The following is a 288,358-nucleotide window of genomic DNA, read 5'->3' on the forward strand; positions in this document are numbered from 1 at the left end:
TTCGCTCTTGTCCTTAAAATCCTTCGGATTATAGGGAATCTGTATTTTGTTCCTACAAGATTACAAAGTTCTATCTAACTGTACTCCTGGGAGGGGTGGAGACCGTGCCATTCTGAGCTTCACAGCTTTGGGGTGCCTGCTGGTACCTAGTCCCCCTTCTCTGGGGACCCCCCCATTGCACAGTGTGAGCCCCACCCAGCCCCCGTTTGTAATGTGTGACACCCCTGGCCGTAGCTGCTTACAATAGATACTCGGGGTTCTCAGAGTCTCTTTCCTGGGAACTTGGACCTGGAGCCCAGAGCCAGCCTGTAACTCACCACCTCAAGGTCAGTGGGGCAAGCAGGCTCTGCCAGCAGCCAGAGGGACCAAGGAAGGGCTGCACAGAGAAGGGGTGGAGCAGGTGGGCAGAGGCAGGCACGGGAGTGAGGTGGAGAAAGAGGCCTGAGGACACCCCCGCCTCTGAATCTGGGCTCGTCTAGAAGTTCTGCTGCCCTGCCCTGGGCCTGCATCCTCTCAGCCAATGTCCACTGTGGCTTAAGTCGTATCACATTGGCTTCCGTTAATTGCAACCTGAGAGTCCCAGCTTCTCCACTGACTCTGCTCTTTGCTCACCCCCACCTGCCCCAGCACAGGCTTGGGGCCCGTGCCTGCTCGGCCCTGCCTGCTGTGGACCTTGGGCAGGACTCAAGGCCTCGCTTCTTCCATCTGCTCGTTGAATATGGACTTGGGCGGAAGCGAGCCTCCTTCTGAATTTTCCCCGTTATATGGAGAGAAATGAATATTCCTGACATTACCTACTCAGTGTCACCCCTGCTTAAGACCCTGCAGCAGTCCCACCCCACCCCCGCTGCTCTTGGATTGACTCCAGGCTCCCTTCCTGCATTCTAGACACTGTCTGAGCCTCTCCTGGCCCCTCTCAGACCTCCACTCTCACCTCTTGACTCTGAGGGATATGGACCTGCTGGCAGTTCCCCAAGACCGCATGTTCTCTTTTGGCTTCTCTCTGTGCAGAACAGAATTTCCCCAAGCCTACAGCCAACTACCAAGCATTCTTCAGGCTCCCCCTTCGGTGTCACTTCCCCTGGGCCATCTTCCCTAGCACGGCCCTGGCTGTGCCCCTGTGCCTCGCACCCTGTGCAGTCTCCCATTGGCGCGGCCTGTGCCACACCACAAGATCCCGAGTGCAGGGGCCAAATGCAGGCCCCTCTTGTTTCCCCAGGTTCCACGTTGTAAGGGCTCAGTGGATGGTTAAATAAATGTTGTGACCTGAGGAAAGGGGGCTCCAGAAACTCAGGGGCCATCACCGTTGTCCGTGGTGACCTCCAGAAAGTCAAGTTTCCAGAGGGAAGAAAAGGAGAGGAAGGGGTGAAGGCAGCCCTAAAATGGGTCAGGTAGAGTGCCTGCTGGGCGATCAGATAGAGAGCTCTCCTGGAAGAGAAGGTGCAGATTGAAGAGAGAGTGACATTGGCAGGACGGAGGCAGTGTGAGGTGTAGCGGGTAAAAGCACAGAATCTGGAGGGAAGGTGAGGAGGAGAAAGAGGAGCATGAGCCCTGGACATTGGACTCCCCTTCCTAGACCTCAGGCTGTGCTTGTTCCCTAGAGGCTCGGGCCGCCGTTGCCCATGGACTTGCTGGTGGCTCAGCCGCACGATCGACACGTGTGTCTAACCCGAAGGAAGTCCCCTGTAACCTGACCTAAAGGAAGCTGCTTGGAAAGTTACCGCAGATACAGTTCTCCAGGGATTCCCTTGCCCTACTCAGCTCGCGAAAGCCCCTCTCCAAAGCCAGCCCTGCTCGGAGGCCCTGGACAGGGAGTGGTCACGGTGCCCAGTGCCGGGCGGCGCGTCAGAAGGCCCTTGGCTTCCCCCTCACCGGCTCCAGGCTGGCTCCTTTGCGAGGCCAGCCAGAGGGCTGGGTGGCTCACCTCCCTTGGGCACAGGTCCCATCACAGCATTGCTCCAGCCATGGACGTCATTCCCCAGTTACCGCAAAATAGGGTTACAGTTTCTCCCATGGTGTGGAAATCCCAGGAGCCCTCTCAACCACCTGGGCCTAATGCAGAAGTTGGGCTTCTGGTCCATTAAATTCCCAGTCCAGGAAGCCTCCGGTATGAGGCTTCCTTGTAATCTGTGATCTATTTTCAGGGCTGCCCAAGAAAGACTTCATTAGTTTAGACATTAGGACTTTAATAGATGATTCTACTAAAGTTGGGTACACAAAGAAGAAGCTGAGAGAGTTTAGAGAAAGCCTACATTCACCTGCCTTCCCCAGCAACTTAAGAGCTAGTTTTACCCCTAAGAGCTTATAATCTAGATGGGAAAAGAAAATGAAGGTGCATTACATAAAATTGTGGAGAACAATTAAATATTAACCGGTGTGGTGCTCGCTGATTGCAACAGGACTATGATGTGGCTCAGAGAGCCAGTTCTGCGTCAGAGAATTCATGGAGAAGGGAGACTAGAGCTGGGCCTGCAGCGGGGGGATTCGGGTCAGTGGAGAAGAGAAGGCAGGTGTTCCGGGGAAGGGGACCTGCATGAGCAATTGCCTGTAGAGTATGCGGGACAGGAGGCCTGGATTAAGCAGAGGTTGTACATTAAATGCAGGAAGATAAGATTAGCGAGAGGGTGAGAGAGGGGATGCGTGTTGCAGGAGGTGGAGGCGGGGGCAGTTATGAAGTGTTTGCACGCCTGCTCGAGGAGCTGGGGCTGATGGGAATGATGGGAGGAGGGCAGGGTGAGGGAGGGGAAGCATTGGAGGGCTGAGGGGTGGGGAGGGAGCTGAGGAAATTTCCAGCAATTGCTGGCCACCAGCAGGCATGGGCGGCTGACTTGAGGGCTGAGGGAGCGCTCTTCCCTCCGGGCCCCGCACCCTGCCTGGGCGGCAGGGGCTCTACAGGCCCCTCTGATAAGGGTTGCCAGCAGATAGGTCACCCGCTGCCCCAGGTACCCAAGGTGGCCAGCCTTTCACAGGCCCTGGGGAGCCACTGCAGGATCCGGCACTTCAACAGGCATTTTGAGGGTAGCTGCTAGGCGCAGAGCACCACAGGGAAACAGAGAGAAGTGAGGCGGGCTTCCTGCCCTCCAGGGAGCCCAGTGTGCGGGAAGAGAACAGATGTGGCCGACAGCGCTGACGGAAGGCCAGGTGCAGGCTGAGTTCCCAGGCTGCGGGGGAAGCAGGGAGTTCAGTCCTGACTGGAGAAGGAGCCTCTGCGGAGGGCGTGGGGTTTGTACACCTCAGAGAGTGAATTAGAGGCATTCTCTGCCCGGCAGGAAAGATGGATAGACAGGGAGGGAGAGCTTCCAGTGAGAGAGCAAAGAGAGCTCAGGCAGAGGCTGCAGACCTTGCGACCTGCCCGCAGGAGGGTCCGGCGACCTTGTAAGGGAGGCTGGGGACAGAGGTGGAAGTGTGGCTGGAGGCAGATGCTGTGCCAGGTCGGGAGAAAGAAGGTCTGCGGGTCCAGGGATCCGCGCGGCATTCACGGGACGCCTGGTTTGAGCTGTAGATGTCAGGGCACAGGGAGGAATAGACAGGCCCAGCACCAGCAGTCCCCAGGCCAGTGGAGGAGGCTAGAAACAGGGACTTCTGCTCGGTGTGGAGAATGCTCGAATTCTGTGGGTGCACAGAGGACGGCGTGGTGAATTCTGCCCCAGACCTGGGGTGCTGTCGGGCTGGGAAGATACGTGGGCTGGGCTCGGGGCCCTGGGGAGAGGTGAGGGTTTCCTGGGTTGAGGGAGAGGGGGTTTCGGGCAGAGGAGTCAGCACAACGAAGGGGTTGAAGCTAGAAAAGAGCAAGGCACAGAGACCAGCAGGGTAGTGTAGCCAGAGCTGCAGGCTGTGTGTGTGTGAGAGAGACAGACAGACAGAGAGACAACAGGCAGAAAGAAAGAGGAGGGAGGGAAATGGAGAGCGAGAGAGCTGGGAGGTGAAGCTGAAGCGGAAGATTGGGGGCCAGCCTGGGAGGCCCTCAGCTGCCCTTCCAGGGGAGCTGGGCATCACTCTTACGCGATGAGGAGCTGAAGCGTCTCTGAGCGGGAGCAATGTGCTAGGAAGTGAATTCTGACCTCTGCATGGAGGAGGATGGAGGGGGCAGAGCCAGGAGGCAGGGACACGTTGGGGGCCGGGGCACTCCCACCTAAGAGGAGAAACACAGAAGATAAGAAGGTCTGTGGGAGCGGGATGTGAGTTCTGTCTCGGACATTTTGAGTCTGAGTCGCGTGGGGCGATGTCCAAGAAGAAGTGGAAAATGCTGGAAATCAGGGCAGAGGTCAAGCCCCTGAGGAGCGCTGCCTCAAAGCCTGAACGGGACGAAGAGAACATCTAGGAGGTGGCCACAGCGGTCACGTGCCAGATGGCCCCGGTGGCAGACGCGGGGCAGGAAGGGAGGGCCCCTCGGGAGAGACGCGGGTGGAAGGAGGGTCACCTGTGCGGATAGAGAGCACGTCATTAAACCTGTAATGATGTCAGTGATTTTGGAAAAGGAGACACACGGGGGGCGGGTGAGTTTGGATATGAGCCTGTTTAGTCTTGGGGGGGGTGGGACATTGTTGTCAGGGTGCTCGAGCCACTTACCCTATGCAGAGGTGCCCGATGTGCATGGAAGGAGTGAGAGGGAGGACAGGGACCACAAAGTGGCGGGCGGGGAAGGCAGTGATGGCCGAGCCTCTAAGAGCATCCAGTCCCCTGGCCCCAGCTGTCACCCTGACCCTGTGTGTGAGTGAGTGAGCCTGGTGCCACGCTCAGCGGGTCCTGCTGGGAGTGGAGGGCTCTGGTTCTCATCACCGAGCCCCATCCCCGCCCAGAAGCCCCTTTCCCATGCGCCTCCCCCACTGTTTCCTGGTGTGGGCCGGGACCCGGCAGGACTGTCCAGGTGTGCGTCCTGCCACCAGTAGACCAGGAGCTCTCTGAGCATGGGGACCCATGTCTCCCTTCTTCCTCTTCCCTACAGAGTCCAGGACGGGGCCCACGCATGCCGGGGGCGGACACCCCACGTGGCACTCAGTCTCCCAGGCAGACGGGGATGCCTCAGATCGCGTTTCTTCTCGGCAGGAATTTGGGCCAGATCCCACAGGCACGCAGACTTGTGAGTGCCCCAGACTCCTGGTTGGACAAGGTCACTCAATCCAGGCAGCAGCGTAGCTTTCTCCTGACTAATTTACCTCATCTGTTCCAAATGGATGAGACGCCCAGGATTTGGGGTGAAGGGGCAGAAGAGGGTTCTTTTTATCCAGACCTGCTCAGTCCACCTGTCCCAGAGTCTCCACGTTATTAAATGTTTTCTGGTTCCTATGGCAACCGAAGCACACAGCCAGGATTTTGTTATTGTTCCAGGGAAAAAAGGGAAGGGCCACAGCGTGAGGACTGACGTCCGTGCACCATCCATCACCCAGGCGGCTGAGTCACCACCACGGTCTGGTGCGTCCATGGAGTCACCTCCCTGTGGTCTGAGGCTCCCACTGGCCTTCCCTCTTTGGCAAGAGGCTGGTCCCAGTCTGTGTCTGTCGGCGAGCGTGGGTAACTGGGCACCCTGGTGTGCTGAGTCCTGCCGTGTGCACTTCTGGTGGCTAGCGGGGTAGAGAGGACATTTCCTGAAGGAGGCACAGTCCTGCCTCCAGGGAGTGAGAGCTCGTGAGGCTGGGGATGCATTCCCTGTCCTTTCAGAGCACACGTGTATTCACAGACAGTTTCTAGGGCCACCTAGCAACTGACTTACCATACGACCTCAGCCAAGTCACCTGGCCGCTCTGAGCCTCAATCTCCTTATGTAAAAGATGGGGAAACGGGTACTTTCTCACCAGGCTGAGAGGGGAGAGAAATGAGACTGTGCCCATAGGAGCTCCGCACCAGCCTAGTTTCCACAAAGCACTCGATAAGCATGCACTTCCGTGGCCGCTGACCGGCTAGCTGCTGGCCGCACACCTCAGGACCGCCCGGAAGGTGAGGCAGAGGGAGCGCTTCTAGTCCTTGAAAACACATGCCAGCCCACCGTCGGGCAGCCATGGGCGGCCCCGATGGACGCAGCCACCTCCCTCCACCACCGCCAAGGATTGGAATAAGACGCTTCACTTGCCCAGACACAGAAGGGAACGGAACAAGAAAGTCAGTGGGTCAGCCGGAGGGGTTGGGTCGGCAAAGGTGTGGGAACAAATCTGGAGAGATGGTGCTTAGGCCACCCAGACCCGCTGCGGTCTTTGAGGAAGGCCCTCGCCCTAAGGCTGTGTTGGCCAGGCACCTTCTGATGAGGGCCTGGCTTTCTGGATAGAATTTCCCACCAGAGAAAGGCTGTCAATGGGAGAACATGCCTCTCAGGCCCGCTGGATGGCTGCTTCCCACCGGGGCTGGCTGAGTCAGATTGGAGGTATTTATGCTCGTGTTGGGTGCAGGTCAGCCCTGAGCCCAGCCGTCTCGGAGCGTCTAACCAACACAGGTTTCTAGCTTACAAAGTGGAAACTGGGCTCCGGGAATGGGATGACCACAGAAAGGAAGTACCCCCAAAAGGAGTCCAGCCTTCCCCTAAGGGAGCCCCATAAGACACCCACTGTACAGACTCATCTGACAGCTCCCCCTCCTTGGCATGTTCCACGCTGACCTCTGCCAGCTGCCATAGCCAGGCCAGCTGACAGCTGCCTCCCCCGGGCTGGCCCTACGCAATGCTTTTCAGACTGAGAATTGAGACCCATAAGTGAGTCATGGAATTAATTGAGTGGGTGGGATGAGCATTCTTCATAATTAGCCAGAACAGGGTCACGTATATCAGAGTGCCTCGTGGGGGGTAAGCGTGAGCGTTATTTCATGAGCCTCGTGTGTGTGTGTGTGTGTGTGTGTGTGTGTGTGTGTGTGTGTGTGTGAACACGTACTATATGGATACCGCAATAGAAAGATAGCACATTCTGATTGGGCCGTTTGGGGGCATTTAATAAAGGAACTATTTACAAAGACGTGGGCAGGGTGTAGGGAAGTCACAAGAGAATTGTGAGGCTTAGTTACCACCCTCAGGCTTAAGGCTTGAAGGTGGAAGGTGTTTCCAGAACTTGGAAACAGAGAGAGCGATGAGGCGAAGGCTCAGACAGGACCTGTGATCATCAGCCCGATGGGGAGTGAATGCTTACCCTCACTCCTCTCCCTCCCTCCCGGCTCCTGCTGGGCTGCCCACTAATTGAGCCCAGGCAAGGCTGAGGGCCAGCAGCCACGGACCCAGTCCCTGTGTGGAAAAGGCCAGTACATAACGTGTGCGTGGGATGCAATGTAAAATGGTACCGCACCTCTTACTGTGAGTCTCAGTTAATGAAGTTTTAAGCACCCTGGAACCATGTGCCTGACGCCGAAATTACTGCCAGCAAGAGGCAAAAAGTTTCTGAATGGCCCCAGATCAGGGCTTTGGATGGCAGCTAAGACCAGTGAGGACAGGGCTGTCCTGTTCTCAGCAGGTGGGAGTGCACCCATCCTCCAGATGTGCCAGGATGGAGATGCCCGACAGTGGGGCTGAGCAGAGCCAGCGTCACAGGCTGGGGCTGAGGTCACAGAGGAAGAAGGGCAGGAGAGGGGAACGGGTGGGAGAGAGGAACAAAGGGGCCTGTGGTCAGGACACCCACGCCAGGCAGTTGCTTCAGCTCCCCAAGGACAAAGGGCAGGGTTCTATTTCTAGCTCCCGTGGGAGCAGGAGACAACAACCTTCTTGCTTTTCACACACTTGAGGTCGGCTCACTAATCCTCGTGTGGTTGTTCTGGACTCACACAAAATCGTCTCTGAGCCTCGTTTCCACAGCCCACACCACTGCCGAGTCCATCGCGGCAGGGTCACATGCAGGCGACTTCACGCCTTCCTCGCCAAGTGTGACCGGGCTCCGAGGCCGAGTCTCCTGAACCCCAGAACATTCCCCCACGAGCCCACGCGACACCCACCTTCAAGTGCCCAGTTCCCAGAAGAGAGACTCTTCCGGAAAGGAAATGTTTCCTCTAAGGACTAAAAAAAAATGACAACAGTGTTCACGACAGCTCGGAACTCTCATTTTACCCTTGCTGTTTCCTTGGACAATAGAAAGCAACTCTGCCTTCACAGACCTGGTTTCCTCCTGGCTTACTCATCAACACATAAGGCTGAGGTGTGTACGTTCATAAAGTGTTCATAAAGTGTACGTTCATAAAGTGTACGTTCATAAAGGTGTGAGAGTTCATAAAGTGCAGAGCATTTTGCCCTTTGAACGTTCCTCCTCCTTCAGAATTTCTTCATTTCTTTCTGCCATGTTCCTGGTACTGGCAGGGATGGGCCAGAGTCTCGAGAACACGGTGAAGGTGTTTCCTGCCCAAGCCAGCAGGACCTTGGGCCAGACCCTGGTGTTAGATCCTGAAGACACCCCAAGGAAATGGCTCACCAATGTCATCATTTTTTTTTTTTTTTTTTTTTTTTTTGCGGTATGCGCGCCTCTCACTGTTGTGGCCTCTCCCGTTGCGAGCACAGGCTCCGGACACGCAGGCTCAGTGGCCATGGCTCACGGGCCCAGCCGCTCCGCGGCATGTGGGATCTTCCCGGACTAGGACATGAACCCGCGTCCCCTGCATCAGCAGGCGGACTCTCAACCACTGCGCCACCAGGGAAGCCCAATGTCATCATTTTTAAGTCAACCAAACAAAGTGGTTGCTTGACTACTTCATCAGTCTTAACCGAGTCATTATTAAACTATAAGTTACAGGAAAAGGAGAGAGAAAGTCCAAGGGGATCAGGGTCTTGCCAGTGTGATGCTTACAATTTGGACCGTGACTTGTGGAAACGGGCGTGCGAGTGGCGATGCCTGGTTAGCATCCCTTCACTGCTTCTCTTTATTCTTCACAGCTCTGCCATGATCCACGAGGCGCTAACGCCCTCTCTACCTCTTGCACTTTCAGCCACACATGGTCAGTGGTTGACTCGACTCTCTCCTTCCGTAACTTGAGAGCACTCTCAGAGGGCAGGAGCTCTGTCTTATTCACCTCATGCTATCCCCATGGTCTGCACCAGTGCCTGGGCTGTCAAAACTCTCCATGATGTATGTCTGGGGTGAAAACCTAAGTTTTTCAATGTGGAAAAAAAAAGATAAAGAGCTAGCCGTGGCTTTCCAAACTTTTATTTTTTGGCAGTGAAAACTTTGATTCCAAAAGAATCTAACCTAAGCTCCAAAATAAATAAAAGCAAAGCAGGACACCCAAGTAAATTTGCCAGGTTTAGCAAATAGAAATGCCAGATAATATAGTTAAGATTGAATTTCAGAAAAATAAATAATTTCAAAAGGATAAGTATATCCCAAATATTGCATGGGACATACTTACACCAAAGAAAAATTTTTTCATTTGTTGTTTGTCTGATGTTCAAATTTAACTGAGTATCCTCATTGTAACTGGTGGCCCTCTACCCAGACCCCTGCACGCATGGGACCCCCAGGGTGCCCTGGGGTTGTACAGTCTGGTTTGTGAACCACTATTTGAAGAAACATTGTGACTCTCCCACACTGCTGTCCTTCTCCCGTCTCTGGAGCTGCTCTCCCTCTGCGTGCAGCCCAGGTGTCTCTGTGGCCCTGGGCTGTGAGGAAAGGCTGCTGCTAAAATCGGGCTCAGTTTCCTGAAGCATCAGAGTGTTAAGTGTCAGAATGGCTGGAGAGGCAGCCAACATTCATGACAAATAGCTATGCCAGTTCACACAACCACTTCAAGCCCAACATAGATTTCTTCACTCTTTGTTTTCACCAAAGTCCTGACGTTCCCTGAGAGACTGCTGGCTCTTCCGAGAAGGCGTGATGGAGCTGGGGCTGTCCTGCTTCCTCCTCCTTGCTCCCCGGCCCTGTCCTTCTGGGGTGAACAGAGGGGCCACCACATCCAAACCAGTCACCCTGGTTCTGCTGGGCGGATACTGGTGGCCTCTGTGGCACCAAAGCACAGGTGAGTGGGGAGATGTCTCACCTCCCTCTCTTCCGTGCCCCCCTCCTAAGAAAAGCAGTGAAGGGGCTCCTGGGAGCATCACGTGAACTCCTGAATGGCTTCCAGAACGAGCTCGCTCTGGAGAGGGAGAAGGGGAATCTCAGCGCATGATGTCTGCTGATTTTTGCCTGACCACCTTGCACCCCCTTCCCAGATGGTTTGTCCACCAGTGTGTGGTCTTGGTGGGGGGCAGACAGTCCTCTAGGCCCAGGTGTGACTCAGGCTCGGCCCATGGGATGCTCTGCCTTGGGGCTTTGACCCTCGGGGGAGAAGAGGGCAGTCAGAGATGACTCTAAAGGACGTCACCGGATGTCCCTCTGCAGCTCTCGGGTCCCGTGCTTCCCAAACCTGCAGTGCTTTCTGAAACTAGAGACACGGGCACCACTTTTCCTTCCAGGTAAATATCATATAGGATCATTGTCCCACCATGGTATGTGCAGAAGGGATAAGTATCACTTCTGGGTGGAAATGGTGTTAAAATTCAGTCCATAATTCACCACGATTTTCCCCCCTCTGTCACAGAAACCAGCAACTCTCCAGATGGTAGCCACTCCATCAGCCTGGGTCCTGGAATGAGGACAACTCAGACAGTCCCAAACCAACTCAAGATGACCTTTTGGAGTAAACAAGAAAGAAACCGTTTGTTGTGTCAAGGCACTGAGAGGTTGGGGTTGTTTGTTATTATGGCATAACCTCTCCGATCCTGACAGACACCCAGGCACCGTCCGGGACCTCCTGAGTCTCAGTCAGCATGGGAGCTCTAGCTGAGCCACTTTCTCAAGTCCCACAGTCGTGATTTTGGGGATCAGCGAGGTTTGTGAACCCGCGCTTCACTCCACACTGATCCTGGGGCACAGCTGAACTGTAGTGGGTTGAATGGTGGCCCCCCCCAAAACATATCCACATCCTAATCCCTGGAACCTGTGAATGGTACATTATTTCAAAAACGGGGCTTCGTAGACGTGATAAAGAATCTTGAAAGAGGAGATCATCCTGGATTATCCAATAAGTACAATGACAAGTGTCCTTCTAGGGGGAGGCAGAGGGAGATTTAAGACAGACACAGAGGAGAAGGCCCTATGAGACAGGCAGAGATTGGAGGGACGTAGCCACAGCCAAGGAATACCGACCACCACCAGCAGCTGGACAGGCAAGGAATGAATTCTCCCCTAGAACCCCAGAGAGGGTGTAGCCCTGATGTCACCTTGATTTCCAGAACTGTGAGAGAATACATTTTTGTTGTTTCAAGCCACCGAGTCTGTGGTACTTTGCTTCAGCTGCCAGTGGACGGACAGCGTCCACTAATCCTCAGGGACCTCCCAGTCTCACAAGGGAAATTGGGGCTGCACCAGAGAGAGCTGGGCAGCAGGGGCAAGGCAGCCAGAGCTGGGCTGACTGCTTGGGAAATGAACTCTGGTGGAGGAGAAGTTTGAGCAGAGGTCTGGGGGGATGTGCACTGGAGCTTAGTAGAGAAGGAGCGGGAGGGTGTTTCAGAAAGGGACAGGTAGGTGTGGACACCAGGATGGGGGCCAGGCAGGTATTCCAGCCACAGAAGAGCAGCAGAATCTGTGCTGGGGATGAATGAATGGAACAGGAGGGCTGGCAAACTTGGTCTTGAAACCCAAGCTGGCCTTCCTTCATATCAATCTTTATAAAGCCAGAATGATAATTTGAAAAATTGTGCTTTCAAAATAAGCCAAAATAGTTAAATTCAAAATTGTATCTATGCCCTGACCACTACACACATATATATATGTGTATATAGATATACACACATATATATACATATATATGTGCATATATACATACAGACAGACCAAAACATAAGAAAATCATGGGATAGACTTAGGAATTTTTTCCTTCATTTTTTAACTTGTTACTGAAGTTGCAACACTTTAATAAACAAAAGAAACCCAAAATGAGAAGTTCTGGGTTAATATGAAATTAATAATGAACTACTGAGCGTTCTCGAGGAAGGGTGGGGTGGGTGATCAAAATAATGGTTAAGGAAGGTAGTCGGGTCAGTCCTGTGCATAAAGGAGAGGAGACGGAGCGGCAGAGGCCAGGAGACCTACAAAGGGGCCGTGCAACATTCCAGGAGTGAGGTGTAGCGAGGCCCAACTAGGGATGTGTGTGAGGACGGAGCAGTGTCGGAGCAGCGCTCACAGCCTCCGGTAGCTGCCAGGCCAGACGCTCGCTACACTCGACTGCCCTCTAGTGGCCAAATCCGGGAAGCCAGCCACGCCTTTCAAAGCTACCTCCTAGGGATAGAGCATTGCGGGAACCTGAAGAAGGAGCTCCGGGCTTTCTGGTGTCAGAGAAGGCTTCCCAGAGGACACGATGCTTCCTTCCACTGAGCATGGTAATTCTTTATAATGGGGCCAGTCCAGCTGTCAGAGACCTGACAGGCAAGGCATAAGGAATGGCATGGGTAATAGCCTAAAGGCTTGAGCCTATATTGCATCATCAGGGAACGCAAGGTATTTGGTAGGACTGGAGAGCAGGGCTTGTACAGGGTGGTGAAAGGTGAGGCTGAAGAGGGGAGCTGAGGCTCTGCCTCCAGTGGGGGTTGAAATGCATCGTAGACAGTGAGAAGGCTTCCAAGGGTTTAAGCAGGGACGTGATACAGGGACAAAAAAAGGTAACATTATTAAATTTGCACTTCAGAAAATCAATCTAGCAAAAGTGTGGAATATGGGCTGGTGGGAGGGGGACCAGTTAGTCCAGGACCGAATGCACACTGAGGGTTGAGAACCCTGCATCTGAAGGTCTTTGCTGTTCACCCCCTGTGCTCGCTCCTGAGGGCTTGCAGGACTGGAGAAGTGGTAAAGTGGCAGAGAACTGAAAGGCAGTTAACTTGTGAAGATAAGCACAGGAAACAGGTGACCCGACAGAACTGTGCTCTAGAGAATGATGGGTCTTAATTTATTGAGTGCTCTTGAACCTGAGGACCAACCTGCTGACTTTGGGTGGGAGTGTTTTGAATTCTACCTTTGATCTCTCTTGGTGCAGGGCTCTTCGTTGCCATATGGCGTCTCTGGGGGTTTCACACTAGCCACCCCTTATACCCCACATAATAGGAGCTGCTCTCTGCTTTATACTGCCCGTCGCTGGCTGGAGTTGGAGCCTAATTTGTGTGGCCAGGTGAGCTGCCTTCCTGTTTAGCACCAACAGCTGGCATATTGATTAGGTCACAACCCTAACAACTAAATACTGTTATGTTCCCATTTTACAGATGAGGAAATCAAGGCCCAGAGAGGCAGAGGGACTCACCCACAGTCACACAGCTGAGGTGACAGAACCAGAACTGGGAGGCTGGCTCCTGAGTCTATGCTCTTAACCACTTGCCATTTGACCCTCTTTGTGCTGGTTGCACAACGATGCCCAGAACCACATTGAGGAGTGTTTTGCCTTTAACCATCTTCTATCCTGTTCACCATCCTTGTTCAACCTGTTTCCCACTCCCTGAAGGGTATTTAATGGCTAAATGAATCCCAATCAAATATTAACTAGAAGAGAGGCACCTGAGCCTTCTCCCCCGGAACCTTCCCTTTCTGCTCAGAGTCCCAGTGTTTGTCACAGCATCTGTGTTTGCAGAAGGTTCATGGGTGCAGACATCCCTGCAGGACGGATGGGAGGGCACAGCCTCTGGTCTGGGGAAATTTATGTCTAAAGGGAGCCGAGACGGATGAACTATTCCGTTTGCTCCTTTTGCACTCTATCAAGCACAGTCAGCTAGTGTTTTTTAAACTGTGAGTCGCCACACATCAGTGAATCATGACAACCTTTTAGTGCGTCTCAAATCACATTTTATTTGCAAGAAACTAATTAAAATTTAAAATGTAGTGTGCATTTTATGTAGCATGGTTAAGAATTGTTTTAGGGGGCTTCCCTGGTGGCACAGTGGTTGAGAGTCCGCCTGCCGATGCAGGGGACACGGGTTCGTGCCCCGGTCCAGAAAGATCCCACATGCCGCGGAGCGGCTAGGACGTGAGCCATGGCCGCTGAGCCTGCGCGTCCGGAGCCTGTGCTCCGCAACGGGAGAGGCCACAGCGGTGAGAGGCCCGTGTACCGCAAAAAAAAAAAAAAAGAATTGTTTTAGGAAATTTTGTTTTAGCTGTGTGCACCTGCATGTGTGTGTGTGCACATGCACACTTGGCTACGATATAAAATATATTTCTTACTGTGAGTCCAGTCAAAAAAGTTAGAGAGTCACATAGCTAAATGTTTTTCTCCTCTGCTTTCACAATACTTGTTTACAGGAGCTTTACAACCCATGTTTTTTTTTTTTTTGCTCGAGTTAATCTGAAAGTGAGTTTCTATCAGCCAGTCTACACTGGCCATGATGGAACAGAGGAGGGGTGAGGGGTGCTAAGACAGCACACGGAGGGAAGCTGTTGGCCACAGAGCCGGGGTTCCACTCCTCGGCCACCAAATGCACCACCCAGATGATGACCCAGCGCGTCACCTGCTTAACTGAAGTCACCTGTGCTTCATTAAAACCTTGAGGCCTGTGAGCAAGTTAAATTGTTTGAATTAACACAGCTTGTTGGAGCCAAACTTAAGCTATATTTTCATAGGGCATATTTGTCGTTAAAATCCTACTGTAATATTTATATTCAAAAAATCCAGTTAATGAATTTGTCATTTATTCTTCCCTGCTTCGAATCAACCAGTCCTGGCATATTTATAGGACTTCCTCCTCGCATCCCAGGCACAGACCCTCGGCTGTGTGGTGTGCACGGGAGGCTGGTCTGGCCAGCCCCGGGCATCACAGGCCTGCTTTGGCAGCCTCGCGGAGGCCCCTCCTCCCGCCCCGCCCCTGCCCGGCTCCACTCTGAGGCCCTGAAGCTGGCTCTTTATTCAGGGAAGACAGCCTTCCACTGTAGGGCAGCCCAGACCCTGGGGTCCCTGGGATCCCCCCGTGCTGAAGCCAGAGAAATGCCCCCACATCTGTAACACATTCATCTTTCCTCAGCAAGCCTGACACTGCTGACCCACCTTCTGGGCACGGTGGATCATTATAGAAGTTAGAACATGAAATCAGACAGCCTGGATTCTCATCTCAGATCTTCTGCTGATAAGATAATGCCTTTGGGCACGTTGTGTAACCAAACCAAGGTTCAGCCGCCTCACCTGTGAGATGGAGGCTGCTAGTAGCACCTATTTCATCATGGTGCCGTAGGGGGAAATGACGTAACACAGGTAAGGCGTTTGAGCTCCATACTTAGCAAACGGTAAGTGCTCACTAAGTGTTACGGGCCATTACGGTAATGATTATGATTGTTACAACAGTCTTCCAGGCAGCCTCAGGGTGGCTGTAGTCTGAGAGCCACACAGGGCCCCTCCAGGTTAACTCCCAGCGTCCATCTCTCCATCACCCACTGACTTTCCCGCCTTAAGCCCTGTCGCTTCCCACAGGGCCCCTCATCCCTGCCGCTTTCTCGCCTCTTCATGGCCCACTACCCACCTCTCAGCTTCACTTCCTCCGTTCTAAAGCCGGCTTTGAAGCACACGTCTCCTCAGTCCTTGCCGTGGCCTGAACAAGATAACGTGGGGTGTGGTGTGAGAGGCCCTGGGTTCGAGTCCTTGCTTTGCTTTTTCCTGTCAGGAAGCACGGCTGTTTGCTTCAAGTAAATCAAGACAGGCTGCAGAGGGATCCTGAGCCTGAGACTGTACTAAAAGGGAGGGTCCTGCCGGTCAGGCAAAGCCCAGGGCCGAAGGTGTGTGACGAGGGCTCCCGGCTGTGGGGCGTCCAGCAGGCAGAAGGAACACTGACTCAGGGAGGGAGTGGACTGGAGGCAGGCAGGCAGACCCTGCCATCTCCTGGACGGGGCTCAAGGAGCCTGGAGGGGTCAGGGGACCCACAGTGGGAACCGGGCCTTGGGTTGGGGAACTGAGGTCAACGCCCAGACACGTGAACTGGGCAGGTCTTGTTTTTGTGGAAGAAGTTTGGATGCACACCGGGTGGCTGAAGGGTCACTGTCTCCAGAATCCACATGGTGCCCAAGGACATAATGCAAGGATTGATTGGCTGTGGTGGTCCGCACCGGGCCCTGCTCCAGATCCACCTGGATTCACTCCCCGCAAAGGGAGCTACGTGGAGAGAGGCCTCGCTGGTCCCTGAGGCTTCCTGTCTCCAGACTAGATGGGTATGGGCTAGCCAGAACAGGGTCAGAGCTGGCTCAGCTCTAGCGGAGCCGGGAAGGCAAAGGCCTGGGAAATAGAGTCACGAGGAAATACTGTGCTGCTCAGAGACACATGTCCTCTGAGCCGCCTCTAACTCATTTCTGTGAGACAGAAATAGTGATGAGATCCCCAATACCTAAGCTCCTGGGTGTATTATGGAGATGAATGTAAGAAGTAGTTTGGAAATAGCTGAACTAATGCTCTTACATTGTCATTACTGTCCCTTGTGTAAGTACACAAGCATTTTACTAAATTTCACTACAGTGTAAATTGATACAACACATCGGGGAATTCACGAGGGTTCCTGAAATCAGACAAGGCTTCTGAGCAGGAATGGCGCTGAGAATGGGCCCAGCCGTGGTGAGAGTAAGTATCTGTGTGGGAGATGAGGGAAGGGAGTTACCTCGGCTCAAAACCGGTGACACAACTGGGCTTGAATTTTCCTGAACCAGGTGCCTGCCTGCCTCGGTGCTCAGGGGCGGTGCTGCCGTGACTGGGGACCCCAGCCTGAGGCCTGCCTCCTCTAAGCCAATCCTGGGCGTGTCTGGGGAAGGCCTTTGGTCAACGTGGGCAGACCAAGTTCAGTCGTGGAGCAGCAGAGCTGATTCAAGGCTACCCCTGGGGTTAAAGGAGCCGAGGCAGGGGAATGGGCATCACACCGGCACGTCTCTTACATTTGAAGAGATTCTGCGGGCTTGTAGTTTTCATAGCCCCTCATACCTTTCATCCTCTCAACAACTCAGCCCAATTATTATCCCATTTTTAACTGCATAGGCGAATAGGACTCCGAGCGATTTGCCTAAGGGCAAACGGCCAAGTTGGGACTCGAACACAGACGCTGGAGCCCAGATCCAACCCATGTCTCCAGAACATTTGGAGCTCAGTGTCCCAGGATGGGGGCAGGAGCCAGGATCAGACCCAGGCTGTGGCCAGTAGCTCAGAGGACCAGAACCTGGCAGTTCCAAGCACAAAGTCATGTGCCGAATGTCTTGATGGGTTGAAACCGTGTCTGGTGGCAGCATACGAGAGATATGTCCTTTCTTTTTTATAGTTTTCTGTATTGATCAGAATTTTTGCATAAACAAGCTTTATGTTTATAATCAGACAAAAACATAACCTTATTTTTCTGGGGCTTGGGTGGTAGAAATCTGCATAGAGCCGAGTTAGGGCCCTTCATCGACCAGCAGCTGCTCTTGTGGGCAGGTCTCTGGCCCTCATCGTACCTGAGTCCCCTGATGCTCTTTTCCTGATGATGGTTTCAACACTTCTAATTTCCAGTTCTCTCAACTCAGTCCCCTTTCTGGCAACCACAGCTGCCCTCCCCCATCCTTTGAGGGTTTTCCAGCAAACCTTTGCACTCAGTTCCTTGGCAGAAGATCAGGGGATCACATGGCTGAGTGACTGGTGTTTTCTGAATCATGGAATGGAAAGAAACACTACACACAAAGCCAGCACACAGACCCTCTGTTGCAAGCCTGGTAATAGTGCGGCGTGGAAGTGATTCATCTGAGACCGCCTGGCGTGTGCACACGCATTGGAGCGAGGTCAGTGCAGTGTTCGCCTTCTCCAGTGACTACTGGGGCTTCTCAGGCAGAGGGAAGCCCCAGGCCCCTCCTAGGTACACCGTGGAGCCTAGCAGCCCTGTGCCCCAGGCTCTGGGGCTGGCAGAGAGGTGTCTGGGGAAGTCATAGACAGGCTGGGGCAGGAGGTGAAAAGGGTGGAAGATTTGGGGGATGGGGGTGGGGATCAGGGGAGGAACTAGGCAGACAGGTGTAGGTAGAATGTGGTCAGCCTCTCCTGAAAACCAGGAAACAGTCTCTGACTTCTCCACTTCACATCCCAGAAACACACCCCAGGGCCCACCACGTACGGGAGACACACACTCACCAACGTCAGAACGCACCTAGTAAATAATTCATGCACTCAAGGAGTCCCTATGAAGTCCAGGCATGGTCTCAGTCCTTGACTTCAGCCTCCCAATAGCCCTATGAGAACGCCAGTGAACCCATATGGCAGATGAGAACATTCTGCACAGAAACATGAAGTAACTTGCCCAAGGTCACACAACCAGCTAAAGAGAATTCTAACCCAAGTCACCCCATTCCAGAGTCTGCGCCGAGCCCCTCCTGTAGGCCAGGCACTGCTCTACACATACATTATCTGTCAATGTCCTCGTAGCAACAATGCGAAAAGGTATCATTATCCCCACTTTAAAGATGTGACCGCTAACGCTCAGAGAAGTTAAGTATGTTTCCTGAAGCCACACAGCTGGTATGTGGTGAAGTGGGGACTCACCCAGGTCTGTCTGACTCCAAAATCCATGATCTTTACAGGACATCTATGTTCTCATCATTTTCTGGGACCATGCCCCTCTTTTCTGTGTCTCCCACTCCCCTACCTGTGGTTTGGATTGGTTAGAGCTTGACGCAACAGCAGTAGCCTCTTGGTTATTCCACACAAGGTCCTCTTGTTGGAGAGAGAGGGGAGAGGTTGCGGCCCAGGGCTAATGGACCGACTTGGAGAGTTTTGGGCAGGTGGGGAAGGATGAGGGAGGTGAGGCAATGCCAGCTAGCCAGCAGATCCAGTGGTTCTCACCAGGCTCCGTATCAAAATCCCCTTTTAGGAAACACAGAGGCTAGGCATGGTGGAGGTCTGGGTGTGGGGGGAGGAGGGTGACTCCAAGGGGCAGCTAGGGCTGAGAAGCCCTCATCACACCCAGGGCCATTCTCTTCCCCATGGAGCACTTCCCCTTGGAATCAGCCCGAAACTAGAAGGTAAATTTGGGATCCCAAACTCGTAGTCCATAAGCCTCATAGATAGATTAGATGTAGGTTTTGTTTGGCTGGATTTATTTCTCTTGTTGTCACTTAAAGTTGATGTCTTTAAGCAAGATGTGCATTCTCCAATTTGCCACAGACCCCACCACTCCCTATTGCCTCACACCATCCCACTCAGTCAAGTTACCATGTTACTGTGGCCCATGATAACACTGGAGTCTGAAACCCTTGAGACATAATTTGGTATCAGCGTTGCACCTGGGAGAAAAAGAAAATAGATGTGCCTCCTAGACCCAAATGAAGACACTGAGGTGCTGGGAAGGCACAGTCAGGTCCCCCCTGAGGAGCTGCTCCTGGAACAGTCAGTTGTAGCTGGAGCAGAGCTCAAAATTTATTACAGTCTCTGTTTCTCTGGGACCTGGACCCGTGTATTAGTATCCTGTGGCTGCAGTAACAAATGACTACAGACTTAATGGTTTAAGACAACATAAGTTTATTATCTTACAGCCTGGAGGCCAGATCTCCAAAATCAGTGTCACTGGGCTCAACTCAAGGTGTCGGCAGAGCTGCATTCCTTCTGGTAGTGCTAGGGGGGAAACCCGTTTCCTCATCTCTTCCAGCTTCTAGAGGCGGATGTCATCATCGTCCCCAGAGTTAGGGTGGGGAAACTGAAGCTCAGAGGGTTCAGCATTGTTGCAGGCAGTTCAGGGACAGAAGGTACCTGCAAAACAGAGGCTGAAGGGCTTGATGAAAAGACTATGTACAGAAGTGTGGGCAGAGTCAGGGGACCAGCATGGGCTGGTGGGCGCCCAGAGCCTGCAAAGCAGGAGGCTTTTGCTGCCCTAGGCCTCTAGGATCTGGTGTGTGCTGTAGCTATAGGAGAGGGTTGCCCATGAGGAGTGGGGGCCTTTGGGAGAGATGTCAGCCACTGTCAAGCCCCAGCCCAGCAGGGAGGGCGTCTGCACCTCGCTCTCCTCTCATCCAGCTGAAGCCAGAGACGGAGGGAGCCCACCAGTGCAGCTTTAGGCCAGCCTCAGGGACATAGAGCTGGAGGGCCCAGTGGGGAAGAGTACAGCATCTTCCTTGGGGTCATACAGGCAGTGAAGAGCTGGCTCTACACTGGTTCTTATTAACCCAGAGGAGATTTCTGGCAGGGAGAGAGACACCTGGTGATAGTTTGGCCTTTTGCCTTTAAAATCATTTCATGCTGCTGAGTCCCCACTCCATCTATCCCACCAATCTGCCCCCCCCACACACAAAAAAAACACCTTTGGGTTCAGGTTGCCCACCCAACTCCACTAATTGATTTGGGCTCAGTTAATCCAAACTGGACAAAAGGACTCCATTTCAACCAGAACCAGGCATATCTAGAAAGCAAACTCGGCAGCAAACAAAAATTTATAAAACCAAACATGCAACCCACGTTGAAGAGAACTGGCTTGAGATGACCCGTTGCTTTGGGTCACCTCAGTCACTGATGCCCACATGTGTGGAAAACCAAGCCCTGAGTTCCTTATTGTACATGCTTGGAGTCTGTCACATGGAAATGCATGTCAATGGACACACCCACAGGTGGAAGGACATGTAAAGGCATATCCTTGGCTTTCCTAAGTTAGAAATTATTTTATTGGGCCTGGCTTCAAAAGGGGCCAGAGGTCATTGGTGGGGAAGGAGGAGAATCTTCCTTTTCTTCATTTATTTATTGCTTGCATGATTTTTTCCTGCAGGCACCAGTGACCTCTCTAGTACAAAAATGTTTCCAAGAAGGCTGATGATCAAGGCAGCCTGGGGACACGTGCAACCTGGAACTCACTGCTCTCCAGACCCTCTGGTTCTTTGTAAGGTTGACAGGCCTTCCCTAAGTGGACAGGTAAGGATGTGGGGTGGCACGAGGAGAGGAACAGGCTACAAAGGGATCTGCACGTCCACAGCTCCCCTTCTGGAGCTGCAAACCTGTTATTTTGCATTCTTCTGACGGTACTGCCCTGTGCAGCTCCTGATCTGACACAGGCTTCTTTCCCACCCCACCACTAATGTGAGGCTCCCCACTTCCGGCCTCCCACTCAGCTGACAGTCCCCCCCCAGGCCAGGCAGCCCACATCCTGCCCTGCTTACCCTGGGATGAAGGCTGGGTCTTGTACCCTCCCTGGATTGGGGCAGCCAGGTTAGCTCACCAGGTTGAAGGGTGGAGATAGAGAGATTCATATCCTGGGACTCACTCTGAAAAGCCCAATGTTATGCCCAACAGAAAAGCTCTGCTGTCCCCAAAGCCCCTGGAGCCATCTCAGGGTGGCCAGGGACACTGACAAAAGCCCTAAACCCCACACAGTACCAGGGATGGTGGGTCTGGCTGTGACCTCCCAAATAAACCCCTGCCCACGACTGAGCTGGTGACTCTCCAGTTCCTGTCAAGCTCGGCTCAGAAGCACCGACCCAGCTGCTAGCCTAACACCCCAGGACAGCCCTGGCCCTCATTCTCACCTAGGGACAGCGACTAGAGCCACAGCAGTACCTTGTATGTGAACAGCACTAGACAGTGTTCAAATCACCATGAGCTCCACATAAAACCCCGCAAGGAAGGACGGGCAGAGGTGCCACCTGCATTTGCACAGGTAAGGAATTTGAGCCAGTTACCTGGGTCCCATGCTGATGAGTGGGAGCCAGAACCAGAGCCTGTGCCTTTGGTTTGGAAGAAAGCAGTACTTCCTGGTGTATGTATGCTTCTGGGACCCCCAATATCCCTGTGTCTGAGAGCCAGGGAAGCCCAGCCTCCGGACTTGGTGCTCCCGACGCTGTGCACACAGCCCTGAGCTAGCCCTGGCCACTGCCCTCTCCAGCTGACGACACGCAGCGGGCTCGAGGCTGCAGTCCTGCTGTGATGTGGCCACTGTGGGCCCCTGCCTCCAGCCCACGGCCCTGGTTGAGGACCTAGAAGGTCATGTGAACAGAGGAGAGCTGTGGGCTTAGGATAGGCCGAAGGTTTGCCGAGTTTTGAGGCCACAGAAGCATGTCCTTCAAATGCACGCCCATTCAAACCAGAGGAGCAACACCGACGAAGGCCCGGCTGGGCCCTGCCTCCCCGACCTGGCCAAGGCATCCCCCTTTTCCCCAGGCCCTGGAGCCACCTGCAAGGAACACCTAGGTCACTTCATCGAACAGCTTTAAACGCCATCCCAGAGCCCTCCTGGCTGGGCGCTCCCTGCCTTGGGGAGCCCTTACCTGTTCTGGTTCAACACACGCTCTCTGCCCGCCAGAGTCCCAGAAACCCCCGTGGGGTTGTGTCCCTGAGCGTGCCAGGCTTCAGGGGGAGGAGGACAGCGAGGAAGGGGCAGGGGACAGCTTTCTGATTCTTCTCCCCTAGAAATCCTGCCTGAGGCTCTAGTATCCAGAGGGAGGCGGAGGAGAAATGGTTCCTGCGCGTGGGGGCCTCCCCGGCTGCTGGGGAGCGTGTAGGGGGTGCACACACACATACACACACAGGTGCAGAAGCAGGTCCAAAAGAGAAACCCCATAAAAGCAAGCCCAGGCTCCCCCAGCCACGCAGAGCAACACATCCCAGTGAAGGGCCGCTGGAGTGAAGGTGGGCCAGAGCCCGGGTGAGGCAATGGGACGTCCTCCCAGGAAAGGCCTGGGGGGAGAAAGGAAGACCCCTGAGGCCAATCAGGTCACACACCTCAGCCAGCAGGAGAATGCCAGGCAGCCTGCGCTTGGCACGCAGGTGGGGCAGGGATGCTTCTCCCAGGTGTGCCCTGAGCTGGTAGTTTGGGTTGGGGTGAGTGAGGGTTACGGGGGCAGGGCGGGCAGCCTGCCAGCGGGGACCCACAGCAAAGGCATCAATGGGAGAGGAGACAAGTAAAAGACCTTGTGAAGCAGAGGGGAAGAAGCCTTCTACCCACAAGGTTAAAAAAACAAAACAAACAAACAAAACAAATGGGAGAGGAACCGGCAACACCCCCCCCCCCCCGCCCCCGGCCCCGGGCCCCTGTACCCAGCCCCTGCATGTAGCCAATGTTAAACAAATGATGTTTGAATGACAGAAGGAAAGGAGGAAGGAGGGGAGGGAGGGAATGGATCTGTTTAGCTGCATCATTCTCCTTACTGAGGGAGGAAAAGAAGAAATAAGACAGTCATCAATGAGGACTATTTTTTTATTGAACAGTTTTACTGAATAAATGGTTTCGAGCTTGTAAACATTAAAGCCTCTGAAAAGAAACAGTGACACGAATTCTGGAGACGTGAGTTCAAGGAGCTTCCGGACCGGTGCTGAGTAAGAACCCCACCCCCGTGACCCCCTCACCCTCCGCGGAGCTGCAACAACCCAGGCGACCAGGGCTTCCCAGAAGGGCCACCTCCCTGCCCCACACACAGCTGGGAGCCCAGCCAGCCTGAGAGGTGGGCGGGATCCTGAGCTTCCTGCCAAGGGCCAGCGGGGCCCAGGGGTCTGTCGCACGGGCCTGACTCTCAGGCAAAGCTCATCTCCGAATCCCCCTCCCCAGCTCGGCTCCAGTGGGAGGGCCTTCCAATCCTCACAGCGCTTTCCTCCCCTAATTGTCCCCCTGGAGACACCTGAGGCCACGCCCCAGCACTGCCTGTCCCGGACCCACGTCCTCCTTCTCGGAGCCTGGACTCAGAGCTCCCCGGAGCGAGAAGGTTCCTGAACAGGCTGGTCAGGCCTCCACCCTTTTCTGACAGATGGTGTGAGGGGGCAGGGCAAACCGGTGATCCTGGGCACAAGAAGGCTGTGTGTGCCTTGTGGAAAGAATCTGTGAGTGAGATAACCTTCGTCCTCACACAGAACAAGGCTCCGCGTTTAGGGGCATCTTCTGGGCCCTACCCTGTGGGCGGCGCCTGTGCTTCTGCTGCTCACCTGCACCCCTGCTTCAGCGGGGCTTGAGGGGCGGGCGAACCAGACTGTCTGAGGCAGGGGTGAGCGTTCAGCCATGTGTCGGCTCGAGGTGGGAGATGGGCGTCCCAAGTGACCCAGAGCTGAGAGCTCAGCTTCAGGCCTAACACAGGCCCAGCTGTGTACGCCTCTTTGAAAACTGTGCCGCTTCTGCAGAGCCGCCGGGCCCACCACCTTGGAGGATGTCCACGACAGAGTAGGCAGTGGTGGAGGGAGGTCTGTGGCTGCAGAACATCCGTTCCCTGGCCTGTCCTCACAGCCCTCCATCCACTCGCCCCTTCGGTTCCCACCCCCAGATGCCTGTCCCCCGTCCCCACTGAAAACACCGTCCCCGGCTGTCACCCCACCTCACAAAAGACAGACGTCTCCACCGCCGGCCCAGCACACCGTCCTGGCCCTTCACCTGAGATGACTCTCGAGGACCCCCTCCATGTCAGGGCCCAGGAGGAGCAGCGGGCACCCCTGTTCTCACAGCCTGAAACCCTGAGCCCTGCAGGGAGGCTTGCTGGGGTGCCTGGGGGGCTGGGGTGAGGGCTTGGGCCTGGCTCCACAAAGCCACCGCTTTGTCTAACTAGGTGTGAAGGGGGCCTCTGTGACCCAGGCTGAGGACCAACCCACCAAACGTGATTTCTGCAGGGAAACCAGTTCTGAATCCTGAGCCACCCGCTTGCAGAGGTGCGCGTGTCCAGGATTTGTGGTGATTTGGGTGCTGAGCGGAGGGCAGAAGGCATGGCCCAGACCCACGGTGGCTGCCTACCATGGGCACACGCCCAAGCTGCTCTCCCGGCCCCCAGGCCTGCACCCTCGCCCTCAGTCTGTCCTCTGCAGCTCCCATCATCCCTTCCAACTTCTGCAGCCCGTTACCAAAAGACCCAGCACATCGCTGGGCCAATGGAGCTTTGAAAACACAGTCGATCCTCACTGTTCATGGATTTAATATTTGCAAATTCACCTAGTCACTAAAATGTTTTACCCCAAAATCAATACTCAGGGGTCTTTCATGGTCCTTCATGGACACATGCAAAGTGGTGACAATTTGAACTGCCTGACAGCATGTTCCCAGCTGAGATCACAAGGTGATACTCTGCCTTCTCATTTCAGCTCCCCTGCTGGAAACAAGTCTAGTTAGTGTCACATTTTTAAACTTTTGTGCTTTTGGTGATTTCACAAGGATGTTCCTAAGCACAAGAAGGCTGTGATGTGCTTTATGGAGAAAAGATGAGTGTTAGACAATCTTGGCTCAGGTGAGAGTTATTGTGCTGCTGGCCATGAGTTTGACATTACTGAATCAACAACATATATTAGAGTGTCTTTAAACAGAAATACACATAAAACAAGGTTGTGTATTAATCAGCGGATGAAGCTTGTGTCCAGAGGCTCACAGGAGCCTAACCCTGTATTTCCTCTAGGGGCAAAGGTTTAGTGTTTGTTAGGTCAGTGTTCCCCCAACTTTACAGAGCGTAACTGCCCCGAACAATGAGAATCCACCATCCAGGTGCTATGCCTGGGCCCACCCGGATTTAGCTTATCAGGATCTCCTGGGGTTGGGGCCCAGCATCTGTGTTTTTCAAAGCTCCACAGGTGATTCTGATGCAGGGCCTGGGTGGGAGCCGCTCCAGTGATTCCTTGAAGCGCCCATGTTAGACCTGCTGGGCCTGGATGGTGGCAGCCCTGAAACAACCTTCCGGCCCCACTGGGAGGTGATGTGTAGTGTGATTTGGTGAAGAGGACACAGGACTGCCACGGTCATTGGGACCTGAAGACTCTGTGTGACTTCAGGCAGGTCGTCTAACGCTCAGGGCCTCAGCTTCCCCACCGCTATCATGAAGGTAATAACACCTGTGCGTGGTGGGGTTTTGCTCTGACATTCAAGCATGTTTTGTGGGCTGGGACACCAGGAGTCCACTGGTGTCTTTTGAGAGAGAACTTGTTCCCAGAGGAAAGGAGATGGCCTCGGCCGAGAGTGATGAGCACGTGTCTGGGGAGGGACAGCTTGGGGGACCACCCCTCAGGTTCCACCTCCTGAGCTTTTCTGGCAGCAAGATTCAGACTCAGTCAAGTAACTTCAGGAAAAGAGGTTTTATGGGAAAGAAAGATGTTCCTGGGAAAGGAAACGGAAACCCCCAGGATCCCAGCAGCCAGTCTCTGTCCCTCCCCTAAAGGCACCGAGTCTCCTGTCCCCTCTCCTCCCCCTGCCCAGTTTCTGCCTCAGTGCTGGTCACTCTGGGTTGTGTATCTCAGGAGTGCTTCTCTCAGCTAGCTCAGTTTCTGCGACCCTCCACTGGCATCTTCCAAGGCAGGAACGAATGGGTCCACCTTTCTGGGGCACGGTTGCTGGCTGGCCAGCCCTGTGGGTCAGCTGCAGGGGTGGGTGACCGCGTGGGACTGGCCACCACCCTGTGCCTCTGTCCTGCGGCAGATCCTCCCGAGCCCTCTGCGGCCCGAACACATGCACAGAGTGACGAGGGAAGCTTCTGGAGCAGCCCAGGGCCTGGCCTCCCGAAAAGCTCTGTGGGCAGAACAGGCCAGAGGTGGGATGCCGCCTGTGGAGTGGGTGCTGAGACACTGGAGCTGAGGTGGCACGTGTCCCCTTTCCCCTCAGCGTCCCTTCTCCTGACATGCAGAGGCCCACACAGGGAGGAGCTGAGAACAGACCACTGACCTCTCCAGGACAAGCCGGCACCTCTTTCTCAGGGGGCAGCAGTTACAAACCACCTGCGGGGGTAGAAAATCTGCTTTTGATCTTTCCTCAGCCCCCTGTGGCCCAAAAGGCCCCCAGAGGCCAGGACATGGCTTGAGCCACCTGACACTGGTGTCGGAAAACCTAAACATGTATCATGGAGGTGGCACTGCAGGAAGCATCACCACCCCGAGGGCGAGGCCAGGGAGGGGAGCTTGGAGGACTGTCAAAACTTAGAAACGGGGGCGGGGACCCAGGAGTCTGGGCTGGCGGCCCCCGTCAGCCGGTGTGGCTTCTCTGGGGTGGAAGGGGCGCAACGATGTTGGTTCTGCAAGTGCTGGAGAACTGCAAACTGGAGTTAGCTGCTGCTGTGGGGAGGAACCCCGCTGCTGGTCAGAGGAAGCCCGGGCTGTGGCGCCGCTCGCGGGGCGGGAGCTGAGCAGGACAGAGCCTGTCTCCCTCCAGCGCGCCACGCCTCTGCTCGCGCCTCCTACTGGCAGAGTTGAACCGCGAGCAGCTGCCAAAGCCAGAAGCTGTCTCACGGGTCCCCATGCCTCGGACGCGGACTGGAGAAAGACCAGCGCTCCCAGAGCGCGAGCTGGGCCTGTTCTGCACGTGTGTGCACGTGCACACACACACACACACAGATATACACACCGATAATACACAGACACACGGAGACACACACACAGATATAAACACAGACACACACAGGTACACACAGATATAGACACCAATAATACACACACACACAGATATACACACCGATACATACATACAGACACACACAGAGATATACACACAGACACACACACAGATACACACACACAGATATACACACCGATAATACACAGACACACACAGAGATATACACACAGATACACACACAGACATACATACATATACACACACACAGATATACACACCGATACATACAGACACACATACAGATACACAGATACACACAGATATACACACAGACACACACAGATATACACACACACAGATATACATACCGATAATACACAAACACACAGATACACACACACAGATATACACACCAATAATACACACACAGATATATACACTGATAATACACAGACACACACACGGACACACACACAGAGATACACACCGATAATACACAGACACACACACAGATATACACACAGGTACACACACACACACACAGATATACACACTGATAATACAGACACACACAGAGATATACACACAGATACACGCAGAGACACACACACACACATACACACACAGAGATATACACACCAATACATACACATAGACACACACAGATATACACACAGATACACACACAGATACACAGATATACACACAGATACACACACAGACACACAGATACACACACACAGATATACACATCGATAATACACAGACACACACACAGATATACACACCGATATGTACACACAGACACATATAGACACAGATATACATACAGATAGACACACACACAGACACACACACAGATACACAGAGATAGACACACAGACACACACACAGATAGACACACAGATACATACAGATAGACACAAACAGACACACACACAGATAGACACGCACAGATACACACATAGAGATAGACACACACAGACACACGCAGATATACATACACAGATATACATCACACACAGATATACACACACAGATACATACATACAGACATACACACAGATACAGACAGGTACACACAGACAGATACACACCACACACACAGGTATACACAGACACACAGATACACAAATACACACACACACATAGATACACAGACAAAGATATACACGCACACCGAAACCACAAGCTCCCTCCCTGCAGGCTGGATTGTGGGTCCTGCCCCTTGAGTGTCAGAGCTAAGTCAGCAAACCTCATGGCCTTGACTTGGGGGAACTTCTCTGATTCTGAACCACCAGCCCCTGGGCCCATTACCGCCACACCCCCAAACAGCCCCATGGTTTGAGATCCTGTATCAAAAGGAAGCTCAAAATTCTCCATCTCTGGAGGATCATCTTGGCCTGGTGGGTAGGCGACATCGGCGGTGCCCACCCCTGTTCTGGAGGAGAGTCCCAGGAGCTGAGATAAAGCCAACTGTGCACTGAATTGCTCATCGTGCAGGAAACACGATGAAACTCCTTTACCAATAGAAGGTATGGGCTAAAAGCGTTCTTCTGGGCTCCTTTTAAATGTCACTTTCTCGGAGAGATCGTCCCAGCCCGCTGTGACTAGGTCGCTCTGCCACCCCACTGTTCTCCATCCCTCCATTCAGAGCACCTGTCATGGTGGGCAATTCTGTTCCTTTGCAGCTGGTTTACTGCCGGTCTCCTCTAGACAGCAGACCCACAGGGCAGGGCCAGGCCGGCCTCCTTCACCACTACAGACTCAGAATCTGGCACAGTGCCTGCCTCGTAGTAGAGCTCTGTAAGGGTTTGTCAGATGAATCAACTTAACAGTATAAAATGGTTCTAGATGAGTTGTGATAAATTGATGGATGATGGAGCTACGAATTAGCGGTGTGTGTGGCATAACCAACTCTGAAAAGAATGCTGTGGAGGGCAATTACTCTCCTCTCCCACAAACCATTTCCAGATTGAGAGGACGGCGGGCAGGAGAATTGTTCTGCCCTCTGCGGCGTTTCTGCTGGGATTTCTGTGGCGTTTTCGGCGTTTTCGTCTTCGGCGAACATCTTCGGCGTTTCTGTGGTCCTGTACACGCATGGGGATTAGGGCCTAACCCAGGCTTCTTCCTCGGCACAACTTTCACTCCTGACCCTCCGAAGGCACTGGGCTCATTGAGTGTTAGAGCTGGTGGGACCCCATAGATCTCAAAGATGCCTCCATGTCACAGTCACTGGGGTACACTTAAAAACCCCAATTTGTGGACCCTGCTAAGGAGCTTAAGTCCTGACTGTGCCGCATACTGTGTGAGCTTGGGAAAGTTACTTAATCTCTCTGTGCCTTGATGTCTTCACCTGTAAAATGGAAATAATCCCAACCTCAGAGATTTATTGTAAGGATGAACGTCAACAATGTACCTAAAGCTCTTGGTGCAATGCCTGACTCAGTAAATACTGAATAAATGTGGCTATTATTGTAATGATTATCTCACCACTAGTTAGCGGCTGACGTGGGGCGAGCATCCAAGCCTCTTGATCCCGGATCTAGTGTTCTTTCCAACACGTCACTCTGAATGTGCACACGGCCTTCCCTCTGAGGCCAGGCTCACACTCGGCAAAGAGGACATATGGCCGCTGCCCTGGGACCCTTTAGTCAAACTGAATGGAAGAGAGAACTGTACATGAGAATGAAAGGCAGCTCTAACCCCTGGGGAACAGGCAGCTGGAGAACATGGGAGTTCAGCAGGCGGGTTCTGGGTCCTTTGGGAAGCCCTTTGGCTGCTCCTGTGAGCATTTCATTATGGAAATATTGGGAACCAAAAATAGATGTTCTTAAGGGGACCTTAATCCTCTGGGCTTTACAAAACAGCTGCTGGAGAGTTCCATGAACCAACCACCGAGGGGCACTACCGTTCCATGCAAGTGGTTGCTGGTGAGCCGGAACTGGTCAGAAGTTTCCCTGAAAATCCCAACACCTTTCTGCAACCTCATTCCCGAGCCCGTCCCGCTCAGGATCCTGTGGCTCGGGTCCCCACAGATCACCAGTTCCTGGTCCTAGAGATACCTCTTCGCAGCTCAGCCCACTGCTCTCCTCCTCGGGGACCCTTAAGGGCCAGGACAGTTCTTGCATCTATTTTCCCGGCTTCTTCCCTCCACCCCACCCCCAGGACTAGCACAGCACTGGATACATAGCAGGCATGTGCTGGTTGGTAGATGGCCATGTGAAGTCCGATGTAATTGAGACGTTGTGGAAGGGAGGCTGCCTGCGCTTTGGGGGAACGGTGAGAGTGTGGAGTAATATGGATCAGAAAGAGGGTTAAGGCTGATGGTCAAGGGGAGGGTCACGGCTAAATGGGAAAGCAGGGTGAGGGGACTCCACCGGGGAGGCAACAGATGTATTTCAGAGATCTGGGTAATGAGAAACCACTCCACGTCCAGGTCGAATCCTGACCTCAGGGTCCTGGGCGGCAGCACCAGGACATTATGGGGGTGATGAGCCCGAGCAGCCCAGCACTGCTCAGCTGACCTCCAGGTGGGCATTGCTGGCCCCAAGGCCATTGTAGTCTCTCCTGTCTTTGGGGTGGTTTGCAGCTGCCACCATCAGGTGTGGGGCTCCCACAGGTGGGCTTGGATCCCACTGCCTCCTTCTGGGTGAGGCCCCAGGGCTCAGCACCTTGAACCTGTATCACACGTCCTTAGTCCAAAAGTCTCCCTCAAGAGACCCTCAAGGATTTTAGAGTCTCTGCCACGAGCCTAGCATATCGCATCCTAATTCCACCTGCCCAGAGGTTAGCCTCGCCTAGAAGACTTGATTTTCAGGTGCAGTATAATGAGGCAGAGTGGAAAGAACATAGGAAGGGAATAAGTCTTGTGTTGGAATCTCAGCTCTAGACCTGTTAGGTGTCAGAGGTGTGTTTTCCCTGAGACCAGTTTGTCATCTGTAAAATGTTACTACCTCCTTGCAGAGGATCTGATGAAGGAGTAAATACCTAGGGCACAGGGCTCATGCCTGCAATCGTCCCTGACACAGAAGTGAACTTAGACAAGAGGTCCACAGAGCCCACAGCAACGCTGACTAATGGCATGAGTGTGTAGACGGACAGGAAGCCAGGTCCAACTGGGAGGGGTGTGCAACAGGGTGGGCTTGCCTGGGTGGCAGTGACTGCAGCCCTGAAGGTGCAGTAAACTCAGTACCCCAGCAGGAAGGGAAGTGAGAGGAGAGCAGGAGTCTCGCTCAGGAATGGGGAGAAGCCAGCAGCAGCATGATTGACAGGTCACCCACCAGCCACCCACTACAGGCCCTGGGCGTCCACTTCCCAGACACCTCAGGGCCACACCCCAGACTCTGCCTCTAACCCTCCCCTCTCAGCTGCCGCTTCTCCCCTCTCTTGGTTCTACTGGAGCCCGGCTTCCCTCAGGTGGTCTGCGGCTCACGCGGCTTCACCCTTTGCCAGTGCTTTTTTATTTTATTTTATTTTATTTTATTTATTTAAATATTTTAATTTGATTTTTGGCTGCGTTGAGTTTTCATTGTTGCACGCGGACTTTCTCTAGTTGCGGTGAGGGGGGCTACTCTTCGTTGTGGTGCGCGGGCTTCCCATTGCCGTGGCTTCTCTTTGTTGCGGAGCACGGGCTCTGGGCGCGTGGGCTTCAGTAGTTGTGGCACGCAGGCTCAGTTGTTGTGGCGCACGGGCTTAGTTGCTCCATGGCATGTGGGATCTTCCTGGACCAGGGCTCGAACCCATGTCTCCTACGTTGGCAGGCGGATTCTTAACCACTGCTCCACCAGGGAAGTCCCTACTGATGCTTTTTTAGATCTCTTCCAGCACCCTCTGCAGCTCATGCCTCTAACTCCCATACCCCATGGGCCTCTAGAACCTCAGCCTGCGGGAGCCCCAAGTCCTCTAGTCACCCTGGAGGGGAGCTGGGGTGGTGCCGAGAGCGGGGTCACTGCAGGGCCTGGGCTGAGCCGGGCGGAAGCTTGGAACACGGAACAAGGCCGTGGGCCTGGCTGCAGGGTGGGCACTGAAGACCTGGGCAGAGACCCTGCGGGTGAGGCCTGGGACAAGCTCAGCACAATGGGCACCTGTGACATTAGGCCTCTGGCAGCAGGACAGAGTCTCCAGCTAGCAGCCTCCGAAGTGAGGCACTGGGCAGGGCGGGGCAGCCAGTGGAGGACCCCAGTGACCCCACAGGGTGGGGACGGGCCAGCAGCGCAGGGACTGACAGGGGTGGATAGTCTGGGCAGATGGGCAGCTCCTTTGGCCATTTTTTCCCTTTGGGCTTCAGAGCAGGTGGTCCCCAGAAAGCCCTGAGAGAAGAGGCAGCTCAGATGGGCCCTGCCCGGCCCAGACAGGACAGCAACAGTTGGGGCAGGGCTTCTTTCCTCCAGCCTGAAGGCTTCCCAGGACTGTCTGTGCTGGTTACCATCTACTGAGATGGTTGCCAGGGGAACCACTTACTATTTGTATATGTTCCCACATGACAAGGCTGTGCAAAGGCTCAGGCGTATTTGGTCCAGGAGAGATCCCAGAAGCAGCGATGCCCAGCGGGCTCTGGAGACCTTGGCCGGAGGGCAGGAGCGGTCGTGAGGCCCCAGGATTCAGACCTACATCCCTGAGTGTAGGGTGAGGCGGAGGGCTGCCAAGAAGAGGGTTGCCCTGGGTGTGGGAGCACCAATCCATTCACTCATTTATTCATTTCATCGAACACAGAAGGTGCTGGGCGGTGTGCTAGGTGGTGGAGAGAGCTGAGAACAGGGCAGGTGCCTCCCAGCCTGGTGCAGAACATTAAAACACAATTGCCTCCACAGGAGTATGCTGGGTACCTTCTTGGCAGAGAGAGATCCAGGAAAACTTCCTTGATGAGGTGATATGTAAGCCACGATAAGATTTTGCAGGTGATGTGGGCAAGGGGGAAGAGCATTCCAGGCAGAGGGAACAGGATGGGAGAGGGGCCAGCGGAGATTGTGAGGGAGACACCTCCTAGAACTGAAGTCACTTAACTTCTGGAGTGTGGGGTAGGGTGAAAGCTGGGCAGGGACCCAAACCACCAGGTACGGGCAGGGGTGGGCCAGGCTGCACCACAGTGGGTACCCCCAGGCACACCTGATCGTAGGCCTCTGGCAGCAGGACTGCAGTCCGGGCAATGCCCTGGGGGTAGAGGGGCCCGATTCCCCATTGCGCTTCGGACTCTGGGAGAATTTCCAGGGCTTCTGGGGAACCAGAGAGTCTGAGCTATTAGAGGTTTCATCAGGGCAGCTGGGTTACTGCTCATACTTCTGGGCTGAGCAGCTAGACGAGAGAGAGAGAGAGAGAGAGACAGAACTGTAGCTGGTCACCCTGACTTCAACCCCAGCCTTTTGCCAAGGCCCCAGACAAACAACTAAATGTTTCTTCTCATCTGGGTCCGTGACCCTGCTGGGAAGTCCAAGAAGCCACCAGTCCTTGAGGTGAGGGTGGAATGGAGTGCAAGGGGGCGGGAAACAAGAAGGTGACACTGGCCGGTATCAGGAGTCTGCTCTCACATACATGCATACTGCATGTGTATTACATGCACATTACATACACAACCGAGCCTAACCCTAGCGCCAGCCTTGTGAAATGGGTATTTTGAACCCCCCCCCTTTAAAGGTTAGGAAACTGAGGCTCAGAGAAGCTAAATAACTTCTTCAGGATCATACAGGTAGAAAGTCATGAAACCAGGATTCAAACCAGGTCCGTCTGATGCTAAACCCTGTCTCTCTCTACAAGACAAATGTGATTTACTGCTATGTGTCAGGCACTGAGCTAAGTACTGCAAACCAAAAGACGAGATAGCATCTCTTCTCTGAGAATCTAATGAGATCATGTGGGAGGAATGACCGCAGATCGTGTTTTCCCAGAATGGTCCATTGCCCCTTGACTCTGGGCGGAACTCCGTGGCTGCCTCGGCGAGTAGAAGTGATGCTGCCTGGTGCCGAGGCCGGGTCATAAAAGGAGGCACAGCCCGGACCTCGCGCTGTGAGAAGTGACACGTGGAGAGAGCTGGAGCTCGGGCTGGCAGCCAGTCACCACGGGACCTGTGGGTCCCACTGCTCCCTCTCAGAGCTCCTGACACACACAGTCTCTGAGCACGAAGAATAGCTGTTTCACGCCACTAGATTCTGGGGGTGATTTGTAAGCCGTGGTCACTGGAACGAGAGCCTTGTGAACCGTAAAGTGCTATACAAGTGTCAGATGTTATTAGTAAAACTGAGTTTGGCATAAGGGGATTGTGTTCGTGTCTTAGGAAGTAAACTTTGTCTTGACCAGGGTTCTCCCCCAAAGCAGAGACTGAGCAGGGGATCACATTTTGGAAGTGAGCCACGGGATCGGCCAGGTCAAGGGTGTGTATGGAGCTGATTCCTGCTGTGCCCAGCTGGGGCTCAGCATCTCCTGGGACCCCTGTAGAACGGGCCTCAGGGTGTGGGACTGGTGTACTGGCTCCAGCCCTGTTGGTGGAGGGTTGGTCCGGGGGGTTAAGGCCTTGCGCTTGCCATTGGGAATGCCTCAGAATGGCTCAGAGCAGCTCACGTGGCAGAGGAGTTGAGGGAAGAGAGCTGAGTCTGTCACTGAGGGATGACACCACACGTGCTGGGCTGACCGTGAAATGGAGCATAAAAAATGAGTGACACATCGTGGTATCAAGGCAATGATTACATCTGATGTCCCGGACGGAGGCCTGCAGGGCCAGCCTCTGCCTGGATAATTTCCCCACCGGTCGTGGGGCAGCCTGCCCGGCCTGCCTCTCCAGAGAAGCCTGGGCACCTCCAGGCCTGCTTGAGCAAGGCCTTCGTGGCTTGGAAGCCTCCAGGAGCTGACGGAGCCCCAGCAGGCCATGCTTGTTGGAGTCTGGGGCTTTGAGAAGCGGCCTTTTGAAGGAAGCCAGTGTAGAGGGTAAGGCTGCTTTATTCAGACCCTTAGTTTTTCTCCTGGAAGCTAAGGCAGTGGTGAGCAGACCCCCCTGGAGCAGATGCCTGAAGGTCATGAGGTGTCTGAGTCTGGAGGGCATCCGTCCAGGCTGGGACCCGGGCAGGATGCCCTCTGCACGACCGTGTCTCTAGGAGCTGGCTTGCTGGTCAGGTCCCTCTGCCTGCTCTCCTGTTGACCAGTCAGCTCCATCGCTCTCCCCTCTGGGACGCTCAGTACTTAGTGGTGTGATCTTCCAAATGGAGAACGAGGCTCCCTGTTCCCAGGCCTTGTCTCCTGCCTTTAAACCTTTAAGCCTCTTCATCCCTGTTATGGGCAGGGAGCCGGCTCTGTTCCACCTGTCGGGGAGGGCTGGGCAGCTGCCCGCCAGGAGCACAGAGAGGGAGGGGTGAGTACCCTGGCTGCGGGAAACACGAGGCAGAAGGAGCTGGCTGTGCAGCACCTGGGAGACGGTGGAGGAGATGCGCCTTGCAAGAGGAACTTAGATTTGGGGAAGGACTTAATGAATTACACCAATATCAACAACACTCCAATGTGCTGGGCACCTACCTTAGGCCAGAAATTGAGTGTCCCTTCTGAGAGGTTGAACTTGAACCTGTGTGGTTAAGAACCCAGCCCCCAGGGCTTCCCTGGTGGCGCAGTGGTTGAGAGTCCGCCTGCCGAAGTAGGGGACACGGGTTCGTGTCCCCGTCTGGGAAGATCCCACATGCCGCAGAGCGGCTGGGCCCGTGAGCCATGGCCTCTGAGCCTGCGTGTTCGGAGCCTGTGCTCCGCAATGGGAGAGGCCACAACAGTGAGAGGCCTGCGTACCGCAAAAAAAAAAAAAAAAAAGAACCCAGCCCCCATCCACTCTCCCATCGCCTTCCCCTCACCTTCGCTTCTCCTGCGTAAAGGTCATAGCTCCTTTCTTCCTTCTTCCTTCCAAGGTGGTGCGTGACCTCCCCACTACGCCTGGGGTCCCCCGCTGGGAGGAGGCCTTTCCTCAGCAGCTGGTGAGGCTGGTGCAGCTCTGTCCCTCAGGTCTGCTGAAGGGTTTCCTGGGATGCAGGACTTTCAGTGTAAAACCCAGCAAGTCGGGAAAGGTTGGCCACCCTAGGTGAGTGTCTGTGCTTTCGTGTTTGGGGGAGACAATCTCATCAATAGGCAATTACAGCAAAGCGGGTGAGTGCTAAGCTATAGGGGACCTCAGAGGAAGGCTTCCTGGCAGAGGTACATCCAGGCTGAGTCTTGCAAGGATATAAACCTTTAAACCAAAGAAGACATGACAAATGTGGGAGAAGGGGTAAATGGGGCAGCACGCTTTGGGCTCCAGGGATCTCTGTGTTTTTCCTTAGGTCCCATAGACACCAATGATGCAAATCCCCCCACCAGCCTGCATCCCCCTCCCCTGAGCTGTACCTACCCTGAGTGGAGCCTGTTTGGGGTGCCCAGATTTGTGTGTGCTCTGTCCTGGCAAAGGCTGACTTGGAATCTCCAAATGAGAGACATTCTTATTCAGAGAAGACCCTTGCTGGGGTGTAGGAGGTGGTCTTTGAAGGGCAGGGCAGGGAACTGGGCAGAATTGACCCAGGAGTGGGGATCCTAAGACCCTGAGGGAAAAATGTGCAGTGATGGGGGCAAGGGGAGGAGAGGGGAGCGGGGGAAACAGTGGTCCTGGCAAGTTCCCAGGGACCTGAGTTTGGAGACCTTGCCCACCTTGCAGAGACGGGGCTCCAAGGGATGGAATCCTAGCCCATCCGTCGCTTGGTGATGTGGGAAGTGGGTGGTACATAAGTAAAAGTCATCTCTTGGGGGTTCCCAAGGACTTATAACCATTTGTATTCATTCATACATCATCTGTCTGGGGGCAAAATGTCCCAGTACAGACTACCTCGGCCACATGAACAACTTCCTGAATTCTAGGCCAAAGAGTCCTTCTGATAAATTCTAGATCCATTCCTCTTGGATGGCCAGCAAGCTCCCTGCTTCTGGAGTGGGACCCAGGAGTTCACCATTAGTCTGGACACACCGAAGAGTAAAGCAAAGGTCAAACGTGGTCCTCCAAAAGGATCTGGATGAGTCCTCCCTGCGGTGACTGGTAAGGCGTAAGTGGTGTTTCTCAAAGTACATCTGGGCCCAAGTGTATCACGATCTCCTGGGGAGCTCATTACAAATGCAGTTCCCAGGCCATGTTCTAGAAATACTAAATCATAAGCCCTAGGGGTAGGACATAGGAATCAGCATTTTGAACAGTCACCCTAGGAAATTCTTCTGCTTAAAATTCTTCTATGTAAAAGGTCTCTCTTGGGGGTAGTTGCTGTTTGTTTAAATAAAAGACAAAGTTGTATGTCAAATTTATCTCTACCGTAAAATTTCCAGGATTTCTCAACCTTGGCACAATTGACATTTTGGACCAGGTAATTCTCTGCTGTGGGGACTGTCCTGCTCATTGCAGGATGTTTAACAACATCCCCGGGGGACTTCCCTGGTGGTCCAGTGGCTAAGACTCCATGCTCCCAATGCAGGAGGCCCGGGTTCGATCCCTGGTTGGGGAACTAGATCCCACATGCCGCAACTAAAAGAAAGATCCTGCATGCCACAACTAAGATCTGGTGCAGCCAAAAGAAATAAATATATTTTTTAAAAAGTCTTTAAAATAAAACAAAAACAACATCACCGGACACTAGATACCAGTAGCATCCTACAGTTTTAACCACCAAAATTTTAAAAATAATAGCTCCAGACATTGCCAAATGTCCCTTAGAGGGAAGAATCCTACCCTCAAAAGGGATTTCCTTATGAAATCTGACCTGAGTCCAGCGTGTTGCATGTGCCTCACCATCTTTGGAATGACCTCCAGGGCAGGCTTTGCCCATACCGGACCCCGCCCTCCTCACCACCTTCCAGCTGCAGAAGGGGCTGAAGCCAGGTCATACCGTCACTCTCCTGGTCGTGGTGTAACGCCAGGCCCTTTAAGAGCTTTCTTTCCCATTCTCCGCCCCTCCACCTAATGCACCCCATTTCTGCCACATCTCTTGGATGCTCCTGCTGCCCGGCCCCCTCACAGGCAGGGGAGACAGAAAGCAGGCCAGCAGAGACAAGGGGTGCTGACGAGGCCCCAAGGAGAGGGCACGTGTGGAAGAATTGTCCTTTTGTGAAAACAGGAAGTTTATTTTGGCGCTTATTCTGAAGTACACATGGTCATGGCAGAAAACTTGGCAAGTACAGAGCAATATAAAGAAGCAATAAAGGTCACTCGTAATTCCTCTGCCCCCATAGCATCCGTGTTGACACCTAGGAGGTGTCCCCCCTCAGCGACTATTACCTCCCTGGCTGGTGTGCGGGCAGGATACCCAGGTGGGTAGAACAGTGGACCAAGGGCAATAAAGGGCATTCAGTGTTCCAGGTTAAACGTCTGCTTTATTCAGATCCGGTGACCAGAGGCCCCAGCAGCCTGTTTTGCAGGAGAGTTTGCATCTGAGTGTCTCCCTGCCTCACCCCCCCGAGAACGGTCTCCTGCAGATCAGAACTCGTCCTTTATGTCGAAATGGGGCTGGTCTTCAGGCTTGAAGTCCAGGTTGGGGCTGCCGTCCTCGTTGAGGATTCTTCGGGCTGTGTAGCCAACGATGGGATATTTGGCTTTGTACACTTTGGTGAAGACATCATCCAGGGATTCCAGCTCCTCGGATGTGAGGCCCGTCTTGGGGAGAAAAGCCCAAGAAATACAGGGGTAGGAATGAGTGACTCGTGCTTGCCACCGGCTTCTCGCCAGCCCCTACCCCGACTTTACTCGCCCCACGTCCCCTAATGCGAGGGAAAAAGTGTTTCAGAAAACAAATCGTGGACAATTTTTTCGAGACAGCCCTGTGTGTGCGTGTGTGTTGCGGAGGTTACGTGTGGGGGGTGCAATGGCTGCACCGTGTTTGTGGTCTGACTGATGTAGGAATTAGACTCCAGAGAACCCCCAGCCTGGTCGGCGTCGGGGGGCGCTCTGCGGTCTGCAACCACCTCCTCCTGCGCGATTAAGCCCCCTGCCCTCTACACTCCTCCCCTTACAGATTTACTCACCCTTCCCCCTCTCTGTAGTTTCTTGATTTGTTTCTGTAACGTTGCAGCTTAAGAGTGTGACTCACCTGAGCACAACAGGGGGTGAATGCCAGCCTTTCTGTTGGGATTACTTAGACCCCCGAAATGGTTTTTGTTAATGCTATTTTCTCCTTCACAGAAATATGAGCACGGCGGAGACTCTGCTCTCCCACCCTGTTCCTCCCCTGAGCTACCGGTAGTGGCCTGGAAAGCGGGTCTCAGAGACTAACAGCAAAGCTATCAGAGGCTGGGGGGTGGCAGGTGCAGACTGTCAGGGGGATGGGGCAGCCAGGGCAGCCTGGAGCCAAACTCTGAAGATCAACTGAGTTTGATCTCAAGTTCACAAGAGTTCACACTTGACTCTGCAGGCAGTGGGGAGCCCCGGAACGTTTTGGAGCAGGAGGGGCACAGGCAGATATCTACTTTAAGAAAACAACTGGCTACCTCTGGAACAGTATACAGACTAGTTAGGAAGCTTTGCTACTGCCCAGAGGTGGGGCGTGGGGAAGAAAAAAGGCCATGGCCAAGGAGGTGGGACACTTTGACAGAGGCTCATTATCTGGCTCACAGTGTCGTGGGTGAGGTCTGCAGGATCCAGGGACATCTTGGCCACCCCTCTGGTGGAGTCCTTCCCGGTCAAGGCGTTGTAGGGGGCTCCTCGTCCGTAAAACTCTGTAGTGGGGAGGAAGGAAGAAGACGTGAGTGCATGTGCACAGAGCAGCCAGGAGCCTGTACACGGCACGGGGCGGGGCTTCTGAGACCCCACCCCACCCCACCCAATCCTGCAAAGGCTCAGCTGAGGAGAGGGACATCAGTGAGGATGGGAAGTCCAATAAGCCGCCCCCAGCCTTCCCACTGGATTGCGCTAATTCAGAATATGGAATAAGTCACACATGCTGGGCTGAGAGGTGATTTTTTTCTTTTTAATACAGAATGAAAATAATCCCTTAAAAATATTTAAAATGTAAACAAGAGGGACTTCCTACTTGTGGTGCAGTAGGTAAGACTCCACGCTCCCAATGCAGGGGGCCCAGGTTCCATCCCTGGTCAGAGAACTAGATCCCACATGCATGTTGCAACTAAGAGTTCACATGCCGCAGGCGAGCCACAACTAAGGAGCCCGCCTGCCGCAACGAAGACCCAGTGCAACCAAATAAATAAATATTTTAAAAAAATGTAAACAAGAAAAGTGTCCTGTCTTCCTAAATGTTCATGGAAGCCAACTCTACTTCCATACATCTTTTGTTTGGTATCAGATAAACAATGAACCATTACAAGACTACTTCCACGATATCAGTTGTAGTTTCCATTACGGAAAACATGAGATGGCACTAAAACGTTCTATAATGTTCTAGGATCACGACTCTTTGCTAAGTAATACTTTTCCTCTCACTGCTTTATCTAGGGTAAATCATCCAGTTTGACTTTGATTCAATAGGCAACAGGCAGCCACGGAAGGCTTTTGAGCAGAGCATGACATCATTAGAAAAATACTGTTGAAGTACCTCACTGACAAAGATTGTGAACTCATTCTGGGGCGGGGGGAAGGACCTGCCCAGCATTCCCTCCCTTCCCTCACACCTCCAGCACCCACTCAGGCTGCCACACTCCCCAGAGGTAAGGATTCATAAAGCCAAGCCACTTACCCTTTCCAGAAGTGACATCGAACACCACCCCTTTGACTGCCATGTAGATGGGCTGATCTTCCTAGGAAGCAGGAGAGAAGCTGTGAGGAGACAAAGAGCCCAGCTCCGCCAGTTCAAGTGAGTAAAATCTCTTCCCATCACAGCCGGTGCAGAGGGTGGCGGGTGAAGTTACAAGCCGGTCCTCAGGGAGCTCGCCCCACCTGCGCAATGTCATGCCCACTCACAAAAACCTGGAAAAGTCACGAAGCATCATGACAAGCCTATGGCAATACCTTTCCCAGGAACTGAAGCAGCTCCGTACAGATAAAAACTCAAAAGAATATTAAATGGATTACTTAAATCAGTCCATGGGACTTCCCCGGCGGTCCAGTGATTAAGACTCCACGCTCCCAGTGCAGGGGGCATGGGTTCGATCCCTGTCTGGGGAACTAAGATCCCGCATGCCGCATGGCATGGCCAGGAAGAAAAAAAAATTAATCCAAATTTCATCTTCATCAATGTACATACATGGAGGTAATCAGTGTAAATGATTTATTTTATATCAATATTTTGCTTCCTACAGGTAATATTAGTTCATACAAACATTTTCATGTATTGAAATAACTAAAACAGCTGTCACTTCAACAGTTCTATTTTAGTTTAGTGATGCTGTGTACCTGTTTGTGTAGCTATTCTATTTTGGATCATTTCCAATTCCTGAGAACTATAAACGGCTGCATTACGAATATCTTTCTACAAGGTACTTTCTAATTTGTTCTCTCCTTGAGGCCTATTGCGATATATTGAATATAAGTAGATGAACAACAAAATCACTTTTTATGTTTTACCAGTTTGTCCTTCAAAAAGCCATTTAGGGCGCTAGAAATATACGAGCAATACTGTTTCCTTGCAGTTCCTTGGCTTTTACACTTTATTTTTTCCTATATTCCTGGGTATACAAAAGGAGAGATAGAAAAAAATGTAATTCCCAAGCGACAGATAAGCACTCTGGAGGAATTATAAGTTAAAATCAGAAGGGGTCTTGAAGATAATCTGTCTAACAGCTTCGTTTTACAAATGCACCTTCGTCATCCAGGCCTGGGGAGATTATGAGACCTACCCAGAGTCACAGAGCAAATCAGAGGGAAAGCAGTTTCTGGAATCTGGAGCCCAGGAATCCAAGGCTCAGTCCCTGCCCCACCAGGGGGCACACAGCACAAGGACAGTGCACTTGCCTGGGACCAGGAGAGGGTGGGTGTCCTGGGAAATTCATTCAAAAGACCCAGGGCCATGAAGAAAGACACAGGGAGTGAGTGGGTCGGAGGTACCCAAATGTTAGGGAACCAGGGGAGTCACCCGCATCAGTGAGGCAGGGCCTTTATCTTTCCTCTGGGTTTTGGGCTTGCTTGGCCATCTGGCCTTCCTCCCTACCTGTGGCCAAGCAGGGCCAGGAGAGAGTGCCACGTGAGCTACCATGACAAAGGGATACCAGAGCAGTGCGGCAGAGGAAGGAGGGCCTCTTCCACACCTGGGAGAGCCCTGGAGCCTGGGTGCAGGCAGGAAGGCGGGAACTCCTGGGCCTCCAGCACCCCAGACCCTGCAACAGAGGCTGGGGGACAGAGCAGAAGTTCCTCACCGGTGACTCTTCTTGAAAAAGAGAGAAACTACTACAGATGTTGTCTTCTGCAGAAATACCTGGGCCCTCCAGTGGTCTAAGGCCACGTTTTTCTAACTGCAATCGGCATTGGTAACATTAGTGGGTCATGCAATCAATTTAGTGATTTATCAACAGGCTTAAAAAAAATGAAATAGGAAAAACAAAGTTCAAAATAGAGCAGAAACTAGAAAACATTAGAGTGCTTCACACATAGTAAGAATGAGCATAGTTTCACGGCACTTTTGTTTCAGGTGTGTGTGTGTGTACACCAGGGTAGGATGCAAAATACATTTAACACAGCCGAAACGTCTGCAAGCCGTCATTTTATTGTATAATTAGAGAGGGTGGTTTCACCTCTTTACTCACCTGCCTCTATCCAACAGCCTTCACTGTCTGTATATTCTTTATTGTCTGTCCAGAATGATTCTTTCAGAAGAAGTACAAGTCCTACTCTTCACTACTTTTTTTTTTTTTTTTTTTTTTTTGCCGTACGTGGGCCTCTCACTGTTGTGGCCTCTCCTGTTGCAGAGCACAGGCTCCGGACGTGCAGGCTCAGCGGCCATGGCTCACGGGCCCAGCCGCTCCACGGCATGTGGGATCTTCCCGGACCGGGGCACGACCCCGTGTCCCCTGCATCGGCAGGCGGACTCTCAACCACTGCGCCACCAGGGAAGCCCTACTCTTCACTATTAAGTTTTAGAAAAGCAGAAAACAAATGTCACCCCATCCCCCCTTAGTACAGATTCCAGGGAGAGCTGGTGAGTGAGCACAGACAAATTCCATTTACAAAGAATAACCCTAAAGCCTAGAGGGGCCTTGGGTAAGCTCAGGGTCCAGGGTTGCCCTAAATAAACTCAGAAGGTAAACAACATTTCTGGTCATGCTTGCCCTCTGATACCTTCTTCTTAGCTGAACCAATATACCCCCGAAAAGGTCACTGCCTGGAGTGATGGAAAGGGAGGCTCTTGGGGGTTCATTTCGTTTGTACAAACTGGAGAAAGCACAGCCTGGTCCACCTCTTTTACTCACTAGCTGTGTAACCTTGGGCAAGTTACTCAACCGCCCTATGGCTCCTTCCTCACCTGAAAAATGAGATGACAATAATAGCTCCTTCCTCACGGGTCATCATTAAATGCTTTAAAGTGGTTAGGACAGTGCTTGGCAGAGTTGGCTCTATATTAAGTGTTTGTTAAATACAGACATCTGGTTCCAGGCCCAGAAGTCATGCTGGGGGTATGGGGGCAGGCGGCCCTCCCCTCCCTGCATTTGGTATCCTACGGTGCAAGTAAGGCAGAAAACATATTTTCTGAGGATAGCAAAAGTCAGTTTTGCCCTTGGAGGGTGGAGGATGACATTTGCTCGGGACCAAAGAGAACCCTCGAAGTCACCCCAGCCGCCCTACCCCAAAGCTAACTGCTTCATGACATCTGCTTTCCTTAATAAACCAATCCTCCCCCGCCTTTTTCCTCCATCGCTAAGGCAGGGGAAAATAACATTCACGTGCCAGTGACTCGTCTCCGTTGGGGAAAATTCTGCAGATTCCAGCGTCTGACATACAGGTTAGAATGCCAGCAGCAAAGAAGGGATATATACACCTCTCCCCGCCAGTCCTGCCACACATTTATTTCCCGAGGGAGAACGATGACCAAACTCACGAATGGCTTGTGATTTATGCTGTTTTTCTATTCTAAAAGCTCGATGTGAGGGTAAGTCATACAAGAATATTATTTTGCTCATGTTGCCTGGGCTGGGCCCTCAGCCACTCATGCTGGTTACTAGAGGCTTATAATTCAGGACAATTAATATATTTCAGGTGTGATCAAAGGGAGGGCAGAGAAATTCATATTTACTGAGATTCCACTGTGCTAGGTTCTCTCCATATGTTATACATGTTTACTTATACTAACGGATGTCACTTAGGTCAATTTTTACAATGACCTTCTGGAAAAGGTATTACTATACCTGTTTTGTAGATGGAGAAACAGGCTTAGAGTTTAAATAACTTGCCAACAGTTTCTCTGCTGGTAAATAAACAGCCAGAATTCAGACTCACACCTGTTTGATTCTAAAGCCCTTCCCGCGACATTCGTCCTTGTCGAAAACTTGAACGCCAGTCTTTGACCTATATAATTTGTAAACAGTGAAGCCCTGCTAAAAGAACAGCTGATGTGACACGGCGAAAGCTGCCAATGAAAACATGTGATCAATCTCTCTAGTTATAAGGGCAGCTGAAGAAATCAGGGTCCACAGGAAGGCCCTCTGGACACATGTGACCTTTCTCAACCTACGTTCATTTTTGTTCAACATGCTTACTCTGTGATCTGTGTGTTATCTACAGGAAAGGTCCCTGAAATGACCGCCTCTTTGCAAGCCTTACTAGGATTACTGGGAGAATGGGCTTTGAAGAGGCACCGGGGAGGCCGGATTTCAGCAGGTATTCCAAGAGGACTAGTTCATGCCGGAAGCACACGTGTAGCTATCTTCACACTCCCACGTGGGAATGATTCAGGGAGCCACACTGTGGATCACTCTGACAACCTAAACTGCCCGAAAGGGATAAAGGAGCACAGGGCCTCGTGCAGTAGATCCAGAACACAGTAGGTTCGGTGAAAGACACCAGCAGCCGGGACCCCTGTCTTTCGTGATTTCCAATCTGAAGCGTCCACTGAAGATACCAGGCAGCTTCCTGTCGGGGTGCGCGAGCTCTCACCACAAACCAGGCAGCAGAATGTGGAACAGGTGGGTCTGCCTTGGCTCTCGTCCAAAAGGATTATAACAGAAATGAGAATTCATAGCTAGTTGTTTCAGAACGACTTGTTATACAAGGTCCACAATCCCATAGCAGAAACCCTTGGGGGTCAGATGTGTTTTAGAATTCAGAGTTTGTCAGATTTTAGAAAGGTGTTATGGGGCACATGCCAGAACACCTACCGGGGTCTGAGGCAGCACCCCATCGTCATCTCTATCAATATTTCCACAGTAAAGCATAAACATGGATATTCACACTAAGTAGGATAAATAAAGACTATAAATAGACTCACGTAGCTCCAACAAGGTTCCATCACCAAAGGAGTTCAGATCAGGCAGGGTTTTGCTGTCAAATGACGTAAAAAAGAAAAAACCTTCTGGGACTTCCCTGGCGGTCCAGTGATTAAGAATCTGCGCTCCCAATGCAGGGGGCATGGGTTCGATCCCTTGTTGGGGAACTAAGAACCGGCCTGATGCACAGCGGCGCGGCCAAAAACAAAAAACCTTCTGCTTTTCAGAGCTTATCTGATTTCTGAATTGCATAAGAGGATTATAGGCCTGTTATAGTGCCTCTTGTTTGTATCTTTAATAGTAAGCTAATAAAAATAATAGCAGCTAAGATTGATTAAGGCTTACTATGCTAAGACTACACTAGGCCTACTACGCTATGCACTTTGCATATCGCCATCTCATTTAATCCTCACAAAACCCCTATGTAGAGTAGGAACTCTTATCCTGTAGCCATTATCACAGTCAGTTTTATGTGTCAATTTGGATAGGCAACAGTATCCAGTTATTCAGTACTTACCTAGGTATTGCTGTGGAGGTATTTTGTGGATGTGATTAATATCTACAATCAGTTGACTTTGTGTAAAGGAGATTATCCTGGATAATCTAGGTGAGCCATCAGTTGAAAGGCCTTAAGAACAGAATTCAGGTTTCCCCGAGGAAGAAGAAATTCCACCTGTGGGCTGCAGCATTGCTCCTGCCAAGGGTTTCCGGCCTGCCCTTCCTGACAGCCTGCCCTATGCATTTCAGACTTACCTAGCCAGCCTGCATGATCACATGAACCAATTCTTGCAATTAAAAACATACCCATATATATATTTTTTTCACTGGTTCTGTTTCTGGTGGAACCCTGACTGATAACAAGTACCACAGATGAAAATAGAAAATTGAGACTCCAACAGGTTTAGCTATTTGCCCAAAGGGACTCAAACCCAGATATGATTCAAAGGCATAACGCTCTAACTATACTATTTGTATAATGTATTATACAAACGGTAACACTTCTGAGAGTGAAAGGTGGTGCTATTAATAATTATCCCAGGGCTTCCCTGGTGGCGCAGTGGTTGAGAGTCCGCCTGCTGATGCAGGGAACACAGGTTCGTGCCCTGGTCCGGGAAGATCCCACATGCCGCGGAGCGGCTGGGCCCGTGAGCCATGGCCGCTGAGCCTGCGCGTCCAGAGCCTGTGCTCCGCAATGGGAGAGGCCACAACAGTGAGAGGCATATGTACCGCAAAAAATAATAATAATGATAATTATCCCAGGACAATAGGCATAAACCAGAACCATCTAGGGCAAACCTCAGCACAGGGCAGCTCTAACCAGCTGCGCTCAACTGCCTCTCTCCTCTCTCACTCTCTCTGCCTGCAGACATCCTCTGGGCGCCACACCCCAAACAATTCTTTCCTTAACCCGCTTCCATCTCAAGCCTCCCTCTCTCCTTCTGGCAGTTGAGTATCAATCAATAATATCAGCATAGGGCTTCCCTGGTGGCGCAGCGGTTGGGAGTCCGCCTGCCGATGTAGGGGACTCGGGTTCGTGCCCCGGTCCGGGAGGATCCCACATGCCGCGGAGCGGCTGGGACCCTGAGCCATGGCCGCTGAGGCTGCGCATTAGTCCGGAGCCTGTGCTCCGCAGCGGGAGAGGCCACAACAGTGAGAGGCCCGCGTACCGCAAAAGAAAAAAAAAAAAAAAATAATAATAATATCAGCATAAAAAAGCCAAGGGTCTTTTCTCAGTCCTCATCCTGAACCCTGGGCATGGCTGCTGCATGCAGTCTCCACTAGGAATTCTCTCTTCCCTTGGACTCTGTGCTGGGGGTCCCCAAGATTACCCCCCCATTTGGAGATTCACGAGTACTCATGGAACTTAGCATATAATTGTACTCAGAGCTATGTTTTATTACAGTGATGTAGTAAGGGTCATAGGGGAAAGGACACAGGTAGAGTCTAGAGGAATCTATGTACCTGTGGACTTCCTTACACTGTCTGCCTCCCATGAGGGGCCCCACAGAGCACATTCTTTCCCTGGCAACAAAATGCAGCAACACGTGTGCAATGTTTTTGCCCAGGGAAGCCCATGAGAGACTCAGAGCCCAACGTTTTTACTGGGGACCGGCCATGCAGGCCCTCTCTGCCTAGCAGTGTTCAACATGAATGCACAGTTTCTACGAAGAGCCCAGACCGAGCCACCTTTATCTGTTAGGGAAATGCAGAACACCCTGGAAATCCAGACATCAGCCAAGGCCTTTCTAAGGACTGCGGGCCTGTTATGTTAACTCTTTTCTGCACAGGTTCCCTAACCCAGTACCATCTGGTTCGCTGCTGCTCCAGAAGATGGTGTCCCTTAACATCCAGTCACATACCTGTCTCCCTCCTTCTGTGTTCTCAATGACTCAGGCTTCTAACCAACCTCTCTTTACAGTGATGCCCAAACTAGCACCACTGCCTGAGGGCCAGGTTTCTAAATCCCCCTGGAGAAACTAGTCCAGCTAAGGCTACTTAACTTGGGGGTTAGGGAGCCCACACCAGAGTGTTTTAACAAGAGAATATTAGGTTCCTTCCTTGTTCTACCACTAACTGGTGGCATGCCTCAGTTTCCTCACCTGTAAAAGCAGGAGGTTGATTCCTATCAACTCTGAAATGCTGTAATTCCCTGATTTCCCCACCAAACTGTTCCCCCCACCTCCTGATCCAATATCAGCTCCATGGCCCTTCCCATGTGCAGCATCCTGTTCCCACCCTCCAGGGCCATCGCACTGGGCCCCAACAACCCGAATGGTCAGATGGCTGTGAGGAATATCCTAGACACGTCCAGACTGCTGACCGATGTGGACTGAAGTGGGTGCGTCTGGGGTTGGGGGTCATCTTTGTCTCTAACCTCCGATCTCCCCCCCTGCCCTCTCCCCCAGCTCTGGCTCAGCCTCAAGAGCACGGCTATTAAGAGCCAGTGTGAGGAGTCAGCTGCAGAGGGGCACGGTAAATGAGGAAGGCAAAGTGCAGGGAAAGTTTGGATCAACCATGGACCTGCCCCCATTCCCGCCTAACCCGGGGAGCAGGCCTTGCTTCCCTCTCTCCCTCTCCCCCCACTCCCCCCAGGAGCGGGCAGAAGTGTGTGCCCGCAGCTGATGCTTACATTTAAAACAAAAAAGTTCTGAGGTTCGTGTACAGACCGCCGGCCAAAAGTCTAGGAAACAGCTCTCGGGAAGAGAGGACGAAGCGCGGGGTGGGGTGCTCTGGCTGGGGAAGGCGGAAGCAGGGAGCCCCGAGTGCTGGGGACTGCCCCCCTGTCCCCAGGCGGCGATCCAGGCCTGGAGAGAGGAGCCCGGCAGGCTTCGCGCCCAGCTCGGAGCCGGGGCTCCGGGAGGGGGCGCCCGCCGAGGCCCGCGCCTCTCCCCGAGGCCTCCCCTCGGCGCCGCGGCTTCCTGGGATCCCCTCCTCCCTCTCCGCGGCTTCCTGGGATCCCCTCCTCCGGGACTCGGCCCGGTCCCTGGGCCGGCGCTTCCCCGCTCACCTCCTCCCCGCCGTAGCGGGCCAGCTCCTCCTCCGTGAAGAGCCGCACCGGAGGACCCCGCTCGGCAGGGCGCGGCGCCTGCCCGGCCCCGGCTGGGAGGAGCCCCGCGGCCAGCGCCAGGACCAGGGCCAGCGCGGCCAGCCACCGCAGCCGCCGCCCGGGCGCGGGGCCTGTCATGGTGAGCCCACCGAATCGGGCCTGCGGCGGCCTGGGCGGCGGGGCCCGCGCGCGCGCGCGCCCCTTGGCCCCGGAACCCCTCCCCGCGCGCGCCCGCCCGGCACCCGGAGGCCCCGGAGCCGGGAGCCGGGAGCCAGGAGCCGGACTCCGCGCCTTCCACGCGCTGAGGGCTGTGCTCGGCCGCTGGGACGCCGAAGCCGGAAACTTGGAGCTAGGATTCTGGGGGCTCCCGACTCCAGACTGCGCACTGAAAGTTGCGCCAAACAGTGGCGTCTGTTACAGCAGTTCCTTGATTAGGTACAGAGTTGACACAGCCAACATTCCAGCACCCAGGAAGAGAGATTTACAACCTAGGACCCCAACTTCATTAATTCACTTTTACTTTTGGCTGATTTTTTTTTCTTCCCAGTTGTGTTTAAATTTCGAGTCCCCAAAGGATTTTTGCAGAGGGTAGGGCACAAGACATGCACTGAAATAATTATAGCTAACATTTGTGCAAGGATTTCTTCACAGATTTATTCAGCAAGTACTTTTTGAGGGCCTCCATGTACCAGGTCACTGGAGGCACATCGCTGAACAAGACAGATCCACGCCCCATGGAGCTTACATTCTATGGGCGAAATAGACAAACACGATACATAAGTAGTATGTTAGATGGTGATGAATGCTAGGAAGAAAAATAAAGTGGGCAAAGGGATAGGGAGCATTGGGAGTTGCAATTTTAAATAGGCTGACCAGGGAAGGCCCCAATGAGAAGGCAGTATTTGTATGAACATCTACAGGAGGTGAGGGAGGTAACCTGGGGGAGGACAATCCCTGCAAAGGGAAAACTGCTTAAATGCTGAGGAAGGATAGTGCCCGGCTTGTTGGAGGAACAGCGAGGAGGGAAGAGGGGTAGGAGGGGAGGTCAAGGACTGAAGCAGGGAGCTATTGTTATAATCCAGGTGAGAGATGAAGACGGTTTGGCCCCAGGTGGTAGCCAGGGACGTGGTGAGAAGTGGGTGGATCACGGATTTGTTCTGAAGGTGTAGCTGGCAGGATTTGCTGACAGACAAGACATGGGGTCTGAGAGACAGAGAGGAACCAAGGATGACCCTGAGGGTTTTGGCCTGGGCAGCTGGAAGGATGGGGTTGCCACTTACTGAGATAAGGAGAGAGGTAGGAGCAGGTCTTGGGGAAGATCAAGATCAGGCTTGTTCAGTTTGAGAACACTTAGATAGCCAAGTGGAAGGATCAGGTAGACAGTTGGCTATATGAGTCTGGAATTGGAGGAAGAGTTCCAGGCTAGAGATATAAATTTTGGAATGCTTGGCATATAGGTTTCATTTAAAGCCACAGAATGGATGAGATTGTCAAGGAGCAGCACGTGGATCGGAAGGAGGGAGGACCAAGGACTGAGTTCTTGGGGTTTGCCAAGATTTTGTGGTTGGGAGAACCGGCCACCAAAGATAGGCTTGCTGTGTGCCAAGCACTTTTACGTGTATTATCTCATTTAATCCTCACTGTAGCTCTAGGAAGTAAGAAATATTATCACCCATTTTACAGATGATGAAGCTGAAGTACACAGACCTTAGGTGCCTTGCTCAAGGTCACACAGTAGGTGGCAGAGCCAAGACTCGAGCACACGCCCTGTGTCCCAGAGCCCCTGACCGCCAGGCTACACCTCCTCTCAGTGACTGCACCTTCTCATCCATGTACTTCAACAGAATGGGCTTCTAGTGCAGAGCAGCCTAAACAGGGTCTGTCCACAAATCGTCTGAATCTTAATTTCCACATCAGTAATGTACCAGCCTGCCTCCTGGATAGGGCTGTGTCAAAAGTAAAAATGGTATGGATGTGAAAAGCTGTGTAAGCTGTGCCGTAACCACATTACACCACGTCACAGCGTTTCCAGATTAGAAGAGGCTCTTCTAAACCCTTAGAATATCACCCTCTTCCTGAGGCATCCTGTTCCTTGGCATACAGGGTGCTGCTTCTCTGCTTGAGCCCTTTCTCTCCCTGCAGCTGGATTTGTTAGGAACTGCTCTGAGCCAAAAGAAACTCCCTATAATTTCTACTGATCAGATCTAGCTTCCTCGTCCCTGAGACACTGAGTGTGAGTCTATAATTTAATAGCGTGCTCATATGCCCTTGGATTTCTCCAGGCATCCCCCTGATAGCCCTTCCCTACTTGAACCCAGCTTCATTTTTCCAAATGAATCAGTAAGTTATCTGCAAGGAAAACAGAAACTAATCTAAGTAAAACAGAATGGCTGTAATGCAGGGAGTTGGTTACACAGGTGATGCAAGAGGCTGAGAAGCAACCCCGAGGGAGCCCAGAGATTAGCAAAGCAGGAAGATTGGCAACATCCTGGTGTTTTTAGAGTTTAGGAGCCTGGGTCACCTAACCGAAGCTACAACCACCAAAAAACCTTTGCATCAGGGGCTAGAGCTATGGAAGGGAAGCTGCCAGGGGCAGAGAGCAAGGGAAGGAAAAACCTTGGCTTCCCCCTTGCGCAGATCCCCTCCAGTCTCCGAGCAGTGCTTCGACTGAACCCAGTGGAAACCCAGCCTTCAGGGCCAGCCCCGGTAACCGAGAGCTGAGCAGGAGAGGTGAGAATGGGATCTGAGAGCAAACAAGCCCAGGATCAGCACAACCCAGTCTCCAGGATCTGGCCTCTGCCTGCCCCTCTGACTCTGTCTCCTAAGTGCCCCTCCATCGGTCCCCTCCAGCCACATTGCCTTCTGCTTGGGTCCCAGCCTGGGCCTCTGTACTGTACCGGTGCCCTCTTCCTGGGGTGCAGGTCATCATGGGCCTGGGGTGCAGGTCGTCATGACCCTCTTGTCACTCAGGTCTCAACTCACAAGTAACTACCATCTTGAGGCCTCTCTTGACTCCCCACAATCAGCACCTCCCTCCACAGCTGCCCTATCACGTGCTATCACGTGGTCCCTTTTCCTTTCTTTAGAGCTCTTGTCACTATGTGAAATTATTTTGTTCGTTTATTTACTAAACTACTCGTTGAGTACCAGTAACTGCCAGGCGCTGTTGGAGGCACTGGGATATAGCAATGAACAAGACACATAAGCACCCTGCCTTCACGGACCTTATATTCTAGTGCAGGGAGACTGAAAATGAAAGTCAGAAGGTGGTACACGCTAGGGAGAAATATAAAGCAGTGTAGGGGCACGAGCTGGCAATGGTGTTTGCAGGGTGCTTCAGAGGAGGCATTGCTGATAAGGTGATGTTGCGAGAAAGACCTGTGGATGGTGAGGAAGTGAGTGGCCTACAGCTTCATCACTGCAATCTCTGCTTCTGTCATCACAGGGCATTTACCCTGTGTGTCTACCTTCCTATCGTTTTCCATCTTCCTGTAAATTCACAGGTTATAACAGGCGAAGGGATCACCTTGCTTAGTGTGACCTCAACTAATGACATCTGCCACAATTCTATTTCCAAGGAAGGTCACATTCTGAGGTACCAGGGGTTGGGACTTCAACGTATCTTTTTGGGGAACGCAATTCAACCCATAACGGGAATCCTCAGGATGTAGATGGTAATTCAAGCCATGAAACTAGAGGAGACCACTTTATTAGTCCCTAGGGAGTGAGTAGAAAGATCAGAGACCTAGCTTGAGGAAGGCGACCCTGTAGAGTTGAGGGGATGAGGAGAAACCAGCAAAGGAGACTGGAGAAGGAGGAGCAAGTGACGTGGGAAGCAAAGTGGGAGCGTGTGGTGTCCTGAAGCCAGGGGAGGAAAGTGTACAAGGAAGAGGGAGGATGACCTGAGTCCAGTACTGCTGATAGATCGAGAGGAGGATAGGGAAATGGCCATCTGATTTGACAACGCAGAGGTCATTTGTAACCTTAATAAGCACCGTTTCAGTGGAGTGGAGAACATAAAAGCCTGATTGGTGTGTGCTCATGTGGAAATGGGAGGAAAGGACTTGGGGACAGCAAGTACAGAAAATTCTATTAACGTGTTCAAGGTCTGTTTCTCGACTCTAGCATGGAAGAGTCACAAGAGCAAGGACCTTGGAGTACCCTATTCATGTCTATATCCCAGTGCCTGGCACACTGTATTTGTTAAACCATGTCAGGTATTGTATTTGTCAGTATCTCCTTCAAATGTGGGAGCCCATAATTTTCCAGTTTGCTCATACCAACAAAGAGTAGAGAGAAATGATAGGGCTGGACTAGATTTCTCTGGTTCCTTCTAGTTCTAAATTTCTATGATTGTGTGACTTGTTCTATCAACCTCCCTTGTAGTAAAGCAGTAAGTAATTCAATGAGTTGTTTGTTGTTGTTTATTTGTTTTGGTAAGCAACTGTTAACTGAAATGGATGCAATAAGTGTTCCATTCATAAATTTAACAAACATTTGCTGAATGCCTACAATGTGTTAGGTGCTATATATATTGTCCCATTTAATAGATGTGAGAGCAGAGGGTCTGGGCTGGGGTAGGGTGGTCAGAAGAGGTGGTGGAGGCCTCCCAGTACTAACACTCTGAAGGTCCAGGCTGCTCTGATGTGGTTGGTGCTACTATGGTTGCCACTGAGGAGGGAAGAGGCCCTGAGTGCAGGGGTTTGCAGAGTTGCAGCTGCCCAGAACACAGAGCAGCATTCACCAAGGCATAGGCAACCTCTATCTGCTTCACTACTAAGCAGCCCAAGGCAGCCACACAGAACAGCTGTTCAGGCAGCAGGAAGAGGGGATGATGTGGGTCCACCCTGCCACAGGGCAAACACCCAATTTTCCACCACATTCAGGGCACGAGGCTTTTGCTACTGTGAACAGCACCTTTGGGTTTTGCTGCAGGACCTGTTTTGGCTCAAATAAGGACCTGTGAAGCAGGGCAGGGTTTAGCAGTTGCATTCTAAGGTGAACAGAGGATGGCTCAGAGTATTACAAGACCTGTGGGAGAAGGGCAGAGCCAGGACAAGAATCTAGAAGTCCTGACTCCAAGTGTCTGGCCCAGGAATAATGGAAAGAACTTGGATTTTGTCGTCTGTTCCTGGATTAAATAATCTTCACTTGTTTATGGCCTTCTCCCCATCCCTTCTGAAACAAGGTACCTCAGTTTCCTCACCTGTAAAACAGAGAGAAAAATGTACTCTTTACAGGGTTCCTCGCAGGATGAAAGGCATAATGGGCACGAACGTGCTTGTAACTATGGTTATAACCTACAAGGCCAAGCTTCCTCTTTCAATTATAGATTAGGATCTCCTATCTGTCTGACTTGGCCCCCTTGTTCCACTTTCCACTCATTTTCGCCGTCCTTCCCCCTCCAACAAAGAGAGGAAGTAAAAGAAGAGGAAAGCACGTGCGTCTAACGTGCGGGTTAAGCCTGGCTCTGGGTAACTCAAAGGCTTCGCTACTCCGGGAATGCTGAGTGGGGCCCTCACGCCCAGAACTACATTTCCCAGCAACCCTTTCGCGGCTCCAGCGGCGGCGGGGGCGAGGCGCATGCGCCGAGTGCGCCCCGCCTTGTCTCGAAGCAGCTCCTGCGGACCGGTTTCGCCTCGGAGAGCCGGCAGGTCTCGGCGCTGCAGCCGCGGTGCTCGCCTAGCTGCTTCCCGGGGATCGCAGCGGGCTCAGGTTTGCCTTAGGTCCGGTCAGTGCCATGATCCGCCAGGAGCTCTCCACATCCTACCAAGAGGTACAAGGCAGGGGCGGGGGCGAAAGCAAATTTTCTTGTGAGGCAGAGCGGGTCCCGGGGGTCCGGGCGGCTGGGCTGTGGGGGGCGTCCGGGCGGGCAGAGCCCGCCTCCGAGTAGCGGTGAGTGCTTTGGAGGAGGGGTCCCCGCGTGCTGAGCTGCGGCGGAGCAGGAAGGAAGCGGGACGCCGAGCCTCCTCCGGATGCTGCCTTCGCTTGGCAGAAGGATGGAGCCGGGGCCCCGGAGTCTCGACCCTTAACCATCAGGTGAATGATTAAAGCCTCGTCCGGCCCAGGCAGCAGCGCGGTCCGCCGGGCGGACTCCCCCCCGCCCCCCACGCCGAGGTTCTTTGCAACAAGTGGAAGCACCCGCGCCTTCCTCCCAGCTGGGCAGAGGCGCGGTGGGCATCAGCCCCCTCCACGCCCAAGGCCTCGTGGCCCCTGCAGCTGCTAACGATAGCGATAATTACAGCTCGTTTTGATGGCCAACCAACTTTGAAAATGTGCTTTCACCGACAGAGCTGCTTCTCGCCCCGTTCCGTTTCTCTCTCCACTTTCACCTCCTCCCACGACTGTAACTCTAACTTTCCAGTTCTTTGTCTCATTCTTGTCTGTGCTGCGCTGCAGGCTGCGGTTCCAGCCCTTCCCTCAGACCAGCTCCTCCTGCTGACTCTTACTGACACTAGTGAACTGCTCTCCTTCTCCTCCTCTAGGGTCCCAAACCTTGGTCATTTCTAGTTCTCTTCCCTCCCCTGTGTCCCCCACCGTGCTCCCCTCCCTTGGCAAGTTCAGGCAGTTCCATATCCTCAATCCTCAGGTTTGTGACCCCAAGTCTGCTCTAACCAACTCTCCGTTCGGTGTCTCCCATGCTGGGCCCTGCCTTGATCTCCGAGAATTCCTTTTTACATACACCTGATGCTGCCGTTGGTCTACCCAGAACAGTCCAAACTTCTTACAAGCTTTCACAGCCCTGCAGCCGTGTCTTCTGTTACCTTTGTCATCTCCTCACCCACCTAGGTTCTGGCGGCACTGGAAAGTCACAGATTAAAAACGTGCTCCTGCTATGCCTATGCTCACACCATTTCTTCTTCTTTAACCCCTTCTCAAACTCCTTTGGTTAAAATTCCCCCCATTGTGCAAGGAGGGATCTCAAATCTCACATGCTCCATAGGGGTCTCACTTCCCAGACGAGTCTGTCATCCTGCCAGTCCTTCTCATGTGAACTGCTGCTGTCTTGATCAATACTGATCAATACTGATGTACATTTCTCCCTTTGTAAATGATACTGTGTGGAGTATATAAAGCAGATGCCTTAGCCCCGTAGTAGAAGGGGAAGCCAAGTTGAAGACAGACGAGATTTGCCTGAGGCTTGCCATTTTGTAGTGTGGGATCTGGGCTAGAATCTGACTTTGGGACAAATTTCTGTATTTCTCCTACCATTTCCTTTGTCCCAAAGGAGCCTGATGGATTTTAACCAGTGCTGTGGTTTCTGTGGCCCCTAGATTCTGTACCCAAGGCAGTGGGGGAATCCTGGGAAATGAGTTGTGTCTTTCCTTGACTCTGAAAGTTTTCAGGTTTGTAGGGAATAGAGCATAGTGGGTAGATACTAGGACTTTTAAGTCAAAAAACCCTCATTCCTATCCTGCCTCGCCTCTTGCCATTTGTGTGACTTTTGTCAAGTTACTTAACTTCTCTGAGCCTCAAGTTTCTTCGTCTGCAAAATGAAGGTAATGATAGTCCCTATCTCACAGGGCTCTGAGGGTTAGATGACTTGGTCTGTGAAAGTGCTCAGCTCAGTGCCTGGCAGTCGTGACCCCTCAGTGAATGCTAGTTCTTATTAGCAGGGTGTGGGCAGCTCCTGCTTCTGGGGAGTTTTGGGGTCCTGGTTTACAGGACCATGTCCCTCACCATTCACACGCAACCTGCATTATCTCCTTACCTAGCAGGGCTCCTAAAATGTTTATTAAAATATAGGCGGTTATCCTGCTTGCAGGGGTAAGGCCGAGGGTGGATTCAGTTTCCGTTGGTGGGAGACGCTGGAAGGACCCCTCCTCTTACTTTCGTTAGTGGCCCGTTCTGAAGTCCCTGTCTCTCACCTTCTTCAGAAGAAGGAGGCCTCCTGAAGCTTTCTTGTGTGGGTCATTCTGAGAGTGGACCTAGCTCCGAGTTAGGTTTCTTTGCTGGGGGGAGATTTGGGTTTTGCAGGATGGGGCATTGGAGAATTTGGCCAGGGCCGGGCAAGGAGGTGGGTTTATTATGGCTGCAGGTAGTCAGCAGGGGAACTGGGCTAGGAGTGTGTTAGGGTTAGGCTGAACCTGTGCGAGGCTTGGATCAGAGAGCGCTGGGCCTTCCCAGGACTAACATCCTCCTTGCCCTTTGGCCAGCAAAAGGGAAAGAGCCCTGGGGACCTCTTGATCTGTGTTCCTTCCCACTGTGGACCTGTGTTTCATGGTGTCATCTTTCACGTGTTGGTTTTCTTTTCTTTTGGGCTTTAGGGCTTTAAACTAGAGGCTTTACCTGATTCTAAAGGGGAGGAGCAATAAAGACGCAGACGTAGAGAATGGATTTGAGGACACGGGGAGGGGGAAGGGTAAGTTGGGGTGAAGTGAGAGAGGGGCATGGACATATATACACTACCAAATGTAAAATAGATAGCTCGTGGGAAGCAGCCACATAGCACAGGGAGATCAGCTCAGTGCTTTGTGACCACCTAGAGGGGTGGGATAGGGAGGGTGGGAGGGAGATGCAAGAGGGAGGAGATATGGGGATATATGTATACATATGGCTGATTCACTTTGTTATAAAGCAGAAATTAACACAACAATGTAAAGCAATTATACGCCAATAAAGATGTTAAAAATAAATAAAGGGCAGGAGCAGAGGCATGGAGAAGGAGATGGAAGAATATTAGATACGTAAGAGCTTTGTTTTAACTCAAGTTTCTTAGAGGTGAATTTTTAATGATGTCCTGCGACCTTAAGTGTTGACCCTGTGAGCCTAAGAAAATACTTGGGAAGTCTATCCCCTCCCTCACCTCCCAATCCAGTGATAGGTCCTCCTCTAAACTCTGGTCTTGGTGTTTCTTGCTTTTCTCCTTAATGCTGTGGAACCTTGTTGGTTATCATTGTATCGTCGTCGCCATTTGACAGGTGAAAACGCTGATGAAGTGAGGTGGAGGTTGCTTGCTATTAGGCTGCTAATTAGCACCTGTCTCTGGGTGGTCTGCCCTCCCCACTTTGTTCTGCCATTAGCAGCCTGAGTTGGTGGACTTTAGCTCTGACACCAACTTCTGTTCCCTCTGCTCCCTCAGCAGACTCTAAGCTTGCATTTCCTCCTTCTTTGGGAAGTGATTAAGAGCATGGGTTTTGGAACTAGACTAACTTGGATTTTGCTCTTTGCTCTGTGGCCATGGAAAGTATTGTGGGTTGAATTGTCTTCCTCAAAAAGGTATGTTGAAGTCCTAACCCCCAGCACCTCAGAAAGTGACCTTATTTGGAAATAGGGTCATTGCAGATGTATTTAGTTAAGACGCAGTCATGCTGAAGTAGAATGGGCCCTAACCCAGTACGAATGATGTCCTTATAAGAAGATTGACCATGTGGAGACACAGAGACTCCGTGTGAAGATGGAGGCAGAGATCGGAGATGGGATGCGTCTACAAGCAAGGAACACCAAGGGTTGCTGGCCATTATCTGGAGCTGGAAGAGAGGCATGGAAAAGGTTCTCCCTCACAGCCCTTGGAAGGAACCAACCTTGCCATCACCTTGATTTCAGCTTTCTAGTCTCCCTAACTGTGAGGGAATAAATTCCTGTTATTTTAAGCCACCCAGTTAGTGGTGCTTTGTTACCGCCGCCTGGGAAACTAACACACAGAAGTTATTTGAATTTTCTGAGCTTCAGTGTGCTAATCTGTAGAATTGGTATAACATACCCTATATCATGTGATTTCTTTTTTTGTTTGTTTGTTTTTTGATGACAGTTAAGTGAGAAACAGCTTCTGCTTTCTTATTCTAGTCCAGAAAAGCAAAGCTGATGTAGCTGACTTCCTTGCCCTCTTTGTTTCTCCCTTTAGCTGAGTGAGGAGCTGGATCAGGTGGTTGAGAACTCAGAGCAGGCGGACGAGCGGGAAAAGGAGGCGGTCAAAGTCCAGGGTCCAGGGATCTTACCAGGTAAGTGGGTTCAGCGCTGGGGGTGGAAGTGCCGGCAAACGGTGCTGAGCCACTGCCGCAGCCGGAGGCCCCAGTCCAGGCTCCTCGCCAGCTGGGGACCTGTGTTGGAGGCACAGCCCCTGCCTGGTGTCGGATCTCAAGTATTGCCCTCGTTTTAGAGCTATACATATTTAACCAGCCTTGGGACAGAGGATGTGTCCAAGCCGGCATCTGCTCTTTTCTGTCCTCTAGTTTGAGCCAGATCCTGAGGCCAGGCCATTGGATACAATGACAAGAACTTTGGGTCTCTGTTTTTTTGTTGCTTTTTCCCAGGGACGCTGTCAGCAGTTGAGCCTCTGATACCTGAGTCGCTTCCCAGGGCACTCTGGGCGATTATCTGATAGGCCTCATCCCCGGACATCAGGCCTCTCCAGTTTTGTCGCCCAACTGGGTGGTCCCATCAGTAAGGTGGCATCTTGTAGAGCCTTGCAGGAATGTTGGATACTGTCAACCACTTCTTCATCCTGGATACACGCTGCTCCCTTAGCTTCCATGATGTGACACTTTACTTCTCAGGTCACTCCTTCCAGCCTCCTTTGCAGTTACCCGCCAGCTCTTGGGTGTTAAATGTTTCTCAGAGGCCTCCTTCTCTCAGTCTCTGGCAGGTGACCTCACTCAGGCCCCCTCCCCTGCTTTAGTCACTGTTTGGTCACACGTGACTGCCGTGGTTATATCTCTGGCCCAGAGGTTACCTGTTCTCATATCCTGTGTATCCAGATTCCCAGATGGTGGCTCTGCCAGGATGTCCCAAAGGTCCCCTGAACTCCACACGTCCAGAATTGACCTCATGGCCTCCCCACTGCCAGCTTCGCCCTCTTCCAGTGTCTCCTGTTTCCAGGAATGGTACCATCACCACCCAGTTGAACCCGAAAGTCATTTATTTTTCCTTCCTTCCCTACTTCCCCTTCTTCACTGCCCCTCAGCCATGCTGGCCTTCTTTTACTTTGGGCCTCCTTCCCACCCCTGGGCCTTTTTGTAGTTTTATTCCTCTGCCTGGAATCTCTTCCGTCTGTCACCTTGTTAATGCGTAATCACCCTTCAGCTCTCAGCTCATTCATTTTTTCCCTGCGAAGCCTTCTCTGACCTCCTGGCTAGATCACCTCCCCCGTCACTCGTAGCCTACACATCTCTCCCTTGCAGCTGTTGCTGATGGAATGGTATATGTGTTTGCCTGACTGTTTGATTAATGTCTGTGTGTTCTACTAGACCGTAAACTCCACCAGGGTGGAGACAGTCCCTTTTGCTCCCCATTCAGCCCTGGCCATGCAATAAGGATTCATTGAGTGAATGAGTGAGTGAGTGAGTGAATGAATGGAGTCCCAGCCTGACTCCAGCTTCTTGGGTGGATTGAGGGAGGTGGGCTTCCGCTCCTCTGGATTCCCATATTTGTAGGGGAGGGGAACGGGATAGGAAATTCTGTGATTGTGCCTAAGCCTTAGAGAGGACTTTGTAGAAGGAAGGAGGCAGGAAGGGCAGCTCATGTTTACTGACTGCCAGGCTCTGTCATCCCCATTGCCCATTTAATTCTCATAACAACCCTGGGAGGCGGTCATCCTCATGATTCCAGATGAGGCCCTGAGGCTCAGAGAGGCCAAGTGAAGTGTGGGAAGATCACATAGCTGGTCAACAGACAGACTGGATCAAGCTCTGTCTGACCCCAGACTCTTTCTACTGCACCCGTGATTTTTAAAAAATATCTTAAGCATCCTTCTATTAAAGCCCAATGTGTCAAAGGTCGTAGCCTGACTACCCTCACTCTGACTCTAGGCATTGCCTCTGAAGCCCTCAGGTCCCAGGGAGAACTGTTCAGAAGCCCTGTATGTTAGTTTCTATTGTGTGTGTAACAGGTTACCACAAACTTAGTGACTTAAACAGCTCACGTTTATTATCTGAGAGTCCTGGAGATCAGCAGTCCAAAATGGGTCTCACTGGGCTAAAATTAAGGTGTCGGCAGGCGAATTCCTACCTGGAGTCTCCATGAAAAAACCCATTTTAGTGCCTTTTCCAGCTTCTCGAGGCTGCCTGCCTTCCTTGGGTCATGTCTCTCCTTCCATCTTCAGGTCTTTCTCACATCTCCTCGTTCTGCCTCCCTCTTCCATGTTTAAAGAGCCCTTGTGATTACATTGGGCCCATCCAGAGAATCCAGAATAGTTTCCCTGTTTTAAGGTCGGATGATTAGCAACTCTGATCCCATCTTTGCCGTGTAACTTGACATATTTATAGGCTCCAAGATTGAGGACGTGGACATCTCTCGTGGGCCTTTATTCTGCCTACTGCACCCTGCGCTGCTCTCTTGCCCCCCGTCAGAAGAGAATAGATGGTGACAGCAGGAAGAGGAGGGAGGCCAGACGTGGAAAGATGAAGTTTCCTGTTGTGTTTCCTTTTATAGATAAATGCCAGGCGAATTAGGAAGTGGCCGTGATGACCTTCGACCTTGGCAGCCTCTCTTTTGCCTCAGATTCCTGGGGCCTCAAGGCCTGAGATTAGTCAGGACAGGCAGCCAGACCTCAGGCAGAGCAAATTTTGGGTAGTTCCTTTGGCTGGCAAAGAGCCTTCCCTGCTTTTGGGGAAACCCTCCTGGGCGCATCTCCTGTTTAGACTGTAGACAGTCCAGTGCACAGAAGCCCCTTTGGCTCGTCTCAGTAGTGACTTGGCCCGAATTTGATGACCTGGTGTACAACTTTTAGAGCTCACTTCCTGCCTCTGAGTCCCCTAAGAATAATAAAAATAATGGTTAATGACAGCAGCCACCAATGATTAGGTGCTTTCCTCTACTAGGCCTGGGTAGGGCTTTTTCTATATACTTTATCCCATAATCTTCCCAGCCACCCTCTGAGGGAGGCGGTTAGTCCTAGTTTATAGACAGAAACCTGGGGCACAGAGAGGTTAAGTACTGTGCTCAGAGTTAAAGAGTAGCAGGGCTCAAATTGAACATAGGGCCGTCTCTGAACGTGTTCTGACTCTGGCTCAGTTGTTCCTGGATGAGATGCTTTCTTGTTCCAAAATCCTCCCCTTCCTTCACCAGAGTCACTCATGGATTCCTTCACCCTTATGCCCAATGCTAAAACCACGAAGAAGGTGAGTGAGGCATGGCCTACTTCCGGGAACTCAGGCCATGTGGAGAGAGAAGGGAGGTTACCCAAAGAAGAACTTGCCCTCCTTCCTCACAGCCTGCCCCGAGCTACCTAATGGGGTCTTTTTCTCCCTGTTACCTGCTTTCTAGTATTCAGTACTTTTCCTTTGTAGCATTTGGCACAGCTGAGAGTGTCCATTTATTGACCATAATTCTTTCGTTAATTGTGTCAGCCCCTAGGCCCTGCCCCTGAGTTTTGTGAGGCACAAAGGTTTGTCCCCTCCCTACCTGCATTGTAACTCCAGTGCCTGGTAGAGTGCCTGGCCCTCTGTAGGTGCTCAGTGTGTATTGGTACCCTGGGAGAGGGAGGTGGGGATTTGGAGCAGGAAGGCATCTCATGTAAGCCAACTTGAATGAGTGAATGAGGGCCAAAGAAATGCTAGAGACAGGTGCCTCAGGAGTGAATGAAGGAGGGCTGGTTGGTGAAGGAAGTGGGATTAATCTGAAGGAGGGTGATATATGGGTGAAAAAGAAGGGCTAGCCAGGGAGGAGGGGTGTGTGCGCAAACACGTAGCGATGGGAATGACAATAGGGTGTTTCAGAGTCGGTGGGTGGTACAGTGGTTGGAGCAGAGGGTTGGTAGGAGAAGCAGAGGGAGGTGAGGTAGGAAAGCTCAGCTGGGTCAGACTGGGGGTGGCTTTGAGTGTCGGGGTTTGGACTTTCTCTAGGGGGCAGGCAGTGTTTAAAGGGAGTGGAGCAGAGCAGTAAGAGGAGTGAAGTGGGCATGTTAGGAAGATCAGTGTGGCAGGTTGTGGGCCTGGATTAAGGTGAAGTGAGACAACTGTGCCATGTCAAAGGCTGAAGGCTGATGTGATAGGCTGCTTTGATGTAGGGGAGGGGGTAGAAGAAAGAACCAAAGAAGACTCTGAGGTTGGAAGCCAGGTGAGTGGGAGAATAATACCATACAGAGACAGAGTCCGGAGGGGCAAGTGGCTGGAAGAGAAGATGTTCATCTGCGGTGCACACACCACGCTTCAGTTGATGTGGTGGGTCTGGTTAGAGATGGCCTAGAGGCAGTGAGAGGTATAGGATTGACCGGAGAGAGGACCCGTAGTGGGTGGTTTAGGGGCCTGGAAGAAAGCCAGGGACACAGAACGTGGAATGAGCAGGAGAGGGCCATGGAGACGGAGCCTCGGAGGATGTCCACACTTGGAGGTCAGAAGAGGAGGTGGAGCTGGAGTTGAATGCAGGGCCTGGAACTAAGAGTAGCAGGACAGGAAGACAGTATGAGGCTGCTGAGCATTTAGCAACTGAGGTTTGAGTTAAGCACCTAGCGCCCAGGATTATGTTCCCAATGTTACTCTCTGAGATAAAGAATTCCATACCATAATGTGGTAAAAGCCTCAGTCTGTTCGTTGCCTCTCTATCAGGGGAAGCACAACCACTTATTCTTTTCAAAGGGAGAGATGAGACCAGACATGCTAATTGAATAAGCAGTTTATTACATCAGAGATGTAATCACATTGAGGAAAACAGTTAATTAGTCATTACAATCAGTTCTCCATGGAAACAGTTGTATATTAATAGAATAGATAAAGGTAAACAACCAAAGGAAAAATAGGTAAATTGGACCTCATCAAAATGAAAAACTTTTGTGCATCAAAAGCTACTATCAAGAAAGTGAAAAGATAGCCCGCAGGATGGGAGAAATTTTCAAATCATATATCTGATAGGGACTTGTATTTAGAATATATAAAGAACTCTTACGCTCAGTAATAAAAAGACAACCCAATTAAAAAATGGGCAAAGAATCTGAGTAATGTTTCTTCAAAGAAGATATCCAAATGACCGATAAACACATGAAGAGATGCTCAACATCATTAGTCATCAGGGAAAGGCAAAACTAAACCACAGTGAGATACCACTTCATACCTACAAGGATGGCTGCAATCAATAAGATGATGATTAACAAGTTTTGGTGAGGATACAGAGAAATTAGAACCCCCATACGTTGAAAGAAGTCAGACACAAAAGGTCACATATTATATGATTCCATTTATGTGACTTGCCTAGAATATCCATAGAAAGAGAAAGTATTGGGTTGGCCGGAAAATGCCTTCGGTTTTTAAGTAAAAATAAAAGACACATTTTTCATTTTCACCAAGAACTGTATTGCACAATGTATTCAGCCTTTTGTGCCACTACCTTCTGCCATTTTTCAGGCAACTTCATAATTCCACATTCCCAAAACTTTTTATCTTTTTGAGCAAGGAACTGTTCTAGGTGCCTTTTACAGTCTTCCAGGGAATTGAAAATTTTTCCATTAAGAGAATTTTTTAAAGACCGAAATAAATGGAAATTCGAAGATGCAATGTCTGGTGAATACGGCACATGAATCAGAACTTCCCAGCCAAACTGTAACAATTTTTCCTCGGTCGTCAAAGAAACATGCCATCTTGCGTTATCCTGTTGGAAGATTATGTGTTTTCTGTTGACTAATTCCAGATGCTTTTCCACGAGTTCTGCTTTCAGTTGGTCTAATTGGGAGCAGTAGTTTTTGGAATTAATCGTTTTGTTTTCCAGAAGAAGCTCATAGTAGAGGACTCCCTTCCAATCACACTGTATACACAACATCACCTTATTTGGATGAAGACCGGCCTTTGGTATGGTTGGTGGTGGTTCATTTCGCTTGCCCCATGATCTCTTCCATTCCACATTATTGTACAGTATCCACTTTTCATCGCCTGTCACAGTTTGTTTTAAAAACGGAACATTTGGGACTTCCCTCATGGTCCAGTGGCAAAGAATCCGCCTTACAATGCAGGGGACGCAGGTTCGATCCCTGGTCAGGGAACTAAGATCCCACATGCTGTGGGGCAACTACACCCATGTGCTGCAACTACTGAGCTGGTGTGCCTCAACTAGAGCCTGTGTGCTGCAAACTACAGAGCCCGTGTGCTCTGAAACCCGTGCGCCACAACTACAGAGGCCTCACGCCCTGGAGCTTATACGCCACAACTAGAGAAGAGAAAACCCGCACGCCACAACTAGAGAGAAGCCCGCGCACTGCAACGAAGAGCCCGCATGCCGCAACTAAGACCTGATGCAGCCAAAAATAAATAAATAAATAAGTAATAAATCTTTAAAAAAAAAAAAGCGGAACATTTTCATTATGTTAGAGAATCGTGTGTGGAAATATGGTCAAGAAGGTTTTTTAGCTCAACTTATGTGGAACCCAAACATCAAAGCGATTAACATAACCAAGCTGGTGCAGATGATTTTCAACGCTTGATTTGGATATTTTGAGTATGTCAGCAGCTATCTTCAACGTGGTATAATGTTGATTGTTCTCAATTAATGTCTCAATTTGATTGCTATCAACTTCAACTGGTCTACCCAACCATGGAGCATCCTCTAGCAAGAAATCTCCAACACAAAACTTTGCAAACCACTTTTGACATGTTCAATCAGTCACAGCATCTTCTCCATACACTGAACAAATCTTTTTTTGCATTTCGGTTGTGTTTTTACCTTTCTTGAAATAATAAAGCAGAATATGCTGAAAATGTTGCTCTTTTCCATCTTCCATATTAGAATGACTACACAGAAATTCACAAATTTTGATAAGTCTTTTTTTAAATGCACGCTGATATGACAGCTCTCACAAACAATCTAACAGAATTGTTTTGAACAAAGTTAAGGACAACTAAGTGCTACCAGAGCCATCTTACGGAAAAAACTGAATGAAACTTTTGGCCGACCCAATAGATTATTGGTTACCAGGGACCAGGAGAAAGATGGAGTGACTGCTAATGGGTGTGGAGTTTCTTTTTGGGTAATGACAACGTTCTGTAATTAGATAGTGGTTATGGTTATACACCTTGTGAATATTTTAAAAACTACAAAATATATTCACTTTAAAAAGGTAAATTTTATGGTAGGTAAATTATATCTCACTGAAAAACCAAAACAAAATTAAAACAACAAACCCACCACATCACTAAAAAGAAAAAAAGATAAAGAAGTCATTTCTTCTTCACAATCTGAATGCATCTTAGCCCAGTGCTCTCTGCAAGGTAGAGTTTTGCAGGGTTGCGGTAGTCAGCCGGTTTCCTTTCCTGTAAATAAAGGTCCCACAATGTTTTACATATCCTCTTAATGGCCTGACTTCAAGTTTGGGTTTTTGAAGCAGTTCTGTCATGGGTTTTACAAAACTCATAAATTACCTTTCCCAAGAAAATCTTGTGCATTATTTTTCTCTTCTACTACTCTGACTTTGCATATATATATAAAGGATGTATACTTTTAAAATACATTCATCCTGCGTGTCACAAAAAAAGCCAGAGTTTGGTTTTTCTGACTGCAGAGTGTGTGGGACATTTTCTCAGATATCCAGCACCCGTCTAAAAGAATGGTAAAATGAAACGGTGTCTACTTTTAGAATCGGAGTGTCACGTATAGCACGTGTGGATGATAAACAATTCTACAGTGTTTTATTTATGTTACATGCCAATTTGTGGATCAGTGAAGGGCCTGTGAAGAGGCTAAACCTGGCTTCTGTGAATGAAACAGAAGAGACTCTGGGCCCGTGTTCCCACGAGAGTAATTTGTCCAGGTACCCCTGCCAAACAAATACAGATGGTGCAGTTGTCATGTGACCTTTCTGTTAAATTAGTTTTTTGCCTTAAAGTTTTTGCCTTTTTGCCTTGAATTAGTTTGTTTTTTGAAGTTTCGAGAATAAGTAGGGAGAAAGTCACCTCTTTCCCTAACCAAAGGCACCATGAAGGCAGAACATTTCAAATCATGTTCTGGCTGTGATAGCAGAGACACCTGCCCACAGATGCCTGTCATTGTTCATCATGTTGTACAGCCTAGACGTAATATGCAGTTTACCTTAAAAATGTTCTGCTTGTTTTGAAGTTATGTTTTTTGAATCAAATCTTCTTTTATCGTCATTAGTAACTGAATCTTAAGGACTGATGTTTACTGTCGTGTAGCGGAAGAGCATGCGCTAGGAGTCAGGACTCTAGGACCCTCATTCTGTGCCAGGTGTTGACTGTGGGACCAGGATCACTGCACAAGGAATGGGGTTGGACCAGATACCCTTTCAGGTCCCTACCAACTCTTAACAATTCTATTCAGACGTTACACACCAATTCAGTCCTTCACTTTTATCTTGTGATCTTTTCAAGCCCCCTCAGAATGTAGCAACCTGAAACCTGTTGCCACTGCAGTTATGAGCAGCTCATGACAGTGAATATGCTTTTACCTGCCATGTTTTTTTTTTTAACATCTTTATTGGGGTATAATTGCTTTACAATGGTGTGTTACTTTCTGCTTTATAAAAAAGTGAATCAGCTATACATATACATATGTTCCCATATCTCTTCCCTCTTGCGTCTCCCTCCCTTCCACCTTCCCTATCCCACCCTTCCAGTCGGTCACAAAGCACCGAGCCGATATCCCTGTGCCATGCGGCTGCTTCCCACTAGCTATCTACCTTACGTTTGTTAGTGTGTATATGTCCATGACTCTCTCTCGCCCTGTCACAGCTCACCCTTCCCCCTCCCCATATCCTCAAGTCCGTTCTCCAGTAGGTCTGTGTCTTTATTCCCGTCTTACCCCTAGGTTCTTCATGACATTTTTTTTTCTTCTTAAATTCCATATATAAGTGTTAGCATACGGTATTTGTCTCTCTCTTTCTGACTTACTTCACTCTGTATGACAGACTCTAGGTCTATCCACCTCATTACAAATAGCTCAATTTCATTTCTTTTTATGGCTGAGTAATATTCCATTGTATATACGTGCCACATCTTCTTTATCCATTCATCCGATGATGGGCACTTAGGTTGTTTCCATCTCTGGGCTATTGTAAATAGAGCTGCAATGAACATTTTGGTACATGACTCTTTTTGAATTATGGTTTTCTCAGGGTATATGCCCAGTAGTGGGATTGCTGGGTCATATGGTAGTTCTATTTGTAGTTTTTTAAGAAACCTCCATACTGTTCTCCATAGTGGCTGAACCAATTCACATTCCCACCAGCAGTGCAAGAGTGTTCCCTTTTCTCCACACCCTCTCCAGCATTTATTGTTTCTAGATTTTTTGATGATGGCCATTCTGACTGGTGTGAGATGATATCTCATTGTAGTTTTGATTTGCATATCCCTAATGATTAATGATGTTGAGCATTCTTTCATGTGTCTGTTGGCAATCTGTCTGTCTTCTTTGGAGAAATGTCTGTTTAGGTCTTCTGCCCATTTTTGGATTGGGTTGTTTGTTTTTTTAATGTTGGGCTGCATGAGCTGCTTGTAAATTTTGGAAATTAATCCTTTGTCAGTTGCTTCATTTGCAAATATTTTCTCCCATTCTGAGGGTTGTCTTTTGGTCTTGTTTATGGTTTCCTTTGCTGTGCAAAAGCTTTGAAGTTTCATGAGGTCCCATTTGTTTATTTTTGTTTTTATTTCCATTTCTCTAGGAGGTGGGTCAAAAAGGATCTTGCTGTGATTTATGTCATAGAGTGTTCTGCCTATGTTTTCCTCTAAGAGTTTGATAGTTTCTGGCCTTACATTTAGGTCTTTAATCCATTTTGAGCTTATTTTTGTGTATGGTGTTAGGGAGTGATCTAATTTCATACTTTTACATGTACCTGTCCAGTTTTCCCAGCACCACTCATTGAAGAGGCTGTCCTTTCTCCACTGTACATTCCTGCCTCCTTTATCAAAGATAAGGTGACCATATGTGTGTGGGTTTATCTCTGGGCTTTCTATCCTGTTCCATTCATCTATCTTTCTGTTTTTGTGCCAGTACCATACTGTCTTGATTACTGTAGCCTTGTAGTATAGTCTGAAGTCAGGGAGCCTGATTCCTCCAGCTCCATTTTTCATTCTCAAGATTGCTTTGGCTATTCGGGGTCTTTTGTGTTTCCATACAAATTGTGAAATTTTTTGTTTTAGTTCTGTGAAAAATGCCAGTGGTAGTTTGGTAGGGATTGCATTGAATTTGTAGATTGCTTTGGGTAGTAGAGACATTTTCACAATGTTAATTCTTCCAATCCAAGAACATGGTATATCTCTCCATCTATTTGTATCATCTTTAATTTCTTTCATCAGTGTCTTATAATTTTCTGCATACAGGTCTTTTGTCTCCTTACATAGGTTTATTCCTAGATATTTTATTCTTTTTGTTGCAATGGTAAATGGGAGTGTTTTCTTGATTTCACTTTCAGATTTTTCATCATTAGTGTATAGGAATGCAAGAGATTTCTGTGCATTAATTTTGTATCCTGCTACTTTACCAAATTCATTGATTAGCTCTAGTAGTTTTCTGGTAGCATCTTTAGGATTCTCTATGTGTAGTATCATGTCATCTGCAAACAGTGACAGCTTTACTTCTTCTTTTCTGATTTGGATTCCTTTTGTTTCCTTTTCTTCTCTGATTGCTATGGCTAAAACTTCCAAAACTATGTTGAGCAACAGTGGTGAGAGTGGGCAACCTTATCTTGTTCCTGATCTTAGTGGAAATGCTTTCAGTTTTTTACCATTGAGGATGATGTTGGCTGTGGGCTTGTCATATATGGCCTTTATTATGTTGAGGAAAGTTCCCTCTATGCCTACTTTCTGCAGGGTTTTTATCATAAATAGGTGTTGAATTTTGTCAAAAGCTTTCTCTGCATCTATTGAGATGATCATATTGTTTTTCTCCTTCAGTTTGTTAATGTGGTTTATCACATTGATTGCTTTGTGTATATTGAAGAATCCTTGCATTCCTGGAATAAACCCCACTTGATCATGGTGTATGATCCTTTTAATGTGCTGTTGGATTCTGTTTGCTAGTACTTTGTTGAGGATTTTTGCATCTATGTTCATCAGTGATCCTGGCCTGTAGTTTTCTTTCTTTGTGACATCCTTGTCTGGTTTTGGTATCAAGGTGTTGGTGGACTCGTAGAATGAATTTGGGAGTGTTCCTCCCTCTGCTATATTTTGGAAGAGTTTGAGAAGGATAGGTGTTAGCTCTTCTCTAAATATTTGATAGAATTCGCCTGTGAAGCCATCTGGTCCTGGGCTTTTGTTTGTTGGAAGATTTGGGGTTTCTTTCTTTCTTTTTTTTTTTTTTTAACATCTTTATTGGGGTATTCGCCTGTGAAGCCATCTGGTCCTGGGCTTTTGTTTGTTGGAAGATTTTTAATCACAGTTTCAATTTCAGTGCTTGTGATTGATCTGTTCAGATTTTCTGTTTCTTCCTGATTCAGTCTTGGCAGGTTGTGCATTTCTAAAAATTTGTCCATTTCTTCCAGGTTGTCCATTTTATTGGCATAGAGTTTCTTGTAGTAATCTCTCATGATCTTTTGTATTTCTGCAGTGTCAGTTGTTACTTCTTCTTTTTCATTTCTAATTCTATTGATTTGAGTCTTCTCCCTTTTTTTCTTGATGAGTCTGGCTAATGGTTTATCTATTTTGTTTATCTTCTCAAAGAACCAGCTTTTAGTTTTATTGATCTTTGCTATTGTTTCCTTCATTTCTTTTTCATTTATTTCTGATCTGATTTTTATGATTTCTTTCCTTCTGCTAGCTTTGGGGTTTTTTTGTTCTTCTTTCTCTAATTGCTTGAGGTGTAAGGTTAGGTTGTTTATTCGAGATGTTTCTTGTTTCTTAAGGTGGACTTGTATTGCTATAAACTTCCCTCTTAGAACTGCTTTTGCTGCATCCCATAGGCTTTGGGTCGTCGTGTTTTCACTGTCATTTGTTTCTAGGTATTTTTTGATTTCCTCTTTGATTTCTTCAGTGATCACTTCGTTATTAAGTAGTGTATTGTTTAGCCTCCATGTTTTTGTATTTTTTACAGATCTTTTCCTGTAATTGATATCTAGTCTTATGGCGTTGTGGTCGGAAAAGATACTTGATACAATTTCAATTTTCTTAAATTTGCCAAGGGTTGATTTTTGACCCAAGATATGATCTATCCTGGAGAATGTTCCATGAGCACTTGAGAAGAATGTGTATTCTGTTGTTTTTGTATGGAGTGTCCTATAAATATCAATTAAGTCCATCTTGTTTAATGTATCATTTAAAGTTTGTGTTTCCTTATTTATTTTCATTTTGGATTATCTGTCCATTGGTGAAAGTGGGGTGTTAAAGTCCCCTACTATGAATGTGTTACTGTCGATTTCGCCTTTTATGGCTGTTAGTATTTGCCTTACGTATTGAGGTGCTCCTATGTTGGGTGCACAGATATTTACAATTGTTATATCTTCTTCTTGGATTGATCCCTTGATCACTATGTAGTGTCCCTCCTTATCTCTTGTAATAGTCTTTATTTTAAAGTCTATTTTGTCTGATACGAGAATTGCTACTCCAGCTTTCTTTTGGTTTCCATTTGCATGGAGTATCTTTTTCCATCCCCTTACTTTCAGTCTGTATGTGTCTCTAGGTCTGAAGTGGGTCTCTTATAGACAGCATATATATGGGTCTTGTTTTTGTATCCATTCAGCCAATCTGTGTCTTTTGGTGGGAGCATTTAGTCCATTTACATTTAAGGTAATTATCGATATGTATGTTCCTATTCCCATTTTCTAAATTGTTTTGAGTTTGTTATTGTCGGTCTTTTCCTTCTCTTGTGTTTCTTGCCTAGAGAAGTTCCTTTAGCATTTGTTGTAAAGCTGGTTTGGTGGTGCTGAACTCTCTCAGCTTTTGCTTGTCTGTAAAGGTTTTAATTTCTCCATCAAATCTGAATGAGATCCTTGCTGGGTAGAGTAATCTTGGTTGCACGTTTTTCTCCTTCATCACTTTCAGTATGTCCTGCCACTCCCTTCTGGCTTGCAGAGTTTCTGCTGAGAGATCGGCTGTTAACCTTATGGGGATTCCCTTGTGTGTTATTTGTTGTTTTTCCCTTGCTGCTTTTAATATGCTTTCTTTGTATTTAATTTTTGACAGTTTGAGTAATATGTGTCTTGGCGTATTTCTCCTTGGATTTATCCTGTATGGGACTCTCTGTGCTTCCTGGACTTGATTAACTATTTCCTTTCCCATATTAGGGAAGTTTTCAACTATAATCTCTTCAAATATATTCTCAGCCCCTTTCTTTTTCTCTTCTTCTTCTGGAAGAAGAGAAAATTGAATGTTGGTGTGTTTAATGTTGTCCCAGAGGTCTCTGAGACTGTCCTCAGTTCTTTTCATTCTTTTTTCTTTATTCTGCTCTGCAGTAGTTATTTCCACTATTTTATCTTCCAGGTCACTTATCCGTTCTTCTGCCTCAGTTATTCTGCTATTGATCCCATCTAGAGTATTTTTCATTTCATTTATTGTGTTGTTCATCACTGTTTGTTTCATCTTTAGTTCTTCTAGGTCCTTGTTAAATGTTTCTTGCATTTTGTCTCTTCTATTTCCAAGATTTTGGATCATCTTTACTATCATTATTCTGAATTCTTTTTCAGGTAGATTGCCTGTTTCCTCTTCATTTGTTAGGTCTGGTGCGTTTTTATCTTGCTCCTTCATCTGCTGTGTGTTTTTCTGTCTTGTCATTTTGCTTATCTTACTGTGTTTGGGGTCTCCTTTTTGCAGACTGCAGGTTCGTAGTTCCCGTTGTTTTTGATGTCTGTCCTCAGTGGCTAAGGTTGGTTCAGTGGGTGTGTAGGCTTCCTGGTGGAGGGGACTAGTGCCTGTGTTCTGGTGGATGAGGCTGGATCTTGTCTCTCTGGTGGGCAGGTCCACGTCTGGTGGTGTGTTTTGGGGTGTCTGTGTACTTATTATTTTAGGCAGCCTCTCTGCTAATGGGTGGGGTTGTGTTCCTGTTTTGCTAGTTGTTTGGCATAGGGTGTCCAGCACTGTAGCTTGCTGGTCGTTGAATGAAGCTGGGTGCTGGTGTCGAGATGGAGATCTCTGGGAGATTTTTGCCTTTTGATATTATGTGGAGCTGGGAGGTCTCTTGTTGTCCTGAAGTTGGCTCTTCCACCTCAGAGCCACAGCACTGACTCCTGGCTGCAGCACCAAGAGCCTTTCATCCACACGGCTCAGAATAAAAGGGAGAAAAAGTAGAGAGAAATAATTAGTAGAAGTAGGAAGAAAGAAAGAAAGAAGGAAAGAAAGAAAGGAGGGAGAGAGGGAGGATGGGAGGAAGGAATGAAGGAAGGAAGGAGGGAAGGAAGGAAAAAAGAAAGAAAGAAGATAAAGTAAAATAAAATAAAGTTATTAAATTAAAAAATAATTATTAAGGAAAAAAACGGACAGATAGAACCTTAGAACAAATGGTGGAAGCAAAGCTATACAGACAAAATCTCACACAGAAGCATACATATACACGCTCACATAAAGACGAAAAGGGGAAAAAATCATAAATCTTGCTCTCAAAGTCCACCTCCCCAATTTGGGATGATCCGTTGTCTATTCATGTATTCCACAGATGCAGGTACATTAAGTTAACTGTGGAGCTTTAATCCGCTGCTTCTGAGGCCGCTGGGAGAGATTGCCCCTTCTCTTCTTTGTTCTCACAGCCCCCCGGGGCTCAGCTTTGGATTTGGCCCCGCCTCTGCGTGTATGTCGCTGGAGGGCGTCTGTTCCTTGCTCAGACAGGATGGGGTTAAAGGAGCCGCTGTTTCGGGGGCTCTGGCTCACTCAGGCCGGGGGGAGGGAGGGGCGCGGGTTGCGGGGCGAGCCTGCAGCGGCGGAGGCCGGCGTGACGTTGCACCAGCCTGAGGCGCGCCGTGCATTCTCCTGGGGAAGTCGTCCCTGGATCCCGGGAACCTGATAGTGGCGGGCTGCACAGGCTCCGCGGAAGAGGGGTGTGGAGAGTGACCTGTGCTCGCACACAGGCTTCTTGGTGGCGGCAGCAGCAGCCTTAGCGTCTCCCGCCCGTCTCTGGGGTTCGCGCTTTTAGCCGCGGCTCGCGCCCGTCTCTGGCGTTCTTTCAAGCAGCGCTCTTAATCCCCTCTCCTCGTGCACCAGGAAACAAAGAGGGAAGAAAAAGTCTCTTGCCTCTTCGGCAGCTCTAGACCTTTTCCCGGACTCCCTCCCGGCTAGCCATGGTGCACAAACCCCTGCAGGCTGTGTTCACGCCGCCAACCCCAGTCCTCTCCCTGCGCTCCGACCAAAGCCCGAGCCTCAGCTTGCAGTCCCACCCGCCCTGGCAAGTGAGCAGACAAGCCTCTCGTGCTGGTGAGTGCCGGTCGGCACCGATCCTCTGTGCGGGAATCTCCCTGCTTTGCCCTCCGCACCCCTGTTGCTGTGCTTTCCTCCGCGGCTCCGAAGTTCCCCCGTCTGCCACCCGCAGTCTCCGCTGGCGAAGGGGCTTCCTAGTGTGTGGAAACCTTTCCTCCTTCACAGCTCCCTCCCACTGGTGCAGGTCCCGTCCCTAATCTTTTGTCTCTGTTTTTTCTTTTTTTCTTTTGCCCTACCCAGGTACGTGGGGAGTTTCTTGCCTTTTGGGAGGTCTGAGGTCTTCTGCCAGCATTCAGTGGGTGTTCTGTAGGAGTTGTTCCACATGTAGATGTATTTCTGATGTATCTGTGGGGAGGAAGGTGATCTCCACGTCTTACTCTTCCGCCATACTCACAACACCCCACCTGCCATGTTTTGAAGTGAACCTGTGGTCTCACATGGACCATGGGGGCTGGGAGTGCTTTCCAAGCAAAACAGCTATGGGTAGGTCCCTGTGCACAAACCACCGTACTTTGGGTCCTGTGGCCCTGCAGCCAAGCTACATGTGACTGATCAGGAATCAGCACCAGAGCTAAGGGAAGCCATCTACAGGCTGGGTGTGGAGAAGGGCAGTGTCTTGTGAGGTGCCTAATGGGGTACCCTATACAGGATACTCTCCAGGAGGGGGTCTGCATGCAAAACTCAGAGAGAGGGACTTCAGGAGTAAAGTGGAGCAGGGTCATGAGAGGAACACAGCGGGAAGGCAGGTGGCAGAGCTGTGAGGGTGCAGAAATTGACACAGTCCCACTAGGGACCTACTAAACAATAAGCAGCCAAAGCAGAATCAGAGACAAAGGAAGTTGAAAAAGTGAATTGCTTTAATTCCTTTTGGAGAACTAGAGCTGCTTTGTACCTTGGCTTCACTCTCAGCTACCCAAGGGATTTCCTTGGGGCTTCCTGGTTCCTTTTAGAGTAAACAGCCATTGTCAGCAGTAACCTGTTCTTCACAGCCTGAAGGAACCACACAGACACTTCTGGGAATTGCCATTCCTGTAAAGTAAGAATTTTCTAAACTATTTTACCAGAAATAATAAGGCACACCAGTTGGTTTTTTTAGATTGGATAACTTCTTTTATGTGCCTGAAATACACTAGTATTCTCTGACCAATTCAGGGTAGCTAGTAAGCATTGTAAGACTTAGTTCATCTGTTATTTGGGTTATTCATTCATTTAACAGACATGGAAACATTACATGACTACTATATGAAAGACACTGTATTCTGCCCCACCTCCATTTTATCTTCAGCATATATTTTTTCTAGTTAATTATTATGAGATTGTCATTCCATGCTCTTCATCTTTGTTATCTTCATCATTGAGGGCTTCATTTTTTGAGGAGTAGTGGGTACGTTCTGGGTCTCCAATAACAGTAATTCATTGAGCAGGCACTCTGTAGTGCATTTTACAACAATCTCTCATTTGAAATGATTATTTCCTTTTCACATGAAGAAAGTTAGCCTTAGGAGCATTAAGTAACTGTCCTGGGTCACAGAGTAGTTATATTTAGTAGCAGAGCTGGGGCTGGAGACCAAGCTCTTACTCTACCACTGGCCTAGATATCTGGTCTTTCAGTTCGCAAAACAAATGAATAATGAACACCACATTATTTCTTCCTCAAAATCCTCCTGGTGCTTTAGGGACAGGGCTAATGCAACCTCCTCCACAAAACCTTTGCTGATCTCTGCCCTTAGCCCTGCACTCCCCATTCAGCCCTCCAAGAAAAGGAAGTCTCACATTTTACATCTTCACATCCTTCTGAATCCTGTAGCACTTGTAGCACAAACCATCAATCCTTCTCTCTTGGTATCTCCCTGAAGCACCTAGTACAAAGTGTTGCATGTAGAGTTGATGCTTGATGTATGTTTGTAGAAGTAAAGAATGAATGATTTCCTTCTCTCTGTCAACCTAGGACATTTAAAGTTCTGTGCTTGGGCTTCCCTGGTGGCACAGTGGTTGGGAGTCTGCCTGCCGATGCAGGGGATGTGGGTTCGTGCCCCGGTCCGGGAGGATCCCGCGTGCTGCGGAGCAGCTGGGCCCGTGAGCCGTGGCTGCTGGGCCTGCGTGTCTGGAGCCTGTGCTCCGCGGCGGGAGAGGCCATGGCAATGAGAGGCCTGCGTACCGCGCAAAAAAAAAAAAAAAGTTCTGTGCTCCTCTTTTGTGCTTTTAAATAAAAGAAAATGAAATAATTATGAGCAAATACTCTTCTGTCTTTGTATTTAGAGTCCATCTCTTATAGACATCATTTGGTTGGATCTAGTTTTTAATCCAGGCTGACAGTCTCTGCCTTTTAATTGGAGTGTTTAGTCCATTTACATTTACAGTAATTATTGATATGGTTGCATTTGGTTCTACCATTTTGCTGTTTTCTATTTGTCTTATATGTTGTTTCTCTGTTCCTTCTTTCCCAAAAGTTAGAAAACCTTACAGTATTGTTGTATAATTTTTGCTTTAGATAGCCTAAAATTTTAAAAATATGTAAATAGCTTTTTATATTTACCTACGTATTTAACATTTCCAAGGATCTTTATTCCTTCCTATACATCTGAGTGTTACCATCTAGTGTCATTTCAGAATTTTCTTTAGCGTGCATTGTAGTGCAAGTCTATTGGTGATGAATTCTCTCAGCTTTTGTGTTTGGAAATAACCTTATCCCCTTCATTTTTGAAGGTTAGTTTTGCTGGAATTTTAAAATTCTCAGTTGACAGAATTTTTTTCTTTCAGTACTTTAAAGATGTTCCGTTGTCTTTCGACCTTCATTACTTATGATCAAAAGTTAACCTATCATTGGATATAATTTCCTGTATGTAATATGCGTTTTTTTTTCCTGGCTGCTTTCAAGATTTTTCTCTTACCTTTGCATTGGCTGTTTGACTATGATTTGCATAGGATTGGTTTTCTTATTTATCCTGCTTGGCATGTATTGAGCTTCTTGGATCTATAAATTGATGTTTTTTCTCCGGTTTTGGGAAGTTTGGGCCATTAGTTTTTCAAATATTTTTTGTAACCCATTTTCTCCCTTCAGTTACATGTTGTTAGAGTGCTAGATATTGTCCCACAGTTGTCTAGGCTCTGTTAGTCTTTTTCTTCAATCTTTTTTTTTTTTTAGATTGGATAATTTCTGTTCATTTAACTTCAACTACACTGGCTTTTTTTCCTTGTCAACTTTTGCTGTTAAAGACTATGCTGTGAGTTTTTCATTTTATTTATTTTTCTTTTCAGCTCTAGAATTCCCATTGGTTCTTTTCTGCAGTTTCAGATTCTCTATTTCCCCTCTGTTCATTCCTTATCCTTACATTTTCTTTTAAATCCTTAAAGTGCTGTAAAATTCCTGTCTGCTAATCGCAACATTTGGGGTCATCTTGGCATTGGTTTCTATATACTGCTTTTTTCCTTGAGTATGGGTCACATTTTCTTGTTTTTGTGCATGTCTGGTGATTTTTTAATTGAACACTAGATGCTATTAATCACACGTTATAGAGGTTCTGGATTCTCTTATGATCCTCTGAAGAAGTTTTGTCTTAGCAGGTAGTTAAAATGACAAGACTCAAGTTCTAATCTATGTTCCTTGCATTAGCAGCAGCTGAAATCTCCACTCAGATCTTTTGGTTTCCACCTGCTGCTTTTTTGCTGGCCCTCCTGGTGTCTCCAGTCAAGAAGTTGAGCATATTTCATTTGCAGATTTGGGAGTTGACTACCCTATGTGGCTCCCTCCCTTTCAGGTTTCCCCCTAACTTTCTCTGACTGCTCTGCCATCCTTGAACTCTGTCCACTGTCATCCCCTCATGTGACTTTTTCTCTGTGTGTATGCATCATTGGTGTCTCTCCCTCTTCTTTTTTTTTTGGGGGGGGTGGAATATAGTTAATTTACAATGTTGTGTTAGTTTCGAGTGTACAGCAGAGCGATTCAGTTTTATATATATATGGTTTTTTATTTACGCTTTTTCAGATTCTTTTCCATTATTACAAAATATTGAGTATAGTTCCCTGTGCTACACAGTAGGTCCTTGTTGTTTACCTATTTTATATATAGTAGTGTGTATATGTTAATCCCAAACTTCTAGTTTATCTCACCCCACACCCCCTCCAGTATCCCCTTTGGTAACCTAAGTTTGTTTTATGTGTCTGTGGCTCTATTTCTGTTTTGTAAATAAGTTCATTTGTATCTTTTTTTTAGATTCCACATATAAGTGATATCCCATGATATTTGTCTTTCTCTGATTTACTTCACTTAATATGATAATCTCTAGATTCATTCATGTTACTGCAGATGGCATTATTTCTTCTTTATGGCTGAGTAGTATTCCACTGTGTGTGTGTGTGTGTGTGTGTGTGTGTGTGTGTGTGTGTATATATATATATATATATATATACACACCACATCTTCTTTATCCATTCGTCTATTGATTGGACACTTAGGTTGCTTCCATGTCTTGGCTATTGTAAATAGTGCTGCTGTGAACATTGGGATGCATATATCTTTTCGAATTAGAGTTTTCTCCAGATATATGCCCAGGAGTGGAATTGCAGGATGCTATGGTAATTCTATTTTTAGTTTTTTAAGGAACCTCCATACTGTTCTCCATAGTGGCTGCACCTATTTACCTTCCTACCAATAGTGTAGGAGGAATCCCTTTTCTCTACACCCTCTCCAGCATTTATTATTTGTAGACTTTTTAATGATGGCCATTCTGACTGGTGTGAAGTGGTAACCTCACTGGAGTTTTGATTTGCATTTCTCTAATAATTAGCGATATTGAGCATCTTTTCATGTGCCTTTTGGCCATCTGTATGTCTTCTTTGGAGAAATGTCTCTTTAGGTCTTCTGCCCATTTTTTATTGGGTTGTTTGTTTTTTGGATATTAAGCTGTATGGCCTGTTTGTATATTTTGGGAATTAATCCCTTGTCAGTCACATAGTTTGCAAATATTTTCTCCCAGACCATAGGTTGTTTTTTCATTTTGTTTATAGTTTCCTTTGTTGTGCAAAAGCTTTTTAGTTTAATTGGGTCCCATTTTTTTTTTAATTTCCATTACTCTAGGAGATGGTTCAGAAAAAATATTGCTATAATTTATGTCCAGGAGTGTTCTGCCTATGTTTTCCTCTAGGAGTTTTATAGTATCCAGTCTTACATTTGGGTCTTTAATCCACTTTGAGTTTATTTTTGTGTATGGTGTTAGAGAATGTTCTAATTTCATTCTTTTACATGTAGCTGTCCAGTTTTCACAGCATCACTTATTGAAGAGACTGTCTTTTCTCCATTGTGTATTCTTAGCACCTTCATCATAGATTAGGTGACCATGAGTGTGTGGGTTTATTTCTGGGCTTTCTGTCCTGTTCCATTGATCTGTATTTCTGTTTTTGTGCCCCTACCATACTGTTTTGATGACTGTAGCTTTGCAGTGTAGTCTGAAGTCAGGGAGCATGATTCCTCTAGCTCCATTCTTCTTTCTCAAGATTGTTGTGGCTTTCAGGGTGTTTCGTGTTTCTGCATAAATCAAAGAATTTTTTGTTCTAGTTCTGTGAAAAATGCCATTGGGCTCTCGCTCTTCTTATAAGGATACTAGTCCTATTGGATTAGGGCCCATCCTTATGACCTTGTTTAACCCAATTATCTCCTTAACTGCCCTGTCTCCAAATATTGTCACACTGGGGGTTAGGGCTTCAACATAGGACTTTTGGGAAGGGGCTGGCATCGGGACACGTTCAGTCATTTACCATCTAATTGCAGAATGCCTGCTCTATTCCAGGCACAGCGTGAAGGGCTAGGGGTTCATTATGGACAAGACTGGCCCTGTCTCTGCCCTCGTGGAGCTCACAGCCTAGGGGGATAAAAAGACATGTAGACAGTAGCATTGCAGAGTGATGACAGTGGACATAGGGTGCCCTGGGAGCACTGAGGAAGGGGTGCCCAAATCAAGTTATGGGGTCAGGGAAGGCTTCCTTGAGAAAATGCCTTTCTAAACTGAACCCTGAAGGATGAGTTAGGAGTCAGCAGGAGCAGTGCCTCAGGCCAGGCTTGGGGTGTGAGGGGCTCCAGGGCTGAGGAGGGCACACTGGGAACAGTTGTTTAGTACAGCTGGTCCTGGGGGAATGGAGTGGTCAGGGGATGGGGCCAGAGAGGTAGGCTGGGGCCGGCTCCCTTGCTGGGTTGTAACTGTCTGTCCCTCTAGAGGGGTGCCTCCTTCAGCTCAGGGTCCCCCTCCTGGCAGAGCAGGTGTGTGGTGAATGTCGACAGGGGCCGCGTGTTGTGATTCGGATGTGAGGGCTGAGGTGGGGAGGTTGGATGTGTGGGCAACCTCGGCTCCTTGGTAAAGCAGGTCGTGGGCCTGGAGGTTGCCCACCTCCTCTGGCTCACGTGTGTGTCATTGTCCTTCAGCCCTGGACAGCGAGTCCGCCTGCAGCAGCATCCGCTTTAGCAAGGCCTGCCTGAAGAACGTCTTCTCCGTGCTGCTCATCTTCATCTACCTGCTGCTCATGGCCGTGGCCGTCTTCCTGGTCTACCAGACCATCACGGACTTTCGTGAGAAACTCAAGCACCCTGTCATGTCGGTGTCTTACAAGGAGGTGGATCGCTACGACGCCCCAGGTAGAGCCTGCGCCAGGCAGACGTCAGGCCCAGGCCTGGGGCATCGACTTGCAAATACTCCCTGAGCTGCCATTGCACTCTTGGCGTCTTGCTGGGCACCACGGGCAGGGCAGAGGAGTCCGAGCACAGTCTAGGTGTGGGTTATGCACCCCAAGAGCTGCTGTTGGTACCCAGCAGAGTGTCACGTGCAAAGGAGGGAGGTGGACCGAGCCTGGAGTGGTCGCTGCAGGACTGGGGTGGGCAAGGAATGCTTATGCTCAGTGGCAGGATATGAGCTGGGCTTTGGTAAATGGAAGACAGTTTCTCTGGGGGGGGGTCTACAGGAGCAAAGGTGAGCGTAGGGAGGCAGAGGGCTTCTCTGGAGAGGATGAGTCTAGCCTGGCTGGAGCCAGAGGCCAGTGATGCGGAGAAGTGGGAGTTACAGGTGGCAGGGAGGCGAGGCCATCCAGAGGTGGGCGGGGCCCTGCCTGGAGAGGGGCTCCCAGGCCACATCATCCGTACCTCTCCTGTCCCTGCGAGGGGCTGTCTCTGCCGTAGAGCGGGCTGTCTGCTCCGGGGCGGTGGGGCTGGCACTGGGCTCTGGCAGCGTGGAGTGGACCGGGAGGTGTGAACTCTGTGAGCTCAGGCTCTGCCCACAGGATGCCCCCGAGTGACCCTCGGATGGCCTGTTCACAGGGCAGATCTGGAGTCTCAGGTCCCCTCTGCCTGGGGCTTCTTGACAGGTGTGCTGGTCCCAGTGCGCTTGCCTGTCTTTGCCTGTTTCGTGATTGTTCCTCTTCTCTGTCTGCTTTTGTGTCTTTATCTATGGGTTTTACTCTCTCTGTCTGGTCTCTTGGTCTGACTCTGCCTGTGTCTGGGGCCACGTGCTGCTCTCAGTGTTTCCACTATTGAGGTTAGAACAGCTGCTGTCCTTAGAGCTTTGAACGAGGTGCCTTGGCTGCGGGAGGGGGAGGGATTTGGGGCCGCGACTTGCACACTTGGAGCTCCCAGTCTGGGCAGGAGATGCGAGACGGAATGAGACCTGGGGAGTCCCACAGCCGAGGGCTGCCCAGTGAGTCTGCAGGTGGGCGGCGGTGCGGGGGGCCTGGCAGTGCCCGGCTTGGTCTCGGAGGCCTCCTTGGAGGGTGTGGAGCAGGGTTCTGAAGCGGGGCGGGTTTTGGTGCAGGCACTGGGGAGGCTGTATCCCCGGCCGGGAGGGGCTTACCGAGGGGGCAGTTGTCTCCTCCATTAGAGCAGGGCTTTCTGAGGGCAGGGTGTGTAGCTCCCCATCCTCTGTGACACTTTTCTTCTCCCTCGTCTGCAGTCACCCAGGGAGTCCTGAACTTAGGTGTTTGGCGGGTGTGAAAAAATATATGTGACATGATTTTAGGGGTGTGGTGAGGGACTGTGACCGTTCACTTTTCCCTGCTTGTCCCCCAGGCATTGCCCTGTACCCTGGTCAGGCCCAGCTGCTCAGCTGTAAGCACCATTATGAGGTCATTCCACCTCTGAAGAGCCCCGGCCAGCCAGGAGACATGAACTGCACCACCCAGACGATCAACTACACGGACCCCTTCTCCAATCAGACCCTGGTAACTCTCGTCTCCCCGAGCTGGGTCTGGGCAGCGTGCTCCGTTGGCCTCGCACCCTGAGGACCCCAGGTCTTCTTTCTGCCAGGTGGCCTCCCCCCTCCCCACGTCGGTGCGGGCCCTCGGCCCCTGGCAAACACTCCTAAGTGGAGTCTGGCCGCGGCTGGCTCACCTGCTTTCAGGGAGGGCAGTGGGGCCTTCGGCCTCCTCTGAGTGACCCTCCGGGATTCCCGACAAAGTGATAAGATCCTGTCCTGGATGGAAGGGTGGCGGGCTGCAGAGTGGGGCCGGTGTGACACAGCCAAGTGGGTCCCATAGCTGACTGCCCGACAGAATTGCCAGGATCCCTTCCGAAAGCAAAGATTCTGGGTTCCATGTGGGCCCACCTGAATCACTGTTCCTGGGGGCGGGACCTGGGCATCCATATTTTGGAATAACTATGCCGGTGTAAGAAGGAGCACTGGTCCGGGAACAAGGACCCCCGCCCTGCCGTCACCAACGGCTCCGCTCAGCCGGGGAGTGGGCGGCGGCCGGGAACAGCGTCTGCACAGGGTTCTGGAGGCAGGGAAAGAATTTCGTATATATTTACATCTTCTCCTTTTCATCCCATATCCTTGTTTCCAAAAGGATTGAATAGGGCTGAGTAAGTTTTCCAGCTCAAAGAGAGGAAGGAAAGGTTTTCTAGGCAGAGGAACTCTGCACCAAGGCATAAAGGGAGGAGACAGCATGTGTGTTTGTGCCTCTGAGCAAAATTCCACAGGTGGGTGTTTCTGGAGGGCCAGGTGCCCCCAGAAGGGCGGTGGGCGGTGAAGTTGTGGACAGAAGTACCGGCCAAATGAGGAAAGCATGTGTATCTGCTGTGGAGAAGGACCTGCTCCTTTGGGTGATAAGGAACTACAGGTGGGCCTTGAGATGAAAGAATCCCACTAAGACTTTTTCGTTAATATTTGTTCTAGACCTCCTCCTAAAATCCTGCTGAAATGATTCCCACTCCTGCAAAAGATAGAATAAGATAAAATATCGGTAACAGCCCTGCAAACCAAGGACGGGTATCATCTGAGGACCAGAAATTTTGAGGAACTGGTGTAAAATATAAATAGCACACTGGGTCAGATTGATGGAGCAGAATCAGAGGAAACCCACGCCCTAAAACAGATGCCGGAGAGGCCTGCTGTAGAGGCGAAAGCTTTCCTTCCAACTGCTGGCTCTGTGTCAGCACATTAAAGAGCAGGGCTGCTGTAGGGCAGGTCAGGATAATAATTACAGGACCGCCTGCCAGGCTTTTAGCCCTCCCGGGGCTCGCAGAGCTGCTGGGGACAGTGTTTGCTCCGGGGAAAAGGCTCTGGGCCCATTCTCTACCTAAGCTAAGGGGAGGTTCCCTGCTTGGGCATTGGGCCAGCAGAGAGAAACAGCAGAACTTGAGACTGGACGTCCACAATGGAAGGAGAGAGCCATCAGAAAGGAATCTTTTCCCAGAAGAGAAGTACGCAGAGCGCCTGGCCTGCTGGCCTTCTCTGCCTGCCGCCTCTGAGCGTCCTCACCGTCAGCCCCAGGCAAGGGCGAGCCTGGGAGAGGGCCTGTTAGGAAGAAACCCACAGCCCAGACCTGTACTAGTCAGCCTAACCCTTCACTCAGAAAGAAGAATGGAGAATTAAGGGCCACTAGACTTTTACACGGAACCAACCACATGAAAGGATGGAGAGGAAAAAACAGAAAGGACTCCAAGGAAGCGGAAGCTAATTTAAATGAAAAGGAAAAGAACTTTTAAAAATTTTAATGAAGAGCTAGATAATACAGTACAAACGCTGTCTGTCTGGATTCCCCGCTCTCTCCGTTCCCTGTGTACCGACTGGATGCCCGTGCGTGCTTAGATGGCACCGCAGGTACAGGCTCTCCGGCCGTCTTTCCTCTCGGCTCCCCATTGAGTAGTACGCTAACTAGGAGTCCTGTGTCCCAAACCTGTTCATGCCAGTTGTATCTGTTCTAATAGTTACATAGTTTAAGTATTATAGAAAACCATAAAGTAAGGGCACAAAAGGGGAGTCATTTCCCTGCAAACTTAAGTTGACTGAAGTTACCTGTCTCCAGCCCTGGGTGATGGGCAGTCTTCACCACTGGGGCTCCTTGCCATTCACAGCCGCAAACTAGAGAGAGCTAACCCGCTCCTTGGGTACCAGGTCCCCTCCCTACACAGTGCAGAGCCGCGAAGGAGGAGCAGAGGGGCTCAGTGGAGCTCCTGAGGGAAAGGGAAAAGCGGGAAGCATAGCCGCCCCCAAAGCCTGATGGAGCCCCTTGGGTGGGACCTGTGAGGCGTCCTGCCTCGGCCCCCAGGAGGAAGGCAGAGACGGGTGGCAGGGCCTGCACCTCGGCAGAGACTCCTGCGTCCTGGATTGCCCTGGCCTTGTCCACTGGGAGAGCCTGGCTTGGCTGTGATCCTCTGGGCCCGTCCTCTGGAGTGGACACTAGAAAACAGGCCCTCCGTGGGCCCCGCGGCTTTGGGCTGTCTAGGTTGGGAGGCTGAACAGTCCTTATCCTTCTGCTGCCCGCAGCCCCTTTGTTTGCAGTGAGATGTCTGCAGAAACGTGGCTGTTTACATCCTGTTGAGTCCACGTGAAAGCATCCCAGCCAAGGGGCTCATCTGGTCCTGCTTCATCAATCTTCAGATTCTCATTTATTTTCTAGTCTCTAGCTCTTGTACCCTCAATTAAATCTCGTTAGTTTTTACCAAATGCCTTGCTCTGGCGCAGTTAGGGTCACCGCCTTTCCAGCCTGTAGGACCCATGTCTGTTTCCTCACCGCCTGCCATATTCCCGGTGTCCAAATGTGAAGGTGATGCCTTATCTTCAGGCGGTTGTTCCCTCAGCACTCCAGTTCTGGAAAACAACTTACGTTGGTCAGAGTACAGGCTAAGCTCCTGTACAAAAGCAAACACTCCAGACGAACACAGCGGCTGAGATAAGAGAGGGCTCTTTCTTTCTTGGGGGACGTCTGTGTGTGCGGGCAGTGCTGCCTCGCAGGATGGCCAGTGAGGGCTTCTGTCTGTCACTCTGCCATCCCCGGGCGCCGTCTCGGTCCTCGGGGTCAGTGCTGACCCCCCAGCACGTGCGTGTGCACTGCCCCATCTCGGGAAGGTGAGCAGCGGAGGGCGGGCAGTTCCCCGCTAAGGGCCTGGCGTGGGATTGTGTGAGTCACTTTCGTGCTCATTCCAGGAACTTCGTCCCATGGCCACATCTGAGGCCAGAAATGCACCTCCAGTGGGCAACTATATCCTGCTAAAATCTGCACCTGGGGAAGCAGCACTGGTTCTGCAGGAGGAAGTGGATAATGGAAACTGGGGACAGTTAGCATTCTCTGCTGCCCCTTAACCTGTCATGGAAAGGTTGAAAATAAACAGATGGGCAGAGATCTCTTGGGAAAATGCAGAAGACAGCTGCAGAAGAAGTGGAGTGGCAGTTTTACTGTCAGTTAAAATGGAATTCCAGATGCAAAGGGTTAAAAGAGGGCTGTTTATGTGGACAAGAGGTTCAAACTCCACTTCTCCCCACTAAGACTTAACAGCCATAAATTTTTATGTGCAAAACAGCAAAACAGCATACCTTTGTATTCCTCAGGCAGAACCTGTTAGAAATAAAAAATACTGTCACCTTAGAGTGTTACTAACACCTCTCTCAAATTCACAGTTCAAACAGACAGAAGTAGTAAGGATAAGAAGTGAGAATTGAATTGGCACAATTAATAAACTTAGAGTAAGTGCATGTTGTAACACTGTTCCTGTCAGAATACTCTTTTCAAATCTCGGTAGAGTATTTATAAAAGTAGATGTAAAGATGTTTCTCCCCAGTTAATCTGTAAATCCAGTGTCATCACAGTTAAAAGTCCCAGTTGAATTTTTTCATGGAACTTAACAAGCTGGTTTTAAAGTACATTTAGAAGAGCATGTGGGGACTTCCCTGGTGGCGCAGTGGTCAAGAATCTGCCTGCCAACGCAGGGGCACGGGTTCGAGCCCTGGTCCAGGAAGATCCCACATGATGCGGAGCAACTAAGCCCGTGAGCCACAACTACTGAGCCTGCGCTCTAGAGCCGCGAGCCACAACTACTGAAGCCTGCACGCCTGGAGCCCATGCTCTGCAACAAGAGAAGCCACTGCAGTGAGAAGCCTGTGCACCACAATGAAGGGTAGCCCCTGCTCGCCGCAACTAGAGAAAGCCCGTGCGCAGCACAAAGACCCAACGCAGCCAAAAATAAAAATAAATTTATTTTAAAAAATAGAGCATGTATACGGAATAACCCTGCCAGGTTTTGGGGATGGGGTGGGGAGTGATGTGGAGGGGACCTGCCCAGTCAGATACCAGAATGAGTAAACATTCAGGGGTCAAACCTGCGTCTGCCCACTGTTTGGGTAGTGAGAGTGAGATCCCTATTTCATAGCATAGACAGAACTGAAAGGCAGGCATATTGTGTATCTAAATGTAAAGTTTTTTAAAAAGTGCGATGAAGCAATACAGGAGAATATTGATATAATTTTGGTTTCCCTTAGCAAGCAAAGTCTAGAAGCTGTGAAGAAGATTGACAGATTTCACTACATCACCTTTAGAGCTTCATATAACAAATGGCATTAGAACAGAGTTAATGGGAAAGTGACGAACTGGAAAAAAACAGTTGTACCTATACCAGATGGAAGTTAGTACCATTTCTAAATAAAGAGCTTCCCCAGCACTGCCAGCCAGTGAGGCTCGTGGCGGGAGGACAGGTTGCTGTCAGGCCTGGTCCAGACGCTGTTCCTGGGCGTGGGGTGGGGTGAAGAGCCCTGTGTGCCCAAGGCAAGGTCAGGACCACCCACGCGGCTCTCCCGGCTGAGACTCTGGCCTTTTGTCTCCGCAGAAATCCGCCCTGATTGTGCAGGGGCCCCGGGAGGTGAAGAAGCGGGAGCTGGTCTTCCTCCAGTTCCGCCTGAACCAGAGCAGCGAGGACTTCAGCGCCATCGATTACCTCCTCTTCTCTTCTTTCCAGGAGTTCCTGCAAAGGTGGCCTTTAGAGCTCAGGGCGGGCTTGCTCGACAGTCATTCTCTCATTCCAGCCGTGCTCATCCCTAGGCTGGGGCAGAGGGTGCAGGGAAGCAGGGCTGTGGATGAGCCACTGGCCTGGAGGAGGGCCTCTCCACGAGGTCAGGCAAGCCCGGTGTAGGGGGTTCCGAAACGCAGCGCTGGTTGAGTCCTGGAGGGAGGTTGGTGGGGCCCACTGCTCCTGGCTGGGGCTGCCGAGGACGGGGTTTTGTGAGCCCCCTGGAGGGCAGCTCCTCCCCTGGGCCTGGCTCCCCACGGTGTCCTGGAACTGGGTCCAGCCCTGTGTGAGGGCTCAGTGCCTGTTTGCCACGCGTTTCTAACAGGAGGATGAAATGTCCTGTTCGTGGGTGGTGCCACCTCGGGGGCCCAGAGTGCTCGTGTCGTGGGCCGTGGGAGCGCTTTCGGCACGGGCCTGAGCGGGGGTGACTCAGTCCCTCCAGGTCCTGCGTGGCCCTGGGGCTCCATTTCAAGGAAGCCGGGCGGCAGCTAGGGCAGAGAGGAGGCTGCTCCGCCAGCTGACGAGGCCGTGAGCTGCCACCGCCGTTCACACCCCAGCGCCCCAATCCTGCCCATCTTGGAGCCCGGGGCCTCCTCCTCGGCACCTTCTGCCACCTAGAGTTCCCTCTCCCTTCCCTGCTTGAAGCTGGCTGTGTCCCCTGCCTGCCCAGCCCCTTTCTGCTCCTCTCGTGTGGGTCCTCAGTACCGCCATGCGGTTGCCACCTGCCTGTGCGCCTTATGATCCTGCCACGTCTGCACCATCCTGAGTGGGTGTTGTGGTGTCCTGCCTGGCTGAGAGCTCCCTGGGGAAGCCTCTTCCCTTCTCTGGGGCTTCAGGGAGGCAGAGGGCCAATGAGGGCACCCCAGGGCTGCTGAAACCCAGATTTCTCCGAGGCGCTGGGGGCGCGTCTGCAGAACTGCGGTGCCGGCTGCTCCGGGAGCAGATGCTGGGGGTGGGTGGGTGGGAGTGGGGAGGGCTTCTCCTGCCGGGAGCCTCAGCGACCGTGCTCGTGCCTTGAGGCAGCTGACAGCTCCCCCTCCATCTGGAAGCCAAAAAGCAGGCCTTTGAGGAAGGGGGCAGTGGGCAGTGGGAGCATCCTGGTGGTACCAGCAGAGAAACCGGCTTGACGTAGGGGTTGGAGTTTGAGCCTGACCACGTTCAAATCCCGCCTGATTAACGTGGACCTTTCTTCTCTGCCCTCCAAGCCCAGACAGGGTAGGCTTCATGCAGGCCTGCGAGAGCGCCTATTCCGGCTGGAAGTTCTCGGGCGGCTTCCGCACCTGGGTCAAGATGTCCCTGGTGAAGACCGAGGAGGAGGACGGGCGGGAGGCGGTGGAGTTCCGGCAGGAGGTAGGTGGCGTTGGGCTCGCTTCGCATGGCCACTGACTCCACCCTTTGAGTGCAGGGTGGAGGGAAGCTTCTCAGAGGTGACTGGTGCACAGGGTCTTTGGGGTGAGGAGGCCTTCGCCAGGATGAGAGTGGAGCCGGTGCCTGGGAGTCTGCATGTTCTTCTGCAGGCAGGGCAACCCCAGGCCCTTTCCCTTTGTCGCTGCAGCCCTCACAGTGCACACGGCGGAGCGTTTTACAGAGTGGCGCCTCATGCGGCTCAGTCTGATGCCTGTTTTTATTCTGCGCTACTCCCCCGCCGCGCTCTGAGAGGCTGGCGGCCGCATAAAAAAGTTGACTATTGGCAGGGCAGAGACTGGGTATGGTAGCCTCTGGAGTGTGGGGTGCATGGTGATCCATTGGGACACAGGAGGAAAATACTAGCTTTCTTTTTGTATTAATTTTTTTTTAACATCTTTATTGGGGTATAATTGCTTTACAATGGTGTGTTAGTTTCTGCTTTATAACAAAGTGAATCAGTTATACATATACATATGTTCCCATATCTCTTCCCTCTTGCGTCTCCCTCCCTCCCACCCTCCCTATCCCACTCCTCCAGGCTGTCACAAAGCACCGAGCCAATATCCCTGTGCCATGCGGCTGCTTCCCACTAGCTATCTACCTTACTACGTTTGTTAGTGTGTATATGTCCATGACTCTCTCTCGCACTGTCACAGCTCACCCTTCCCCCTCCCCATAACCTCAAGTCCGTTCTCTAGGAGGTCTGCGTCTTTATTCCTGCCTTACCCCTAGGTTCTTCATGACATTTTTTTTTTCTCAAATTCCATATATATGTGTTAACATACGGTATTTGTCTTTTTCTTTCTGACTTACTTCACTCTGTATGACAGACTCCAGAACTATCCACCTCATTACAAATAGCTCAATTTCGTTTCTTTTTATGGCTGAGTAATATTCCATTGTATATATGTGCCACATCTTCTTTATCCATTCATCCGATGATGGGCACTTAGGTTGTTTCCATCTCCGGGCTATTGTAAATAGAGCTGCAATGAACATTTTGGTACATGACTCTTTTTGAATTTTGGTGTTCTCAGGGTATATGCCCAGTAGTGGGATTGCTGGGTCATATGGTAGTTCTATTTGTAGTTTTTTAAGGAACCTCCATACTGTTCTCCATAGTGGCTGAACCAATTCACATTCCCACCAGCAGTGCAAGAGTGTTCCCTTTTCTCCACACCCTCTCCAGCATTTATTGTTTCTAGATCTTTTGATGATGGCCATTCTGACTGGTGTGAGATGATATCTCATTGTAGTTTTGATTTGCATTTCTCTAATGATTAATGATGTTGAGCATTCTTTCATGTGTTTGTTGGCAGTCTGTATATCTTCTTTGGAGAAATGTCTATTTAGGTCTTCTGCCCATTTTTGGATTGGGTTGTTTGTTTTTTTGTTATTGAGCTGCATGAGCTGCTTGTAAATTTTGGAGGTTAATCCTTTGTCGATTGCCTTCATTTGCAAATATTTTCTCCCATTCTGAGGGTTGTCTTTTGGTCTTGTTTATGGTTTCCTTTGCTGTGCAAAAGCTTTGAAGTTTCATTAGGTCCCATTTGTTTATTTTTGTTTTTATTTCCATTACTCTAGGAGGTGGGTCAGAAAGGATCTTGCTGAGATTTATGTCATAGAGTCCATGTTTTCCTCTAAGAGTTTGATAGTTTCTGGCCTTACATTTAGGTCTTTAATCCATTTTGAGCTTATTTTTGTGTCTGGTATTAGGGGGTGATCTAATCTCATACTTTTACATGTACCTGTCCAGTTTTCCCAGCACCACTTATTGAAGAGGCTGTCCTTTCTCCACTGTACATTCCTGCCACCTTTATCAAAGATAAGGTGTCCATATGTGCGTGGGTTTATCTCTGGGCTTTCTATCCTGTTCCATTGATCTATATTTCTGTTTTTGTGCCAGTACCATACCGTCTTGATAACTGTAGCTTTGTAGTATAGTCTGAAGTCAGGGAGCCTGATACCTCCAGTTCCTTTTTTCGTTCTCAAGATTGCTTTGGCTATTCGGGGTCTTTTGTGTTTCCATACAAATTGCAAAATTTTTTGTTCTAGTTCTGTGAAAAATGCCAGTGGTAGTTTGATAGGGATTGCATTGAATCTATAGATTGCTTTGGGTAGTAGAGTCATTTTCACAATGTTGATTCTTCCAATCCAAGAACATGGTATATCTCTCCATCTATTTGTATCATCTTTAATTTCTTTCATCAGTGTCTTATAATTTTCTGCATACAGGTCTTTTGTCTCCTTAGGTAGGTGTATTCCTAGATATTTTATTCTTTTTGTTGCAATGGTAAATGGGAGTGTTTTCTTGATTTTACTTTCAGATTTTTCATCATTAGTATATAGGAATGCCAGAGATTTCTGTGCATTAATTTTGTATCCTGCCACTTTACCAAATTCATTGATTAGCTCTAGTAGTTTTCTGGTAGCATCTTTAGGATTCTCTATGTATAGGATCATGTCATCTGCAAACAGTGACAGCTTTACTTCTTCTTTTCCGATTTGGATTCCTTTTATTTCCTTTTCTTCTCTGATTGCTGTGGCTAAAACTTCCAAAACTATATTGAATAAGAGTGGTGAGAGTGGGCAACCTTGTCTTGTTCCTGATGTTAGTGGAAATGCTTTCAGTTTTTCACCATTGAGGATGATGTTGGCTGTGGGCTTGTCATATATGGCCTTTATTATGTTGAGGAAAGTTCCCTCTTATGCCTACTTTCTGCAGGGTTTTTATCATAAATGGGTGTTGAATTTTGTCAAAAGCTTTCTCTGCATCTATTGAGATGATCATATGGTTTTTCTCCTTCAATTTGTTAATATGGTTTATCACAGTGATTTATTTGCGTATATTGAAGAATCCTTGCATTCCTGGAATAAACCCCACTTGATCATGGTGTATGATCCTTTTAATGTGCTGTTGGATTCTGTTTGCTAGTATTTTGTTGAGGATTTTTGCATCTATGTTCATCAGTGATATTGGCCGGTAGTTTTCTTTCTTTGTGACATCCTTGTCTGGTTTTGGTCTCAAGGTGATGGTGGCCTCGTAGAAGGAGTTTGGGAGTGTTCCTGCCTCTGCTATATTTTGGAAGAGTTTGAGAAGGATAGGTGTTAGCTCTTCTCTAAATGTTTGATAGAATTCGCCTGTGAAGCCATCTGGTCCTGGGCTTTTGTTTGTTGGCAGATTTTTAATCACAGTTTCAATTTCAGTGCTTGTGATTGGTCTGTTCATATTTTCTATTTCTTCCTGATTCAGTCTTGGCAGGTTGTGCATTTCTAAGAATTTGTCCATTTCTTCCAGGTTGTCCATTTTATTGGCATAGAGTTTCTTGTAGTAATCTCTCATGATCTTTTTTATTTCTGCAGTGTCAGTTGTTACCTCTCCTTTTTCATTTCTAATTCTATTGATTTGAGTCTTCTCCCTTTTTTTCTTGATGAGTCTGGCTAGTGGTTTATCTATTTTGTTTATCTTCTCAAAGAACCAGCTTTTAGTTTTATTGATCTTTGCTATTGTTTCCTTCATTTCTTTTTCATTTATTTCTGATCTGATTTTTATGATTTCTTTCCTTCTGCTAGCTTTGGGGTTTTTTTGTTCTTCTTTCTCTAATTGCTTGAGGTGCAAGGTTAGGTTGTTTATTCGAGATGTTTCCTGCTTCTTAAGGTGGGCTTGTATTGCTATAAACTTCCCCCTTAGAATTGCTTTTGCTGCATCCCATAGATTTTGGGTCATCGTGTCTCCATTGTCATTTGTTTCTAGGTATTTTTTCATTTCCTCTTTGATTTCTTCAGTGATCACTTCATTATTAAGTAGTGTATTGTTTAGCCTCCATGTGTTTGTATTTTTTACAGATCTTTTCCTGAAATTGATATCTAGTCTCATGGCGTTGTGGTCAGAAAAGATACTTGATACAATTTCAATTTTCTTAAATTTACCAAGGCTTGATTTGTGACCCAAGATATGATCTATCCTGGAGAATGTTCCATGAGCACTTGAGAAAAATGTGTATTCTGTTGTTTTTGGATGGAGTGTCCTATAAATATCAATTAAGTCCATCTTGTTTAATGTATCATTTAAAGTTTGTGTTTCCTTATTTATTTTCATTTTGGATGATCTGTCCATGGGTGAAAGTGGGGTGTTTAAGTCCCCTACTATGAATGTGTTACTGTCGATTTCGCCTTTTATGGCTGTTAGTATTTGCCTTATGTATTGAGGTGCTCCTATGTTGGGTGCATAAATATTTACAATTGTTATATCTTCTTCTTGGATCGATCCCTTGATGATTATGTAGTGTCCTTCTTTGTCTCTTTCAATAGTCCTTATTTTAAAGTCTATTTTGTCTGATATGAGAATTGCTACTCCAGCTTTCTTTTGGTTTCCATTTGCATGGAATATCTTTTTCCATCCCCTTACTTTCAGTCTGTATGTGTCTCTAGGTCTGAAGTGGGTCTCTTGTAGACAGCATATATAAGGGTCTTGTTTTTGTATCCATTCAGCTAATCTGTGTCTTTTGGTGGGAGCATTTAGTCCATTTACATTTAAGGTAATTATCGATATGTATGTTCCTATTCCCATTTTCTAAATTGTTTTGGGTTTGTTATTATAGATCTTTTCCTTCTCTTGTGTTTCTTGCCTAGAGAAGATCCTTTAGCATTTGTTGTAAAGCTGGTTTGGTGGTGCTGAACTCTCTCAGCTTTTGCTTGTCTGTAAAGGTTTTAATTTCTCCATCAAATCTGAATGAGATCCTTGCTGGGTAGAGTAGTCTTGGCTGCAGGTCTTTCTCCTTCATCACTTTCAGTATGTCCTGCCACTCCCTTCTGGCTTGTAGGGTTTCTGCTGAGAGATCAGCTGTTAACCTTATGCGGATTCCCTTGTGTGTTATTTGTTGTTTTTCCCTTGCTGCTTTTAATATGCTTTCTTTGTATTTAATTTTTGACAGTTTGATTAATATGTGTCTTGGCATATTTCTCCTTGTATTTATCCTGTATGGGACTCTCTGTGCTTCCTGGACTTGATTAACTATTTCCTTTCCCTTATTAGGGAAGTTTTCAACTATAATCTCTTCAAATATTTTCTCAGTCCCTTTCTTTTTCTCTTCTTCTTCTGGAATCCCTATAATTCGAATGTTGGTGCGTTTAATGTTGTCCCAGAGGTCTCTGAGACTGTCCTCAGTTCTTTTCATTCTTTTTTCTTTATTCTGCTCTGCAGTAGTTATTTCCACTATTTTATCTTCCAGGTCACTTATCCGTTCTTCTGCCTCAGTTATTCTGCTATTGATCCCATCTAGAGTACTTTTAATTTCATTTATTGTGTTGTTCATCATTGCTTGTTTCATCTTTATTTCTTCTAGGTCCTTGTTAAATGTTTCTTGCATTTTGTCCATTCTATTTCCAAGATTTCAGATCATCCTTACTATCATTATTCTGAATTCTTTTTCAGGTAGACTGGCTATTTCCTCTTCATTTGTTAGGTCTGGTGCATTTTTATCTTGCTCCTTCATCTGCTGTGTGTTTTTCTGTCTTGTCATTTTGCTTATCTTACTGTTTTTGGGGTCTCCTTTTTGCAGACTGCAGGTTCGTAGTTCCCGTTGTTTTTGATGTCTGTCCTCAGTGGCTAAGGTTGGTTCAGTGGGTTGTGTAGGCTTCCTGGTGGAGGGGACTAGTGCCTGTGTTCTGGTGGATGAGGCTGGATCTTGTCTCTCTAGTGGGCAGGTTCACGTCTGGTGGTGTGTTTTGGGGTGTCTGTGGCCTTATTATGATTTTAGGCAGCCTCTCTGCTAATGGGTGGGGTTGTGTTCCTGTTTTGCTAGTTGTTTGGCATAGGTTGTCCAGCACTGTAGCTTGCTGGTCGTTGAGTGAAGCTGGGTGCTGGTGTTAAGATGGAGGTCTCTGGGAGATTTTCGCCGTTTGATATTATGTGGAGCTGGGAGGTCTCTTGTGGACCAGTGTCCTGAAGTTGGCTCTCCTACCTCAGAGGCAGAGCCCTGACTCCTGGCTGGAGCACCAAGAGCCTTTCATCCACACGGCTCAGAATAAAAGGGAGAAAAAGTAGAGGGAATTAGTAGAAGTATGAGGAAAGAAACAAGGAAAGGAGGGAAGGAAGGAAGGAAGGAAGGAAGAAAGAAAGAAAGAAGCAAAGAAGGAAAGAAGGCAAGAAGGAAAGAAAGGAGGGAGGGAGGGAGGAAGGAAGGAGGGAAAGAAGGAAAAAAGACAAAGAAAGAAGATACAGTAAAAATAAAAGTATAATAAAGTTATTGAATTAAAAAATTCTTATTTAGAAAAAGAAAGGGACGGATAGAACCTTAGGACAAATGTTGGAAGCAAAGCTATACAGACAAAATCTTACACAGAAGCATACACATACACCCTCACAAAAAGAGGTAAAGGGGGAAAAATCATAAATCTTGCTGTCAGAGACCACCTCCTCAATTTGGGATGATTCGTTGTCTAAAGGAGGGAAGGAAGGAAGGAAAGAAAGAAAGAAAGAACGAAGGTAAAGTATAATAAGGTTATTAAAATTAAAATTGATTATTAAGAAAAAAATTTTAAAAAAAAAACATGGACGGATAGAACCCTAGGACAAATGGTGGAAGCAAGACTATACAGACAAGGTCTCACACAGAAGCATACACATACACATTCACAAAAAGAGGAATAGGGAAAAAAATCGTAGATCTTGCTCCTAAAGTCCACTTCCTTAATTTGGGATGATTGGTTGTCTATTCAGGTATTCCACAGATGCAGGGTATATCAAGTTGATTGTGGAGCTTTAATCCGCTGCTTCTGAGGCCGCTGGGAGAGATTTCCCTTTCTTTTCTTTGTTCTCACAGCTCCCAGGGGCTCAGCATTGGATTTGGCCCTGCCTCTGCGTGTAGGTCGCTGGAGGGCGTCTGTTTTTTGCTCAGACAGGACGGGGTTAAAGGAGCCGCTGTTTCGGGAGCTCTGGCGCACTCAGGCCGGCGGGGAGGGAGGGGCACGGAGTGCGGGGCGGGCCTGCGGCGGCAAAGTCCGGCGTGACGTTGCACCAGCCTGAGGCCCGCCGTGCGTTCTCCCGGGGAAGTTGTCCCTGGATCCCGGGAACCTGGCAGTGGCGGGCTGCACAGGCTCCGCGGAAGAGGGGTGTGGAGAGTGACCTGTGCTCGCACACAGGCCCCTTGGTGGCGGCAGCAGCAGCCTTAGCGTCTCCCGCCCGTCCCTGGGGTCCGCGCTTTTAGCCGTCGCTCGCGCCCATCTCTGGGGTCCGCGCTTTTAGCCGCGGCTCGCGCCCGTCTCTGGGATTCACGCTTTTAGCCGCGGCTCGCGCCCGTCTCTGGGGTTCACGCTTTTAGCCGCGGCTCGCGCCCGTCTCTGGAGCTCCTTCAAGCAGCGTTCTTAAACCCCTCTCCTCACGCCCCAGGAAACAAAGAGGGAAGGAAAAGTCTCCTGCCTCTTCGGCAGGTGCAGACTTTTCCCCGGACTCCCTCTCGGCTAGCTGTGGTGCACTAACCCCTTCAGGCTATGTTCAAGCCGCCAACCCCAGTCCTCTCCTTGCGCTCCGTCCGAAACCGAAACCCGAGCCTCAGAGCCTCAGCTCGCAGCCCCGCCCGCCCCGGCGGGTGAGCAGACAAGCCTCTCGGGCTGGTGAGTGCCGGTCGGCACCGATCCTCTGTGCGGGAATCTCCCCGCTTTGCCCTCCGCACCCCTGTTACCGTGCTCTCCTCCGCGGCTTCGAAGCTCCCCCCTCCGCCTCCCGCAGTCTCCGCCCGCGAAGGGGCTTCCTAGTGTGTGGAAACTTTTCCTCCTTCACAGCTCCCTCCCACTGGTGCAGGTGCCGTCCCTATTCTTTTGTCTCTGTTTTTTCTTTTTTTTTTTCTTTTGCCCTACCCAGGTACGTGGGGAGTTTCTTGCCTTTTGGGAGGTCTGAGGTCTTCTGCCAGCCTTCAGTAGGTGTTCTGTAGGAGTTGTTCCACGTGTAGATGTATTTCTGGTGTATCTATGGGGAGGAAGGTGATCTCCGCATCTTACTCTTCCGCCATCTTCAAGGTCCCCCCCTGTATTAATTTTTTAAAATTAATTATTTTTGGCTGCATCGGGTCTTCGTTGCTGGGTGCAGGTTTTCTCTAGTTGTTGCGAGCGGGGGCTACTCTTCGTTGCGGTGCGCGGGCTTCTCATTGCGGTGGCTTCTCTTGTTGCGGAGCACGGGCTCTAGGCGCGTGGGCTTCAGTAGTTGAGGCACGCAGGCTTCTGTAGTTGTGGCTGGAGGGCTCTAGAGCACGGGCTCAGTAGTTGTGGCGCACAGGCTTAGTTGCTTTGCGGCATGTGGGATCATCCTGGACCAGGGCTCGAACCTGTGTCCCCTGAGTTGGCAGGCAGATTCTTAACCACTGCACCACCAGGGAAGCCCCTCTTTTTGTATTAATTTTTAAAACCTTATCCTTTCTCTATTTTTGAATGTTTTAAAATGCATGTAACATTAGAACGATAATAGTAATGTTATGTCCCTTCTAAGAAAGTTATAAATATGTTGGCACGTGCTCAGAATTCTTTACTAACGGGAAGCCTGATCAAAAAGCTTTCAGCCCCCTGACCTGGGGCCAGGAGATAGGCCGTGATCCTGGGGGCAGCTGGAGAGGATGTTGGAAGAAGGCGTGGCACCGGGGGTGGAGGGATGGAGGGACGGGACATTTTGGTTGCCTCAGAAGGGCTGGTAGGCAGTCACCACCCAAAGCAGGGCCGCACCCCTGCCTGTGGGGCTTCCACCTCTGCAGGGGTGCTGCCATCCTGCCAGCATCCCTGCCCAGGGCCCGGCCATCCCGCGTGTCGGTGGCTGGGTGCCTGCAGAGGCAGCGAGGAGACAGCTCTGTTCTCGCATCCCCTCCTCCTCCTTGGAGGTTTTCCATTTGGGCTGGACTCCGAGGGGCAGCTTTAGGAAAGGGCTGGCTTGGAGAGGGACCCACTCCAACCGACAGGGTGGATGGAAGCCGGGCTCTCGTCCGGGTCTGCCCCTCCCCACGCCGCGCTCCTAGGACGATTCCAGATTGGAGGCCTTTGGGAACAGCTTGAAGCCATTTTTCTTCAGAGGGACAGGGCTTTTTTCCTGCCTTAGGCAACGACCCTCTGGCAGTAGATGCTTATTCGTATTTTGTAAGATAACTGTCATCTCCCGGACTTTTACGCCACACTTTTCTCCAAGAACTCCAAGTTCTTTCTCATCCGGTCCCCAAATCAGCGGAGAAAGGGAGACTCAGTGTGTTCACCTTACAGTTAGGTCTCCCCAGGCTACCCCGGCTCTCCTGGTAGCTCTAGCTGTGATCTGAAACCGGCGGGCCAGACTCCTGTGAGCCTGTGCACTGTAGAATGTTTGTGTGCCTCTCAGCATCATCTGCATTGGAAGTCTTTGGTGGGGGATGTGAACTCTTTTGAAAAAAAATTTTTAAAAAAATTTATAATGTTTTTCTATCATGTTTTAAAGTTTAAAATGCTTTTCCTGTGTGTTGTTTCATGAGAGCCTCTCTACAAGTCAGTAGACAAAAAATGTCCCCCAAATGGCATTTTGTCCCGCCATTTTATAAGAGCAAAGCAGAGGCTCAGACCAGAGGATGGCCCAGCCAGACTCTGGAACCCGTCTGCTCTCCATTTCACCTCACAGCCCCTGTAGAAGCTGTAAGCAGGCCTCACCAAGCACGCCTGCTCACCGTGTGTTTCCAGGGAGTGCTCAGCTGGGCGGAACTGCGAGGCTGTACTTGGTCCCTGCAGACTGGAAGGGTTGAAATACTCAGCTCTTCAGGTCAAGTATTTTGACATTTGGAATTTTTATGGCTTTTAGTTGTGAGTCTTACACAGTACTTTGAGAATGGTTTAATCAGGTACAGATGCCTAGCGACAGATTTCAGTGACAATCCAAAACACCTATTGTGCACCCCAGATCCTGTCCGTTTCCTCAAAGAATGATGGAAACCAACGTAAAGCCTTGGCTCTGGGACCAGTCTCGGGATATCGTGTAGAGGAGGTTTTTGGCTCTCTCCCTCCAAAAGATGGTGCGAGGAGAGCCGAGGTCTCAGCTCCACTAACTGCCCTCTCCTTCCCTGTGGCCCTGGCCAGGAAGGGATGCAGAAGCACTGTAACACTGTTTTCTCTCCTCTCTACCTAGACCAGTGTGGTTAACTACATTGACCAGAGGCCAGCGGCCGAAAAGAGTGCTCAGTTGTTTTTTGTGGTCTTTGAATGGAAAGATCCTTTCATCCAGAAAGTCCAAGATGTGAGTATTATCTCCGCTCTTGAGAGGGGACTTCCCACCCCAAGGCATGTTGGTGCATCCTTGCAGGCCGTCCTCATCTTCTGTCATAGCGCAGATTTCTGTGTCTTTTGTATTTATGACGTTCATTTTCTATATCATTTGTGTTTAATTGATCTCATCTTTAACCCTGGACTGTCGTTGCTGTGAGTGTGAGGGCTTCGTCTTTGTTCACCGTTTATCTGGTGTCCAGCGTGGTGCTTAGTCCAGCGTAGCCACTGGGTAGTGATAGTGAATGAACTAAGTAGAAAGCATTAAGCTAATAATCTAGATTACTGCTGTTGGAAGCCGTTCTTCTTTATTGGTTCTCTGTAGGATGAGAGTCGTAAATCAGAGCAGAAAGGTACTAATCAGAACTTAAGAGAGCATCAGTTGATGCCAGGTCCCAGACTCACCACCTCAGAAGGGGAGGGGTGATGGGACGGCTTTGCCAAAAGAACATTCATGAGACGCCATTTACCAGAGCCAGTCCCAGATCTGATACTGTTTGTTGTGTAGATCATCACAGTATGTCCTGATGTGCTCGTGGGTTGGGGGAAGACATTTCAAACCTGAGGCTCAAACGGGCAGGGTCTCTGTGATGTGGATGTGCCCCATGATCCCACCACCGCTGTTAGTCGTGGCCTGGCTGGGCCGTGTACACGTAGGCATGTGCAGACTCCCTGAATCAAGACTCCACGTGGAAGAATGAGTGCCTTCAGTTCCACACGTAAAATGTGTGATCCAACGTTTTTTAACCTACTGTGTTCAGTATGAAGTCCTATTATGGGCCAAGTAAAGCCCCGAGCCCGAGGCCGACTGACTTGTGTCGTCCCTCAGCTTCACAACTGTCCTAAATGGTGGTGGTGGTTGGTGGTGGTGGTGTAACTTTCATAAGTGAGCCTGAGGTCACCCTGCTGAACTGGGTCTTAAAGAAGTGCTGTGTGTTTATCAAGCGGGGAACTCAGACAAGCCATGACCTCGGCCTGAAGGAGTTGCACAGTCAGTGAGAAAACAATCTGGGCTGTAAAGGACGTAATTCCAGACAGTAAGGACCTCCCAGAGGGGTTTGTGGGATAAATCTCTCTGCTCAAGTCGAGAGGGTTTTGGCTTAGTGGTCAGAGGAAGCTGTGAGGGGCCTGGAAGGATTAGTAACTCAAGGTGGGAGGAAAGCGTCCCGGGCAGGGCAAATTGGAGGGGCCCATCTGCAGGCAGGAGTCCATGAGGTGAGTGGAGGACAGGCAGTCGCTGGACTGGATGGGAGGGGAGGTGAGAGTCACTGTGAGATGGGAAGCGAACAGGAACTGACTGTACAGATGGGGTGTACAGTTGGGAGGAGATTTGTTTCAAAGCAGGGTCAGTCACAATTGTGGGTTAAACCAGAAATTTAAAGCTCAGGACTGAACCTTATTTGTGCAGAGCTTTTTGAAAAAATTTTTTTTCTTTCAGGATCAATTTATTATAGGGAGGGATTAGTATTTTTCTCCTCAAACTGAGCTATGGACAAAGTATGGAGTTATGGCAGTTTTAGAAACCAGTTGTTTTTCTTGTTGCCTCAATAATTGGAGGGGCTCTTTGACAATAACACTGAAAATCAAAAACGGAAGCCAACAGAGAAACTTGTGTTTGTTTCTGTTTTGCAGATAATCACCGCCAATCCTTGGAACACAATCGCTCTTCTCTGTGGGGCCTTCTTGGCATTATTTAAAGCTGCAGAATTTGCCAAACTGAGTGTGAAGTGGATGATCAAAATTAGGAAGAGGTACCTTAAAAAAAGAGGTCAGGTAATGAACCACATAAGCTGAAGTCGCTTGCGTTGTTTGAAGGACTGCCTGAGTTCATGGAAGTTCTCATCACTTCTGCTTTGGTAAACCTAGCTGCCAGCAATCCTGTCCTCACTTGAAGAAACGAGCCTTGCTGGGGGCCTGCCTGTCACACTGCAGCTTCTAACTGGTCCTCAGAGAGACTGTCTAGAGCCCAATGGAACAGATCCAGTGGATGACCTTAACTGTTATTTAAGTATTTAAATTATTAATGAACATTTTTTGACATATGACATGAATAGGGTGTGTGGAGGATGGAATTAGATATAATCCAGTTTCCTGAAGGTTTTTGGAAGCTGCCTTCCTTCTCGGTTTGGTGTATAGTTAAGGTCTAACAGGATGATTAAGGCTCTGACCTTAGGTTTTTTTCTTGAGATTTTTTTAAATGGACAGGAGAGTGTGATTTTCTTCTCCCCCACCAGTGACTTCTTTGGGTGTGGAGGTCATGCTGTGGAACCGGTGTACCGTGTGTGAGGAATGCAAAACCCCTCACGTCTCTGGTGCCATCTGCCAGCCCCTGACACGCTCTCTTGTTTAATATTAAATGAGACTTTTTTTTAAAGCTACTAGAAAAACTAGTAATTAGATCTCTTGTGGACTGACTAGCCACCTACCTGTCTGGCTAGAATGTTGGTTGATGCAGGTGTGAGTTCGGACTGATTAACATACAAAAACACTAGGACATGTGTACATAGTAGGTGCCTACTCAGTGTATTTTGATGATTTCATTAATAGGTGAATAAAGGTTAGGTTAATACAAAAGGAATCAGTGTGCCAGTATGCATATCTGCTAAATCAATAGGCACCAGTACGCTTTCATTCCGTGACCTCCAAATAAAAGGGAACGTGAGCCTGGACTTCCACGATGGACGGGTCTGGACTCCCGAGGTACATCATGACCACGTCCAGGGAAGGGCAAGGTGGGCAGGCGATAGATGGCAGGTGGTCAGGAAGTGACAATAAAGCCCCATGAATAAGCTGTGTTAGCTCTTCCTGTCCTACAAACCCCCCACCCATCTGAGAAAGGGGCCCTCAGGATGACCCTCAGAGCTTTCAGCCCAGCCTGTGACAGAGATGAGTAACCTCTGGGTATTTTTCACACGGTAGCCATTGGCTGATTTAAGGTTATGAAGAGTATTTCCAGAGTTTTAAATTATTTACGTGCCCTTTGCCTCCAAAGAGGACTTGGCAGCATTTCTCCAATTTTGTAACCCGGTTTTAGATAATTCAAAGAGAACAACTCAAGTGTATGAGTGGGGCAATTTTAATCTCATATCTAGTTAGCAGCAAGAAACTGTGGTTTTTGGTTGAATTATTAAAAGTGAACTTGTGTAAGGAAATATTCCCTGCTATTTTTCTATGGCACAGAAGCAGGTACAAACTTTAGCCTAGGTCCTGTCTCTATAAAATCTTATTGTAAGGCAAATGCAAAGCCAGGCATTAAAGCTTACGTTAACAGCACTGAAAAACAGGTATGTGTATTTTTAAATTCTCTCTAAAGATGACACACCACTTTAATATTAAATAGCTAACAAAATTTGCTCCAATGAACATATTAAAACTGTACTTCCTGTACTGTAGAAAGTTGAGAGACCTCTTGAACGTGCTTTCAAGTAAGCAGCTAATTAATTAGGAAGTGGGCATTTCTAGCTCTCTCTTCCACAACAGCTGTTAGCTGCAGCCTGCCAGAATCTACTCTGAATGTATGCCTAGACCGTCCACAAAATAGACATTTAGACCCAACCGTCTCTTCTGGGGAGGCTGGGGCTTGCCTTTTGCTGTGTTCTGTAGCAGGGTCACCCTTTCCTTCTCCGTGTGCTGCCCCCCATTGTCAGTGATCCCGGCCGGCCTTAGGTGAGTGTACAGCATCTGGCAAGAGCACTGGGCCTGGACGGCTGAGGTGGCGGCCATTTGAGAGCATCGTAAGATAGGAGCCACGTCCCGAAAGGAAGAGGAGTTTCTCCTGGTCTCACGGCGAGCAGAACGAGGTGCTTTCACGGTGACCTAGGAATAGTGTGCTAGAGTTGTTTTTCGTGGATGTGAAAGAGTAGAAGCAGACACCAGTAGTTGAAAACTTTGTAACGATCTCCCTGCCCCCATAAAAAACACTGCTGTTATTACTTATTATAGATTTTGAGATTTATCCTCCTAGGTCTATTTCATTTTATTATTTTATTTTGGCCGCAGCATGTGGATCTTAGTTCCCTGACCAGGGATCGAACCCGGGCCCTTGGCAGTGAAAGCATGGAGTCCTAACCACTGGACCACCAGGGAAATCCCATGGGTCTATTTCCATTAAAACTATGTACATATGTACACACATTTAAGGTAAGTTAAACCCATCCTCCAAACACAAAGGGACATGAAGGAAGATGGAAGGATATCCTAGAACTTAGAATTTTATGTGAAAATTCTATACAACAGATATACTTTGGTAAATGGCTAGAACACTCGACTCTGGCACACAGTCTTCCTAGTCTTTAACTGGTGTACAACCTGCAATTTGCCTTAAAATTTTCTCTATATACACGTATGTATGTACGTACGTACGTATGTATATATGTATGAATGAAGGGGGGCAGGCTTCTTCTGAGCACCTAACCTTAGTGCTGAAAAAAAGCAAAGTCGACGTAAGGCAAAATACAAACATAGATTTATTAAATGCTGCTCAATCCCCCAATAAAGATCTTCCATTACAAAACAGTTTTCCACACAACTGCAAGTTAAGAGATTGGAATGGTACTCTGATAACAAAATGTGAGAAAATACTTGACCAAGTAGAAACATATACGACTTCTCTATAGTCAGCTTTTTCAGAACCCTACAGAGGAAGCCTACTGCATTTCCTTTACACAAAGCCAGGCAGTGACAATGAGCGCTCTGCATCACCACACCGTGGGACTCAAAGCCTCCATCCCTGCATCAGGAGGTACTGGAGAAGGGCAGGTTGTGAGGACTGGAAAGGCCCTGCCTTCAGCCTTTGGGAGGAAGAGGAGGAATGAACTGAGAGGCAGGCTGTGTTCACGGCACTGCCCCCACTAATCTGTGCTCAGCGCTCTGGGGAGCTGCAGATGAAGGGGGATGTCCATAAGGATCGATCTGAAGAATTTGGTTTACGTTCCCAGCTTTTATTTATAATTTGTGCTTTAGAAAGCCTGGAAATTTAAGGTTTTGCTCAAATTCCAGAGTACAGTAATATCTCTGTGAAGGAAGGCTTAGGGGCAAGTAATTCCCTCCGTCATATTTCTGGGAGAGATGAAGGGAAGGATAAGAATTACACCTTAGTTTTACTTTAGGAAAGTCTTTGTCCTGGGATGTAACTAAGGTCTGCAGCAATGTGAAAGCACGTTATCAAAGGGAAAAATACACAGAGCAGACTCTACTGTATCTATGTGCAACACAACCCAGACAGAATTCAAGTCATGATTCTTACCACTCCCGTAATGATTTCACTCATATCACAGATGATAAAGCTCATTCATTTCTGTGAAACTTCAGAAGAGGGACACAAATCAATGATTAGACAAAGGTTACAATATACTATGGCCATGATATAGCACAGAGCTATGTTGAGTCCATATATTTTTTTTCATTTACAGTTGCCAGAAAAAAAATTGGCCTTTTAATTATACTGATGAGGTTTCATAATTTTTACATATTTCAGAAAAGTGTACAAAACCACCTATCCAACGGAGGTGGAAGGCTTTTTTCATTCATCAGTTGTATTGCTGAGAATACTGTGCATGTTGTAAGCACTGTTCTGCTTTTCTAGAGCTTTCTTCAGCTTTAGCTCCTCCAATTTTTTCCATAATTCTTCACGTTCCAATTCCTTCTTTTTCTCCCTGTAAATCAAGACTTTTGCAGTTAGAAACTTTTATTTCAGAGCTTGAAGAAACATGCTGTTTGGCAGTTGGCTGGAGAACAGACTGTTCACTCACATTTCACTTAAATCCCTCTACTAAAGCACTTGAGACTGTATATTACCTAGAGCACCGCGTTACTCATCTTCATCTCCTGAGAGTAATACCACAACCGTGTGGCTCCTGTACCGACTGAAAGCTATCGTTCGCCTTCCCTCCCTGCATTTTATCACCACCACCACCACGACTGTGGCATCTGTGCTTTATGGTTGGCAAAGTACTTAGTCACCCCCTGCAGTAAACCCCTTGCAGTGGGGTCTTGCCGACAGACTGAAGGGCTGGCCACGAGTCAGCCTGGAGCCGTTTCCAGGTGGAAGCCATATCCTTTTGGCTCCACGTCGCTAGCTGCCAACCAGTCTGTGTCTTACTATGTCTTGTCTCCTGCATGTCAGAAGGAGACTTTAAAGTTTGAATAACCTCTCTAAAAAAGCAAAACTCAAAATATGCTGCTTCAACTACTTAATTTCAGTTCTAAAGAGAACATTTCTGAATAACTTGGACCAAACTATTCTGAAGGGCTATATGAACATGTGAAAAAACCATGGGCTTACCGTTCTGCAGTTACATATGTTTTAAGGGGACAAAAGTGCTGATTTACGCAGCCAGTAAGATATAATGATCGCTCTTAGTTATGTGAAATATGCATTTTTCAAATATAAGTTTCATATGATCCTAGTCATTTTTCCTTCTTCACATTGCTTCCTGGGACTCAAACTATGTACCTAATTTCTATTCCTGCCTGAAAGGTGCTATTTAAAAGAAATAATGCATTGAGTTAGTTACTGATGGACTAGGATGGCCTTGAAGAAGAGAGATCCTTGCTCTACTTGCCACCAGAAAACCAGGACTAGGAACTTACAGTCAAAATAGATCAGCTTTTCCAAACAGAATAGTTAATACACTTATTAGAAATAAATAGGCTCAGGTACAGCAGTTATTGAAACTGAAATAAATATATGAGAAGGAAGTGATTTTTAGATTATTTTGTAGTAATTTATGAAATTTTCAAAAAGAGGTAATCACTAAGCCAAGTTCCTAAATGCTAATGTGTGTGACCATTTATTCACTAAAATATATATTGCAAGGAACAAAGTATCAGTAATAGTACTCAGCCACAGAAATATCCTTATATGAGTCTCCCCTTCCCCAAAGGGAACTATACTGACTTTAAAATACCACTTTGTTAAAATGTGAAGCTTAAAAACTATCAAGTTATTGTGCAGGGAACAGATGAAGAATAAGCTCACTATGGACGCCCATGTGGACAAAAGCAATTCTCCTAAATGTGAAAATAATTATGTAAAATAGTATTTAAAATCCAGCATAAATTGTATTTCACAATGCAGATGTTATCATACTGATAAAGTCTAAGGCTCAGAATGAGATAAACAGAATTTATGATCCACATTAAAATCATAATCTAACCATTAGGAGTTTACCTGGAAATGACTTTAAAGTACTTATTAGAGACATTCAAATTGAAATGCTAAATGTAAATGGCTTTTTTCTTTTTTGAATTTTATTTTATACAGCAGGTTCTTATTAATTATCTATTTTATACGTGTTAGTGTATATATGTCAATCCCAATCTCTCAATTCATCCTACTGCAGCAATTGGCTTCTTAAACATAATTTTAACTTAGAATACCTTATTGGACTCAATCACATTCAGCTAATCTAAAATGTACAGATAAGTCTATAAATAAAAATGTCAAATACCTTTGTCTTTCAGCTTTGTATGAACTAGTAAGATCATCGAAAAGCTTGCCGTTCATCTCCATGAGGGTTTTCAGCACATTGTACACCAGTGCTACAATGGTCCTAAAATGAAAACAAGCCAGTGCTGGGTTACTGATGCTACTAACAGATGGGAAATGTAACACTATCATCTCTGAAATGGGTTGGATGCTAGCTGACTCAGTCAATCCATTTTAGAGCTGACAAACTGAAGTTCAAGAAGTTTAGTAATTTGCTCAAGGTCACACAGCCAGTGGTAGTAGAGATGGTCGGTCTGATTCCAAAACTCCTTCCATGATACAGTCCTTCCCACTGTATCATGCTTAGATTAAACCCTAAAAATGTTATGGTCAGCTTCCTGTCTGCTCTAGAGTCTACTATCACAAACCCTGAGTAACAGCATTAAAAGAAATTTGAAAAAGATCCAATTACCATAACTTGTAAGAAGAAAAGTAAAACACAGGATAAGGGTGTTACAGAATTTAGAATGCATGCAATCTAAACATCACTGATGTGACCTTGAGCACTGAAGCTTCCCCCTGGGCTAGGCCAGCTATGGAGGTGAGACTGGATACTGGCAGCACACAGTCGCCTGTGCATCCTCTGCAGATGTTGGGTTGGTCTCCCCAACAGGGTTTAACCACACACTAGTACAGAATGTCACACCAGACAGTCCCTAGATTTGCAATTCTAAGTTGAAATTAAGAACATACAGGAGTTCAGGGTTTCTGAGCAAGAGCCACCCATTCTCCTTGCTTGGCCCTGCAATAAACCTTTCTCTGCTCAAAAAAAAAAAAAAAAAAAAAAAAACCAAACAACAAAAAGACCCAGAACATACAGACACACATACAACTTCATAAAACACAGTGCAGAATAGAATAAAACTATGTGACGTTAACCTTGGGATCAATTCCAAATCTGTACAGGTTTCATAAGTATGAGTTATGAGATCAAATGACAAAGGGGTCAAAAAAATAAAAACACAAAAATAACACAATCAACATAAAAGACACTTACGGATTCCAGTGTTCTTTGGAGATTTTGTACAAACTGCCAAACATAATTGGCAGAATTTTATCAATATTCTCCTCAATCAAACTAAGAATATATTCATTGTTCCAGAAGTACAGCGCCCTTTCTGCAACCTAAAAAAAGACATTTAGAAATGTCAAAACTAAAAGAGAAAAGAAGTAATAGTATAAAATAAAAACGGCTTCACTGAAAACGTCATACCTGAAAATGAGAACTGGATACACACTTGGATATCTGCTTAAAAAGGGGCTCTTCAATTTTTTTGAATTGTGTTGGTTCAATGACATCTAAGATTTCTTCAATTTCTCCTAAAAACATCACCTAGGTTAAAAAAATTTTCTTTTAAGAAACATGACAAATTACATGATGTTAATATAGAAAACACAAATGAGAAGGTTAACCTACAAATTAAACAGTGGATGAAAAAACTCTTGACAGTATACGCAATTTACTATGATGTACAGATATTCTACCAAGTCTCTCTAATCCCCACAGAACATCTCCCCCTTGGTAGCAGTGATGATACACCCAGCCCAAAGAAGCATGGTTTAGAGCCCTGAGATTGAGAAGTTCTAATAAAATGCACTGTTTTTGTTGAATGAAATGCACCTCTTTCTGACTGCATGTTTTTGGCCAAAATTTCAACAATCCTCTGATCACCTGCAAAAAAGGGAAAAGTTTATTTAGCATGAATTAAGCAAAGAAGCTGGTTAATCTCAGGAAATTTTAAATAATTGTGATAATATCAATATTCATTCTGAAGGAGAACAACAGTATTCAATAACTATGTATACCCCCTTACTCTGCTCAGCTTTAGACTTCTACCAATTCAACAGATACTTATTGAGTGCCTTTGTACCAGATACTGTTCTAGGTGCCAGGGACACACTGATGAATAAGACAGAAGGAGGTCCCTGATTTTCATGAAGCAGGAAGACCAACATAAGTTAGCAATTAAACTTATAAATAAAATAATTTTAATAGTAGTAAGTGCTACTTTCTACTAAGAAAATAAAGTATGAGATAATGACTTGGTGGGGTGAGGAAGGGAGGTTATTTTAAGGAGAAATTAAGGAACAGATAACTCCTGTTATTTAAACCATTATGAAGCACCCAAAAAAGCCAGAAAGCTTCCCAATTTATTTCATGGCTGGCACAGTCTTGATAACCCAAATACAACAAAACAAGCGATTGTGAATTTAAGTAAACATAGTTGCAAAAATCTGTATTAAACCAAATATAACAGTATATTAACAGAATGCTGCTACCTACCCAATAACTTATTCCAGAAATTCCAGGATGGTTCAACTCATTACAGTTATAGGTTAAAAGGGGGAAAAAAAACTGTATGATCATCTCAAAAGATTTTGAACAGTTATTTGATTTTTTGATTGATTATATATTCTGATAACAATTTAGTAAGCTAGAACTAAGAATTTATCAGAAACCATCAGCAATCAACTTATATAATGGTCTCTTGGAAATTGGCAGTAAAACCATTTGGGCCTGGTGCTTTTGTGGAAATAAATCTCTGACAGCCTTTTAAGTAAATTTAGTTATTGGTCTTGTCTAGTAATGAACACTCATCCAAATTAAAACTGGGGAAGAACACTGTTCTGGAGCCAATCCAGTAAGATAAGAATCTGATGAATAATGTTGAAAAGGGATATCAGAATTATACTTATTTGTCTAAGTGTATGATAATTATATACCGCTTAAATATTAAAAGATGAAAAATTACTAGAATGAGTAGGAAAATTCAATATGTGGTCAGATAAAAGATAAGTATGTAAAAATCAATACCTTTTAAAACAAAGTATCAGTTACAATAATCAGAGAAAAATAATTAGAACAATAAGGTAGCATGGAAACTGACAGAGAAGATATATGACACAGAGGAATATCTAGACAGACTCAAGTATATATGAGGTTTTAATATATGACAAAGGCGGCATTTCAGTTCCTGGGAAACAGCTGAATTAGTCAATTAATTGGTGGTACTTGAACTGGTGGCTCACCAGTTAGGAAAAAAATGTAGCTCCTTTGGTAGGCAGACTCCTGAAATGATCTCCTATGATCCTTACTTCCTGAATTCACACTCTTGTGTAGTTGAGCCCTTCCTTGAAGTGTGGACTGGCCTACTGACTTGCCTCTAACCAACAGAATGTGGCAAAAGGGACAGAATGTCACTTCCATGAGAAATTTACAAAAGATTGTGACTTCCATCTTATGAGCAGACTCTCTAGGGGCCTTCTTGTCTTGCAAGCTTTGATAAAGCAAGCTGCTATGTTGGAAAGGCCCAAGTACCAAGGAATTGAGGGTGGCTGCTGGCCAACAGCATCTGAGAACCAAATGCTAACAACAGTCACGTGAACTCAGAAGCAGATCCTTCCTCATCTGAGACTTTATATGCAACCCTATACCTGGCCAACACCTTGACTGCAGCCTTGTGAGAAACCCTGAGGCAGAGGACACAGCTAAGTCATGCCTGGATTCCTGATTCACAGAAACTGTGCAATAATAAATGTTTGTTGTTTTAAGCCACGAAATTTTGTGATAATTTGTTATGCAGCAATAGAAAACTAAAACAATTCCTTACCCGTGTCACACAAAAATTTCAATTTCAAATGGTGGAGTGGGTTGAATGGTGGCCCCCAGATATGTTCATGTCCTAATCTCTGAAATCTATGAATGTGACTTATTTGGAAAATGGGTCTGTACAGATATAATTAAGGATCCCAAGATGAAAGCATCCTGGGTTATCTGGGTGGGCCCTAAATCCAATGACAAGTATCCTTGTAAGAGATAACACAGAGGAGAGACCGAAGAAGAGGCAGCAATGTGATATTGGAGCGATGCAGCCACAAGCCAAGAACACCTGGAGACACCAGAAACTGGAAGAGGCAAGGAACGGAATCTCCCCTAGAGCATCTGGAGGGAGTGCAGCCCTGCCGACACCTTGATTTTGGACTTCTGGCCTTCAGAACTGTGAGAGAATAAATTTCTGTTATTTTAAGCCACCAAGGTTGTGGTAATTCGTCATGGCAGCCCTAGGAAACTATTATAGATGGAATAAAGTTTTTACACGTAAAAACTAAATCCATAAAATAACTAGAATATGATACTAGAGAGTATTTTTATAATCTCAAAGGGTAGAAGGATTTTACTTAGCATGACATCAAGGCCAGAAGCCATAATGATGAATAGATTCCACTACATAAAAAATTTTTAGTTCTTTAAAAAGGCAAATATTAAAAACAGTATATTCAAAGTTAAAAGGAAAACTCCAAATGGGTAAAAAATTTTGCAAAATATAATAGGCAAAGGCTTAAAAGTAGGCAAAGGACACAGAAATATAAATGACTAATAACCATATAAAAGGATGGCTGTAATTTAAAAAGCCAATTAAAATATTTCATACCTATTAGACTAGCAAAAATTTAAAACAATATTCAGCACTGGCTGATAAGGGAAAATAGGCACCTTCCCACACTGTACTCTTTGACCCAGCAATACGGTTTTAATTTCAGTAATTTGGTTTTATATTTTTTTGAATTTTTGAATTTTATTTTATTTTATTTTTATAGAGCAGGTTCTTATTATTATCTTATCCATTTTATACATATTAGTGTATACATGTCAATCCCAATCTCCCAAGTCATCCCACCACCACCACCACCACCACTTTCCCCCCTTAGTAATTTTTAAAAATTTTACATACAGTAAAATATTTTCTTTTTTTGGTGTACAGTTCTCAGGGTTTTTTATACACACATAGATTTTTTTTTTTTTGTAACCAACATTACAGACAGGACACAGAATAATTCCAATACCCTAAAACATCCCCACACCCAGCAACATGCTTCTAACAATGAAAACTCCAATAACTCAAGTGTCCATGAATTGGGGATTGATTAAATATGTTATGATAATCCATATAATGGAATTTAATGTGACCAGTGAAAAAATGAAGCAGATTAATACGGAAAGGTATCCACATTATATTGACAAGTGAAAAAACCTAGTCAGCACTGTCCCACTGTTTAACCTATACATAAATATATGTACAGAAAAAAATTTATAGAAATATATTCACCTATTTATATGGTTATCTTTAGGGGATCCGATTTTAAGGAACTTCCTCCACATTATGCTTTATGATTTTGTCTTGTGTGAACCAAATTAACACACTACTTTCATAAGTGGAAGTAACAATAAAGTCATTTCCATTTTGGAAAATAAAATAATTTCAATAGAAGATCTAGGGACATAAAGAATGTAATAAACTACCTAAAGCTCTGACTTATTTAAAATTTGTAGGAAGCTTTGATATGAACGCCAGGCTCCTAGAAAATGAGTATTAGGGCTCAAACCCAAGTACTATGGCCTTAATTTTGGTGCTAGAATGGCCTATAGTAGAAATTACAAGATCTCTGTATCTGCAGATCTTTATGAATTGAAAAATATTTTCCTTTGTCAACTTGGACATTCTACCTCCTCATGCTGCTCCTATTTCTATTAACCCAACTCATCTAAGCCAAATGTCCAGCCCTCATCTCTCTCCCTAACCTTTTACTCTATAAAAAGAAATCAGCTGTCTCCCCGATCCACTCCATATTAACTTAATTATATTTATATCTGTTTATTATTCACCAAGCATGAACCATGTTATGGGTTTTCTTTGTCTCAATTCTAATGAGAGTTATCATGGATTTGCATTAAGTTTTACTTCACTTTAGAGGTTTATGTGATTTCATGTAAATACTGGGCTTCTAATTCTCCTATTTGTCTTTAAAAACTGTTTTTAGCTGTTTCCAGAAAGAACTGCAAGCCTAAAAAGTCTAAAACTCTAAACATCAGGGAGTGGAAAAATATCTTTCGTTCCTTTACACAGACAAAGCTCAAGTCAAAGGGAGAACACTAAGTACATAATTTTTTTCAAGTGCCCCTAGCCTCAGAAAACTCTAATATAAAGAAAATCATACAATTTAAATCCTTCAAACCCCTTGCTATTCTTCAAGAACTGTTAGTTTAAATATTTAGGATACCTAGAAAACACTCTCTCAAAATACTTACTTCACCAAGGTTAAAATGTTGTTTTCTATGTTTTTATCCTTTTCTGTTTTTCCCTGAACTTATGTTTTTCTTAAATCTTCAATTTTCATGATAACATTTTTATTCTCTCCTGAATCTTTGTATTATAGACAATTAGTAAGCAGCAGAATTCAAAGACTGAATTGCTATGTTGATTCATAAAGTAAACAATCTTTAATTCCTAGATTATATCTTAATCACCAAAGGCAAGGAAATGTTTTCAATCCCTATCATGTGGTTTACCGTTAATAAGAGGGGAAATCCTATTTCTAAAGAAAACACAAAACTCAAGGGAATAGTTTTGGGACCCTTAAAGTATGTTTTAATTTCAAAAGGTGAATGAAGATTAAAAAGACTATCACTGAAGGTACCATGTATATAAAATTTCACTGTAGTCATTTGATCCTGTCCTCACACATCTTAACTACTATATATTAACTTTAATCTACATTTAAGTTACTCAAGACATATATTATAACTCATGAGAGCTCCCCATCCCAATCTTGTTCTCTGAATACAGATTAACCTCACTTTCCTTCTTCTAAATGATTTTAGTTTAAAATATATTACTACTACTGTTTGGTACTCTATAAGGGAATAAAGAAAGCTAAAATAAAATGCTACAATGTAGACCAAAAACATAAAAATAAGTAAAACACTTACAGGTTCTGTTAGTGTTGTATCTTTCTCCAGGAACTGTACAACACAGTAGGCTAGCTAAAATACAAGGGACAGTTTATAAATATTACTGAATGAAATAACATTTAGTAATGCAGGATTTTTATATTTAGCTAACAAAACTACCTCATTTTGACAAACTTTATCGCAATATATAAAAATGAATATACTCATAATTGTGCAAGTAACTTCTACTTCAAAAAAGATGTCCTTGGGCTTCCCTGGTGGCGCAGTAGTTGAGAGTCCGCCTGCCGATGCAGGGGACACGGGTTCGTGCCCCGGTCCGGGAAGATCCCACATGCCGCGGAGCGGCTGGGCCCGTGAGCCATGGCCGCTGAGCCTGCGCATCCGGAGCCTGTGCTCCGCAACGGGAGAGGCCACAGCACTGAGAGGCCCAAGTACCGCCAAAAAAAAAAAAAAAAAAAAATCCTTTTTTCAGTAGTAACTTCTGAATATTAAGTTAACTGAAATATTAAAGAAAATGTAGTTGGACATATCAATCTTTCGATATCATTTAGGTGGCAGACCAGTTCTTTGGGGAATTAAAAGCACTGCCTTTGTCTTACAAATCAGAAGTGTAAACTATAGCACACTAAATTAATAGATACTTACACAGATAAATAAAGTTGACTGAAATAAGACTAGAGCTAACAGTTTAGTTTTTCAGCATGTTTCTAACATGTACGCCTATGCCGATATGATATTATTCTTTGAGTATTAATGGAGGAAACTAAAACCATTCTCTAACTAGGTCATTGAGGCTAGATGGAACATTCTGCAGATATGTGGGATTTATCGAAGTCACACAGTGAGTTAGGTCAGGGCCTGGACCAGAACAGAACTTGATCTTTCCTATATCTATACTTACAGTTCATTCAGCTTATTTAAGAACACTAAATATCATAATGCTTTAAAAATTATGATATAGTAAAAATTTGTTTTGGGCAACTTACAAAAGCAAATTGCTTAAATATACTTAAAATTGCCACCTCAATACTTCTCAGTTTCTCTGCCTTTATATCAGTCTTTGAAACAACATTCATTTCACCTGAAATCTCCTGCAACTTACCTGAGCATGAAACAAAGCTAATCCTTTTGCAGTATGCATAGGAATAAGAACCTTCATTAGAAATTGTTTATGTTCTGCTTTCAGTGGCAATGCAAAGCCATTGATAATACTGGAGGGAAAAAAAGGCAGGGGAAGGGTTAAGTAGTTACTACTTTATTTCTAAAAGTTATTACATCCCCAAGTACCTAGGAACTGCTCTGCTTCAGTCCTGGTGTTGAATGACTTACTCATCTGCAAACTACGTTAGACTATCACTATGAAGTCTGCTCCTTTAAGTCATTCAGTGATCCCAAAAGAAAACGAGGACTGCCAATTTAATGTCCCAGTAAGCAACTTTATGTTTTCTATAAAGCCTATCACTTATTCATGCCTTTATTTTTCTTCTCTAAAGCACCGGAGAGTCAATATCACAATATTGTTAGAATTTTCAATATATTCTAAAGTAAATGGGTAGTTTCTCTTACTTTATTGAAAGATCTGAAATTAAGAAGTAGTTCTCTCCATAATCATTCTCTAAGTATTAACAGAGGAGACAAAAACCATTGTCTAAACATAAATAGAGGGTCTAAACTTCTCTCATGTTAATACTGCTATGTGGTGAATAAGGAAGGCAAAAATATTCATATAAACTAAAATCAAAGGCTGTAGATTCTTCTAAAAAGAACAGATGTACAGGAATGATCTATCAACACCTGAACAAGAATTCCTGTAACTTCACCAAATATTCACTATAACTTATTTCATCTCTTCCCAAGCAGATCCTATAGGTTTCTGAGGCAGTCTGGCAAGATCAGGCATAAAATATGCCACAGCTTCAAAAGCACAAGTCTATTCTGAAACAGATGTCTTGCATGGCACTATTTTAATATGCTGACCCCCTAAAAAGCTATAATAAGAATTCAGTTGAGAAACTATGCCTTATACTATATATTCAAACTCTAAAATATGAAATAATTTCTCCAATCCCAGCTATTTTAATACAGAAAGCATTCAAAGTTACTTAATTCTTAAAAAGAACAAAAAACTGACCTACCTTCCTAATATTTCAAGGAGTTCAGCAACACCATTGAAATGCTCTGTTTCATATATAAACCTAAATTTAAAATAAAGATAGATATAAAGAAAAATCAAACATCAGAAAATTAAACTGAGAGAAAGATGTAGGAAGGTACAAAGAAATCTAAGGGGCAAATATACGAAATGTTCAAGCACACTTTAGGAATGAATTCTTTGTAAGCCATTTGGCCCCCAATCAGTTACTTCTTAGCAATCTTATAAAAGGTCTATTTCCTATTAAACCACATATACTTTTGCTAAAATTTGCTATATATTAAGATAACAATATAATTTCATCTGGAATATTTTATTTTACTTTAAAATTTATAAGAAAGATGGGTCTTCTCAAAGAAATACTTTTTAAAATAGGAAACCTCTACTCATACATAGGTAACTCTAAGAGAAAAGGACTCATGTAATAAAGCCACTTTTACTCAGAATTTCTCTAAGCCTAAACTACACAGGCTGACTAGCTTTCTAAGATTAGGGTCGCCTTTAAAGTAGGGAGTCATAGACTCAAATGATGACAGGATAGGCAGGGCAGATACCATAAATGATGGGCAGGGCCCCAGAGAGAACGACAGAGAGCTGGACAAAGATGATCTCTCTAGAGGAGGCAATATTCCTCATCTCTGACTGTTACAGTGTGAAAATGCTAGCCTAATTTTGCCACATTGTCAACTCAAACAAACCAAACCTGAAATTTGGGTATTAAAGCAAAATCTCCTAATCTGAAGCAACTAATCAATAGATTTCATTGATAAAGTAGTCAAAAGATAAATTTAATTAGCTTTGTCAGAAAATTGAATGAAAATACTGCCAAGAGCTACTGATTTAAATAGTATTTATACAAAATTTTTTAAACAAGTGCTCAAATACATAACCAGACAAACTCTCCTCTCAATAAATTTTAAACATCAGTAACACTGGTATTATCTATTAAAACTGTCTTCATTACTACTATCCATTTAGATGAGAAGTTACAAGAAAGAGTTAGATGCAATCAAATGATATCCATAAAACAGGCTAAAAATGACTCAAATACTATCAGTTAAGTTTCTAAGTTTCAGACTTTAAAAATTAACCTATCGCACTGCTGGTGGGAATGTGAATTGGTTCAGCCACTATGGAGAACAGTATGGAGGTTCCTTAAAAAACTACAAATAGATCTACCATATGACCCAGCAACCCCACTACTGGGCATATACCCTGAGAAAACCAAAATTCAAAAAGAGTCATGTACCAAAATGTTCATTGCAGCTCTATTTACAATAGCCCAGAGATGGAAACAACCTAAGTGCCCATCATCGGATGAATGGATAAAGAAGATGTGGCACGTATATACAATGGAATATTACTCAGCCATAAAAAGAAACGAAATTGAGCTATTTGTAATGAGGTGGATAGTTCTGGAGTCTGTCATACAGAGTGAAGTAAGTCAGAAAGAAAAAGACAAATACCGTATGCTAACACATATATATGGAATTTAAGAAAAAAAAATGTCATGAAGAACCTAGGGGTAAGACAGGAATAAAGACACAGACCTACTGGAGAGCAGACTTGAGGATATGGGGAGGGGGAGGGGTGAGCTGTGACAGGGCGGGAGAGGGGCATGGACATGTATACACTAACAAACGTAAGGTAGATAGCTGGTGGGAGGCAGCCACGTGGCACAGGGATATTGGCGCGGTGCTTTGTGACCGCCTGGAGGGGTGGGATGGGGAGGGTGGGAGGGAGGGGGACGCGGGAGAGAGGAGATATGGGAACGTGTGTGTGTGGCTGATTCACTTTGTTATAAAGCAGAAACTAACACACCATTGTAAAGCAATTATACCCCAATAAAGATGTTAAAAAAAAAAAAATTAACCTAAAGGGGCTTCCCTGGTGGTGCAGTGGTTAAGAATCCGCCTGCCAGTGCAGGGGACACAGGTTCGAGCCCTGATCCGGGAAGATCCCACATGTCGCGGAGCAACTAAGCCTATGTGCCACAACTACTGAGCCTGTGCTCTAGTGCCTGCGAGCCACAGCTACTGAGCCCGCGCACTACAACTACTGAAGCCCCATACCTAGAGCCCATGCTCCGCAACCAGGAGAGCCACCGCAATGAGAAGCCCGTGCACCACAACGAAAGAGTAGCCCCCGCTCGCCGCAACTAGAAAAGCCTGCAAGCAGCAATGAAGACCCAACGCAGCCAAAAAATAAATAAATAAAATAAATAAATTTATTTTAAAAAATTAACCTAAAAGAACTGGAATAAAAAGAAAATATGGAAGGGGAAAAAAAGTGCTGTATATGAATATACAACCAATTTACCTGAGGAAAATGTTGTTAATTTGTTTTCTGATGAATGCTCTTAATCCAAGAAATTTCCCATAAATTCGATGCAGAACGGTCTTCAGGAAGTCGCGTTCTCTGGGATCTTCACTATCAAAAAGCTCCAGGAGCTTTAAAAAAAATCTGAGAAATTACTTTTTAAAAATAATCGAGCTAAAACTTCACTCTATTCTAATTTTGATTTTAAGATAATCCACAAAAGCTTTAAAAGTTTTAAAAAGATTCTGCCTCATCAGATTGACTTTATTCTTGCTAAATAATGAAATAAAGAAAAGCTTATGGAGTATTTTTTTAATTTCATTTTGAAAAATGACACACAATAAATAATATAAACACTTCCAAGAAGTGGAATATTGTTTTTTGGCCTTGCCACTCATTTTAAAATGCTGACCTACTCCTGACTACTAAACACGGCTCATAATTTTAAAGTGTTGAAATGTGAGAGATTTTTAAATGTTTTTTGATAGTATGTCAAAACTACATACAGAATCTTAAGCTTGTAGACCACAAATTGTTAAATAAATGAAGTTTAAAAAATACACATGCACAAATGCGTATTTCTAGTTTACTAGGCAAATTTATACAAACTAAGGCTTCTTTTTTTTTTGTGATCTTACACTAAAACATTCAAGTCACCATGCCAACAGCTCAAAGATTAATATTTAGTTAATAGGTAAAATATTGGTAGATATATGCTAACAGAGTGAAAATCATTCATGAAATAACACTGAAATAAAAGATGAGACTACAGATTTTTATTTAAAGTCAGCTTAGCAAATGGCTGAAAAATTTTAAACCAGTTCAAATTGGCCAAATCAGCATTTTCCTACACCTCTACACAACTCTTCAGCAAAGGCAGGACAAATAGATCTTTGAAAAATTTAAAATCAAAAGCTCAAATTTCCATTTTAAAACGGTAAAGAAACTGAAATTCTTCAGTCAAAAAAAAGTATTACTGTATTTTAAATGAAACACTGGATTTTCTTAGGAAAAAATATACAAAACCTCTCTTTATAGAATACAATTACCTATGAAGTTGTCAAGGGATTTTATGTTCTGTACTTTGGGATTGATAATTACAGTCATGATGGCATGCTCTGAACCTTAAGTTCTTTTTCCATTCTGTCTTGAATTATATGTAATTGTTTACATGTGTATCTCTTCTACAAGAGTGGGTATTCTTTGAGAGTAGTGATGACTTTAGTCACATTTATATAACCCTAAAGTGTCTGGCTTATAGTTTGCATTTGTTGTTTGCTAGATTATTAAGTACTGCATGTGGCTCCAGCAAAAAATATCCACAGAGTATGAGAATTTATGTTAATATACCTAATTAAGTCACTTTAAATTATTCTAATTAAAATAGCTAAACTATTCACTTAAGACACTCAAATCCAAGTTCTGATGTTGGGTTTACTTGGAAGATATGCTTTGAAATTAATAAAAGGAACCCTTAATTGTTAAGGTTCCTATGTCTAATTCAAGAACAAACATAATGTAATACAAGTTGATCCTCAGGGTCAACGTAAAATAGTAGAGAACAGTTGTTAGCTAAGTGTCAAATCTATTTAAATAAGTTATTTTGAAATATTACAATCTAAATAAAACAATCTATTTATATATAATCAAATCCTGATTGTGCCATTTTCTAGCTCTGTGAATTTGGATATGGTCTAGCTCTTTATATAAAAGCATATAAGGACAGTGCCTGGCACATAAAAAGCACTCAATAATTCTTAGCTTCCTTCTTCTGAAATCCTATGATTTGAACATAACCTGGAACTACACACTTGTTTTCTTCTCTTGAAATGATAAATGTCCAAATTTATACTTTAGATTCTTCTCCTGTACTTGTAAGTCTTAAACTTACCACCTAATCAAATAATTTCAAAATACAAAAGCTGAGAATTCTCATAGTAATATTTATGGAAGCAACATACTAAGAATACCTCAGAGCAGTGATCTGTGAAATCACAGTGATATAAACTGCTAGAAACAAATTATTGGGCCTTGGCTTTTCAGATAATTCAGGCACTCAGAGTAGAATGTAGAAAATGGATCCTACCCTACCAGTTTTCTTCTTGTTCCCCCTCAAATCCACTGAATAATCCAGCAGCCAAAACACCTCAAGCTCCAGAGTGAGGAAGCCCTAAGGCAATTGTTCCACTCAACCTGCTATTATCTTAAATACAATTTAACATGGCATTACTGAAGTTCCTTAATACACTGTATTCCTTCTGTAGCACACAAGAGCTATAGAAGGAAATAAATGTGCATTCATTTGCAATTACCAAAATAACATAGCTCCATTTAATCTGACTGCTTTTAACTTGTTATTGAAATGAAATTAACATTTTACTGTTAACACACACCTAATATTTCTTCATAGTTTATGAAGAACTACTTGAATGGCTGAAGGACATGTTCTTGACAATATTCTTCATTTATCAATACTTCACAGCTACTAGTCAAAATACTTTATCTGGTAATTACAGGAAATGACCAAAAATGAACTCCAAGTATGTGGAACTCATGCTTGTATAATCTTTATGCTAGGGGACACACAATGGTGGGAAGAGGGCAGCAAACGTCCTTGTAATGATCTTTAATCCTGGCCTCAGCACTTCATTACAACCCCTCCACCCATCTCCTACCTTTCTTTAAAATGCTAATTAGTTTAGAAGAGGAGAATTCCTAATGAGACCCAACTTACAGATACGTATTTCAAAAGAGAAAATGGACCCACAGAGGTTTGGTCTACTTCACAATTTTGTCTAGGGCCAGCAAAGACCACATAGTTAAAAAGAGGCCTTTAAATTGTTGAAAAGATTTTGAAAATAAAAATAAACACATTCTGATAAACTAATTTTGAGTATTTAAGGTTCCAAAAGAACCAACTAATAATCAACTTATAAAAAGAAAGAAGGTATCACACACGTTTAACTCTATCTCCTTTTCTTCTTAAAGATCCCATTTTATTTGTGGTTTAGGAACTGGGTGGCTAGAATGCCTAAGATGGGAAGGGGGGAAAAAAAAGGAAAGGTAAGTGACACTTGATGATAAGAAAGGAGCATAAAGCCCAAACTTCTAACAATAATTCCATTTCTATTTTTTCCACCCTCTGTCATTTCAAAGTCACAGTGCTTAGAACCATATGTCAAGTTCAAGCTCAAAGACTTAAAAATTTTAAAAAAGGTTTCCCCCCTAGTTATACCAAATTTTCTAAGTTAGATATTCCAGAAAGGCTTGCTTTTCTGGTCTTTATAAAACAACTATGAGGATTTAGGATTGGATAGGATAATTTGATTGATTTCACTAGAAGGCCACCCTTGATTAAAAAATACTCTTGTGTTCTCAAAGCTACTTACTTTTATTTTCATTGCCTGGCAAGAATATTAAGTGCTGTTAAACAGAAATCCTTAAAGTTTTGAAAGACTATTTTAATCACAAGTTAATAAATCATTGCTAAGATGAATATAAAAATTTAAGACAGAAGAATTCCTTACCTGTTGTACAAACTTCTGATCAATGTATCGCTTTGCAATGCTAGGCTGGAAATCAGGGCTCTCCAAAAACCTTAAGAAGAATTCATACACCAACTACAAGACAAAGTGAAATAAAAGCTAAGATGGTGCCTATAAAATTTTACCTTAAGTCATTACTTCATACCAAAAACATACCTCCCTTACCAACTTAGTAAGGATATTTCAGATCTCATTAAAAAATGTCATGAGTTGGTAACAGTTTTTAAAAAACTAAATATATATGCACAGTTTGGTCTCCTAAGCTAGTAGATTTGGGGATTTATTTATTGTGTTGCATCATTCATTGAAAATATTAACTTACAGGAGCCAGAAAACATAGATAATGCCTATAAAATATTTAATTTAGAAGACTATTTTGCACTCCATACTCACTGGGAACCCTTCTCCAGTGGACCACTAACCTACCTCAGCTTAATCTCCAGAGTTCCTTAAATGCAGAATCAGAAACCTCCAGGTAAAAGTAAACTGAATTATAAGGGGCAGTGTATCAATACCAACTAAAAAAAAAGAGAAAAACTTCAAGTCTTTCTATAAAACTACAGTGGGAAAAAATCCACACTTGGGAAGTAATGAACCAAATCATATAAGTACAGGGCTCAGGAAGAAATGTCTGTGCACCACAGTGAATAAACTAGAAGTCCTAACAAGCCTTCTACTAAAAAGTGCCAAACATCTTAAAAATACAGTATTCCCCGCTTAACCATGGGAGCTAAGTTCCAAGACCCCCCCACTGGATGACTGAAACCTCAAATGGCACCAAACCCTATTTTCTGTTCATATCTTCTAACCACAAATTTAATGACTTTTCCATCTTAACTAAGCACTGTGGGCATAACTTTTGCAGTCTGAGGTGTGACAGCAAAACTAGCACGATTCTTTTCCTTCCTCAGAATTTCACAGATAGAAGATTCATTCTTACCATAGATCTTAGCAACCTCAGCATATGCTTTTTTCCTTTCCTTATTGAGAACTTTCGCCTTTTGCTTAAAGGAAGCACTTTACAGCTTCTCTTTGGCATGTCTAAACTGCCAGCATCACCACTTTCGCACTTTGGGGCTGTTACTCAGTAAAACATAAGGGTTACTTGAACACAAGAACTGCAATACCATAACAGTTGATTTGGTAACAGAGGTAGCTCCTAAGTGACTAATGGGCTGGATATGCTGGACAAAGATACGATTCACATCTCGATGGGAGATTTCAACATGATACTCAGAATGGCACACAATTTAAAGCTTATGAATTGTTTATTTCTGTAATTTTCCACTTAATATTCTCGAACTGTGGTTGATCCCAGGTAACAAACTGCAGAAAGCAAAACTGTGGATAAAGGGGGGCTATTGTAATAGCAAAATATTCACTTGCTGCCACAAATCAGAATTAAAAGTAATGTTTAGTTCAACTTACCTACATCACACCTACATCTACCTTTCAAGGAGAAAGGCAAAAACACTAAACTTTTTTTCTATGGTAACCTAATAGCTATAAAAGGCAGGAGTCTAGCCCAAAATGTGCCTTAATTTACTAGCTATTAAACAACATATCAAGCTGGCACCCTAAAAACAAAGAAGGAGGATTAGATCCCAAAGTAAAAACAGTCATTCAATAAACATTTAGGTAGCCAGTTAGGCCACAATACAGAAGGGAGGCGGAGAAAATTGCTACACGAAATTTACAGACCCCACAACATACAAAAAGCATTACCAGATCTGAGCTCTATCATTCACCACAGAATAGCAAATTTTTACTGCAGTGAGTTCAATAATATGCTAAGGCTAACAACAGTTTTGGGATCTGAGTAAATATTGTTTTGTTTGATTCATCTTTGCCCAACTATGCAAAAAGAGTGATGCTTATCTGGTCTAATTATTATCTAATTTAATATTTAATGTTAAGTATGAATTAAGAATATAACGAGGGCTTCCCTGGTGGCACAGTGGTTAAGAATCCACCTGCCAATACAGGGGACATGGGTTCGAGCTCTAGTCCAGGAAGGTCCCACATGCCGTGGAGCAACTAAGCCCGTGCACCAAAACTACCAAGTCTCTGCTTTAGAGCCTGTGAGCCACAACTACTGAGCTGGAGCACCACAACTACTGAAGCCCATGTACCTAGAGCCCATACTCTGCAACAAGAAAAGCCACCACAATGAGAAATGTGCACAATGCAGCAAAGAGCAGCCCCTGCTCGCCGCAACTAGAGAAAGCCTGTGCGCAGCAACGAAGACCCAACGCGGCCAAAAATAAATGAATAAAATAAATAAAATTTAAAAAAATTACCATTCTACCCACTACCAGTACCTCCCATCAGGGGAATTGCACAAGCCTCTTAGATAGCCTCATCCACCAGAGAGCAGACAGCAGAAGCAAGAAGAACTACAACCCTGCAGGCTGTGGAACAAAAACCACGTTCACAGAAAGGTAGGCAAGACGAAAAGGCAGAGGGCTATGTACCAGATGAAGGAACAAGATTAAGCCCCAGAAAAACAACTAAATGAAGTGGAGATAGGCAACCTTCCAGAAAAAGAATTCAGAATAATGATAGTGAAGATGATCCAGGACCTCAGAAAAACAATGGAGGCAAAGATCAAGAAGATGCAAGAAATGTTTAACAAAGACCTAGAAGTATTAAAGAACAAACAAACAGAGACGAACAATACAATAACTGAAATGAAAACTACACTAGAAGGAATCAATAGCAAAAGAACTGAGGCAGAAGAACGGATAAGTGACCTGGAAGACAGAATGGTGGAATTCACTGCTGCAGAACAGAATAAAGAAAAAAGAATGAGAAGAAATGAAGACAGCCTAAGAGACCTCTGGGAAAACACTAAATGCAACAACATTTGCATCATAGGGGTCCCAGAAGGAGAAGAGAGAGAGAAGGACCCGAGAAAATATTTGAAGAGATTATAGTCAAAAACTTCCCTAACATAGGAAAGGAAAGAGCCACCCAAGTCCAGGGAGGGCAGAGAGTCCCATACAGGATAAACCCGAGGAGAAACACGCTGAGACACGTAGTAATCAAACTGCCAAAATTTAAAGACAAAGAAAAATTACGGAAAGCAGCAAGGGAAAAACGATAACATACAAGAGAACTCCCATAAGGTTAACAGTTGATTTCTCAGCAGAAACTCTACAAGCCAGAAGGGAGTGGCATGATATATTTAAAGTGATGAAAGGGAAGATCTACAACCAAGATTACTCTAGCCGGCAAGGATCTCATTCAGATTTGATGGAGAAATCAAAAGCTTTACAGACAAGCAAAAGCTAAGAGAATTCAGCACCACCAAACCAGCTCTACAACAAATGCTACAGGAACTTCTCTAAGTGAGAAACACAAGAGAAGAAAAGGACCTACAAAAAGAAACCCAAAACAATTAAGAAAATGGTCATAGGAACATACATATCGATAATTACCTTAAATATGAATGGATTAAATGCTCCAACCAAAAGACACAGGCTTGCTGAATGGATACAAAAACGATACTCATATATATGCTGTCTATAAGAGACCCACTCAAGACCTAGGGACACATACAGACTGAAAGTGAGGGGATGGGAAAACATATTCCTTGCAAATGGAAATCAAAAGAAAGCTGGAATAGCAATACTCATATCAGATAAAATAGACTTTAAAATAAAGAATGTTACAAGAGACAGGAAGGACACTACATAATGATCAAAGGATCAATCCAAGAAGAAGATATAACAATTATAAATATATATGCACCCAACATAGGAGCACCTCAATACATAAGGCAACTGCTAACAGCTCTAAAAGAGGAAATCGACAGTAACACAATAATAGTGGGGGACGTTAACCCCTCACTTACACCAATGGACAGATCATCCAAAATGAAAATTAATAAGAAAACACAAGCTTTAAAGGACACAATAGACCAGATAGATTTAATTGATATTTATAGGACATTCCATCCAAAAACAGCAGATTACACTTTCTTCTCAAGTGCGCACAGAACATTCTCCAGGAGAGATCACATCCTGGGTCACAAAACAAGCCTCAGTAAATTTAAGAAAACTGAAATCATACCAAGCATCTTTTCTGACCACAACACTATGAGATTAGAAATCAATTACAGGGAAAAAAACGTAAAATACACAAACACATGGAGACTAAACAATATGTTACTAAATAACCAAGAGATCACTGAAGAAATCAAAGAGGAAATCAAAAAATACCAAGAGACAAATGACAATGAAAACACGATGATTCAAAACCTATGGGATGCAGCAAAAGTAGTTCTAAGAGGAAAGTTTATAGCTATACAAGCCTACCTCAAGAAATAAGAAAAATTTCAAATAAACAATCTAACCTTACACCTAAAGGAACTAGAGAAAGAAGAACAGACAAAACCCAAAGTTAGCAGAAGGAAAGAAATCATAAAGATCAGAGCAGAAATAAATGAAATAGAAACAAAGAAAACAGTAGCAAAGATCAATAAAACTAAAAGCTGGTTCTTTGAGAAGATAAACAAAATTGATAAACCATTAACCAGGCTCATCAAGAAAAGAGGGAGAGGACACAAATCAATAAAATTAGAAATGAAAAGGAGAAGTTACAACAGACACTGCAGAAATACAAAGCATCCTAAGAGACTACTACAAGCAACTCTGTGCCAATAAAATGGAAGAAATGGACAAATGCTTAGAAAGGTATAACCTTCCAAGACTGAACCACGAAGAAATAGAAAATATGAACAGACCAGTCACAAGTAATGAAATTGAAACTGTGATTAAAAATCTTCCAACAAACAAAAGTCCAGGACCAGATGGCTTCACAGGTGAATTCTATCAAACATTTAGAGAAGAGCTAACACCCATCCTTCTCTAACTCTTCCAAAACATTGCAGAGGAAGGAACACTCCCAAACTCATTCTATGAGGACACCATCACCCTGATACCAAAACCAGACAAAGATACTACAAAAAAAGAAAATTACAGACCAGTATCACTGATGAATATAGATGCAAAAATCCTCAACAAAATACTAGCAAACAGAATCCAACAACACATTAAAAGACTCATACACCGTGATCAAGTGGGATTTATCCCAGAGATGCAAGGATTCTTCAGTATACGCAAATCAATCAATGTGATACACCATATTAACAAATTGAAGAATAAAAACCATATGATCATCTCAATAGATGCAGAAAAAGCTTTTGACAAAATTCAACACCTATTTATGATAAAAACTCTCCAGAAAGTGGGCATAGAGGGAACCTACCTCAACATAATAAAGGCCATATACAACAAACCCACAGCAAACATCATTCTCAATGGTGAAAAACTGAAAGCATTTCCTCTAAGATCAGGAATGAGACAAGGATGTCCACCCTCACCACTATTATTCAACAGAGTTTTGGAAGTCCTAGCCACGGCAATCAGAGAAGAAAAAGAAATAAAAGGAATACAAATTGGAAAAGAAGAAGTAAAACTGTCACTGTTTGCAGATGACATGATACTATGCATAGAGAATCCTAAAGATGCCACCAGAAAACTACTAGAGCTAATCAATGAATTTGGTAAAGTTGCAGGATACAAAATTAATGCACAGAAATCTCTTGCATTCCTATACACTAATGATGAAAAATCTGAAAGAGATATTAAGGAAACACTCCCATTTACCACTGCAACAAAAAGAATAAAATACCTAGGGAGACAAAAGACCTGTATGCAGAAAACTATAAGACACTGATGAAAGAAATTAAAGATGATACCAACAGATGGAGAGATATACCATGTTCTTGGATTGGAAGAATCAATATTGTGTAAATGACTATAATACCCAAAGCAATCTATCGATTCAACGTATCCCTATCAAATTACCAATGGCATTTTTTACGGAACTAGAACAAATCATCTTAAAATTTGTATGGAGACACAAAAGACCCTGAATAGCCAAAGCAGTCTTGAGGGAAAAAAGTGGAGCTGGAGGAATCAGACTCCCTGACTTCAGACTACACTACAAAGCTACAGTAATCAAGACAATATCGTACTGGTACAAAAACAGAAACACAGATCAATGGAACAAGATAGAAAGCCCAGAGAGAAACCCATGCACTATGGTCAACTAATCTATGACAAAGGAGGCAAGGATATACAGGGGAGAAAAGACAGTCTCTTCATTAAGTGATGCTGGGAAAACTGGACAGCTACATTGTAAAAGAATGAAATTAGAACACTCCCTAACACCATACACACGAAAAATCTCTAAATGGATTAGAGACCCTAAATGTAAGACCAGACACTTTAAAACTCTTTGAGGAAAACATAGGAAGAACACTCTTTGACATAAATCACAGCAAGATCTTTTTTTGATCCACCTCTTAGAGTAATGGAAATAAAACCCAAAATAAACAAATGGGACCTAATGAAACTTCAAAGCTTTTGCACAGCAAAGGAAACCATAAACAAGACGAAAAGACAAACCTCAGAATGGGAGAAAATATTTCCAAACGAATCAACAGACAAAGGATTAATCTCCAACATATATAAACAGCTCATGCAGCTCAATATAAAAAAAAACAACCAACCCAATACAAAAATGGGCAGAAGACCTAAACAGACATTTCTCCAAAGAGGACATACAGATGGGCAAGAAGCATATGAAAAGCTGCTCAACATCACTAATTATTAGAGAAATGCAAATCAAATCTACAATGAGGTGTCACCTCACACCAGTTAGAATGGGCATCATCAGAAAATCTACAAACAACAAATGCTGGAGAGGGCGTGGAGAAAAGGGAACCCTCTTGCACTGTTGGTGGGAATGTAAATTGATACAGCCACTATGGAGGACAGTATGGAGTTTCCTTAAAAAACTAAAAATAGAATTACCATATGATCCAGCAATCCCACTACCGGGCATATACCCAGAGGAAACCATAATTCAAAGAGACACATGCACCCCAATGTTCATTACAGCACTATTTACTATAACCAGGTAATGGAAGCAACCTAAATGCCCATCGACAGACGAATAGATAAAGAAGATGTGGTACATATATACAATGGAATATTACTCAGCCATAAAAAGGAATGAAATTGGGTCATTTGTAGAGATGTGGATGGATCTGGATACTGTCACACAGAGTGAAGTAAGTCAAAAAGAGAAAAACAAATATCGTATATTAAGGCATATATGTGGAACCTAGAAAAATGGTACAGATGAACCAGTTTGCAGGGCAGAAATTGAGACACAGATGTAGAGAACAAACGTATGGACACCAAGGGGGGAAAGTGCTGGTGGGGTGGTGGTGGTGGTGTGATGAATTAGGCAATTGGCATTGACATGTATACACTGATGTGTATAAAATTGATGAGTAATAAGGACCTGCTGTATATATAAAAAAAAATTTACCCTTAAGAAAAAATATAACAAGAAAAAATAGAAGTTGATATTAGTTTTTTATTTATAAATAATTTTCTAATCAACCAACTATATAGATAATTTTGCTTTGGGCTAACACATGCAAAAAGATATACAAAAATTATCAGAGTCTTGTGAAGTGTTAGTACATTCTCACAAACTGCTATGCAGTTTCACTGGCACAACCTGCTCAGTGCCTATTTTCATCTCTAATACTGGGCTACTGTGATATTGTGATAAAATAAGAAATATATATTTGGTCTTCATCCCTGGTTATTGGCAGAGGGCTCCTAAACCCGTGGAATTTCCTGAGCGATAAAGAGTGAGAAGAAGATCTTTTGTTATTCATAATAAGCCCCTTTCAACCACAGTTTATGGTTATGAGTTTATGCTAATGAGGTGACTCTGGAGGATGAAGGCTGGTTATCAGAGGAACCAACCATAGTATCAGAGGGTTGGAACTTTCAGCCCAAGCCCCCATTCTCCACGAAGGGGAGAAGAAGATTGAGTTTAACCACCAATGGCCAATTATTTAGTTTATCATGCCTACGTGATACAACCATCAGAAACATCCTAAACAAAGGGGTTTGAAGAACTTCTGGGTCGGTGAACACGACAAAGTGCTGGGAGGGTGGTTCATGGAAAATCCAAGCCCCTTCTCCACACCTTACCCTATTCATCTCTTCTATTTGGCTATTCCTGAGTTATATCCTTTATAATAAACTGGTAACAGTAAGTAAAGTGTTTCCCTGAGTTCTGTGAGCTGTTATAACAAATTATTGAACCAGAAGAGTGGGTCATGGTAACCCCAGATTTATAGCCAATTAGTCAGAAGTATGGGAGGCCCAGACTCTCGACTGCCAACTGCAGTGATGGCAAGACCCCAGTCTTGATGGACTGAGCCCTTAACCCCTGGGGTCCTTGCTAACTCTGGGTAGTCAGTGTCAGAATGAATAAATTGTAGGACACCCAGCTGATGTTCACAGAGAACTGAAGAATTTCTTGGTGCGGAAAATCTATATATTTGGTGTCAGAAATGTTGAGGGTAGAAGAAACAAGTTTTCCTTTAACTATGTTTAGTGTGAACAGATAGCAGGTAAGCTCTGAAAAGCTCATTCACGTACTGGGGAGGTAAGACAAAAATAAAAACATATAAAATGGTATATACACAAAAACCATATGGCACAAACTATGAGTTCAGGAGACATTCAGAAAAGGGCTATATCACTGTGGACTAAGGTCAACAGGAAAGTTTTAAGGAGGACATAAAACTTGAGCCCTGCATTAGGTGTGATTTTGGACAAATCAAGAAGAAAGAGGAGGGCTTTTATAAGAAAGGTAGATGTCTCAAGAAGAAGATGGTGTAGCGTAGGGGCTGGTGGGTGTGAAATCAGAGACTCTTTATGCAGATTCCAAGTTAAAAGCTGTGGTAAGGAGGGGCCAAGTTAGCCCTGAGTCAAGCATGGCATGCATTCAGGGCTTAAGGCTTATTAGTTTTAACAGTAATAGCATGTCTTTTGGGAGACTTACATGACATCAAGCTCCAGATCAAAATGAATCTTCTAAATCACATATACAGTTGAAACCTGTGCCTATCACAGATATGACATATCATTTCTTACACAGGTTTCATCTGCATCACTTACCTGACACGGTGAACATTAATTAAGTGACCAGTCAAGATGAGTAGCAAAAAGCTTTTATGCAACCAACTTAGCACCACTTAAGAGATGATGACAAAAGGTTAAATACATGTTCAGTAATCCCAAACAGAGGTAGAAAAACACGAGTGACCTACAGAGCTAAAAATCTTCAATATGGCACAACTAAGACCATGCTTCTATAAAACTTTACCCCGCCCCCACTGTCACTCTCTCTATACTCTTTATTCTGCATTACTTTTTTTCTTGTATTTATCACACCCTGACATAGTATTATTTATTCTTTTCCCCTAGAGTGCAAGACAGTTTGCTTATTACTTCAATGCTTTACCCCCAATATTTAGAATAATGCCTGAAACACAAGAGATGCCCAATAAATATTTGCTGAATGAATGAAAATCATAGTTGAGAAACTGTATTTGTATTTCTGTATTAAAGTTTCTCTATGTTCTTCCACATGAAAAAATAATTTGCTCCAAGAACCTAACAAACAGTGCTGCAAAGGGACAATAGATACTTCCAGCAATGGGCTTATTTCTCTAATAAAATGGCAATCTTCACATATGTTCAAGGTCCTCCTATTCCTTTAATCCAAAAAATACCCTAAAAGATGAAAGATAACTAAAAAGTGTAAGGAAAGAAGGATAATCTTAGCATTCTATTCAGTACTGACTGTGTCCTTCCTAAGGCAGTTAAAATAAAATACGTAAAATTCTGGTCTTTACCAATAAAAGATTTTAGAAGGCACACCACAAAAGAGCATAGATCGTTAATGTATTTGAAAATAAGACCTATATAAAAGCTGAAGGAACTAGAAATGTTTGGCTTAGAAAGGCAGACTTAAAAGCAACTTTAATGATTTACAAATACACAGAGGCTCTTTTTCAAGGAGTATGCTGACTGAATGTTTTCCAACCTCCATTAAGAGGAAGCTAATTTAAATGGGGCTTTAAAAATTGATTTAATATTTGAAAGAATTTATGTAAGAATTAACGTATACTAAATTCAATGACGGATATTAAGTGCCCAGAACACTGCCTGGAACATAGCAAACATTAACAAAATCTTAGTCCTGTAAGAATCTGGGTTGTTGTTTTTTTCTCCTTTTAAAAATAGGACATATTCTCCACAAACCTTGAATAGCTTAAATATGATCAGCCTATTTTTCTGCTGCTCTTTTAACCATAATAATTAAAAAGATAATTAATAACAAATAACTATTTACAATTAAAAAGGTCAAAGTAATGAAAATGTTTCTCAACCTTAAAATAAGGATAAAAGATGTTCCTTTTCTATTTCTGTGCATAAGTGTTGGTGCACTAAGTCACAGTCCCTATAATTTTTGATTCTTAGAACATGCAAATATTTAAAATATAGCATCTGGTCAAGAGCTATTTGGATGTGAAGGTGTACATTATAAAATATATATGTCCCCACTTTAAATTTCTACTTATACAGATCATAAAGAAGAGCCTCTAGTTCCTCAAATCAAGTTATCCTAAAATGGTCTGTGTTCTATTCAGTATCCTACATAATTACATCTTAATTATCTGTGCCAAAAAAAGAAGATAGTTGATAAAAGAAAATAAAAATACTACATAACCTGCCTGTATTCCAAGCTAGTATAGCAGTCATGCCTCTCTAATTATCTAGAAGTAGGCATATAGAAAATTACTATCTTGTTGGTCTTCAATAAATACAAAGCAATAATACTTAGGAAAGAAAATTTAAAAATAACTTATAGCTGTTTTACATCAATAATTATCATATACTACTCAGTAAATTAAAAGATATGGCCAGATAGTGATCCCCAGTGCTAAAATGGCCTTTCTTTTCTTCTGTGTTTCTTTATTCCATTTATTCCATTGTTCATTAGTATTTCCATTACAGTGTGGAAAAAAAAGTAAAAAGAAATTGTAAATTAGCACCTTTTTAGAAAATTCACAAAAAGTTGAAGAAACAAAAATTTGAAAGGTCTGAAATTACTTGAGATTATTCCCCTCATTAACTAAATTTAATATTTATTTTTCATCCTGGCAAATCAATTTCTAGCATCAAAGACCTGATAAGCTATATGTAAAATGTAAACTTTTAGTACAAAAAAAAAAATTCCAGGTGACATGATTCAAGATATATTAACAACAAGGAATGAATTCATTGAGCAAACTTCCTCAGTGCTATACTCTCTATAAGTTCATTCATCAGAACAGCTTTAACATTCCACTCTAAAAAAAGTATGATGATGTAGCTACTGACAAATCCTATCAATCAGTTCACTTCGCATTTAACAGACCATCTGACTGCCAAATTTAAAAACTGTATACCAAATTTTAGTTACTAGAAAGATTTTTAACTATAAACATATATATCCAGAGCAGAGCCTTTTAATCAGAAGACCATGGCTATGTAATATTTCTTAGGTATCTATGAATTTGTCTTGAGAGAAAACTCATTTTTAAAAAATCATATTTTGAAAGCAACTCACCATCTCCTAAAATGTTAAGAACCACTAGTTCCAGTGAATTTAAGTAAACTTCAAATCATACCAGTGAAAAACAGAAAGCACATTGTATATATGGCTGAATATTTACTGTTAATTCCCAAGGGCATATAAAAATATCTTAATGGAAAAATTGTTTTTAAAAATTCAAAGACTGAGATTTTTTTTCAGGTTATCCACCTACATGTGATTAAAAATATATATAACTTACTGGCTAATGAGAATTTCATGCTTTTAAAACCTTTGCATCATTAAACTTATTATCACTAATTTTATACCAACTATGGCATGAAATTTCAGATGAACCCTGTGCAGTGCTATTAAAACATAGTTTACCACTTCAGTTTTTCTATTCTATAAGCTCTAATGTGCTGATAAATCTCAAAAATTTTATCAGTTTACACTAATCCTAGGATTCCTCTTCCATTTTATTTGGATGTATAGGTGCTAGACAGAGTGAATAAATAATGAGGCAGACTATTGCTTTAAAGTGTCCCAAATAGTTTAGAATATAAATTTCTTTCTCATCTTTTATAATAAAAATAGAATGAAATGGCACTAATAAATATAAGTCCTGGTAAAATAAAAACTCAACAATACAATCTGGAGGAATTCCCTGGTGGTCCAGTGGTTAGGTCTCCACACTTTCACTGCTGAGGGCCTGGGTTCAATCCCTGGTTGGGGAACTAAGATCTCGCGAGCCATGTAGTGCGGCCAAAAACAAACAAACAAACAAACAATATAATCTGAAGCAACACCGAGCACCCATATATAAAAGCGAGGTTCCTCTCTATCTCCTAGGAACTATGTAGAAAATAGCTGATGTTATCAATCCTATTGTCATTAACAAATCTATCATTTTTCATTTTATTCAGGATAGACTCTTGCCTCCAATGGTTCAAGCCTGTGGCAGGCATTGTTGCTTAGCTAATCTAACACCCATTCCCTTTCCCCTGCATGTCTCTACTACTGAAGCTGGAAAAACTAAATATTGATTCTGTCAGTCTGCCTTTCAACTAGAGTAATGGAAAAATGAAAAAGAGTACGGAAAAAAGAAAGATTAAAGACAATCCAAAAAAATGAAGAAAGAGGTAAGAAAAACAAAAAGATTTCAAGAGAAAGTGATATATACAGACAGAAGCAAAGAGCCAACATATGAATAGCAGGTATTCCCAAAGAAGAAAACAATGGGGTGGAACAAAAGATATACTAAAAAGTATTATTGAAGAAAACTTTTCAAAAATAAAAGTGTTTTTTTTACAGCAAAAGAACACTATTCAACTGGGAAAACTGATGTAGAAAACATCAACACTTATGTATAGACCAAGAAAAGCAACTGGCGGGACTTCCCTGGTGGCACAGTGGTTAAGAATCCGCCTTCCAATGCAGGGGACACGGGTTCGAGCCCTGGTCCAGGAAGATCCCACATGCTGAGAAGCAACTAAGCCCATGTGCCGCAACTACTGAGCCTGCACTCCAGAGCCCGCGAGCCTCAACTACTGAAGCCAGCACACCTAGAGCCTGTGCTCCACAACAAGAAAAGCCACTGCAATGAGAAGCCCATGCACCGCAGCAAAGAGTAGCCCCTGCTCGACGCAACTAGAGAAAGCCTGTGCGCAGCAACGAATACCCAGTGCAACCAAAAAACAAAAAACCAACTGGCCATTAAAGGAAAAATATCCTTTGGGCGTCCAGGCATAAAGACCAAGAATATAAGAGGAAAAAAATCAGACTGAAATAAGAAGACAATGGAATAACATATTTAAGGTACTTAAGGAAATTAAGAAGCTGAACCAAGGATTTTATATCAATTCAAATTGACCTTTAAACATAAATGCTAGAGACAAACTGAGATGAAACATGCAACGACTCAGGAAGTAGTGGTCCCATGAGCCCTTCTACTAAAGAATGAGCTTCAAATTACCAAGAAATGGTCAGAGAAACTTTTCATAAGGATTGATAGTAAATATTAAATATATTACCTGTAGAACTAATGACAAGTGTTGGGCATAAAGGTAACAGATTAGTATAAAATCAGTTATATATTCTAACTATGTACAACTATCAAAAATAGGGAGTTGGAGGAGGGGAAGGAGAAGAGTATGGGAAGTAGAAGCAGCTCTGAATTGCCATGTAAGTATTTACTGTGAAAGTAAAAGGCTCACCCCCCGCCACTTTCCCCCCTTAATGTCCATACATCTGTTCTCTACATCTGTGTCTCAATTTCTGCCCTGCAAACCTCTTCATCTTTACCATTTTTCTAGGTTCTGATTATATGTGTCAATATACAATATTTGTTTTCCTCTTTCTGACATAACTTCACTCTGTATGACAGTCTCTAGATTCATCCACGTCTCTACAAATGACCCAATTTCATCCCTTTTTATGGCTGAGTAATATTCCATTGTATATACGTACCACATCTTTATCCATTCATCTGTCGATGGGCATTTAGGTTGCTTCCATGACCTGGCTATTGTAAATAGTGCTGCAATGAACATTGGGGTGCATGTGTCTTTTTGAATTCTGCTTTTCTCTGGGTATACGCCCAGTAGTGGGATTGCTGGATCATATGGTAATTCTATTTTTAGTTTTTTAAGGAATCTCCATACTGTTCTCCACAGGGGCTGTATCAACTTACATTCCCACCAACAGTGCAAGAGGGTTCCCTTTTCTCCACACTCTCTCCAGCATTTGTTGTTTGTAGATTTTCTGATGAAGTCCAATCTAATTGGTGTGAGGTGATACCTCACTGTAGTTTTGATTTGCATTTCTCTAATAATTAGTGATGCTGAGCAGCTATCATGTGCTTCTTGCCCATCTGTATGTCTTCTTTGGAGAAATGTCTATTTAGGTCTTCTGCCCATTTTTGTATTGGATTGGTTGTTTTTTTAATATTGAGCTGCATGAGCTGTTTATATATTTTGGAGATTAATCCTTTGTCTGTTGATTTCTTTGCAAATATTTTCTCCCATTCTGAGGATTGTCTTTTCGGTTGGTTTGTAGTTTGCTTTGCTGTGCAAAAGCTTTTAAGTTTCATTAGGTCCCATTTGTTTATATTTGTTTTTATTTCCATTGCTCTAGGAGGTGGATCAAAAAAGATCTTGCTGTGATTTATGTCAAAGAGTGTTCTTCCTATGTTCTTCCTATGTTTTCCTCTAAGAGTTTTAAAGTGTCTGATCTTACATTTAGGTCTCTAATCCATTTAGAGATTTTTTGTGTGTATAGTGTTAGGGAGTGTTCTAATTTCATTCTTTTACAATGTAGCTGTCCAGTTTTCCCAGCAACACTTAATGAAGAGACTGTCTTTTCTTCACTGTATATCTTTGCCTCCTTCGTCATAGATTAGTTGACCAAGGTGCATGGGTTTATCTCTGGGCTTTCTATCCTGTTCCATTGATCTACATTTCTGTTTTTGTGCCAGTATCATATTGTCTTGATTACTGTACTTTTGTAGTATAGTCTGAGGTCAGGGAGTCTGATTCCTCCAGCTCCATTTTTTTCCCTTAAGACTGCTATGGCTATTTGGGTTTTTTTGTGTCTCCATATAAATTTTAAGATTTTTTGTTCTAGTTCTGTAAAAAATGCCATTGGTAATTTGATAGGGATTACACTGAATCTGTAGATTGCTTTGGGTAGTATAGTCATTTTCACAATGTTGATTCTTCCAATCCAAGAACATGGTATATCTCTCCATCTGTTTGTATCATCTTTCATTTCTTTCATCGGTGTCTTATAGTTTTCTGCATACAGGTCTTTTGTCTCCCTAGGTAGGTTTATTCTTAGGTATTTTATTCTTTTTGTTGCAGTGGTAAATGGGAGTGTTTCCTTAATTTCTCTTTCAGATTTTCCATCATTAGTGTATAGGACTGTAAGAGATTTCTGTGCATTAATTTTGTATCCTGCAACTTTACCAAATTCATTGATTAGCTCTAGTAGTTTTCTGGTGGCATCTTTAGGATTCTCTATGCATAGTATCATGTCATCTGCAAACAGTGACAGTTTTACTTCTTCTTTTCCAATATGCATTCATTTTATTTCTTTCTCTTCTCTGATTGCCGTGGCTAGGACTTCCAAAACTCTGTTGAATAATAGTGGTGAGGGTGGCAATCCTTGTCTTGTTCCTGATCTTAGAGGAAATGCTTTCAGTTTTTCACCATTGAGAATGATGTTTGCTGTGGGTTTGTCGTATATGGCCTTTATTATGTTGAGGTAGGTTCCCTCTATGCCCACTTTCTGGAGAGTTTTTATCATAAATAGGTGTTGAATTTTGTCAAAAGCTTTTTCTGCATATATTGAGATGATCATATGGTTTTTATTCTTCAATTTGTTAATACGGTGTACCACACTGATTGATTCACGTATATTGAAGACTCCTTGCATCTCTGGGATAAATCCCACTTGATCATGTTGTATGAGTCTTTTAATGTGTTGTTGGATTCTGTTTGCTAGTATTTTGTTGAGGATTTTTACATCCATATTCATCAGTGATACTGGTCTGTAATTTTCTTTTTTTGTAGTATCTTTGTCTGGTTTTGGTATCAGGGTGATGGTGTCCTCATAGAATGAGTTTGGGAGTGTTCCTTCCTCTGCAATGTTTTGGAAGAGTTTGAGAAGGATGGGTGTTAGCTCTTCTCTAAATGTTTGATAGAATTTACCTGTGAAGCCATCTGGTCCTGGACTTTTGTTTGTTGGAAGATTTTTATTCACAGTTTCAATTTCATTACTTGTGATTGGTCTGTTCATATTTTCTATTTCTTCGTGGTTCAGTCTTGGAAGGTTATACCTTTCTAAGAATTTGTCCATTTCATCCTGGTTGTCCATTTTATTGGCATAGAGTTGCTTGCAGTAGTCTCTTAGGATGCTTTGTATTTCTGTGGTGTCTATTGAAACTTCTCCCTTTTCATTTCTAATTTTGAGTCCTCTCCCTCTTTTTATTGATGAGTCTGGCTAATGGTTTATCAATTTTGTTTATCTTCTCAAAGAACCAGCTTTTAGTTTTATTGATGTTTGCTACTGTTTTCTTTGTTTCTATTTCATTTATTTCTGCTCTGATCTTTATGATTTCTTTCCTTCTACTAACTTTGGGTTTTGACTGTTCTTCTTTCTCTAGTTCCTTTAGGTGTAAGGTTAGATTGTTTATTTGAGATTTTTCTTATTTCCTGAGGTAGGCTTGTAATGATATAAACTTCCCTCTTAGAAATGCTTTTGCTGCATTCCATAGGTTTTGGATCATCGTGTTTTCGTTGTCATTTGTCTCTAGGTACTTTTTGATTTCCTCTTTGATTTCTTCAGTGATCTCTTGGTTATTTAGTAACGTATTGCTTAGTCTCCATGTGTTTGTGTTTTTTACGTTTTTTTCTCTGTAATTGATTTCTAATCTCATAGCGTTGTGGTCAGAAAAAATGCTTGATATGATTTCAATTTTCTTAAATTTACTGAAGCTTGATTTGTGACCCAGGATGTGATCTATCCTTGAGAATGTTCCGTGCACACTTGAGAAGAAAGTGTAATCTGCTGTTTTTGGATGGAATGTCCTATAAATATCAATTAAATCTATCTGGTCTACCGTGTCATTTAAAGCATGTGTTTCCTTATTAATTTTCGTTTTGGATGATCTGTCCGTTGGTGTAAGTGAGGGGTTAACGTCCCCCACTATTATTGTGTTACTGTCGATTTCCTCTTTTAGAGCTGTTAGCAGTTGCCTTGTGTATTAAGGTGTTCCTATGTTGGGTGCATATATATTTATAATTGTTATATCGTCTTCTTGGATTGATCCCTTGATCATTATGTAGTGTCCTTCCTCATCTCTTATAACGTTCTTTATTTTAAAGTCTATTTTATCTGATATGAGTATTGCTACTCCAGCTGTCTTTTGATTTCCATTTGCATGGAATATGTTTTTCCATCCTCTCACTTTCAGTCTGTATGTGTCCCTAGGTCTGAAGTGGGTCGTTGTAGACAGCATATAGATGGGGTCTTGTTTTTGTATGCATTCAGCGAGCCTGTGTCTTTTGGTTGGAGCACTTAATCCATTCACGTTTATGGTAATTATCGATATGTATGTTACTACTACCATTTTCTTGTTTTGGGTTTGTTTTTGTAGGTCCTTTTCTTCTCTTGTGTTTCCCACTTAAAGAAGTTCTTTTTGCATTTGTTGTAGAGCTCGTTTGATGGTGCTGAATTCTCCCAGCTTTTGCTTTTCTGTAAAGCTTTTGATTTCTCTATTGAATCTGAATGAGATCCTTGCTGGGTAGAGTAATCTTGGTTGTAGGTTCCCTTTCATCCCTTTAAATCCCTTCCCTTTTATCACTTTAAATATATCATGCCACTGCCTTCTGGCTTGTAGAGTTTCTTCTGAAAAACCAGCTGTTAACCTTATGGGAGGTCCCTTGTATGTTATTTGTCATTTTTTCCCTTGCTGCTTTCAATGATATTTCTTTGCCTTTAATTTTTGTCAATTTGATTACTATGTGTCTCAGCGCGTTTCTCCTTGGGTTTGTCCTGCCTGGGACTCTCTGTGCTTCCTGGACTTGGGTGGCTATTTCCTTTCCCATGTTAGAGAAGTTTTAGACTACAATCTCTTCAAATATTTTCTCAGGTCCTTTCTGTCTTCTCCTTCTGGGACCCCTATAATGCGAATGCTGTTGCGTTTAATGTTGTCCCAGAGGTCTCGTAGGCTGTCTTCATTTCTTTTCATTCTTTTATCTTTCGTCTGTTCCACAGCAGTGAATTCCACCATTCTGTCTTCCACGTCACTTATCCGTTCTTCTGCCTGAGTTATTCTGCTATTGATTCCTTGTAGTGTATTTTTCATTTCACTTACTGTATTGTTCATCTCTGTTTGTTTGTTTTTTAATTCTTCTAGGTGTTTGTTCTTCAATTCTTCTAGGTCTTTGTTAAACATTTCTTGCAGCTTCTCGATCTTTGCCTCCATTCTTTTTCTGAGGTCCTGGATCATCTTCACTATCATTATTCTGAATTCCTTTTCTGGAAGGTTGCCTATCTCCACTTCATTTAGTTGTTTTTATGGTATTTTACCTTCTTCCTTCATCTGGTACATGGCCCTCTGCCATTTCATCTTGTTTATCTTTCTGTGAATGTGGGTTTTTTCCCACAAGCTTCAGGATTGTAGTTCTTCTTGCTTCTGCTTTCTGCCCTCTGGTGGATGAGGCTATCTAAGAGGCTTGTGCAAGTTTCCTGAAGGGAGGGACTGGTGGTGGGTAGAGCTGGCTGTTGCTCCGGTGGGTAGAGCTCAGTAAAACTTTAATCTGCTTGTCTGCTGATGGGTAGGGCTGAGTTCCCTCCTTGTTGGTTGTTTGGTCTGAGGAGACCCAACACTGGAGCCTACCAGCCTACCTCTCCGGTGGGGTTAATGGTGGACACTGGGAGGGCTCACGCCAACGAGTACTTCCGAGAACTTCTGCTGCCAGTGTCCTTGTCCTCACGGTGAGACACAGCCACCCACGGCCTCTGCAGAAGACCCTCCAACACTAGCAGGTAGGTCTGGTTCAGTCCCCTATGGGGTCACTGCTCCTTCCCCTGGGTCCCAATGCACACACTACTTTGTGTGTGCCCTCCAAGAGTGGAGTCTCTGTTTCCCCTAGTCTTGTCGAAGTCCTGCAATCAAATCTTGCTAGGCTTCAAAGTCTGATTCTCTAGGAATTCCTCCTCCCGTTGCTGGACCCCCAGGTTGGGAAGCCTGACGTGGGGCTCAGAACGTTCACTCCAGTGGGTGGACTTCTGTGGTATAAGTGTTCTCCCATTTGTGAGTCACCCACCCAGCAGTTATGGGATTTGATTTTATTGTGATTGTGCCCCTCCTACCGTCTCATTGTGGCTTTTCCTTTGTCTTTGGATGTGGGGTATCTTTTTTGGTGAGTTCCAGTGTCTTCCTGTCGATGACTGTTCAGCAGTTAGTTTTGATTCCAGTGCTCTTGCAAGAGGGAGTGAGACCACGTCCTTCCACTCCACCATCTTGAACCAATCTATATAATAAATTTTTATTACCAATTTTCCAATAATTATGAGGAGTGAGTTGTCACACAGTGACATTAGGGCAAGAAGACTATCCCTCCCTCAGTCTCAACTAAAAAAATGTGCTACAGAGATGGACTTTTGCAATGGCAGAGTGAGGACTTCAGTAAATTTGCTGTCTCACAAAAAACAATGAAAAACAGTTTGAGCTGGCAGAAGAAAGGTCAATAGAGATTATCTAGTTTGAGGTGTAGAAAGAAAGATTGAACACAAAATGAACAGAGCTTCAGAGACCTATGGGATACCATCAATCATACGAAGATATACATAATGGGAGTCTCAGAGGGAGAGGAGAAAGATGAACAAAAATAGCTGAAGAAATAGCTAAAAACAACCCAAATTTGATGAAAAGTATTAATTTATACAATGAACTATTAAGTGGAGCTCACTGAAGTCCAACTAGAATAGTCAAAGAGATGCATATCTAGAGACATCATAATCAAACAGACAGAAAGTTAAAGACAAAGAAAATTTTCAAAGCAGCAAGTAATAAATAACTTATCACATACATCAGATCCTAAATATTTTTAATAACTGACTTCTCAAAAGAAAACCATGGACACCAGAGCACCAATAGGATGACACCTTCAAAGTGCTGAAGGAAAAAGGCAGTTAGCCAAGAATTCTATATCCAGCAAAACTCTCCTTCAAAAATGAAGGGAAAATTAAGAGATTCCCAGATCAACTGACAAACAGGAAATACTATTGTGCCTTACAGGAAATACTAAAAGGAATCCTTCAGGCTTAAATGAAAGGACAGCATATATAACTTGAATCCACTGGAAGAAATAAAGAGGTAAAGGTAACTACATAGGTAAATATAAAAGACAGTATAAATGTACTTTTATTTATAACTGTTTTGTTCTCCTGCTTTACAAGACAACCACATAAAGCAATAATTACAAAACTGTGTTGATGGGTGTACAATGTATAAGCATACCTTGGAGATATTGCAGGTTTGGTTCCAGACCACCATAATAAAGCGAATATTGCACTAAAGCAAGTCACATTATTTTTTTTGGTTTCCCAATGCATATAAAAGTTATGTGTACACTATAGTCTCTTAAGTATGCAATAGCATTATGTTTAAAAAAAGTGTACATACCTTAATTTAAAAATACTTTATTGCTAAAAAATGCTAACCATCATCTGAGTCTTCAGGAAGTTGTCATCTTTTTGCAATAATAACATCAAAGATCACTGATCACCATAAAAAAATATAACAATGTAAAAGTCTGAAGTATTCCAAGAATTATCAAAATGTGACACTGAGACATGAAGTAAGCAAATGCTGTTGGAAAATGGTTCTGATAGTCTTGTTCAACACAGGATTGCCACAAACCTTCAATTTGTAAAAAATGCAATATCTGCAAAGTGCAATAAAGTGAAGTGTAATAAGATGCTATTTTATGTCTGCATAAAGATCTAATTTTTATGACAGTAATACCACAAAGGAAGGGGGAGGGAATGGAGGTATCCTGGACCAAAATTTTGTATACTACTAAAATTAAGTTAGTATTCAACCAAACTAGATCGTTTTAAGATGCTAATTGTAATCCCTAGGGTAACTACTAAGACAGTAACTCAAAAAAATATAGTTAAAGAAACAAGCGAATTAAAATGGTACACTAGAAAACACCTATTTAATACAAAAGGTAATAATGGAGGAATAGAGGAACAAAAAAGATATAAGACATAAAACAGCCAAATGGAAGACATAAATTCTACCTTATCAGTAATTACATTAAATGTAAATGGATTAAATACTGCTCAAAAGGCAGAGACAGTCAAAATTGATTAAAAGAAAAAAACAAACAAAAAACGGGTTCCAACTACATGCTGCTTACAAGAAACACTATTTATTTATTTGCCATGCTGTGCAGCTTGCAGGATCTTAGTTCCCTGACCAGGGAATGAACCCAGGCCCTCAGCAGTGAAAGTGGAGAGTCCTAACCACTGGACCACAAGGGAATTCCCAAAAAACACAATTTAGATTCAAAGAAACAAACAGATAAGAAGTAAATGTATGGAAAAGACATATCATGCAAACAGTAACCAAAAGAGAGTTAGACAGTGGCAGTTAGACAGTAAATATCAGAAAAAATGAACTTTAACACAAAAACTGTTATTAGAGTTATAATGATAAGGGACATATCCAAGAGGAAGATAAAACAATTATACACATATGCAGCTAACAATAGGGCCCCAAAAATTCCTGAAGCAAAAACTGACAGAACTGAAGAGAGAATAGACAATTCAACAACAATAGTTGGAGACTTCAATATCTCACTTTCAATAATGGACAGAACTAGACAGAACATCAACAAAGAAACAGAAGACTTAAACAACCAAGTAGATCTAAGAGATTTCAACACAACACTCCACCCAACAACAACAGTATACGTGGTCTTCTCAAGTACACATGAAACATTCTCCATGATAAACCATATGCTAGACCATAAAAAGAAGCCTCAATAAATTTAAAAGGATTGAAAACTTCAAAGTATATTCTACAACCACAATGGAATAAAATTATAAATCAGTAACAGAAAGAAATCTGGGAGTCACAAATATGTAGAAATTAAACACATTCCTAAATAACTAATGGGCCAAATAAATCACAGAGGAAATCAGAAAATATTTTGAAATGAATGAAAACAAAAACACAACATATCAAAATCTATGGGAAACAGATGTTAAACAAAAACTTGTACATGAATGTGTAACATTCTTAACAGCTCTAATCACAACACCCAAAAGGTAGAAACCATCCAAATGTCCATCTACTGATTAATGGATAAACAAAATGTGGTATGTCCATACAATGGAATATTATTCAGCCATTAAAAGGAATGACATATTGATACACATTACAATATTGATAAACCCTGAAAATGTTAAGTGAAAGAACCCAAACACAAAAGGCCACATATTATATGACTCCATTTATATTAAATATCCAGGACAACCAAATCCATAGAGACAGAATGTGGATGAAAAGCTGCCAGGGACTGTGGGGGTGGGAGAATGGAAAGTGACTGTTAATGACAAGGGGGTTTCCATTTGGGGTGATGAAAAGGTTATGGAACTAGATAGTAGTGATGGTTGCATAGCATTAAAAATGCACTTAATGCTACAGAATACACTTTAAAATGGTTTAAATGGTAAATGTTGGTGGGAATGTGAATTGGTTCAGCCACTATGGAGAACAGTATGGAGGTTCCTTAAAAAACTACAAATAGAACTACCATATGACCCAGCAATCCCACTACTGGGCATATACCCTGAGAAAACCGAAATTCAAAACGAGTCATGTACCAAAATGTTCATCGCAGCTCTATTTACAATAGCCCGGAGATGGAAACAACCTAAGTGCCCATCATCGGATGAATGGATAAAGAAGATGTGGCACATATACACAATGGAATATTACTCAGCCATAAAAAGAAACGAAATTGAGCTATTTGTAATGAGGTGGATAGACCTAGAGTCTGTCATACACAGTGAAGTAAGTCAGAAAGAAAAAGACAAATACAGTATGCTAACACATATATATGGAATTTAAGGAAAAAAAATGTCATGAAGAACCTAGGGGTAAGGCAGGAATAAAGACGTAGACCTACTGGAGAACGGACTTGAGGTTATGGGGAGGGGGAAGGGTGAGCTGTGACGGAGCGAGAGAGAGTCATGGACATATACACACTAACAAACGTAGTAAGGTAGATAGCTAGTGGGAAGCAGCCGCATGGCACAGGGATATTGGCTTGGTGCTTTGTGACCGCCTGGAGGGGTGGGATAGGGAGGGTGGGAGGGAGGGAGACGCAAGAGGGAAGAGATATGGGAACATATGTATATGTATAACTGATTCACTTTGTTATGGGGGAGAAACTGACACACCATTGTAAAGTAATTATACCCCAATAAAGATGTTAAAAAAAAAAAAAAATGGTAAATGTTAAGTGTATTTTACCACAATAAAAAAAGTGAAAAGCAATATTTTGAGAAAAGAAAATGTTAAGAAAACAAATTAAAAGTCAAGTACTTTAGGGCTTCCCTGGTGGCGCAGTGGTTGAGAGTCCGCCTGCCAGTGCAGGGGACGCGGGTTCGTGCCCCGGTCCAGGAAGATCCCACATGCCGCAGAGCGGCTAGGCCCGTGAGCCATGGTTGCTGAGCCTGCGCGTCCGGAGCCTGTGCTCCACAACGGGAGAGGCCAAAACAGTGAGAGGCCCACATACCGCAAAAAAAAAAAAAAAAAAAAAAAAAAGTCAAGTACTTTAAATAGACACTCAGGTCTAAAACAGAGTTCTGTGATTTCAGCAGAATATCATAAATGTAAAAATTGTCAATACAAAGTTATGTTCCATACTTGTATGTGAGGCCAAGAGGCCTCAAGTGTGGGCTCATCCTCTTCTGGATCAAAATCTGGATTATCACTTGGAGGAAGAGTTCGGAAGATGTTAGCACTGATCTGTAAAGAAAAATAAATTTAGATTCATGTTCTAAATAAACATATGTTTTTGTTGCTTAATGGAATTAAAAAATGCAAAATGAAGTATTTTTAAGATAACTTTATTTAAGAAAAAGGTTAAGTTGTGGCTGTAAGCTTAGTTCAAAACCTATAAATCTCTTCAAGATATGAAGGCAGCCATTTGTTTCTCTCTTTTCTCTGTCCCATAATTCTGACTTCTATAGATATCAAACTTCATACAGATTACCTCTAGACTCCTCTTCCTTAAATCACAAGTTTTTCTTTCCAAGTTTTGCTTTAAAAAAAAAAAAAAAAAAAGAGGATGTGAGGGAACTGGGGGGGGGGGGGGGCGGAGCATAAAGTTCCTAACTCTCCCTATCCCTAACTTGATTATTTTCATCTTTCCACAACTCCCCCCATATTCTAACCCAGCCATTTACTTACCTTATAACCCAAGAGTTTGGTAAAATATCTCTTACACATACACATCACGCTAAAGAGGAGGATGGGGGTAGAATACTTTCACTGTCATTACAGACATAGTTATTCACTGCCATTACAGACATAGTTATAATACCCCATGATGACTTAATTTACTGTATTTCATTAACTCTGAGCATTTTTTTAAAAAAAATATTAATCTCTCTGAAATAAGGATATGCTTTGAGACTCTTCATTTCAGAGTCTTCATTTTAGGTTATAACTTCATCTTTCACATTGTCTGTCTTAGTACCGAAGTACATATCCTTTTTCTACATAACCTTTTTCTCTAGCAAAGGATGGATTGTGAGCCCAACTCAAAATTCGTTGAAGAATGATGAACAGACTGACAGACCAAATGGTTTAGTAAACATGTAAGGCCCTAATTTTGAGGGGTTGGTCATTTAAGATAAATTATTTGGGGAACAGAGGATGAGACAAGCGTTGTTTGGTGGTGCAAGCAAATTCCCAACCATTCTTATGAAGTAGCATCTATGGTAATCCAAATAACTGCTAACAGTCAATTATTATAACCATAAGACTTAGAAAGTTATAATCCAGAATTTGATTTGCTAGAACTCAAAGCCAGTATATGAAGGCAGAGCCAATAAATAGTTTGATAAATATCAATTTCACAGAGTGGCAGAAAGTCACAGATAGAACTTGAAAAGGAAATATATCCCATAGGAGGGCATAATTTGCCTTTGAAATCATACTTATTATTGTTGGTAGTAAAAGTTAAACCTTGTAGCCACCAATAAAATTAACTGTATACAGCAAATACACAGAAGAGCTTTAAAGAACTAAGCGGGTGAGTTGGCTTCTTATCTAGAAATTAAGTACCCAGAAGTTAAAAAAAAAAAAAAAAAAGGACAAAACAAACACATCTTTTTACTTGGGGAAAGAAATTAAATCTCAGAATTTATTAGTAAATAGAAAATTACAAAATAACTTGACTCAAATATTTGAGTACTTTCAATATCTGAGGCAACAACTTTAGAGAGATAAAAATATCTTCCCTAGGATTTTCAAAATTCCTGAATACAAACCATTTGAAATCAATAAAGTGGAAATATTGCATTTTCCCCCTGAACATTTTTTAATGACCAACACAAAACAAAGAACAAAATACAAAGTCTATCAATAATCAATACTTATATTCTCAAACTGTCTCTCTTAATTATCTGTGGAATTGAGGAAGCTAATTTCATTTTGATTAATGTTCTCTCTAGAGCTAATCTTTAAAAAAATCTTAAGGCTTTTATTTTGTTTTTTAAAAAGAAAAAACGAATCAAAATGTCCTAAGTCCTTTTAACTGGTCTTCTAGTACAATATGATGAAAGAAAACTCAGCTAGTATATTAGGGTCAAATTTAACTTTCCTGCACATTTTGCTCTTCCCCCAGAACATATATCAGGCACAGGGAAAGAAATTAAGGCAACTAAATTGTATAGTTTATAGCTTAGATTATACTTGCTATAACCTTCTATAACCAACATTTAAGCTTAAATTGTGTACTCAGTGACTCTAATTATTTCAAATGAATTTTTTGTATTTTGTTATGCACCAAAATACAAAAACCACAAGTCTGAAACAAATTTCTACAGTTTGATGGAGAATATGGTTAAATAATTAATAAACAGTATCCTAAACAACCTTACTTCAATACTTTTCACAGCAGATATTTCAAACTTTTATTTACATCATTTAACTTCTTAAAGGTCCCACGTTTTGATTAAAATTCAGTGTTATAGAATCTACATATATGATATCAAAATGTCCTAAATAAGATTTATTTTAGACCTGACTCCCTTATCCACTGCTGAGAGCCCCATAGTTTTTCATTGGTCTTTTCTTCCCCCTTTAGATGTTCTTTCTCCACAGCTATTCAGCTGCATGTTAATTATCTATCAATCTGTATTATCTTGAGCTTATATCTTTCTCCTAAGCTCTAGATATGCACTATCCAATGTGGTAGCCACCAGCCATTGTGGCTATTGAATTCCCAAACTATTATAAAGCAATGACACCATCACTGGAATGGATGGATAATCTTTCAAATGGACTATTTAAAAAAAACATTCTTTTGAGCACATTAATTATTGTATATTTATTAAAAATCAGTCTCATTAAATCATAATTACACCTCAGATCTTACTTGAATTTATATAAATCTGAGGAACTTAAGTCTAGAGGCTTACCATTTTTACTATATCAGAATACGCTGATTCAACAATTACACCACGATTAGTTGAAACATACTCAACCAGTTCATTCAATGTTGCTCTTTTAACTTCTTTGCTCTTCAAGTCTGAAACAGAGTCCATGAAATCAAAGAGTATGCAACACTGCTGCAGCTTCTGACAGAAAAGCTCTTGTTGTTCATTTGAAGTGGCATCTGTAAATAAAAATAAAGAGAAACTTAGAAATGACCTACTCAGAAGTTACCTTCATGTTTGCCAATTTTGTAGAAGCTATTCACGTACATAAAGTAAAACTTCTCTCAAAAATCTAGTGAGAAATTTACCCATCTAATCCCATTATTCACGCCAGACATGAATTTCTATCTTCCTCCTCTCTCACTACCCACAATCAATCATTAAATGTTATTGATTCCGTTTCTTTAACTTATCTGGAATCTATCCTTTTCTTGTCATTCCCTCTGCCACTTTAACGGCCCTCACATTCATCATTTAGACTACAGCAATGACATCCTAACTGCTTCTCTTGCCTGGGGCCATAACCTGCGATTCCTGATTTATCCTCTAAGCTACTTCAAAAGCTAAAATCTTGCTAAAATGAGAATCATTCTGATCATACTCAATACTTTTCAATGATCCTCCAAAAATTACAGAATGACGTTCAAACTCCTTAGGATTGTATACAAAATGAAGCTGCCTACGGCCAAGAGTCATCTCTCAACACTATCTAGCATGCACCTTCACTTTAGTTAAACCATGCTCTCTGCAATTTCCTGAAGATTTTACACTGTTTCCTCTGCCTGGAATGCCCTTTTCCCACATTTCCACCCTGAGAACTCTCCCAATTTATTAAGTTTCAGCGTAAGCATATTCCACTCTCAGAAGCTTTCTCTATGGCACTGAAGCTAAATTGGTTGGTTAATCCACACTGACCCAAATGTATCTTAGGTGCTATCTCTATTGTAGTATTTACTGTGCGATATGGCAGTTATATTTTACATGTATTATACTCTTAGATTACGAGGCCCCCAAAGACAGGAAACAAGTGTTCTCCCTTTCTTTCTCTCTCTCCCCCTCCCTCCGCCCTCTCATTATCTAGCACAGTACCTGCCACACAACATGCATTCAGTAAATGTTTATTGTTTTATCTTCTACTGAGTACAAAAATATGGGCACATTATAATCATTTGATTCTAACAAATGTATTAAATCTTTTTGTTTGCAACATTCAAAAAGTAATGAAATTTCACTTCTGAATTTCAAATCTATAAACAAGGACCTTCAGTTATTCAGCTCAATTATTTGTTTCTTGAACTACTGAGATTAAATTTTTAAAAATCATGTATTCTGATACTGAGCTCATAGTATACAACAGTATTCCTTCATTCAAAACCAATGCCTGCTTTATATAAAGATAGAGGTAGAAATCTTCATAAAGATGATAACCTAAGCAAGGATGCCCATGCTTTTTAATTCCTCTGGGGCAGGAAGCCAAGTGAAATTACTTTGCAGCTATATTCAAGTGCTGTCCTTAAAAAGCTGAGCTAGATAAGGTACTGCTAAAATATAGCAGGTAAGATATCCTAAGCCCACTCACACAAAAAAGACAAATACAGCATATCCTTTTGATTAGTCAATTTTGTTCAATAACTTGAAACATAATATTTACAAAAAAAACAAACATAGATATATTATAAAGAACAACAAAATTCACATGACTTTTGAAGTAAAAATATAAAGATTCTAAAAAAATTTTGAATTTGCTGCAACCCATTTATGGCTATGCCAGCAGAAACTTCTTCTGTGGTAGTGCCACACTTATAAAGAATTTGCATAACACTCTATGTTCCAAAATCAATAATGGCTCTCTGCTACATGAAAGCCAAGGTCTACAATCCTAAGACAGGCGTCAGAGTTCATGTAATATTGACAGAGTACATGACATTTTTGATGATCACTTCCATAAAGTTTTTGATTCAAGAACACCTTTATTTGAACTGTTCTTTTGTGGGAACATTTTTATGTACCCTTTTTAAAAAAAGACCATTAAATCTGCAACTATTTTCAATACCAAGTAATTTGTTAAACAGTTATCTTTACCCAGAAGTTTATTAAACCTCATTCTACTGCGGGTGAGAGTGAAGCACCATCCGGCATACACACTGCATATAATCTTACCAGTCATAATTCACTATACTAGTTCATCCCAAAACGACCATCAGTTATTCTAAGCAGAATCTGCTCATTCCCTGAGACGTTAGCCGCATCTTAAATGGCCTTTTTCTTAAATTCTCTTGGGGTTTTCTCCCTTAAAGTTAAAAAGGTATCCACTTAAGATTGGTATTTGGTTTATTTCAGTTACTAAACAGACGTCTGCTTAATACAAATACTTGGCTTGAAAAACTAGAAGATGGACACCTGTCCTTTTTGTAAGCTTCCTAATCAGGCTAAACTTATTAGATTGGGTATGTATTACACATTAGAGAAGTGGGTAATAATTTGGGCTGTAAGAATCCTTCTCAACTCACACTGTACAAGAAATCCCCATAGTTCTCTCCATTACTCAGTAATAACTCTATCTATTTATAAATATATCTACATCCTTATTGTATAGCTTTATACTGTCTATTATAACACATATCTTTATATATAGTTAAATTCCATTATAATGATGGTTTGGGGAAATAGGTGCCATACCTTTAGAAGGTAACTCAGTTTAAGAGAGTTAAAAAAATTTTTTTTTTTACTTATTTATTTATGTATGTATTTATTTTGGCTGTGTTGGGTCTTCATTACTGTGTGAGGGCTTTCTCTAGTTGCGGCAAGGGGGGGCCGCTCTTCATCGCAGTGCGCGGGCCTCTCACTATCGCGGCCTCTCTTGTTGCAGAGCACAGGCTCCAGACGCGCAGGCTCAGTAGTTGTGGCTCACGGGCCTAGTTGCTCCGCGGCATGTGGGATCCTCTCAGACCGGGGCTCGAACCTGTGTCCCCTGCATCGGCAGGCAGACTCTCAACCACTGCGCCACCAGGGAAGCCCCTTAAAATATTTTTAACCTTTTTTTCCTTATGCTAAAAAAATACAAACTCATACAATATCCCAGTTCAATCAGAGATCACCTTAGATAGCCAGCGCTATTCTCTCCTTCCGCCTCCAAACCACCTTCTCTATGTGAAATCACTCCTCTCTCTGTTCTCCAAAGGCCATATCTTTGTTCAGACTCTTCCCTACCTGAAATACCTTACCAGATTCCTCCCCTATGTTTCCAAATCCTACTCACCCTTTAAGAATAAACTGAGGGCTTCCCTGGTGGCGCAGTGGTTCAGAGTCCGCCTGCCCATGCAGGGCACACGGGTTCGTGCCCCAGTCCGGGAAGATCCCACATGCCGCGGAGCGGCTGGGCCCATGAGCTATGGCCGCTGAGCCTGCGCGTCCAGAGCCTGTGCTCCACAACGGGAGAGGCCACAACAGTGAGAGGCCCACATACCGCAAAAAAAAAATAAAATAAAAAAGAATAAACTGAAATCTCACATTCTCCACCAAATTTCCCTTAGGTAGGTCAGGGTAAACTGATCCCTCCCTTCTCTGGACATCTATAATACAATCTCAGTCATACACTTGAGCATGCATTAACTTTGGGCCTGTATTTAATGAATATTTCTTTTAGCACTCATCAAAAGAATTCAGGTTCCTCAAGGGCAAGGATCATTCACTAAGCAGGCTTTCCTTTTTATCTCTTTTACTTCTAGCATAGGGTATATAAGGAGCCAACAAATGTGTATTTGATGGTAGAAAAAACTCTGAATTTGAAGAATAAGATTATGCACTGAATTAAAATAGGCTATAGAACAAAGAAAAGAGGCTGCATATCAAAGCTGGCATAAATAGTGAATTATTACATCATATCTATGCTTAAGAATTTATAACAATGACCATTTTTATCAATACCCTACCTTGATGGTTGATTTAAATGGATTAAATGAAATAATGATCATGAAGGTGAGTGCATATATGTCAAAGGAGATACAAATGGAAGGCATTTTTCTCACCACAGGCTAGTAGCCTACAGCTAACATGTTAGAAGACACAAAATGATTTTCAAGACTGACAAACAGTAGATTCAGGAACATGTTATATATAAAAAGGAAGTTTCTTTTTCTTTTTTCTTCTTTCTTTTTTTTAGGAAGTTTCTCTTTCTGGGCACCTAACTCTTGAGTCTCCTTGGGAAGAAATTAATGTTTTTCATAGCTTCTCCATTTAGTAATCCGCTACTTAGCCTAAAGATTTTTTTTGAAGTTGCTTTCTCCTCCAGAATTATATCCCAGCATTACCTAATATTTGGATGGAACAGGTCACATCTGGATTTTCCCAAACATTAGATATATTTAGAAAGCAGTTAACATTTCAACTCCTTTGGCTCTGAGTTGAAATAGAAATGTCCAAACCTCAATTATTTTTAGGTATTAGGGAATAGAAAAATCTTTTCCTACCTAACCCCTCCTGTAGGTAATACATGTTCTATTGAACAGTCTACTGTGCTACATAATAAAACATAATGCTGCGAACATTAGCGCTTCCTTCATGCCAAATACAACTCTGTTTCCTATGTCTATTTATTTAACTTTCAAAGCAGTCCTTTAAGGTTAGTTTTGAAAGTTAGAGATGATTTCCTGCCTTCAAGAGCTTAGAAGCAGGTTGGGAAGACAAGATACAAAACATTAAAAAATAATGCTATCAGGCGATAAACAAATGTAAAAGGTATGGTTGTTTACCATACACACACACACACACACACACACACACACACACACACACATACACACAATCTATTCTCTATATATCCTGGAGTCAAAAAGAATTTGAGAGCACTTACAAGATTAAATATAAGGAGAACAATTAAAAATAAAATCAGGATTAATTAAAAGCAGGAAAGCTATAGATATTACAAGGTATTTGACTGCTATATTTAATCACTTTGTGTTGAGTTGCTTGGCAACTAAGGTAAAACAGCGGTGGAAGAGGTGATCAGATTGTAAAAGCTTAAGTGAGAGAAGAGAATGCTCCTGTCGCCTACTGTTGGCTGGCCTACTTCTAGGTTCAAGACAAGCAATCTTTTCATATAGATCGAAAACATTTTTATAATGGTTACCCTAGTAAGAAAAGATGAGATCATTGTTTTCATCATTAAAAAATTATAAAATATTTCACACTTGTCGATGTTTAATATAATCGCAACTCTTTTTTTTTTTGCGGTACGCGGGCTCACTCTTGTGGCCTCTCCCGCTGCGGAACACAGGCTCTGGACGCGCAGGCTCAGCGGCCACGACTCACGGGCCCAGCCGCTCCGCGGCACGTGGGATCCTCCCAGACCGGGGCACAAACCCGCGTCCCCTGCATTGGCAGGCGAACCCTCAACCACTGCGCCACCACGGAAGCCCCTAATCCCAACTCTTAGGCACCTTTCTGAAACATCAATTTTCAGAATTTTCTTATAAGAAAAAGAGACAAAAAGCAAAAAATATATTTCAGTAAGCTGAAAAAAGATCAGACTACATTCTGGCTATATTTCATAAATATGAATAATAAATACTTTGTGAGGAAAAGAATGGGTAATAATTCTGTTCACTAGGGAAATCCCTGGTGGTGGAGTGGTTAAGAATCCACCTGCCAAAGCAGGGGACACGGGTTTGATCCCTGGCCCGGGAAGATCCCACATGCCGTGGAGCAACTAAGCCCGTGCGCCACAACTACTGAGCCTGTACTCTAGAGCCTGTGAGTCACGACTACTGAGCCCACGCACCACAACTACTGAAGCCCACGCACCCTAAAACCCGTGTGCTGCAATTACTGGGCCTGCGTGCTGCAACTACTGAAGCCTGTGCACCTAGAGCCCGTGCTCCGCAACAAGAGAAGCTTGCACACTGCAACGAAGAGTGGCACTCACTTGCCACAACTACAGAAAGTCCGTGCACAGCAATGAAGACCCAACGCAGCCAAAAAAAAAAAAAAAAATTCTGTTCACTAAATGTAAAAAGCACTGACAGTATCTACACTGACCACTTTATACTTCAGCTTCCCCATTACAAGCATGCTTGCAAATGAAGTCTGTCATACTCAGTGGTGTTTCAGTATGGCAATGCCTTACTTTTAGGCAGTTAGGTCACATGCTGTTTTTACTTGGCTATTTTTACTAGGCTTATGTTGATTATCCATTTGCCATTCTCACATGTGGATAATAATATCCATTCTGATTCCTATAGTGATAACTTCCTCACCTGGGATTCTCCCTGCAATATTAACTGATGTTATCCATCAGAATTCCACTTAGAGGTTCAAAAATAAAAATACCCCTGGAAGCATACTAATTCACAGGAAAAATTCATAATACCTTACAGTGCTACATCATATAGCAACTGGAATGGTGGATGCTGACAATGTAATTGTTTTGCAACATGCCCCAAGTACAACACAGTATTTGCTAGTCACTCTGAAATTAATTACAGGAGACCCCAAAATTTTGTTGGAGCAGTTTAAATCTGGACTTCTTGGAAAGATGACACTGTACCTATTTCAAATAAATATTAATTTCTTCCAAAATGTGTATATGAATCATAACCAAATAAGAGATGAGCATTTAAGATCCTGGTGACAGCCATTTAAATAAAGAGAGGGACTTCCTGGCAGCGCAGTGGATAAGACTCCGCAATCCCAATGCAGTGGGCCCTGGTTCGATCCCTGATCAGGGAACCAGGTCCCACATTCATGACACAACTAAGAGTTCGCATGCCACAACAACTAAGAAGCCTGCCTGCCGCAACTAAGGAGCCAACGTGCGGTAACTAAGGACCCCGCAAGCCACAACTAAGACCCCAAGCAACCAAATAAATAAATATTAAAATAAACATAAATAAATAAATAAGCAAAGAGAAAAACCCAGTCCTATACACAAACCTATTAGCATACCTTGACCTCCCCCTAAGTATTGATCTGGGAGCAATTCAGACCACCATTTATGATCACAATATAGCATATTCAACCATCTTAAATGTCTTCAGTCTTTATGTTGCTTCAAAGAAACCTAATCACAACTTAAGAATATAATGTAACAGACCTGAAACACCAATATATTATATTCATATTTATATGCATCTCTTCACTAACAATATCAGAGCTAAGGATTTACCAGAAGTGCTCGTCTGAAAAATATTATTAAATCCCCAATATAAAAAGCTCTTCATGTAAAGTATTAAAGATGCAAGAAAAGCTACACAATCAAGGAATTATCTAAAGAACAGATATGTTTGCAAAACACATAATAGTTAAAATCTGACTGGAAGATGAATTCTTTTTTTTTTATAGGGCAGGTTCTTATTAGTTATCCATTTTACACATATTAGTGTATACATGTCAATCCCAACCTCCCAGTTCATCCCACCACCACCACCCCACGCCACTTCCCCCCTTGGTGTCCATACGTTTGTTCTCTACATCTGTGTCTCTATTTCTGCCCAGCAAACCAGTTCATCTGTACCGTTTTTCTAGATTCCACATATATGTGTTAATATACAATATTTGTTCTTCTCTTTCTGACTTATTTCACTCTCTATGACAGTATCTAGATCCATCCACATCTCTAAAAATGACCCAATTTCATTCCTTTTTATGGCTGGGTAATATTCCATTGTATATACATACCACTTCTTCTTTATCCATTTGTCTGTTGATGGGCATTTAGGTTGCTTCCATTACCTGGCAAGTGTAAATAGTGCTGCAATGAACATTGGGGTGCATGTGCCTTTTTGAATTATGGTTTTCTGTGGGTATATGCCCAGTAGTGGGATTGCTGGGTCATATGGTAATTCTATTTTTAGTTTTTTAAGGAACCTCCATACTGTTCTCCACAGGGGCTGTATCAATTTACATTCCCACCAACAGTGCAAGAGGGTTCTCTTTGGTCCACGCCCTGTCCAGCATTTGCTGTTTGTAGATTTTCTGATGATGCCCATTCTAACTGGTGTGAGGTGATACCTCATTGTAGTTTTCACTTGCATTTCTCTAATAATTAGTGATGTTGAGCAGCTTTTCATGTGCTCCTTGCCCATTGGTATGTCTTCTTTGGAGAAATGTCTATTTTAGGCCTTTTGCCCATTTTTGGATTGCGTTGTTTGTTTTTTTAATATTGAACTGCATGAGTTGTTTATATATTTTAGAGATTAATCCTTTGTTGATTCATTTCCAAATATTTTCTCCTATTTTGACAGTTCTCTTTTGGTCTTGTTTGCAGTTTCCTTTGCTGTGCCAAAGCTTTTAAGTGTCATTAGGTCCCATATGTTTATTTTTGTTTTTATTTCCATTACACTAACAGGTGAATCAAAAGAGATCTTGCTGTGATTTATGTCAAAGAGTGTTCTTCCTATATTTTCCTCTAAGAGTTTTATAGTGTGCGATCTTACATTTAGATCTCTAATCCATTTTGAGTTTATTTTTGTGTATGGTGTTAGGGAGTGTTCTAATTTCATTCTTTTACATATAGCTGTCCAGTTTTCCCAGCACCACTTATTGAAGAGACTGTCTTTCCTCCATTGTATATCCTTGCCTCCTTTGTCATAGATTAGTTGACCATAGGTGCGTGGGTTTATCTCTGGGCTTTCTATCCTGTTCCATTGATCTACATTTCTGTTTCTATGCCAGTACCATATTTTCTTGATTACTGTAGCTTTGTAGTATAGTCTGAAGTCAGGGAGATTGATTCCTCCAGCTCCGTTTTTTCCCCTCAAGCCTGCTTTGGATATTCGTGGTCTTTTGTGTCTCCATACAAATTTTAAGAGTTTTTGTTCTAGTTCTGTAAAAAATGCCATTGGTAATTTGATAGGGATTGCATTTGATCTGTAGATTGCTTTGGGTAGTATAGTCATTTTCACAATGTTGATTCTTCCAATCCAAGAACATGGTATATCTCTCCATCTGTTTGTATCATCTTTAATTTCTTTTATCAGTGTCTTATAGTTTTCTGCATACAGGTCTTTTGTCTCCCTAGGTAGGTTTATTCTTAGGTATTTTATTCTTTTTGTTGCAGTGGTAAATGGGAGTGTTTCCTTAATTTCTCTTTCAGATTTTTCATCATTAGTGTATAGGAATGCAAGAGATTTCTGTGCATTAATTTTGTATCCTGCAACTTTACCAAATTCATTGATTAGCTCTAGTAGTTTTCTGGTGGCATCTTTAGGATTCTCTATGTATACTACCATGTCATCTGCAAACAGTGACAGCTTTACTTCTTCTTTTCCAATTTGCATTCATTTTATTTCTTTCTCTTCTCTGATTGCCGTGGCTAGGACTTCCAAAACTATGTTGAATAATAGTGATGAGAGTGGCCATCCTTGTCTTTTTCTTGATCTTGGAGGAAATGCTTTCAGTTTTTCACCATTGAGAATGATGTTTGCTGTGGGTTTCTCATGTATGGCCTTTATTATGTTGAGGTAGGTTCCCTCTATGCCCACTTTCTGGAGAGTTTTTATCATAAATAGGTGTTGAATTTTGTCAAAAGCTTTTTCTGCATCTATTGAGATGATCATATGGTTTTTATTCTTCAATTTGTTAATATGGTGTACCACACTGATTGATTCGCGTATATTGAAGAATCCTTGCATCTCTGGGATAAATCCCACTTGATCACGGTGTATGAGTCTTTTAATGTGTTGTTGGATTCTGTTTGCTAGTATTTTGTTGAGGATTTTTACATCCATATTCATCAGTGATACTGGTCTGTAATTTTCTTTTTTTTGTAGTATCTTTGTCTGGTTTTGGTATCAGGGTGATGGTGTCCTCATAGAATGAGTTTGGGAGTGTTCCTTCCTCTGCAATGTTTTGGAAGAGTTTGAGAAGGATGGGTGTTAGCTCTTCTCTAAATGTTTGATAGAATTTACCTGTGAAGCCATCTGGTCCTGGACTTTTGTTTGTTGGAAGATTTTTAATCACAGTTTCAATTTCATTACTTGTGACTGGTCTGTTCATATTTTCTATTTCTTCGTGGTTCAGTCTTGGAAGGTTACACCTTTCTAAGAATTTGCCCATTTCTTCCAGGTTGTCCATTTTATTGACATAGAGTTGCTTGTAGTAGTCTCTTAGGATGCTTTGTATTTCTGTGGTGTCTATTGAAACTTCTCCTTTTTCTTTTCTAATTTTATTGAGTCCTCTCCCTCTTATTATTGATGAGTCTGGCTAATGGTTTATTAATTTTGTTTATCTTCTCAAAGAACCAGCTTTTAGTTTTATTGATCTTTGCTACTGTTTTCTTTGTTTCTATTTCATTTATTTCTGCTCTGATCTTTATGGTTTCTTTCCTTCTACTAACTTTGGGTTTTGACTGTTCTTCTTTCTCTAGTTCTTCAGGTGTAAGGTTAGATTGTTTATTTGAGATTTTTCTTATTTCTTGAGGTAGGCTTGTATTGCTATAAACTTCCCTCTTAGAAATGCTTTTGCTGCATTCCATAGGTTTTGGATCGTCATGTTTTCATTGCCGTTTGTCTCTAGGTATTTTTTGATTTCCTCTTTGATTTCTTCAGTGATCTCTTGGTTATTTAGTAACGTATTGTTTAGCCTCCATGTGTTTGTGTTTTTTATGTTTTTTTCTCTGTAATTGATTTCTAATCTCATAGCGTTGTGGTCAGAAAAAATGCTTGATATGATTTCAATTTTCTTAAATTTACTGAGGCTTGTTTTGTGGCCCAAGATGTGATCTATCCTTGAGAATGTTCCGTGCGCACTTGAGAAGAAAGTGTAATCTGCTGTTTTTGGATGGAATGTCCTATAAATATCAATTAAATCTATCTGGTCTATTGTGTCATTTAAAGCTTGTGTTTCCTTATTAATTTTCATTTTGGATGATCTGTCCATTGGTGTAAGTGAGGTGTTAAAGTCCCCCACTATTATTGTGTTACTGTCAATTTCCTCTTTTAGAGCTGTTAGCAGTTGCCTTATGTATTGAGGTGCTCCTATGTTGGGTGCATATAGATTTATAATTGTTATATCTTCTTCTTGGATTGATCCTTTGATCATTATGTAGTGTCCTCCTTTGTCTCTTGTAACATTCTTTATTTTAAAGTCTATTTTATCTGATATGAGTATTGCTACTCCAGCTTTCTTTTGATTTCCATTTGCATGGAATATGTTTTTCCATCCTCTCACTTTCAGTCTGCATGTGTCCCTAGGTCTGAAGTGGGTCTCTTGTACACAGCATATAGATGGGTCTTGTTTTTGTATCTATTCAGCGAACCTGTGTCTTTTGGTTGGAGCATTTAATTCATTCACGTTTAAGGTAATTATTGATATGTATGTTACTACTACCATTTTCTTAATTGTTATGCATTTGTTTTTGTAGGTCCTTTTCTTCTCTTGCGTTTCCCACTTAAAGAAGTTCCTTTAGCATTTGTTGTAGAGCTCGTTTGATGGTGCTGAATTCTCCCAGCTTTTGCTTTTCTGTAAAGCTTTTGATTTTCCGTTGATTCTGAATGAGATCCTTGCTGGGTAGAGTAATCTTGGCTGTAGGTTCCCTTTCATCCCTTTAAACCCCTTTCCATTCATCACTTTAAATATATCATGCCACTCCCTTCTGGCTTGTAGAGTTTCTTTTCTTTTTTTTTTTTTTTTTTTTTGCGGTATGCAGGTCTCTCACTGCTGTGGCCTCTCCCACTGTGGAGCATAGGCTCTGGACGCACAGGCTCAGTGGTTACGGCTCACGGGCCCAGCCGCTCTGCGGCATGTGGGATCCTCCTGGACCGGGGCACGAACCCGCACCCCCCATACCGGCAGGCAGACTCTCAACCACTGCACCACCAGGGAAGCCCTGGCTTTTAGAGTTTCTGCTGAGAAATCAGCTGTTAACCTTATGGGAGTTCCCTTGTATGTTATTTGCCGTTTTTTCCCTTGTTGCTTTCAATGATTTTTCTTTGCCATTAATTTTGTCAATTTGATTACTATGTGTCTCAGTGTGTTTCTCCAGCGTGTCCTGCCTGCGACTCTGCACTGCCTGGATTTGGGTGGCTATTTCCTTTCCCATGTTAGAGAAGTTTTAAACTATAAACTCTTCAAATATTTTCTCAGGGCCTTTCTCTCTCTCTTCTCCCTCTGGGACCCCTATAATGCGAATGTTGTTTTGTTTAATGGTGTTCCAGAGGTCTCATAGGCTGTCTTCATTTCTTTTCATTCTTTTATCTTTAGTCTGTTCCACAGCAGTGAATTCCACCATTCTGTCTTCCACGTCACTTATCCGTTCTTCTGCCTCAGTTATTCTGCTATTGATTCCTTGTAGTGTATTTTTCATGTCACTTACTGTATTGTTCATCTCTGTTTGTTTGTTTTTTAATTCTTCTAGGTGTTTGTTCTTCAATTCTTCTAGGTCTTTGTTAAACATTTCTTGCAGCTTCTCGATCTTTGCCTCCATTCTTTCACTATCATTATTCTGAATTCTTTTTCTGGAAGGTTACCTATCTCCACTTTAGTTGTTTTTCTGGGATTTTATCTTGTTCCTTCATCTGGTACATAGCCCTCTGCCTTTTCATCTTGTCCATCTTTCTGTGAATGTGGTTTTTGTTCCACAGGCTGCAGGATTGTAGTTCTTCTTGCTTCTGCTGTCTGCCCTCTCAAGATGAATTCTTTAAAAACTTAACTATCTTCTATTTTATTATTATGACTGAAACTTGATCGGACTCAAGAATTCTTACCACTGTTGAGATCCATGGCCTTAGGCAGAGAGAGAATCAAGATAATTCTAGAGAAGTGAGGCATTTCATCTTTGGAGAATTATTAACACAACTTTTAAAACTCACAAAAGCCCAGCTAGATTTTTCCTACTTATCTCTAAATTGTTAAGTTTTTTCAGTACTCAACTTGAAGATGTATCTGGCTCACACTTTAATAAATAGTGCTCTAGAGAACTGTTTTTCAAAGTGTGGGTTGCAATGCGTTAGTGGGTAGAATAAGATAACTTCAGTGGGTCACAACCAGAACTTAAAATAAATATAAAATATCAGCATATTGCATGTAAGAGTGTTATTTTATGAAACATTATATGAGAACTGAGTTGTAAAATAAAATGTGTTTCTTGTTATAGTTTTCAGTCAAAAAAAAAAAAACCCTGTAAACCACTGCTGTACAATATGTAAAATACAATAAGATCCCACACTACATAGCACGCCCAAGATCACAAAGAATATCTGTAATAAAAATGGGATTCAAATCACCTAGAATGCAAGGAAAACAAGTGTTATATAAAACTACTGTCTTTGAAATGTCAACTGTTCCTTTAATAGCTATCTTCTAAATCTTTACCCACTTACAGATCACAATGCATATACTTAAAAATGGCAAATTTGTTTATCTCCTTCCCTTTACTCTAAAACAGAAGTCCCCAACCTTTTTGGCAACTGGTTTCACGGTAAACAATTCTTCCATGGACCCGGGGGGTGTGGGGGGTTTGGGGGTAAGGTAAGGATGGTTCAGGCAGTAATGCGAGAGATGGGGAGTTTTGCTCGCCTGCCACTCACCTCCTGCTGGGTGGCCCAGTTCCACAGACCATTACTCGTCTGAGGCCCAGGGTTGGGGACCCCTGCTCTAGAAGATTAAACCAGAAAAAAGAGAGAGAGAGAGAGAGAAAGAGAGAGAGAGAGAGAGGTGGGGGGGAGGGAGGGAGGGAGGGAGAGGGATAAATCCACAATATCAAAGAGAATAGAAGAATGGTCCCCCAGGCAAAAGACAATCAAATTTCTGGAAAATTCGAAGGACATTAAGTGGTAAGTGACAAAACCAAAAAAGAGGAACTCATATCCTAGAATAAACAGAAAAGGTATTACAGGTGAGTTTCCTACAGAACTACAGATTAGAAACACCAGATGAAATAGAAGACGGATTAAGATGTGAACTGAAAATAGGGGGGATGACATAAATCTGTATGTGCTATGCAGTTTACTACCCCACTCCAAAAGACAGTGAAGCATTCATGCTCCAGGCAAAAACAAAATCAAAAAGAAAACCCAAGAAACAAAAAAACAAAAACAAAACCTGGAAAGTTCTTCCCTAAAGAAACTGAATAGTCCCAGAGAAATATTCATACATTCTAGCTTTTAACTAGTTCCCTGCCCGATTACTCTAAACAAAACTAGACCGTCAACAAATCCCATCCAACTTCTGAAGTGACTTTTTTTTTGTTCACTCATACGTATCAACAGATTATAAAGGATCACCAGATATTCGAGGAAAGCCTATAACATGAAAAAAAACTAAATCAACAGAGGAAAAAAACCTAAACAAAGGGATAATTTAGTTAACACCAAAATTTCAGATGCCCAGGAAAAAAGAGTAAAAGCTTTCAAATTAAAAAGTCACGCAAAAAAGAACCAGAGGCAGATCTCCATCAGGCTTCTTATCAGCAAGAGTGATGCCAGAATATAATGGGGCTCTGCCACTAGAATTCTTTTTTTTTTTTTTGTGGTACGCGGGCCTCTCACTGTTGTGGCCTCTCCCGTTGCGGAGCACAGGCTCCGGACGTGCAGGCTTAGTGGCCATGGCTCACGGGCCCAGCTGCTCCACAGCATGTGGGATCTTCCCGGACCGGGGCACGAACCCGTATCCCCTGCATCGGCAGGCGGACTCTCAACCACTGCGCCACCAGGGAAGCCCTGCCACTAGAATTCTTATGCCAATCTAGAACTCTGTAACTAGCCAAGTATCAATAAAGTATACGGGTTCAAAAAGGGCATTTTCAGACATGCAAATACTTGGAAAACTTAGCACCCTCATATCCTTTCATAGGAAATTCTGAGGACATGATGTAGCAATAGGGAGAAAGAGAAAGGAATGGAATCCAGGAATTAGGGAAATTCAAGAAAGCAGGGCTAGAGAACAAGTGGATCAGTTTAGAGCAGGAGGAAAGAAGGCCCCATGAGAGTGGTCTCTAAAGCAGAATCATTAGGATATCTTACCACACGGAGATTTGGAGGAAAAAACCGTTGAGTATGTTAAAGGTGCAAAAAAAAAAGACAATTAGAAACTCCAGGAAATACTAAAAATAGTATATAAGAAAGGAAATATAATTACATTATGCAGCTCTGAAGCCTACACAGTCACACAATATAAACCTTGTTCACTGGCTTTCAACTTTTAGAATTAACTTACAATTTACAGAAAACTTAATTATGGCTACAGAAAATGTTATTAGCCTTAAAAATGTAAAGATGACAAAAGCTAAGGGTAAAAGGAGAGGAGGAGAAACTGAGGGGCACTACCTTTCCAACTTCATTTCCCATCATTCCCCCCTTTACATCCCACGTTCCATTTATACTGATACTTAAAGTTCCCCAAATGGCCTATTTGCACATGCACTGGTTGGGATGCACTCTCCCATCATTATTCTTCATTCTCTGCAGAAGCAAATAAAGACAATGCCCATCCAAATACTACCCAATGAGCAAAAAGCTTTAGCCAAAGGATTTTAAGTCTACCAAGACCATTAAACACAACTATATCCTCTGTTGTGAGACAGAGAATCAGGTTATGTTAAGCCTAATACCATTAAATATTTATAAAACTTCCCTTGTTCTAATTCCATGCTTATCAAGTGTAGTAGTTCTAAAATTAGTCCACAAATTATTTTGACACTCCTCTCTTCAAAAGGTGGAGCCTACTTCTCCTGTGAATGTGGGTTGGACTAAAGTGACTGGCTTCTAGGGAACAGACTGAGTATTGCAGAAGTGCTGCTACATGACTTCCAAGTCTGGGTCATAAAAGTGAGGCTATGTGACTTCCAAGGTGGATTCTTCCTGAAAATATCTTGGAGTCATGAGAGACCTCAAGGTTCACAAATAAACTATTTGAGAAAAATAATACCTATGTAGTTGAGTACATAGCCTAGCTGATCACACTGACTCATTTGTTATTATAAAACTTTGTAAGAATTTTTTTGAAGTAAATTAGAGTCTTTAGAAAAATATAAGGAAGTTTTACACTGTACTCTCTGGTATCAGTTTACGAAACCTATTTAGAAAGACTGTACCACCAAATCAAGAGGTATTTAAGACAAGTTCAGGTTTTCTAACATTGTACAACTGTATCTGACTACAGAAATATCATGGAACGTGAAAACTTTCATTCTCAACCACATGGGTGTATTTCCCATGGTGTTCATGATGAATTTTCAATGTCTGAATTTATTCCTCTGCCTTACACATGCAAATACATGGTTTCTTCTTATACACAATACAAATATAAATTAGCCAAGCTCATGACACAGTAATAAATGCCAATTTATTAATTTAGGATGAGAAATTATTCCATGTAATATATTAAAATACTCTACTTATATTAGAATATAATTAGACCTTAGGCAGACCTACAGGAGAAACCAATCCATAATCAGAATGATGTCTGGTGTATTAATTTTCTATTGCTTAATAATAAATTATCCCAAACTTTAGTGGTTTAAAACAACAATTATTATACTATCTATCACGATTTCTTTGGGTCAGAGATTCAGACAGGACACAGCAGAGACAGCTTATCTCTGGCTCCATGATGTCTAAGGCCTCAGCTAGAAAACTAGAAAGCTAGGGACTAGACTCATGTGAGGACTCAATCATTCATATGTCTTGCAGTTGATTCTGGCCTTTGGCTGAAGGACTAGTTGGGGCTAGTGCCAGAACCCCCACATGTGACCTCTCCATGTGGCCTGAGCTTCCTCATAATATGGTGACTGGGTTCCAGGGGCAAGTAATTTGAGAGGTCTAACAAAGGACAAATATGAATTTTATGAAGAAAATTATAAAACTTTTAAGAAATATATCGAGGGCTTCCCTGGTGGCGCAGTGGTTGAGAGTCCGCCTGCCGATGCAGGGGACACGGGTTCGTGTCCCGATCTGGGAAGATCCCACATGCCGCGGAGCGGCTGGGCCCGTGAGCCATGGCCGCTGAGCCTGCGCGTCCGGAGCCTGTGCTCCGCAACGGGAGAGGCCACAGCAGTGAGGGGCCCGCGTACTGCAAAAAAAAAAAAAAAAAAAAAGAAATATATCGAAGACGTAAGTAACATACATTGTATCCATGGATGAGAATATTCAACATCTTCCCCAATGATTCTATACAGGGAATAAAGTTTGGATTGCAACAGGGTGTTTTGTTGGAACTTGAAGACTTGCTCTTAAAATCCGTCTGGAAAAATAAAGAGCCAAGAATAGCCAACGTGATTTTTAAGATGAAGGGAACAAGTCATCTTACCACATATAGTAATTAAAACTAAATGGTGGGGGCTTCCCTGGTGGCACAGTGGTTAAGAATCCGCCTGCCAATGCAGGAGACACGGGTTCAAGCCCTGGTCCAGGAAGATCCCACATGCCGTGGAGGAACTAAGCCCATGCACCACAACTACTGAGCCTGCACTCTGGAGCCTGTGAGTCACAACTACTGAGCCCGTGTGCCACAACTAAGACCCAATGCAGCCAAGTAAATAAAATATATAAAATTATTTAAAAAAAACAAAATTAAATGGTATTGTGCAGGAATAGACAAAAAGACCATGGAGGGGGGGTGTGAATAAGGCACCTGGAAACATGCCAGTGTTCATACATAGGAGGTTAATATATAATAGAATTGGTGTTTTAAAAAGTCAGTGGGGAATTTTAAAATAAATTATGCAAGGACCACTGTCTATTCATATAAAAAAATTAGATTCCCTCCTTCACATCATTTATAAAAATTAATTCTAAGAGAACTAAAAAACTAAATGTGAATAGGAAAATTATAAAACATTTAAATGTTTTATAACCAACTCTGGATGGTATCCAGAATGCACACAAAAAAATCTATAAATCAGTAAGAAAAAGGCAAATAAACCTATAGAAGGGCACATGAAACACAACTGAGCAATCAACATATGAAAAGACATTTAACTACACTGGTAAGGAGAAAAATGTAAATATGTATTATATAAACTATATATATGAATGTATGTATGAAATGCCATACATCACTTCATACCCATTGCATAAGGATGACAAGAAGTGTGGGCAAGACTTCTGCTTCTGGCAGATTAATCTTCCTATAGTAAACTACTGAAAACTGGACAAAATATATGAAATAATTGTTTTCAGATGTTGAAAATCAGGTAGTATGGGACTTCGATCCCTGAGAGAAGGAAAACAGAGTGAGTCCCATAATTGCACCAGTTCTACCTGTTAACACTTTCCAGATTGCAGCATAGGGAGAAGCAATATAGCTTCAAAATAGCCAGCAGCCTTACTGAGCTAAATAGACAGAGTAGATCAGGGCTACTGAGGTGGCTGGAATTTGTATGGAAAAGTACTAGAGAGAAGGTAACTATACAGAAAAGGAATTTTCTACTTTTCTATTTATATTGAAGTAATGATATGATTTTTCTCTTTTATTCTATTTATTCAGCAAATCAGTTTTTAATGTAAACCAGCCTTGGATTCCTGGCATAAATCCCACACGATCATGATGTATCATCCTATGTATATGTTGCTAAATTCAATTTGCTATACTTTTGTATAAGATTTTTCCATCTATGCTCATAAGGGATATTGGTCTGTAATTATCTTTTTTTATAATGTCCTTGACAGGGTTTTTAATGAGGATTCAATTAAATAGATATGACTTATTCAGACTTTTGTTTTTTCTTGTGTCAGTTTGAGAAAGCTGTTTATTAAGGGATTTTCCCAATTCCTCTAAGTTTTCAAATTTACTGGCATTATTACATACCTGTAAGCTATGAAATCCTAGATAATTGTAAAGTACTAATTTTTACTGCAAAAGAAGCTAAATTTTTAGACCACAGGGAGATCAACTTTTAGCAAGACAAGGTTAAGAGCTCCACAGACCTGCTCTCCAGTGAAGCTGATGAAAATCATTTTTAAAACAACCTTTTAAAGCCTCTGGAAATGGTCCTAAGGCAAAAAAGTAAATGAGGAAACATCTATCCAAGAATATCTATGAAAATTTAGTAAGAAAAGCCAGTCTTGGTATCTGAACCAAGACAGCCTCCTCCCAGCTCAGTAGGCAGAAACTCCACTCCAGAGAGGTGCAGTCAAGAACACAAGGCTTGGGGCTTCCCTGTTGGCGCAGTGGTTAAGAGTCCGCCTGCCAATGCGGGGGACACAGGTTTGAGCCCTAGCCTGGGAAGATCCCACATGCTGCAGAGCAACTAAGCCCGTGTGCCGTAACTATTGAGCCTGTGCTCTAGAGCCCGCGAGCCACAACTACTGAGCCTGCATGCCACAACTACTGAAACCCACGTACCTAGAGCCCCTGCTCTGCAACAAGAGAAGCCACCGCAATGAGAAGGCTGCACACCGCAACGAAGAGTAGCCCCCACTCGCCACAACCAGTGAAAGTCTGCGCATAGCAACGAAGACCCAACGCAGCCAAAAATAAAAGTAAAAAATAAATAAATTAAAAAAAAAAAAAGAACACAGGTTCCCTCTACCTCTAGCTCCCAGTCAGACAGCTTTCTTCAGATGTGGAGCAGAATGCTGGCATTTCTCATTCTGCCCACAGCTACCTGTTGCTGAGGCCAATTTCCAGGCCAGTGTAGTTGAAAAGAGGGGCTCCCTTCTTCTGCCCAACCTGTATTTCTGGGACAGAGACTCTATATTTGGTGCAGAACCACTCACTGAGAATACTGGAGCCCTGATTACCTGAGTCTTGGCCTGTAATGCTATGGTTCCATACTGGAAGAGGAAAAACCAAGATCTCAGGCTACTGCCCCCTCTCCACCTCACGTTCAGGTCCTAAAGTGTGTTGTCCCTCAGAGAGAAGTCTGTTATTTTCCCCACCACCAGCTCCAGAGCCCTGGCTCAGAGATTTTGCCTGGGGCAGTGGGGTAGTGGGGAAGCAAGCCATGTCTCTTTCCAAAGACTTCATTTTCAACAGAGCATGGGAAAGTTCAAGCTTAAATTCAAGCTTAACCCCTCAAAACAATGGAGGTTGTGGTAAAAGGTAATGGAGACATTTGCAGATTCAATGAGGATATAAGGCTAAACTCTAGGCTGGCTAGTTTGCAGGTCAACACCAGGGAAAGGAACAGCTTGGAGGAGCCCTCTTGGTGTCAGAACAAATATCAAACACTGATGTCAGGATATATTCCTTCAAAGGAGCCCAAATTTGATTGGATGGCTCTGTAGAACAAGTATGCTCCACAGCATTGTTGAAAACAAGTAAGCAATTAGCTGAAAGTCACTGGAATTTAAAGCTGAGGCTGTGGTCAGGAGAAGACAAAGACAGCCCTGTCACAACTACTGTTATCTCAGGGGGACTACGGGCATACCCAAAGCTGCCTTGCTGAGGAACACCAGAGGCTTAATGCTGTGGTGGAGGAAAACGTCACCCAGTCACTAAACAAACAAACAAACAACAGTAACAGGCCCCAAAGGGTAGGACCAGTACCCAGGGCTGCTAGACTATGTTGTCTAAAATGTCCAGTTTACAACAAAAAAATTACAAGATGTGCAAAGAAACAGGAAAGTATGACCTATACACAAAGGAAAAAAAAAAAGGCAACAGAAACTGCCTGTGAGAGCAATTAGATGTTGGATTTAACAGAAAATGACTTCAAAGCAGCTATTGTAAATATGTTCAAAGAAATAAAGGAAACCATGTTTAAAGAAGTAGAGAAGATGTGACAATGTCAAATCAAATAGAGGATACCAATTAAGAGACAGAATTAACACACACACAGAGAGAAACAAACGGAAATTCTGCATCAAAAAGTATAATAACAAAATGGAAAATTCACCAGAGGGGCTCAACAGTAGATATGACTATCAGAAGAAAGAATTACAGAACTTTGAAGATAGAATGATAGAAATTAGGAAATGAGAAGAACAGAGAGGAAAAAATAAGAGATGAAGAAAAATGAATAGAGCTTCTTGGGACTTCATCAGGTTTGACAAATGCACATAATGGGAGTACCATACGGAGAGGAGAGAAAGGAGCAAAATTTTAAAACTTTGAAGAAATAATGACTGAAAACTTCCCAAATTTATTGAATAACACTAACCTACACATTGAGGAAGCTTAACAAACTCCAAGAAGGAAAAATTCAAGGAGATCCACAAATACACATATCATAGTAAAAATGCTGAAAGTTAAAGACAGGAGAAAATCTTGAAAGCAGCAAAAGAAAAACAGATTGTACAGGGATAAGATTAACAGCTGACTTCTCAGCAGAAACAGTAGAGGCCAGAAAACAGCAGAATAACATATTCAAACTGCTCAAAGAAAAAAGCCATCAACCAAAAATCCTGCAAAGCTCTCTTTAAAAAATGAAGGCAAAATAAAGACATTCCCAGATAAACAAAAAAATGAGAGAATTTATCACTAGCCAACCTTCCTTAAAGGAATTTCTTCAGGCTGAAAGCAAATGACTACAGAAAGTAATTCAAATTCACACACACACACACACACACACACACACACACACAGAGTGTGTGAGCAACAGTAAAGGTAATTATATAATTATAAAAGACAGTATAAATGCATATTTTTTCTTTCTCTCTTAACTGATTTTTTAAATTGTATAAAATAATATGTATACAATGTATTGTTGGGTCCTTAACATATAGATACCTAATATATTTGCCAGTAACAGTACAAAGGAGGTGGGTGGGAGCAAAACTGTACTGGGCTAAAGAAATAACTACTTATGGTAAAACAAGAATTATAACAATGTATGATTGGGTTTGTAACATCAATAAATGTAACTGTATAACAATAATGCCACAAAAAGGAGGAAAAGGAAATAGAGGAATATAGGAGTAATGATTCTATTATCTCACCGGAACTAAATTAATATAAATCTCAAGTTGATTCCAATAAATTAATATGCATATGGTAAGCCCAAGAGCAATCACTAAAAATAAACTAAAAAAGATACAGTGAAAAAAAATTAAACAAACATAAATGCTGAATTGGAAAATATAAACTTAATATTAAAGAAAGCAGTAAAGAGAAAATACAGAACAAAAAAGACATGACATATATATAAAACAAAAAAATACAATGGCAGATATAAATCCAACCATATCAATAACATTAAATACAAATGGATTAAGCAATCCAATCAAAAGGCAGAGATTGTCAGACTGGATTTTTAAAAAAATGACCTAACTATATGCTGTCTCCAAAAGATATACTTTAGCTTCAAAGATATAAACAGATTGAAAGTAAAAGGATGTAAAGTAATATATCATGCAAACAATCACAAGAAAGCTGGAGTGGCTATACTAGTATCAGATAAACAGACTTTAATGCAAACAAAAAAATTTACTAGAAACAAAGAGGGCCATTTTATAATGATAAAATGGTCAACTCATCAGTAAGATGAAACAATTATAAAGATATTTGCACCTACTAACACAATGCCAAAATACATGAAGGAAAAACTGACAACTCAATAATAGTTGGAGACTTCAATATCTCACTATTTTTCTTTTGGCTGCATTGGGTCTTCGTTGTTGCGTGCGGGCTTTCTCTAGTTGTGGCGAGCAGAGGCTAGTCTTCCTTGCGGTGTGTGGGCTTCTCATTGTGGTGGCTTCTCTTGTTGCAGAGCACGGGCTCTAGATGCGCGGGCTTCAGTAGTTGCAGCACGCAGGCTCAGTAGTTGTGGCTCGCGGGCTGTGGAGTGCAGGCTCAGTAGTTGCAGCGCATGGGCTTAGTTGCTCCGAGGCTTGTGGGATCTTCCCAGACCAGGGATCGAACTCATGTCCCCTGCATTGGCAGGCGGATTCTTAACCACTGCGCCACCAGGGAAGTCCAATATCTCACTTTCAATAATGGACAGAACATTGAAGCAGAAAATCAACAGGAAACAGAAGACTTGTTCAACATAATAAACCAACTAGACTTAACAGACTTCTAAAGAACACTACAGAATTTTTATTTACTATAGAACACTCCACCCTATCACAGCAGAATATATATTCTCAAGTGCACATGAAACATTCTCCAGGACCGACCATATGCCAGGTCATAAAACAAACCTCAAAACATCTAAAAACACAGAAATAATACAAAGCATGTTCTCTGACCACAGTGGAATAAAATTATAACTCAATAAAACAGAAAGAATATTTGGAGAATTCAAAAGTAAGAGGAAATTAAACAACACACTATTAAATAACTAGTTGATCAAAGAAGAAATCAAAAGGAAAATCATAACATACTTTGAGACAAATGCAAATGAAGACACAAAACATATGGGATGTAGCTTAAACAGTATTTAGAGGGACAAATATAGCTGTAAATGCCTATATAAGAAAGAATAAAGATCGCAAATCAATAACCTAAGCCTTACAATTGCAAGTGACCAAGAATATCCAAAACAATCTTGAAAACCAATCCTTTGGGGTTAATTCTGAAAGTTAGAGATGATTTACTGCCTTCAGGAGTTTAGAGGCAGGTTGGGAAGGCAAGATATAAAACATAAAAAGAATAAAGTAGAAAGACTCATACTTCCCCATTTCAAAACACACTGCAAAGCAACAGTAATCAATACAGTGTGGTGCTGATTAAGACAGATAGACAGATCAATGGAATAGCATTAAGAGTCCAGAAATAAAATCATGTGCCAACTGATTTTCAACAAAGGAACCAAGACCATTCAATGAGAAAAACATATAGTATTTTCAACAAATAGTGCTGGGACACACACAAAAGAGTAAATTTTAACCTTTACATCACATTCCATACAAAAATTAACTCAAAATGGGTCAAAGACCTAAATGTGAGAACTAAAACCATTAAATTCTGAAAAGAAAACATAAGGGTAGATCTTCATAACCTTGGATTTAGAAAGGATTCTTAGATATGACACCAAAAGCAGTAAGGGAAAAAAAAGATAACTTGGACTTTTCATCAAAATTAAAAACATCTGTGCTTCTAAGGACATCAGCAAGAAAGTGAAAAGACAAAGGGACTTATATCAAGAATATATAAAGAATTCTTACAACTCAATGATAAAAAGACATACAATTCAATTAAAAATTGGGCAAAGGGGCCTCCCTGGTGGCGCAGTGGTTAAGAATCCGCCTGCCAATGTAGGGGACATGAGTTCAATCCCTGGTCTGGGATGTGTGTGGAGCCCACATGCCGTGGAGCAGCTAAGCCTGTGCACCACAACTGCTGAGCCTGCACTCTAGAGTCCGCGAGCCACAACTATTGAGCCCACGTGTCACAACTACTGAAGCCCGTGTGCCTAGAGCCCGTGCTCCGCAACAAGAGAGGCCACATCAACGAGAAGCCTGCGCACTGCAACAAAGACCCAACACAGCCAAAAATAAATAAATAAATTTATTTAAAAAAAAAAATTGGGTAAAGAATCTGAAGAGCCATTTTTCCAAAGAAGGTATAACAAATGGCCAATAAGCACATTAAAAGATGTTTGACATCAATAATCATTAGAGAAATGCAAATCATAACCACAAAGAGATATAACTTCATATCCATTAGGATGGTTATAATCAAAGAGTCAGAATAACAGTGTTGGTGATGATGTGAACGATCAGAACCCTCATACACTGCTGATGAGAATGTAAAACAGTGGGGCTGCAGTAGAAAACCGTGAGGCAGTTTATGAAGTGATTAAACACAGAATTACCACATGACCTAGCAATTCCACTCCTAAGTGTAGGTATACCCTAGAGAAATGAAAACATATGTCTACCCCAAAACTTGTACACAAATATTTATAACAGCATTATTCATAATAACTAAAAGGAGGAAAAAACATAAATGTTCATCCACTGATGAATGGACAAATAAAATGTGGTGTTAAAGCCATTCTATGGAGTATTAATTGGTCATAAAAGGAATGCGGTAATGATACGTACTACAACATGACAAGCTTTGAAAACATTATGCTAAGTGGAAATAAGCAGTCACAAAAGACCGTACGTTATAGGCTTGCATTATTGTAAAATGTCTAGAATAGGGAAATCTATAGAAACAGAATTAGATTAGTGATTGCTTAGGGTAGGGGTGGGAGGGATGAGGGGATAGTGGGGGTAATAGTTAAAGAGTATAGCATTTCTTTTTGAGATGATGAAAATGTTCTAGAATTGACTGTAGTGATGGTAGCACATATCTGTGAATATACCAAAACCCACTGAATTGTACACTTTAAATAGTGAATTGTATGGTACATAAATTATATCTAAATAAAGGTGTTTAAAAAATTTAGTCCAGTCCTGGTCTCTAAAATACTTTCCTATCAAATACCTAAGACATTATTGAAAGAGAGTAAAAGTTTAAAGATCAATTGTAGTTTAAAGATCAAATACACGTAAAAATAACATAAACTTCATTCCACCATAAATGTACAATATATACAATGGATGCTTAGAATACCCTTGTTTTTGTCTTTATGTTGCCTATACTAATTTATAATACTAAATTAGAAATTTTCACGGAACATGTAAATGAAAATTCAAAACCATCACATAAGAGATAATAATAACACAGGCAAAACAGTCTCTGACATAAATCATACCAATGTTTTCTTAGGTCAGTCTCCCAAGGCAATAGAAATAAAAGCAAAAATAAACAAATGGGACCTATTCAAGTTTATAAGCTTTTGCACAGCAAAGGAAACCACAAACAAAAAGACAACCTATGGACTGGGAAAAAATATTAGCAAATGACGCAACTGACAAGGGCTTAATTTCCAAAATAAACAAACAGATCCTACAATTCAATAACAAAAAAAAAAGCAACCCAATTGAAAAATGGGCAGAACACCTAGACATTTCTCCAAAGACAACATACAGATGGCCGAAAGGCACATCGCTAATTTTCAGAGAAATGCAAATCAAAACTACAGTGAGGTACCACCTCACACTGGTCAGAATGGCCATCATTAAAAAGTCTACAAATAATAAATGTTGGAGAAGGTGTGGAGAAAAGGGAACCCTCTTACACTGTTGGGAATGTAAATTGGTGAAGCCACTATGGAAAACAGTATGGAGGCTCCTCAAAAAACTAGGAAGGCCACATGATCCAGCAATCCCACTCCTGGGCATAACTATAAATGTTCATAGAAGCACTATTTACAATAGCCAAGACATGGAAACAACGTGAATCTCCACTAACAGATGAATGGATAAAGAAGATGTGTTATATATATATATATATATATATATATATATATATATATATATATATATATATATATATATATATATAAATACAATGGAATATTACTCAGCCATAAAAAAGAATGAAATAATGCCATTTGCAGCAATATGGATGGACCTAGAGATTATCATACTAAGCAAAGCATGTCAGAAAGACAAAGACAAATACCGTATGATATCACTTGTATGCAGAATCTAAACTATGACACAGATGAACATATCTACAAAACAGAAATAGACTCACAGACATAGAGAACTGACTTGTATTTGCCAAGAGGGAGGGACGAGTTGGGGAGGGAAGGATTGGGGGTTTGGGATTAGCAGACGCAAACTATTATATATAGGATGGATAAACAACAAAGTCCTATTGTATAGTACAGGAAACTATAGTCAATATCCTGTGATAAACCATAATGGAGGAGGAGAGCTTCAAGATGGCAGAAGAGTAAGACACGGAGATCACCTTCCTCCCCACATATACATCAGAAATACATCTACATGTGGAACAACTCCTACAGAACACGCACTGAACGCTGGCAGAAGACCTCAGACTTCCCAAAAGGCAAGAAACTCCCTACGTACCTGGGTAGGGCAAAAGAAAAAAGAAAAAACAGAGACAAAAGAACAGGGACGGGACTTGCACCTCGGGGAGGGAGCTGTGAAGGAGGAAAGGTTTCCACACACTAGGAAGCCCCTTCGTGGGCAGAGACTGCAGGTGGTGGAGTGGGGGAAGCTTCGGAGCCACGGAGGAGAGCGCAGCAACAGTGGTGCGGAGGGCACAGTGGAGACATTCCCGCACAGAGGACTGGTGCCGACCAGCACTCACCAGCCCGAGAGGCTTGTCTGCTCACCCGCGGTGGTGGGCGGGAGCTGGGAGCTGAGGCTCGGGCTTCAGAGGTCGGATCCCAGGGAGAGGACCGGGGCTGGCTGCGTGAACACAGCCTGAAGGGGGCTAGTGCACCACAGCTAGCTGGGAGGGAGTCCGGGGAAAAGTCTGGACCTGCCTAAGAGGCAAGAGACTTTTTCTTGCCTCTTTGTTTCCTGGTGCGCGAGGAGAGGGGATTAAGAGCGCCGCCTAAAGGAGCTCCAGAGACGGGCGCGAGCCGTGGCTATCAGCGCAGACCCCAGAGACGGGCATGAGACGCTAAGGCTGCTGCTGCCGCCACCAAGCAGCCTGTGTGCGAGCACAGGTCCCGCTCCACACCTCCCCTCCCGGGAGCCTGTGCAGCCCACCACTGGCAGGGTCCCAGGATCCAGGGACAACTTCCCCAGGAGAACACACGGTGCACCTCGGGCTGGTGCAACATCACGCCGGCCTCTGCCACTGCAGGCTCGCCCCGCACGCAGTGCCCCTCCCTCCCCCTGACCTGAGTGAGCCAGAGCCCCCGAATCAGCTGCTCCTTTAACCCCATCCTGTCTGAGAGGGAACAGATGCCCTCAGGCGACCTACTCGCAGAGGTAGGTCCAAATCCAAAGCTGAACCGTGGGAGCTGTGCAAACAAATAAGAGAAAGGGAAATCTCTCTTAGCAGCCTCAGAAACAGCAGATTAAATCTCCACAATCAACTTGATGTACCCTGCATCTCTGGAATACCTGAATAGATAACGAATCATCCCAAATTGAGGAGGTGGACGTTGGGAGCAATGATATATATATATTTTCCCCTTTTTCTCTTTTTGTGAGTGTGTACGTGTATGCTTCTGTGTGTGATTCTGTCTGTATAGCTTTGCTTTTACCATTTGTCCTAAGATTCTGTCTGTCCGTTTTGGGGTTTTTTTAATTACTTAAAAATTTTTTTTCTTAATAATTATTTTTTATTTTAATTACTTTATTTTATCTTCTTTCTTTCTTCCTTTTCTCCCTTTTATTCTGAGCCGTGTGGAGGACAGGTTCTTGGTGTTCCAGCCAGATGTCAGGGCTGTGCCACTGAGGCGGGAGAGCCAAGTTTAGGACACTGGTCCACAAGACACCTCCCAGCTCCATGTAATATCAAACGGCAAAAATCTCCCAGAGATCTCCATCTCAATGCCAAGACCCAGCTCCACTCAAAACCAGCAAGCTACAGTGCTGGACATCTTATGCCAAACAACTAGCAAGACAGGAAAAACCCCATCCATTAGCACAGAGGCTGCCTAAAACCATAATAAGGCCACAGACACCCTAAAACACACCACCAGACGTGGACCTGCCCACCAGAAAGACAAGATCCAGCCTCATCCGCCAGAAAACAGGCACTAGGCCCCTCCACCAGGAAGCCTACACAATGCACTGAACCAACCTTAGCCACTGGGAATAGACACCAAAAACAATGGGAACTACGAACGTGCAGCCTGCAAAAAGGAGACCCCAAACACAGTAAGTTAAGCAAAGTGACAAGACAGAGAAACACACAGCAGATGAAGGAGCAAGGCAAAAACCCACCAGACCTAACAAGTGAAGAGGAAATAGGCAGTCTACCTGAAAAAGGATTCAGAATAATGATGGTAAAGATGATCCAAAATCTTCGAAATAGAATGGAGAAAATAAAAGAAACGTTTAACAAGGAACTAGTAGAACTAAAGAGCAAACAAACAGTGATGAACAACACAATAAATGAAATTAAATATTCTCTATAAGGGCTTTCCTGGTGACGCAGTGGGTGATAGTCTGCCTGCCGATGCAGGGGACACGGGTTCATGCCCTGGTCTGGGAAGATCCCACATGCCGCGGAGCGGCTGGGCCCGTGAGCCATGGCCGCTGAGCCTGCGTGTCCGGAACCTGTGCTCTCCAACGGGAGAGGCCACAACAGTGAGAGGCCCGTGTACTGCAAAAAAATAAATTAAAAAAAAATTCTCTAGAAGGGATCAATAGCAGAATAACTTAGGCAGAAGAACAGATAAGTGACCTGGAAGATAAAATAGTGGAAATAACTACTGCAGAGCAGAATAAAGAAAAAAGAATGAAAAGAATTGAGGACAGTCTCAGAGACCTCTGGGACAACATTAAATGTACCAACATTTGAATTATAGGGGTCCCAGAAGAAGAAGAGAAAAAGAAAGGGACTGAGAATATATTTGAAGAGGTTATAGTTGAAAACTTCCCTAATATGGGAAAGGAAATAGTTAATCAAGTCCAGGAAGCACAGAGAATCCCATATAGAATAAATCCAAAGAGAAACACGCCAAGACACATATTAATCAAACTGTCAAAAATTAAATACAAAGAACAAACGTTAAAAGCAGCAAGGGAAAAACAACAAATAACACACAAGGGAATCCCCATAAGGTTTACAGCTGATCTTTCAGCAGAAACTCTGAAAGCCAGAAGGGAATGGCAGGACATATTTAAAGTGATGAAGGAGAAAAACCTACAAGCAAGATTACTCTACCCAGCAAGGATCTCATTCAGATTTGACGGAGAAATAAAAACCTTTACAGACAAGCAAAAGCTAAGGGAATTCAGCACCACCAAACCAGCTTTACGACAAATGCTAAAGGAACTTCTCTAGGCAGGAAACACAAGAGAAGGAATAGGTAATAGGAACAGACATATTGATATTTATTTAAATGTAAACGCATTAAATGCTCCAACCAAAAGACATAGACTGGCTGAATGGATACAAAAACAAGACCCGTATATATGCTGTCTACAAGAGAACCACTTCAGACCTAGGGACATATACAGACTGAAAGTGAGGGGAAGGAAAAAGATATTCCATGCAAATGGAAATCAAAAGAAAGCTGGAGTAGCAATTCTCATATCAGACAAAATAGACTTTAAAACAGAGACTATGACAAGAGACAAAGAAAGACAATACATAATGATCAAGGGATCAATCCAAGAAGAAGATATAACAATTGTAAATATTTATGCACCCAACATAGGAGCACCTCAATACATAAGGCAAATACTAACAGCCATAAAAGGGGAAATCGACAGTAACACAATCATAGTAGGGGACTTTAACACCCCAATTTCACCAATGGACAGATTATCCAAAATGAAAATAAATAAGGAAACACAAGCTTTAAATGATACATTAAACAAGATGGACTTAATTGATATTTATAGGACACTCCATACAAAAACAACAGAATACACATTCTTCTCAAGTGCTCATGGAACATTCTCCAGGATAGATCATATCTTGGGTCACATATCAAGCCTTGGTAAATTTAAGAAAATTGAAATCTTATCAAGTATCTTTTCCGACCACAATGCTATGAGACTAGATATCAATTACAGGAAGAAACCTGTAAGAAATTACAAAGACATGGAGGCTAAAAAACAAACTACTTAACAACCAAGAGATCACTGAAGAAATCAAAGAGGAAATCAAAAAATACCTAGAAACAAATGACAATGCAAACACGACGACCCAAAACCTATGGGATGCAGGAAAAGCAGTTCTAAGAGGGAAGTTTATAACTATACAATCCTATCTTAAGAAAAAAGAAACATCTCAAATAAACAACCTAAACTTACACCTAAAGTAACTAGAGAAAGAAGAACCAAAAAAACCCCAAAGTTAGCAGAAGGAAAGAAATTTCCTTCCTAGTGCATTCCTATACACTAATGATGAGAAATCTGAAAGTGAAATTAAGAAAACACTCCCATTTACCACTGCAACAAAAAGAATAAAATATCTAGGAATAAACCTACCTAAGGAGACAAAAGACCTGTATGCAGAAAATTATAAGACACTGATGAAAGAAATTAAAGATGATACAAATAGATGGAGAGATATACCATGTTCTTGGACTGGAAGAATTAACATTGTGAAAATGACTCTACTACCCAAGGCAATCTACAGATTCAATGCAATCCCTATCAAACTACCACTGGCATTTTTCACAGAACTAGAACAAAAAATTTCACAATTTGTATGGAAACACAAAAGACCCCAAATAGCCAAAGCAATCTTGAGAAAGAAAAACGGAGCTGGAGGAATCAGGCTCCCTGGCTTCAGACTATACTACAAAGCTACAGTAATCTAGACAGTATGGTACTGGCACAAAAACAGAAATGTAGATCAATGGAACAGGATAGAAAGCCCAGAGATAAACCCACACACATATGGTCACCTTATCTTTGATAAAGGAGGCAAGAATATACAGTGGAGAAAAGACAGCCTCTTCAATAAGCGGTGCTGGGAAAACTGGACAGCTACATGTAAAAGAATGAAATTAGAACACTCCCTAACACCATACACAAAAATAAAGTCAAAATGGATTAAAGACCTAAATGTAAGGCCAGACACCATCCAACTCTTAGAGGAGGGCTTCCCTGGTGGCGCAGTGGTTGACAGTCTGCCTGCCGATGCAGGGGACATGGGTTCGTGCCCCGGTCTGGGAAGATCCCACATGCCGCGGAGCGCCTGGGCCTGTGAGCCATGGTCGCTGAGCCTGCACGTCCGGAGCCTGTGCTCCGCAACGGGAGAGGCCACAACAGTGAGAGGCCACAACAGTGAGAGGCCCGCATACCGCAAAAACAAAACCAAAAACAACTCTTAGAGGAAAACACAGGCAGAACACTCTATGACATAAATCACAGCAAGATCCTTTTTGACCCACCTCCTAGAGAAATGGAAATAAAAACAAAAATAAACAAATGGTACCTAATGAAACTTAAAAGCTTTTGCACAGCAAAGAAAACCATAAACAAGACGAAAAGACAACCTTCAGAATGGGAGAAAATATTTGCATATGAAGCAACTGAAAAAGGATTAATCTCCAAAATTTACAAGCAGCTCATGCAGCCCAACATTAAAAAAACAAACAACCCAATCCAAAAATGGGCAGAAGACCTAAACAGACATTTCTCCAAAGAAGATAGACAGATTGCCAACAGACACATGAAAGAATGCTCAACATCATTAATCATTAGGGAAATGCAAATCAAAACTACAATGAGATATCGTCTCACACCCATCAGAACGGCCATCATCAAAAAATCTACAAATAAATGCTGGAGAGGGTGTGGAGAAAAGGGAATCCTCTTGCACTGTTGGTGGGAATGTATATTGATACAGCCACTATGGAGAACAGTACGGACATTCCTTAAAAAACTAAAAATAGAACTACCATATGACCCGGCAATCCCACTACTGGGCATATACCCTAAGAAAACCATAATTCAAAAAAGTCATGTACCAAAATGTTCATTGCAGCTCTATTTACAATAGCCAGGACATGGAAGCAACCTAAGTGTCCATCAACAGATGAATGGATAAAGAAGATGTGGCACATATATACAATGGAATATTACTCAGCCGTAAAAAGGAACGAAACTGAGTTATTTGTAGTGAGGTGGATGGACCTAGAGTCTGTCATACAGAGTGAAGTAAGTCAGAAAGAGAAAAACAAATACAGTATGCTAACACATATATATGGAATCAAAAAAAAAAAAAAAAGGTCATGAAGAACCTAGGGGCAAGATGGGAATAAAGATGCAGACCTACTAGAGAATGGACTTGAGGATACAAGGAGGGGGAAGGGTAAGTTGGGACAAAGTGAGAGAGTGGCATGGACATATAAACACTACCAAACATAAAATAGCTAGCTAGCTAGTGGGAAGCAGCCGCATAGCACAGGGAGATCCGCTCCGGTGCTTTGTGACCACCTAAAGGGGTGGGATAGGGAGGGTGGGAAGGAGGGAGATGCAAGAGGGAGGAGATATGGGGACATATGTATATGTATAACAGATTCACTTTGTTATAAAGCAGAAACTAACACACCAGTGTAAAGCAATTATACTCCAATAAAGATGTTAAAAAAAAAAACCATAATGGGGCTTCCCTGGTGGCGCAGTGGTTGAGAGTCCGCCTGCCCGTGCAGAGGACACGGGTTTGTGCCCCGGTCTGGGAAGATCCCACATGCAGCAGAGCGGCTGGGCCCGTGAGCCATGGCCGCTGAGCCTGCGCGTCCGGAGCCTGTGCTCCGCAACAGGAGAGGCCACAACAGTGAGAGGCCCGCGTACCGCAAAAAAAAAAAAAAACCATAATGAAAAAGAATATATATATGTATAACTGACTCACTTTGCTGTACAGCGGAAATTAACATAACCTTGTAAATCAACTATACTTCAATAAAATTTTTTTAAAAAGAGATAATAATAGTTTATTAACATGGCTATGTAGTATTGGTTTTAATAACAGTTCATTGAATAAAAAAATATTATTTTCAGTACAGGAAGATAATTTTGAGTTTTCCCTCGTAATATAGTTTTGCTGGTACTGTCTCAAATGAATCTTACCAGAAAATCTAGTCTATATTCGGTTCTCTCAAGACCTCAAATATCAAGAACACTAAAATTTTAAAATATTCATTATCATAAAGCCTTCCATTTCTTGTCCATTTTCATAAAAGTCAATGTGATAAACTAAACTTCTTAGGGATAACCCAATTATTTCAAGTTGTTCATTGTTAATCCTCTATTTTACATCTAAGAATAGTTTGAAGTACTAGATATCATAATTTGTAACAGAAATAAGTTTTATAGGTATAATTTTCCTTAAAGAAAAAAGATAACATATTCCCTATTACTGTTGCTCACATACTTGAAATCTAAAGTAGGCTCTCATATAAGATTCGTGCTACAAATTACAGAACAAGCACCGTATCATAGCAACCCAGCAATACCACTACAGTGACACGCTGAGGATGCAATCCAAGATTCTAATTTAAGAAACTGGCACAGAATATAGGACATGCAGCTTTTTTTGGCAATACCCCTAGAACATTAATAACTAAGAGTCTAAAATCAGCTTTTATTTGAAACTTCAGAGGATCAAGCTTTTATAAGGTAACAATGGAAACGTTTATTAACAAATGATTCACAGCATTGTAACTACATATGACTTAGGTAAGGGTCTATGATTTCATTAAAATTGAAAATGGTGGGAAAAATTGTAGATATCACATCTTAGGAATTTGAATACATGAAACCTACCAGTTTGATAATGCATTCTAATATACAAATATATACCATTTTAAGAAAACCCCTAGAATACTATCTAAAACTTTAAAAAGCATAAATATTTACATGCTTTACTCAATTACCATTCAAATACAAATACATTCACAACTACTACACTACAAAAGGGTTAAAATATACTGTTCAATTTTTATTTCAAAAAATTATGTTTCCTCTTGTTATCAAAACCACTTTAAAGGGGCTTCCCTGGTGGCGCAGTGGTTGAGAGTCCGCCTGCCGATGCAGGGGACACGGGTTCGTGCCCGGTCCGGGAAGATCCCACATGCCGCAGAGTGGCTGGGCCCGTGAGCCATGGCCGCTGAGCCTGCGCGCCATGGCCGCTGAGCCTGCGCGTCCGGAGCCTGTGCTCCGCAACTGGAGAGGCCACAACGGTGAGAGGCCCGCGTACCGCAAAAAAAATAAACACTTTAAAGAAGATAAGAACAAGAAATGAAGATGAGCTGGTGGGGCATGTTATATGGATTTCTTGGAATGTAGAACCTTGAGAAGCAGAATACTGAAAAACAGTCTCCTAGAAGAATAAATGGAATATTGTGTCATCTGTTTAATTCAATTTGAATATAAAATCTATTCATTAAATAAAGGTTTTTAGAAGCATCTTTGTTTCATTTGGGACCCTTGGGGAACAAGAAGTGTTTTAAAACAGATCTTTATAGATGGTTTCCATAGCTGTGATGAGGTTCCATCTTGCAGCTAACTCTACCTGCAACTCCTAAGAAACACCTGCTACTGTGTTAGGAAAAGGATTACCTACTTTAACAAGGTGGTTCAAGTCTCTAGGGCAGGGCCTAAGGGCCACAAAACAACCCACCCACTTCCCTCCTCCATCTGACCAGAGACGGGCTTCAGCATGGCGGTGGTGCTGCAAATCCAAGGACCCTGAAATTATATACAAAATATTGTATATGATATTTTCTGAGATGATGGATTTCTTTAATCAGATTTTCTAGGAGATCCATGTATAATCTCCCCAAAATTAAACAACAGTACTCTTAGAAGTTATTTCCTCTCCTTTTAACATAAGGAATTTTCATAATCAAGGTTTAAAATGATTTGACTCAGTATTTCCAAAAATAAAGTTTAATCAGAAACAATTCTAGATTTTAATTTTTTTCTTTCAGAAACATGCTATTTATAGTATTCTATTAAAGTGAAAGTAATGGGTTATAGAACAACATACATTATATGATCTCACTAATGGGAAAATATAGGAAGATGTTCAAAATTTTAGAAGTTTCCTCTGCCTGGGGATTTTTACTTTCTATTGACTTGTCTTTAAGAGTGAGTCTGTAAGTTTTTACAAAAATAATAAAGCCATTATACAAGAAATAGGGTAGTTAAGAATATGACATTTCTCACTGCATAGTCTTTAAATGACTTTATTTTAGAAAACCATGAAAACTGAGACTCACTCATGACTCACAGCAAGTACTGTATCCTAAAATAGTCATTCCTATTCCACAGGAGAAGCTACTTTTCTAGATCTTTTTTTAAAAAAAAGAAGTTCTCAAAATATCAAAATATGATTATGTGTAAGCTTATACAGGTGGTTCAAATTAAAAACAGAATTATCAAAATATATGAAATACCAAAATCAGTGCCTGGGTATCTGGTAGCTAAGTAAAACCTGGGTTATTTTTACCTCTCCTACATGAATGATAGAAATTTCCTATGAAGGAAATATGACTGTGAAAATTAAATGCACCTTAAAAGCATTTCATTGTTACATCTGCTACTTTATTTCCACTTTGGATTCAAATTTAGTCACAAATGTATGTAGAAAACTACTTAGAGAGATGACATATTGTCTAATTTCAGTTTTTCTCAGTTTTCAGGAGAATAAAATCAGTAGAGTGATAGATGAATTGGCCCAAATGACTTTTATATCCAAGTCTCAGTTATCTTGCCCCAATTTATTTTCCTCCCTTGAATTGGGAAATAATGATCAGAAAGACAGTGCTATGTTAATGTGGTCATAGTTTAAAAAAAAAAAGTTTTCAAAAACTGTGTGTACATAGCTTGTGTATAGAACAGAGAAGCAAAAATAAGTAGAATCTAATCAGTCTTGATATTCCATAATAATTCCATAATTCCTCAAAGCTGCTAATTACATATCATTATAACTTTAAGTGAGTAGAGACTCCAAATTATAAATCTAGCTCTGACACAAATGTGCTGAGTGATTAAAAGTTCATTTCATCTTGTTTCTCAGTACTCATTCATAAAACAACTGTTCTCCAATTTCTTCTTCAGAAAAACTTTACATTACTTTAAAAAAGGGAAGAATTGTGCTAAAAGGGAGACCTGCAAAGATCAATGAAGCATTTTTATACCAGAAGAATTTAAAAAATAAAGATCCTCTGCTTTACAGGGTCTTAGAAAAACCTACTTTCAGTACCTGCCCAGGACCTAAAAGAAATCATTATCTCTCTTGTAAGGCTCTCAACTACAAATATTTCTCCTTTGCACTGTTAGAAAATAACATGATAATTTTGCTTTAGTGCAGACAATACATATCTTGGTTTCATATTACAGAGGCCGAATCAATTGAGAAGATGAAGCTATAAATGACTTGCACAAGAATATAACCTACCTGTTTTGGTTTCTTCATCAACAAAATGCTAAATTTGGGGCTGTATGTAAACTATTACTCAATTATAAATCATTATAAATTTGTGAATTACTGCATGACACAAAACGGTGTTTTTCTTTAAATCAATTTAATAGCATTTGCTTCATTATTTCATTCAATAAATATTAAACCAAGTACTGACTGCCTAAATTCTGGGAAGGAAGATATGGATCTCAGGTCCTGGAGCACTTTACTTATAGTCTAAAGGCAGAAAACAGCCAATTAAGTAACTAACCCTACTCATGAACCTGTCCCAACAAATTTTGTAATCTACCTCACACATATACCAAGGACATCTTGCCACTGCGCAATGTCTTATACACAGACATTCCACTGAATGGGGAATATATAATCCCATTTTGCCCAAAAGACCAAGTGGCCAGCATCCCAAACTATGAACATTTTCTAATAAACAACGTTGAAAATCTTTTTTTTTTTTTTTGCGGTACGCGGGCCTCTCACCGTTGTGGCCTCTCCCGTTGCAGAGCACAGGCTCCGGACGCACAGGCCCAGTGGCCATGGCTCACGGGCCCAGCCGCTCTGCAGCATGTGGGATCTTCCCGGACCGGGGCACGAACCCGTATCCCCTGCATCGGCAGGCGGACTCTCAACCACTGCGCCACCAGGGAAGCCCCGTTGAAAATCTTTTAATGAATGTTTAGAAATCATAGAAATTACCAATGGGCACTCTGTGATTCACACATCCAAAATTCTATCTGATGTTTATACCTAGGTTTCCAAAAGACATCTCAAACTTAAAATCTCTAAAATATAACTCTGGATTTTCTCTCTTTATCTGGTTCTTTTTCTAATGTATTCCTTCTCAGTGGTGGTAGACCTATGCAACGCAGCTGTCCAAGCTAAAACACCTGGGAAACATCTTTGGCTCCTACCTTTGCCTGTCCATCTCTCCCAAACAATTCATCAACAAGTCCTAGCTTAGTTATATTGTGAATACATCTCTTTCTCTCCATCTTTACTGCTACCACCCTAGCCCCAGCCACATCATGCCTCATCTAGTCTATTAAAACAACCTCCTAACTGATCCTCCTTCTAAAAATCTTGTTCTGCTACAATCCATTCTCCACCCAGCAGCCAGTGATACATTTTTTTTGTTTTAATTGTCATGCTTCCTGAAAGAGATGTCCATACTTACTGACTTGGCTTTCCCAATTTCCATTCACTCCTCATTTCTCCTTAGAGAAGTCTGGTTTCAAGTCTATCAATCCTCTGAAACCCCTCTAGAGTCACAAATGTTGCCTGAAGACTACCAAACCCATGGAAACATTTCCATTCTTATTTGACTTGTTAGCAGTTCTTCTCACTGTTACTAGCCTCACCCCACTCCCAATTAAAAACATATTTTCTTCCCTTGACTGCCTTGTCTCTACTCTCTCCTGTCTTCCACTCAAGCTGCTGCTCCTTCTTCTTTGATCATCATCTAAATGATGGTATTCCTTGCCCTCTTCTCATTCTATATACATTTTCAGTAAGCAGTTGCATCTCTTCAAATGCCACCTTTAATCTAAAGCTCCTAAATTCTTATTTTTAGCACAGATTTTTCTACTTAGCTCCAGACCCAAATATCTAATTTCCTACTAGACTCTTCACTTCTATTTCCACAGGCACTTCAACCTGTCCCACAGACAACCTGTCCCTGTCTTCTCCCACATCAGATCTTCCACTCTTTTTCCCTTTCAGTAAATTGCTACCATACATCTAGTTGCACAAGTTAGAAATGTATCATCATTGATTTTTCCCTCTCACCAAGTCCCCCTGTGATACCACCTATCCCCACTTAGATAAGGCCACCATCATCTCTTGCCTGGATTACTGTGCCAGCAGCATTAACTAGTATTCTTCACTCTCATCTCCCAATATACTCTTCACACAACTGTCAGGAATAAGTGCAGGACATGGCATCAAGGCTGTTACCTAGACACTGATTGTCGCTCCAGTCTCTTCTCTAGCCAGTTCCCTATTATAATATTCTTTATCACAGCCACATATATTGCTGGCAGTTCCCAACATACGCTATGCTCACCTACCTCTGGGGTTGCCCATACTGTCCTTTAGGTGGACCTCTTAGAACCCATGTGTCTTGGTCTAACACGTCTGGTCTTTCAGGTCTCAGCTTAACCTGTCACCTTCTCCAGGAAGCTTTCCCTGATCTCTCTCCTCACATACCAAAACTGAGTTGGGTCCCTCACACACTCCCCTAGGCTTTCACTGCTTACTCTTATCACAGCACTTGTCTCTAATTGAAACCACCGGCTTACATGTCTATATTTATCCCACCAGACTCTAAGCCCCTAAAGACATTTAATTTTGAAAGAAAAAGCATTCATCATTTTATTCACTTTACTGAGTAAAAGTTTTAATCTCTACAATGGTTCACCTAAAATTTAAGCACTATGAACATCAAAGAGGAAAATATTTCTGTACTAGACTTTGAAAGCAAAGTATGTATCTAGTTTCACAGCAGGCAAACAAAATCTTCTTCCTCTGGCTAATTATAAGAAGAACAGTAGTACAAGTTAAAAAAAAAAAAGCAGGGGCTTCCCTGGTGGCGCAGTGGTTGGGAGTCCGCCTGCCGATGCAGGGGACACGGGTTTGTGCCCCCGTCCGGGGGGATCCCGCAGGCCGCGGAGCAGCTGGGCCCGTGAGCCATGGCTGCTGAGCCTGCACGTCCAGACCCTGTGCTCCGCAACGGGAGAGGCCACAACAGTGAGAGGCCCGCGTACCACAAAAAAAAAAAAAAAGCAAATATATATTCCTATAGAAATTATATTTTATTTTACTTATGACTTCAACAGATGTTTATCTTTAGAAAAGTCTGTTTGGAAAATTATGTTTTAAAAAAACACCCAGTTTTGCTAAATCAAAATTCAGAGCTTATGACAAAAACTGTCTCATCCTTTTGACTTTATCAATTTAGAGGCACAGGATCAACCATGAGTTCAAATAATCATCATCTTCTGGTAACAGCTATAATTCTAGAATACCCATTATCAATGAGTGTGAATCAAAGGCAAATCCAATTAAAAAGAGAAAATGTATCATTTTTAAAGCTATATTTAATATTTTATTATCCTGTACTACAAGTTAAGCCCAGTCATTAAAAAATTCTAGTTTCATACACCTAACATCTTTTTAACTACCGTTTATGCAGTTTCCTCACTAAGCAAAATCTGAGAGAGTATCTAAGAGCTTAAAAACCCTGTACTTCTTCTCCCTACCTTAAAGAAAGCTTTTCTGATGAAATGACAAGATAGCTATTTATTTAGAACAAGAGTGAAACTCATTCCCAATGAAAGCTAAACCAGAATGACTTCTGAGGTCCCATTCAGCACTGGAAGGCTCAACTAGATATAACATCACAATAATGTTACAGTAAATGCAATTAGCATCACCATTCCAGTAGGAGGAGTGAGTTCCCAAGAAATCCCTTGCCTTCAGTATCCAAGTTAGAAATAGGTTCTCTGAATTTTATAATGTGAACCTATCATATTTGGCAAACTACAAAAAAAAAAAATCCTAATAGATTTCTTTAAGAAATCTGATCAAAATTGCAGGATTTCTAAAATTCACCATTACACGAAAAAACCACATAAACAAATTCCTTCAAGGAAAAGTTCAAAAATATATATAAAAAGTGGTTTGAAACTGCTCATTAGTGAATATCCTGCCCAGACAAGCAGAGCTTATTTCACATAAACCTAGCCTGTCATGTAAAACTCTTTCAGTAAAGCATTTAGGTTCCCTATCACATAATAATGCACTGAAAGTAATTATATATTTAAAATCTGTTCCTTTCATCTCCTTCAAGGACATCCTTATAAATAAAGACTGAGCCTCAAATTTAGAAATTACTGGAAACTAGTTATTTCAGTTTACCCGATATTTACATAGTTGTCCACATCTGGAAGTCAACCCAGTATTACTTTTCCACACAGACCTTACACAATACTTTTCCTAGAAATAAATCTATCAATAATGTTACACGTCACTTAAACCAGTCACTGGCAAAGCACAAATACAGCAGCAAACAATCCTTTGTTTCAAACCTACATTTACTATTTATTATCATGGTACTGAAAACCCAAAATTCATAACTTTGAATCAGATTTACGCACAAATATATTAAAACAAAACACAAAACAGAAGAGAACCCATCTGCTGGTAGATAGCACAGAACACCACTGAAGGAAGCATAATCAATAACGGGGGATGTGTGTAGAGGGAGGGCCAACAGGTAATTTCTTAATCAAAACAGTGACTCCGCCTACATGACCACACTTATTATGCACAGAACACCGTATTTGGTACTATAATAGGATATGAAAACACAGATAACTTCTGCTTTCACAAAAATTTTACCATCTCATTCTGGAGGGAGAACATCACTTCATAACTGACACTGACTCAGCACAACAAATCAACAAATACAGGTATCATTCAAACTGGTTAGCAGAAAGGCCAAAGACAAAAGAGAGTTATGGAATATAAGTGGCCCCAGGTCCTTGCTGCCCTACCTTCAGTAAAAAACTGTGGTCAAGATTAAGATGATAGATGTAAAAACACTCTGACGAAAAACATTTCTTTTTCCTTTTTCTTTTTCTTTCTAAAATGCCCTGTTTATTCTGCAAAAATCTGGAATACTTCACAAATCTGTGTGTCATCCTTGGGCAGGAATCATGCTAATCTTCAATAGTTTCAGTTTTAGTATTATGTGCTGCCAAAGCAACCACAAGAAAAACATTACTTGACGCTAAATAAATATAAGGCATGACCAAAAACAGTTATGATCAACAATATCTCATCTGTTCAACATCTAATAGTCAACATATACACTAGTAATATTAGTTCTAAATCTTCAAGAGGCAGAACAATGCTGTGAACATACAGCAAATATCAGCTTTACATTCCAAATTGGTTGGGATTATCATGCTACCCTGAATGATGAGATTAAAACTAGGCAAACTGCTATCATATGTTCTCATTTTTACTTGACAGCTCAGCCACAGCTCTGAAAATCACAGAGAGAAAAAAAAAACACGTGACCACCTTGTATCAAAGGATAATAGCTGATTTTTAATTATGATAACTACAGTAAAATCCAATAGAATCAACTCATCACACCTAAAACTCCAGAATCCAAGAGCACTATCCCCTTCAGGAAAGTAGCTGATTAGCCATAGGGGGCAGCAAAGTTAAGAGAGTGAAAAGTAAATAGCACGAGGTGAAGTGAGGGCAGGAAATGTTAATAGGCTGGGTAATGAGCCGCGAGTATCCAGAGAAAAGGACAAAGTCTCAATTAATGAATTAAATCAATAGACAGATAATGCCAAACCAGTAATTCTCAACCCTGGCTGCATATCAGAATCATCCTGGGAGCTTTCAAAAATACAAATGCCTGCATCCTACCTTAGACCAATTTATTTAGAATCACTTGAGGGTAGGACCCAGGCACTGATGTTTTTTAAAACTCTCTAAGTGCACAGCCAGGGTTGAGAACACTGCTAAACACATAAAATTAAAATAAGGTAGTTTATATCCCCAGCTTTTTACAATTTAAAAAGTTAAAATTGTAAAAACACACAATCTATTATTTCCCAAATGTATGATTTTTGTTGATAAACCTGTCTTTGTCATCCAAAGAGAGGCAATACCTCATTAAAGACTAATTCATTTTTGTGATTTTAGCAGGGGAAAATATTATTCTTACAAGTAAAAATGATTAAACTGAAGGTCAAAGGGGTTAAACAACTAGCCCAAAGCAACTGTGACTCATCAATGATACAGGAAAACAGTTTAAGTGTACTATTTACAGGATGGTACTCTATCCCAGTGATCACACTATTTTACTTAAATACATTTTACTGGATTCTCACTTTACAGGCACTTCATAAAAGGATCCAAAATTCAATTAAGAATCAGAGGAGGTAACAACATTGGGGGAAAAAGAAATTTGACCCTAAATAGGAATTCTGAAGATGTTAAATTAGACTTAAATGGAAGTTTTTCCTTCATGTGAAGGCCAGCAACAGACACTATATTAATTTCTCTAGAAGTATATCCTTAAAAAGTTTTTAAATATTTAAAAGTAAGTCTACCAGAAGAAATATAATATTACTTCCAGAAGACAGTCCTAAAATAGGTAAAATGTTATATCCCTTTGTAAACAAACATTTTTAACTTATTCAGATGAATTTCAACTCTCCTTTATTGCCACCCCAATTACTAAAACGGGTTTTGGGTTTAGATGGAATGAAATTAATTTTGAAAAAAATCTATAAACCTTAAAAGTTCAGTCAGTAGTGTCCCTCACCAGCACAAAAAAGTTAAGTTAGTTATGAAATTTCAAATCGTGTCGTTGTTCTTGTTCCAGATACCCTAAAAGACCACATACATCAAGAAAAACAAAATTTTTTTTTCCCTATAGGTAAGCAAAGCACTTCAAATGAGCACCACTGTTACTGGACTCAATACCTCCAGTGGGACCCAGGTTCTAAGAATATACCAACCAAGAAACTGAGGAAACTTGGTTAGTTCTTTACCTCATCTGAAGGGGACTTCAATCTCAAAGCCAGTTTCATTCTGTTCTTTGCCATTTACTGGCTGTCTCCCATAAGAAATGCACATCTATACAATTCTACTGGCTAATTCAACTTCTCTGCTTGATAAAAAACTTCTAACTACAACTTTCAATATTTTAAATAGTCACTCTACCCTATTTCCACATCCACACTTATGCTGATGTTACAGCTTCACCTCATTTCACATAAATCATATGTGAAAACTGATTATAAACAAATTATACATTAAGTACACTAGCAAAGTTTACTATTTATGTGAATCCTTCATTTAGAAAATACCTTTGATCTGGATTTTCAAATATCAAACAGAATGGGAACTAACATTCTTTGCCTATTTTTAGGCACTAATTACATTATTTCACTTAATCCCCCAAATCCTGGGGAGATAGAAGGTATTATCCCCATTTTAGAGATAAGGAAAGCAACTCAGAAAGATTAAAATTTTACCTTTGACCCAGGGCTGACCCCAATGACCCAACTCTATGATACTGCTCAAATTTCACAAAGCAGGATAACAGCAAAAATACTGAAATCATTTAACCTGGGTACCGGTGTCAGGTGCAACACCATCCAGATAAGTAATCACAGGCCTGCAACTAAGCTGTTTAAGCCTCAGCTTTCTCATCTGCGAATAATACTGGTCTTGCACAGAGTTGCTGGGATAACACAATGAAATATAATTTTTGTAAAAATACATTGAGCTACGGATTGTCACAATATTACCTTAGGTGTGAAAAAGCAAGGGCTATCGGGGATTAGATGTTACACAACTTTGGACTATTTCACTTATTATGAGCAATACAGTTTTTATAATTTAAAAATATAAATAAAAGTGCAAAATAATTTGTAAATGCTAAATGTTATATAACTGTATGGCATCTACTATTTTACCAAACCAATCCTTCTAGAGACTTACACAAAAAAGGTTAAACAGACTGAAAAGCTTCCAATTAACTGATTTTTTTTTTTTAAGTTAAAAGTCTCCTAACTGTTGGTTACCAGAGGAAAAGTTTAAGGTAGAAAAATTAAGTACTATACTAATGAAAATTTAAATACAGAAAAAAATGATTGACAGAACGTTCCTACCTTTATTTTCTAATACCTAGTTCTCAGAGGAACTTACAGAACTAACATAAGAAATTTCAAGTATTTTGGAAAAAAAAAATTTTTAAGTTATAAAATATAAGGCAGTTAAGTTTGATGACCCACATAACAGTTTCTCATTTTTAAAACATCCTTTTAACAAGGCTTGTTTTTTAAATACTTTCTGTAATAAAACAGAATTTTCTCTGAACATTTTCACCATTAAAATCCTGCAACCCACTTACTAAATTATTTCACACGAATAACTTCTTATAGATTATAAAGTGGGATTATTTTGTTACTCTTTACCCATAGCATGCTTTAAGGAAAATAGCTGGCACCCTTCCAGTTTAGATTCATGTGGACAAAGTGTAACGTAAGCAGGTTGGCATAAACACTTAAAAGATTTTGTATGGCCACAGACATTGAATCACTCCACAGCAAGATTATATTTCAGAGCAGGAAGAAAAATTCTCTTTCATACATGTATTACAGGGCTTTCCACTGGTTTTTGTTAAGGCCACAAATGGAAAAAACTACTACTGACAGAAAAAGCACTCAACGTTGTGGTATCAAAGACACTGCCAAAGTACCAAATGAAGCAACTGAATTTTTAAAAAACCACTTTTCAAGCATTTTGGCATCTGGAGTACAAGTAGTTTTTCCTAGTGGGTAATCTAAGTAAGAATCTTATTCTTCAATTAAATTTACATAAATTTATCCTGAATACGTAACTTTGCTTATAAAGAATACTATATTTTCATGTAAAACATATAGAATAAAACTAAAGTTCCAATTTTATTTTTTTCTCTACTAGTGAGCAAAATACTATAAATAAAACATTCAATGACACCTTCAACTTGTTGAACTATACACCGTGAAACCTGGATGAATACTGACTCTGCATATTTTTGCTAGGCTTTTAAAAACAAAATATATTAAAACTGCATCTCCTGGCTTGAAGCAACCATATATCTAATATTCAATTATTTTTATTAAATATAAGTAAATATTATATTAAAAAAGACAATATAAGGAACATCTTACTAAAAAGCAAATTAAAGAAACATGAAAGAAAAACACTAGCACCAAACCTTCAAACTGCAAAAACAATTTGCCAATTTAATGAAAAAAAATTAAAAAGGAAAAATATGTTTTAGTTAAGTTTAAAATTTTAAATTCATGAATAGTAGTTCAATGTCCTAATAGGTAAGATGATATTCTTTTATAGCTATGACATCACTCAAGTATTAGTCTTGGCAATGCCTACTACCATTGTGGTCTGCCATTGACTATGCTATGTAAATTTTCACAATTTTTTTATGCTAAATAGCAAATGATAAATGCAGTACCACAGGCTACACATCTTAAATAAAACCTTCTTTCAAAAGTCAGTTTGATTCTGGCTGTGGGATGTCTTTAATTTAGAAGCACCCCAAGAGGCAGGGCAGTGTAGGATCTGAATGGGGTTCCAGAGCTATTGCAGGTCAACTGTGATTTGATCTGGGGTTTTCTTTAGACTCTTAGCCAAACTAAGGCTGGATTCATAGGCCCAAAGACAAATCAGAACCAGACTGGCCTTAAAGGGGATGCTGGAGCTTTTTCAAACTGATAGAAAAACCTGCTGAACATTTATCTATTTCAGTATGAACTTTTCATTTCCTGGCCTTGCAAAACAGATGATCTAGATTTCTATCAGGTTTCTTTTGTCGAAAAAAAATTTCGAATGTTTAGTACCATTATCATCTTGTTCCATGATGATGCCTATCTCATAAAAAGCAAAGACATTAAAATTATAAAATTAAAAGGTAGTAATCCACAAAGAATAAACTAGAACACCAGGAACCAATTTCTTTCTTTCTTTCTTTCTTTTTTTAATCCTCTAAACCTAGTGGGAAAAAGGAGTGAGCCAAAAGGAGTGCCAAGTTCTCCTGCAAGGCATTGACACGGATACCAAACTGAATTACTGTACAAACCTACAAAGTCCCTGGAATCACTGCTTGGCGAACTAAGTTCCCATTCCATTGCAAAGCGACACTATCTATCCCTTAACACCTCTCCAAGTTTACCGTGTGTATCTTCTAAGACGATAAAGTATTTTAAGTCTTTCTATTCTTTGGGCTACAGGGAACATTTAAATCTAATGACCCAGTAAGTAAGACACTACACTGGTCAGATTTTTTAGGCTTTTTCTTTTTTTTTTTTTTTTAGGCTTTTTCTTTATAGATAAATCTAAAGGCCAGGTAACTCCTAACCGGTGTGTGCATTAGGATTCCTGGTCTGTAAGACTCTTAGGAACCATCAATGGGAAGGAAAGTTAGGGAGAGAGTGCGTACAGGCGCTTTATAATTGGAAAAGTAAAGGATTGGCTAAGAGTGGCCGAAAAGAGGAGGCAGGTCTCAGAAAGGGAAGGTCGGAACGTAAGACAGGTTGTTAAAGCAAGATGGGGACGGGCAAGGCTCGGGGAAGAAGAGTGAAGAACTCTACCCCTCGGACCGCAAGAGGAGAGCTCCAGTCGCAAGGGCAGGTAAAAGAGCGCGCAGGTGGGGAGGGGTGCCGACCTCCTCCAAGACCGGAAGAGCTGAGGTGAACCCAGAAGTGAGAAAAGCAAGGCTCTTAACAGCAAACCTGTTTGAATCAAAGGGGGTGGGAGGACGCCAAGGAAGCATGGGGAACGCGACTCGCACACTCCGAGCCCCAGCTGGGCAGAAGAAACCCCCAGAAAGAAATGACTCTGGCGGCGCGGAGGCGAGCCCCCACGTTCCTCCCCGGGCTGCGCCCTCGGAGGTTACCTTTGAGCTGGGGCAAGGGGTGCAGCTCCGGCTGGCTGCCCTGGCTGCGGAACTGCGACGAGCCCTGCGAGCGCTTCTGCCTCTGCGCTTTGCGCACCGATTTCCGGGTGAAGCCGTCCACTTTCTCCGAGGCCGAGATGGCGGCGCTGGCAGCCCCCGCCGGCGGCGGCGACGACGACGACATCACCACGGCCCTGGTGCTTGGCAGCTCCGGCTGCTGCTTGCACGGAACGGGCAGCAGCAGGAGGAGGAGGCGGGGGAGAGGCGCCGAGAGCTCGCGCCCCTCCGCCCCGTTCCCCCGGCCGCACTGCCCTCCCGCTCCCGGGCGCCGCCGAGCTTCTCCTCGCCGCCCACCGACGCCTCACGGCCACATCTCAGCGCCGGAGGTTCCTGGTCCCCGACGCGCGGCGAGCTCCGGGGCTGACGGAGGCGAGGGCGGGGGTAGAGGGGGGGTGAAGAAGTTGTTGACTCCGAGTTCGGACGGCTGGTGGACGGGAGCCCGAAGTTTAGACAACTGAGGCGAGGACGCTGGGGTGCGGACGTCGAACGCGCCTCTCGTCCCTGCAGCCTGGGTCGCCAGCCGGCCGGCCCGCCAGCACCTCAGTGGCCGCAGCTAGCGCAGCCCGCCCTGCCTGGAGCCTCCTCCCGAGGCGCTGCCATCGCGGGTCCCCTCCGAGCCGCTGTCGCCACCGCCGCGGTGTCCGCTCTTCCCTGTCAGCGCCGACCCCTCATCTCCCGGGGCGGTGAACCGCCGCCCCGGCCCTGGGCGCGCACACACAGTCGCTCCTCGAAGCGCCGAGCAGTCCGAACCCCCTCCCCCACGCGCCCTTCCGCAGCCCACAGAGAACCCCTGGCGGGCGACCGCTACAACTTGAGAAGGTGCTGGGTAGAGGCAAGGGGGGAGTGTGAGTGCGTGTGCGCGCGCGCGCTAGGGCGCGCGGCCAGGGGGAGGGACCGCGCGGGGGATGGGGAGGGAGGAGATTGACTGACAACTTCCGCGGGGTCCCGCCAGCCTCTCGGAGGCCCGGGAAGGAGTAGGGGGTGGGAAAGCACGCCAGCTCCCTCAGCCAATCGCAGGGCTAAGCGGCAGCAACGGGGTGAAGCTTGGCCTCCTGCAAGGGCTATCAAACTGGGAGGTTAGGCAGAGGAATGGGGCGTGGTTGTATGATGGACCTTGGCTACAGCCAATCGTTAGTGAGGATGACAAGCGGAGTTGCCACTCTCACGTCACAACAGTGTAACTAACTCTCTAATGATTGAGGGGAGGTGCTCCTCCAGCAGCGATCAGCTTTGCACGCCTGCGCGACAGCTCCAGGCTATAATTGCGCTCCTGACAGCCTATGAGAAGACCGGGAAACTAGAGGAGGGAGTTTAGAGAACAAAATAGACTGTGCCCATCCTTCCCTCCCCTCTCTACTGGCCAATGAGGAACTGAAGCGACTGGTGGAGGGCTTGAGGGCTGGGGCGCGAAAGAGCGCCAGGTGTTACATCACTGAAAAGGGGTGGAGCAAAGGCCTGGTAGGGGTGGAACAAGCAGTGTGATCGATGGCTGAAGTAGTCCCACGGAGGAAGACGAGGAAATGAACTTGTCCAATCAGAGCGAGGTGCTGGCCTCTGTGGGCGGGCCTTGGAGCCTCGCCTGCCCTAAGCCGCGCACTTGGAAGTTAACGGGATAAATTTATAGCTCTCTGGTGGCCCTAGCACTGCACTTCCTGAGAGCTGTTCTAGCGCGAGTTTGGGCAGTCTGGCGTACACTACTGAAAAGAGTTTCCCAGATCCACACCCTGCAGGAAGAGATTTATCATTTCCAATTTAGTATGCTACTAATTTTCACTCTTCTTCAGCCGGAGGCCTTCAGCTGCTCCAACAGGAAGAGTACAAATTGGCTGATCTGTGGTTTGTGGATTTGAGGGCTTGCCATTTACTCTTACTGGGATCCCCTGTAGATTCCATCCAGATTTTAAACTTTTTAAGGACAGAGACTACTGGTCATCTTAGTTTCTTTGTGTGGCGCTTTCTGTTAATGATGCTTAATAAAAATAAGTGAGCTGAACAGTCTGTCTTCTCTGCAGCTTGGCGGACCCCAATCTCCATTTCTCTTCCACGAGCCCCAGACCTCTTCCTTTCGACTAAATTAAAATGGTTGCCATATATTTAAGCAAAACTATCTGATGCATATGTACCGAAGATGCCAACTTTGGGTAGGAAGTTGGATTCCAGATCTAAAACCAAACACTACTTTAAAATACTTCCTTCCTTACATTCACTGAGTGGTGAAATCGTACACAAGCCTCCTAGTCAAGGAGGTTCAAACCTCAGCAGCGTCTTTGACACCTTCCTCATCAAATCAAGTTCCAGATCGTGTTGAATCTACCTTCACAAACGTTCAAACCAAGCCTTCCTTACAATTTGCACAACCAACCCACCAAATATAGTTCAGGGCTTTCAAAGTCACTGCCAGATCAGTCTTTTTAAATGCCAAATTTTCTTATTGGCATGTGTGAAGAACCATCCAGTACCTACAGAATAAAGTCCCAATTCCAGGCTCTTCTCAATCTAACTCGTGGCTGTCTTTCCAGGCATAAATCGTGCCATGTCCCTACACAAACTCTTTTTCAATATAGACACATCATTCTACACACTGATACCCTAAAAGTATAGTGCTTCCTTGACCCTCAGCTCCAACATCTTGAAATAATCCACTTTTTTCCCCATCTTGTTGAGACCTAACTGTTTTTTCTAACCCTAGCTCAACCCCTATCTTTTATGAAGCCATTCATGATAATCTGGCCAAAAGGGATGCCTTTCTTCTTTACATTCCTATAGCATTTATTATCTATAACACTCACAGGGTCTGTCATCATATAATGTCAGAGATGGCAGGCACTCTGCTCTTTCTCCCCTGGAAGTCTGTAAACACTAAGAGAGCAAGAACTCAGTTATTTTATACCTATGTATCTTTTACTGAACAAAGGATAGATATGCAGTATGTAACAGTCTAATTTTTAGTTCTCAAGAACAAGGTTTCTGAAAGCATGATCATTGGATCGCCTGCATCAAAATCCTCTGAGGTGCTTACTTAAAATGCAGATTCCTGGACCTGACCCCAGACACACAGAATCAGAACCTACGTGAAAAACACTGAGAAATCTACTTTTAATAAACTCCCTAGGTCATACTTATGCACACAAAAGTTTGAAACTACTATTATCTAGTCACCTGGATTTTATTTAGAATAGATTATAAATGTCTAAAAGTCAAGGGTAGTACTATTTATAATAAAGAGCATTTACATAGGATAAGAAGGGGAAATAAATAGCAGAGCACACCAATAAAGCTAAAATTCATACTGGAATATGATAGATAATAAATAATGGAAAATAGAGACCAAATAGAATAGATAGAAAATAGATACTAGAAACAAATTATTGGGAGGCTTGGAACCAGCAAAACTGTCAGGGCTTTCTGAAACAGCCTCTTGGAGAAGAATTTTGAGAAAAATTCTAAATAAAGAGTGACTTAAAGCCTAAGAAGAGAGAAGGATGGCATTCCATGTTGAAGACACCAGACATTTCGGGGGAGATGGAGAATACAATAGCCAAAGAATCAAAAGGCCTGACTTTATTAATTATCAATAGTTTGGGCCTGTCGAGTCACTCACCCTCTCTGAGTCTTAGTTTCCACATTTGTTTATCAGAAAAAAATAAGTAACCAGCCTTCTTTACAACATCGTCATGAGTTTTAAATGTGATACATAAAACAAAGCACTTGGGAAAGTGAATATTTTGCACATAATAATTTTATAGACATATGTATTTATTGAACATTTATTTTCCATGTACTATCTCCTATGTATCTCCTATGTATTTTCCATGTACAAATCTCCTAAACAGAGATTTGTTAACTAACAATCATCTAACAGAAAACTGCAATCTCAGTGCTGATCTGTATGTAACTCTGACACAGGAAGAGTGTCAAGGATGAGTCCGTGCTGTATCACTCCTGCCTTTTCCCATATGTGAAGACCCATATGTGATTCAGAGGTCAAGGCTTCATCACTGCAAATTCTTTGGTTTACTTTATCCCCACATGACTTGAATTCCTTAGTCCATAAGCATAAATATGCTTAGTGATCTCATTCTTTCATTCACAATACCTAGCTTGCTGGGGAAAATAAGTAATTCGTGAGACAACAATATCCACAAAGCAAAATCACAGTCTTTTAATGGTTTAAAGAGTGCATCCGAGGGGGGAAAAAATTCCAGCACCTCTGATGGCTGAGGATATTATTTATGCTTTCAATTTCAAGAATAATAGAAGAAATATTTTTTTTTAAAGAGTGCATCAGGAAAAAAAAAAAAAAGAGTGCATCAAGGAGAGTATTCTTTTCAAATCACTGTGAAATTCTCTAAAGCATGTCCAAGTAAAGTTTCGGCTGTCAACGCTCTCTTTCCTTAAGAGCCATAATACCCAAACTGTGCTCCAACAGAACACCAAACAAATGTGTTTTATCTGCAGAATCAAATAGTAGTGGTCGTTTCCAAATTTACAAAAATATAATAAAATAAAATTTCTTCCTTACATCTTTCTTAAAAGTTTGATTCTTTTCTATTGCTTTACTATACTGGAATCTAAATCAAGATAGTATCTGATTTATCATAAAAATTTTAATTTTTAATATGTCACTCCTTTTTATTTAAATACATTCAAATTATGTAAAATTCAGAAAGAATGAAAGGGTAACAGGAAAAGTCTCACTCCCATTTCTGTCTCCCAAAATCCAGGTCCCCTCCTGGGAGGCAATCAATGCTATCAGATTCTTATATGCGCTTCCAGAGATAAAATAGGTTTACTCTCTTAAGATTTAATAAATTCACATTTTTAGATGTTCCACCAAAAGCTACATGATTTATAGTGATTTCGTCACCTGAAGAAGTTTGAAAACCACTGCTCTATCCATCAATGAACCTTCCAGAGTTCTCACAGGTTTATTCATAGCTATTCATTCATTCATTATTTTATTCATTAATTCATCATGTAACAGATATTTATATATACATGCTATGCATCAACAAAATATGAAAGTTGAAGGGACCTTAGATGCTAATCAGGTCAAGTTGGTACCTGACCCCAGGTAGACCAAGAAGGTCCTCCTTCAAACTGATCCAAATTGGAAAGTCCTTTTTTTTTTTTCATATCTTACAGGAGACTTTTGTTTCCATGTACAATGAGATCTTCTGACCAATAACTTACTATGCAAGTTGTCAAAGCTTACAGGCACTTGGTTCATAAACTAAACTCAGCGCTTTTCTAGATTTTTTTCAGGGACTTTAATTCTGTGTTGTCTTTCTGGCCACTGTTCAAGCACAAGTACACATTGAGATGATTGGAATTCCTGCAATTTTCAGGAAGGGTCCTTTGTTAACAGCACAAGATCCGTAGTCATGGTTTTCAATTGCTGCCATTTTTGCTTTTAATTATAAATTGCTTACAGTTAAGCTTGTCATTATTAAATCAGTTTGTTGCTGGCTATTACACAGGCTATTGTCTTGGTCAATCAAGAACTTAGACTAGGTCAGTAGTCTGGCGGTAGAGATGGTTAGATTGGAGACTTCTTGTAGAGGAGGATTACATAGGACTTGCAGAAGGATTGAATGTGAGCTCTTGGTACAGCAGAGGTATTATTAATCCCCCCAAAACATGCTGTTACACTTATACTTTATGATTATCTCTGAATCCTTTTTCTATAGCTGTGAGATCTTTTGCCCCATCTTAAGTGGGCTGCAATCATAAATGTTCAATAACCCCTGGTGTGCCCAATCCTACCTGTATACTAGATGAGGAACCAGGATGTAGTTTGAAGGGGCTCAGCTCATGCCGTATTCTCTTGTCCTTGCAGAGTGGGATTTAAAAGACTGATACTGGCGAACTCTCTGCTCTTTAATTCAACTGCAAGTATTTTTCAAGTGCCTTCTATGTGCCAGGCAATATGCCAGACACTAGGAATGGAGAGATAAATAAAGCATGGACCTTACAATTTAGTGAGGACAGACAGCATGACAAATCAAAGACTATACCCTAAATGTTTCCTACGGTGTTGTGTAAACATAGTGGAAAGAAGAGCAAATTTGGTTTGTGAAGAGAGAGTCAGAGAAAATTTAACAGAAAACGTAATGCTTGAAGTGAGCCTTGAAACAAAATGAAGTTTTCATATGTATAAGAACAACAACAGAAAAGAATACTTGCCATTCAAGAAACTAATTTCCCACATTTCTTCATCACTAAAAAGATTTCCAGGGAATTCCCTGGTGGTCTGCCATGGCCCGGGTTCAATTCCTGGTTGGGGAACTGAAATCCGGCAAGACGCGTGGCCAAAAAAAAAAAAAAAAAAAAGATTTCCGTATTATAGTCAATGAATTTATTTATTTCACACAATATGTTACCAAAAAGAAAAAATTCCATTGCAACAGAAGAATATATTTTGCCACACCTTGTCAGAATTTGACCTGGAGGTGAACGGGCAAAGAAAAGCAAAGATTAAATTCAACACAGGACTGCTCTCTGGGTATATATTGAGGAGCAGTGATTACAAAACCACTGTATGGCTCCTTAATGTTCCACTCATATGCAGATGTTATATAAACCTATAAGTGGTCTTCCTCTTTCATCTGCCTGGAGGAAGCATGTAGTAAGCTTTGAAGCAGTCCCTGTCTTAAAATACCTAGCGGCTGCATGCCAGCAATACGTTCTCTCTTATTGGCTTGTTATTTTGGCTCAAACTTGCAGAAAATAATTAATTTGAAAATCTAAGAAATTGACCTTGTATCTTCAATATCAGGAGGTGTTTATGCTTTGAAGAAGCAATGCTAGTAGTACTATGGGATTTTCAGGAATTATTGAACTGGAAATTCTCCAGTGTTTTCAGATCCTAAGCTTTGACTTCTATACCAGAGGATACAGTTTTTTAAAAAAAACTGTGTGTGTCTCTGGGTGTGTATATATAATCATCACCATAAATTTAACACCTACTGTGTACTAAGCATTATTCATACAAAGAATCTGGCAAAAAGAGATCAAACAAGATTCTCTATTAAAGTCCCTCTCATCTGTGTGACACGCCTCTCTATTCCCCTGGGAGTTTGGTCCCAGTGACTTCTGTCATGTCCAGGAGCAATTTTTTGTATTCTAGCATCTCTGGGGTCCTCTAGTCTTTTCTTGTAAAAATCAGTGAAAATTCAAGCTCTCTTTATTCATTCTGTACAAAGACATTCACCAAAAATGAAATTGAATGGATTGGACTGTCACTGCCATAAGATGCCCAGCACTTTAAAATTTTTGTATATGTAGAGCTCTGAAGTCCTGTTACTTAGAAGGGAAATGAGATTATCAAGAGATATAATGGTGCCCAATGTTTCCTATTCATTCACTCAAAAAATATTCATTAATCTCCTATAACATGCCTGGTTCATTCCAGGTGATTGATGAATAGCCATGAGTGACACAAGGCTGACTGCATGGGGCTCACCATCAGTGGGGAGAGCTCACATCAATTAAAATTCAACTATGGAAACAAAGCAGGGAATATGCACCAGAGGAAACATGGTATTATTGCACACATGTACGGGCAAACCAGGAGGCTTGGTCATGCTATGGACCAAACAAGCACCATCACCAATTCATGAGGCCTGTTATGAACACGGCCCATGGCTAAACATTGTGGTCTTGACCCTAAGGGAGCACGAACTCTAGGGGAAGAGATGAGGCATCAGCCCAAGGAAAGATAACTTCTCATTCAGGACAGTATGTGATGAGAGCCAAGACAACAAAGTCCGAGGGAGTTCACAGGTGATGCTTGTACTGAGGTGGAAGACATGGGATTTTAGCTGGATCCAGAGGATTGGGAATAATTAACTAAGTAAAGAAAAGTAGACGTGTTAGGGGAGAGCACCATCCAGCTACTTACTACACATCTCTCCAGCACAAAGTGTCCAGCTTATTATGCCCACCCCCTCCTCCCCCACTACTTGATATTGCCGCCCACCAGTCAGTGAAGGAAGGGTGTGAAGGCACACGGGTGGGGAAGTACAGGCATGTACAGGGGGTGTTAGATGTCTTTCCTAGAGAAGGTGATTTCTGGAGGGGTAGTGGGAGACAAAGCTGGAAAAGGTGCACTCATTCAGTCATTCAACAAACATTCAATGCTTATTATAGGCTATTTTCTGTTCTAGTTTCTGGGGATAGAAAAAAACACCAACAGGTTTTTCCCTCAGAGAGTCTGGAAAGGAAAGTAAAATGAAAACATAAAAACAAAAAAACCCACAAACCACCATAGACAGTATAATAAGTGCTGTGTCAAAGGTAAGCACAGAGGAAGAAGGCAGAATCTATGGGGTGGGGAGCAAGATAGCCTTTCTGGAGGAAGAGGTTCTAGATTTGAGAATTGAAGAACATAAGGAGTTAGTCAGGACTTTCCCAGTGGCGCAGTGGTTAAGAAGCCGCCTGCCAATGCAGGGGACACAGGTTCAAGCCCTGGTCTGGGAAGAACCCACATGCCACGGAGCAACTAAGCCTGTGTGCCACAACTACTGAGCCTGTGCTCTAGAGCCTGAGAGCCACAACTACTGAGCCTGCGTGCTACAACTACTGAAGCCTGTGTGCCTAGAGCCTGTGCTCCACAGCAAGAGAAGCCACCACAATGAGAAGCCCACGCACTGCAGTGAAGAGTAGCCCCTGCTCACCGCAACTAGAGAAAACCCCTATGCAGCAAAAAAGACCCAATGTAGCCAAAAATAAATCAATAAATTTAAAAAAAGGAGTTAGTCAGGAAAACCCAGAAAGGGGAATTTATTCCAAGAAGCATGAAGGAGATGTTTAAAGTACAGAGCCCTGAGAGAAGGGGATACATCAGGAAGGTGAAGGGAGTTTGGTATGAAAACTTTGAGGTAGCAGCAGACAAAGAAGATGGTATCAGATTATGGAGTGTCTGTAAGTTTGGACTTTATGCTGAGGTCAGTAGGGAGACGCCAAAGCACGTTTGAATGGAAGATGTCACGTGGAAAGCAGTGTTTTAAGAGTACTGGGTGGGGAAAGTGGAAGCCAGAAAGATTAGCTGGAGGTGAGGATAAGTGTCCAGGAGAAGGACTTGACTGAGTGGTGCTGAGCAGTGTGTGTCAGCACCTGTGGAGCTCTTCTAAGCTATACGGTATTTTGAAAAAATTCCCAAGTGACAATCCAGACCCCCCCCCACTCCCCATCCCCATCCCCCATTCCTTGATGATCACTGACTTAAACTAAAAATGGCCCTGGAAATAGATATGAAAGACATTACAAAGGAAACACCCGAGAGATTTGATGAATGGGGGGTGGCAAGTCAAAGGGAAGAATTACAAAGGGTGCCAAGGTTTTGAACTGGGGGCCTTTAACCAAAAGGTTCAAAAGCTAAGCCAGTTTTCTTCTGTGGGAGGGAGACGAAAGGAGTGCCAGAGGAAGGAAGGAAAGGGGAAGCAAAGATGACTCTGAGGTTAGACATGTCGAGTTAATAGTTCTTTAAGGTCATTGAGGCGGAGAGCTGGATCTTTATTTTTAAAAAGAGGTGATGACATGTTGTATATTAATTTGGGGAAAGATGAAGACTAGACTGGGCTAACAGCCTGGAGTAGGCCAGAGCAAAGAAGGAAATTACACAAACAACACAAGCCTCTTTTTTCCTCTTTAAGGAGAAAAAAATCATGACAGAAACAAATGGGCAAAAGATGTGTAGCCTGTCATGTGTCTCGGCGGTCTCCGGTGCCAAACGCGCAGTAGGACTGCACAGGAGAGAAGCAGGGCCCAGCCACTTGTACCTGCTGTGGCAGAGGGTCAGGGATCAGGAATGAGGCAGCCCTTGCTATTCACAAATAGGGCTCAGTGACGCCTCTGGACACACCATCTCTCACACACACAGACACACAGACACACACACACTGTCCTTAATTCCTAACCACCATCCTAATCACAAAACTATGACAAAATCTCTTTATGATACCTTTACAGAGGAAGAAATCTATCTACCAACTGAGGATCTCTTTCCAGCTTGAAGCAAAGCCTGTGTAAGGTTTCCAGCTTCTCCAGCCTCTTGAATGGCTAAGACCTCTTCTTGCCCTAAGGAGCTCAGTCCCACTCCCTCACACTGAATTAGTGATTGTATTTCAGCTTACTGAGGGTCAAGGATATGGGATAGGACTGGAGAATGACCATAACCTTGTGAGGATGCAATTCCAGTCCTTGCACATGTTAGACTCCATATTTCAACATGAATTCTTTGAGTACTGGTTTTCTTCAGAGAGAAAGAACTCTATCAATTCAATGATATACAGCACTGTCTCCTCCTATGGGCTAGGAGGTGCTAGGGAAACAAAAATGAGGGAGACATAGCTTTTGCTTCTTTGGAGTTTACGCTTTCATGGGGAAGAAAGGTCCAATGCACGGAGAATCAGCCATGACGAGGGACGTACAGACAAAATGCAATTAGAATTAAAGGAGGAAAAATAACATCCTGGGGGGGAGGTGAAGGACACATGACAGGGAGGAGCAGGACATTTAAAATTGACCTTGAGGGCTTCCCTGGTGGCGCAGTGGTTGGGAGTCCGTCTGCCGATGCAGGGGACGCGGGTTCGTGCCCCGGTCCGGAAAGATCCCACATGCCGCGGAGCGGCTGGGCCCATGAGCCATGGCCGCTAAAGCCTGCGCGTCCGGAGCCTGTGCTCCGCAACGGGAGAGGCCACAACAGTGAGAGGTCCGCGTACCGCAAAGAAAAAAACAAACAAAAAAAACTGACCTTGAAAAATGCACAGAATTTCAATGGGTAGATATGTAGAGGAAAAGGGGAGAACATTCTGGTAAAGGGAAGCATAAGCAAAGTTGCTGAAATGGATGGCATATTTGAGAACAGCAGCTAGTTTAGTCTGGCTGGAGTATAGAGTAACAGGAGATAAAGGTGGAACATAGGTTGGGGGCCTAGTGTAGAGTACTTTGAATGGCAGGGTGAGAAGCTGTTGAAGACTTAGGAGCAGGCAGCGACTGATCAAACCTGGATGTAAGAGGATTACTCCTCCAGCTATTAACTCAGGGAATAAAGGGGCTGGAGGCTACAGGTAGAGAGAAATTTTGACCATGTTGAGTCTAACATGTCTGTGGACTCTCCAAATGAAGATGCTCATTAAAGCTTGGGATGAGGGTCTGTCTGTGTTCAGGATGGTTAAGGTCTTTATAGCCTGAGTTTTTTCATCTGTAAAACAAGGACAAAAAAACTTACTTTGAGGATGTTTGGGGAATTAGACATAATTCTTTGAAAAACACTTACCACAGTGCCTGATTAATACTAGCCATGTGGGACAGATCCTGGTGATGGTACTTGTGGTGGTGGTAGCATCAGTAGTAGTTGTACTGTCAGTTCTTCCTTGTAACCCTTTTTTCTCCCCAGAATTCTGCCACGAGTTCAAGAAATAAAACCAAATGGCAAACCCTTGCTGTAGCCAGAATTGCCCCTCCCCTGAGATGACCAAGGCGGTGTATTCGGTCAAGCAATTGTACTGGCTCCTTTGTCCCTTAAGGTAACCACTGTACTGGGAGACCTCTTAGCCCCTGGTAAATAGAGTTCTGTTGAGTGTCTGTTTTTTTTGCTGTGTCTAAACACTGTAGCTCAGAAAAGCTAAAACCCTGAATGAATGAGTAGAGCTTAAAGACATGTAAAATGCTATTGTTTAGGGGTATAGAGAGAGTATATATGTAGTGATATATACAAACACTCATGCCGTATCTATCTATGTATCTATCTATATTCTTAAATAATAAATAGCATTATATTCATGAGAATTAAAAACATCAAAATCAGAAGCTTCTTACTTCCTGGAAGGAGGATAGGAATGGGGGCACAATTGGGAGGGTTACAGTGAGGGTTATACCTATATCTGTAATGCTTTATCTATACATCCTTTTTGCTGGATATTGGGTGTTTATATTATTCTCCATACAGTATGTACATAGTAAATAATATATTTATATATATATATATGTATTTTTTAATTTCAGAGTGAACAAAGTAGGGTCTCTGTATTTTGAAAATGGTGAGATGGAGTTGATACTTGGGCACTTACGAAAGGGGAAATCCAGACATTGAGAGAATCCTTTGCAACATGCGTTAGATCCAGCCAGCAGACAGACTGCCACCCTTCATGCACCAGAGTAAGGATCCCCCAAAAGGAGCTAGATGGAAGAAAGAGAGCCTCAAGCACCGCTCTAGATGTCCACCCACAGGAAAAGTGACACTGACGTAGCACCAGCGGAGTAAAAACTAGAAGAACAGATGGGTTGTTAAAACAAAAACAAGGGAAATGGAATTCCTTAGATCCCTGGGGAGAAAGGAAGTAATAGGCTGTCAGTGACATCAGGGAGGAAAGTTAGAAGACAGTTTGACTTGTACAGAAAAATATTTTTATTGACTTAAGCAAGAGCAATTTTAGCAGTGCAAAAAGAAATCATGAGGAAGAAATTTGCGCTTCCAGACATGAAAATCAACTGAAACTGGATTTCCCCTGTCACAGTAAATAAGAAGTTTGGGCAAAAATGCGTGAAATAATTGTTTTCATCATACAACACACAGCGCAGGGTTGTGATTCCTGGGAGAAGAGAAACAAATGAAGTGATATGTACAATATTCCTAGCTTTCTTCTTAGAGGCACTTTCCAGATCACAAGAAGGGGAATCCGAGCAGACAAAACAGTCATGCTAAAATGTGGGCAAAAAGATCAGAGTTTGGGCAGGCTGAGGTGGCGGTAATTTTTGAGGCAGAGTACCAGAGAAGAGGGAGGTATACAGAGAAAGAAATGTTGAGTGCCCTTGAGTCTTAAGCTGAATACTAAGCTTCATAAGGTATAACTCTATGAGACTCATGAAAGAGAACTCTTAGATTGCTAAAAGTTAAATTCCTGAGCTGAGCTGGGAAACACTCAAGTTCCAACCAGGCAGAATGGAGAGACCTTGTTGAACTCTTGTGGCTTTTGGAAGAGACCCTAGAGGGAGCATGCCTATGTAGTAGGGCTAAACTAGCCCTAAAGTAAAGCCCTAAAGTAAAGGTTAGATCTTCCCTAACAAAGCTTAAAAAAGATCAAACTGAGGTTATGCAATTAGGTGACAAAAACTGTAAAAAAGCTATAATGTGCTCAGTAATTTAAAGGAAAACATGAACATAATGAGGAGTGAAATGTAAACTATAAAAAAGAACCTCGTGGAACTTCTAGAGCTGAAAAGTACAATATCTGAAATGAAAAATTTACCAAATGGACTTAACAGCAGCTCAAACAATGCAGAAGAAAAGATCATAGACTTGAAAATATAGCAGCAGAAACTATCCATATTATGGAGAAGAAGAAACCTGGAACCCTTGGTGACCCACGAGAAAATACCAAATGGTGTAAGACAGTGTAATTGAAATCCCAAAGGAGGGTGGGGAGAGCAGAAGCAATATTTGAAGAAATAATGGCGGCACATTTTCCAAAATTGATAAAAATCACAAACCCATACATTCAAGAAATTCAATGAAGGGTAAAAATCAATTGAGATAGAAAATGCATTCTGAATTTTTTCAATAATGGAGTGATTTTCTGAATGGACCAGTACCTGAAGGCTTAGTCCAGGGAGGAGAAGGAAAGATCTGTAAATTGGAGGAAACTGTACAAATTGTGATGTGGGAAAGTAGAAACCAGCCTAGGAGACACAAACACAGAAACATATTAAAGGAGAAGAGGTGGGCCCTCTGGAGAACCCAAATACTGAAGATGCAGACATATTGCAGAGTAGGAAGAGGAACTCTTGAGAATAAAAAAGGGTGGAGTGGCAGCTCCAACTTTCTTCACTTTAAAATTTTTTTAGTCTCCTTGTCCCCATACCTTACTTCTTGACGACAATCATCTCAGACCTGGGCTTGAAGCTCCTGTTTAAAAAAAATTTTTTTTCTTTCTTTAAACATTTTTTTTTCTTTATTTTTAAAATTTTTTATCAAAATTTTTTTTTTCTTTCTTTTTTTTTGGGCACACGGCTTGCAGGATCCCAGTTCCTTGACCAGGGATCAAACCCGTGCCCTCGGCAGTGAAAGAACAAGAGTCCTAACCACTGGACCCCCAGGGAATTCCCTGAAGCTCCATTCTTTTCCCTATCCAGTCTATCCTGAAGTTAACTGCTTCCAGAGTGGCTTCCTTAAACCCAAGAATCTCATCACTCCTCTGCCAGACATCTTTAGTGAAATTGGTACCCGAGTAGCCCTTATGTTAGATTGCCACAGGGACGGATCATGCCTCCTCACAATTAAATGGATGTGAGTTTGGACCTCAGCTTTGCAAAGCTTCCTATGTGTAGGGCTTCATGTTATTCCCTACTTTATCTTGCTTTTATTGAGCCCAGTTCTCTGTTGAGTCTCTGAACGAGGACCATTAGAAGTGCTTTATGCTTCATTTGCTTCCTTTTGCTTCTAAATAGACACACACCTGTTCCCTCAGTCCCTTACATGCCTGTAGTCCTGGTTGTTCAAAACTTAGGCTGGCTCTCTTAACCCAAGTTTATAGACCTTGAACTTGAGAGGCCACAGGATGTCTCCTTGCAGCCAAGAGCTCCTGGCTTCAGAGGCAAGAAGGGGTTAATAAAGGCATACTGGATTTCAAATTAGGGTTTGAATCATAGGTCAGATTCTGCTGCTGAGAGACAGTCTAGAGCTGTGTTGTCCAATACGGTAGCCACTAGCTACCTGTGGCTATTGAGCTCTTGAAATGTAGCTAGCGTGACTGAGGAACTGAATTTTTAATTTTAATTTAAAACCTGAGGCACTGTAAATCATTTTCCTATTAAGCACATTGTGGAAAATATTGTTATAGTGTATGTGTTGGGTGTGTGCCTAGTTACACACATAAACATATCTCTGATCTAGTTGGTTTCAATGGATTGACTGGGTTGAATGATTTTTGTAAAGTAAGATTATGTTTATTTGATTATTTTATGCAGACAGTGGAAGTTACAGTAATATCTATGTAAATCATGAGTAGTACTGAAATTGAAATACTTATTTTAATTTTATTTATGATATAATAAATTGTTTCTAATTTTAAAAAGAAGTATGGGAAATTTTTAATATTTAAAATGATGGCATACTACTGACACACAACTGAGTAGAGATGCAGAAGCTAGTAAGTACTCCGACTAAAACAGTAAAGAAAATAAGAGACCGGAAGAAGGTATGTTGCAGATTTTGAAATGAATGGCAACTGCAATTCGCTGCAGCCAAGCAAATGAAAAAGCTGCTCATTTTGTAAAAAATAATTTTAAATAAAGTGGACAATATTAAGACATATTTTCAGGAAATACATAGTGAATTTGATAAACTGTTTCCTCTTAACAGACCAAAGAGAATTAATATTAGTTGCTTGAAATTAAAATTAAATGTCCAACAAACATTTTAAAAACAATTTTTAGCAGAATCCGAGCTTATAATTTTGGCCAGCTATAAGATGACTTGGATTCTTGCACAGAAATTAAAACTATTTTTAGATGGAGAGATAATAAATTATTATTTTAGTTTTGAAAATTTTGTTTTCATATACGAAAAAAACTTGAAAAGATATTCTTTACAAAAAGTGAAAGCTATTCAATTAAGGTACTAACTAATTGCTTGTTGAATACAAAATCCTTCTAACCATATAAAAATTCAATTGATTCAATTTTTGAAAAATTGCAAGGGCTTTCTTCAGCTTTAGAGTAATTGTGATATGAGATACTGCACAGTTAATACTTTGGATGTGGTTTATCTCAAAAGATTTTCAAACTCATGAAAAAAAACCCCCTTATTTTGCAGCCTAAAAACTGAACTCATTGGTATAGATACTGTTGAGTCTTTTACAACTGTTGAAGAAAGACTTCAGCCAGATATGAAAAATGTAGTTTCCATTACAATGAAAAGTTCTCCAACTATGTTGGACGTCTGGATTTATTGAAATTTTAAAGCAAAAAACGGATCTTTCTTCTATTGCTTCATTCCTCCTGTATGATACATATGAAGATATTTGTGTTCAGTTTTCTGAACAGTGCCATGGATATAGTTGTTAAAATTTTTCTATGTATGTTATGCTATGAATCATCAGCTTATAGAATTGTAGAGAGTAGTGGAGGACCTTTACAAAGATTGATTGTACTGTTAATTCGAGTTAAAGAGTTTCTTGAAATGAAAGGAATACTTGCCACATATTCAATAATCAAAGACAAAAAGATAGCGGTGTGATTTATGTTTTCTCACTGATATCATACTGCATATGAATGAGCTAAATTTGAAGTTCCAAGGAAAGGAAAAATGTATTTGTGATCTAGCTAGAAAGTACAAGAGTTTATGTTGAAATTGAAATTTTTCATAGTAATAATCAATAATAAAAATTTAACACATTTTTCAAACATGAATTAATATACAGAAGAGTTTCATTGTAATCAAGAGCATTATGTAAATTAGCTACAAAAACGAAAATAAAAATATGAAAAACACTATTAATTTCAATAAATTCATAGTGGCTTTTCAATTTATGCAATACTTCTTTGAATTTAATGTTAATAATACTGGGTTGACAGAAGAGTTAGTGAATTACTCAACTTAGATAAAAATTGAAACTGATAGGATTTGCTTCAAAGTCAGATCATTTCTTCTAAAATAAAGAAACCAAGTCTGACAATACAGATGCAAATATTAAGAGTGGTGTTTGGAACTCAATTCAATCATTGGAAAACTTTTCAGTAAGTTAGGAATAATTTGGGTATGTAACTCTAATTTTTTAACTATAAATTTTATGAAATATAATTACAGAATAAATATTTCTGATGAAAATTTAACATTTGAATTGAAATGTGCTCTAAGTTAAAAAAAAAACCCCACTGGATTTAGAAGATTTCACATAAAAATGTGAAATATATAATAATTTTTATATTGATTACATATTGAAATGATAATAGTTTGAGATATTTGGTTTAAAAATGTGTTATTAAAATTAATTTTACCTGTTTCTTTTTATTTATTTAATGTGGTTACTAGAACATTTAAAATTACATATGTAGGGAATTCCCTGGTGGTCCAGTGGTTAGGACTCGGCACTTTCACTGCAGGGGCCCTGGTTCAATCTCTGTTCAGGGAACTAAGATCCTGCAAGCCGTGCAGCACGGCCAAAAAAAAAATTACATATGTGGCTCCCATTTATGTCTTTCATTATATTTCTATTGGCAGCTCTGCTCTAGAGTAGAGGCTTCAGAGACTGGGCTCTACACCCAGATAGCCTCAGTTCAAGTCTAGTCTCTGACACTTCTTAGTTGTATATCTTGGGCAAGTTGCTTAACATCTCCATTCTTCAGTTTTTCCCATCTGAAGAATGGGGATAACAATAGTTTCTACCGCATAGAGTTGTTATAAGAATTATTAAATAGTATCTGACACATAGCAATTACCATGTGTAATAGCTATTGTTGTTTTATTAACTATGTGACCTTGAGAAGTTTCTTAACCATTAATTTACTCATTTGTAAAATAGTGAAAACAACATCTACCTCACAAGTTTACTTCCTGAATTAAATGAGATAAGGTATGCAGAATTATTTGACAGGAGGAGGCTGCCCAACCACAAGCTTGCTGAATCTTCCACATCTTAGTTGTTGTTCAGAAGTTTCATAATGTGGCTCAGCTCACCACGCTTTTTTTTTTTAGGTTTCTTTCTTTTTCTTTTTAATTGGAGTAGTTTATTTACAGTGTTGTGTTAGTTTTGGGTGTACAGCAAAATGAATCAGTTATACATATATCCACTCTTTTTTAGATTTTTTTCTACACATATATATATTCTTTTTAATTTTATTTTTTTATAAGTTTACTTATTTACTATTTATTTATTCTTGCTGCATTGGGTCTTGGTTGCTGCGCACAGGCTTTCTCTAGTTGCGGCGAGCAGAGGCTACTCTTTGTTGAGGTGTGCAGGCTTCTCTTTGCGGTGGCTTCTCTTGTTGTGGAGCACAGGCTCTAGGCGCACGGGCTTCAGTAGTTGTGGCACGTGGGCTCAGTACTTGTGGCTTGTGGGCTCTACAGCGCAGGCTCAGTAGTTGTGGCGCACAGGCTTAGTTGCTTCGTGGCATGTGGGATCTTCCCGGACCAGGCGGATTCTTAACCACTGTGCCACCAGGGAAGTCCCTACATTCTTTTCTAAATATTCTTTTCCATTATAGCTTATCCCAGGAGATTGGATATAGTTCCCTGTGCTATACAGTAGGACCTTGTTGTATCAGCTCACCACTCTTAAATTCAATAGTGTGTGCATGAAAGAAGTTGCAAACCATAAAGTACTCTTTAGTTGTTAAATATTATTTTTATTATTTTTAAAAAATATTTATTTATTTGGCTGAGCTGGGTCTTAGCTGCGGCATGTGGGATTTTCATTGCAGCATGCGGGGTCTTCATTTGCGGCATGCTAAGTCTTTATTTTTTTATTATTTTTTAACATCTTTATTGGAGTACAGTTGCTTTACAATGGTGCGTTAGTTTCTGCTTTATAACAGAGTGAATCAGCTATACATATACATATATCCCCATATTTCCTCCCTCTTGTGTCTCCCTCCCACCCTCCCTATCCCACCCCTCTAGGTGGTCACAAAGCTCCAAGCTGATCTCCCTGTGCTATGCGGCTGCTTCCTACTAGCTTTCTATTTTACACTTGGTAGTGTATATATGTCCATGCCACTCTCTCACTTCGTCCCAGCTTACCATTCCCCCTACCCGTGTCGTCAAGTCCATTCTCTACGTTTGTGTCCTTATTCCTGTCCACGGCATGCTAACTCTTTAGTTGCAGCATGTGGGATCTAGTTCCCTGACCAGGGATAGAACCCGGGCCCCCTGCATTGGGAGTGCGGAGTCTTAGCCACTGGACTACCGGGGAAGTCCCATATTTTTATTATTCTTTACCATGAAATTCCTCCTGTGAGTATTTGTTCCCTGAGCTTGCTTTACTTTGAACGTCCCTAGTTCCACCCTCTTACCATCTAGACTGAAGGCCTGCTTTTCTATGAAGCCTTCAATGTGGACTCCAGCTCCAGTATGATCTCTCTCTCTCCTCTAAATTCCTGAAATACCCCCCACCCATTGTGTGTATTTGGCATTGAATCATATATTACTTTGTATTGTTTAAACTAATCATGCAGGGTGAATGTTTAATAATTTGTGAATTCCCCAACAGCACATGATAGATGCTCAAAAAATATTTGGTCAACAAGTGGGAATATTTGAAAAAATTAGGGGGAAACTTTTTTTGAGTTTGGACTCAGGAGACTCAAGCATCCTCTACAAAGAACAAAGAGCAACACTGGAGAGAGGAAGTTTTAAGCAAAAGTTTGAGATAAGCATGAAAAGGCAGAACAGAAGTGGTGTGGGAGTGGGAAAGGCAGAGGTGGTAGCTAAGGACAGAGCAGAGGTCAGGAAGCAAAGTGGAAACCCACCCTGTGGGACATTCCTAGAACTCAAGGTAAAGCTCCTTCTTTCCCAAGTCCCTCCAACAGCTATTTTTAGCCACGTCCAATTTTAGAAAGTGACACAAGGTCTCATTCCAATCAGTTTTGGGGTTTTTTTTTTTTTTTTGGAACAGTTAAAACTTTAATTCATATATATTACAAGGCTAAGATTTTATAATTGTGGCTGCTATATAATTTTTGCTAAATAATAGAGCAAAAAGATACCTTAATGATCTTTTAGATTAACAACTCCTTTGGTCAAGGATCAAGAATGTTGATGTCCCTCAATCCTTCATTTTGTAGGTTAAGCAGTTGAAGTGATCTTGGTTTTGTGACCGAGCAGGATCCAGGATACAACAGTTCTCCCCATTCTCAGTTTTTTGATGGTTGTATTTCCTTTACCTTCTTCCCCCAACCCTGATGTTTCATAACTATTTTTTTGAAGAGTGTTTTTGTAACCTTGGTACATTGTGTCTATATATAATTGATTTATTCTGGTCATTTAAAATTTCTATAAGCATGTTCTTGCCAAAAAATTTTTTGGTCTCTGTACTTGAAAATAGAATTTTCTCCTTTAGTGAAATTAAAAACAGTATATAAAAGTAGGGAGTATGAGATGAAATATTAAGATTACTGAACTCAAGGGCATTTGGCATTTTTGAAAGTGGTACAGCTTAACCACCACAGCAATGTCACTTGTTTTTCATTGACAAGAAACACAAACGCTTTGCTTCTTTGCCCCATGCCTTTCCTCTGAATTCACATGTCCTCTTGCTGGAATAAATCCCTTATTAGTTCTTTTAGAGACTGCTTGTAAATGTTAAACATTCCTAATGTATGTTTTATAATATAATTATTTTGCCCTCAAAGGTGCATGGTAGTTTATCTGGGAATAAAATTCTATATTAACAATTATCTTTCCTCATCATTTTAAAGGTGTTTTTCCAGGGTCTTCTACTAACTTTTGTTGCTGATAAGAAATCTGCTCTGAGTCTGATAGTCACTTCTTTTTAGGCTATGCTACCATTTGTCTCTACTGGCTTTTGAAAGTCATATTTTTCAGTTTTACTAAAATTTGTCCAGGTGTGGGATTTATTTGTATTTATGCTCCTGAGTACTTACAGAGCACTTTCAACTGAGGATTTTCATTTTTCTTTGATAATGGAAAGAAAACTTTTGTATATTTATGTACAAATACTGCTCTTTAGTTGATCCATCCTTCTTTTTGGAATCTCTAATAAGAGGTTCCACATCTCCATAAGCCTCTAAAGTTGGAGGCACTCAAACCATCCGCCCTGATTCTTAAATGGTCTTTCACAAGTTTTAATTTTTTTTCTCCTCCTTCTGGCTTCTGGGCAAATTACTTGCTACCAAAATATAATTTACAAATTCACTTTTCAGTTACTTCAGGTGTAAAGATTATCCCATCCTCTGAATTTTTAATTTTAAAAACTATATATTTTTCACCAATCAGTTATTTTGCTGATCTCAGACAGCTTATTCCCAGAAATTCCTTCCTCTTGCCCTGGGAGCCTTCACTACACCCAGGTAGTTAAGATGTTTGGAAATCCTTCCCTCCACCTTGGTCTTTGCTGACCACCTGAAAGTGAATGTCAGGTGCCTTCTGCACTCACAAATTCCCCTGGATACTCCATTAGGAGAAGACAACTTACTAGCTGGGTCATTGCAGAATCCAAACAGTGCCTGCTCCATAACAGGCACTCCATTACCATCGAATGAACCAATGTCATTCTAATGACATTAATGGTTAGCATGGCTGATTCTTGTTTGGGCTACAGTGGAGGAAAATCACAGCTAATGTGGAGAGAAAAAAGCTGTTGTTCAACTATGACTCATGGGCTTAGCTCTCAACACAAGGTTCCAATTCGTTTTGCATTTTTGTGGCTCCAAGGTGATGGTGAATTGGCAAGGAGAACGGGAGGCAACATGGTGGAAGACAGGATAGGCATGATTCAGGCCTTATCACTAACTTCAGCATGAGTTTGGGTACCAACTCACATGGGCTCGCAAAATACAGGGGTGCCTTCCCTCCTCAAAATTTTATTATTCGAAAGTTAGACTGTTGTCACTGGGCATGAAGCCCCAATGACAATCATTCCTGGAAGGGGGTTGACCCTCGCCAGGGAAGAGTCCCTAATCACTGGATTTGGGGAAATACGACATCTCAAGACTGGTTACCTTGGGCCCCCAGGCTCAAGGACATGGGACTAACAGAGGCCAGCATGCGTGGAGAGGGACGCAGCTGTCTCGGTCACTTGCTCATGCTCTCTTTTTCACCCACCCAGGTACAGCCAGTCTCTTTCTCTCTCTTTTTTTCTAACTTTATTCCAGCCCCAAGCCAAAATCTGATTACATAATTAAGCACTTAGTAAGTGTTCTCTGATGCTGATTTTTAATGAACTTGGCCAGTGCTACTTCCTGTTTTGAAAGAAATAGGCCCGTTTCAAAAGCTAGTCCATGCCCCCAATACCCACTTTGTCTTAGAAATCAAATGGGCATTTTAACCATTTTAGAGGAAAAATAATTAGATGTGAATAGGTTCAAGTTCTTATAGCAGAGAGGGTAGCTGTTGAAAAGGGAAAGTGGTAACAGGCTCTCATTGTGACACCGAAAGTAGTACTTGCTTTCCTGCCTATCTGTCTGTCTATCTATCCATCCATCCATCTACCTACGCTACCTATTCTCAGATTGTTCTGAACTAATATCAAAAATATCATGAACATGCTGTCTCCTAGAGCCTGCCTTTTCCCTGGGATTTTGGAGCAGCAAGTAAGATATCTCTAAGACTCTGGAAGGCATCTTCCTAGCAAATTGCTTCTCAGTCTCCTGGGTACTTTTGAAGGGCACCTTGGAATGAATTCTAGACCTTCACATGGAGGCCTGTAAGCTCGACACCAGGTCTGCTCGTGTTCCTTAATGGAGTAGAATCAGGACACCCTCCCAACATTCTTGGTGTGTGCACTGAATAGTACAGGGGGAAAAGGAAAAGAGAAATGTTGAGGGGGAAGTAAGGGTGTTGGGAGAGCCGGTGGGCGTTAAGGAGAAGCACTGTAGTTTTGTTTTATTTTGTTTGACCATGCTGCGCAGCGTGTGGGTTCTTAGTTCCCGGACAGGGGATTGAGCCCTGTGTCCCCTGCATTGGAAGTGCAGAGTCCTAACCACTGGATCGCCAGGGAATTCCCAGAGGTGCTGTAGTTATTCTCCATAAAACTATTCTATCTTCTCACTCCAGCTCCATGACTATCGACTGCTGAAATATTAAATCTAACACCATTATTTCCCTCCTTAAAATCTTTCATCCCAAGATGCTTACCATTGCACACTTGGTTTGACATTTAGTCCTGCCTGTATCTTCAAATTCATTTCCCAACACTCCCTGCCACACCTAAATACTTATAATTCTCCATGCGCTCTCTCCTTTCAATAGCATTGCCTGTGCTGAACTCTCTCTCAGAATGCCCCTTCCCACCTTCGTCACTTCCATTTTCTATTTTTTCTTTAAGATAACTCAGGTGCCACCATCCTTGACACCCCCCTGAGCTTGGTCTCTGTCCTCTGTTATCTCTGAGCACCCAGGCATATCTCTATCATTGTCTCTATTACAAGATACTGTAATCTTCTCTTTGCTTTGCTGTCTCCCTAACTAGACTTATGGACCATAAGCTCTTACAAGATAAGACTATGTATTAACCATGATTATATTTCTGGTGTCTTGCACAATGCCAGTCACTTACTGAAGCTCAATAAATATTGATGAACTAATTAATTAGGTATAGATTGGGGGTAAAACCATGCCCACCAGCTGGCATTGGCACGGTGCCGCAGAATACAGCTGGCTTCATCTCCAGTGCTCCCCTGGGCATAAGCCTTGAGCTCCAGAAGCCCCCTCTGACCTGGGCCCTGTGTCCACAAACAGGGACACATTATTCTCTCCATCGAGGCTGGAACTCTTCAACCCCAGGCTCCTTGCTCTCCCTCTTTTCGGAAATCTGTTCCTTTTTTAAACCCACTTGGTTCTTTTCCCTTTGCATCTCTGCCCTCCTCATCATGATGTGCGCTATGTTTTGGGGTACATATTTCCATATTTATTTTTGCCTCCTCTACTCAGGTCGAAGTTCCTAAGATGGCCCTGGCTCTCCACCAAGCCCACTGTAGTGCTGTGTACACAGTGGAACTCACCTCCTTCGCTAGTCTGGAGCCTGTTTTGGGCAACGCACAGTCCCCACAGTCTCCAGCCATAGCTGCAAGAGGCCAACTTGTATGGCTTTCTCTGTAGCTATTCATTTCCATTGTATATCCAGCCCTGTACCAGATCTGTGACGAGTTACTGAACGCTAGAGATTTCACTTCTGTCTCTGGGATGTCAGGAGGTGGTGTGTCATGACCTCAACAAGCTCAGAACAATTAAACAAAATTTGATATCTCAACAGGGTTAGAATACCTCTATAATTTCTCACTATGCCTTTTAGGGGAAAAGGAGTACATTTTGGAGCTTGGCCTTTCAAGGATTGGGATTCACTGGGATGCAAGGTCTCTATTGCAAATAGAAAACTATCTTTATATAAGGTTGTAACTTTTGACCACCCATCTGTAAGACATATGCTTTTATGATTTATTTTTTAAAATAGAGGATTCTATTAAGCCACTTTCATTTCATCCAGTGGTGTACACTTGAGAAATGCTGGCCCAAGTTCAGAGTACCATCTGTGGCCACAGGATAGATGGAAGTGAACTGGCCCACGAAGGAATCAGATTTGTGACCTTGGCCCTATTACCACTCGCCCAAGTAGGATGTGGGCCCGGAGGCCTGGCAAAGCTGGAGCATGGTGACTGCAAACTTGAGAAAGAGCAAGCTTCCCTGCAGATGACCACTTACAGGTCCCTGTGGCTTCTGGGGCAGTCTGATCCCAGATCCCTGGTGACCAGCTTCCTCCCCAAAATAGCTTCCTGTTTGAAATGGTCTTCCCCACTTCAGTGGGTGGGAATAAGTTGAGCTAAATGCCTTTCAAGCAGCGTGTCATGACGCTTAAGAGCAGCGGATCAGGAATTAAGCATATCTGAGTCTGCATCCCAGCACGGCCACTTGGTTGCTATCCAGTCTTGGGCAAGTTGCTTAACCTCTCTGAACCTTATTTCCTTATGTTTTAAAAGGGGATGGTGATAGAGTTAGCATATGATCCAGCAATCCCACTCCTGGGCATACATCCAGGAAAGACAAAAGCTCTAATTCGAAAAGACACGTGCACCCCAGCGTCCATAGCAGCACTATTTACAATAGCCAAGACCTGGAAGCAACCTAAGTTCCATCAACAGATGAATGATTAAAAAGGGGATGGTGATAGCACCTACTTTATGTGTTTGCCGGGGGATTAAGTAAGTGAGAAAAGGCTTGTAAGGTGCTTGGCATGTAGTTAGGTACTCACTCAATGGTTGCTCTTCTTCATATATTAAGAAAATTAAGAGTAATAATAATAGGAAATCATATTTAAAATGATTATAGCAAGACGGGGCCCAGGTGGGCTGTGCTCTTAGGCCACAGCCCCAATCACTGCTGCCTGCCTTCTCCCAAGGTAACCCATCTTGGCCGTGCCAGCTCCGGCCAGGGCTGCTGAGTGAGGTAAGGGCTGGCAGCTGTGGGAGGAGGAGTACAGGGGCAGAGGAGAAATGGGGTTTAGTGGGCAGGCTAGGACTCTGGGGCGGAAGTGGGTTTGTGGTAGGGTGAGGGCGGGGTAAGGAAGAGGGGATGGGCTACAGAGGTTTTTAGCAGGAAGGAAGGCGGTTGAGAAAAAAGATAATCCACGTTGTGTCTTACTGGCTTTTTGGTGTCATTTTCTGGAAACAAAGAATCAGAAAGAGAACCCAACACAAAGCTTCTGGAGTGTCACAAAATATCAGGCCTTTCTCTCTTTGATTTTTTTTGGCCAGGGAGCCGTCTTACCACTGTCCTAGCTGCAACTCCAAAAAAGGAAAAATGGGCTGTGTTTTACAAATGGCCAGACTTTCAGACCAAGATCAAATGTGTGTTTTTCACCCCAAATTCTTGTTGCACAACTTGGTGTTATTTCCACAGGCAGCTGAAGTAATTCTGGTCTTGAAATCCTGCCCTGTGTGGCTTTTCTTTTTCTTGTTTGTTAGCCCAGTAATTAAATAGTCATGACGAACAGTCCCCCTGTTCTGTGAGGCAGAGACCAGGGAGCCCACCAGCAGCTGCCGTGGCATCTCCAGAAAGCGCCTGCTGTGTCCTGGGTGCTTGGGACTGGAGTAATAGAACGGGTCCCTGCCCTCCAGGAGCTTCTAGCCTAATGCCCTGTGTCCTTCTTCAGCCATCAGTATCCAACTGAGATGCAGACTGAATGCCCCACTAGAGCCATGCCTGACGGATGGAACCCTAGGAAGGGCCTCCTATCTCAAACAGGAAGCAAAGGTCGTAGGAGAGCAGGATTTCGAAAGCAAGGTTTCTTCAGCACCTTGGAAACACCCACTTGCCACCCACTCTCCCCATAGTTTCACTTCTTATCTCTGCTCAGCCACTCGCTTTTCCATATTCTCTTTCAGACTCTAGTCTCCAAACTTTCATCAGGCTTTATTTACTTAACCAGGAGATTTATTTGACTCTCAGTCTCCTCACCTCCCCATGAAACGGCCTATTGTTTAGAACAGTCTATTGTTTGATATATCTCACCTCGGTTATTCTATCCTCACCTTAGATTTTGCACATTTGAAATCAGCCTTTCGTCCTCATCTCCAAAATCAGCCCGGTTTCCTCACTTCTGTTAAACAGCACCACCATTTACCCAGTCATTCAAGTTAATCTTTGACTCATACCTGCTAGCTTCCTAAATAATCACCAGCAGATTTGGCTGCTTCTTTTTTTATATAAATTTATTTATTTTATTTTTGGCTACGTTGGGTCTTCATTGCTGTGCACGGGCTTTCTCTAGTTGCGGAGAGCGGGGGCTACTCTTTGTTGCAGTGTGCAGGCCTCTCATTAAGGTGGCTTCTCTTGTTGCGTAGCACGGGCTCTAGGTGCACGGGCTTCAGCAACTGTGGCACATGGGCTCAGCAGTTGAGGCTCGAGAGCTCTAGAGCACAGGCTCAGTAATTGTGACGCACAGGCTTAGTTGCTCCGTGGCATGTGGGATCTTCCCAGACCAGGGCTTGAACCCGTGTCCTCTGCACTGGCAGGCGGATTCTTAACCACTGTGCCACCAGGGAAGCCCTTGGCTGCTTCTTGATGCATCTTTTAAAAAAATATTTATTTATTTATTTGGTTGTGTGGGGTCTTAGTTGTGGCAGGCGGACTCTTTAGTTGCGGCTCGCCAGCTCCTTAGTTGTGGCATTCGAACTCTTAGTTGCGGCATGCATGTAGGATCTAGTTCCCTGACCAGAGATCGAACCCAGCCCCCCTGCATTGGGAGCACGGAGTCTTATCCACTGCACCACCAGGGAAGTCCCTTGATTCATCTGGAAATGTCATTCGACTGGCCCCTCACCGCCGTCACTCCTGTACAGTCCAAGCCCTTATCACTCCTTCATGCCTGGACCTCGGTAACAGCCCCCACCAGACCTCCCCAGCTCACATCCTGCGCAGCATGTCAAAATTAATCCACCCAGAGCACAGATTTTACCACTACGTTTTCTGCACAGAAACCTCATCACTGCCTATAGCACAAAGTCCAGCCAGACATGCAGCCTGGCATTCCCCACATTCCTCTGCAGTCTGGCTGCCGACTTCCCCAGAAATCTCTCCACTCTCCAAAGGACACCCACTGCTCCCGTTGGGCTGCTTTTAATACCACACCCCACTTGCTATGTGGGAGATGCTAACTCCTAGGAAGGGAGAGAGGGAGGCAAGGAGGAAGGAAGTGCTTGGCAACATCCCCTCCACAAATCTTTCTCCAAGGGCTCTAATCTTTACTGTAGCACCCAGCTCTGAACTTCTCATCCATTCAGATCTACACCACTCATTAAACAATTTACAAGCAAAAGCTTGTATTATGAAAACTTTCAAACACATCTAGAACCCTCACGAACTCATCAGCCAGCTTTAACAGCCATCAAGCTTTGCCATATTTTTTAATCTATCCTTGTTTTTTTGGTGTGTGGGGAAGGTAGACCATTTTAAATCAAATTCTAGACATGGTGTGAATTTATACACGAATACTTCAGTATGCATCTTGGAAAAGGACATTTTTGTGCATGCCATTATCACACCTAATAAAGTGGACAACAATTCTTTCTTATCATCTATTACTCAGTCTATATTCAAGTTTCCCAAATTGTCTTTAAAAAGTCATTTTTAGAGTTGGATGTGTTTTAATCAGGATCCAAAGAAGGTCACACTTACTCATCATCATTGGTTATGCCTGTGAGATCTTTTTTTTTTTTGCGTTATGCGGGCCTCTCACTGTTGTGGCCTCTCCCATTGTGGAGCACAGGCTCTGGACGCGCAGGCTCAGCGGCCATGGCTCACAGGCCCAGCCGCTCCGCGGCATGTGGGATCTTCCCGGACTGGGGCACGAACCCGTGTCCCCTGCATCGGCAGGCGGACTCTCAACCACTGCGCCACCAGGGAAGCCCTGTGAGATCTTTTTAAACTCCTTTTAAACTAGAAGAGCCCAATTTTTCCACTTTCCCTCCGCATGCCATTACCTAAGTAAACAAATAAACAAACTGGGTCCTGTAGAATGTCCCACATTCTGGATTTGGCCAATTGCTTCCTTGTGGTATCATCTAAGCCCACTCATTTCAATTCTTACACCTTGCCTTACCCTGTCTCTGACCTAACTTTTGTATGTGTATGTACCACTACCTCCCAGTGGAAGTACGAGCTCCCAAAGAGAAAGTCTCTGTGTGTGTGTGTGTGTGTGTGTGTGTGTGTGTTTGGCTTCAGTGTTATGAAGAGTTTTTCACATAACAGATCCTCAATAAATACTTGCTGATTAGTATTTATTATGCTCTACTGTCTGCAGCGTTGTGTACTAAGGAGAGGGATACAGAGGAAAGAGACAGATTCCTAACCTTTGTGTTTCCAGTTCTGTTAATGATGCAGGATACTGGCTCTTGAACTTGAACATGCATCAGAACCACGTGGAGGGCACTGCGGGGCTCCATGCCCAGATTTCCCGACTCAGTAGGTCCGGGATGGGGCTTGAGAATCTACATTGTTAACAAGTTCCCACATGATGCTGCTGGTCCACACTTTGAGAACCACTAAAATCAGACAAGAGCTTCAGAAAGTTTTCCCACAGTCCTTGGTGGCCTGGCCGTTTACACAGCTCCAGCACTGCCCACTTCTGAGGTCTCTCTCTGGGCTCAGTGAGTGATCTGGTTCTCTAAACCTTTCGTGGGGAGGAGTTACTTTGAAAACACGTTCTCCTGGTGGAGGGAGAGGAGTGGGGGGCCTGACTGTAGGGTAGAGACACAGAGGAAAGGGTCAGCTAGGTTCTGTGAGTCTCAGAAAGCTGTAGAGGAGTGCTGGGCCGCAGGGGCCTTCCCCAGGCTGGATCCTGAGAGCTTCAAGCAACGTTCTCCTTGTACAAAATGTGTGCCTGCAGCTGTGCCCTGTATAGTGATTCACAGCAGCCCCGCATGGGTCAGCCACCAGGCAGGATGTGGCTAAGGCTTTGTGCCACTTCTCCTGCCCCATGGTCGGCCATCCAGATTTGGAAGGAAAAGATGGCTTTGAAAGGAGTGGGCAAAGTGAGAGAACTTGAAAGTCTTTTAAGAGGATCCTAGAATCAAAGTGACCAGATAAAAAATTTCGTTATTTCGCTCAGTACTCTCAACCTGACTTCTTTCCATTCCAGGCTTATTTCTTTCCCTGCAGCCAGCTATTTCTGAGTGCTTTCCTGATGATAATTCCTGTTACTTTATTCTTTTTACCCCCTACCTCATTCTTGGGGGACAGACTACCTTATCAACCACCTGCCCCTTAAATGCAGGCGTTTGAATTTCTAGACTGGGCCCTCATCTCTTCTCATTCTTTTATTCTCCCTGAGAAACATTATCTACTTCTTTCACCTCAACTTTCCACCCATATGTTCATGGCTCCCAAAAAACATCTCCAGCCCAGACCTCTCTTTTGACTTCAGACCATAGCTCCAACTTCCTGCCAGATGTGTCTCTACGGCGTGGTCCACAGGCACCGTACTCAATATGTCTAATCCAGCTTGTTGGTTCCATCCCAACACTTTGCTTATCCCTTCCCCTTGCCTTGTACCCTATTCTTGTTCCTCTTTCATTCCCAAACTCAAAGATGGTGTCACCATCTCTTGAGGTGTTCAAGCTTGAAATCAGGGAGTTTTTTTCAATTCTTCTCTTTTCTTCACCCACCCTCTATGTAATTGCTCATCAAGCCCCATCTTTCTACCCCTAAAATGTCTTTATAATTCATATTCTTCTTGCAATCGCTCCATCCTTTGGCTTAGTTCCAATTCTCTTTCAATTGCAAGAATCATTGCAGTATAATAACAGCTACTAGGTATTGAATTCTTACTATGTGCCAGGAACAGTGCTCAAACCCTTATATACCTTATCTGATTTAATTTCAAGCTAATGAGTTGTTATTTATTTATTTACTTACCTACTTACTTACTTACTGGCTGCACCTCGCGGTATATGGGATCTTAGTTCCCTGATCATGGATTGAACCCGCACCCCCTGCAATGACATCATAGAGTCTTAACCACTGGACCACCAGGGAAGTCCCCAAGCTAATGAGGTAGTTACCATTTTACAGATGAGAAAATTTCTGAAGGCTTAAAGATATCAAGTGACTTGCACAAGGCTCCCTGTTTGCTGGTAAGTGGTGGAACCAAGAGCCTCTGTTCACAACCACTACCCTGTACTAACGTGATCCCAACTTTGCAGGCACGCTAGAATTACCTGGGGAAATTTCAAAGCCTCACGTTATTCCAGCCCCACGCCAGACCAACTGAATCAAAACATTATCTACTTCTATAGCTTCAGCTTTCCACCCATCTGTTCATAGCTCCCCAAAATCTCTCCAGCCCAGACTTCTCTCTTGAGCTCCAGGCTCCTCCTTCAGGTGATGCTCCTGGACAGTGTTGAGAACCACTGCTTTTCTGCCTCGACACATAACTACCATCCCTGCTTCCCATCCCACTGCACTCTGAACCTTCCTGCAGGACACTGTCAATCCGTCCATTTAAAACCCCACCATGATCAGACAGCCCCCGTATCTCCCATCTGTCTATACAATGAAGGCCGAACTCCTCGGTGGAACACCCTCTACAGTTTGCATTCCCATCTGCAAGTCCCCTCTCCTCACTCCACCTGCAGTCACACCGTGGACTTGAGATTGCCAGTACCTTTGCACATGCTATTTGCTCAGCCTGAAATAGCCTTACCCCTTATCTGTCCCCCACCTTAACTCTCTTGCACATAGTTTCTCTTTTTTCTTTTTTTGAGACATAATTAAAATGTCACCTCTATAACTTCCCCAGATAGTATTAATGGCTTCCCCTTTGTTCTCTCTGTAACCTGCCTCATTACTCTGAGTTGCAATGATTCATTTACACATCTTTCTCCCTCAAAAGACTTTGAGTCTCAAAAAGATCTGTGTCTTGTTCATGTTTTTACCCCCATGACTTAGTCCATGTTGGGCACTCAGTAAATGTTGAATTAATGAATGAACAAATGAACTCCCTTGCTGGCTTGTGTTACCTACTGTTGTTGGGCCCTATGGTCAAGAGCAGAGTTCCTGAATCAGATGAGTCCAGATCCAGGTTCTGCCCCCTTACTAGCTGTGAGGCCACTAACCGGAGGCTAACCTTATTAACCCTTTTTATGGCTGAGTCTCCTCATCTGTAAAATGGGGATATTGATAGTATGGACCTCATAGAATGGTTATGAGGATTAGATGAGGTTAGTCCATGTTGAGGGACCAGCGTGGTGCCTGGCACATAGCAAGCCCTCAGTAACTCACAATTATTATCATTAGCTTAGAAAATAGCCTCCCAGTATATGGTTACCACTTACGGAAAATTTCATCTGTGTGTGTGTGTGTGTGTGTGTGTGTGTGTGTGTGTGTGTGTGTGTGTACAGAGAGAGAGATACACGGGAGAATGTTCACTAAGGTGATATTGAGTGGTTTTTTATGTATATTTTTCTTTATTGTTAGACTGTTTTACAATAACTATTGATTTTTACATACACTTAGCACCTCAACTCCCAAAATACACACACCCATACATACACACAAATACTCCAGTCCATGATATACATATACAAACCCCACAAATACACACATAAAGCACACAAACACACAGACTCCCTCGGGAGGCAGAAATGCTGAGTCCTGACGCACCCCAGCTGCAGGGATGCTGAGAATGTGGCTGCAGAGAGAACGTGCAGACCTAAGGCCATTTCTGGCTTTTAGCCAGTAGGAGGGGCAGGCAGTCTGCCAGCTCTGGAACAAGGAAGTGGCATTCCTATTCATCCCAGCCTTCCAGTAAACAGCCAACCTGCGTGTCTGGAGACCCTTATGAAGTGCAGGTCTGGGAGGGGAGGCCCAGCTGCACTAGTCTGTTTCTCGGGTGGAGGAGTGAGAGGCAGAGGGCTGCAGTGCACAGCACAGCACACAAAGGACTGCTGGGACATAACTACCTTCCTGACCGGGCTTCCCAGAGCAGAAGGGAACTAACTGCTGTCAGAAATGATTTATTTTTATTCCAGAAGGTTTAGGAAATACAGGAGGAGCTGGATGGAGGGAGATAAATTCTACACTTTAATTGGAATTTCTGTTCTCTTCCACTGAGAGGGAAAATTTGACGGAGAGGGAGGTTGGGGTTAGCAGATGTAAGCTTTTCTTATTTTTTTTTTTTTAGGACTTATTTAGTATTTATTTGTAAGTTAAAAAATTAAGTTATCATACATTCAGTGAAGTGCACGATCTCAGGAATCCTGATAAATTTTTGCATAGCGAGCATACTCTGACCAAGATAGAGAATATTGCCCACACTCCTAAGGCCACAGCACTTGTAAGCTTTTATATAGAGAATACATAAACAAAAGGGTCCTACTGTATAGCACAGGGAACTATATTCACTATCCTATGATAAACCATAATGGAAAAGAATATTAAAAAAGAATTATATGTATAACTGAGTCACTTTGCTGTACAGCAGAAATGAACACATTTTTTTTTTTTTTTTTTGGCGGTACGCGGGCCTCTCACTGCTGCGGCCTCTCCCGTTGCGGAGCACAGGCTCCGGACGTGCAAGCTCAGTGGCCATGGCCCACGGGCCCAGCCGCTCCGCGGTGTGCGGGATCTTCCCGGACCGGGGCACAAACCTGTGTCCCCCGCATCGGCAGGCGGACTCCCAACCACTGCACCACCAGGGAAGCCCAGAAATGAACACATTTTAAATCAACTATACTTCAATAAAAAATACTGATAATTAAAAAAAAAAAGAAAGAATACTTGTAGTGACTTTTGTACTGGCTTCGTTGCTTAGGCCTCAATTTTGCTAGAGTTTAATATCAAATATCATAATCTGCCTACTCCACATTGACATGTATTGTGACCCAAGAAGCAGGTGACATATGACCCCTAGAGATCAATCCTGCTTCCCCGTTGATGGGAACAAACGATGCCAAGTATCAGGATAGAAATCAGGAAAATCTCTGGACCCATGAACCATCCACACCTTTGGAGAAGAATCTGGAGATTAGCAGCAAATAGAATAGAGCCCTGTCCAGAGTCAAAGAGTCACACAGGGTGGGCCGTGTTGCCAGGCCTCAGGTCTACATCCAGTTTAGAGTCAGCATGAGAAGGTCACTGGGTCAAGGACCACGTATGGGTGCTCAGCTTAGGGCAGGAAGAGAAAAGGGGATCCCTAATTCCCTAAAAAGACACAATCTCTACCCTCAAAAACTTTACATTGCAGTTAGGGAAATGAAATGGACACTCAGGAAACAATTAGAAAAATGTCTCCCACCTTCTATATTGGGCAGTGGAGACCCTAAGCATTAAAGAAGTTCACAGAGCTATGGAACTGAGCAGAGCCACTACATAATAGACACAGAGGAGACATCCTGTACAGTCTGCAAGACCAGACCTCCTTCAATGCTTACGTAACGCCAGTGGTCCCAATCAGCGGCAGCCCAATGACGAACAGTTCGGGTAACAGATGAAGGCGCATGAATGTAAATAACCAAAATGTTTTTAGCTTGTAGCTCTGGTGGATTAGGACCTCGGGCCATCCTTCTATCACCCCGAAGTTTCCTAATTCTTTCCTTCCTTTTTAAAAAATTGAGATATAAGTTACATACCACAAAATTTACCATTTTAGTGGTAAAAACCATTTCAGTGGTTTTTAGTAGATTCACAAGGTTTTGCAACCATCACCCCTACCTAACTCCGGAACACTGTCACTGCTGAAAAAGAAACCCTGTACCCAGTAAGTAGTCACTTTTCATTCCTTTCTCCCCCGCCCCCCCCACCCCCGGCCCCTGTCAATCACTAATCTACTCTTTGTCTCTATGGATTTGCCTGTTCTGGATATTTCATATCAAGGGAATCATACAATATGTAGCATTTTGTGTCTAGTTTCTTTCTTTTTTTTTTTTTTTTGCGGTACGTGGGCCCCCCACCGCTGCGGCCCCTCCCGCCGCGGAGCACAGGCCCCGGATGCACAGGCCCAGCCGTTCCGCGGCACGCGGGATCCTCCCGGACCGGGGCACGAACCCGCGCCCCCCGCATCGGCAGGCGGACCCCCAACCACCGCGCCACCAGGGAAGCCCTGTGTCTGGTTTCCTTTACTTAGCCTGCTGTCAAGGTCCGTCCATGTTGTCATATGTATCAGTACTTTGTGCCTTTTCTCAGTTTTTTCTGGGCATCCCAGATGGTGGTTCCCGTGTGCTCAGGCACAAGTGTGCTCACAGACGCCTGCTCTCTAGAAGCCACTTGGGAGAAGTGCCTCACAGCTGCTACCTCTGTCCCCTGTGAGAACGCTGTTCCCCTGCCTCAGTTCTGTCTTCTGGTTCTTTGAACTGGAAACCCCTAACTCTAACCTTAAGGTATCAAATGACATTCAGTTCCCGTCAGTCCTCCTCTTTCAGAACCGGAGCCACCTCCTATGCAGACATGAGGACATGGTCTCCCTTCCTGCCTGAGAGCTGCCCTTGTCCCCTGGGCCTTTAGGAAGGCCCCACTCACCTTCAGCTTGTAATGATGTCTCTCTCTGGCACTTGAAGGAGGGCCTGGTCTTCTTCCCTCACATGTCTCTCATTTACTCTGACCCTAAAGCCCAGGGTGGGAAGACGCCCAAGACAAAACAAGCACATCCTAAGGTAAGCATTGGTGTGAAAGTCATTTTTTAGGATGTGCCCCGGAAAAACCTGTAGCAGTGTGGGAAAGTAGCACTTGGGAAATGTGGAAGCCACGAGTGAGGGCCCACAGAGGGGAACTTGAGCTCCGTCCCATAGGGGAGTGATGGTGCATGTCACTCCTCAGAGTGGGGTGTGTGTTCCCTGCCCCTGTCAGTCATTGGTTGAGGGCTGCTCCCCTGGTATGTACAGTCCAGACCCCTCAGCTTGCAGAGATCCCAGGCAAAGGCCATCCTGCAGTCTGAGAGCAGCCCTTTGACACAGAGACGCAGATGCTGACTGTTAGAAGTGAAAGCACACAGGTTCTGCTACTCCCTCTTTCAGGAGGTTTCCTTTCCCCACAAACATATCAGAACCTAGTATCTATTATCATGTAGCATGGTGCTGAGACTCAGTATTTGTTGATAGAGAGATCCAGATTGATTGATTAATTGATCGATAGACTTCATTGGAGGCCATAAAACACTTGAAAAAATGGAGCACATTATATACGTTTCTGGCTCTTTCCCACTTACTGTATGTACTTTGGCGTGTGCAAAAGAAAATGAAGGTGGTACTTTCTGGATTGTTGATGTGAAGGAAGCAACTTAGATACTCAGGGAAATCGATTTCATGAAATTCCGGGTGACAAATTCAATGGTCAACCAAGTGTTCAAGTCTGATAAGCCAGGGATTCAGGCCAATGTTGTACTTCTCACCCTGGATTCTGGAAGGGCCCCTCTCTGGCATCTGCAGTGGGTCTCAGTTTGTCTTTTTTGAAGCATAGAAGGCCGAGGAGCAGGGAACAGAGTTCTCTGACTGACTGGGGCATGTTACCAAACAGCTTTATTTTTCTGTTCCGTCAACTGCTTTGCCCACATCCCAAGGTATAAAGATTAAATCGATGGATCTAAAAGACTTTGAGAAAACATACTCACAAATATAAAGAATTTTTTAAAACATAGCTTTTGGCGTTTTAAAAAAGGAGTCTTGGGCAACTAAGAGGAAAAGTTTCGAAGAATGAGGCTGAGAAGGTCCCCTTGAGTCCTCAGTAGGGTCTGAGTCTCACCATGATCCCAGACCTGGCCTGTGACCGCACATTCCTTCACCACCACCGGAAGCCTGTTTAGACTTTCCGGGCCACAGCAGGGCTAATCAATAAAGGTCCACGAGGGGCCCCAGCAGAATTAAGAGGTAGGGAGAGAAGGCAAAAGAGGAATAGAAGAAAGAGTGAGGGGAAAATGGAGGAAAGTGGATGAGACAGGGAAGGTAGGTAGGTAACAGATAAAGAAGTAGGGGGTAAAGGAGAGGGAGGAAACAGAGTTGACCATGAGGGAGGGTGATGGGCGCCACCGGCAGCTGCCCCTCTGATGGCCACATCCTGGGCTTCCCGGGCACTGGTTCTGTGGTAGGGGCCACATCTGCCACATCCAAACCTGCTCTCAACTCTCTGGCTACCTTTTCAAATTCTCTGAAGGGAAAATAAGTCCAGGAGGGTCTCCAAGGCAATCTGACCTTGACCCCTACAGATCTCCCGCAGGTCTTGGGCAGAAGGTGGCTGGGAGAGTCAGGAAGCAGAGGCCCTGATCCAGCCAGCACACAGAGGGCCCTCAGTGAGCGTGCCAGCCTGTAAACTGTCCTTTTGTTTTGCAGGCTTTACCGAGCACGGTTTTATTTCATGTGACTGTGCTATTTCAGGAGTAAATACTGCCGGCGGTCTGTTTAAAAAGGCCAGTGACCTGAAGGTGGCTTTTTTTCTTTCTTTTCTTTTCCATTTGAATTATCTCCAAGAGACAGGCCTGCCCAAGCATCGTGCAGTTTTAATTCATTGACTTTTAGTTCTAACTTTCCCTTTTCTGCTTGTGATTTGCTGGAGTGGCAAACAAAAGGGAGAAAAGAGATGAGATAAAGACTTGAAGAGCTGACCTAGGCCCAAGGAAAGAGGGGGGAGATGTCCAGGGTGCAACCCGGAAGACGGCAGGGAGCCACAGGCTCTCTGTTGCCTTCGTTGCTTCCGGAGCTGGTGCTTGACCTATAATTATAGCCTCTTTCCTCTGATTTCCTCTGTGAAAATAGCAACATTCAGACTAAGCGCAGAGTAGAGACAAGCGCTACGTAAAGGATCAGGGATTTATAAATACAGTTAAAATTACAGGATTGTTACCCCTGTAGTTTAGTTCTCTGAAGAGCGGGTTGGGAAGAGGCGGGGTGCACAGGTCTTGAAACTTGTCTCAAGTCCTGAAATACCCAGGTGTGTCTCTGTGGGAACCTAGTCCAGGAAGATTCACTACAGTTTTTTTTCCACTGGATGTGGATCATTGTAAAAAAGGATGTCCCTGGTCAGGTACATCCTACTCCCCAGAATTTTATTTTGACCTCTTAAGGATTCTCACTCACCATCTAGTTTTTCAGTCTCTTCTCCTCAAACTCATTATCTCTAAGGAGAGGATGAAGGATATTTTTGTCTCATAAAATACCTCCCAGTCTTCTGGGACCTTTTAGACAAACAATGTATTCCCATTGGAATTGTCATGTTCTTATATGACCCAGAACCCTGGTTGTAGCTCACCCACACTGGCCCTCCCATGGGATTTCTCAACTTGGGACAAGGAGAGATCATCAAGAAAGTTCATCCCTGGCAAAGGAGACTGTCAGATGGAAATATGGCCCTGGAAAGTGGAGTCAGCCTGTGCCATGCAAGAGAATGAAGCAACCATGAGAGAGAACCAGAGACAAGAGGCAGAGACAAAGGCCTGGCCCTGAGGTCTTTGGTTCTAGTGGTTCCTGTGCCTGGCTCCATGCTTGCCTGAGCTTTGCTTAGTTAGAATACTCAACTTTCCTTGAATTCCATGAACTAATGTATTCCTTCTTTTGCCTAAACTAGTTCAACCGGGGCTTCTGGTGTGTGCAACCAAAAGCCTTGACTAATATGATTGCGCTAATGCCAAGAATTCCCTAGGGAAGTTGACAAAGTAATGTTATCAGTGCAGCCTCTCAAAGTTAGTTTCACAGGTTAAGAGCAATATTTATAGTATGCTGACTGAATTGCTATCACTCCTCTACTTCCCAGAAAGATAAATGGTGGGAAGAAGAGTGAAAATATCCCAAGCAGCATTTATGACCCAACTACTGAAGAAGAGGAAGGAATATGTGGAGGAGACTTGTGGGCTGGCCTCTGCCTTCATGTGGGATCACATATAAGCTTTCCGGATAGGAGATTTCCAGGAAAGAGTGTAAGATGTCAACTCTCACTATCACACTTCCAGTAAGTTAAACCCAAATTTCCATATTTGCTTCTCAGTAGAGATGGAAAATAGTGACTGACCATCATTAGCATAAAAGCCTGTCCTATGCTTAGAGTTGTCACCTCCACACCAAGTGACTCCAATCCTCTTTATGTGTCAATGGGCAAATTGAAAGGTCTGGCATGATGGTGTAGAAAATGCCCTGAACTGGGAGTCCAAGGACCTGGATTCCAGCCAAAGTTTTGCTGCCAAGCACTTAGAAAACCTGCTAAGCCTCTGGGTCCAGTCTCCTCATCTGCTGAACAAGGAATTGGGCTAGACAATCTCTAAAATCCCTTCCAGCTCTTATACGCCATGACTCAAAGGTAAGCTACTGGCCTAGAATCATTCTCCACAATGAATACTATTTGCTTTCCACCAAAAGCAGGAGGGACAAAGAGGAGAGAGAAGAAATTCAGACATTGTGTTTTCTCATATTTAAGGTGAGATGATGCTTTTTACAAAATTAAGGTTATTTCTAACATACCATTAGATTTTGAAAATAAGTTTATTGCATAAAAATAAATGTCACTATCAGCTCTGAAAAGAGTAATATAAATACATATAAGAACCTATTATACCATAAAAGTGACACTTCAAATCAGTGGTATGGATTAGTCAATAAATTGTGATACATACATGTTGGGGTATAAATATTTCTCTGGAAGGATCCACAGCATAGCAAAAGCAGATGTCTCGGAGGAGGGAAATATGTGGCTGGGGAACTTGGGGAAAAGGGTGAATTTCCATTGAATACACTTGTGTACTTTTCCTAATGTTCTGTCATGTGAATCTATCACCTCTGAAGTTTGTCTGAGTTCAAACCCCAGCTCCTCCCATTGCTAGCTCTTAATCTTGGGCAAATTCTTCACACTCTCCAAGACTATCCCTGTATCTGTGAAATAGTGTCAATAACTTAGCCTGGTGCTTCCTGGCACAGAATAAACTCTAAATAAATGGAAATTATTAGTGAAAAAAAATGTAAATACAAATAAGCAAAAAGGAAAGAAATTAAACAATCTGTAATCTTTCCTATCAAAGATAGCATCTATTGATATTTTGTGTATATAAATGAGTTTTTTTTCTATACACACATGTACTTTTCTTTCTTGTGAAAACAGGATCAGAATCTGTTTTGTTTTTTCAAGTTGATCTTCACATTTAGCAACACGCTGAAAACATCTTTCTATGTTAATAGATATGCTTGTATAGCAATGATTTTAATAGTTATATATTAATCTGTTGTTTGGATGCACTTTAATTTATTTAATCAATCTCCTATGGCTGGATAGCTGGATAGTATTATTTTGCATTACTATAAACAATCTTATAAGTATACTTTGTGCATATATGTGTGTGTGTGTGTGTATATATATATATATATATATATATATATATTTTTTTTTAAGACTTGTAAGTGAGCAGCCAGTAGTCAGTGTGGTTAGGGAAGCAGAGCATCCGCACACTTCCTTGTGGTTCATGTGTTAGTCAAGCTCTTTCAGGCTGCAGGGAACCATTTGATTCCTCAGCACCACATGACCTCCCACCATCCTGGTCACAACTGATTGGACTGGTAGCCCCTCCCCAACAAAGGCAGCCATCTGGAGGCCGGCCAAATGGGACCTGGCAGGAGACCTCTGCCCTGGGGTGGTGACTGAATTAGTTGAGCAGGTAGATCCTCCCTCAGGGTGTTGAATGCACTACACCTGAGTGGCCTCTTTGTGAGGGGCAGGCCGGGTGATAGCTCCATGGGTTAAACCCCATTCACTGTAACCAGTGGGTTCCCTACAATCCGAGAGAGAAAACAATCCCTTCCTGCGTGAGACCATGGGTTCACCCTCCCTGGCTCCAGGTATTTTAATCAGAAGGGTGAAGGAGTGGTCTCTGGAGCCAGAGGGCCTGGGTTTGGATCCTGGGTTGCTTCTTACCTGTGTGATCTTAGGCTAATCTCTTAGCCTCCCTGTTCCTGAGTTTCCCCATCTGAAAATAAGGACGACAAGGCCAACTACAAAAGGCTACTGTGAAAACTAAATGACATAATATATAAAAGCCTTTAGAAGTGTGCCCAGTATCCAGCAGATATTATTATTATGCCTCTACTAGTAGGGTTTGCTCTATCTAGAATCTCAGGAATTTATAGAGTCTTACAGGTCACTGATATCTGCAAGGACAAGCTCATGACTTCAGATATTCTGCTATTATTCAGTTACTTTTTAAGTACTTCTGTTTCTTCCACCAGAGTCGTGACCTCCTTGAAGACACGGGCTAGGCCTCAGGTTCCATTGTGCCCTCCAGGGTGCCACCTGCCCGGTAAGTGCCTGATCCATGATTGCTTCTGCTGATTGGTGAGAGAGCATTTTCTTTTGTTTTTAAGTAAATTTATTTATTTATTTATTTAAGGCTGCGTTGGGTCTTCGTTGCTGTGTGCGGGCTTTCACAAGTTGCAGAGAGTGGGGGCTACTCTTTGTTGCAGTGCAAGGGCTTCTCATTGCAGTGGCTTCTCTTATTGCGGAGCACGGGCTCTAGGCATGCAGGCTTCAGTAGTTGTGGCACGCAAGCTCAGTAGTTGTGGCACACGCGCTTCAGTAGTTGTGGTGCACGGGCTTCAGTAGTTGTGGCACGCAGGCTCAGTAGTTGTGGTGCACGGGCTTCAGTAGTTGTGGCATGCGGGCTCAGTACTTGTGGCACACGGGCTTCAGTAGTTGTGGCACGCGGGCTCAGTAGTTGCAATGCATGGGCTTCAGTAGTTGTGGCGCACAGGCTTCAGTAGTTGTGGTGCACAGGCTTCAGTAGTTGTGGCACACGGGCTCAGTAGTTGTGGCTCACAGGCTTAGCTGCTTCGCAGCACGTGGGATCTTCCTGGACCAGGGCTTGAACCCGTATCCCCTGCATTGGCAGGCGGATTCTTAACCACTGTGCCACCAGGGAAGTCCCGAGAGAGCGTTTTCTGTGCAGCCCCAGCACAGCCAGTTTGGACGAGTGTAGTGGTCAGTGGGCTAGCAGCCCAGCTCCCCCTCCCCCACCACAGCCTTCCCGAAGCGGTTCTCCCTGGATGGCCCAGCGCCAGCAGCCCTTGCCTCCAAGTGGAAGCCTAGTGCTGTGTGCAGAGCCAGATTCTTGGGGCTAGAATCTCGTATCCTAGTCCCTTGAATTCTTGTATTCAGTTTGCAGGCTTAGCAAAACATCCCCACCAATGCTCACCCAGAGCCTCCTTTGGCTTGTGCCAAGAGCCGACAAAATGCATGGGTACAATCTGTTTTGGGGACTCCTCCCTCCAGGAAAGCAGCACATCTGCCTGCTCCCTGAGAGGTAGTCTAAGTCACACACTCTGGTTTCCCTTTCTGGAGTGTCCCTGAGGCTAGAGGCCTGGACAAATAATGGAACAAAGGCAGTGAAATGTGCTGGTCCTTCTCACCCCTTTGGTCTCCTCTGGACACACCTGTTGACTTACCTGGGCCACCAAACATGGTTCTCAAATGCCTGATTGCTGAGCAGCTCCTGAAGCCCCAGCTTCCTATTAGGTGGAGAGAAGCTCAGCTAAGCAGGACAACTAGAGAGGAAGGAGTTCCAGAAGACCGGCAGCAAGTTTAGTAATAAAGGTGTCAGGGAACAGGGATTTAGTACTTTTTTAGCATTACTGTGTGCCAGATATTATGCGTGTGTGTTGCATAATAATAACAATGATATTAACAGTTAGCACATGCCACCTGCCAATTGCTATTCCAAGCATTTTACACATATCAACTCATTTAATCATTACCTCAAATCAATGGAGTAGGTAGTGTTATTACCTCCATCTTATAGATGAGGAAACTGAGGCACAGAGATGTTAAGTAACTTGCTTAAGGTCCCACAGCTACTATACGGCACACTTGGACATGCACCTAATTCCTACTCAAAAGCTTTTCAATTAACGTTTAAGTGTGATCATGTATGTTTGTCCACATTTGATTCTCACAGTAACTCTGTAATAGCTTATAGGTTAAGGTGGTCCCATCTTACGGGTAAGAAAACTGAAGCTCAATTCAAGTGACATAACTATCTGTGGAATTCAGGCCAGGCCTATCTGACTCCATGACACTATGATATAGAGAGAAGACCGTGGAAAAGGACAGGGAGTTGTTCAGTGGGCTTTGGAAAGGAGGCCACTGCAGGATCACAAAGATTAGGGATGTGCAGATTGGGTCTGCTGGAGGTTGTATCAGGCACAGCAAAGGAGCCAGACCTCGGATTACCTGCTCTTTTGCCACTTTCCAGCCACAACAATTAGCCAGATGGGTGAGCTTATTTAAATCTCAGAGTGGCATGCCTTTTAGAAAGGTGAACCCAGCAGAGCTGAAAAAATGACTCTAAATGCACCAGATCTCCAAATGGAAAAATCTTAAAGCTTTTCTCACTCTCCCTCCTCACTTTCTAAGTCATCTAATATTTTTTCTTTTCTCCTCTCTCTACTGGGATTTTTCAAACCCACTTCAAACTCTCTTCAGCTTAAGATTGTTCAGATTCCAGAATCGCAGAACTGGAAGGAATCTTAGAGATGATCTAATGTCCCTTGTCAAGGCTAATTAAAGCAACTCTTACCTCTCATTGTATGTTTAAACCTTTTTTCCTTGACCGAGGAAGAAGACTTGCCCCTTATTAATGGGGCTCAGTGGCTGGCTAGTGGTAGAGTTATTTCAGGGACTTGCCTGGAATCATACAATGGAAGCTGACGCTGAAGCTGCCTTCTCAAAACGGCTTTGCCTGCCAACCTCCTCCTCATACCTCCAGCAGCTAGGTCCTCACTGGGGAAGGCAAGGGGTCCACTCTGCCTTTTTCTAACTAGAAGGAGTCCTTGGAAGGATCACCAGGAATATAGAAAGAAATAGGATCTATTGAAAAACTCACATGCACATAATGATAATACCATGATATTGTGTTAACAGATGCCTGTAAGAAGTTTTACACCCCAGCCAGAAACTATCAGTGCCTGCAGGTGTCCAGAAACATCACCAAGGAGGACACCCAGGGAAGAAACTGAGGCCTAGAGAAACTGCAGGCCTGGAAGGCAGCAGGGTTTATCAGCTGAAAGCAGGCAACACTGGTTTAACAATCTGACTTTCCCCTTTCCAGCATGGGACTATGACCTGTGACACACCTTGACATTCCCAGGCTTTATTTCATTGTGTCTGATTGGGTGGCTCCCCATACGAAAGAGGAAATGAATGATGATTATAAAGTCGAGTTCATAAGATGAATGACTATACATTTGAGTTATACTTTATACAGATTCTTTATCATCAGCATTATTATCATGACCGTCAAGCCCTAACTGATTACCCAGCTCCTTTTAGATCAAGTGAGTCAGGGTGAGGTTTGTCCAGTGGAGTGGAGGCTTATGCCGAACTCAGCATTTGTGGTCCCATCCCCGCTGGAGCTAAGTTTCTGGCTGTGGCACTGCTGAGGCGCTAAGCTCCCAGGAGGGAAGATTTGACTACGGCACCAACAGGCATATCAGCACACTGGTAATCTGAGTCCCACACCAGTTGTTTCTTAGCAGGAGCTAACAGCTAACATTAGTTAAATGCCTGCTAAGTGTTAGGCACTCTGATGAGTGCTGTATATACCTTACCCAGTGAATCCAATGAGTCAGGTACATTATTATCCCCATTTTACAGATGAGGGAACGGTAAGACTTTAAATCACTTGCCCAAGGGTCCCCCACTGAATTGTGAACTCCACACGAGGAAGGACTGCCTTATTATTGCTGCCTCCCTCAGGTCTAGAACAGTGCTGGGCACAGGGAAGATGTTCAGCAAAAAAAATTCTTGAAGGGATGAATGAAGAGGTAATAAATGGTAAAACAAAGAGGACTATATTCTCCCGAAAGATTTTCCAGGTTAACCAAAAGAGCTATAATAATCTACAGCTCTTTTAACCTTCCATTTCTCCATGTATTTACCCATTGGGTGAGTGTTTTCCATGGGAAGTGTCTTACTATATGGGTGTACAAGGCTAATTGCTACTTTTGCAACACTTGTGAATCCTGGGCCCAGAGTCATGACCAAGGCTGGTGAGTCATATTCCCCACACCGGGCACCCTACACACTGGCTGTCAGAATAAACCAGAAGTCTCCATCTCTTCCCCTCCTCTGGCTGTCTCATTTTACCTCCTTGAAATGACAAAGGATGTTCTGCAGAGGGTGGCGTCAGGTTAATAGTACACTTCTGGGGACTCCTGTGCTTTGGAAACCTGCAAATTGCACAGGCTCTCCTGGAAGGCTCACTTTCTACTGGAAGAGTCCATCCCTCCCCGTGGATATCAGTGTAAACCTGTAAGGGGCATGGCTTCTTTATCACAGCCAATGTCTGAGCAGCCCCATTCCAGGTGGGTACATAACACAACCTGTCACCAGGAGACCATTAGCCTCTTTCACAAAGGACACATCTTCTCATTCCTTGCTCACAGAAAAAGGTTTAAAAAGACAAGTGCCCATAAGAGAGGAAACACATTGATTTAAAGGCACACAAAAGTACAAAAAGTTGATGGCGGACCTTTCTGGGGCAGAAGGAAAACAGAGTTCGGAGGGATTTATAACAGAGGTGGCAGTGGCTTGGCTCCATTCACAGATTATTGGGTACTTAAAATACAATCTACTGACTCTCATTCACATTGTGGGTAATTCACACTCCTCTGGTTGGTCCTGGTAGATGGCTGAATCCTTGCTTCCTTCCAGGTCTCTCAATTGGGGGGAAAATATAAAGTCAGGGAGAAAAGAGAAAACCCAGACTAGGTCCTTGTTACCTGTGATCAACACTATGATCAGGTTCTGATAAGTGTAGTACCCAGGTGTAGCACACAGGAGTACCCAGGAGTACCCAGGAGTACACAGGAGTACCCAGGAGTACCCAGGAGTACACAGGAGTACCCAGGAGTACCCAGGAGTACACAGGAGTACCCAGGTTCAATGGAGATTTTTATTCTCCTTTCAGGCTTTGACTTTCATAACACCTGCTATCCCCTTTATTAGAGAAAACTGGGAGTGGATAGCGTTCAGGTGTGTGAGGATGTTCTAGCTGGATGGGCAGCTACATGAATTTTCCAAACGCCAATTCCACCACAAAAAATGCCCCGATAATTTCATTCCTAAGAACAGAGAGAGGAGCAGTGCTTTTAAAAATAGGCCTGACTTAGTAGCCTTTAAATAACCAAGAATTATGACACAAGAGAGGGCTACTTTGGAGCTCCATCTCCACCGAGAGCAGAACTTGGCAAAAGGGCCTCAAAGGACTTGCCTAAAGGGATTTGACCTTGCTAAGTAAGAACTTCCACAAGGTAAGAAAGCTGCTGAACAAGAGAATTTCCTTCTTTGCAGCAGGATAGATTCTTGTTAGACTGAGATGGTCCCTGAAATTCAGCCTACCTTGACACAGAGGAAAAGAGTGAATCCTTGCTATTCCAAGGGTGGTCCCCAGACGTGCAGCATCAGCCTCACCTGGGAGCTTGTTAAAGATGCAGGCTCTGAGGTCCCACCCTCCACCTACTGAGTAAGCATGTCTCCTGTGACAAAATTCCCAGATGAAACACTTGTACCTGACAGACTGAGCAGCGCTGGACTGAATGACCTTTGCAGGTTCCTCCTACTTGGGGATTTGATGGGCCACCCCAGTTGAGAAGCAGTGTGCTCCCTCTGCGAGGGGGGACCAGGCTGCTAAGGAAGTCTGAGGCGTGCTGTTGTTCCCCTCCCAAGCCACAGCTCTCCACTCATCTGTTTTAACGGGACACGTTTCTCCACCACCTCAAGGGGACCGCAGCTGCAGTCCTTGTGAACACACACCAGACACCCTGTGGCAAACTCCCGGGAGACCACACAGCTTGGGAGTCCGGTGTGTGTTCAGAGGGACTGCAGCTGCAATACACTTGAGGTGTGCCTCCCTCAGGCCCATCAAAGACACCCAGAGCAAGGAGCCAGGCAGCCAGCCTGGTGGTTTGTGCCCATCTCCCCTCCGTGGTGAGAACCACCTGCATATCTCCCTGTTCATTCTTCGGGGGCTACAGATGGCAGGCATCTCATCTGCTGAAGAATCATAAGGCAACTCACATACTTTCCCTAGAAGGTTTTGAAAAGTCATTTTTGCATAAATTATTCATAAATACCAATGGGAAAAAGAACAGCCAAATGTCATGTGGAGAGTGAGGGGTCTCAAGATACAGCCAACAACCCTCTAAGAGGATCTAGTTCATGGACACACACACAGGGAGCGTGTCCACCCAACTGCTGATATCAACCTCTGATTTGGTCCGTTTGGGCTGCTATAGCAAAATACTATAGACTGGGTGACTTAACAGATGTTTATTTTCTCAAAGTTCTGGGGGCTGGGAAGTCCAAGATCAAGGTGTGGTGAGTCTGTCTTCCCAGCTTATAGATGGCCACCTTCTCACTGTGTCCTTACACAGTGTGCGGGGGTGTGGGAGAGGAAAGGGAGAAAGGAGAGAGAACGCTCTGGTGTCTCTTTCCTCTTCTTATAAGAGTGATAATCCCATCAAGGGAGCCCCACCCTCGTGACCTTCTCTAAATCTAGTTACCCCCCCAAAGGGCCCACCTTCAAATACTATCACATTGGGGATTAAGACTTCACCAGATGAATCTTATGGGGACACAATCTATAACTATGAAGGTAATAGACTTCAGACAGCCCATTTTCTAATCCATATTTTCCCCCCTAAATCATATATTTTTGGCTAATACTAATTTTTTTAATGTACTAAGACTATATTATTTAAAGAAATGGAAATTTAAAAATTATGCATCTTCATAACAACCAGTAGTGCTGTAGAAATGCAGGTCACCAGTCTCTAGGGTCTCTCTACCCCACCATTTCTGATGGGCTGTGGTCCAGTGGTCAGGTCAAGGATGGGCTGCACAGAATATTTATTCACAGTAAGGAGAGCAGTTGAGATCAGGGCTCGAGAATTAGAATGATCTGGGTTCGAATGTGATTCTATGATGCCCTGCCTATGACCTCTCCAAACTTGGGTTTCCCCATCTATGAAATGAGTGAATTATAATACCTTCTATCATTATATATCATTCAATAATCGTGTGAAGGTTAAATTAAATATACATGAAACACTCTGCCACAGAGGAAACACTGACTACAACAGTGGTATTAATAGCACTGCAGTTGATATTATTGGACATGATACTTCTAGCTCTCTGGCTCATATGCGCTCTTTCTACTCCTAGGCTGAGACCTCCAAGAAGCAGGAATTCAGTTTCCTGTAACTGACTGCCTCTCACGTTTCTGAGATTATAAAAGCTCTCTTGCTTCCTGTATCTTGTGGAGCAGCCAACATAGGGCTCTGCCCTTGGAGAGCAGAAGAACTGTGGTGGCCACTTGCCTGACTACTGGCCAGAAGAACTCCTCCTATGCCCTGAGCTCCCAGTAAAACTCGCAGCACAAGTTAGGCCTTGTTTGTCAGGAGGCCAGGAGTGCGCTTCCACCTCTCCAACCCTCATTGGCCTGCCCTGGTGAGCACTGATCTTCATCCATACCTCTTTACCCTGCCCACTTACCCTTACACAACTCTTCACTCCTGAGCATTGGCCTTCAACGGTGATCTTTCCTTCACTTTAGCTCTCATGTCTGCCAGGATTCCGTGGGGTCAGCTATCTGAGCAGGCACCTTGGATCATATCCAGTACTTCGTGAGTGGGTCACCTGTACTTTCCCACAGTAGAAGGAGGCATCATTTCTACCCTGCCCATGTGGTCCTAACCATACCCAGTGACATCAAAATCTGTTGTCATCCATCCATGGAAAACCCACAGCCCCAAAGTCCTTCATCCCAATTCTTCTGTCCAGTGCTCCTGAGCAACATGAATGGCTTGGCCTGCCAGGTAAAGGCCCTGGGCCCTGCTTCTCCCCCATCCCCACTCCTAATCAATCATCCAGTTTTCTCTTCTAGGAAGCTTTCTGCCGTCTCTCCCAAGTCAAGCTGAATTTAGGGCCTTTCCACTGAGCTTACCCCTATCCTGTCCTATTGTATTGAAATGATCTGTGTCTCTGCCTCCCCACTAAACCAAGTTCCAGGAGGGCTGGGGCCATGTGTTATTCATCTCTGTATCCCCAGCACTTAGCACTGTGTCTAATACATACTAAGCATGCAATAAATGTTGAAGGAAGAAAGAAAGAGGGAGGGAGGGAAGGAAGGAAGGAAGGAAGGGAAGGAAGAAAAAGAAAGAATAACAGTCATAGGAAGAAGGAAATAATGAGAATAGGCTGGATCTAATTCTGTAAAAGACTTCCCAGTGGCCCTGAGCAGTGAAGCTAAAACCCATTCTCCTCTATATTTAATCTTCCAACTTCTCCATCCCTGTTATTAATATAAAAATAGAGTGAGCTATATAGATTCATTAACATTGTTGGCTAAATAATCATGATAGTTCTTGGAGCCCTGGGCCATCAGCAAGCCCCATAAAGTACTCTCTACTGACAGCAGGGCATAAAACCATCATCAAACACAAACACTGAACTTTTTCCTGGTCACAGATACACAGTCCGATCAAAGGTTAAGGTCAGTCACTTCTTGTGTCCATGAGCCCTCTACAGCTGACAAACATTTCCACATACATGCAAGGAGTGGGGGACCAAAAACCCCTTCAGAATTCACTGTTGGTCATAGTCACCTTATAGGTATCTCCACAAATGGAGAGGAACAGGGGCCCAGAAAGGTAAACAGCAAAACAAAACAGCCAGATGGTCCAGAAAGTATCCACATGTGTACACATAGACACACACTCAACAGTTTAACTTTCCTAATACTGTTTTGCTCAGATTAATAATTAAATGGCCTTGTGTACTTTGACTAGAAGCCAGCTGCTCAACAAGGAGAGGTGACGGAGAAGCATATCCAAGAGGTCAGCCTGGAATGGAAATTAACCAGCCCACCATGCAGATTATCTAGAGTTTCTTACATTCATTCCCTATATCTTCTCTGCCATTGTTCAACTCAGAATTTTAGGGGTGGATTTAGAGAGGGAATAGGTATGAGGTATGAGAAAGCTCACTCTACAAACTTTGGTCTGTTCCAGCCAATTCAGTCATGATTCTCTCTACACCGAATGGAAGTAATAGTTTGACCCTGAAGCCTGAGCCCAGCTGTCTTGGTTGTGTTTGGAGGACAGCTCCTCTTGGCCTTGGGTGCTAATCAACCCACGCATCCTCTCCCTTCAGCAGATCATGCCCCCTTGTAGGTACCATGACATCTTTCCTGACAAAGAGTGCATATTCCCCAGGATTCACTTTGTGCCAGGAATTTTGTTCCTGAAGGTAGAAATCATGGGGCAGTTACCTTCCAGGGTGTTGGAAAAATGAATGTGGTTGTAGGAAAAGATAATCTACTATAGATTACTTTTTAAAAATACTGTCAAGTATTCATGTCACTGGAGAGGAAAAGCTTAAAGTTAACAAAGGGTCTGAGGGGAGCCCAGCTAGTGCTCAGGCAAGGGAGGCAGAAGTGGGGAAAAGGAGTGAGAGGGAAGAAGGCACAGGCCACAGCAGGCAGTCGTCCTCCCCAAGTCCAAGGACGGCCGGTGCCTCCAGGAGAGCAGAATATCCCCCCGCCCCTCCCCCCAAGGCGCCTACCAGACACGGAAGCTAGTGCCCGCCAGGGCCTGCTTCTTTCCCACTCCCCTCCTCTTTTTCCTCCTTCCCTCCCTGCCTCCTTTCCTTCCATCCACTTTTATTGACCATCTGTGTGTCAGGTACTGTGTAGGTGGTGGGAATATGAAGATGATAAAAGAGTTCCTAACCTCAAGTTATCAAGTAGTAAAACTAGTAATCAACAAGTTCAACAAAGCAAACAACGCAATTACAACTCAGGGCTCATGTTAGTAAATGTGCCAGACCCAGGGGGCCTCCGTGGAAGCTGTGGCCATTTCCACCTGGCAGCCTTTCAGTAACAAGGTGGATCTCAAAATTTCCCTACTGCTCTAGATTTAAAAGAACAAATAAGAATCTGCTATATAGCACAGGGAACTCTACTCAATACTCTGGCCTATACGGGAAAATAATCTTAAAAAAAAAAAGAGTGGATATATGTAGATGTATAACCGATTCATTTTTTGGTACACCTGAAACTAACACAACATTGTAAATCAACTATATTCCAATAAAAATTAAAAAAGAAAAGAACAAAGAGACATGACAACTAAATTCAATGTCAGAATTTTGACTGGATCTTGTTTGAAAAAAATCTATTAGAAGACTTATTGGGGGACATTTTGAAAATTTCTGTATGGATTAGGAATTAGTTAATTCAGGTAATTATTATTCATTTTCTTGAGTATAATAAAGATTATTGTGAATATGTAGGAAAATAACCTTATTTTTCAAGAGAGGTATGTTTGAGTATTTAGGGGTCACATCTATATCTTACTTTGAAAGGTTCAGAAAAAAATACATACACACACACACACACACACACACACACACACACACACACATATATATATATATATATAGCAAAATGTAAGCAACTGTAGAATCAAGGAGAGGGATTCGAGGGTCAATTGTACTATCCTTTCAGCTTTTCCATACATTTGAAACTTTTGCTAATACAATCAACTGAAAAAATTCTCTCCACTTGCTAGCTGTTACACTAAGGACTTAGAATAAAGCAGTTTGTGTGTCAGTTCGCCAACCAGTAATCACAACTAACATTTACCAGGTGCCAGGAAATTCTGAGAGCTAGCATGCGTCCTCACAGCAACACTGCATTATGGGTTTTCCTTCACAGAGAGGGGAAACTGAGGTTTGGCGAGGGAAAGCACTTAACCCACATCACAGAGCTCGTAACTGTCGGCCAGATCCCAACCTGGCTTTGACCTGCTTCTAGGCCACTGGCTCTTAACCACTATCCTCCCAGGAAACACGCTGAAATGCCATGTTCAGTTGAAGAGATGGTGACATCTCTTGAACCGTTTCCAAGAAGACCAATCTGTCAACCTATGAGTACAAACAAGAGTCACAATTGTGCCAGCTGATCGCAGTACATATGTCTGGAAAATTCACACCACTGTGACAGCTACAGACCCTCCCTTGGCCAGAGACCAGGGGCAACACACTCTGAAGCAGCCCTCAGGAGACAAAAAGTTGAAGTCAACTCTGAGCATTCCTGCTTTGATAGGGAGAAGAAAGGCCCCAGGGGCTGCCAGGGGAGGCGAGGCCACCACTGTGGGAGAAAGGGCTGAGAAGGAGGAAGTGGGGAGGAAGCATGGCCTTACCTTGTATTCCTACAACACTGGGGGCAAACTGAAGCTGTAAGGCAGGTATTTCTGTCCAGAGCAGCAAAGTATTTTCTGTTTAGTAGACAAGTTGCTCCAATCAACACTGCTCCATGTCACTGATGAAGTCTGGGGGGGAAATAAATCACAGCTGAAACATATAATGGTGTTTTCTTCCCACAGGGTTTCTTAATCAAGGTCTCATTATGTCTGAAGTTCCTATTAAGGAACCCACCATTCAGGACACGCAATGAGGGTTAAGAAAGTGGGGCTGGGCTGCCATTCCTACCCTCTTTCCCCCTTATGACCTGGGCCAGAGAGAGTGAAGGGCGGGGTGTGCCCAGCCAATGGCCTCTATAGGAATTTCAACCATGACCTCAACCTCACTTGCCCTCTGCTCCCATCTCCTGACTAACCAGCCCATGCACATGGCAAAGCCACAGTTCCAGAGCCAGCCTGGCAGACCCACCGTGTAATAAACCAGGGTCAAGTTCTATTTTGCTCTTGGTGTATGAAATTTAAGAGTTGGAGAAATCATGTAAAAAGTCAGGAGGATGTAAACATTCCAAACACCAGTCTCCCAGGGGTTTGGCATTAGAACAAAAGTCACTTCCTTCAGTGCCCTTTTCTTACAGTCCAGCTTTTCCTGTGAGGGTAGAGTTACCTCATAAAATCTCCATCTAGTAGGGTGTGCTGAGTAACTCAGGATTAACCATTTATGCCGTGAGGCAAAGGGTTCCCTTGTGCAGAATTTGGGGACTGCCCTGGGGAGGTTTTTGTTTTGTTTTGTTTTTTTAAATCAGCACAATTGTGCCAGCTGATCTCAGTACATATTTCTAGAAAATTCACACCATTGTGACAGTTACAGACCCTTCCTCTGCCAAAGACCAGGGGCAACACACCCTGAAGCAGCCCTCAGGAGACAAAAAGTTGAAGTCAACTCTGATGATTCCTGAGAAGCAGAATCCATTTCAACTGAGGGAAAAGGGAAATCATCACCCGAATTTCAGAAGGCTACAGAAATGACAGCTATTTTAACAATCCCCAGATGAAAGGTGCTCCTGGCGGGAGACATGGAGCAATGGGAAAGTATTTGTTAACAGCTTTCACAGGGCATTTCCCCCTAATGGTTTCCCTAGACCCGAAGAATGCTCCTGCCTCGAATCCATCCTGCACACCGCACAGCTCTGAGCATCCTATGAGCTGCTGCTAATCCCTCATTTAAAAGCCTCACCCACCACCTCCAAAACTGGTCCCCTTCCTCTGGCTTCTCTGAGCCCCGGGACTCCCTTTTCCCAGTGATTTTTTTTTTTTTTTTTTGCAGTACACGGGCCTCTCACTGTTGTGGCCTCTCCCATCGCGGAGCACAGGCTCCGGACGCGCAGGCTCAGCGGCCATGGCTCACGGGCCCAGCCGCTCCGCGGCATGTGGGATCTTCCCAGACCGGTGCACGAACCCGTGTCCCCTGCATCGGCAGGCGGACTCTCAAGCACTGCGCCACCAGGGAAGCCCCTCGCCCTGTCTTTAATTTGTGCCTCCTGACAATACCTTCTCACTAGCTGTTCCCCCACCTAGGATGCTATTCCTCCTTCCTCTGAGTCCACAGACTAAACTGAGGCTTCAAGACTCAGCTCAAATGTCACATCGTCAATGGAGCCCATCCAGAACACTCTCTCTCCCTCTACATACCAGAAACCACATGCACACTCACACACATTCACACTCACAACACACTCACACTCTCTCACACACACTCACACATACACACACTCACACGCACTCAAACTCACACAGACGCACTCACACACACACACTCACACGCACATATTCACACACACACTCCCTAATATGCTTTCGGGAAGTCACATCTTTTACTCCCTCCCTCCCCACACCAGTCTTTGGTTTTGTTTAGGAGATATTGTTGACTAATTTGTTGACTGGTCCTCTAAGACATCAACATCAATTGTTTTAACATCTTTTAGATTATAGAAAAAATTTAGCCTAAAGACTGGCTCCATTTGTTCTCCATTCAGAAGCCCAGGGTTTCTGGAGGATGAATGCTGAACGTTTGGAAGTTGCAGGAAAGCAAAGGGCTAATAGGAGAAAAGGTTCTGGCTCTGTGCCCTGGCACCCTCCCCATTGTCTGTCCTCCTGCCTGGCCTCCCCCAAGGCTGGGCTCTTTTCTCTCTTCCCAGGGCCACAGGATTCCGAGGCAACCCTAGATTTACACACTGAAGTCCCTCTCCGACTTTCTTAGGGTAACCCTTGTGGGGTCTGGTTCTCTGCTGTCCTGATAATACTTCACAGACAGGACGTGCAGCTTTCTAACTTACCTTGGCTCTGTGGCCCTAGGGAGGAAGCTCATTTACATTGCTTCTTTCAAAGTGACTTTAGAGAATTTTTTTTCAGTCTCACCATTTCAGATATTCTAAAATGCAGATCTAGGGAAGGAGAAGCATATGCAGAAAAACTCTCCCTTGTCTCCCACCTGCCACTTTTTATCACCGGCTATGGAAGAGTCCGATTGCCTGGAGGCCTTTAGACAGGATGGTGGTAAACTAGACAGTGTCGCTGAGCTGCCGTAGAATAGCATCAAAACGGCCTCAGGACTGTAGGGCCAATGGGAAAGCAGCTGGCGTCTCTACCCACCACCCTGCCTCCACCCGTATGACCCGGCCATGTCAGCCTGCCACAAACTACCCCTCCAAGGCAGGGGGCCAAGACTTTGTTAGTTGATGGGAAGAAGTCTTCCCTTCAGTGGGCTCCCACAGCCTCCCCTGCCTGTATCCTTCAGATGCTGGGCTTGAGTCTTGGTGAGATGAAGATGCAAATCCACATAGCTGCTCCGAATCGAGGGATGGCCAGGAGTTAAGGGCAGGGCAAGGTTGTGGACTAATTACTGGAGAGATAGACACACATGCGTTCAGGCCAGCCTGGAAAGGACAGTGTGACATAATCATTGTTAACCAAGTGTGGGCTTAACCAAGTCCACGATCGTAGGAGCCTCTCCGAGGGGGTCAGCCAGACAGCTGACAGCATCTTGGGGTTTCAACAGCAGGTATTGGAACTCTAGCTGGAAGTGTCTAGGTTCCAGGGCAGGAAATAACATGTTGGATCTTAGAGGGGGAATGGTGAATTATAAGGCAGGGGCTTGGTTGAAATAGAATATTATAAGGCAGATAGATAACAGGGAAACAGGATACTGAAGTCAAACCAAGATACTAGCTCCAGAACTGCCTCGTTAGCGGGAAACAGGCTGAGGGCATCTCCTCTTCCTCCTACCAGGAGACAGGCCTGGTCTCAGACCTGGGCAGGGCTGACTTTGCAGTGGAGCCCTCCCTGTGCTAGACAATCGGCTCTATAAAGACAAGGACCATGCCTGGTCCACTCTCCAGTCAGTAGGTGCCTGGCATATAGTAGGGGCTGAATAAATACTTATTGAGTGAATGACTACTGTGTAAGTTGCTGGGGAGCAGGATAAAGATGCCAGGCATAGCCTCCTTCCACTAGAAGAGCAGAGTCGGTCTTCGTCCTGTTAACCACCACTACCAGAGATCTGTGTGGGCCCTTCCAGCTCTAGCCTCTGGATTAGTTTTGTCTAACACATGTAGTGCTTGGCATGTGCCAGAAAATACTAATTTAACCTTCAAACAACCCTGTGAGGAAGGTACTTTATTTTAAAAATTTATTTGGCTGCACCGGCCTTAGTTGCAGCACGAGGGATCTTTGTTGTCGTGTGCGTGATCTCCGTTGCACCATGTGGGATCTTTTAGTTGCTGCATGTGGGCTCTAGTTCCCCGACCAGGGATCGAACCCGGGTCCCCTGCATTGGGAGCGTGGAGTCTTAACCACTGGACCACCAGGGAAGTCCCAGGAAGGTACTTTCATTAGCCCCATTTTATAGGTGAGGAAACTGAAGCACAGACAGGTCAAGTAACTTGACCAAGGTTGCACAGTAACCAGTAAGCGATAGAGCCTGCATGAGATGCCAGGCATTCTGGCTGTAGAGCCCATGCTCATGTAGACTATCGTAAAGGCTAGGGGATCCAGACCCATCACTATCCGTGATTATCCACGTAGTGCTCATCTCTGTGATGCTCCCGAAGCCATTCACCACCCCTAAGCGTCCTGAAGAGTCTGATATACTGGTAGTGGCCACCTGACATGGAAACGACTCCCACTGTCTTGGCATGTCTCTGAAATGCAAGTGAGACACAGACTGGTTAAAAAGCTTGCCTGGTAGAACAACTCCCTGGGGCCTTCTAACTCTGCCACCGATGCAAGGACCAGCTTCATGGGTGGGCATGCAGCTGTGCTGTCACACAGGGCCCTGTGCTCAGAAGGGCTCCTCATTTGGTTTTAATGCTCTCCTGATGCCATCTTGAAATTCCTGATAATTTTTGAACCAGGGCTCTGGAATTTTTATTCTGCATTGGGTCCTGCAAATTATGTAGCTGGTCCTGCCTGAGCTTGTATATTGTCTATCAGTTCATCCAGATTTCCTTTCTCTCATCCTCCCTCTCTTGTTCACAGGAATCAGACTCTTACAATCTCAGTAAATTCTTGTCATTCTTAGGTGTTAGGAGTGTGCAGGTCAACTCTAGTTGTTAAGAGTCTCTTATTTTAATGTTTGCCCTGAAGCCCATTAGGAATTTTTTTCCGTAAGATCTGAGGATTCTGATACTCACTCCATCCCATCCACCCTCTCTCCATATTGAAATCTTCTAATCCCTCAGCTCCCTGCCCATCCAGGGGTGAGATAAAGGCTGTGAGCCTGAGGTGGTTGGCAGCAAAGAGAAGTCCCAACTAAAAGAGAACATTCATAGTGTTAAAAGAAACTGAGACGCAGTAAACATTGTAAAAATTTATTTGAGCAAAAATCAATTCCAGTTGGGCGGTGCCCAACTGTAAGCGGTTAGGATTGATCTGTTGTCAGGAATCAGGGGAAGGACTTATGTAGAGAAAGTGAGGAAGAAAAGAAAGGAAATTATTTGATTGGCTATGACTTAAAGCCTAGCCATAAGCTGTTTGTGATTGGCTGTCTTCAGCATTTTGATTTCATAACCTTGAGGCATTTACAGGCTTAGATTTTGGTTTGCTTTTGTAGTCTGTCATGGAGTTAGAGCCACCTCTGTCTGACGACCTCCTTGCTTAATTAACAGTTGTCTAGATTAAAAGAGATTCAAGCAATGTGTCGACTCATATAATGTGTGGACCTTGTTTAGATCCTGATTCAAATAAACCAGCTGCAAAAAAATATGTTTTAGATGTTCAGGAAACATTGAATATGGATTGGGTATTAAGTGATATTGAGGAATTATGTTTTATTTTGTTGGGTGTGAAAAAGGTGTTGTGGTTGTGTAAGAAAATGCTCTTACTTCCTTTAGAGATGCATACTGATGTGGTTCAGAATGTTATGACATGGTATCCAGGATTAGCTTTAAAATGCTTTGAGGGAAAAATAAAGTTGGAGAGGGAGAGAGATGAAATAAATATGGCAAAGTATTGATGCTCATTGAACTTGATCATGGGGTTTCTTGTACTCTTTTCTTTGTGTATGTTTGGAAGTTTTCATAATACATAAACACAAAAGAGAGGACAAGCAAGAGAGAGAGAGAGAGAGAGAGATCATTCAGACTACAAGGTTTCCAGAAGAGTAGAAGATGTTTACCGTTGTTCTCTTTTAATGATTCAGAGGAGTCTGGTCTCTAAATGACCTGTTTTTTATCTATGTGGACAACACTGGACTTTGCAGTCTCCTCTGAAACAATCTTCTTGAGCTGTTTCAGTGATAGTGGGAATGACTCCACTTACTCTCCTGCCTGGTCCCTCTTGTAATCAGTAGCCTATGAGGATACCAATATAATAAGAGCTACAGAGGCTCAAACTCATAATCTTGACTTATTAGCCTTCTTCCCTCATTTCATCCCATCAAAATCCTATTTCTTCTCTGGACCTAGTTCAAGTACTACCTCCTATGTGAAGCCTTCAGTAACCACTGGCATATCCTGAGCCCTTCTTCCTGATCTCCCACAGCAATTACAGTCCAGCATCTGGTGTTTAGCTTTCTATTTGTTCCTGAGCTGTTCTCGAATAATTTTGTACAACCCATTCTTATCTCCCCTACAGATTGCAGTTTTCCATGGCCTTCTAGTCTGACAGAGTCAGAGTACTCTGAACAGTCCTGTTCTATTGGGAGCACACTGTCAGCCATTCATTCATGTGTTTGTTCATTTATTCCTCCAATACCGAGCACCTACTATACGCTGAGCATGATGCTAGATGCTGAGGATTCAGCACCACACAAGATAGACCTAGTCTCTGGCCTGGAGCTCTTTCTGTTGAGAGGGAGAGATGACATTAAACAAAAAAATACACAGCAAAGAAATTCATAACAATGGTTTTGAGGTCCTATAAAAGCAGCACCCATGGTGCTCTGAGCACGCAGAACAGGAGACGTGATGTGGTCTGAAGAGTCAGGAAAGGCTCCCCTCATGAAGTCACTTCAGAAAGGGACTTGAAGGAAATGTAATAATTAGCCTGGCAAGGAGGTGGGGAGGAACATTCCAGGCAGAGCAAACAGCATGGGAAAGGCCCTTGGGGAAAGGCATTTCACATATCAAAAGAAGTCCAGTTTTACTGATACGTGGAGACCAAGCTTGAAAATATCCTTTTTTTGGGGGGTGCGGATTTACACATATGGTTGTATTTAAAATCCTGGAAAACCTGCACATAAACTATTAGAATCAATAGGAGTTTAACATTTGTATTGATATAGGATAACCATAAAACACAGCAGAAATCAATTAGAAAATATGACTTATAAAAGATCCCAGTCACAATAGCAAAAAAACCCATACAATACCTGGAAGTAAGCTCAATGGAAATGTGCAATTCTTTTATTTAAAAAATTATAAAATATGATTAAAGGACATAAAAATGAATAAATCGATAGTTAAACTATCCCCATCAATTGACCCAATATCATGATGGTGCTAATACTCCTCAAATTACTGTATACGTTCCATTAAATATGTTCACGTCCTATGACCCAGTAATACTTCTAGGAACATAACCTATAAAAACTTCCTCAGAGCCATGTGCAAGGAAATTTTTTGCAGCACTGTTTGTAATTGGGAAAAAAAATAGAAGGAATCCAAATGTCCACCAGTTGGCAAATGCATATTCATATGAAGAAGTGGTATACCTCAGTTAAAAAGAATGAAACAGATAAGTATACACTCTGCTCTGCAAAAAATACAAGTGTCTGGCTGCAAATTGGGCCATATTTGATTGGTAACTGAAAGAACAGTGTCAGAATAATATAGAAGTTATATCCATTCGTATGCCATCATCTTCCTTAACAGGTTAATGTAGTGAAGCAATAAAGACCACACTTTCTCACAATTAAAGAAAATACTTAGTAAGATATGGAGATCTTAATGAAAAGGCTGAAAGTTCTTTCTAAGTGCCATTAGTGCACGCAGTAGATGGTTTAGTGGCTTCAAAAATTGCTGTGCATTTCACAGCATTAAACTATATTGTGGTGCTGCTTGTGATGATGAAAAAGCTGTCAAGATATTTCTCTTCTTTCCTTTAAAAAAACCACATTTTTTTGATGATTAAAACTACACTAAGGATCAGATTTTAAATTTTGATGAAGCCAACCTCTATTGGAGGTGATTGCCCTCAAAAACATACATCTAAAAGGAGGTCGTGTGAGTCCTGGGCTGAAGGCTGCCAAAGCGTGACTGATTGTGAGGCTAGTGAAAGTGTCTGAAAAGCCTTCACCATGCTAATAATTTGACTGGGATTGTTACTGTTCATGTTAGTATAAGCATACTTCTTTAACCGAGATGAATTTCTAAGCACATTGGAAGCTGGGTTCTTGTTATCATCTGAGGTAGACTGTTGCGCTAAGAGCCTCTAAGTTGTTCTCGTCTTGCGATTTGTTGAATCTGGGCTTGGCCGGACGACCTTTGGCGAATGGGACAAGAGTAAATTTGACACAGTGGAGGCTCTCCCTGGTGGGAACCCTTTGCCACCACGTGAACAAGCTTGGCCCCGCCCCCTTGAGGATGCTAGGCACCACACGGAAAGAGGCTCTGGCCATACCCTTTGCTCCCGCATGCCACTTGAGGCCCCAGATCTACAGGTGAGGCTATCCCAGGCCATCTAGCCACAACCAAACCAGCTGAGACCAGGAGAACCACTCAACCAACCCACAGAATCATGAGCTGTAATAAACATATGCTAAGTCATTAAGTTTTGGGATAGTTTGTTATGAAAAGCTATCTGATACATCATCCTTACATCTTACACTTATGCACTCATATCAACTCCCTCCTATGTGCAAAGCATTTGTTAGGCACTAGGGGTACAATAATAAATAAAAACTCAAAGACTATAATCTAATTGGGGAAATGTTTCATATGCAAAAAGATAAGTATCACCGAAGTTCAAAATGATGAATTCTAAGCGAGTTCTACCAATCATGCTATGGGAATTGGAAGGAAGATGTGATCCCCAAGGCAGAGAAAATTTCTGCAGGGGCGGAACTTCAACTTGGTCTTGAAGGACATTGATTTAATCTTAAGTGACCATAGAGGAACAGAGGTAGGATCTCCAAGACAGGAGAAGAATGAAAATAACATGTTCAGGAAACTGGTGAACAGTCTGGTTTAGCCAGAAGATAGAGCCTGTAAAGGAGATCAGTGGGAGACAGTTGGAATAAAGAGGCCAGGCTATTGAGAGCTGGGGACCTGGAGCTAGAGTTGACAGATTTAGCAAATAAAAATCCAGGATGTTCAGCATTATTTGGGACATATACTAAAAAATTATTTGTTGATTATCTGAAGTTCAAATTTAACTAAAGTTCTGTTTTTTAATCTGGCAACTCTAGCTGGGATGGCAAATTCAAATGCCTACAGAAGGCTAGGAGATAAAATGAATGAGTAATATGGGCCAGGTGTAAGGCAATAGAACAAGGTGGGGACCATGGCAAAACAAGAGAACACTTGTTCCACTTAGGCGACAGTCCGACTTTGCTCCTGCCAATTATTGTCAAGTGAAAATGTAGGTCCACTGTTTCCAGATCTTCCAGTATTTCAAGAGAAGTTGGAACTTTGGATTTTTATGTGAAATCTCCTATTTAATATAAATGAATATTTCAATTTTTAAAAAATTGAAGTATAGTTGATTTATAATGTTGTGTTAATTTCTGGTATACAGCAAAGTGATATATATATATATATATATATATACATATATATATATATTCATATTCTTTTCCAGTATGGTTTATTGCAAGATATTAAATACAGTTCCCTGTGCTATACAGTAAGACCTTGTTGTTTATCTATTTTATACACAGTAGCTTACATCTGCCAATCCCAAACTCCTAATTTATCCCTCCCCCACCCCCTTTCCCATTTGGCAACCATAAATGTGTTTTCTATGTCTGTGAGTCTGTTTCTGTTTTGTAAGTAAGTTCATTTGTATCATATTTTAGGTTCCACATAAAAATTCCATGTTTATAACCTAAACACCTGAATAATGTTTTTTTTTTAACCGCAGTAATATATACCTGTAAAAAAATACAAACATCAAAGAATTAAGGTAAATAAGAATGTTTTCTTCTCCATCCTTCCCCCAAAATCCTATTCCCTTCCCCAGAGGTAGCCCCTGTCAGAGTCTGGGCACATATGCTAAGTATAATCTGGAGGCTGGGGGAAATCTATAATCTGAAAATTCTAGATATATATTCTAGTAGACCTTCATATATGTGTACAAGGAGAGATGTGTGTGAGGAAATATGAGCAAGGATGTTTATTGCTGTGAAAAATTTTAAACATCCTAATACCCATTTGAGAGAACTACATAAATAAACTATGATATATTCATATGACAAAATGCTATATAGCAGTTAAACTGGATGAACTAGATACTCATGTATCAAATGGATAGATTCTCAAAAACATGAAGTGAGTATAGAAAATACATAAAACAAAATTATTTTCTCTATTTCTTTCTATCTCTCTATCTCTCATCTATCTATCTATCTATCTATGTATCTACCTACCTACCTACCTATCCATCTAGTTCAAGTATAAAAACATGGACCAGATGGAAACTTGCTTAACCCATTGTATTAGTTTCCTGTTGCTGCTATAACAAATTAGCACAAACTCAGTAACTTTCAAGAATACAACTTTTTTATCTTACAGTTTTCAAGGTAGACGTCTACAGTGGGTCAGCAGGGCTGTGTTCCTTCTGGAGGTTCTAGGGGAGAATTCTTGCCTTTTCCAGCTCCTAGAGGCTGCCACGTTCCTTGGCTCTTGGCCACACCACACCAACTTCTTCTATCACTACATGTCCTTCTTTGACTCTGACCCTCCCTCTAGTAAAGATACTTGTGATTACATTGGGCCTAGCAGAATAATCCAGAATAATCTCCCAATCTCAAAATCTTTAATTTAGTTACATCTGCCATGTAAGGCAGTGTATCTACAGCTTCTAGGGAACTAGGACCTGAACATCTTTAGGGGGTCAGTATTCAGGCATGATTGTGTTTATATGAGGAGAGAAGGAAGAAAATATGATGGGGGAGATGCACTAAGAGAATTTACCTTTATCTACTAGGTTTTATTTCTTTGCTTTAAAAAAGTTATCTGAGACAAATACGTTAAATTGTAATTTTCTGATAGTGGATGGTAGGTGTTATTATATTATATTATATATTATAATATATTATACCCTGTATATATATTATTCCCTCTATTAGAATTTTTTTTTCAAAATTACAGAAAGAAAAAGAGAGAAATGGTATTAGGAAGGGAACGCTACATTTTCTCCTAATTCATATCTACGGAAGTTGTGTTGTGCTACCGTGTGAATCTAGAAGGGAAGAATCAGACTTTCTTTTGGGAAAGAAAGAGCAGAACCCTAGTATTTTAGACAAGAAGGGACCATAGAGAACAGCTAAGCCAGTGGTTGTCGAACGGCCCTGGGAAGACCCAGCTTGGGGGAGTACTTCAAGGGGCTGCTGGGGCCAAGAATGGGGCCTTTAAAGACACTCCTCCTTCACTTACCTCACTTACCCTCACCACTCCCACCCTCCTTTCAACAAAAGCACATCTGCTTTTACCTGGTTTTTTATGTTGGGGTTCCACATAAAATAGCATAATTCTAAAAGATGTCCTGTTGTTTAAATCCACACGCATATACACATGCGCGCGCACACACACACACACACACACACACACACACAGATACAGTTTGAAAACCACTAATCCATTCCAACCTTCATCATTGTGTGACTGCGGAGTCTGAACCTGGGGAAGAAAAAGTGACTAGTAATTACATAAAAGGTGTTACTATCTCTTAGTAAATCTATTTTATTTGTAAGTCACAGGCCAGGCCATTGCAAACCCACAGAGGAAAGCCTTAAGATTTTCCAGGAACTGGAATTGTTTTATCTGAAAACGTTTCCTGGAGTCATGGATTCCTAGGACAGGGGTGTGGAGACAAGGAAGGAGGGGGTGTTTCTTGAGGAGGAAAGATCCTTTGTTCATCCTTCCGCCTCCAGGTGAATAAAGGTACTGCTGAAAAGATGGCTATTAGGAAGGGGGGGATAAGAAATAAATCTTTAAATCAAAAAAGTAGTTTTTTAAAAAAAACAAAACTCCAGATTCCCCAGAGCTCCAGGGGACCCAGAGATGGTTCCTTTGCCTCCTTTTATTCTCTCTTGCTTTTGTGAAAATGTGTGTGTTTTCCTTATGCTGTCTTTCTAAGTCTGCTTTTTGTCTGTCTGGGTTTTTCTATTTTCATATTTATTGTATTTTATTTGAAGTGAAAAGACAGGGCTGGGTATCATCCCTCTCAGGCCTGGTGTGTGTGTGCGGCGGGGGACAGGGGGCTCTATCCAGACAAGACTTTCTTTGCCAGTTATGGAACGAAGGCTGTATGGAGGCTCAGGGACCCACCAACACAGAGGAGAGCAGAAGGGGGACCTGATCAATCCAAGAACACCGGCTTGGCTATGTGCTGTGCTGTGCTCTGTGGCAGGCAGCAAGGTATGTAGAGCTGGCATCCCCTTCTGGAGACGGTCTAATCTCAAGCTTTTGAAAATTTTTCATTGGCCCCTCTCAGATGACTTGCTTTCTAAGTGGAGAATTGCATTAACATGTTGCCCTCAAACCAGCTTGTATAGATTTGGTTTGGGGGTACTTGAGAGAACTGGTAACTAACCTTTCTTGGACATGCACCTGCCAGGTGGCCATCATTGTCCTGGGCATTTGCAGGCTGCCGTGGAAACTGTTGGTGGTCTACTCAACGTGCATTTCTCTCTTTCTTCCTTGTTGACAGAACCCCAGTTTTGTCCATCTATTCTTTCTTTCTGAGGCTCAGAGAAAGGTGACCCTATTCCCCATTTCCAAAGGCAAGTGTTAATCAGTCTAAACCAATCATGATATTTCCATTTCCCTTGACATTGACTGGCTTAGGAGAGGTCATGTGATATAATTCTAGTCAATAAAGCATGAAGGGAAGTCTTTCTGGGGGGAGAGGAGGAAGGTTCTGGGAAAGAGACACGGAAAGAGATGGCTTTTCTCTCTGGGTATTGTGTGGGGATGAGATTCCTGAAATTGCTTGCATTCGTCTTGTTATCAGCATCAGGATGAATGGCAGCACATAGAGGAGGGCAGAGCCAAGAGTCCTAATATTCTCTCCTGGAGCCTGGGATAACTCTGGACTTCCTAGTAAGTGATATGATAATTTTCTTATTGCTTAAATCATATTAAATTGGAGGTTCTGCTGCTTGCATCAGAAATCGTTCTGACTGATATCCATAGGTTAGTCTATCTGGTCTTCACCATTGTCCATAAGGAATATATCTCCTTTTTATAGGTTAATAAATGTATTTAAGTTAATACACCTAGTAAGTAGCTTAGCCCCAATTCAGTCCACTTCTGACTTCATGAAGGAGATGAGACCAGGCATCTACCTGAGGGCAAGGGCAGAATTTTGTCCACAATGTCTAGTACAGCGCCTGGCAAATAGCAGCCATTTTGGATGAATTAGTCCAAATCCCAGGTTTATATTATTACCATATGCTACTACTTTAGGAATAACAGATAACTTCTATTTCCCACAGCATGGTGGACTAGACATTCTTAAAAATCCTGTCATTACCAAATACCCAAAATATCTAAAAATACTCAAAAATGTTTTTATTTTAATTTTTAAAAATTATATTTATTTCTTATTTTTGGCTATGTTGGGTCTTCATTGCTGCACGCAGGCTCTCTCTATTTGCGGCGAGGGGGGCCACTCTTCGTTGCGGTGCGCGGGCTTCTCTTGTTGCGGAGCACAGGCTCTCGAGCGCGCGGGCTCAGTAGTTGTGGCTCGTGGGCTCTAGAGCGCAGACTCAGTAGTTGTGGTGCACGGACTTAGTTGCTCCGTGGCATGTGCGATCCTCCCAGACCAGGGCTCGAACCCGTGTCCCCTGCGTTGGCAGGCAGATTGTTAACCACTGTGCCACCAGGGAGCCCTCAAAAAAGTTTTTAAATTTTAAAAATGTATTGCTGAGCTGGTGTGCCTGTATCCCCACCCCCCCACCTCCCGCCAACACACACGGAGAGAAAAGGAAAAACTAAGAGGCAAAAAAATCAAAGCAATAGCAAATCTAGAGAGGTAAGTGAGCACTAAAGCCAGAGGCACCCTGATGCGAAATCTGTCAATTTCTAGCAACCAGAGGGCCACAGAAGCTTAAGGATCAGATCACATACCCCAGCACAAAGCTGGACTCCTGCAGAGCTGAATTGCTGTGGGAAAGCCTGCGCACAGCAACGAAGACCCAACACAGCCAAAAATAAATAAATAAATTTATTAAAAAAAAAAAAAAACCAGATGATAAAACATACAAGGAAATAAAATGCCACGAGTGAGAGTCAAAAGAAACAACCAACAGAAGAATCATATTACAGAGACTTCAGATATGGGAATTATCAAACCAGAATATAAATTAAATACGTTTAGTATCAGAGGGATGAGGAAAAGAAAGACATCTTGGGGGTAGAAAAAAGGTGAGAGAATGAAGAGGGTATTGGGCTTGGATTCTTTTTTAAAAAAATACACTTAACATATATTAATTACTCAAATAATACATCAATATATACATGCTGTAAAGATTCTAGCAAAGCAGAATATAAGGAAATTTGGAATAGCAAGAACCCCCAAAACCAAAAAACTCTGTCTCCAATCGAAAACTATGCATTGTTTAAAGCATATCATTTAGGATTATTTGATTCTAGCCTTTCATTGCCTTTGATCTATTGTATAACCCTGCAGATAGTAGAGAACTGATAGCAGTACAGAATAATAATTCTCACCTATGGACATTCAAATGAATTCTGTCCAGTGGAGGGACAACATTCCCTGCTCCCACCCATTTGCAAATTCTTTGCAATATTCCTGATCGATAAATGTGTTGTCCTTTGGCTTCCTTTGAGTCAGTTGTAACATCTGCCTAGTCCTCTCATTAATAATGTGTTTAAGTGATCTTTAACATGTGTTCATTTTATATCTGTAGGAGAGTCATGATTGTTACCTTTTTAAAAAAAGGTGTCCTTGGGAATCCCCTGGTGGTCCTGTGGTTAGGACTCCAAGCTCTCATTGCTGAGGGCCCAGGTTCAATCCCTAGTCGGGATTGAACTAAGATCCCACAAGCTGCATGGTGTGGCAAAAAAAAAAAAAAAGTTGTCTTTAACCCTCCTACACTGTTGGTGGGAATGTAAATTGGTGAAGCCACTATGGAGAACAGTCTGGAATTTCCTTAAAAAACTAAAAAATAGAGTTAGCATATGATCCAGCAATCTCACTCCTGGGCATATATCCAGAAAAGACAAAAACTCTAATTTGAAAAGATACATGCACCTCAATGTTCATAGCAGCATTATTTACAATAGCCGAGACATGGAAGCAACCCAGGTGCCCATCAATAGACAACTGGTTTAAGAAGTTGTGGTACATATATACAATGGAATATTGCTCAGCCATAAAAATGAATGAAATAATGCCGTTTGCAGCACCATGGATGGACCTAGAGATTATCATGATAAGCTAAGTAAGTCAGACAAATGCCATATGATATCATTTATATGTGGAGTCTAAAATATGATACAAATGAACTTATTTACAAAACATAAACAGACTCACAGACATAGAAAACAAATTTATGGTTACCAAAGAGAAAAGTGGAAGAGGGATAAATTAGGGATTTGGGATTAACAGATACACACTACTATACATAAAATAGATAAACAACAAGGACCTACTATATAGCACAGGGAACTATATTCAATATCTTGTAATAACCTGTAATGGAAAAGAATCTAAAAAAGAATATACATATGTAAATATATATAGAACTGAATAACTTTGCTGTGCACCTGAAACATTGTAAATCAACTATACTTACTAATATACATATATATTTATATAAATAAATAAATTATATATATATATATATATATAAATTGTCCTTATAACAAGAAGTATAACAAAATAGAATAAAAAGTGGAAAGTCCCCTACCAGGAATGCGGGGGGGGAGGGATACATTGGAAAATTGAGACTGACATAAACACACTACTGTATATAAAATAGATAACTAATAATAACCTGTTGTATAGCACAGGGAAATCTACTCAATACTCTGTAATGGCCTACATGGGAAAAGAATCTAAAAAAAAAAAGGGCTTCCCTGGTGGCGCAGTGGTTGAGAGTCTGCCTGCCCATGCAGAGGACACGGTTTCGTGCCCCGGTCTGGGAAGATCCCACATGCCGCGGAGCGGCTGGGCCCGTGAGCCATGGCCGCTGAGCCTGCGCGTCCGGAGCCTGTGCTCCGCAACGGGAGAGGCCACAACAGTGAGAGGCCCGCGTACCGCAAAAAAAAAAAAAAAAAAAAAAAAAGTGGATGTATATATATATCTATAACTGATTCACTTTGCTGTACACTTGAAACTAACACAACACTGTAAATCAACTATACTCCAATAAAAATTAAAAACATAAATAAAAGTGGAAAGTCCCCTTCTTCCTCATCCCTTGGAAAACCACTAATGACCTGGTAATCCTGGAGAGCAAATTGGAGAAGAGGTGGTGATCAATGAGAGGTCATTCAGAGCGTGCTGCCCCTCCTCCTGGGCAGAGTCCACTGCTATCCTAGAGGCTGCTCCCAAACTAGCTGCTTGCCCTGTTTTCTTTGGTGCAAGAATGCCAGGGTTCAAATCATGGATGGCCCCAACACGCAAATCTGAGAGACTTGGGCCAAGTTACTCAAACCTTCCATGCCTCAGTGTCCTCATGTGGAAAATGAGAATAGTAATACAACCTACCTGGTGGGCTTCTTGTAAAGATTAAATGAATTATATTTGTAAATTACTTGAAATAGTGCCTGGCCCATTGGTAAAAGCAAGTCTTAGCTAATACTATTTATTATTGTCAACATGACTCAGTGGTCTAAATTTCAATCTAAAACAGTATCACTGCTTCCCAATACAGTAGTAGTTTCTTAATCTTTCTCTTTGCTATTCCTTTTCTCCCACTCACTGTTTCTGGTGGACTCCTGGAAGCAAACTGTATGGGTGGATGGATTGGGGGGACACAGAGAGCAAAGAAGTAGGAGGTAAATGCCAGGAATCAGCAGAGCTAGCTATCAGCAGAAAAGCTGGCATATCTGTGGCATCTGATTTGAGGTGGGAGAGGAGGGAAATGTTGAAAATTTTGTTTGTCTCAAAATATCCTATCAACCTCAGCCCTGTGGTTAGAGAAGTATTCCTACTAGTCAATTCATTTCACCGGAGGGAAGATACTTTCTCCAGGAGACCCTGTTAAGATGTGGCAGAACAAGTGGGGAGGCCACATGGAGTAGTGGCTAATCCTGCAGCCTCTGGTGCTAGATTGCCCCTGTTTGGTTCCCTGGTCTGCCATTTTCCAGCTGTGGTACCTTGCACGATTTACTGAAATTTCTTTACCTGACAGCGTTTTCAGGAGGATTACATGAGATGAGGAACATAAAGTGTCTGGACAGTTTGCACTCAGTAATCCACGGGTGCATGCACTATGGGCTTAGAGAATGCCTAGTTCAGTGGTCCACGATTTCCCACGGGAACCACCGAGAGTTTATTAAAATACCAGGGCCCAGGCCTCACACTGAATGGGAAACCCTGGGGCTGAGCAGACTCATTTTCCCTAGATGGGGAGGGGCTACAAACAAGCCACAGCTGTCCCCTGCCTACGCTGGCATTGCTGCACCAGAACGTTAAGTTGTTGCCCTTGTGGTGCCAAAACTACCAAAAGGCCAAGCGATGTGGTGGGTGAGGCATGGGCTTTGGCATCACACAGGTCTGTGATGAAACTCAGGACTAGTCATTTGTTGGCTGTGTGACTATGGTGATGGCATTTCATCTCTCTGAGGCTCAGTGTCCCCATCTGTGTCGTAGAGGTCATTATAGTTTTCTTTAAGCTTGTGGTGAGGATTAATTTAGGCCCAACAGTGCCTGGTGGTCAGCCAATGTCAGCATCACTTGTCTTTTCAGGATGGAGTCCTCACATCATTCAATACCAAGCCCCTCTGAGAAGATGGGAAATAGAGCTTCTGGGAGCATCCTTGGCAGTAACTGAGCTGTTCAGGTAGGCAGCTGGCCTTTAGGCATTGAATGGAACTGAATTTTCTGCAAGAGGAACATCTGCCAGGTCACTACTGGTCAGTGTTCCTAGTGGGTGGGTCACTGAGGTTGGGTACCAGCTCAGAGGTGTCAGTAGTAGGGAAGCTGGGCAGGGCAGACACAGGCAGTGGGGAGTGGTCCATTGGCTTCTTCCTTACTGAAAAATAAACTCCTGTCCATTTCTGGAAGATAGGGGCCTTCAAGTTAGCCTATGGGGTATTCCCTCCCTGCCAGTGGAACAAAAATATCTCACCTGGGCTGCACTCTATTGAAGAGGGAGGCAAGCTCTGTGGTTGTTTTTGTTGGTGGGGTTCACCTTCATCCAGCCACCCAACCAGGGGCAGCGTCTCTTTGATGTCTCCCTACATTTGCTCCCTGAGTTACAGTCTTGTGATGGAATGATCTAATTCTCAGGATTAAATTCACAAACGGATTCACACACACTGTGACACAAAACCAATAACACACAGCCAAACCAGAACCAGAAGAGGTTCTGAGGCTTAGTCCATAGACATGACAGACACTGCATCCCCTTTTCATCTCGCACCCCAGCACGCCAGCAGTAGTTCCCCATCTGTCCAGGTGAGGAGGAAGCCCTCAAAGGGGATATGTCCCCCTCTGCTCTTGGGGTCAACTTGCTCAAGATATGGCCTATATTTACCAAGACCTTTCTAACCACAAGACATTCTTAGGGGATATTGGGAATGGCGTGGGGTGGGGAGCTTGGAACTCAATTTCAGCTTTCTTTGCAGTTGTCTCTTTGTTGTTCACATTATGCTTTTTCTCAGCTTGGGCTCTTGTTGACATTTTGCCTTTATTCTGACCATTGCTGCCTCCTGCCCTGTTTCCAAGAGCACATGCACCCCATTTCTCTTCCAGGTGTGCAGCAGAAACATCCAGGAACCCCTAGTGGAATGGGAGTTCCTCACCTGTCTTATTCCTCTTTACAGTCCTGGCACTTAGCCTAGTACCTGGCACCAAGATGGTCCTCAGTCATGGATGCTGAGCCAGAGGAGAATCCCTTAAGAGAAGGGTGGCTCTGTCCATCTCTGGCTTGACTGAGCAGAGGGCAAAGGAGGGGTGGTGGGACGAGGAACCAGCAGCTTTCCAACTCCTCCCCCAGGCCAAGGGAAACACTTGGGATTTGGAATCAGAAACCCGAATTCAAGAGACAGATCTTCTACTTAATAACTGCATGAACCTTGGGCCATTTACTTAAGCCCTCTGAACCTCAGTTTGTTTACTTATTTCCAAGAAAATATAAGATTTTCCTTTCCCGCCCCACAATCAAAGAAGTTGTGACAATTAAAAAAATTAGCTTTACAAAAATGCTCTATAAAGAAGCATATGAATGACAGCTTTTATTCTTTGTAAAGTGGTTTCACCAGTGGGTTCCAAGTGTTGTGGTTCAAAGGTACGAGGCACCTATCATGTGCTAGGCACTGGGCTAGGGATTTCAGTAAGTACACAGTCGAGAGGTGAGGAGAGCGCTGTGAAGGCAGCCCAAAGAAGGGAGCCATTCACAGACCACAGTCAGGCCGGGGGTGTCCTGGAGGTTTCTGTTGCTAAAGCGGCCTGGAGCCTTTCATGCTCTGGAGTCTGAAGCTGTAAATAACACCCGAGTTATTCTCATTCGACTTCAGGACACCCCCAGGCTGAGGCTGTGAATGGCTCCCTTCTTTAGGCTGCCCCCATTTGCACCAGTGCTGGCCACCATCTCCAAGAATATTGGGAAGTAACCAAATATAATCTTTGCTGAAGCCACATTTGGATCATGGACATTGTGTGATTTCAAGTAACAGCATCCCTTCTAATAGTAGATATTGTAGGAGGAAAAATTAATAGACAAACAAAATTTTTGATATTTCCCTCCTCTCCCACCTCAAATCAGATGTTATAGATATTCCCACTGCTCTGCTGATAGCCAGCCCCCCTGACTCCTGGAATCTACCTCCTAAGTCTTTGCTCTCTGTGTCTCCCCCTTATACAGTTTTGCTTCCAAGAGTCCACCAGAAACAGTAGGTGGGTGACAAGGAATAGCAAAGAGAAAGACTAAGATCACTTTAAGGGAAAGGGGGAGGGGCAATACAGGGGTAGATGGGTAAGAGGTACAAACTATTAGGTATAAAATAAGTTACAAGGATATATTGTACAACATGGGGAATATAGCCAATAGTTTATAACTATAAATGGAGTATAAACTTTAAAAATTGTGAATCACTATATTGTACACCTGAAACTTATATAATATTGTACAGCAACTATACTTTGATTAAAAAAAACCAAGAAACTACCACTTTATTGCGAAGCAGTGATACTATTTTAGATTAAAATTTGCCTGAAAATAGGCCATTCAGTCATATAGACACTAACAAATTATATGTAAACACTAAACACTTATGCACACTTTTATGCAAATATCCATGTGGTACTCCTGGGTATTTGGAGATGGTGTGAGAACACCCCAAGTATAGTCTAGTGGTTAAGAACTAGTTGTTGAAGTCCATCAGATCTAGGTGTTGAGCACAAGCTCTGCTGATTACTAGCTACAAGACCTCAGGCAAGCTCCATGATGTCTTTGTGCCTCAGTTTCCTCCTCCACACAATGAGAACAATGTAGTACCCACCTCTGGACAGGTTGTGAGGACAAAGTGAGTAAAGCACTGTAGACTCTCCTTTATAGTGGCCTGGAGGGAAACAGTGACCCTAATGGGACCCATTTCTCTTATCTGCTTTCCTCAATTGGTATCAATGACTTGTCTTCTCCCCTCCCACACAAGGGCACCTGATTCAATGCAGACTCTTCCTCCTTTAAGGTGGGGGTGGGGGTGGGGTGGGGGGTGAGGGTGGGGAGGGTGGGGGGGGTGGGGGGGGCTATGTTCTTGGCTTTAAGACAGATTTCTTAAACTGTCTTCCGCAGTTACAATGACTCAGCCATTGCTTAGGGACTTAGTTAACTAGCAATAGGAGGCTTAAAAGAGACAAACCTCTGGGGACTTTTTGCTATGGCTGGCTTTCCGCCGGGTGAGACTGGAACATAAAGAAGCTTCTAGAACTCCACTGTCCAATATGGTAGCCACAGTGGCTACCAAGCACTTGAAATGTGACTGGCCAAATTAAGATATGCTGTAAGCATAAAATACACATCAGATTTTAAAGATTTGTATTAAAAAAGGAATATAAATGCCTCATTAATAATCCTTATATTTATTACATGTTGAAATGATAATATTTTTGACACATATGTTGACTTCGGTTAAATGTGGCTACTAGAAAACTTTCAGTTACCTATGTGGCTGTTGGATGGGGCTGTTCCAGAGTATTCATGATTCAATAATGACTTGATAATGTGTCAACACTTTTTAAAAGTAACTTTAGCAGAGATCTCCTTTTACTTTTAAGAGTAGGTATTGTTACAACCAATTTTCAGATAAGACCATAACTCATTCTGTGTTGACAATCAGTAGATTTGAACAGATCTAAGTTGGGGGATAATCAGATGGAAGAACACTGACTTGGGAATCAAGAAACCTGGCTTCTCGTTCTTGTTACACCACTAAATAGCTGTATGACTTCAGGCAAATTACTGCCCCTCTCTGGACCTCAGATTTTTATTTGAAAAATAAAGAGATTGGCTGGATTTGAATTTAAGAGTGGGAAGCTAGTAGCCTGTGGACCAAATATAGCCACAGATTTGTTTGTGTGTTTTGGGCAACCCAGTGCTTCATAGTTTTTAATTTACATAGTTTTAGGTAGGGGTCAGGAGCTCTCCTATTGACTATGGCTCCTACCACTCCCCTTGGGCTCTCACTCCACCACTTCACACACTTTTGTTACTTGCCTCAAAACCCTTGGCTGCAGTGACCCTGTGGGAGGACTGCTGACTTCTGTTCACACTAATGCGGACCATTTTCAGAACCGGGGGTCTTAAGGTCTTAAGTGGTGATCCCCAATCTACTTCAGGCCAAATTTTTGTCTCTCCCTCTATTCCTTTTTCATTCTTTTTTTTAAAGTGATATTACCACCTTGAATTTCCAACAGAAACAGCACCATATCTTCCTGTAAACCATAAATATTAAACTAGAAGGCAACTTTTAAAATCTCTTTTAATCTATTCAGGGTAAACTTTCATTTTACAGATCAGGAAACCAAAAGAAATTTAGGGCATATAATGCTTTTATACTTGTCTGTGTCAGTGATTTTATCACGTGTCTTGGAAAGTAAGGTAAAAAATAAGAAAAAAAAAAAGATAAAAAATAGTTATTTTTTAAATTCAAAACTTATACTTATTTTCAATTCCTTTACATAAAATCCAGGTAGAATTTTCTTCTTCTTTTCTTTTTTTTTTAACAAAAATGCAATGGGATGACTAACTAGAAAAAAAAAATAGTGGTATAGAACTGCTTCCCTTTCCTTGTGATTACGCTATATAAAACTAGTAACAAAAAATAGGTAAATGTAACCCACGCAATGAAAGTAAATAGCTAAAGGATTTTAAAGCACTGAAAGAAGTCTTTTTGTTAGGATAATAGCAATTGAGATGCGAGCTACAGCTTTTACATATTAAATGCAAGTCTTTGTCTCTTTCACCTAAGTAGTGTGAGAAAGCAAAATCTGATTTGATGGGGGAAAAGGAAAAGACCATAAATAAAAGGGTGTGTTGTTTCCTGAGGGACAATCTTCCTAATGGCATTCTGCCCAGAAGCCCTTTCTTCTTAGCTAAACCACTGTGATCAGGATAAGCTGAGTAACCAGATGGAGACCCCAGAGGGTCAGGAGTGACTACAAAGTTGATCAATGCCTTCGGGGTCCAGGTGTCAGCCTCAGTGCCAACCCTGAGGCTGGTCAGTGTTGCTGTTGGATAAACATAGAAACTCCACATGTGATCTCTGTCAGGAGAAGCTCACGGCCAGTGATGGGGAGATCCTTCCCAAAGTTCCGTAGTCACAGGCACCCCAGAAGTGTCTGAAGATATGATCCCCCCCGCTCCCCAACACCACTCTCAGGCATCTCTTACTGGGAGAGAAGTCTAACCTTGGGTACATGCCAGATTCAGGCAAGGAACAGCTCCTTGTATTTTTCCCAGAAACACTGTCGCCCATCACGGCCATGACCTCTACCCTCAGGAAGACAGTGTCCAAAAAAGGAAAAAGACAGATCTATTTTTCATCCACAGAAATATAAAAAGGTAAATGCTAGAAGCTGTATTAAGGATTCGAGAAGAGGTGAAAGCAAAAAAACAGACTTTGCAACTGGTGAAAGCCCATGCAATCAACTCAAGGTCAAGACAAGGTGAAAATTCATAGTAAAATGGTTTGGGGAGATACAAGTTTTCTCAACATGCCCTGTTCATTTCCTTCTCTACTTTTAGACTTCCTGAGCAGCAGGCCCTTAATTCTCCCTCTGTTTCTCCAATAATCTGTCTATTCTTTCAAGGTGCCTCAAGAATCCCACTTCTCCCATGAAGCTTTTTCTAACCCTCCAACCACAGAGTTTCTTACTTTACTATCTGTATTGTTCATTTGCCACTTAACTATGGCCTTGAACTGCTTTTAATATATATGTGCACCTCACTTTCCTGATCCGGCTGCTGTAGACCCTTCACAGGCAGAGCTGTGTGAGTGACAGTGTCTAGCTGAGCACAGAGCTATAGAGAGGAGTCCAGGGAAGCAGCTATCAGCCATGGCCCAGGGCCTCCCTGATTCCCCTTCCCAGCATGCCCTGGGACACTGTGCATTTTGCTGACTCCCTGCCTGGTTCCCTTCTGGACCAAACAGGAACCAGTTCTTTCCTCACCAGAAGGCCGAGAGAACCAAAGAGATGTTTATCTTTTTGTTCAAAAGCTAAAGTATCAGGGTAACAGAAAGTATTATTACCTGATCAGGTAGGTTTAAAAGAACAATTATCATTATCCAGATTATCAAGATTTTCTTAGAAAACCAAGCCTTTTCCTGTGGAACAGACCTAGGCCATTAAAAGAAAAAAAGGAAGCAAAGAAAATCTCTGCACAGATTCCTTCTGGATGCTGTTACCAGGCATCTGAGGACTTTTTTTTTTCTTTTCAACAGATATGTATACATTGGGCTTACACAGTCCGCAAGTTAAAAGCAGGCAGGTCCATAAAACAAGCATTAACAATAAAAATACAGTCCATACTGAACTGTACACTTAAAACGGTTAAGATGATAAATTTGATGTTATATGTATTTTACCACAATTAAAAACTGAAAGAAAAAAAAAATACAGTCTGTGTATGGTACCAAGCACTGAAATAAGAGTAGCAAGTTGGGCTTCTCTGGTGGCGCAGTGGTTGAGAGTCCGCCTGCCGATGCAGGGGACACGGGTTCGTGCCCCCGTCCGGGAAGATCCCACATGCCACGGAGCGGCTGGGCCCGTGAGCCATGGCCGTCAGCGGAGCGTCCGGAGCCTGTGCTCCGCAACGGGAGAGGCCACAACAGTGAGAGGCCCGCGTACCGCAAAAAAAAAGAGTAGCAAATTGAAAACATATGAGCGTTCCTCATATGAAAACATATGAGGAACATATGAGGGTACAAGTTAAGGTGGGTGATGGGCTAAACTATTTTAGCTTAATTGGAGGGCAAATGCAGTCAATAACTGTGATATATACCACAAGTTAGGAAGAAAATGACCATTAAAAATATAACCATGGAATAGAGGTAGGCATTTGTTAAGAAATTAAAATTTTACTTGAAATGCAAATGCAATTGAATGCATAAGTAAGTGCCATATTCATTAGATGTCTGTTTTTACTTATATAATTCGCTGCCTTTGAAAAAGACGATGAGGTGGAGTCGAGATCTACAATAGTATATGGTTGAATGTGTAACTTCACCCTTTTCCCCCTAAAAGTCAGAACGTGCTAAAAACATAAAATTCCAGCCGGACAAATGAGGTAAGGAACAAAGGAAGGAAATGGCCACTTTGGCCAGCACATCTGCAGAGAAAGTACAACACTAGAGGCGGACTCTCCCTGCTCAAAACCCTTTCAAAAAAGCTTCCCCATTGTTTGTTGATTTCTCAGACACATCTGACTTCAGGACACTTTTTATATATGATATATTGGGAAAAACACCGGGAGGAGCTTATGAACTATATCGTCATAATGATGATAACAGATAGCATTAGCTGATACTTACATGCCAACACTGTTCTAAGCACTTTATACCCATTGACTCACTTAATCCTCAGAGAAACCTGCAAGGTAAGTATTGTTAATACAGTCAGCCTTCTGTTTCTTCAAGTTCCATATCCAAAGATTCAACCAAACTTGGATAGAAAATACTCGAGAAAAAAAATTCCAGAAATTTCCAAAAAACAAAACTTGAATTTGCTGCATGTCAGCAAATATTTCCATAGCATTTACACTGTATTTACAACTATTTCTATAGCATTTACATTGCATTAGTTATTATAAGTCATCTAGAGATGATTTAAATTATATGGGAGATTGAGAGATATACCATGTTCTTGGATTGGAAGAATCAACATTGTTAAAATGACTATACTACCCAAAGCAATCTACAGATTCAGTGCAGTCCCTATCAAACTACCAATGGCATTTTTCACGGAATTAGAACAAAATATTTCCAATTTGCATGGAAACACAAAAGACCCTGAATAGCCAAAGCAATCTTGAGAAAGAAAAACGGAGCTGGAGGAATCAGGCTGCTGACTTCAGACTATACTACAAAGCTACAGTAATCAAGTGGCACAAAAACAGAAATATAGATCAGTGGAACAGGATAGAAAGCCCAGAGATAAACCCACACACATATGGTCACCTTATCTTTGATAAAGGAGGCAAGAATATACAATGGAGAAAAGACAGCCTCTTCAATAAATGGTGCTGGGAAAACTGGACAGCTACATGTAAAAGAATGAAATTAGAACACTCCCTAACACCATACACAAAAATAAACTCAAAATGGAATAAAGACCTAAATGTAAGGCCAGACACCATCAAACTCTTAGAGGAAAACATAGGCAGAACACTCTATGACATAAATCACAGCAAGATCCTTTTTGACCCACCTCCTAGAGAAATGGAAATAAAAATAAACAAATGGAACCTAATGAAACTTAAAAGCTTTTGCACAGCAAAGGAAACCATAAACAAGACAAAAAGACAATGCTCAGAATGGGAGAAAATATTTGCAAATGAAGGAACTGACAAAGGATTAATCTCCAAAATTTACAAGCAGCTCATGCAACTCAATATCATGAAAACAAACAATCCAACCCAAAAACGGGCAGAAGACCAAAACAGATATTTCTCCAAAGAAGATATACAGATTGCCAACAAACACATGAAAGAATGCTCAACATCACTAATCATTAGAGAAATGCAAATCAAAACTACCATGAGGTATCACCTCACACCAGTCAGAATGGCCATCATCAAAAAATCTACAAACAGGGCTTCTCTGGTGGCACAGTGGTTGAGAGTCCGCCTGCCGATTTAGGGGACACAGGTTCATGCCCCGATCCGGGAAGATCCCACATGCCGTGGAGCGGCTGGGCCCGTGAGCCATGGCCACTGAGCCTGCGCATCCGGAGCCTGTGCTCCGCAACGAGAGAGGCCACAAAAGTGAGAGGCCCGCATATCACACACACACACAAAAAGAAACAGTAAATGCTGGAGAGGGTGTGGAGAAAAAGGAACCCTCTTGCTCTGTTGGTGGGAATGTAAATTGATACAGCCACTATGGAGAACAGTATCGAGGTTCCTTAAAAAACTAAAAATAGAGCTACCATACAACCCACCAATCCCACTACTGGGCATATACCCTGAGAAAACCGTAACTCAAAAAGAGTCATGTACCACAATGTTCATTGCAGCACCATTTACAATAGCCAGGCCATGGAAGCAACCTAAGTGTCCATTGACAGATGAATGGATAAAGAAGATGTGGCACATATACACAATGGAATATTACTCAGCCATAAAAAGAAATGAAACTGAGTTTTTTGTAGTGAGGTGGATGGACCTAGTGTCTGTCATACAGAATGAAGTAAGTCAGAAAGAGAAAAACAAATACTGTATGCTAACACATATATATGAAATCTAAAAAAGAAAGAAAAAAAATGGTTCTGAAGAACCTAGGGTCAGGACTGGAATAAAGATGCAGATGTAGAGAATGGACTTGAGGACACAGGGAGGGAGAAGGGTAAGCTGGGATGAAGTGACAGAGTGGCATGAACATATATACACTACTAAACGTAAAATAGATGGCTAGTGGGAAGCAGCCGCATAGCACAGGAAGATCAGCTCTGTGCTTTGTGACCACCTAGAGGGGTGGGATAGGGAGGGTGGGAGGGAGACGCAAGAGGGAGGAAATATGGGGATATATGTATATATATAGCTGATTCACTTTGTTATAAAGCAGAAACTAACACACAACTGTAAAGCAATTATACTCCAATAAAGATGTTAAAAAAAAGGATATGGGAGGATGTGTGTATTACGTGCAAATACTACACCATTTTATATACGGGAGTTGAGCAATCTTGGATTTTGGTATCTGTGGGGGACCCTGGAAACATTTCCCCTCAGATACTGGATACTGAGGGCCAACTATATCTCCCATTTTACAAATGAAGAAACAGGGGCAGAGACAGTCATAGAGCAAATTGTTCAAGGTCACAGAGATAGTAAGGGGTAAGGTCAGTGTGCAAACCAAGGTAGTTTGACTCCAGAGCCTGGAGACCTTAACTGCTGTTGTGTACTGAATGGCAGTGTATGTTGAAAATGTGTTATTGAAGTTCTAACCTCAACGTGATGGTATTTGGAGATGGGACCTTTGGGAGGTTTAGAGGAAGGTCATGAGGGTGGGGCCCTCATGATTGGATTAGTGCCCTTATAAGAAGAGACACAAGATAACCTTCTCTCTCTCTCTCTCTTTCCAAAAAGATGTCATGTGAGCACACAACAAGATGGAGGTTGCCTACAACAAGAAAAGAAACCTCAGAATGAAATTTACCCTTGCTGACACCTTGATCTTGGACTGCCAACCTCCAGAACTTTGAAAAATAAATTTCTGTTGTTGAAGCCACTCAGTCTATATGGTATTTTGTTATGGCAGCCTGAGCAGACTAAGACAATCACTATACTACAACCTCCTCCTGCCCAGCACAGAATTTTAAAGAATGGTGTGTAAATGTTTAGGCCACAATAAACATGGAATAGCATAACAATGAATGCTGAAATCACAGGGGGCCTAATGAGAGATGATTGTTTATTGGTAAGTGTTGCCGCCTCCCTTAAGCTCCCAAAGGAGCTTTGCACACCATGCTTGTGTAGACACACCATTTCTAAAGGGAAGTGGACACCATAGGGGAAAAAACCATATAAGTGTTTTTAGTATCTTTTTTAAAAATAAGTTTTAATTTTTAGAACACTTTTAGGTTTACAGAAACATCGCAGAGATAGTATGATACATTTGTTACAATTAATGAAGCACAATTGATACATTGTTAACTGAAGTACATACTTGATTCAGATTTCTTTAGTTTTTAACTAATGTCCTTTTTGTGATCCAGGAACTCATCTAGGATGCCACATTACATTTAGTTGTCATGTCTCCTCAGGCTTCTCTTGACTATGACAGTTTCTCAGACTTTTTTTTTTTTGCGGTACGCAGGCCTCTCACTGTTGTGGCCTCTCCCGTTGCAGAGCACAGGCTCCAGACGCGCAGGCTCAGCGGCCATGGGTCACGGGCCCAGCCGCTCCGCGGCATGTGGGATCTTCCCGGACCGGGGCACGAACCCGCGTCCCCTACATCGGCAGGCGGACTCTCAACCACCGCGCCACCAGGGAAGCCCAGACTTTCTTATTTTTGATGACCCTGATAATTTTGACACATGCTAGTCAGGTATTTTGTAGACTGTTTCTCCGTTGGGATTTGTCTGATGTTTTTCTCACGATTAGACTGGGATTATGGGTTTTTACGAGGAAGATCACAGACATAGAGTGCCATTTTCATCCCATGATATCAAGGGTACATACTATGAATGTGACTTATCACTGTTGATGTTGACCTTGATCACCTGGCTGAGATCATGTTTGTCAAGTTTCTCTACTGCAAATTTACTCCTAATCCCCCTTCCCATAATGTTCTCTTTGGAAGGAAATCACTACATCTAAGGGTGGGGAGTTATGCTCTCCCTCCTTTAGGGTGGAGTATCAACATAAATTATTTGGAATTCTTCTGCAAGGGAGACTTGTCTCTTCTCCATTTATGCATTTCTTCACAATTTGTTTCCTCCTCCTTCTCCTCCTTCCTCTTATTCTTCCCCTTCGAACTTTATTTTTAGAGCACTCTAAAGTTCACAGCAAAAATGAGCAGGAAGTACAAGTATTTTCCATATACTCCCCTCCCTCCCACAGGCTCCCCAACTATCAACATCCCCCACCAGAGTAGTACATTCATTATGAATGATTAACCTACATTGACACATCATAATTGCCTAAAGTCCATGGTTTATATTAGGACTCGCTCTTGGTGTACATTCTGTGGGTTTTGACAAGTATACAATGACATGTATCCACCACTGCAGTACCATGCAGAATATTTTCACTACCCTAACAATCCTCTGTGTCCTGCCTAGTCATCTGTCCCCCATTACACCCCTTGGAGCCACTGATCTTTTTACTGTCTTCATAGTTTTGCTGTTTCCAGAATGACATTTGGTTGGAATCATACAGTGTGTAGCCTTTGCAGACTGGGTTCTTTCACTTAGTAATATGCATTTAAGATTCCTCCATGTCTTGTCATGGCTTGATAACTCATTTCTTTTTAGCATAGTAATATTCCATTGTTTGGATGTACCACACTTTATCCATCTACCTAATGAAAACATCTTGGTTGTTTTGAGTTTTGGTAATTATGAATAAAGCTGCTATAAATATCCATGTACAGTTTTTTTTGTGTGGGCATAAGTTTTTCAGTTCATTTGGGTGAATAGCAAAGAGCAAAATGGCTGAATCATATGGTAAGAGTACATTTAGTTTTATAAGAAACCGTCAAACTGTCTTGCAAAGTGGCTGTACCGTTTTGCATTCCCACCAGCAATGAATGAGAGTTCCTATTGCTCCATATCCTGGCCAACATTTGGCCATTTAATAGGTGTGTAGTGGTATCTCATTGTTGTTTTAATTTTCAATTTTGTAATGACATATGACATTGAACATCTTTTCATATGCTTACTTGCCATCTGTATATCTTCTTTGGTGAGGTGTCTGTTCAGGTTTTTTGCCCATTTTTAATCAGGCTGTTTGTTTTCTTATTGTTGGCTTTTAAGAGTTCTTTGCATATTTTGGATAAAGTCCTTTGTCAGGTGTGTCTTTTGCAAATATTTTCTCCCAGTCCGTGGCTTGCCTTTTCTCTTGACATCGTTTTCACAGAAGAGAAGTTTCTAATTTTGATGAAGTCCAGCTCATCAGTTATTTCTTTCATAAGTCATGCCTTTGGTGTTGTATCTAAAAAGTCATTGCCATACCTAAGGTCATCTAGGTTTTCTCCTATGTTATCTTCTAGGAGTTTGATGGTTTTGTGTTTTGCTTTTAGGTCTATGATGTTTTGAGTTTTGCGTTTTGCTTGTAAGTCTAAGATATTTTTGTGAAGGGTATAAGTTCTGTGTCTAAATTCATTTTTTCACATGTAGGTTCATAGTTGTTCCACATAATGTCATATATATATATATATATGTATTTAAATACACATTCAAAGTATGATATATATATGTATGTATTTAAATAAATTTTGGAAGAAAAATGTTGATAACATCCTAGAAACCTCTATGGCACAAAGATGGCTGCAGAGCAGTTTGGGAAATGTTGATCTTCTAAATAAAGACCCTCCATAGTCTTGTCCCTCTCACCTCTGCAGACTTTGCCCCTGGAACTTTCTCTACACATTCAGTCTTCCAGCCAGACTGGCTACAGGCTGCCCTTTTCCACCAAAATGGCCACGTCTCAAAACCCCTTCATCCCGGAAGTTACAGCTTTCACACTGAAACTTTCCTGGCTGAAGTAATGTCTGTCTCTTCTGGGCTAACAGGATACTCTACCTATAACTCTGTTAATAGCACTTTTCAAGTTGTATAATGATAGGTTCTTGCCCTGTTTTTGCTCTACCTTCTAGAATCTGATTTTTTCCTTTTTAACCCCCCTTTTCAAGTTCTGAGGGATATTTCCTCCTTTTTATCACCAGCTGGATAGGTGGGCCATAGAGAGGTTTTACTCGGGTACAGTCCTGCCTGGGAACCAGTCGATGTGAGCATGGTCACTTGGCTCTCTCCAGATCTGTGTATTTTGGGTACAACAAAAACATTTGTGGGACACAAGCAAAAGCCCACACGGAGTCCCCTGTACCTATGTCTAAATATTTAAAAGTTATGAATTGAGAATAAGTTGTTAAATAAAATGTTTTATTCTCCTACTTTGACAAGTGTACCTTCATAATGACCTGGAAGGGCAATGTCAAATGCAGAATTCTCGAACTCCTTGGAGTTCTGTGCTGGAATGGGGTGGCTCAGGAAATGACTCCCGTTCCCCTCTGATCTGTCCCCACTTCCCTTACTGCCCTTGACTCTCTCTGAGGGGCCTCATGAGCGAGGCCATGGGTACTTCAGCCTGTGGTCCAACCTCTGTCCACACCCCCCTGCAAACAGCTGCCCCGAGGCCACCTTTCAGGGCCGCAGATCTCATACCAGAAGTGAGGTTGGCTCCGGAAGCGTGGTCTGGGAAAAGTGCACACAGACCCTGGAGGCAGGAGCAGGAAAGGCCAGCTTTGCAGAGGATTCAGGCATCCCTGCTCCCTGGAGCATGGCCTAGAAGAGAAGGTGGGCTCAGGTGGCCACATCTCCTTGGCCCCGAGGACCCCTCCTCCAGTGAGCAGAGACACAGCTGAAGGAAGCACATTTCTCAGACTGCAATGTGCATGTGAATCCCCTGGGATCTTATTTAGCAGGTCTGAGGTAGGGGCTGAGATTCTGCAGTCCTAACAAGCTCCCAGATGATGCCAGTGCTGTGGTATAAGGACCATACTTTGAATAGTAAAGCTCTAAAGCATAGGCCCAAGGCAGAGGTCCCTCTTACCTGGGCAGACCAATACCTTAGACAAAAAAGGATATATGTGATATTAATTTAATCAGTTCCATGGGTAAATTACCAGTAGAACTTAGTACACATTTATTACGCAAAAATAATGTAGGTGTAATACAAATTTGAATGTAGCATTAATGCCCACTCGGGGAGTTCTTAGTCTAGCAGGACCAAGTAAGTGTCCCAGTTTTTGGCCCTAACAGTTGTCGTTTTCTTCCCCTTCTCGCACACTTGACCCCTTCCTGCGTGTAGCCAGCCCCGTGTCCCTCACTGACCAGTTACTAGCATTTCTATTAGAGCTTTGCTGTCCCTTCTGCAGGCTCTTACAAACATACTTCTTGTCCTTCCTCATCATTTAGTCCACCATTTTCTTTCATGCGCTTGCCTACACTTTCAGCACATTTCTTCTGGCAATTTCTCCAGCAGACCTGTTACTTTTCTAAGTCCTTTTGCCCTTTGCCCTCGGCTCCCAAGCCCACTCTTCTCAGTCATGCTGCTTGTCCTGCAGCTGCTGCCTCCTGTCCCCAGGCTCCCTGAGGGGCTCACTTTCCTGATACTGGAAAGCACCATCCTGAGGCCTGTCTTCTGGAGTGGGGAGGCATCTTCAGCCAATTCTGTGTGGCAAGAGAAGCTATTTCTGCCTTTTGGAACCTCATCACTGGGGCAGGAAGTGACCAACTTCCTGGCAAAGAGTTCCCAAGAACATCTTCCCAAAGGGAAAAAAGAGAAAACATCTCTGACATACGTGGATGGTTTCCTCACTTTTAACTGGTCCTGCCCCAGCTGAGTCATATGGCTCAAGGCTGATAAACGTCTGCTGGTGACAGAAGCCCACCCTGTGTGACCCACTCAGACTCAGGGTATTGGATGTGGCAGGTGTCGTTAGCCTTGACTGAGTCAAGTTCAGCTTCCTGGGGCTGAAATCCTATTTCCTATTTACTCTCTGTTGCTGTCGCTCCTTTCATGGGGCACTGCCAAATATTGGTTAACGCATAAAGTTAATTTTTTGCTAAAACTGAGGCTTCAGGTATGTCAGAATGCTGAGTCAAGCAGATTATACCACGGGGTATTGAGAGGGATGCAAACTTTCTTCTAGAAAGAGGAATGGTATAACGAGAAGCCAGAATATGTAACGTCCCCACTTCAACCATCTCCCAATCCCCCAGAAAACAAAAAACAAAGCAAAAAAAAGTTCTGTGTTGACTGGAACACATGAGAACATTGTCTTAGGATTATGTAAGAGATGGCTTTAGGGGGCAATAAACAAGCTCTTTCCAAACAGTGACCTGTTGATATAAATGGAGGCAAAACCAGTACTCTCTCTTCGATTGTAAATACTGTGAGGGCTTGTTAGATTCTAGCAATGACTGCAGGTGAAATCACTGCTGAATTTGGTGTCATTTTTGAATTATTCTAATAATAATAATTTTTTTCAAATATTCCATCCCAAATTCTAGTAGTCAAAGACGCGCCTCCGTATTAAGAACCACCATCCTACTACCATCTAAGACCCAACAGGACTAGGCCCAAGGGCAACTTGAAACAGGAGGGTTGGTCTTTAGGGTGTTATTCCCTCTTACTGATGCAAGCTTCTTGCCCACCATGGCTGGTTTTATCTTAATGCAGAAAACTTAACTGCTCTATAGTTCTTTCTCCCAGGGTTAGTAGTTCCAAGGTATAGTTTAGCTAATCTATTTAACCGGTTCATGCTAACATGCAAATGGAAGTGGTCCCTCCCCTCCAGTCAATGTACGTTTTCATGGTGGTCTCAGAAGACCTCACCTCTCTAGTGCCTGAGGGGACAGAAGACAGACACATGAAGGAACCTTGGTGGGGGAGAGACTTACACACAGGTGTGGTCTTGGGACCATCTTGTTCTACCCTGTCACATTGGTCTTCCCCTACACAAGTGGTGCTCATTGCTACGATGTGCCTCATGGGCTGGCTGATTGACAGACTTTCCTAGATGACAGTGAGGGTCCAAGGTTTTTTTCCTTAGCGGTGTCCTTTAGGATAGTGTTCAGGAAGGTTGTCCTGGGAAAGTGCCTGGTGTAGTCATGATTCACACCATAACTCCCTTTCTACAAGAGAGCCAGAAGCTGAACCAGGTGGCTTTCCTCCCCCGAAATCAGGAGGTTGGGAAATGTATCATATCCCTGTGTTGGCTGGAAAGTTTAAGCTGTATGTTTTCTATGTATCTCATTTGTTCTTCATTTCTTTTCTCCTCTGTCTTCTTTTGGATTTATTAAGCATTTTTTATGCTTCCATTTTATTTCCGCTATCAGCTGTATGTATCTCTTTTTTTAAGGGGAACTTCATTTTTATTTATTTATTTTTGGCTGCATTGGGTCTTTCTTGCTGCACCGGCTTTCTTTAGCTGCGGTGAGCGGGGGCTACTCTTTGTAGTGGTGCACAGGCTTCTCATTGCAGTGGCTTCTCTTCTTGTGGAGCGCGGGCTCTAGGCACACGGGCTTCAGTAGTTGTGGCTCACGGGCTCGAGAGCATGGGCTCAGTAGTTGTGGCACATGGGCTTAGCTGCTCTGCGGCATGTGGGATCTTCCTGGACCAGGGCTCGAACCCGTGTCCCCTGCATTGGCAGGTGGATTCTTAACCACTGTGCCACCAGGGAAGCCCTGTATATATCTCTTAAACAATTCGTTTTGGTGGTTGCTCTCTATGGTTTACAATGTACATCTTCAACCTTATCACAGTCTACCTTCAAATAATTTTATAGTTTTATGTCACTTCACATATAGTGAAAGAAACTTACAGAAGTGCCTTACATTCCCTCCCTCCTGGGCTATTGTCAAACATTTTACTCTGACATATGCTATAAACTGAAGATACATTGCAAGTATTTTTGCATTCATCAATGATCTTTTAAAGAGATTTAAAAGCAAGAATATCGTCTTTTCTATTTAGCCTACTATTTAGCATTTCTGGTGCTTTTTATTCCTTTGTGTAGATCCAGATTTCCATCACCTTCTGCCTTTAACATTTCTTCTAGCGCAGGTCTCCTGGCAACAAATTCTTTTGGCTTTTCTTTGTCTGAAAAAGCATTTATTTTGCTTTTGTTTCTGAAAGATATTTTCATAGGGTATAGAAATCAGGTTTTATTTTCAGTAAAGATGTGGCTCCACTCTCTCTAAATTGCAGAGTTTCTGACAGGAAGAATGCTGTCATTTGTATCTGCTCCTCTGAATATTATGACTTTTCCTCTGACCACTTTTAAGATTTTAATTTTTACCACTAGTTTTCAGCAGTTTGATTATGATGTGCCCTGATGTGGTTTTCCTTAGGTTTATTCTGCTTGGAGTTTATTGAGCTTCTTATATCTGTGAGTTGATAGCTTTCATCAATTTGGGGAATATTTCAGCCATTAGTTTTTCAAAAATGTTTTCTACCTCCCCTCCTCTCCTGGGACTCAGATTTACTAGATATTGTCTCACAGGTAACTGAAGCTTTTTTTTGTTTCCCTAATCTTTTTTTTTTGACAGTTTCTATTGTCACGTTTTAAATTCCTTGATCTTTTCATCCGCGTTATCTGATTTGCTCTTAATCCCATGCGGTATATTTTTCATTTCAAATATTATATTTTTCACCTCTAGGAGTTTCAGTTGGACATTTTTGGTATCTCCCATTTCTCCCTTCATTGTCTTTACGTTTTCTTCTACCTTCCTCAGCATGTGGAGTATGTTTTCATTTTCTTGTCTGCTAAATTCCGTCGCCTCTGGCATTTCTAGGGCAGTTTCTACAGATTGATTTTTCTCCAGGTTACGGGTAATATTTTCTTATTTTGATGCATATTTGTCAAGCTTTGCTTGGTTGCAGGATATTGTGAATTTTACGTTTTGGGGCACTGGGTCTTATTGTAATCCTTTAAGTGGTGCTCTAGGTGGTTCTGTCATACAGCTTGCTTACTTACAGTCAGTTTGATTCCTGCACAGTGTACTATAGTTCTGTTAGGTGGGTGCTATGCAACAGTGAGTCTAGGGCTGATCAGGTCCCACTACTCTGACAATGTCCTTCTGAGGACCCTACTTGATGCCCTGTGTATTATGAGGTCTTTCCACTCTGGTTAGTGGGAACAGAATTGCATGAGCTCCAGGAATTTGGGGGGCTCTTGATGCCCATTGCTGTGTGTTCCCCTCACATCCCTCCTCTCCCAGCTTCGTGTCATTTTCTTTCACATGTGTTTTCTCTCAGCCAAGGAGTTGATCTGCAGATCTTCAGAGCTCTCTCTCTGGGCAGGTCCCTCCTCTCTGATGCTGCCTCTTAAACTCTAGCTATCTTAGCTTCCCTGAACTCCAACCTCTCAATTCAGTGCGACCACCAGGCTCTGTTTGGGTTCCCGTCCTCAAACTGCAGCCTAGAAACTGCTCCAGCTAGTAAGGTGAAGCAATCATAGGACTGGCCTTGTTTTTCTCCCCTTTCTCTCAGGGGAAACAGTCCTGTGCTGACTATTGTCCAAAGTCTGAAAACCACTGTGTCATAGTTTGTCCAGATTTTTAGTTGTTTAAGGTAAGAGAGTAAACCTCTGGAGCCGCTATTACTCCATCATGGCCAGAAGCAGAACTTCTCTCAATGAATATTTAATTATATAACATATGACATTTTACATCATGGTGTTTTTGCTTAACAGTAGATATTGGTCATTTAAAACTTTTTGTTGCATAATTGTGGTAAACATTTTTTTAAATTTATTTATTTTTGGCTGCGTTGGGTCTTCGTTGCTGTGTGTGGGCTTTCTCTAGTTGCGGCAAGTGGAGGCTACCCTTCGTTGCTGTGCGCGGGCTTCTCTTGTTGTGGAGCACAGGTTCTAGGCCCACAGCCTTCAGTAGTTGCAGCACGTGGGATCAGTAGCTGTGGCGCACAGACTTAGTTGCTCTGCGGCATGTGGGATCTTCCCGGACCAGGGCTTGAACCCGTGTCCCCTGAATTGGCAGGCGGATTCTTAACCACTGCGCCACCAGGGAAGCCCTGGTAAACATCATTTTAAACTGTGTATACATTCATTCACTTACCAAACAGCCACTGATTGAGTGACTCCTACACTCCAGCTCTGGATAAAGCAGATAAGATCGCCACTCTTCCAAAACTTTTACGCTAGAGGAAGGAAGACAGGTAAAAGATAATAAACCATAGCGTGATAAGAGCTAGAAAACAGGGTGATATGTTAGAGTGACAAGGGAAGCTCCTGAAGCTGGGTGTTTAGGGAAGTCCTCTTGGGAGGTATGATGGGGGATCCAAGTCCTGAGTGATTTTAGGGGCAGCCGTGTGCAGTGTTACAGACAGGGAAGGGAAGTGCACGAGCCCCAGGAAAGTGGCAAGCCTGTTGCATTGGAGGAACAGAGAGGAGACCAGTTTGATTAGAGCATAGTGAGCAAGGGTGGGGAGAGTGGTACCAGATGAACTCAGGGAGGTAGATGGAGGAGGGCAGACTTTATGGGGCAAAGAATGCCGTGCAAATGCATAATTTATTTACCTAATTATATCATTACATGCTTATTGACTTCCTTGTTCCTGTCCTGCGAAACTTCAGATTTTTGCATTTTACAGCATTTTATCATAAATCACACTGCAGTTAAAACCTTTTTCTTTTTTCTTTTTTTTTCTGTACTTAGAATTATTTCAATATGGCAGAATTTCAAGACGAATTAAAGAGTCAGGGGGTAGGTAGCAGAGGCAGATGGTGCGCTTGGGGTCCCTTTAACAGTCAGGGATCTCTGTTCTCAGCTGTTGCAGGTGCTGCTGACACCTCACACCTTGGACAACAGGACCCACCTCCGCACGTGCCTGGGAATGACACCCCTCCAAGCCTACAGCCAGTGGCTGACTGGTGTGTGGATACAAAAGCACCCACCTCCTTGCCTCAACGCAGGACAACTCTGTGGTGCCATTCATACCCCAGAGCTCCTGGAAGGACCAGGTGGAGGCCATGATCCTCCTGAAGTCACATTCCTGCTTAGCTTTCCCCTTCCTTGCTCTGCTCCCCTCCTTCCCTCAGATTTCTTCTGAAGCACTCCCCCGAAGAGTCACCTGTACAGGAATCCCCACATCAGGCTCTCGCTCTAGGGAACCCAACCTAAGACAGGATATGAGCCTTTTGAAGATTCCTGATTTAGTAACTCCTTGGTAAGAATCCATTTTTAGAAACACTATGTCCGCTGAAGACAATTTGAAATGTACCCCATTCCCACGAAGGGTAGGAAGCACTAGAAGGTAGCAGATAGGTAGTTGAAGGATAACTAAAAGTCCTGAGGTGAAGAACTAATGGTACTGACAGCTCCATGTGGAATGAGGATTAAGATTCCACTGGATTTGGATGAGTTAGGAACACAAGTCTGGGAAGACTTAGGAATAGCTAGACTCAACCTTCAACACCAGTAGGCCATTTGAGAACATCAGGTGAACTTGTTCCTTCTCTCAGAGACACTGAGAGCCTGCAGGTTACCTCACTGGTCCCAAAGCACATCTCCTATTTTCCTCCAAGAGTCTGTCATTTGATCCCGGAGGCCCTGTGGCTTTAAGATAAGAGGACAAGAGAACAGAAACACTACAGCCAGGAGTGGAAGCAGTGGTCAAAAGAAAGAAGGGGACAAACTGAGAGATGAGAAAGAGGGTTCAAAACAGAAGAGGAAAACTTAGGGTATCCTGACACTTTAATCATGATTCTTTTTTTCCTCTCTTCTACAGGAGAAGAAGGTAGTCACATGGGAAAGCTGAAGATCAGCAGTGACTATCACACACACACACACACACACACACACATACACACTCACCCTGTTACTCTTCCCCAGGTCCCTATCTCCCCATCCTTTGAAGAGAGGATCTTAGATAAGGGAGCCCTGGCACAGGGTTTGGAAGTACCCTCTTTTTTTTTTTTAACATCTTTATTGGGGTATAATTACTTTACAATGGTGTGTTAGTTTCTGCTTTATAACAAAGTGAATCAGTTATACATATACATATGTTCCCATATCTCTTCCCTCTTGCATCTCCCTCCCTCCCACCCTCCCTATCCCGCCCCTCTAGGTGGTCACAAAGCACTGAGCTGATCTCCCTGGGCTACACGGCTGCTTCCCACTAGCTATCTATCTTACATTTGGTAGTGTACATATGTCCATGCCTCTCTCTCGCTTTGTCACAGCTCACCCTTCCCCGTCCCCACATCCTCAAGTCCATTCTCTAGTAGGTCTGTATCTGGAAGTACCCTCTTACTGAGAGTCTGGGCAGATTCCAACCTGGCTTCCAAAGGAGATGGTAATTCTACTGCCAATTGTTTCTGAAGAGGCTGATATCTGAAGAGTCTGAGATCTAGAATCATTAACAAATCTGACCAAATGTCAGGAAAATGAGAAAAGTCTACGTGCCGGAAGGCGGTTGGTCTTACTCTGGATTCTTGTCCTATCTCTACCCACATCAGAATGAGAATAGCAATGACTAAGTACACATCTGAATATACCCCTTACATGCTGAACACACAGAGTCCTTCAGACTCTAAGGTGGCATGTCCCTGGGGCTGCAGTTCCAAGACTGTGGACGGTCGAGCCAGTCAGGATGATGGTAAAAACTAAGACTTGCACAGGAATTTACAGCTTCCAAAATACTTTCATAAATATTATATTTAGCTGCCACTCATCTGTAAGATAGCTACTCTTATTAGTGTTGTTGTTTTAACTTTTTCATGATGAGTACCTTGAGATGAGTACATTGAGAGTCAGAGCAATTAAATAACTTGCCCATGATCCCATAGCCAACAAGAAGCAATTCTTTTCTATAATACTGGGACTAAATCCTGTACAGTTCTTACTCTATTTGCCTGCCTTGTCCCCTTCTCTGCTCCCTGGAGTCTTCTTACATCTTGCTGTTCAGGGCTAAGAGTTCTAAGATCCTAGAAAGGGCAATAAGGAGTTGGCTATCCATGGGATCCTGAAAGCCTACTCCCTCTCTCAAGAGGACCTTCCCACGCTTGCTGGAAGAAGGGCATGATAGCTCATACTTTTTTATTTTAAGGTACAGCTCCCAACTTCCTAAACTTAAGAAGAACTTCTTTTTCTGCCTGATTTGCACCTCTTTGGTTCCCAAGATGGCAGGCCTCTTCACATCAATGGGAAGATGGCAAGATGTATGAACCTATCCCTGCAAGTGTAATCACTGCCTCCCCTGGGCATGCAGGAAGTGAGTATGGGTATCTCCGGCCACTGTAAATGTTGAGCATGTTGTTTTGTAACCTGCGCCACTGGCTCCCCTTTACTCCCCCACCTGCAGAGCTGCCTATCTAATCTGGGCTGATGGAATGCCATTTCTTTCTCTCCTTACCCTAAATGAAGTATCATTAGGGAGGTAAAGGCTCTGCCTAAAACAAATCACCTAACATATCCCAGAGACAAATTAAAATTATTTAAATTATTTTTTTAGATAACGTGTCCCGTCATATTATCCAAACCATTGCTGCTTTCCCTAGCAAGAATAATTGAGAATTGATACAAAAAGAAACTCACCTGAAGCCAGGACTTCAGCTGACTTGCAGAACAGGTGTAAAGCCTGCCATGGAAGGAAGTCTACAGTGATAGCATTTGGGATAATTTATCATCCCGAGGCATATGGTGGTAGTAATTTCAGCATTTGCAAGCTGTGACTCACAGCAGAGCCTGCTACGTGGTGGGGATAGACCTAGCTCTGGATTGGATGACTTTCCCAGGTGAACTCACCCAGCAGGCCTGGGAAGCTTCATAGACTCATCAGGGCGTGATTACCATTGCCAGTGAGCAAAAACGCCCTGCTGAGGTTCGCAGGCTGGGACTTGCGGGCACAAGACTCCTCGAGAAAAGGATATAGAAGAGCCTCTAGACCAGAGGCCCCTCCCCCAGCTCATAGGAACTGAGGTGGCTTAGTCAGGGAGGGAGGGGCAGGGATGGAGAAGGACTGCTGGTGGGCCCACCCCTTAGAGCAGTGTGCCTGCCATTCCTTGGCACCGGAAGCGGGCTAAACAGCCATGCCCGTGCCTGCAGGTGTGTTGGCTAACCTAAGAGGTCCCTTGAGGGTGATTAGAGCTAGAAGATTCTGCTTCTCTGTCAGCAACACTGAGCACAGATTCTGGAGGCAACCAGCCAGAGATACAAGGAAAAGAAGTGGTGGTTCCTCTAGGAACTGCTGTGGTAATGTGGGGAGAGTTCTGGGTCAAAGACCAGGAGATTTAGGAACAGGTTGTGGAGGTGATCAGTGAACTAGAGTTCCTCCCATTCCTAACATTCTGTGATTCCAGTTTATGGGAGGAGACTGGATAAACATACCTCAAAAATATACAAATGCTAAGCTCCAGGAAGTGTAGCGGTGGAGTCAAGACTTTCTGTCTTGAGCATGATCTTTATAGACCAGTGACAGCGGGGCTGAAGTCTGGACACCATGGACAGACGGTGTGAGAAAAGATAGGTGTTTCTAGCTGAAATATCAGAGAGAGTTGGTGATAGAACAGATTGGAAGGGGAAAACTCTATAAAAAGAACTCTTTTTTTTTTTTTTTTTTAACTCGAGGCTGAAAATCTCTTTCCTCCTGGGGAGAGAGATTCTGCTATTGCTTCAGCCAAGATGTGAATTTCCTGAAGGAGGAGATGACTCAG

The 288,358-nt window shown here is 43.6% G+C and overlaps 3 protein-coding genes across 3 annotated transcripts; 1 reads left to right on the forward strand and 2 right to left on the reverse strand.

The window, feature by feature from the left end:
* Positions 1-38,238: 38,238 nt before the first annotated feature.
* On the reverse strand, positions 38,239-49,308 carry NENF (neudesin neurotrophic factor). The gene is made up of 4 exons (XM_082659034.1): positions 48,987-49,308; positions 40,804-40,864; positions 39,726-39,829; positions 38,239-38,771 (listed from the first exon to the last, which is right to left on the reverse strand). Exons 1-4 carry the CDS (start codon positions 49,161-49,163, stop codon positions 38,595-38,597), a joined length of 519 nt encoding a protein of 172 aa, XP_082515160.1. The 5' UTR covers positions 49,164-49,308; the 3' UTR covers positions 38,239-38,594.
* Positions 49,309-54,663: 5,355 nt separating this feature from the next.
* Positions 54,664-102,505, forward strand: PACC1 (proton activated chloride channel 1). Its single transcript, XM_082679454.1, has 8 exons — positions 54,664-54,801; positions 58,870-58,966; positions 80,649-80,858; positions 82,278-82,429; positions 87,309-87,451; positions 88,694-88,838; positions 99,019-99,126; positions 100,785-102,505. The coding sequence occupies exons 1-8, from the start codon at positions 54,766-54,768 to the stop codon at positions 100,944-100,946; spliced, it is 1,053 nt and encodes a 350-aa protein (XP_082535580.1). The 5' UTR covers positions 54,664-54,765; the 3' UTR covers positions 100,947-102,505.
* A 1,090-nt stretch (positions 102,506-103,595) lies between these two features.
* On the reverse strand, positions 103,596-196,332 carry PPP2R5A (protein phosphatase 2 regulatory subunit B'alpha). Its single transcript, XM_082648849.1, has 13 exons — positions 195,438-196,332; positions 148,172-148,368; positions 145,389-145,490; positions 121,391-121,483; positions 117,864-117,994; positions 115,528-115,587; positions 114,495-114,603; positions 113,411-113,464; positions 108,263-108,313; positions 107,855-107,974; positions 107,639-107,766; positions 106,604-106,705; positions 103,596-104,806 (listed from the first exon to the last, which is right to left on the reverse strand). The coding sequence occupies exons 1-13, from the start codon at positions 195,619-195,621 to the stop codon at positions 104,674-104,676; spliced, it is 1,464 nt and encodes a 487-aa protein (XP_082504975.1). The 5' UTR covers positions 195,622-196,332; the 3' UTR covers positions 103,596-104,673.
* Positions 196,333-288,358: the final 92,026 nt, after the last annotated feature.

This window comes from Grampus griseus (genome assembly GCF_964374135.1).
Source record: "Grampus griseus genome assembly, chromosome: 1".
In the NCBI taxonomy this organism is placed as follows: Eukaryota; Metazoa; Chordata; class Mammalia; order Artiodactyla; family Delphinidae; genus Grampus; species Grampus griseus.

Coding starts and splice junctions, on each gene's coding strand:
- PACC1 (XM_082679454.1), top strand. CDS start 54,766: ATGATCCGCCAGGAGCTCTCCACATCCTACCAAGAG. Junction 82,430..87,308: donor CCTTCTCCAATCAGACCCTG/GTAACTCTCGTC, acceptor TTGTCTCCGCAG/AAATCCGCCCTGATTGTGCA. Junction 99,127..100,784: donor TCATCCAGAAAGTCCAAGAT/GTGAGTATTATC, acceptor TCTGTTTTGCAG/ATAATCACCGCCAATCCTTG.
- PPP2R5A (XM_082648849.1), bottom strand. CDS start 195,621: ATGTCGTCGTCGTCGCCGCCGCCGGCGGGGGCTGCCAGCGCCGCCATC. Junction 114,604..115,527: donor CTCCTTGAAATATTAGGAAG/GTAGGTCAGTTT, acceptor TTTTCCCTCCAG/TATTATCAATGGCTTTGCAT. Junction 106,706..107,638: donor TCCAAAGAACACTGGAATCC/GTAAGTGTCTTT, acceptor TTTTCATTTTAG/GACCATTGTAGCACTGGTGT.
- NENF (XM_082659034.1), bottom strand. CDS start 49,163: ATGACAGGCCCCGCGCCCGGGCGGCGGCTGCGGTGGCTGGCCGCGCTG. Junction 40,865..48,986: donor CCCGCTACGGCGGGGAGGAG/GTGAGCGGGGAA, acceptor CCTGCTTCCTAG/GAAGATCAGCCCATCTACAT. Junction 39,830..40,803: donor CGATGTCACTTCTGGAAAGG/GTAAGTGGCTTG, acceptor TCCCCACTACAG/AGTTTTACGGACGAGGAGCC.